Source organism: Cupressus sempervirens, chromosome 1, assembly GCF_028749045.1.
Source record: "Cupressus sempervirens isolate cs-2001-9-10 chromosome 1, ASM2874904v1, whole genome shotgun sequence".
Classification (NCBI taxonomy): domain Eukaryota; kingdom Viridiplantae; phylum Streptophyta; class Pinopsida; order Cupressales; family Cupressaceae; genus Cupressus; species Cupressus sempervirens.
The window spans coordinates 458,215,821-458,486,177 of record NC_143118.1 but is presented as its reverse complement, the minus strand read 5'-3'; the positions used below and the strand labels follow the sequence as shown (position 1 = coordinate 458,486,177).

The window sequence follows — 270,357 nt, the reverse complement described above, 5'->3', positions numbered from 1 at the left end:
AAACATTCACAGAACTATACAAAGTCTAGAACCATCTGCCAACCAAATGAAAAACTAAAACTTGTCAAAATTCAGCATTCTAGACCTCGCATAAGTATTTTATATATTGACTTCTTACATCAAATCATAATCCATAATGACAGGAACTAGACACTGCGCATCATTGTTATATATACTATTTGATTGGTGATACTTATTGTTAATTCATAATCTTAATAAATTCTCCACCTACTTTGACATCTAGGTTGCAAATATCAAGACAAATATATTTTTGACATCAAATTTCATGTAGTTTGATTTTTTGTTTAAAATTCAAATCTCTAAGTATGGAGATCAATTTTATAGGCAAAAAAGTGAGCTAGAATGATATATATAATTTTTCTTAGTTATAGGATAATGATTTGGTAAGTTTGGTTTTCAAACATTGTTAGCTATTATATATTTGTGTACTATAGATGAATAGATAAGAACTTGTATTACACATGCACCAACATACTCTTATGTATTTGCAACATCCTAATTTGTAAGCACATATGATTTTGATCCTTAGATCTTATTTTAGTGTCAAGGTTCATGCCAGTCTTACTTGATTTCATTTCATTTTTGCATATATTTTTTAGATCCTTACCTTTGATTAATTTTTTTATCATTTTTGCCTCGACAAAGGTGACCTAGATAAAGCTTAGTGCACTTTGTGAGCTTGTCATCAAAAGTTTCCCTAATCACGCTTACTTGGGCCCAGATTTGAATTAGAGTTTATTAATGTGATTTTAGGTGAGATTCTAAATTCAAATTTGACCTGCTTTAACTCTTGCCCCCAAAATGGTTTGGAAGGGTGTAATTACACACTTGAGTCCCTTATTTTGGATGAAAGCTAAGGAAGAAGAAAAGAAAATCAAGTGATTCAAGAAGCAACAAACTTCATCTAAGCATCCAGTTCTAGAGCATGGCATGTGTGAAGGCATTCATATTCTTCTTATCCTAGATTTAAGGTAAATAGTACATTTAAGAAAGCTTTCAAGCAACTTCATAAGTCGTCCAATATTTATGACTTGTATAACATTTTTTTAGCCTTTTCTATTGATAGCATGATTTTTCATTGCGTAGTTTAAATTTGATTTCAAGATTAATTCCTAAATATGGATATGATTGAGAAAAAATCCTTTCCCCAATAATTTTCTTAGTTTTGTTGTACAAGTGACAAATTATGAAATTTCATATCCAAATTTGAGGTGTTACAATTTGTTTCTAATCATGGTTCTTAGAGACAAAATTTGGCAAAACAAGGGTGAGTTTCATCAACATGGGTGAATCTAGTTGCCCCTATTTGTCTAGACCATCCCTATTGAAACAAATGTAGATGCATTTTTTTTAGATTGGTAGGTATGCCTATTTCTTATATTGGTTTTAACATTTTCATAGTAGTTTTTCTTCTCTCTATATCCTTAGATTGTCCTCCTTGCATACCATTTCATCTTATTCGCTTTTTTCCCTCATTCCTAATTACATCAATCAATATACTCAATTAAGGAAGGAAAGGAAAATATGCCCAATGCTTGATTCTCCTTGAGCCTAATGGGTATTTTACACTTCCTAATGTAATCAATGAAAGATGGAGTTTGGGATGTGATGTTTCCTAAATTGTTTAATCATTTAGAGGGCACTCATTGCTTATTAACCATACATTTATCAATCCATTTTTTCTTTATTACATTTTGGTGAGCCCAACACTCTTACCCATTCTAATATTGTAACTCCCCACCAGGGAACCCAAAAGAAATTAGCCTATTATGTCACTCAATTTGCTAAACATTTTTTTCTAAGATTAAACAAAAAGATATAGCATAGTGGAAGCAATAACTCACATAAATACATAAGTAATACATCAACAATTACATCTCTCAAGGGTTCCATGACGAACAATCACATACAAGTTTTATTAAAATTAGATGTGATAAATAAACAAAGTCCACATCATAGAATAAATCATTAATACAAAATCAAATGAAATAATATACAAGTACATAAGATCGCACATGGCATAACCAATTGCATAATCATCCTCTGTACATGTCACAGGGTATGAAATGCTAAAAGAATATGCATCATGAATAAAACATCTTATAGGATCTCAAAATCAAAGTAAGATAGATCATAATATGACCATAGAATAAAATTGCAAAATTAGAAGAATAGAACAATTGCACAAGTACATCCAATTGTTGGATCTTAATGGTATAAGAAACACTACCAACTGACCTCATGAAACCTAAATGGCCCACTTCCACTATGATGAGGAGATAATCCCAAGTCGTAAACAAATAACAATCCAAAAGTCATAACAAGGATCTAGGTCAACGAATCCTAATAGCAATCTATCTCAAAGGTACCAAGTACAAGTAATGTCTAATCACATGGGCAACAAAGACACGTAGGAACCTAATATGCTTGTGGGCAAGTGTCATCGCATGAGCCAATTCTAAGGTTACCCTAGCAAGCTCTCTAGACTCCAGCCCCCTAGTGACTCTATACAACATCAATATCCTTTCTTACAAACAAGGCATACTAACAAAGCAAGGTCACAACCAAGCATCCTCTCTACTCCCATTCTAACATGTACTAGCACTCGAGGCATGGGTGAGGTAACACATTGACTCTTGTTAATTCATTTTAACCCCATTAATAAAATGTTATCACTTAGTAGTACAACCTACAATGGGTTACCCAGGCAACCTGTTTAGGGCTTTGGCCTCCATTGCAAGCCACTTTCCAACATACACATAGATAACCTACCCTAAGCTCATAAAAAATAAATCTCAAAAATCACGATATTCACCTCAGTCTTATACAATAAATTGGAAAGCACCAATAGGTAATTGATTGAAACAATGTAGGTTACACCAAGAAAATCACAATATTCACCTCAATCCTATATAAGCAACTGGAAAGCACTAATAGATAATTGATTGAAAACCTCATCATGAAAATATGTGAATGCATCACAATGGTTGGGAATAAAAAAAGATCATGACCAAATAACATTACATAACAACATCATAAGTTAATCACTTCCCAAGCCTATGGTAAACATACCTAATTGGTCAAAAACCAGAATTATCCCTATGTGCTTAAAATGTGAACACACTTATATGAGTCATTATATCTAAGATTGCTCAAGAATGAGGTCTCGAATGGTAGCTCATATCTCTCTATTCATGGAGCACAAGGATTTGTAATAAAGGCCCTCTGATTTGACCTAGTTTGTGCCCATGCAAATACAACATAAAATGAGAGATTCAAACATAAAGATATGAATGCAAATGGAGATGAAAGCTAACATATATGACAACATTGCAAAACAATGCAAGATCTAATCTATCAATGCAAAATCTAATCTACGAAAGCAAGATCTAAGCTAATATGAAAGTGCAAGGATGGATCATTATGATGGAAGTCATGGATGCATGATATAAGAAGACAAGAAGATAGAAAATCTCCACAAAAATCTTTAATATTCTAACTCCTTCAAAAATCGCTCTCCAAAACTGCAGCATAACAATAGCCTAGAATGTGTGTATGTAAAATAAGGAGAGGGCTCTCCCTTATAAAGAAGATTGGACGATCAAGATTAAGAGGCAAAAAGATTTAATCAAGGGTGGAGAAAGAATGATCCATGTGAAATAAAGATCCACTAATGAGAAAATAGGAAAAGAATTAAATGAAATCCCACCTAGAAATATGTGCATTTAAGTGTAGAAGAATTTTTAATTTTTATTTATTTTATTTCCTCTTTAAGTGAGGATTTAATTAATTAAAAGGGAGAAAGTTCTTTTAATTAAATAGGAAATATTTAATTAAATTAAAAGAGGGATTTTTCTCTTAATTAATTAAATGTGGATGAAATATTTAATTAAAAGAGAGGTTTTCTTTCAATTAAATGAGGACTTATTTTATTTTATTAAAAGGGAGATTTTCTTTTAATTAAATAAGACTTAGGATAAAATATTAACCTTAGAAAATATTGAAATAATCAAATTAGATCAAGGAAATTGATTTGAATTGATTTAATAAAATATTGCAAACCATTGATTCAGGAAATTTGGTAAATTGATAAATGAATAATGGGGGCCCATAGTCTAGTTGACCATTTTAGGGTGCATACATTTGCCCCATCTTTGACTAATGTGTGGTCAACTTGGGAATACATTTAGTCAAAGAAAGAAATTAAAGTGTGAGGTCAATTCGAGATCACAAAACAACCTATATGTGTGGTTAATTCGAGAACACATCAGGACAAAGAATACAAATAAATTTTGACTTGAAAAAGTCAAGGATAAAATTTATAAAATTGATTCAATGATTGAAGTTTGATAAGTATTGCTCCCTCATGATCAAAATTGAAATGAGATAGAGGAGAAACAACAAATTGATAAAATTGATCAAGTCGAACTAAAGATAAGGTTGTTGATGTAAGATGAAAGATATAAGAATCACAAAACCAGCGTAGATCATCAAGCATGAAATATTATGCCCTAAAGTTGAATCAGAAGAAAAGATGTGGGGTGAAAGTAAATAGAAGATAAAAGTTTGGAAGATATGGAAAGAAACTGAAAGAAGAAAATATAATGCTCCAAAATCAATCAACTGTTTAAGATAGAACTTTTGATTGAGATCACAAAAGAAGATAAGGAAATGAAGATCAAAACATGACCACAGTTGATTAAAAGTCCACAATAAAGATGAAGGGAAAACCCTCTCAAACTCATAATGCAACCTAAAAATGCAAACTAACATGAAGTCTAATAATGCAAGCTACATGAAAATGCAAAGGTGTACTTGCAATAGAGCAACTGTAACATAGGATTTTGTGTTCATCATTCATTAAAGAATGTAAGAGAACTTATTTTCATCATTGGGCCATTATTAACGGACATCGAAAAATCACACAATCATCACTAGTCACAAGCGCAACTATGAAGATATGAATGTGATTTATAACAAACTAGAATGTGGAAAGATTCTAACATAAACATCAAAGACATAAAGGTCAAGATGACTTCGATGTTAGCTTACCCAATTTAATGTAGCGAACAAAACATATGCCTCATGCCCCAAGTCCTCTAGCTATGCATCCCGAAGAGACTTAGGAACAATGACACTCAACGAAAATCAACAACAGTCAGCACACAAAGAAAAACCCATGACATAGCTCAAAGATTAAGTGTTTATGTTTAAAAATTTAAGTATATTAACTGATATAGAGTTATTAGGATAAGGATTGAATGCTTGCAAACAGGTAAGGTTACATGACGAAACTGGGTAAGACCAAACCAATAAGTGTTGAAAAACACTTGATGTCAGGGGTTATATTGAAAAATACAATTGGGGTGGTGTTGAAAAACACTATTTGTGAGGTGTCCAAAAGACTAACGCATCCAAGAGACCAAAGCTAACACATTTATGCCCCCTAGACAAAGACCAATTCTAAACCAAGGCAACAAGGACAAGGCATGATGGAGAAAGGCTAAGTGTTGAGGATGCACGCTATGAAGCAGAGGTGCAAAGGCCTCAAGTAGTGCCCGTTTCCAAGTTTTCACCACTTGGGATTTTTATTTTTTATTTTTATTTTTTCAAGACTTTTTTTTTTTGTATTTTTTCTACCAAGGCACTTGTTTCTAGGTTTTCACTAAGGCATTTTTTCCTTTTAAAAAAATGATTTTTTGAGTTTTTTAATTTCTTTTTTGTATTTTTGGAATATATAATTTTTTTTGGAGATACATCAAAGTGCCTATTGCTAGGTTTTCACTGAGATGATCATTTTTTCAGGACATTTTCCAATTTTTAGAATTTTCACAATATATCATTTTTTTAGATTTTTGAAATATATCATTTTTTTTGGATTTTTTCAAGATCAATAAACATGTACGAAGATGCACCCAGATAGAATGAGCATCACTTCCAAGCAAGAGCACATCATTTAGTCCCAATGTCTAACAAGGTAGAGGACATGATGGAGCAACAAGTTGGTGGATATGATGGATAAGTAAGGAGTGTATGAAGCAAGTGAAAGTGATCTTCAAGGACTGACTCCTCAAGAGTACCCAAGCTATGGAAAAATTGTCATGTAAAGCACATTTGGACAAGAAATGAAAGGCTAGCATAGGATAATTCATGAAAGAATAATGTAAAAGTGGAAAAGATGCAATCCAAAGGAGTAGACATGTCAAGAGGCTTCATAGCATTGTATTTTACTCTTTTTTATTAGATCAAGACCAAAGGGGTAAATGGGAAAAGGATAGTGAAAGACTAGAATGAATGGAGGAAAATAGATATGAAGGTGAAATATGAAAAAAATGAAAACAAGATCATCATAAGATAACTCACAAGATAGCCAAATGTTTGTGTATAGGTCAACATTGTCAAGATCAAAGAGAGAAGATGGAATGGATGAGAGATGTAGAAGAACTACACATGATGCTTGATTGTCAAGTTTTCATCATGGTACTTATCCAAGGCACCACAAGGGAGTGGTTTTCACCATAGGACAGATTTATTTCTCCTTACTTTTGCTACCAAGGTGCCTGATTACCAAGTTTTCACCAAGGTACATTTTTATTTTTCTTTTTTATTTTAATTTTTTTCATTTTTGAATTTTTTATTTTTGTTTTTTTTGGAAGAAGTCAAGCTTTTTTCAATTTAAATAGTGCTCCTATAGGAAAGATGAGTCATGATAAGCCAACACCATACAGAAGTATAGTCAAAGATGCTAATAGGGTGATGGAAAGGAGATGGTACATAATGTATATGGAGGACAAGGTTTTATGCTTTGGAAAGATATAAGGAATATGGATACTAGATAAGTATAGGCTTGAAAATATTGCATAAGGGTAGGTGAGAAAGTAGGCAAGATCAACATTCGACACACAACTTGAAGGGTTGTGAAATGATAGAATAATCATGGAGGAAATAGTTAGAGGTTTAGATGTATGAGGAAATAAGAGAATTTTGGAAGAAGATGGAGTGGAAGCCTTTGGAAGCATGAATGTCAACTTTGATTTATTTTCAATATTCAAGTCTTTCAAAAGAGACTTGGGAATCCATATAGCTTTAGATTTTTTTTCTTTTGGATGCTTTAGAATGCATTTCTTCAATGATAGATTTAGGAACCCATATTTTCTTTGATTTAGCTCTTTGGGTAGTAGAGCTTTGTAGTCTCTTGAATAATTGTTCTTTCTTTTCATTCACATGTCGATTAGATGGGACATAGTGATATTCATTTTTAAATGGATTCTTGTGTTTGTTCTTAAAATAATCATCTAAATTGCTTACAAAAGACACGGGATTTGTGGATGAATAAGGATTATATGACTAGTTCATATGGATAAATGAATGAAAATTCATCAAGGATGAGTGTCTTTGTTGATCTCAAGGTATGATAGGAGAGCTAGGAGATGAGATAGGAGTGCAAGTAGGATAGGGAGGAACATAAGTTCCCAATATAGATGGAAGGTTTGAAGGCTTTATCTTTGATGGATAAGGACCAAGGATAGATTTAGGAGATGCAAAGGAATAGTGAATAAGGATATTAGCATTTAGAGTGATAAATGTGACCAAGGCCATCAATAGACTCATGAGTATCTTTAATAGGAGTATTTGAAGCTTGAGCATAGTTTTGAAGTGAATATGGAGAAGTAGAACAAGAAGGGATTCTTTGATCTTGACAAGTTTCTTTGGATAAAATAGGCATAGAACTTTGTTCACAATTTTTAGTAAGCTCAAGGGAAATAATGGAAGTAGTGTCTTCCTCATACTTACGAGGTGGATAAGACATAAGATATGGAGGGGTGACATTTTGATCTTTTTTGACATTTTTATTTTTATCTTTTTGAGAGTCATCTTGACATGGAGCCACTTCTAAGGACAAGGGAGTATATGAAGTTTGCACAATAAGATCTTGAAGGGGTAATGAAGGACTAGCTAAAATGGGCATAGTAGACATAGTGTCACATAAAGGTTGAGGATGTTTAGTCTTAGAAGCATGAAAAGGGTTTTTAGCCAAGTGTAGATTAGCTTGAGTTTATTTAAGAGGTATCCCTTGATGATAACTATAGGGAAAGTATTAGGATCTTTGTTTGATGGAAGAATGTTGGATAGCTTTGAAGTTTTGGGAGATGCATAAGTACTGGAAGGAATGGAGGTATCAAGGAAACTGTCACTAGACATAGGTTCATCAATATGATCTTGCTCAAGAGAAGCATCTTTATTACATAGGTCTTTAGGAATTTCAACATCAATGATTTCATCATCAATAAGATCTTGAATTATACGTTTAAATGCAGTACAATCTTTAGTTTTATGACCTTTGCATGTATGGTAGCCACTATAATGATCATCTCTCCACCAGTAAGGTTTTACCTTAGGTTCATAAGGTGTAGAAAATTTGTATCGTAAAATAATGATATTTTTTGCAACTAAGGTCTCAAGCACCATGTCATATGAAAATCCCAAAGGAGTAAAAGTTCTCTCAAAAGTATATCAAGGACCATTTTTGTCATTCTCATCTCGATCAAAGATAGGCCCATCATGAAATATTGACATATTCTCAAAGGAGTTATTCTCTCTCAAGAGGTCTTTGGATCTATAAGATGAAGACAATTGATGTCTTGGAGTAGAAGATGTAGACCTTGAAAAAGAGAAACTAGTAGGTAAGTCTAGATATTTTTTAATGGCAGAGAACTCATAATAATCTAGACTTGATTAAGGTTTGGTAGCACAGGGTTTGAAGTCCATAGTAGTTTTGAAAGCATATAAAAGGAAAGAATCCTTAAAGCTCAATTTTATTTGTTAGTGTAAATAATTATTATTTACACTTTACTTAAGTTTACTTAGGATAAATGCATTATTTTATTATTTTTTAGGTTAGACACCTAGGAGTTTGTGTACTCATATGAGTTGTCATGTTGACAACACAGGAGTAAGCAGCTCTAATTTAGCACATGGTGTCTACAACACTGGAGTTTGCATAAACAACTAAGTTGTCATGTAGACAACACAGTTGTTTGCACTATTATTTTAGCACATGTTGTCTACAACATAATTTTATGTGCTACACCTTTGTAGGCTTATCCTCTCATCATCACACTAACTTCTGTACTTAATGGAGGATAATCCACTCCTAGTTGACATGTGCCTAGTTGTAAGACTTATCATGTTGCTAACTCCTAGGCATTCTAGATGCATCATAGAGGCCCTTATATACAGGCACCTCTAGTGTACTATAAAGTGAATTGAATATCATATTGTTATTTTGATCATACTCTATTGGTCTTTTGTGCTAGTTATTGTGCTTCTTGGTCTTGGGTGAATTTTTTCCCAAGGCAAATTCTTACATGGTATCAGAGCCATAGGAGCGTCATTTCATAGTCGTTGGAGATCGAGCTTGCTTCACCTCTCTAAGGACACCTCGACTTAGATTCAGAGAATCCACAAATATTGGGAGTGTCTAGAGCCAAAGAGGACCTCACCATTACATTTGAAGCGTCAATTCGGTGAAAATTGACTATAAATTTGCCTATGTTGGGAATAGTCAATTTTGAGGCAAAAAAAATTTGCAAATTGACACCCGAAGGCCCAATTTGCAAATCTAGTATGATCTATTAGATTTGCACTTTATTTGATTTTTAAATCTGTAGTTAATTTTTCTCTGCAAGTATTTTCGAATTTCTATATTTTTCAAAAAAAAAAATTGGCCAGTAGGGCCTGCAGAGAAATTCTTTTTGCAGGAACCAGGAGGTGAAACCCCGACCCCCACAAAGAATATTCCATTTTGATCCAACAAATATTTTATTTATTATTCGACGAGTGGCTCACATATTTCCAGCAAACTAAGCAACTGGTGGGCACATTATACAAATTCGGCTCACAACACCACAGACAAATCCATCAACAAGCACTTGGCCAAGCTCAATCCTTTGATGGCCTCAAAATATTTTCTATACCACAGGCTTGGCCTTTTATTCACCTTGCTAAAGCTTCCCACAGTGCATGTGGGATTTTAAATCCCACCCGTTGGCCACTTGAAACTTTGGCACATCTTCAGCAGGTCTCTGATAGCAAAACTCCCAGAGAACCCTACTCACCCAACACCATCAAACAAATCTGTAGCGTCTAATGACACCCTCCAACCTCCAACCTATCTACCACACGGTGCTTGTTGAGCCCTTACATGCTGTGACACATGTCGCCACCATGGAAGCTCTATAACTCCAATCAATGACATAGATTGCCACATGGAGAAACTAACACATCAGTGCTCATCCACCTCACTCAACCACGCAACGCCACATCAACAGACAAAAAAGTGACATGTGTCACCCAATCACCTACCCAGTCAGTAGAAAGCTCGGATTCATGCTCTACCATGCTACAGATTTTTGTACAGTTCTGTACTGCCAACTTAGTTGCTGACATCATCATTCGTATTGTTGACGTCAGCAGTGACATCACCCAAGGCCCGAGTTTTCACTGATGTCATCATTTTTATGAGCATAAATTTGATGACTATTTGACTGTCATTTCTAGGAAAATTAGAACTATTGTGATGGTTGTTTGACCATCAAATTTAACCTCGTGTTTTGCTGATTCAACCCCTCTCCAAATTCATTTTTGATTTGACAGTCCAACTTTGGGAGGCCATATCTCAGTCATCCGGGTTCCAAATTAGGTGCAATTTTTTTTATTTTGGCTAGAATTTCCCGAACTTTTCAATGGTGCTATTCTTTTCTAGTTTTGGTGCATGGATTTGTTAGAAATTGCAATTTTTGGTGACTATATCTGTCCAATCCTGTATTTTGCAACTTCAAATGCTCCATTCGAGCTCATATGGACTCTAAATTAGGTTCCATTTTATTTTTAAAGTGCATAATTTTTTGTTTACTTTCCAGATCTGCAATCAAATTATAGGCTTGTGTGGACAAAAATATCACTTTCAGAAATAGGTCCTTTCTTTTCTTTGCATTGCTTCCAAATTGTTGTACATTGTAAAGTTCAAGATTTGTACTCTAAAAGAGGTTGTAAATAGCAAAATCAAAAGTCCACTAAGGACAAAATTGGCAAGTGGCTATTGTAATCACATTAAGTGCCAAAATCTTTCAATTTGGAGGGGTGGGGGGTGGTTCTTAATTGAGTGAAAAGGGGGGGGGAGGTGTCTCTTGGTGTTCTGTTCCTTTTTTTCTGTTGTTATCTTTCATTTCTTGCATCATGGGAAATCTTAAGTTAACACCACATAACTATAATACATGGTTTATTAAAATGTGATGTCAATTAATGCATAATGAAGTTTCTCAATATGTAGATGGTACCCTTCCTAAACCAACAGGTGATCAAGTATCTAAAAGTGATATTACTGCTTGGGAAATGGCAGATAGGAAAGCCCTAGGTGATACTGTGTTGGGGGTTAAAGACAAGATCTTCTATCAAATCCAAAAGTATAAGACATCCAAGGAAGCATGGGACACCCTCAAAAACCTATATGGTAAAGTTACTAAGGAGGATGTTTATATAATTGAAGATCAGCTTGTCTCCCTAGATCCTAAGACGTTTGGTTCTATACAGGATTTCATCATTTTGGTGAATGAATTAAGAATGAAGCTTGATGATTGTGGTAGTCCTATTAAAGATGACAAGTTAATCTATCTCATTCATAATAAGTTTCCATCTGAGTACTCCACATTTGTTTCTTCTTACAACACCACAAAGACTACATTAGGGGTTGCCTATCAAAAAGTCACCTTTGATGGTTATGCTCAACTATTGGATGATGAAGAAAAGAAGTTGGAATCAATGGGAATTCTCAAGTCATCTAAGTTTAAGGCATTGGTGGCTAATAATAAGGGTTCTCAAAATTCAGTTGGTCAAACTTCAAATAAAGAAAAGGGCAAAAAGAAGAAGTGGAAGAATAAAAAACAGGAGGATACAGAAAAAACAACACCAACATCAAATCAACAAGGCAAGTCTTCCTCAAATACAAACAAAAAGGGGGACACAAATAAGGAGAAGAAAAAGTGTGCTTATTGCAAGAAGTTGGGTCATGATGAACATGAGTGTTTTTGAAATTAAAAGTGAGCAAAAGCAAGGGGGTCGGCCCTTAACAATCAAAAGGCTGGTAACCAACACATTACCAACCAGTAACAAAAATAAACAAAAAGAACATGAGAACCAGTAGTCAAAGACAAGAACCTAAAACCAGAGAGCTAGAACCAGAAAGGAACCCTAGCAACTAACCAAAGTCCAACGAGGCACCTAAGCCAAATAAAAACTTAATTACAGCTGATAACCAACAAAACTATAATTTTCATAATAGTATATAAAGTCTTTGGATCCATGGACCCCATAACTGAACAGAAATAAAAAAAAGAGACTTAGATTTCTTTTTTCCCTTTTCCTCTTGCATGAAGAAGAATTTGGGCCCAATCATCAGCAAGGAACTTAAAGAGTAATTTATTGTCCTCCATGTCCAAGCCAACTTCCTCCTTCTCCTGTGCCAGCAATTGGAGGGTAGTTGCAGAAGCATGAGTAACTTTAAGTCCAAACTTGGAGAAGGTGAAAAACCCCTCCTCCAAAGCTTTGACTCTTTCCTCCAGGTTTCTGTAATGCTCCTCCACCGTCACCATCTCCTCTTTGTGCTCCTCGACCTTCTTAGCAACAACCTCCTTCATTTTTTGTCCCTTTGGTTTATCCTGCAGCACCCGTGGGTTAGAAGAAATCTTCGAATTTTCCTTAACAGGGGAAGAAATGGTAATTAGGGAGTTATTCTTTTTGCTCATCTCATCACAAAAAGTAAAGGGTTTAAGTGAGAAGCTAGCTGAAACATGGGTTGTCTCAGTATTCCTTTCTTTGTCGTCTGACACTTGAGTTTGAGTGTCATCCATCAAAATGTTCCCAGAATTGAAACTTTTTTCCCCCTCCTCATTACCATCATCCTTTTTAGAGTTGGAAATGCTTTCCTCCTCCCTTCTATCACTGTTATTGTCTGAGCTATCTTCTTCAACTTCCTCAACATGGTATCTAATTGACTTTTGCTGACCCCTAGCCTAGGAGTAAGCTAGCCTACTAGACCTTCTTCTTGCTTTTCCCTCAATATCTTCACCAAAATCCTCTCCAACAACCTCTACCACCTTATCAACTTTTAATTTCTTGTTTCCCTTTTGTTCTATGGCTATGTCAAGTTTTTTCTTTTTCTTAGTATCCTTACTAGGAGATGGCCTAGGAGTATGGATTTTCGTCCCCGTATTGGAGCTCGAGGGGGAAATCCTACTATGGCGGGGGTTTTCCACAACAACCTCTCTAGGGGGACATAAAGCTAAGTGGAACTGATACAGATGAAAAATTAACCCCTGATGAATAATGGTGAAGTTTAGGCCTTTACTTTTTTTTTCCTTAACATCCTTAATCATATCCTCAAGTGAATGTAGAAGAAAAAATGGAATGGAAATGAAATCCCTATTTCTAAAATGATTCAGCAAGGGAAAATGATAGTAAAAGCACACTCCAAACCTGTCTTCCAGGGTGAGATACTTCATTAGGACCAGACACACATCATCCCAGGGCTCAGGTAGCTTATCCCTTTTAAACCCTCCTTTGTAGTGAATTGGCTCCTCATTCTCCACAAAGAAGCTTTTCATGCTATTCTCATCCGAGACTTTGGTGACTTTCTTCCACTTTTTTCCCTTCATTGTGAGTCCTGTTGCCATGGCAATAACCTCCTCTATGACTTGAAAAGTAATGTTGTTGATGAACATGAGTGTTACCAAAAGTAGATTGATGAGTTGAAGCACATCATGAAGAAACACAATGTTCCAGTGCCTAATGCTTATAAGGAGAAAGGAAATTCATCTTCAGATTCTAAGGGAAAAGGGCATGCTTTACTCATAAACACTGTTAGTTAGGGTGAATGGATCATTGATTCAGGTGCCACACATCATATGGGTGTGTCAAAGTGAGATTTTTCTTCCATGACACATTTAGAGGTACCACACATCTTCTTAGGTGATGATACAAAGGTTGAAGTTAAAGGTAAAGGAGAAGTTGAGATGAACAATGGAACATTCAAGGATGTTCTATATGTTCCTAACCTTACCTCTAATCTTCTTTCAGTATACCAAATGACTCACTATGGAGGTGGTAATAAAGTGGAATTTCTTCCAAATTTAGTGGTAGTGAAAAGCATTAAGGATGACTCTATGATTGCAATTGGTGAAGCCAATCATGATTCACAGCTTTACACTTTCTCCTCATTTGTGCCAAAATCAAATGCACAAGCCTTGTTACTACATTCAAATGCAGAAAGTAAACTATAGCGTGAGAGATATGGACATCTCAACTACAAATATCTTTAGCAGCTTAGCAACAAGAAAATGGTCAATGGTCTACCTCAAATTCTATTTTTAGAAGGTGTTTGTTCAGGTTGCTCACTTGGAAAACATCTAGAAAAGTTGTATGAAAAGAGGAAGTCTTAGAGAGCACAATGTGTTCTTGAATTGGTTCCTATTGATGTGGTGGGACCATATCTAGTACCATCATTTGGCAAGTCACACTATGCACTCACCTTCATAGATGACTACTCTCGCTTTACATGGGTTTTCTTCATGGCTCACAAGAGTGAAGTGTATGAAAAATTTATTAGCTTCAAGGCTCAAGTGAAAAAGAAAACAAGGAAATTCATCAAAGTTCTACGAATAGATAATGGGGGGGAGTATGTGAACACAGGACTAATAGACTTTTGCACTCAAGAGGGTATTGATCTTCAACATTCACTACCATATACGCCACAACAAAATGGTGTTGCTGAAAGGAAAAATAGAACTCTCAAAGAGATGACCACTTGCATGCTACAAAACAAGTCTCTTGATCAAATCTTTAGGGCAAAAACAATGAATTGTGCTAACTATATTCAGAATAGGAGTCCTCACAAAGCTTTGGATGGTGTAACTCCTTTTGAAGCATGGACTGGCAAGAAACCTATGGTCAAGCACTTCAGAGTCTTTGGTTGTCCCGCATGGGCAAGAATACCTCCACAAAAATGCAAGGAATTAGAAGCATGAAGCAAACCTTGCATCTCTGTTGGATATGCAGACTCACATAAAGTCTATGAGTTAATGGATTCAGAGACACGTGATATATTCAATGAGAGGAGTGTACATTTGGAAGAAAGTTGTCCAAGCTTTTCTTCTTCAACTCCTCCTTCTTCCTCCTTCATCGAAGAGAGTGATAGTGATAACAGTGATTTGGAAGATGTTTGTCCCCAACCAACATAGAGGCACCAACTAGTTGAAGTTGAGGACACACCTACATCTTCTTCCACTAGACCTAGATGGGCCAAGAAGACATTGGATGCAGCAGGACCATTGGCAGGGAATCCTTTTGATACAAGGAGGACAAGATCATAGCACAATTCACTCCTGCATGCTTATATTGCAGTTGATTCAGATCCATAGTCATTTAAAGAAGCATCAGTTATTCTACAATGGGATAAGAAAATGGAGGAAGAATATAACTCACTTATGAGAAACGATACATGGGACTTGGTCTCTCTTCCTAAGGGAAGAAAATTGGTTCGGTGTAAGTGGATCTATCAGACCAAATTCGCAGTGGATGGAAGTGTTGATAAACATAAGGCTCAACTTGTTGCAAAAGGTTTTTCTCAAGTACTAGGCATTGACTATATTGAGACCTTTGCACCAGTGGTAAAGATGAACTCCATTTGATTGACAATAGTTATTGTAGCAGCTCAAAGATGGGTTGTTCATTAGATGGATGTTAAGAGCACATTTTTGAATGGTGATCTATATATGGAGATATATATGGAGCAACCAAAGGGGTTCATATAGGATGCTACCTTGGTTTGCAAATTGAAGAAGTCTATCTATAGACTTAAACAAACTTCTAGAGCTTGGTATGCCAAGATGGATTCCTTCCTACTCTCCAAAGGTTTCACCAGATATCATTATGATCTGAATGTCTATATTCTTCAGAGGGATGATTCACATTTTCTCCTTGTACTTTATGTGGATGACTTGATCATTATAGGAAGTACTACATCCATTATCAAGAATGTTAAGGCTACTTTACAAGACAAGTTTTTGATGACAGATGTGGGACTACTTCACTATTTCATTGGTATATATATACATAAGTCTTCATCAAGGATCACACTATTACAGCCCAAGTATGCTCTTGCTCTTCTAGCTTAGTTTCACATGAGTGACTGCAAGGCTACATCTACCCCATTCCTTTCTAGTGTTAAGTTAGAAATAAAGTGTTCCTCTCTACTTATTGATGAGAATTTGTATAGACAGTTGGTGGAAAGCCTCATCTACTTTATACATACATGCTTTGATATTTCATTTGCAATTGGCACGATTTCTCGCTTCATGCAAGAGCCACATAAACTTCATTGGAAGGCAGCCAAACGCATCCTACATTACATCTAGGGTACACATACAAATGGGATACACTATGCAACTGGTACAAATCTTCAGTTAGTGGGATAAATAGACTCAGACTATGCAAGGGACCTTGATTCTCGCAAGTCTACTTCTAGATATGTGTTTCATCTTGGTTCTAGCCCCATTTTTTGGTAGAGTAAAAAGCAAAACATCATTTTTCTTTCATCAATTGAGGCTAAGTATTGAGGAGTTGTGGATGCAACGACAGAGGCTATTTGGCTACAGTATATTCTAAAGGAGTTTGGATTTGATCTACCCAGACCCACAATCATCCATTGTGATAACCAGAGTGCTATTGAAATCTCAAAATATCTAGTGCAACATCAACACACCAAAGATATTGAGGTTCATATGCACTACATTAGAGAGCTTATTCATGAGCAGATCATCGCATTGCACTATTGTCCTATTGAGTAATAGGTAGCTAACAACTTCACCAAGCCCTTCACAAAGGTCAAGTATCTTCATTTGCACGATCTCTTGGGGGTGAGAGATTTTTCACCAGGGGGGTCACATGATCCTTTTCTTCTATATTATACATATCTCTCTTTTTGAAGGAGGGTTTTTCCCATAAGGTTTTCCCTCTTTCTCCGTCTGCAAAGAGATTTCATGCATTTCATCATTGCTTTTGTGAGCTTAAGTGCATTCCCCTAAGTTGCACATAAGGGGGGTGTTAGTGTAAATAATTATTATTTACACTTTACTTAAGTTTACTTAGGATAAATACATTATTTTATTATTTTTTAGGTTAGACACCTAGGAGTTTGCATACTCATATGAGTTGTTGTGTTAACAATACAGGAGTAAGCAACTCTAATTTAGCACATGGTGTCTACAACATTAGAGTTTGCATAAACAACTGAGTCATCATGTAGACAACACAGTTTTTCGCATTACTATTTTAGCACATGTTGCCTACAACATAAATTTACATGCTACACCTTTGTAGGCTTATCCTCTCATCATCGCACTAACTCCTATGCTTAATGGAGGATAATCCACTCCCGGTGGACATGTTCGTGGTTGTAAGACTTATCATGTTGTTGACTCCTAGGCATTCTAGATGAATCATAGAGGCCCTTATATACAAGCACCTCTATTGTACTATACAATGAATTGAATATCATATTTTTATTCTGATCATACTCTATTAGGCTTTTGTGCTAGTTATTGTGCTTCTTGGTCTTGGGTAAATTTTTCCCTAAGAAAAATTCTTACAGATGGATGAGTCCCCTTTTGTTCAAAGTGGGGAAGGTTCTAAACATTCAAGCACATCAAACACACCAACAACCTATTCAGGTTTCTATAAGGATGCACAAGCTCAACTAGGGGATGTCCTCGATATATGCAAGGTATGTAAGACCCAAATTTGTAAATGAAAGAGAATACTACCAAATAGCCAGGAGGAAACGGTAACCCAATCTCCACCTTCACTTCCCAAAGGTATAAAGTTCTTTGGGGCTTAGCCAAATTAACAATATTGCTACTTTCAAGAGACCTATCTTTAGATTCAAGTCACACTATTTATACTCCGTCGGAACATGGGAGTTGAGGTCATTCCCTAGACTGATCACTTCTCTTGGCAGGCCCCCTAAAAAAAAATCAAGATCCCTTGTTTAGGTTCCCCTCAAACTCCTTAACAAGGATGCAAGAAGAAAACATCAATAAGAAAATCTTGGGGATTAAAAGACAAAAGGGGTTTCTTATTTTAAGCTCAAATCCAAATGTGAATGATTCATTTTAAGCCCTTTTTTTAAATGTTGGGAAGACACACCAAACAATTTGACAAAAGAAAGAAAATTATTGCACAATGAAAAAGAACACAATGATCACTTTTTATAATTCAAATGAGAAGGTTTGGAATGTGTGCACTTTGATTTCACGCTTTCCAATTATTTCCATTTTTTGCTCTTTAGACCTCCAAGTTACCTCGAAAAAATCTAAAAATTCGACTGAAGCTTCTTTGATGTGTCGCCAACCTGCAAAAAACAATTCAAACCAAAATACCAAGCCATTTGGGAGATATGATCAAATCTTTAAGATCTAGGGTTTTTTGTCTCCAAACAAATCCATACAAGGGGGTTAGATCTAAAAATGTCCAAAACTAGCAAGTAAAGGTGGGTAGCCCCATAGTGGGTGCCAAAAATGTGTACTTAAAATGTGAACACACTTCTATGAGTCATTATATCCAAGATTGCTCAAGAATGAGGTCTCAAATGGTGACTCATAGCTCTCTATTCATGGAGTGCAAGGGTTTGTAATAAAGGCCCTCAGTTTTGACCTAGTTTGTGCCCATGCAAGTACACCATAAAATGAGAGATTCAAAGATAAAAATATGAATGCAAATGGAGATGAAAGAAAATCTATATGATAATAATGCAAAATAATGTAAGATCTAATCTATCAATGCAAGATCTAATCTATGAAAACAAAATCTAAGCTAATATGAAAATGCAAGGATGGATCATGATGATGGAAGTTATGGATGCATGAGAGAAGAAGACAAGAAGATAGAAGTTCTCCACAAAAAGCTTTAGTACTCAAACTCTTTAAAAAATCACTCTCCAAACCTACAACATAACAATAGCCTAGAGTGTGTGTATGTAAAATGAGGAGAGGGCTCTCCCTTACAAAGAAGATTGGACAATCAAGATTAAGAGGCAAAAAGATTTAATCAAGGGTGGAGAAAGAATGATCCATGTGAAATAAAGATCTACTAATGAGAAAATAAAAAAAGAATTAAATGGAATCTCACTTAGAAATATGTGCATTTAAGTGTAGAGGGATTTTTAATTTAATTTAATTTTAATTCATCTTTAAGTGGGGATTTATTTAATTGAAAAGAAGCAAGTTCTTTCAATTAAATAAGAAATATTTAATTAAATTAAAAGAGGGATTTTTCTCTTAATTAATTAAATGTGGATGAATTATTTAATTAAAAGAGAAGTTTTCTTTTAATTAAATGGGAACTTATTTTATCTAATTAAAAGGGAGATTTTCTTTTAATTAAATAAGACAGGATAAAATGATCAACCTTAGAAAATATTGAAATAATCGAATTTGATCAAGGAAATTGATTTTAATTGATTTAATAAAATATTGCAAACCATTGATTTAGGAATTTTGGAGAATTGATAAATTGAATAATGGGGGCCCATAATCTAGGTGACCATTTTAGGGTGCATACAATCCCAAACCCTAACATGAAATAAAACATAACATCTCGTCATGTAATTAAAGCAAGTTTAATTATTTCGCAATTCCAACTTCCTATAATAATTCTCTAAAGTTTCTATTTGAGTAACACTAGAGTTTTCCATTTGCCAAGGTTCTCAATTAATAAAATTCTGAATTTTAGTTTGATCAAAATGAAAGTTTCGTTTCAAAGTTAAAATTGTATTTTTCCTAATAACCATGCATTATCCTCTTAGATCGATGACCAAAAATCCAAATTAGAAAACATCCTTTTAAACAAAAGTCAAAATGCAAAAAGACTTTTTTAAATACTATTAATGATCACCTCTAATTATATTAAATATCAATCATATATAATTACTAAATTTAATTAGCATTTAAATAGTAGTCAAAATTCAAATATAATTAAATTTAAAATTAAGTAATGTTTAAATAAACTAATTTTAATATTTTATTTATTTTATTTTATTAAGTATTATTATAATTTAATAATATTTATTTATTATTTAATATCTTTTTTAAAATAAAAAATATTTTAAAAACTTTTTAAAGATAATCATCAAAACCCCTAATTAAGGGGTGGGTTGCCTGGGCAGTCGTGCTTTGGCAGCCCACGTTACCTCAGGTGCAGGGTTTAGCTTCTCTTCCAAAAAAATATTATATAATTTTTTTAATAATATATACAAAAAAGCCCTCCATTAAATATGTATATATGTTTTTTATTTATTTATTGAAATTCTAGTACAGGCCTGGAATACAATTTTTTTTATGAAGAAGATAAACTGAATTTCTCAAATCTAATTTATCCATTTAACCAAGATTAAATTTCAAATCAAACCCTAGCTATTTTTTGTTTCCAAACATTGATTCCTATCTCAAGGGTTTCAATTTGTTTTCTTTCACAAATGTTTCAATAGCAAAACCAACAATGATCTTCAAAGCAAGGGTTTCATTCTAAATTACAATTTTGAAAACAAGATTCCTAGATAGACATGCAGAAGACAGAGATACAACATGAGATTCACTATGATGAATTCTACAAAATTCCTACCTTGATCTAATGCTAAGATCGGATAAATGCTCGAAGAATGCAAAAATTTTCATCTCTCGAAACCCTTTCCGAAAATTGCTCCTCCAAATCTATGTGTGGAGAAATGAGTTCTAAACTCCTAATAAAAAATTTCTCAACCTATGGTTTCAGTTTTACGGACATGCAAAAATCTTTTTCTTTTATTATTTTAATTTATTTAATTCTTTATGCATACTTTTTGCTTTTTAAAAAATTAGAATAAAGTTTATTTAAATTATTCTCACTTTTTTTATTAAATGATAAGATGCATTTAGCAAGTATATTTATTAATTTAATGAATAATAACATTTAAAGTTCATTATAGAGGTCCTTTAACATAATTTTATATTGAATTCAAATAAAAAATGGTGAGCAGAAAGAGAAATGTGAAAAATGTGAATCGCGGGAAACAAGCGAGTCTTCCTAAACCCTTCTCTGGGATCAACACAGGGAAGCATTCTCTGCGACATTCCCAGACATCCAAACTGCCTGGTAAAGCTCCACATAATCATCAATTCCAAAGTGAGGAGAATGATTATGGTTATTTCATCGCAGAGAGGGTTCATACCTCAAATTACTATGCTTTGTTGGTAGATATGCAAATGGAGAGGGAGGAGAACACGATAGTAAGACTCAGCCAAGAGATGTCATTCAAAATATTCTCGATCTCAAGCTTAGACAAATAGATTGTTGTGTTCAACTCAACAAAGTATGCTAGCCATAACTAGGATCTTCCTTGCTTCGGGCACGGGGGTTTTGCTCATTCTCAGCACCTAGATATTCCATCTCATTCTACGATATGTCCTTCTTCGCTTTCATCTCCTACCTACATCCCCTTGCATCACAGAGTAAGTGAAAATCCCCATCTAAACCCTAGGCTTTCCCAATCCCCCCATCATCCCTCAACAACATTCGAAGACACGGTTCTCATCATCAGTGATCAAGACAATGAAGATCAATGGGAAGAATGTCAAGAGGTAGGCCTTTTCGCCTATTGGAATGGCCCCATTACTGATTTGCATAAATTGATCGACTGGCTTGAAGAGTTTTGTGGCACCTAGGTATGTATCTCTAAATTCTTTGATAGAATTCTCTCTCTTCATTGCTATGATGAATTAGTTAAAAAGGGTTTTCTTAAGGCTTCTGATTGCATGTTTAGAGGTCATGTTGTTTATTTCTTTGATTGGATACCTAACTGCAATGAAAGTGGTTTAGATTTTTCAATTCCTTCCTGATTTGTAGTTTACTCACTACCTCCAAAATTAAAGCACATTAACATATTAAAAAGGATTGGTAGATCACTAGGAAATCTCATTGGATTGGATGTGGCATTTGAAAAAAGCAATAATGTTAAACTCTTAATCAGTTGTCAAATTAATAAATCCAATAACAAACATTTAAAACTCATCACAAATAGATCGAAATATGATTTAGAATTTCTCAAGTATGAGGACAGAATATTGGATATTATCATACTTGATGATAAAAGAAGGCAATCCTTCAACATGTTGTCCAAAACATCACATCTTAGCAGATCTCTACCTCTTATTAGAAGTAGACAACTCAAGATGCTTCGAGAAGGTCAAACTTCAAAGGAATGCTTCATAAGAATTGGTTCAGATTTGACTAAACCAAAGCTAAACATGGAAGATCACAAGACAAGGCAGAAGGCAAGGTGCCACCAAGGCAATTCAGACAAATTAGCAAACAATGAAGATAGGTATAATCATTTGGATAAGAATGTTTTCGAAACCAGTGACAAATTCTATCAAGAGGTTGTTAAAAGAGACAAGGATTATTCCACCGATACATCCAACAGACCCAGGTTGCAGAGCATCATTGTAGACAACAAGAAACATAGAAAGAATGTAAAGAAAAGTAAAAGAAGGAAGAGCAAAGATAGAAAAGTTTAGATAACTCAGGGGCAAAGACTTATGGATAATAGGGAGGAATCTCTTAGGACTACCTCAGCCATCCATAAGAAATCAGAGGAGATACCTACTGAGAAAAGTTTAGAAGACAAAATACTTTAAACATGTGAAGATAATAATCTGGAAGTGATCCCTGGTCTCCAGCAAGTAGGTGTTTCAAAAGATAATCAAGAAGGACAATTAGAGGAGCTCAAGAATCTTATGTTGTTTACTTCCTGTAAGGTAAACAAAGAGGAAGAATCCCAAAAGGAAGCAATCTCACTGGAACCTAATCATCCCCGGTTGGCTGACAACAATCTGGATACTCCAGTCAAGAATAACAAGTTTTGGCAAACTCTAGTTGCAACAAGTAGTTCTCCATTCACACCTATCATCATGCATCGTCATAGGGAAAGAGATAGTGAACAAGCAAACAAGCCACCAGTTAAAGAGCTTCAAGAATTTATGAATAAGGAAAGCTACTTGGATCCAACAAATGTTGAACTAAATATGGCAGAATCATAAGAAGTGAATCTTGATCATCTCATTGATGAATTAGTCCAAGTTTTCTATGTTGACAAAATTAACAAGACCTTGGTAGCTCAAAAGCAAGAACTTATTCAGAGGATCCTTAAACTAGGGAGTAAAAACTACACTTGTGAAGATCTCAGAAAAGACTTATTAAACATTGAACTGGAAGATATCTATGCTAGTTAATCCCAAATGACAATCTTAGATCTCTCCACATGGAAAAGATGTAGTGATAGCACTAATGACATTAAATTGGGTGATATCTCAGAGTTTGTTAAGCAATCCGGTCTCTCTAATCAAAATAATTCAGAAGTTGATCTTAAGAAATAGGAACAGTCCCCAGCAGAGAAGATTGATATAGTACAGAAGGTGGAAGCTAAGCTAGACCAGCTAGGTATCTATATGTCTCAAGAAGGGCTCAAATCCTCCTGTTGCGAAAAAGTAAAGGGCAAAAGAGGAAGAAGATCACTAAAGGAGCTTAGGGAAGCAGATGGCCTTAACAGGGAACAGTAGAAGATAGATCAAATTTTCAACAATGGGAAGGGGAAGTGCCTTCCCGATCAGGTACGAAGATCACTACTTGGAATGCTAGGGGTCTCAATGCCCCTAGCAGAAAGAGGTCATTAAAACATAACCTCTAATCCCATTGTTCTAATTCAAGAAACTAAATTAAATACAATAGAAATAGCTAAAATAAGTAGGATGCTAGGAGTATGGTATTCTATATTTCAAGAATCTTCAAGGCCATATGGGGGTCTAGGCATCATTTGGGATCCTAGGAAGGTTAGCATCAGTATACTCCATAGTACTAACAACTGGATGAATGGTAATGTTCAAAGCTTAAAATCAGACCTTAAATTTACAATCATAAATGTTTATGGCTTGATTAATAATATTGACAAAAAATTAGTTTGGAATGATATTGGTCAATTTATGGATAAACATAATAACAACTTATTTTTACTAGGAGGTGATTTTAACACTATCCTAGATATCAATGAAAAGGTAGGAGGTATTCAGGTGCTATCACAAGTATTTAAAGACTTTAAAGAGTGGTGTGCTTTGCATAATTTGATTGATGCCCCAACAAATAATGGCATTTACACATGGAACAATAAGAGAAAGGACTTTGCTTATATCACAAAAAAAACTCAACAGGTTTATGTTAAAGGGAGATCTGGATGTCAGTAACCTGAATATTTAGTCTTCCATTTTGCCTATAGTTGGGTCTAATCATTTCCTGATTAGATTCGAATTCGTTGAGCCCCTCAAACTGGCGAGGAACCCATTCAAGTGCGAGAAAATGTGGTTCTTAGACCCAAACTTCATTAATAATATCAAATTATGGTGGGTTCAAGACAATTGTGAAGGCTAAAAAATCTCTGTCTTTGTCAACAAATTAAGAATGCTTAAAGAACATATCCTTAGGTGGAACAAAGAACATTTTAATGACATCTTTAAAGAAAAATTGGATATAGAAAGCCAACTAAAAGAACTAAACTCTGAAGTAATTAACAAAGGCATGGATAACAAGAGTTATCTTCTCCAAAAAGAATTGCTAGTCAAGCAAGAAGACATACTATCCAAAGAAGAGATGTTCTGGAGACAAAAATCCCAAGAAAGATGGCTAGCAAAAGGGGATTGTAACACAAATTTTTTTCATAACTCCATGTTATATAATAGAGCTGAGAGAATAATTACGTGTGTCAAAAATTATCAAGGTGTTTTAACTGAAAAACCAAGAGAAATAGTAGATACCTTCATTAAACATTTCTAGAATATACTAAATAACCATGAAGGCTCAAACAGAATAGCACAAACAAACCTTCTGAAAGTTATTCCTAAAGTTGTAACTCAAGAAGATAACAAAAACCAAATAAAACCTATCACCTTAGAAGAAGTCAAGAAGGTGGTCTTCGACAAGAATCTAGATAAATCTCCAAGTCCAGATGGATTCGAAGCATTCTTCTTCCAAAAATGCTGGAACATCATAGGTGTTGACCTATGGAAAGCAATTAAAGCATCCAGAAATGGAGGTTCTCTTCTTGCTAAAATCAATCATTCATTTATCACTTTGATTCCAAAGAAGTCTGATCCTGAATCTCCAAGTGATTATAGATCGATTGCCTTGTGCTATAGACTTTATAAAAAAAATTCCAAGGTACTAGCAAATAGGCTTAAAGAGATCTTACCCAAGATTATCTCAGAAGAACAAACTGGATTCATGCCGGGTAGATCTATTCTTGATGGTATCATCAACATTCAAGAAACCATCCACTCCGCATGTTCGAGCAAAGAAGCCTGTATGTTCATGAAATTGGACATCCAAAAAGCATATGATATGGTTGATTGGAGGTTCCTATGTAAGATGTTAGAAGCATTTCGGTTTGCCCATCAGTGGATTAATCTAATATTCAAATTTATATCCACTCCTAAAATCTCTATTCTAATCAATGGTATGCTAGAAGGTTTCTTCAATATATCTAGAGTTATTAGACAGGGGGACCCTTTATCCCCTTCCCTTTTCATTATCATGGTAGAAGCCTTTGGGAGAGCAGTGACAGACACATATAACAAACAAAGGATCTCAATATTACTGTCACCAAAAAATTGCCTAATATAACCCACCAACAATTTGCTGATAACACTATTCTACCTGGCAAAAGTTCAGTTTCAGAGGCCCACTCTCTTAAATGCATCATAAATACATATATGGAAGCTTTAGGACAGAAGGTTAATGAACTCAAATCTGAAATTTTCTTCATTAATACTAAGCCAGACATAGAGCAACAAATTTGTAGGGTGATGGGTTTTAAGAAAGGAACCTTTCCTTGCAAATGTCTTGGTATTGCCCTGGAAAAAGGGACTAAATCAAGTAAGGTTTGGGACAATACTTTAGAAAAATTGGATTCTAAGCTCTGCAATTGGAAGGACAAATGGCTAACAAAGGCCAGGAAATGCACGAAGATCCAAGCTGTCTTATCGACTATTCCAACTTTCCCTCTATCATGCCTCCCTTTCTCAAAGCAGAATCTCCTTTAAATGAGGAATTTTCTTTGGAGGGAGTGGGATGAAGATAATAAACTGGCTCTTATCAAACGGGAAAGTATTTGTAAACCTAAATAATTAGGTGGTTTAGGGATCAAGAACCTACAGTGGAAAAATGAAGCCTTAATGGTGAAACTTATTTGGCACCTTTACAACGAAAGAAATCATAAATGGGCTAAGATTCTTTACAATAAATATCTTAATGTGGACGATCCGCTCTCAATTTTTAGAGTAATATCCCCACCTAAAGGGTCAAAAAGTTGGAATTTCATGATAAGATCTCGTAAGCTAATTTGTAACTTTTTAACTTAGGATGTATATATGGGTGATAAAGCCCTTTTTTGGGAGGATTCCTAGGATGGAAAACCTCCCCTTTCACTCAGCAATATCTCTATGGACCTCAAAAACAAGTTGTCTGATCTTTGGGGTAACAAAGTTAGGGATTATAAGACTTTGGAACTTATAGATGGAACCCCTAAATGGACATGGAAATCTCTGAATGGTTTGGGATTTGATGCTGAGTTGGCTAATAATTTTGAGAAGATTCTAGAAGACATGAAACTTAATCAATCTGATAAGAGAGACATTTTAATTTGGGCAGCTTCTAACAATGGGAAATATAATGTCAAAAGTGGATATAGGGCCATTTTAGAAGCTTACAAACCAAAATTGGTGGATATCCCATTAAAACTCTACTAGGACTCTTCTTGTCTCCCGAAAGCAAGATTCTTCCTATGGTTAGCCGTTCAAAATAGGATTCTAACCATGGACAGATTATACATACTCGGTATTCAGGGCCCTTCCAGGTGTGTTCTTTGCAAATTAAGCACCGAAGACACAGACCATCTTTTGTTTAACTGCCCTTATTCCCAAAGTTGTCAGGAGTGGCTCAGGTGGATGCTAGGTTGGTCTAGCCCCTTCCCTAAATCCCTATCTAATTTGCTTAAAGGTTGGTCCATGGCTCTAGTAAAGGGTGTTTACAGCAAGCTTTGGAACATCTCCCTTTCGATTATGGTCTAGGAAATCTGGAAGGAAAGGAATCGTCGCATTTTTTGAAATTTAGAATTCAATCCTAAAGATCTTATTGCCAAAATAGAAGCCAGTATTTAAGAAACTACCAACTCTTATTTAAGAAACTCGCAGTTCTAGGAAGGTTCCTTCTCGAATTGGGATGGACTCATGAAGAAAATTTGGCCTAATTTGATTAATCCCTCCTTATTCTATGTAAAGAATAATAAAGAGGCTAGGAAAAACTACAGATGGAAGCTACCACCTATTGGCTGGGTCAAGTTGAATTTCAACGGAGCTACTCATGGTAACCTGGGTATAGCTGGCATCAGATGTATAATTAAAAATGATGCTAGGTGTTTGATAGCTAAAAAAGCTATGTCAATCCATCCTACCTCCAACAACCTAGCAGAACTTGAAGCTCTCTATCAAGGTATTCAGTTATGTCTTAAGCTTAAATTAACCAAAGTCATCATTGAAGGAGACCCCCAAATTATCTTAAATGCCATCAGGAAAAGGTCCACCCCTAACTGGGTTCTCAATTCTCAGTTAGAGGAGGTCCTTGTCTTAATAGATAAGCTAGAAGACTATAGAATTTGTCATATATATAGGGAAGGTAACCAACTTGCAGACCAGCTAGCAAACTCGGGAGTAGATGGAGTCAATTCATTGATATTCAACGATGGCTATTCTCCATCTCTCTAAATTTGTGCTTTCTATGCTTTCTGTCCTCTTTATTTCTAAATTTTCATTTAGATTAAGATTAATATGTTTAATATTTATATTGGTAGTTCTATGTCGATGGCGTGACTTCATGCTTTATACATTAGAATGGTCATCTTTGTTTCATTCCCTAAGTTTAATATTATCCATATTTGTCTACCCTCAATAACACTTGTTTTTAAAGTATATATATTACTAGACTAGTTTTCTGCACTTTCCTCATTATTATTATGACAACCATAGTTTTTAGGCTTCTCTGAGTACCATGTAATTATGCCTTCTCTTATGGTGATTCCCGTGTCATGGTACTCTGCATTTAAGTGCCATCTAATGATCTCATCTTAATGACATCACACCTGTGGTTCCTATGATTGCATCTAGACGCTTCCATATGTTATTTATGGGTGTCCCCACTAGAATCTTTCATTTTTATTCTCACCATTAGCCATGGATTCAAACATTTATCTGTTCCATGCCACTAAAAGTTGAATCATGGCGTTCTGTGGGTTGGTGAAACCAAAGAGGTGGAATCGAATTTTGTATCTTGTGGATGACATGTCTTGAATTGCAATTAGCTGAGCTCTGGGAGAGGGAGTCTTCGATTATCAATATACTTGGAGGACCAACAGTGATATCATTGGGCCTTTTATCAATTGTTTGGCAAGAGCCAAAGTGGAGGCTGGTGATACCATCAGGCTATGTCGAGATCTATTTGTCCTAACCTGGAGAAAGGGCTTGGAACAAGTGGTGTATAGCATTGATAGCAAGTTAAGGATTCCCCTTCTAGAGAATTATATGAATCTACCCCTGGGGCATCCGGATTTAGTAACCGCTTATCATCGTCCTTCCTTGGTCATTCGTGAGGGCTTAGCATTTTATTGCGAGTGGCCTAAAATGGAGGCCAGTTTGCACTTTCTCCTTAGATGGCGGGGGATCATTATAGATGAGAGAAACGAGTGGCTTCTCAACTATCTTCATATCTTCGACGCATATATACAACCAGGGGTGACATTTGACAATCTCGATGATCTGAAATTTTGTACCCCAAATGCAGAAAAAACCAGCAGAGCAAAGTTCAACTTTGAGTTTCCTCCAAATTACTATGTGGAGCAACCCAATGATATCCTAGAAGTGATTATGGTTTATTGGAAGCAAGGTAGGGGCCCGACTTGACTGAGGGAAGTTTTCTTTGGTTAGGGTTAGTACTATAGGGTCTCATAGTTTGCTATATAGTTAATGGTTTGTTATTAAGCTTAATTATCTATGACACGATTAGATCTATGTATTAAATACTAAGTTTGAGATTTTGTTTCTCTCAATTTAAATCCCAAAGACTTTATCTTATGTATATCTATGAATAATAGTAAATATATAGTACTTGGTATTTGGACTACGCCCTGATTTTCTTGTTTTATGCATAAATTCTAATTCTTTAGGTTAAAAATCTTGCATTTCAAATTATGTATGGTTGCAATATTTTGGTTGGATGGTTCCACTTAAATAGGGTTTCAGATATGCCTCAACAATCAGCATAGTTTTTATGTTTTAGTTAGGCTTATTTTACAGTTGAATTAGAGAAGATTTCTCTTAGGATGTGGATTCATTTCATTTCAATGAGGACTCTTTTGCTTGCCTCCCCATTTTCAGTGATCATTATCTATCTAGTTTTTGTATTAGTAAACATCTATTTGTCAAATCTCCTTTGTTGGGACAGTCTGGTGGATTATTGAGCTCCCTAATTTGGAATTTTGCACTAGCTCAAGTAATACCCTGCCTCTCCAACAGATAGAATTGCGGCAGGTAGCTAATGATAGTCTTTATATCATGTTTTGGTTGAGTTATTTGATTTCTTACCAATAGAGAATCGGCTTCCATTCTAATCAAGAAGTAATGAAGATTAAAATTTTCTTCTTTATTATAAAATAGATTAGCATTCTAGCATTCCTATGTGGAATAGAGTCTATACTCTATCACAAAATCTTTGATGTTCTTTCATAGTCTTAAATAAACTATTGTAATCTAGGGCAAGAAATGTTTAATTTATGATACATTATATTTCTATTCCTTTGGGTGTGATGTGAGCGAGCAATTTGATTTGGATTTTCCTCTATATCTCGAGGACCATGAGGATTGCGAGCTATGGCAGTCTCATGGTTATAACATTATCTGATTATGGTTGAATTGCTTTCTTGAATTAGTATGATTAGATACGTGTTTTGGTTACTCTTATCATGACTCAATAGTATTGATAAGTTTATATAATTTCTTTCATATGGTCATAAGGATCTATGTCATTTGTCGGATACTTGGATTTTGGGCTTTGTTGTGACGTGACATTATATTGATCAATTTATGATACTCACATTCCTTAGTTGTTTTAGTAGCTTTATTTTTAGATAGTTGATAATATCAGTTATCTTTGGTTTCCTTCTTATTAGTTAATTTAGGCATGTTTTATTAGAACTCTTTCCTTGGGCCTGATTGTTAGCCTTTTCATTGGATTTCTCTTACAATGTTTCCTTTTGTTTGTTGCTTATTCTCTTTCAACCTTTTTCATAGGTTTTAGTATATTGCCCCTTTTTTATTATTATTACTTAAGGTACTAACCTATGACATAGGTTGTTGTATTTCATCTTAAATGGGAAATTAGTTCCCTCGAAAATAAGGATGGTGGTTTGTTTTATTTGGCTTCTTCATATGCTTTTTTCTAATGATTGTTCAAAGATGGCCAGGAATATGAGAGATCAACTTGAACAAGATATTCTCATTCAAAGGTTCTCCTTTTTATGTTGGCATAAGTTAATCTATGATTTGATATATGGGTCACCATCTTTTATCATCAGGGGTATGCCCCTGCTCACAATGTAAATTTATTTATAAAAATTCTATTGGGGTATGCCCCTTTTAAAATGTAATAACATAGGGCATCTGTCCCGGGCTAGACTGGAGGTTTTCTTCTCTGTTCTTTCCTACCAATGCCTGTTTGAATGAAGATAAGCTATTGTAACTTTTTATTTAAATTAATAAAATTAATCAAGACCTTGGTCGTTTATCGATCAAAAAAATAAAAATAAAAATAAAAATTTAAAGTTCATTATTTAAATGAAACTTCTAAATTAATTATTAAATTAAATTAAATAAATACTCCAAATTTGGTCTTTTAATTAAATCTTTAAATTTATTTCCTTTATTTAATTAATTTCTCAATTAATAAAATATAATTAAAAAATATTTTTTCTTTATAAAATTTCTATTTAATAAAATCATTTAATATATCTTTGTTTGATTTAATTATAACTGAAAATCACAAAAGACCCACAAACTTAATAAGAAAACCCCATCTAAAAGACAAAGTATGAATTCAAACTTAAGGGTCAAAATCTCAAATTCACATCACTTGACGAATTCAGAAGGGTAAATAACTTAGATACTTGTCATATATTTTAGGACAATTGGTTTAGATTTAGGATTTGGACTTGAGAACTATCTCCCCTCTTTATCAATGAGATACTACAATAGGGCACACTCATCTTGGCAATTCGGTGAAGTTGATGCTTGGTGCCTACAATTTTCATAAAAGTTGAACATGTACATATGCATATATCTGAACTAAATATGCAATGTTGGGAAGTCATACATCATGTAGATCTTGAATAGCAGGTGACGACGATTCCCTCCCTCAACCACATCAGAAACGTCAAAGATAAAGTAAAACATACATGTACACCATACACATGTAAGTATGGGGTAAGTAGCCATAAAAATTGTATATGCATCATCCATCTAATTATCATCATGAAACAACTAAATTCACTATATGAAATATACAAAGCATCATCATCGAAAGAATAACCATGAACACATGAAATAGTTGAGTATGAAGTAGCTCATCAATTAAATGACTAAGTATGAAATAACATCAATCAAATCAAGTAACCAAGTACCACTAAATCATAACACAACCATAAAAGTTTGCCTAAAAGAATTCGACAATATGACATGAAAAGTAAACTAGGGGTAGGCACTACAAATATGGTTTTTAGACGTGATTTGTATGTATTGCATTTTGAATTATTAGAGTACATTTCATTAGCTTCAATGTGCAATCTTATAATGTATTAAGCCTTACTTTTCATGATATATATCTTTATATTTCAAATTTGATTTGCATTTACATTTTAAAGTGTTTAAATTCTCAATTGGCTACTAGATTGCATAGTTTAAACATCTATTTATATCTTTACTTTATGCATGAGTGACATAACTTTGAGCCCTACATATACCATTCCAGTGAGAATAAGTTTTAGACTTATGGGTTCCTTTGACCCTAAGCCCTCTAATGTATTACATGGGAATTTAGATGATATGTTTGTGTTTCTTAATGACATAACTATCATTATTGAGAATTCCTATACTCAATCAAGGAAGAAAAGGAAAATATGTTCAACACTTGAATCTACATAAGCCTAGTGGGTACTTCCCCCTTTTTAATGTAATGAATGAAAGACAGAATTTGGGAAGTGATGTTTCCTAGATTATTTTCATATAATCTTGGTGGAATCACATTCCTTATCAACCATACATAAATATCAACCTACATTTTCTTTATTACATTTTGGTGAACTGAATTCTCTTACCCATTCTAGTTCGGTGTTTAGATCTGATTCATATGCATTACATATTGAATGATTAGAGTGTATTGCATTAGCTTTCATGTGCAATATTTATAATATATTAAGTTGTATTTTTCATGATATCTATCTTTCTATTTCAAATTTGATTTACATTTACTTTTAGTGTTAGAATTATCAATTGGCTATTAGTTTTCATAGTTTAACATCGCTTCTTTCATTCCTTTTTGCATCTATGTCATAACTTTGAGCCCTACATATACCATTCTAGTGAGAACAAGTTGTGGACTTATGGGTTCCTTGATCCTAAGCCCTCTAATGTATCCCATAGGAATTTAAATGATATATTTATGCCTCCTAATGAGATACCTACCATTATGGGGAATCCCTCTTCCCATTCTTCTCATAATGAAGATGAAGGGTCTTAACGATCTCTCCTACCAAAGCACAAAAAACTTTCTCATGATTTTGAGAAATTTGAGTAGTGGTTGGTTCAAAAACATCCTAATAGGGAGGCCATCTCCTCAATATAAGGATTGAGGAAGGTTTTTTCCCAATGATGAGAATGGTGTTGATTTATTACATGATGACATATCTCATCTTACCAATGAAAATCTTAAAACTCTGAGAAGTTATTCTAAAGACTTTGGTTTTTCCAATCCTAATCCTTATTTTGATAATTATAACCCTAATCCTACATCCTTGCCTAATATACCTACATACACTTCATCTATCCAAAATTTCAATCCTATACATGTTAGTCTTGGAAGTATTCTTAATCATATCATCCATACTTCTATATGTGTTCCATGTATTTCCCAACCTTCATCTATACCTATGTATCACAATGTATCACTTTTATTCATTTCTCATAACATTCCACATCATTCACTCTTACACATTTCCAATACTAATATGCCCCTTGAAGCTACCATTAATAACCTTGCCCAAGGTGTTTTATCCCTCCAACAACAACTTACCTCTATAAAGAAATCTAAGTTTAACATTTCCACTTGTGATATTTCGAGCTCTTTGTTCCTTAATATCATTTGTATCACTATCCCTAGATATATGAGATTAACTCATTCATAGAAATATAATAGAAAAGGTGATCCCTTGACTCATTCGAAAAATATTTTAAGTCATGTGTACAAACTTTTGTAATTATTACACACTTATGACTAAATTGTTTATTAGTACATTTAGAGATAAGTCCTTGCCATGGTGTTTTATTTACCTCCTTGATCTAGTGATTCAAATGAAAAAGTTGCAAATTCTTTCATTCAACATTTTCAAAATAACATTGGTTCTCAAATTTCTTTAACTAATCTAATTCGATATAAGTAATGTGTAAAAGCAATTGTGACTAATTTCATTGGTAGATTTAAGTTTTTGTATGCTTGAATTTACTATCCTATAATTTATATAATTGTTCAACATATTTTCATTTTTAACTTGCAAAAAGACATTAGAGATAAGATATTATTTATTTCCAAGTTTACTTATTTAACTTAATTATGTGTAGTGCTAACCTTTCCAAACAATTGCTAGCTTCTTATGATCCTAAAGCATTCTATCAATATCACTGTCAACTTGATCATGATACTAAGAAGTGTTTCCATTTGAATACTATTATCCAATATCCGTTGATAATAATACCATCACTATTGAGTGTGAGAATGATACGTGAGATAAATTCATTGCACCCCTAACCAAAAAGTGCTAATCTATACCAATCATTTTCCTTCTCACTCTACCAATACCATTGAGCCTACCACACTTTTTTCCACCAAGAATCTATTGTGCCTAATGAATAATAACCAAGTTTAGGGAGGAATGAAATTTTCAAATGGATTTGTTCCATAGGGTATTGAACAAGATGGTTGTTGTGGAGGCCAAAATTACAAATTTTATACAGATGTCAAAATTGCTCAAGGAAAGAGATGGGCCACTCTATAGACCTTTGCCTCAACATTCCAAAAATTTGTGTGGCCCATGCATGCTTAGATTTCCAAGTGGATCAAGGTCTACCTGAAGAGGCTCCTGAAGAGGTCATGGTTATTGAAGAGATGGAAGGGGTTTAAACAATTTTTCATGTTTCCAAGTATTATGCAGTTATGTTTTTAGTTAGTGGTTAGTTATATTTGTGAACGGGTATAAAGCTATGTTGCACCTTTTCATTTTTATAAGAAAAGGTACCAAGACCCTTATTTAAGAAGAAATATTTTCAAGAAAATAGATATAAGGTAAGATGATATACGATACTACATAAAAAGAAGAAACAATATGAAGTTATTTTCATTTTATGCAATTACTTGTTTTGGATATGCAATGAAACTACTCTGTTGTATTTTCTTATGAATGGAGTTAATATAGTGATGATCTCTCTCTCTCTCTCTCTCTCTCTCTCTCTCTCTCTCTCTCTCTATATATATATATATATATATATATATGATCGCATATGGTTTCTTAATTACTCATGTTCTTCATTGTCCCTTGGGATTATACTATTGTTTTGATGGATCAGAGTAATGCATGAATTTGATTTATCAAATATTTTCATACTGAGTTATGGTATCTATCTAATTGGTCTCCTTTGTCTAGGGTTGAATGTATTTAGACTAAGGATTACATTTATTTCTTATATGTCCAATGGTTGATGGGGTGCACAGTGTCTTTTGAGGTTAGTTGATAAGATTATGTAGGGATTGATTCTATACTGCCCAAATGGAATAAGGATTGGTCTTTGTATACTCACTATAAGTTGATATTTACAATTGTAGATAAGTGAAATTATATCCACAAGTATTGCATAAGTTTATTCTCAATATTTAATTCACACTCAAAACATTTACAGATTTTGATTTCTCCTTGAGAAATACTTGTCATCTCAATAGTATTAGTTATAAGTTTACATTACTAATCTTTAAGTTTTCTTTAAGGAGCATTGATATAGGTACAACTGCCTAGGTTTTGCAAAGCCTAAAGTGTGCAGATTGAATAATTATCATTCAATCTTCTTTGTTGACCAAAATTGTGTTGATTTCCCAGCATCAAACAAGCAAGTCTTGTAGGAGTCCAACCAACAGATTGATGACCCTCTTTCTATGCCTAGTTGGTTGTCCTAGACCCCACATATTGGCCCTTTGCAATTAGCTCATGAATGCCTTTTATGAACCCGTGCAATTAGTACTTGAATCTATTTTCAATCAACACACATTCTCCCCTATCTTTCATTGCCACGTGGACCAATGCCCTTTGGTTTCGACATCCTTTACTTTGGAGGCTGGCCAATACCTCTAGGCTTTGCCAATATTTTGACCTGTGTTCATTTTTGGGAATGCATTCTTTGTTGGTGGTATTTGTCTTTTCTTTGGTTGTTTACCATTGTAATAGTTAATTTTGGGGGGGAAGTTTCATACACAGTGGTTTTTCCCATCGGGTGGTATTTTCCCTTGTATTTTTTTTGAAAACCATAAGTAGTTTTTTGCCCATACAAGAAGATTTTGACATGCACAGGATGATTTTATTTTTCATCACATATTTATTTAGCCATACTTTTATGGTAATATTGTTGTTTTCCAACGACTAGATATTTTTTGACATGTGGGGACACTTTTATGGCATTTTTTTGCCACAATGATCATTTGACCATCAAAATTGGGTCTATCACTTGTTGATGTCAATAGCTACATCATCGCATCTGGTTGCACTTCTAGCTTTATTTTGACCTACCTTCTCATTTTTGCTCATATCTCGGGTATACAAACTCTATTTTTTACAAATGAGATATTGTCAGAAAGTTGGTTTTGAGCCCATCACATTAATGTAGGTATATTTCATTTTTGATGGTTGTTTTAGGTATCAAATTTAGGGGTACTTTTTTGTACTCTGAGAGAAATATCTTAAGCACCTGATCTCCAATTTGGGAAATCTTGATATCGTTGGAAAGGTCTTTTGCACTCTTTTAGGTGATGCTATTTTTTTTTCCTATATTCTTCTCCAACCACATTTTATTCAATTTTTGCATTTCTGCATTCTAGTGGATATCTTGGTTGTTTCAGGTTTGGGGATCGATTTCATTGCTTTAGATGATTCGTCATGGGTTGTATTATCTTTTGTGTCCACCTTATGTCTCTTTTGGCCTTTGTAGATATCATTTGTATGCATTTTTACAACACATTAAGATAAAATGTCATATTTCTTCTATATATTTTTCCAATTATTTTGCCTTATTTTGCCTTTTGATTGGAGTAGTGTCATCCGAGGAAACTCATCAAAATTATTATATTCTTGGAATTAATTAATATCTTGTGCCTTGTTTTACATGCAATACTCTGATTAAAGTGTATTGAGGGGTTGATGTTTTGCCTTTGTTTTCCATCTTCCATTGTCTAGTAAGTATCTCTTTCACGACATGTCTAAGATTCATCACCTCAATATATACATATGTATTCTTTTATGAATCTTGATTATGGTTCCTTGACATGCAGTTCTATTGACCAACTTTTCTAGTTGCATATCACCTCACCCTTGTTTGCATTAGGTGGTTCTTTTGTTAGTTCTTATGCTTCCTTGGTTCAATGAAGTGAGCTATGTATTAATTATTTGTTCCTATGTACTAGGAGAATGAAGTGGCTGGGTATGTATACATTTTAGTGAGAGATCATTTACAATATAGATGCTCTTCTTTTTGTTCCTACTTTGGTTGCAAACTTCAATGTTCGATTGATCAACTCTTCAAGCTTGGGTGTTTCATGCCATCTATATCTTCATTTCAATTGTTTGCCTTTGTGTGCCTCTTGATTCAAGTAGTGTCTTCTGAGGGAACTCATGTAGATTATAGTCTTCTCTACCTAGTTAAGTTCTATTTGAGTGGAGGTTCTTCAGATCAACAATTAATTTTTGATAGAGCTTTGCAACTTCTACAAGCTTCAATGGTGTTCTTCATGATCATCCCTTTGTTCCTATCTTCTGTGACATTCTCTACTTTGGAGGCTACTACAACCCTTCACTAGTCTTTCAACATTATTTCTATCTCTTCTTGGAGTAGGGTTTTTCCCATGTGGTTTTCACTATTTCACCTATTTACAAAGATTTGGTTGTGCTTAGGTACCTCATTAGGCTTTGTTGTCAGGACCCAAGTTTACTTTCAGTAGTAGTTTCTAGGTTTTTAGCTACTCCCTAAGTTTATCTTGGGGGGGGGGGGGTGTTAGAGTAGTAAAGTGCTTTCTTATTAACTCTATTTTGCTTAAGCTAAACTTTACACATATAATAATTAATTATTATCATGTAACCTATGTTAGATTCCTTTTAGGGTTTCAATCTCCTTGATAAGGATAGATCCCTCTTTGTAAACTAACACTTTTGATTAATAACAGTTTCTCTTTTTGCTCATCAAAAATATCTCCTTTATAGATCTGTGGTTTCCATCCTCCACGACTTTGCTCCTCTCTTTCAGTGACAGGTGTTTGCATTCAATTATTCTTGGGAGCTATGGGGTTGAGCTTTCCTCACCTTCAACAAATTAAATTTAAATAGATTAAATCTAATCTAAGTAAAACTAAATTTAATCATATTCAAATTTTAATTAAAATTAAATTTAAAACAAAATTTAATAGTATTAAAAATTATTAATACAAAAAATATTAATTTTTTATAGTAAATCCCCCATGGGGTGTAAAGCCACGACATCCCCTGGTAACTGCAACATCAAAGTATTGCCACGATAGTACTTGCTACCATGACAATAGGGTATGTCGTGCATGGTCCTTAAAGACCCGCTAGTACACATTATTGCCGTCATTTCAAACAAGTAAGGGGGGTGGGAGAGGGTTCCCCTAACCCATATTATATTTATTTAAATATTTTAATATATATAAAACCACATTTTACTATTAAAATAAATATTTATCACTATAATAATTTTATAACTGTGGTAATATATTTATATATTTTTTAACGGGTTTCCAATGTCTAGATCTAATGGAGGAATAATTTTCAAACAATTGAAATTATTCAATAATAACCTTTTCTCATTTTTTAAACACTAGCTACGAATTTAATTTGTAAATTTTAGCTTTTCTAAAATGGATTTGATCTCATTTTCTTCCAAATATTTTAATAACAAAGATCGATCATTTTTCAAACAAGTTTTAATAAACACTATTGATGTAAGCATTCATAACTTTTTCCAAGAGTAAATTTTTATTCTTGTAGGCATGAAGAATATCGAGGTTTGAAAAGTTTTTCTACATACCCTACCTTAGTCTGATGCTATCAAACTGGTGAATTCTTCGTGCTTCCGAAATTCACGTCTCTCAAAGCCTTAAAAAAATTCTCGTTTTTCAATTCCAAAGTTGTTTCTTCAAACTTGTGCGTGGAAAAATGAGCTCCAATCTCTTAATAAAGATTCCAACCCTACCTAGGTTTTCTATTTCACTAACATGCAAAGGTTCTCAATTAAATAATCTATTATTATTTTAATTTAAATGATTCTTTTATGACACTTAGTGTCTTTAATTAGAATAGTACTTTATTATATTATTCCCTCTTCATTTTAATTAGTAAGATGTTTTTAGAAAACATAATTATTATTTTAACTAAAAATAATATTTAAAGCCCGAGGCAAGAGCCTACAACACAATGGTAAATTGTGAGCCTCTCATCGAGGAGGTCTTGGGTTTGAACCTACTCAAGATTAATACATAAAGATAATTAATCTTAACAATAATAAATAATCTAGACTTTGATCAATTATCGATCAAAAAATAAAAATAATTTTTTTAAAGTCCATTGTTTAAATACAACTTCTAAATTTATTATTGTTAAATTAAATAAGTATAATTACCCCAAATTTAGCCTTTACAATTTTAATTGCTTTAATTTCCAAGATTAGACTTTTAACAAAATCTTTTAAATTCAGTTATTTTATTTAATGAATTCTTATTTAATTAATTCATTTAATACTTTCTTTTGTTGATTAAACACTTTAAGACCACAAAATATACCACATACTCCATTACAAAAACTCAACTAAAAGACAAAGTATGGAATCAAACTCAAGGGTAAAGTTCTCAAATTTATGTCACCTTGACAAATTTGAACGGGTGGAGAAATCAGCTTCTTTTTCTTTATCTTGGGACAAAATAGACTTAGGTTTAGGATTTGGACTTGAGAACTATCTCCCTTCTTTTACCATTTAGATACTGTGATAAGACACACTCATCTTAGCAATTCAGGGAAATTGACGTCTAACACTTGAAACCTACATAAAAGCTAAGCATGTATATATATATATATATATATATATATATATATAAAACAAACAATGACAACGAGTGATACATCGTGTAGGTTCCAGTTTGGAAGTGACTATGACTCCCTTCCTCAACCACATCAAATACATCAATCATAAGATAAAACATACAGGTACACCATACATATGCAAGTATGGGGTAATTAATTAGAATTTACATATATCATCACCATGAACATAACTGCAATCATCATATGAATGCATTTTAAAAAAAAGATGCATTGCGTCTAGTTCCTGTCATTAGTAATTATGTCTTTTAAAATATAGTAAGAAAAAATAATATTAATATGGTTTATTAATTTCTAAATAACAACAAATGTCCTTGCAAAATGACTATTATTAATAAAAAATTGAAATTAGAATAATGAATGGTTCAAGACATAATCTTTGGAAATAGTAATGGAAATTTTGTATTGAATTTATCTCTAAATAGATGAGGGCATATTTTTTACAAAATAATTAGATGTTTCGAGAATTATACATTTAATTGCAACCACCTACCATTAGTGGATATTTTCCAAAGCTTAATGGGAAAAGACAAAAGTTGAGGAGAAATATTTGACTTTTATTTCAAAATAACTACTATAAACTTTTGGACACATGACTATTCATTTTACTAACCAATAAGAAATGAAATTAAAGATTTTTAATAAATTTTATGAAAGATGTAGAAATTAGAAACATTATGAAAGTAGAAAGATTTGTAAAAATTCTATAATTTGATTGGTTAAAGGAAAAAATAAATTAACATTCATGAATGCTATAGCATCCTACCTATGGCAGGAACTAACAACATCATCAAAGGAATAATCATGAACCACAATAACACGTGAAGTATCTCAAGCATGAAGTACCTCATCAAATATATTATCAAAATATGTAAGTGGTATCAACCATTTGAGTAATCAAGTACCACCAAAGCAAATCACATAAGCATGAAAACTAGCCTAAAATGATTCGACAATATAACATAAACAAAACTAGTGTAGGCACTACAAACGAACCATGTCATTTGTGCTTTTATAACACACAAGGCATACCTTCTTATGCAAAATTAATCTAGGTGTGCTTTATGATATATATACACAATATGATTCCACTAAATTTATGTAGTTAGGATGCATTTAGTTATGTTCATTGTGCATACTGCATCTTGTTTAAGACAAAGACCTTGCTTATTCCCCCTCATAGCTAGTTAAACATGACCCTATCAACTATGATTGGCATGCACAAAAACAATATCTCATTTAGAAATTTACCCCTAGAAAATTGCATTACATTAATCTATTATGCTATATTCAATTGCATGGTTCATTGTACTCATTATATTTAGATGTCCTTGGGTCATTATTTGTTATTGACATCTTTTGATTAATTACTTAAAATGTGTGAATTTTATTGATGAGTGTAAGTTTTGACTTCAAATTCAATGTGATAGTTTCACTGTAGCTTCATTTGGTGCATTTAGTTTAATTTGCAGGTGTTTCATCATTTAACTTTGTTAATTATAATGCATAACTATTATTAATGAGTTTAAGCATTGACTTCAAATTTAATGTAATAGTTTTATTTTAGAATCATTACCATTTAACTTGCATTAGATTCGTTGCATATTTATTGAATTTCACCTAGTTACTAAGATACATTTTCATTAGTCATTCTCATTAATTAACCATATCATTCCCATACATTCACATTTTACATTCATCCATAACATTAACCATTAATCATTAAATATAAATTGCATGTCAAAAATATATAAACTCATTATCATTAAATCAATATTAAAACATTTTGCATATATCCTATTTATCATATCTATTATACATCACATGTTAAATATATCTAAAATTACATCCTTTCACACATCGTAGTCATGTCCCCAAGCATCAATACATAAACATCATGTCACATGTCCACATAATCGACATAGTCCCTACATCACAAACTCTTTAGGATCACCATAGAGCATAAAATCACAAAATTCACATGCATCCTACATCACCAATATGGGGATTGGCTCCAAGGAAAGTTCGATTGATAGGGGTCACATAATACCACTTTTGGGTCATTTCTCTATGGATGACCAAGATAGAGGAGAGGTGATTGGTGGGTATTGTGGTGTGATCAAAGTCAGAGACATATTTAGTCAAGTTTGGATACTAGTCATTGAGGAGAGAATGGATTACTAAGGATTTGAGGTTTGACTTGTGTTGGCATAAAGTTTTTTCACCCAAGGCTAAGATTTTTATGTAGATGACTTTACATGGGCAAATTTTCATAGGTGAGAGGTTACAAAATATTGGGATTGAAGATTTTAGTCGGTGTACTATGCAAGAAGGTGGAAAAAAGTTATAACCATTTAGTAGTTTGAATGTGATTTTTCTTGAGTATGTTGGGATTAGCTAAAAGGGAAGCTCAATCGATAAGGGGCATAAATGCTACTTTTAGGTCATCTCTTTTTGGATGGTCAAGAGAGAGGAGAGGTGATTGGCAAGGCTTTATGTGAATCATGTCCTTGAAACTTTTGTTATAAAGTTTGTGGCTTGAGAGAAATCAAAGAACCCTACGTAGAACCAAGATGCCAGTTGTGGAAGTAACAAAGAAGTTTAACAAGATCATTGTTGAGGTTTTGAATGCCAATTACATACAAAAGAAGTCTTACTCTTAGCACGATCAAGATTTTTCAAAGCGTGAGTGGGGCTGAAGTGTGTACAATTGACTAATGATCATTGTAGTACAAAGTGTTTATGTGTTATAGCCAAATGACATTGCCCTCCTTGTAAGCTCCTCAAATTAAACTTTGATGGAGCAAATACATGAAATGCGGGCCTTGCAAGTTTTGGTTGTAGTCTAGATGATATTAGGGGCAACATGGTATGGGTGTGCTTAGGATCTTTAAGCAGTAACAACAATAATATGGCTGAAATATATGGCCTATTGACTAGCTCATAGGAATGTGCAAGAGGTGGTTGGATTTATATTGATATAGAGGATTTGATAGTCGATCAAATATGTCACCAACAAATGAGATTCAAATTGGAAAATGGACAAAGTGCTAAGCTAATTTTAAGAGCTATTGTAGAACATGAATTTTTGTACAAGGCGTGTGCTTAGGTAAGCTAACTTGAGAACATATAGCAAATGATAGAGTGGAGTCCACGATCCTTAGGTATTTGAATTTGGATCTAGTAGCTTGGCTTTATTTAAAGAAAATTTTAGAAAAGGAGGTTGTTGATTAATCATTTTAGAAAGATTTATATTACCACTTTATCTTACTTCTTTATAATTTAGCTTGTGGTCTTACTTTGGAGAATTCATATTTAGTTTCTTTGATTCTATTTACAATGTGGAGACATTCATAATATACTAAAATTGAAGTTTACAAATGACCAGCGATACATTTTTCGCCCATCTAACTAGGTGGCAGTAACCAATAAAATGAAATTATGTGTAATACAATAACTAGCTTATATATATAAAGATGAGAGTAATCATTCTTGAGGCACCTATTTTTATTTAATCCCAAGATTATTTTAAAGCAGTTGGGATTAATGAAAATAGGCGCCTCAAGAATGATTACTCTATATTTACTTTATATTTATCTTTTGATGAGGTTATTATAAAATTGATAATTAATTTTTAATTAGAGTTGTATAGAGTTACTATACAATTATGCTTCAAAACATTTAAAAAAAAATTAATATATGGAGTTTAATCTAGATTAAAAATTAATTAATTTTGGGATATTGTAATGTAAAATGTTATAGTCAAACGTAGATATATGGTTAGGGACAAAGTTACCATTACAGTCAATGTTGAGCTTAGGGATAGAATTAGGGTTAGTGTCGGGGTTAGCATTAGGGTTAGGGTTAGGGTTTGAGTTATGGTTAAAGTTAGGGTTAGAGTTATGGTTATGGTTAAGGTTTAGATTAGAATTATGTTTATGGTTAAGATTAGGGTTAGAGTTATGGTCATGGTTAACATTAGGGTTAGAGTTATGGTTATGGTTAGGGTTAGGGTTAGGGTTAGCGTCCAATTATGGTAGAGTTAGATTTAGGGTTAGAGTTAGGGGTAGAGTTATGTTTATGGTTAAGGTTAGGGTTCGAGTTATGCTCATGGATAAGGTTAGGGTTATTGTAGGGCTAGGGTTAGGGTTAGGGTTTGAGTCAGGGTTAAGGATAGAGTTAGGATTAGGGTTAGGGTTTGAGTCAGGATTAAAGTTAGGGTTAGGGTTAGGAATAAAGTCTAATTACAGTAGAGTCAGATTTAGGGTTAGAGTTATGGTTATTGATAGGGTTAGGGTTATAACAGGGCTAGGGTTAGGGTTAAGGTTAGGGTTTGAGTTAGGATTAAGGTTAGAGTTAGGGTTAGGGTTAGGGTTTGAGTCAGGATTAAAGTTAGAGTTAGGGTTATGGTTAGAGTCCAATTATGGTATAGTTAGAGTTAAGGGTAGAGTTATGTTTATGGTTAAGGTTAAGGTTAGGGTTAGGGTTAGAGTTAGAGTTAAGGTTAGGGTTAGGTTAGAATTATGATTAGGGTTAGTGTTAAGGTTAAGGTTAGGGTTAGAGTTAGAGTTAGGGTTAACATTATTATTAAAATTAGGGTGAGGGATAGGGTTTGAATTAGAGTTAGGGTTAGATTTAAGGTTATTGTTAGGGTTAGGGTTATAAGTAGAGTCAGAGTTAGGGTCAAGGTTAGAGTTACAATTAGGGTTAGAGTTAGGGTTAGGGTTAGGGTTAGGTTAGAATTAGAGTTAGAGTTAGGGTTAGATTTAGGGTCAAGGTTAGAGTTAGGGTTGGGATTAGGGTTATAATTAGGGTTAGGGTTAGAGTTAGAGTTATATATAGTATTGGGGTTAGGATTTGGGGTAGGTTTAGAGTCAGAGTTAGGATTAGGATTAATGTTAGGGTTAGGGTTACAATTAGAATTAGAGTTAGAGTTAGAGTCAGGGTTAGAGTTAGAGTTAGATTTAGGGTTAGAATTAGGGTTAGGATTAGAATTAGCATTAGAGTTAGAGTTAGGGTTAGAATTAGTGTTAGGGTTAGGGTTAGCGTTAGGGTGAGAATTAGAGTTAGAGTTATAGCTAGGGTTGAGTTAGGAATAAAGTTATAGTTAGGGTTAGAATTAAGTTAGGGTTAGGGTTAGAATTTGGATTAGAGTTAGGGTTATATAGGTTAGGGTCAGGGTTAGGGGTAGAATTAAAGTAATAATTAGAGTTAGAGTTGGGATTAGGTTTAGGGTTAGAATTAGGGTTACAGATTGAGTTAGAGTCAAGGTTAGGATAAGGGTAATAATTAGGTTTAGGGCTAGAATTAAGGTTACAAATACAGTTAGGGTTAGAATTAGGGTTAGATTTAGAGTTAGGGTTTGAGCTAGAGTTAGATTTAGAACAAGGATTAGAGTTAGAGTTAGGGTTAGGGTTAGTACAAGGGCTACGGTTGAAGTTAGGGTTAACATTAGGGTTAGGGTTACAATTAGTCTTAGTGTTAGTGTTAGAGTTATAGTTAGGATTAGAGTTAGGGTTATAATTGGGGCTAGAATTAAGGCTAGGGTTAGGGCGAGAGTTAGGGTTAGGGTTAGGGTTAGAATTAGAGTTAGAGTTAGGGATCAAGTTAGAATTAGAGTTAAAGTTGGAGATAGAGTTGGGGTTAGGGTTAGATTTAGGGTTAGGGTTGGAGTTAGGGTTAGATTGAGGGTTAGAGTTAGGGTTAGAGTTAGAGTTATGGTTAGAATTAGGGTTGGAGTTAGGATTAGAATAAGGGTTAGCGTTAGAGTTAGAGTTACATATAGTGTTAGGGTTAGGATTAGTGTTATATATGGTGTTAGGGCTAAGATTAGGGATAGGGTTAGGGTTAGAGTTAGGGTTAGGGTTAGTGTTAGGGTTACAATCAGAGTTAGAGTTAGGGTTAGAGTTAGAATTAGAGTTAGAGTTAGAGTTAGGGTTACAATTAGGGGTAGGGTTAGGGTTAGAGATATAGTTGGAGGTAGATTTAGGGTTAGAGTTAGAATATGGGTTAAAATTACAGTTAGGTTTAGGGTTAGAATTAGTGTTAGAGTTAGAATTAGAGTTAGGATTAAAGTTATAGTAAGGCTTAGGGTTAGAGCTAGAATTGGGGTTAGGGTTAGAATTAGGATTAGAGTTAAGGTTATAAAGGGTTAAGGATAGAATTAGAGTTAGAGTTAGGGTTAGGGTTAGGGTTAGAATTATAATTAGGATTAGTGTTATAATTAGAGTTAGAGTTAGAGTTAGAGTGTGTGTTATTATTGTAGTTAAGATTATTTTTGGACCTTAATAATCATATTATAGCTGATGTTAGTGTTATTATTACACTTTACCTTAGTGTTAGGGTAAATGTCAAGTTAAATTTTTTATGTGGGTTAGTTTTATTATAGTGCCCATGATTAGTTCTAGTGTGATACAAGTTATTAACCTTGTTAATAATGTAATCTCCCCCCTCCTCTCTATCTCTCTAGATACACCATCATATGACTTTCTCTTTCCTTATCTCTAATATCTCTCTCTTTGCTGAAAACATATCTCTATAAGAAACATAATATGAGCTCCCTCTTGTCTACATACTCTCTCTCTCTCTCTCTCTCTCTCTCTCTCTCTCTCTCTCTCTATGTGTGTGTGTGTGTGTGTGTGTGTGTGTAAAATTTACTAAATGCTTAGTACAATCATCTATAGAGTAAGAGTTAGAGTTAGGATCCAAGGTGTACAATTTTATTTATACGACACTAGGTGTTATATGGTTAGGCTTAATAAGTGGTAAAATGTTACACTAAAATAAGGGACATGGTTAAGGGAAGCATGAGATTTAGGTGTAGTGTTGGAGATTTGGAGTACAACTATGGTCAAATTTGGGATATATGTTAAACAAATGACTCGAATAGTGGAAAACTTTTAACTCATGAAAGGGAAATTATAAGTTCGAGCACAACTATTTAGATGATGTAAAAAGTGTGAAAGAATATATAAGAATCAATTTTATGGAAATTATTTCTCCATGATGGTGTAAGAACATTATATATTGTTGAATTTTTAATAATGCTAATGCAATTTTTATTGCAATGATTAAGAATTGTAATCAATAAATATGCCTATCATTAAGGACATCTATTTAGAGTTATGATTTTTTTTCTTAATTAACATATTTAGTAGCCATATCAATTGATGAAATGTTTTGTACAATAATAAATCAATTTTTTCTTGTTCTCTTCTTCATGAAAGTTACATAGAACAATGAGGAAACAAAGCTACCAATGCAACAAATTAGAAGTAAAATTTTGAAATCGAAGACAAGAATGAACTATATACAAAAAATATTTTTGTAATGGTGTAAATACATGTCACATTCTTCAATGATTACGATTCTTTTGCGACTTTTATTTTGGATAATGATTGTGAAAGACTTCTTTCATAATTGAAGGAAACCCATCCACTTTAGTAGATGTGTCACACATGAATTTTTATGCATCTTTCATATGCATTACTTTCATTTCCTCAACATAGCCAATTGGAAATATTGCGTTCTCCACAACTTTAATTATAGTTGTGCACGTCTCTTTAATTATTTGTAGGCATTTGTCAAACTCAATGTTAAAGAAATCATTTGAGGTCATTGAAGTAGTTAGGCTAGTATCAAATAATGTTTGATTCTCTATTCGAGGCATCCATAACTCAAATAGTAACCTGCAAACTTATAAACAAACATCAACATATAGAAATAATTAGAATAAAAAAGTATTAATAGTTAACATAAATTCTTTCAAATAAATACTGTTCAAAATAACATAAATAAAAATCAAAACTATTTCAAATGAACTAGTTCGATTGTAATGTTTGAACTAGGGTGGCATTGCCTTCTACTTTTCAAACATTACACACACACACACACACACACACACACACACACACACACACACACACAGAAAAATATTTAAATAAAACACACACATAATCTAATTAAATAATGACAAAATATAAACTAAATATATGATTCGTTTATTTTAAATTAATCATTAACTTTAATAAAATACAAATTTTATTGATAAGGCGACCTTGCCTTCCACATTAATGATAATATTTAATTATGAAATATGAAAAATATAAATATTTTGAAACATGCAAATATAAAACTATTATGAAACATGCAAATGTAAAACTAAATTGAAATATGCACATTAAAAATGTGCAAATGAAATGTATTATCAAATAGATTTTGAATCAATTTGAATTCTAAATCTAAATCAAAGGAGAATATTATAACTAATTTTGAAACTAAATCTATATTTAAATATAAATACATAACTAAATCTAAATCTAAATGCAAAACTAAATTAAAAATAATAAGTAAAAATAGAAATCTCACATGCAAAAAATTACTCCAAAACTTTAATCTACTCCTCTTCAAAAATTCTAATTTGCTCCAATAATCTCCACCTCTTCCTCCCTTCAAAAACACAAAATGAAAATGAAATGAGGAGCATTTGCTTTATAACCTATGAGAGACTCCTCATATCCCCTAATAGATGTCTTTTGACATTTCATGAATTTGTTTCAAATTCCCCCACTCCCCACAAAAGATAAGCATGAATGTGCATGCAAAAATATATTTAACAAAAAAAAAAAAAGGTTTTATATTTAAAAATTTAATGAAATTATTTCATCCTTATTTTTCTGGGTTCTATTTTTTTTGGCCTTATTTTTCGGGTCCTATTTTTTGGGTCTTATTTTTTGGCTCCTATTTTTTGGGCCCTATTATTTAAACATCCATTTGACTTCATATTATTTTGGCCAACTATTATTTGGAGAATATTTTTTTATTTCATAATTTAATAATGATAAAATATATACTAAATATATGATTCATCTACTTAAAATAAATCATTAACTTTAATAAGATACAAATTGTATTGATATGGTGGCATTGTCATTCACATTAATGATAAAATTATACTTTGAAACATGAAAATATAAACACTTTGAAACATGCAAATGTAAAACTATTTTGAAATATTCAAATCTAAAACATGCAAACGAAAATTATTTTGAAATATGCAAATCTAAAACTAATATAAAACATGCAAATCTAAAACTAATTTGAAACATGCACTTTTAAAACATGCAATTGAAAATTATTATAAAATATATAAATTAATTAGATTTTGAATGCAAATCTAAATCTAAATCAAACACGCAAGATTAAACTATTAAATGCAAGCTTAAACAATTTTGAATAGAATTCTAAATTTAAATGAAACTAATTAAAATTAAAATCTAAATCAAAATAGAATATTATAGCTAATTTTGAATCTCAATCTCAATCTACATCTAAATCTAAATGAAAATCTAAATAAAAAATAGTAATCCCACCTGCAAAAAAATTACTCAAAAACTTCAATCTATTCATTTCAAAAACTCTAATCTAATCCTCCAATAATCTCTACCTCTTCCTTCCTACAAAAACATAAAATGAGAATGAAATGGGGAGCCTTTGTTTTATAACTTGTGAGAGGCTTCTCATATCCCCCAATGGATGTCTCTTCACATTCCACGAATTTGTTTCAAATTCCCCCACTCCCCATAGGAAATAAGCATGAATGTGCATGCAAAATTATATTTAACAAAAAAAATCATATTGAAATTATTTTGGCCCTGTTTTTTAGGGGCATAATTTTTTGGGCCCTATTTCTTTAGGTTAATTCGACCAACTATTATTTTGGTATTTTTTAAATTTATGACTTAATAATTTAATATATAATTTAAAAAATTGTAACTGCTCCCTTTTCTTTTTTATTGATAAGGAATCATGTCATATTCCCGTGCTGGACATTTGTATTGCCATTGTATAGAATGCCTCTTGGTGTAATTATAATTATATAAAAAAATTTATTATTATAATATTATATTAGAGCTTAAATATAAATTTTATAAAACAAAATTTGGAAAAATAAAAATTGCTACTAATGGAAGTTAATGATTGATTAACTAATGTTAAGATAATTCTCTAGTTTGACTTTTAAGGTCATCAGATAATATATATTGCAACATTACATAACAATGTCACTACTCCAACAAATGTGAAAGTAATGTAAACATATGAAGGCCATATGGATCATTATCATTAACATTGAAAATAACATACAACAGAAGTATCGAAGGCTCCAAATATTTATGTTTTAGCTTAAGATGCTAGTCAACAAATACGACGAGAGTAAGAAGCTTCCAATGTTACATCTCCAACAAGTGTTGCATATATGATATTTGCAACAATATCATTGTTTCACTTTTTTTCAAACACCAGTCAAAGATTACAGAAATTTGAATCCATCGACCCTAAAATACAATTAAGAAACCCTAAAAGGCATTTTTCAACTAAGAGTCGGGAATCACAAAATTTCATGAAAAAGTAGTCATTCATTCATTTACTTATGTAACCAGAACTCTGAAAATATTGTTTTCAAAAAAGCTTTGAACACAGGGTCAACACAACCTACTTGTTTCATAACTTTCCCTATAAAACTTGAGTTTCCCCACATTTTAGTTCGGGATACTAATGCAAGTTTTCCCCATTGTTTTATTATGAAGACAATATTGTACAAAATGACAGTTCAAAAATTGAAGCCATTTATGTCCGTGTTACAGTAGGTGGAGTTGCAGAAATAGACGGCCTTCGAACTAAGATGCCCTAGTTTGGGGGGAAAAAGAGGCTATATTGATAAGGATCAACAATTGGAGGTTTTGAAAATGAGAAATGGAAATTGGGGCAAAGCTCCACTCAGAGTGCATGAAATATGTAGGAAAAATCTTGTTTAACTTTAAACTAGAAAAGCATATTTAGTATTCTTAATGCCCTTAGATAATGCCGTTTCTATTCATCTATGCGTGCCTCCTCACCTGTTGTCGCGATGTACCACTATTGCCACTGCTTGCCACATACGTAGTACTTGAAATATGAGGTGTTAGACATGCAATCTAGGCATGTATGCAAACTATCAAAATAATAACCAGGCACGTTGAAAGAAAGTAGAATGCATGTTGAGAATTTATTTTCTCTAAATTTTTAGGATACAAAAATTAAAAGACCACTGGAAAAAATATAAACCACCAATCAGAGAAAAGGAAAAAAATAGACAAAAATAAGTCTAATAATAACTACAACTGAAACCATAGAATAAAATTGGAAGCGCTATTCCCAAAACATGGATTAATTACAAACGAACACCCAAAAACTAAAAATTAGGGCGCGGGCTATCGATCTGAGTTCAAATTATACTAGTCTCGAAATCAATCATCATTCAAAGCCTACAAACGAAGCTTATATCGTTTTTAAATTTTGTTTCAACAGCAGCCCTCTGTTTCGAACTTTCGGTCATGCAGTAAAATTAAAACAAACAATTTTTCACTGGTATTGAAACCCCATAAAACAATTCAATATTATCGTTTATGCAGCGCATCTCCACCTGCATTCCCTTTCCATTTTATTTGCAAAAGAACCTTTCTTCACAGTGAGTGGTATATAAGCAAAAAAAATTCTTTATAATTTGAACGGTTGTGATCCATTGACGGAAAACATGATGAGTGGGGAGTATATATCTCTCGGAGTAATTTACAATGGCGAATCTTCATTGAGTTTGTAATTAAAATTTTTAGTTAACGATGGGTTTTGTATGAAGAAGTTTTAGGTTGATGATTTCTGCATGGTGATTTTTAGTGGGATGGGTCATTCAGTTATATTTTTTAGATTGAATTAGCTTTGCGGATGACTGGATACTAGATGTACTGTGTTTTTGCTGCTGGATATATCACAGTGGAATTCGAAGATGATTCGAAAAAGTTCAGATGTGAACTTTTCAGATGTGAACTTTTTTAATTTTCAGTTTTTCCTTATAGGAATGGGGAAGTTCGCAGTTTATTTTTAGCACTAAAACAAAACAGCTCTTATCCCCCATTTGCTGAAATAGTGCAATGTTTCTAAAATATTGTAGCAGGTATGACCGGAGTATAAATGGGTGATTGACATGATGATAGCGAGGGCCGGGTGTGTAGTTTCCAAATTCTCCTTCTCTGCTACTACCAACTTCCACTTCAAATCTCTCCCTTTGAAAACTTTACCTGTTTCCGTTGGGGTTCGAGAGAGGACATTTTGTAGAGTTAGTTTAGAGAAGAGGAACATGACAGTCCAATTGAGGGAGAGTGTGGAGCTGACTGAGGCGGAGGAGAGAATTTTTGAAAGGTTGAGGAAGGTGTTGCACCATTTCAATCTTCCCACACAACTCCGCGTTGCTGGAGGATGGGTTCGTGATAAGGTAACGTCATTGATAACACGCCACTCCTAATGTTTTTGAAGTGAAAGTATAATTTATGCAAGATTAACTATAGTCATTCAGTCATATATGGATGTTCACAAATCAATGGCAGTGTCCTTATTTGCATAATAGTTGATTGTTTGCGGATTAGTATGCTTCCTTGACCTCGCCTCCTTTTGTGTGGAAATTTCCTCTTCATGCAAGCTTATAAAAAATTCTTTCCCCTGAAGTCTGGAAAATGTGCGATTTGGAATTACTTCTACAACTAGAAAAGTCCTCGTATCCTCTTATTTTCCAATAGTTTCTGTTTTGCACATTTTCTAACTATGTTTTCTATTATCGATTATATTCTTTATTGAATTTTCGGTTTTTGCTATCTTCCAACAAAATTAAAAAGATTTATTAGCATATTCAGATTTCCTTTGTCTAGAGTTTGAATTCAGATTTTTCTGTTATCGGACACAGTGATTACAAGAAGTTGTAACAATTTTAAGCTGTGGGTTTAACATATTACATGGTTTCCGGATTTTGAAACTAAAGAAGGTTGAAGCCTTATATGACTTGATTGACAGTGTGCTTGAAAATACTGTGTAGTTTGGTTTTCCTTGAATGCAGGTCCATGATTCTTGGATCAGCTTCTGCCCCTAACCTGCATCATCGGACACACTTTCTTTCTCCTCCGGAATCCGTTCTCATCTCAAGCAGTCTCGTTTGCCCATTCGCTTGTGATTGGTCCATGGCCTGTTCAATCAAGTCCGTATATCCAATGCCATCAAAATGTTCAAAATATTTGCAGAATCCCAAGATCCAAATCAGATTTGCAAGGAATATCTTGCAAATTTCAGTCAGCACCATACAGAAAGGATAATTATGTGGCCCAATTTTCCTACAAAGAATTAAAATGGGTGCCACCTCTTCATTAAGATGCCTTCCAAAATTTCCTTTGGCATTGGCAAATTGAACAATGAATATGAGCTCATAGGGAAGATTTTTGTAATGCATTTCACAGAAGCTTTTCATAGAAGGAAAACCTTGAAATTTGTGTTCATGTAAACTGGAAATCATTAGGATCTGTATAAATACTTAGGGTGTGAAAAGAATATTACTGGGATGTCTTTTTTAGGAGAATTTAGCACGATCTTTCAAGGGAAATCACTTAGGGTTGGTTTCCTGCTTTCAATCCAAGAGACAACATTTCTTATTCAAATTCCTGCTTGGGTTTGGCTGCTTCTTATTTTTATCAAATTCTGGCAAGAATTCTCCATGCAAAACATAAGTGATGATATTGATGAGTATATTGCATCCTTAATTTCACGGGAAACTCAAGGCATCTTAGCTATTATGCAAGAATCTCTGTGAATTTGAATCTAGACTGCCCAATTTTGAATTGTATGATTTAGCATGGGAGCATATTCAGATTATGACAGTATCCCTTTTTTCTGTAGACTCCATGATCAATATGGACACCTTGCATGGGTTTGCCTACACAAGAGAAGCAAGAACATTTTGAACCACAGAAATGTCTGTCGGTCAACAAGGATGAAGATATGCTTACTAAGACAACAATAAAATCACATAAATTGCAATTAAATGGACAACAACAAAGCCATATGAATCCCAAACAACAATGAAGTGAAGAAATAAGTTTTAAAGGTCTTGACTAGAAAATGTATAGTTTCAGTGAAAAAACGACAATCCTTTGTGGCCCTTGAGCAGGCCCCCTTTTGAGCATATCCATTTTAACTCACTGCCGTGTGCAACAAGGTCTAGGACAAGAAGATTGATGAAAGAGAATATCTATCCTGGAGATCTCCAAATATGTAATCTCCTCAATTATGATTAACCAAATTTTACCCTAAATCACAATTTCTATCAAACAATCAGGGTTTAAGAGATACCTTTCATTTTGATTGAAGCCTTGCAACATAGCTAAGAATTTATTATTTATAATCCTATTCCATAGCTATACTTCTTCAAGAACAAATATGATCAAATCATTAGTTTGCTAAAATTAATGTTAAGGTGACCCAACCATAGAAGTGTTAAGTTAAGGTGATTTAATAAGGTGCCCTAGAAGGCCCAAGAGAGGATATACCATGCCCCTTGGCCTCATGTGGTGGCACGTGCCATACACATGAGGTGGGCTATCTAGTGTGGTGTCCTTTTGCCGTTCTCCTTCATCTCACCACTCCTCACTTGATTGTAAATGATTGAACACCCATTTTCCATGGTAAGGTCTGTGGGGGTCATTCACAATAGGGTGCCCAAAATGTCTACCCTTCCTAAGACCATAGGAAATCCACTTTGTCCCCCTTTGGCCCCATGGAGACACTTTGGTCACAACCACGAGGTTGTTAAGATTATAGCTACAATCGGATTGATTTAATCATAAGATACAATGTTGATATAATATATTATATATATAGTATTATAATTATACTATATATAATATTATAAATACATTATCTATATATATATTATAAATAATAATACATATGTTATATTGTGGTTTATATTGTTAATATAATAACTAAAAATGATCAATCATAGAGATATGTCTCTTCATGAGACATGTCTTCTACTCTTATATGTATAAGATATTCGGATCTGCATTTGGAATATATCTATAACAATGGCAATATAATTACATTTGCAGAAACAATCCATGCTATTGAACATGGTATTAGAGTGAGGTTGCAAGTATAAAAATAGAATTAAAGGAGGAAATGGAAACAATAGACATTGTGCCAATCATGGGGAGATTATCACTATGGGGTAGAAAGAACCATATGACTATACAAAGCAGACGATATCAGAATATATCCCAGAGAAGATTGGCGCAGAACCATGGTAGTAAAATTATTAAATCTCTATAATAAAGATAGCGGAGGATAGCCAATGCATCACAATGACTCAACAATCATGGATTAATCGATGGGTTCTTATAGGGTGAGAATCGTGTAAATGTGATCAATAGGTGTGACAACTTCAAGTGTATCTTCCAATAAAAATATATGTGATGGGAGATCAATATACAAATCGATCATTACAATCTTGCAATAAAGCCTACATACAAACAACACACATCATCCATCGAATACCATGTCCAACATAGGTGACAATGAAGTTACCCTTCAAATCAACGAAGATAAAAATTCAGAGATAGAACCGGGAAGAGTACATACTCAACGATATACATTTAATTTTTAACTAGACATCACTCAAAGGAATATATGATAGCAACCAGAAGAAGAATTCAATGAAATCATAATCCTATAGAAGGATCCTGTTGCAAGAAGAAATAAATCGAGGAAACAAAGACATCGGGAGGATTGGAAAATCTCATATAATTGACAATCTTATGGGTGAGGAATTACAACTCGACTACAATCACGTGGTGAATCATAGGAAAAGTATGAAAACCAATCAACATTTAAATAGAATAACTTGTCAACCTATGGTTAAGGAAGATACTCCAATCTAGCTAGCAAATGGAGAAATCTAGGATGTGAATTAACTAAGTAACGACACTTGGACCTGACTTAGACTCGCAAGGGTAACTCGACTCGTGACTCGACTCAAATTCACCCATGACTTGGCAGTGAATTGGCAAAGTGATAAAACCCTTGAAATTTAGAGATTTTTTTGGATTTAAATTAATTCCATGCACCCATTCTTGAATAAAGATTAAAGACACAATAACATCATAAAATAGAAGGTAATTTGATCACATACGTAACATACATCGATTACGTAATTACAAAGGCAAAAAAATTAAAATCATCCGGGTCATATGAGTCAAGCGAGTCACCTAGGCGAGTTAGGTGAGTCAGGAGAGTAGACCCACCGAGCTAGGGTCACGGGTCGTTTTGACCCGAATGAGGTAACTTGACTCGTTGACTCAGATGACTTGCCCGACTGGCGGCGAGTCTCGTTACTATCAATTAACCAACAGTAGACAGAATAAAAAAAGGAAAAGAAAAAGAAAAAGAGATCGCTGGGGATGATACTTAAGAACATTATTAATAAGGCCAGTAAACAATAACTTAGCAGCGACTCATATTCAAAAATTATGGGGAGCTTATAACATAGATAAATCTTTGCTTCAAAGAAACATCAGATGTTGATTCCCGTTCACACTTAGCACAAGATCTACTACACATTGACTGTTGATAAATGATTAAAGAAAAATCCACAGTGAGAAGTCACTAACAACGAATATATGAAATGCCCGAGCAATAAAGTCCAGATTAAACACATCAACCATCCAAAAGAAGCCAATGTGGAAAGTCTAAAATGAAGTTGCTGATAATTTAAGAGGATACAAGTTTATTCTATGTTAGTGAAGGTAGTAATGATGTTTAAACAAACATGGTTTCTAAAGTCACATGGATGGTGCCATCAGGGAAAGACACTGAGTTATGTACTGTTCCACGTCACAAACAGAGTGATGAAAAAAATACCATATTGGGCAATAGGTCTGTATACAGTCAATTGACTGCAATAAAAATACCAACAGCAGCATATGAAGATTCGATTCAATTATATCAATAGCGTAAGGGACTGTATAACGGAGAAAATTATCTTCCACATAAGAAAGATAACGGTAGTACCAGACACAATGATGGTATACCTACTAAAGTTTCAACCCTACGCTTACACACTTTGAAAAAAAAAAACTATAAGCTTATACGATGATGAAGATTTTGGATGCTATAGCTGGCAATCACAAATTATTGTGAGTCTGAACGAAAAGAAAGAACATTGATATTTCATTGGGAGTGGAGTTAGAGAATAATAATATGCGAACGGTTATGGTCCACAAATAGCATTAATAAACAATAGAAACTATCAAGCATCTGCACACATATATATTATTGCGGAGCCACACAGTACCAACAGCAATACATATATAATGAAAGAAAGAAAATGATAAATTAACTTTAAGATCAGCAGAGATGGTCTCTGTTCACGTCAGTATGGAAGACAGTACGGAGATGATTAGTGCAAAAATCGTTTGTCTGCAGATTCATTTATTATTATAATATTAGTTAACGACAATACATGAAGATGATGAAAGTTGTGGAAGTTGAGTACTTCAAGTTAGTTGTAACATGGTTATACACTACTTCTAAGTGAGCAATATATATTATACCTCTTTCAAATTAAAAGACATTGAGAATGAACATCATATGAATGAAGTATCACATTGGCAATAAAATAATGCTCAGAATACGAAGAGGGACATTCTTATAGTGAAGGTCTAAATTCATCAAAAATCAATAAACTCCTTGCTGCTATGTCGCTTGATTGGGTTGGTAGATGATCAGAGGATTGAAATCTTATATCCAAATAGGCATGTATGAATATTACCAAATATATCATGGCAGATATTGAAGGTGACGTTTGTCCCAAGCTTCGGATCAGGAACTTCCATAACAACAAGGTATGCACACAGTGATATACCATAGTTATGGTTTCTCTATAAACCAAACATCACCAGTAGAAGCAAACAATGCCTTGTTTCTAGTTACTATTGCATAGAAGAATACTCAAAGGAGTTCATTGAACACTTACCTATTTGGTATGATGACCATCACCATAATTTTACTCAAGATATGCAGATGAGACAAACCACTAAAGTGTTACTAAAGGGTTGATGATATAAGAGTGAGAATTTCACATTTTGGGGGGGGGGGGAATAATAATCAATGTTCCATTCCCACTTGAACCATCTTTAGAGAGGAGATGTTTCATCTATGTGCAGATAAGTATTTTGTATCTTTGAGTTTTATATTTATCACTCTCTTATTTTTAATTTTTGTACATACTATAAAGGTTATTTGCCTAGATGTTTTCCTTTATGCTTGAGGTTGTTCTTTTGGGAAAAGAAAGTTGGTACTTTACACATGCTACTAGATATTGTGTAGACTCAATCTAATGATAGTAGCTCCAAAAAAACCCTGATGATCAAGATGAATAAAATGAGCCTCTTGAAGCAAACATCGTTGATGAATAAGATTATGAGATTCTTCTACATTAAGAGGGAGTACGACACTACTTTGAAGGCAACACAGTAGCTTAGAAGATTGATACTCAGAGGAAGTCTAGAAATACATGTGTGTGACTGCATGATTTTGATGGACCTACACTTGAGTGCATCATAAGGAAGTATTGAAAATCAAAAGATTGATATAAGATTTAGAATGAGTTCGACAGGCATCCTTGGGTGAAGAGAGTTTCTGGGAATTAACTAGAGGACCTGACTTCCCAAGATCGATGTTTAGAGGGAGAATTTTGAGGTGCAATCCTTTGTAAATGATATCTTCTCTATGAGTAGAAGTTCTAAGTATAATTTATTGTAATGTATTCTTCTCTATGAGATAGAATTGAGGTGAAAGCCTTTGTACCACCCTCTGATCTAGTTCATGGTGGTTACTATTTCACATATGATATGTAATGAAAGGTGACGATCTTTCATTGACATACATAAATAGAAGGTAACCATTGTAAGATGACGATCTTATAAATGGTAGACATGTTATCATGACAGACTTCATTAAGTTGTTGTCCTAGAGTGCTGGAAGTCATGATAATGAATGTATCACACAAAAGGTATTTATTGTAAGTTGATGACCTAAACAATAGTTTGACCTTGTGTCAAGAATAACTATATTAAGTTACTGATCCGGATTGTTCTAGATAGTTTGACACTAAAATGTTGAGATTATCATTAGTCTAGTTCCGAATTTTGTTGGGGACTATGGTAATGTGTACATCAAGATTGCACCTAGAAAGTTTGATGTTAAGTTTTTGATTATCACTAATCTAGTTCAGAATTGGTTTGGGATTGTGATAACACTCATATCATGATTGACTTCATTACTTGTTGTTCCAGATTGTGTTTGATATCATGATATTGAAATAATTATTCTTGATCTAAAACCATGACAGGCTACATTAAATTGTTGTCCCGAAATGTGTTGGAAGTCATGGTAACTTATCAAGATGGACTACATATATATATATATTAAACATGTGATATTGGATACTTTATTGTTATCCTAATATCAAGGATGCTATCTAATAGACTACATTCAATTTTTGTTCCAGGGTGTCGGAGTTCTGATAACAAACCACTCTCTAAGATATATCATATGATTAATGATTCTAGATGAATCATACTTCAGATTTTATTGAAAGATAACATATGTGTTGATGGATATGTTGATATGCCATTCCAGGAATATCACATTGAGATTATATATCTCTATATGCTTGAGAGCATAATGTGTTCCACAACAAATCCTCCCTAGCTAAGAGAGAGTGTTAAGATTATAGCTACAGTCGGATTGATTTAATCATAAGATACAATGTTGGTATAATATATTATAATTATACTATATATATAATATTATAAATATATTATATTATCTATATATATATATATATATATATATATATATATATATATAATACATATGTTATATTGTGATTTATATTGTTAATATAATAAATAATAATGATTAATCATGAGACATGTCTCCTACTCTTATATTTATAAGAGATTGAGATTTGCATTTGGAATATATCTCTAACAGTGGCAATATAATTACATTTGCAGAAACGATCCATGTTATTCAACAAAGGTGAAGTACCTAGAAGGTGACCTCATTGCCGTTTCTCCTAGTGCTAACTACCCAACTTTCCTTAGCATTATTGGTTTCAATAGTTGGGAGCAATAACATCTTTTACATTAAATCATCATTCTATCAATATAGCTATAATTGGATAAATCAGATAATGATAAATGCATATTAAAATATTAATATAGAGATGCATATAAGTTTGAAGTAATCATTTATTATATTCTAAAATCAAACAAGAATATTCATAAAATATTTGTTATAAAAATATGTATCAAATGCTAAAGGGTTTTAGCTCAATCAGTTGAGCATAATTGGTGAGGATGATAGTAAGAGGAGATAATGCCATCCCCCAAGGTTCAAACCCCTAGAGGCGAGTTTGGGCTAGGTTCTACACCTGGGTGAATTTGATAGACGTGATCCCCCTGTATGTGGCTGCTTAGCCAATGGAAGCTTCTAGTTTAGATGTATGATTACTTATATCATTGTAACCCACTATATAAAGGCAAAGAATATCTATGCATGCTGAGATGTTTCCAAACAAAAAAAAATGTATCAAATGATTTTCATACCCAGAACTCGATATGTCTGAAATTACTCTACTTCTTTAATATTTATTTCTGCCGATGATTGAATGAATGAATGTGGGTATGATAGGGTGACACTTCAATGATGAATTCTTTGATTTGATAGGCATTTGGCGATTGATTTGTGATTCCAAGATGTGTATTGATTGGTGATGATTTGATTGCTCGTTTGTTCACTTTGTTGAATTAATCTTTGCTAAGTGATATATTGTTTAATTCAACCTTTGCTGATTCATAGATTGCTTGATTCCATGATGCATTGATGAGTGATGATGTATTTATGTTTGCTTGGAATGTTATTTACAAGTACAAGGGTCACAACTTTTAATAAGATTTGAGTCACCAATTTTCATTGTTGCTTTCGAGAATAAAATATTATTTTCTTGGTTGATCTCCATTTTTGATCGCATGTCCTTCTTCAACCAAGTTCTTCTCTTTTATATCTCCTTTGAGTGTAGAGAGTCAGATCCTTTCATTTGTTAATGCCCTTATGTAAGGGTATACCCTTTGGTTATGAAAGATACATCTATCTGACAACAACCATTAGTCCTTTCACTTTTTATACTTCAACTTTCAAATTTTTCTTTACCGCTTTTCAGATTTGCACATATTCCGTTATATCTTCATATTGTCTTCTTCTAGATTTACATATCTTATTTTCTTCTTTCTCAATTCTTATTTAATTTCCCTTCTTATACTTCTTTGAATCTGCTCTAGATCTCCTCTATTCTTTTTTTCCCCATTCCATTTGATCCTCCTTCTGCTTTATATCTTCCCATGTAAGTGAGAGGTTGCAACTCTTCAGCACTTCTGCCTTTTGATAAGAGTTACAACCCTTCATAATTTTCCTTCTTTCAAAGAGTAATAACCTTCATAATTTCAACTCGTTCAAAGAGTCACAATCCTTCATAATCACAACCCTTTTTGAAGAGTCACAACCCTTTATGACTACAACACTTAAAAAAGTGAGAACCTTTCATAAGTGCAACATTTTTAAAGAGTCACAACCATTTAAAATCACAACCCTTCAAAGAGTCACAACCTTCATAATTACAACCCTTTCAAAATGTCACAACCCTTCATAATTACAACTCTCTCCAAGAGTTAATAGTCATAATCCTTTCGAAGAGTCACAACCCTTCACCTTTTGAAAGTCACTTTCTTATTTTCTTCCCTTTCCTATCCCTTAATACCTCCTTAATTCCAAGGCTCCGATCTTTCTTCCCCCTTCTCATCTTCCCTCAAATGAAGTTCTCTTCTCTTCCTCTTCTCATTTGAGGGAGACACAACTTTTCCATTCATGCCTTTTGACCATTGGTTTAACTTAACTAAAATTTTAATTATTTCTATTATGTTTTTAAATTTAATTATTATCATTTATTATTCAATCCTATTTCAAGAAGGGGACATGACAGTATGCTCGTCCCAATATTGCTTGTCCTTAAGCAATTATAAACTAGGATGCTTTCTATGAGAAACAAACCAAATATGGAGCATATTGTTGTGAGGTTTTCACACCATTTTCTCAAATATTGACCCCCTTACGTCCCTCGCCCCCACAACCTTCTTTTTGCTTTAGCAGCAGTTTAGTGATCTTGGATGGTTTTAGTTGGTAGTAGTGGTAGAGAGAGAGAGAGAGCATGAAGTTAGTTAGGTCTTTGGGCTAGAAAGTGTAAGTCTCTCTCAAGGGAGGGGACAAAGGAACAATGGAGTTTGAATAAGGCATGCGTGGGAAAAGATGTACACGTATGTGCTACCAACTTTCACATCTGAATTGGTCACAAAACAATAGCCTTTCACAACATAATTTCATTTAAGATCACTAAGCATGGAGGGGGCATGAGAAGGACATTAAAGTGATTAAGTTTGGGATGAGGATATAAAGTAAAAATCCCAAAGGCAGAGGTGGAATCCCCCTTCCCCTTGGGATTCATAATTCCAACACACCCTTGATCTTCTCCCTCCATTCTTAAGGAAAAATCCCAACACACCTTTAATCTCCACCTAAGAATGAAGACTTGGCAATACAAGATCAACTTTGCATAGAGCATGAGGTGAAATCCTTAGGAGAAGATGAATAATTAGATTGAGAAATTGAGAACAAGACATGAGAAATCAGATTTCAAACATGCACAATTCAGATTGAAATGAGTATAAAACCCACCTTGAATCTTGATTGAAGTGTGTGTTGCAATTGAGAGGGTGTGAAAAGGTTTGGAAAGAAACTAAGATAGGGGCAGAATCCGCTCCCTACTTGGGATTTTTAATCCCAACATCCTCAAGATTTTCACCCCCCCAAACAAGATAAATTCAAGGCATAATTTGATGTAGAGATCAAAAGAAAGAAGCATGCTATCAATCCAAGAAAAGGGTGGATGAATCAAGGATGAGACGATAAGTTTGAACCAAATAGACAAGTGTGTAAGTATAATAGAGAATCCTATAGGAGTGAAATCCGCTACCTTCTTGGGATTTCTAATCCCGACCAAGGCAAGATTTTCCCCTCCCCCTTTCAAAGCAACCAAAAGATGAACCCAAAGCATGAGATAAGGAAGGGATGTCAAGTTGAAAGAAATATTAGACCCAAATTATAGATGAAACAATTGAGTTGAAGATTTTGAGATAACCAACATCCAATCTCAAGGAGAGGGAGGAGCCCACCTTCCACTTGAGATTCTCAATCCCAAGACATGCTAAGATTTTTCCCTACATTAAGGTGGAAAAACATGATGGCATGGGGGAGTTAAGGTTAGATTTATATGATAAAGGAAACATGGAAAAATTATGAATGAGTTGCATATGTGAAGTCTAATCAAAGCCAAGAATGAAAGAAATGGGAAAGTTTCAAGCCTAAACTTGATAGAATCCAATGATGAAAGTGGAGGATCAATCCCAAGGGAAGGGTGGACTCCGCCTTCTACTTGGGATTGTCAATCCTAAGAGAGGCTAGAGTTCTACCTTTATAAAGGAACAGGGATCCCTTCAAATCAAACTTGCCGCAAGGCAAAAAAAGGAGAAGGATGAGTTGTTTATCAGAAGAAATGGCAAAAGTACGAAAACACAAAGTAAGAATCCTATAGAAGGGGCAGATTCCATTGGCTTCTTAGGATTCCAAATCCCATGGAAGGCCAAAAATCCGCCCTATGATAGGGCCAAAATCCTAGCAACATATTCTTGTCTCCAGATTTGCACAAGGAAGGAAGAAAATGAAGGATAAGAGCACAGGTGATGATACTTTGGAGACGAGGAGGAAAAAATCAGAGTGACTTAGCACTCAATCACCTCTAATCCATTCGACTTTAATCAATAGATCTAGAGTTGGGTAAGAAAGTGAAGTAACATAAGCAAAAGCAATTTGGAGTCATCAATGAAACATTGATCCAATCCCAACTAAGGGCGAGACCCGCTTCCTAATTGGGATTCATAATCCTAGCAACTCCTAAAATTCCCCGCAAAATTGGGCCAAATTGATGACGAGGTAGAGCTTTGAATGCATGACAAATACAATAGCAAAAAAATGCCTTTTACACCCTTTATTCAGGTCAGTGAGTATGGGAGAATTAAAAGATTAATTGCATATGTTTTCATTGGCCAATTGAGGTGCAAGTCAGGTTGTGTAAAGTTATGCCTTTTCATGTCATGGATTTGCTATATAAGAATGGTGGAGATCCTTCAGTCTTACCACAATCAAAGACAGATTTGCCTCTCCATAAGGCAACAAATTTTATCTTTAGCAGCAATTGGAGGATTTAGACATCAGTTTTGGGATGTTTTAGAGAGGAAACACTGCTGATTTTCTAAGGAAATCAGAGATGAAGTGCTAGAGACAAGATAAAATATGGGCAGATTTACAATACCAAGCCTTATCAAACCCCAAACTTAGAGAAAATCAAGAAGAGAACTTTGATCTTGAACCAAAGAAAATCCATGAGCACAATGTTTTTGCCTTCTTGCTTTGATGTAGAAGAGATAGATGATTTAAAGTGGAATCCAGATTCAATTTCATTTCACTCAAGCTTTTAGATTGCCTTCTTTTTGTTAATGCTTATCATTTTGTGATCTTAATACACTTTCTCCTTTGTTTTGCAAGGTGATTATGGAGCAAAGAAGTTGTTTAAATAATGAATGAAAAGGAGGTTCAATCTACCAAAGTGCAAATTCAAGGCAAGATCAAGATAGAGAAGGAAAAAAAAAGAGTATACAAGTGGAAGAATTTTTTTTACCAACTTGAATTTCCTTAGGCAATTCAAGTTTACTGTGAAGAACCCAACTACATAAAAAACTTCACCTCTTCAAGAAGATCAAGGTCAAGGCATTGAAAGAGACATCAAGCTTGCGAATACTAGCATTTCCAATTATGGCCACGAGAAAATTTTCAAGAACGAAGATGGAGAAAATTTGCAAGGATGACAAAGATTTGAGAAGATGAAGCAATTTGGGAATATGCCATCATGATTGAAAGCTTAATAATGTTGAGTATTAAGAGATTTTCTCATCACTAAATATTCATCTTGTCTATGAGATAAGAATGCTGTGGTGGCACTCACTTGTCTTCAACCAATTTTATGGCTCTAGTTAGACGTGCTCAAGCGCATTCAATCATCTTATGCCAAGTGTACAAATTTGTCATTGGCTCTCAAAAGCATTGTAATTTTCTTATTGGCTCATAAGGTGCTGTCTTCATGTAATTGGATAATAGTGTGGAAACCCTAATTAGGGTTTTTAATGGGTTGATCTTGAATTGATCTTAATCTTTCATTGTAATTGAACAACTATAAAAGGCCAAGGTCTTCTCATTTTTCGGGGGTTAGAAGTTACACATTATGATTGGAGAGGAGATTAGTTAGAGTACAATAGGAGGAGATTGTTGAAATTGTTGCCATAATGCTATCAAAGTAGTTGTTGATTCATTGCTGTTCTTCATGGTGGATTACTTGTGTTGCTTTGGAATATTGCATGGTTTCTTTAATTCCTCATTTAGGATTTTATTTAATGTTAAGTAAAAGTAAAAGTAGATGGATGGAAAATATTGCTGAATGGTGATTAGTGGTGGAGCTAGCGTCCATACCTTTTGGTACTTGTTGAGTGTAAGTAACAATGTGAGGTTAGTCTAGGCCTAAATTGCAAGTGTTTAACTTCTATTAGAGATGTTCATTTAAATTGTGCCTTCATAGGGTATTTGGATGGATATTGACAATGTGAAATTCCTGCATCCGTAGAAGATAGCAACCTCCTATGCGTCCTCTAATGCCTAGTTGACATGGTGAAGCAAGGACTGGTTAGAGGTGTATTCTATCATCAACATTGTCTTACCTTCTTAAAGTTAGGTAAATTTTTTAACCCTTCAAGTTGTTTGTTTGGTGAGAGGAAGTTAAAGTCAAGTTTATATTTATTGATTGAACAACATAAGTCTGTTTTTGATAACCAACATATCATAAAATTGAGTGAAAATCCTCAATAAATAAGGAACCCTGAGGTTGTCTCATTGGTTCATGCAATTCACTTGCATTGTATAATATATGAGCAATTTTTTGATGAGTGAATTATGAGTTTTCTATTAATAGTAACAGTAAAAACATTACAATAGATGCTACTTGTCTTGGCAGATTATATCCAAATTAGACTACTTCCTAATAATTTCTTGACTCATATACATACGTCTGCTACTGTATTATGCACACTACTGACAAAACAAGCTTTACAAGCACAAAATGACACAATTGTACCCTATATCAACTTACTAAGAGAGATTCTACTAAACAAGTTCATACAAAAAGCCCATTTGTTCACAAAACTGGGCATATACATCGATTTTCAACTAGCAAAACTAATTTCATCAACAAGGGTGACAACCTACCCATTTCCTTAGTATTTCCTTCTCGACTTATTTGGGAGTGATCAAACCACCATGGGTGCCCATCTTGTTCTTCTTTGCCTTCTTTAGCTGTTGCTTTGGTTCTACATTGTTCGCCTATGGCGTTAGCTTGGCCAATGACTTTCTTTGGGTGGATTTCATCTCGCACCTCCTCTTAGCCTCCATGTGTTCATTCTCCTCCTATGCTTCCTGCAAATACAGCAACTTGTGCTAACCCCCCCTCGCTTCCTTTATTTGCATATCTTTTGTCTTCAAAGAGCTCTAGACAATAAAATGTTGAAACTCTTATCTTGCTCCTTCAACCAACCTCCACAAACCTTCTCTTGTTTGGAACCCCACACTCGAGCTTGCCCTTTTGATTATGGGGATCATGTCTCTGGCCCACTCTGGCCTTACGCACATCCATGTAGCCCTCAAAGCTTCCTCTGGACTCCCTAGTTGTAGTGCCCATGCCAAGAATGAAGACAATATGTCCAGGTTGGTTCTTGCCCTTAAACTAGTGTTCAAAAACTCCTTTCTGAGCAATTTTGTGATGCACCCCTAGAATTTCTCATCATCAAAATTGAACACACTGTTCAACCTCCAAATCGTAATCTCATTCCTAAATGTAGGTAGTTGGTTTGGGGAATTGAGGGAGAAGTTGGCTTCCATGTTGGCTCTATTGCTTTCGTACTCATCCAATTGTTACTTTCACAGTAACAGTTCCAAAATCACTTCGTTTAAAGGCAAAACTCTCAAGATAGTTCCAGAAAGAGCTAGAATTCCATCACATTTTGGATTCCCTAATGTTGGCATGAGGACGTTATGATGATGTGACCATCCCACATAAGCAAATAAACACTAAGGCCCTAACTTTCTTTTGTCAACTATTGGAGCAAAAAGTTTCTTTGTGCAACATTTGAGTATATTTCTTTTAGTTAATACATACATCCCCACGTACTCCTAGACTTTAATATTTATTGCTCAAAATTGAGTCCTCTATAATCCTATATGAACTTGTCCTCATTCTAATCCAGTAAAGATACCTTGAACTTGGAAGTTTGTAAGCTACTTCAAGTGCTTCCTTTAGCTCCTGTGATAATTTGTTTTCCTTTAATTCTCTCAGTAAGAGTTTTATTCTACGAATGTTTTTATTCAGATGCCATGTTCCTGATTCTGCTTTTATGATTCCATTGATAATTATTTGCGAATCTCCTTCAAGTGCAACTTCCTTACCTCTAATCTCCATATTCTTCACCATTTGAATTGCATGTATGACCACTAGACTCTCTACTTCATTGTTAGTGCCAACTGGGAGTTTTCCACTTCATCATCAATATGTTACCATTCTCGTCCCTAGCAACGTAACCAATCCCTAATCTGCTTGGATTGTCTTGGTAGGTGCCATCAAAATTAACTTTTGTCCATCCTTTGTTTGAAGATATTCATATTTCCGTTTTCACCTCAGGCATCATAGGATTGACCCTCCAAGGCTCATGAGCAGGCCAAAATTTAATGAGAGGCCAGGTGGACTGGATTCTAGCATCATTTTGGTTGAAAGTAACCTTATTCACATTGAACTGGGCTGCAACATTACTAATCAATTCAAATACAACTCTATCTAACCTCATTAGGAATCTTGGGATATCTTCCTCCCTCTGAAAAACTCTTCTATTCTGCTCCTTACAATCACCCACAAAGTAGTTGACGAAGTGACTTGCCAAATAGTTGAGAAGGTGGATTTTTCGTTTGGTATGTACCAAGATATGGTCCATTCCCAGACCATGCTAGGAAGAGGTACATGCCATCCCAACCTTTGCAAAAAGATCCAACAAGCATGCGATAATTCACAATTAAGGAGCAAATGGTCTAAAGTCTCCTCAGCTTTATTCCACAATTTTTTTAAAAAAGGTCCAACAAATCCGATTCTTTTATTCAATTTGTGCCTAATTAAGATTCTTCTATGATCCACTAACCAAGTGGATGCCCCAACCTTCAAAAGGCAATGTTTGTTCAAGCAGACCCCCTATGCCCATTCATCTCTGCTCACCTCGTTTTCCAATAAGGACCAAATTCATCTCATAGGATACAAAATTCATCACTTAGCCCACAAGAAGCAATAAGGTCCAACCACAACCACATCCCTCTCTTGGGGTAATCAATTCATCATTTATCCGACAAGAGGTAGGAACATCTGACAAGGACTAGAGCCAATGAGTCATCTCTCGGGGTAATTTAACCAATCAGCTTAGATACATTAACTCAATCATATGACATATCTAATTTACTAATGGTGTTAAACCCTAAGGGTTTAGGATAAGGGAGCGTGATATAGATCTATGTAATGTCCTATGAAAAAGTTTCAATTTGACATGTTACAATTTTTATTGTGGAGATTGGTTGGATAATTTGTATCTAGTTATTGAGGATGCAAGGGTGTTGTAACCTCTTCTTTTTCCTTTTTAGAGTCCAATTTGCTCGCTGATTAAGTTGCATCAAGTAGTATCCCTTAGTCTAACAAGCACATGCTCTACTACCACTTTGAATGTCCCCAAATTACAATTGACCAAATTTTGTCCTAGAACACAATTTTTGTCAAATGTTTAGGGTTTAAGAGATACCTTCCACTTTGATTTAAGCCCTGCAATATTGTTAGAGTTTATTATTTATAATCAAGCTAACCTTCGCCAACAACAAATATGATCAAGTCATTGGTTTGCTAAAATTAATATTAAGGTAGCCCAACCACAAAATTGTCAAGTTAGGCTGATTTGATGAGGTGCCCCAAAAACCTCCTACTCTAGGCCCAAGAGCGGATATACCATCCTCCCTTGCCTGGATAGTTTAATTCCCCAGTTGGTTGGATAGGTAGACAATGCATGTCTTGATATTCATGCTTGTGTTGTAGACAACAAATGAAAGCTAGCTATTTCATGTTTGGCAAGAAAGTAGATTATTTGCCCATCCAAATAGCGTTGATTCTATTTCATCCAGTGGCTTCATCCTAGGCAAGAAACATGAGTTGATTCCAGTTCGACAGTCTAGTTTCTCATGGCTACTCGGGGAGGCAAGACAATTTGTTTTCATCAATCCATTAGGGTCCTTTCCCTCACCCATTCTTTTTCTTTCCTACTGATAGCTCCACCCTTGGAAGATAGGCTCATTCCATCTAGGGTATTGAACACTTTAAGGAGGTTCATTCCATCTAAACAAAGCCATCGGGAGTAGGCTAACAACTGCCTCTATATTCAAGGAGGCCTTATCCTAACAATTGGATCGAGAGGGTTAGTTTAATGCATTGCTAAATAGGGGGTGAAGGGTGGAGTCGATGTTACGTATCAAAGCAATTATCCCGGTCCAATTCTTGCTCTTATTCTTCATATCATTTGGGAATGTGGACAAGAACTATAGTTACTTGATATAGTTGCCCACAAGAGCTAACTTGATTAGGACATTAGGGTAATGCCTCCTAGTTTCTCATGATGGAGTATGATTCCCAACTGTCTTTGAGTGGGAAGCCCTATCCACCTATCATTCAAACCAAACAACTAAGCTACTTGAGGGTGTGATGGAGTGCTTTTTTCATTTTATCTTCGTGAGGATGGATGGATGAAGCTTCCTACTCCCTCCTCCTCCCTCCTGAGGGTCAGCGGCCTTCCTCCTGCCTTTGAGCCTCTTTCTACAGGATACTCCTTCCTTAAAGATCAACGTGATATCATAGACCATACACTAAGTAGGGCATGTGTTGATTAGGATGACGTACTCTTCATTTGTTTCCATTTAGTTATTGATCGCCTTTAGGTTCTTTGGGCAAGGAGAAAACTTTTCCCTCTTCCCACTATGATTTACCTAGATGAGGACCTCACAAAATCTCAGGTGGCAGAATTGACACATGCTTGGGGACTTGCTGTTGAGGCTAGGTGTGATGGGAAGTGGGGCCGTTATTTGGAACCTTGGGGCAGTTATTTGGGATTCTTTCCCTCCAGGGTGGGAATTGAGATCAACTACGAAGGCCAAATGATGGTCAATGGGGCAGTTGGGCATGGGGGAGTCTTTGGGTTGCTCCCTTCATGTCAACTATTTGAAATGATACTTCCTGGTCTATGCCAAGTCTTCTTCTAGATGTTATGGGTTCCATAGACATTCTCTTGTTTACTAAGATGCACGAGAGCCCGACTTGCCCTCTACCTAGGGTGTCCAACGTTTAGTGGTTTTCGGCTTGCAGGGATGGGGTCAGGTGTTCTAGTGGGGTCACCTACTTACTTAGGAATTGCCTTCTTTGCATGACTTCCGTGGTGTTTACTGACAGTTCGGCTAGATTCATGTGGATTCGTGTTACCCTATTGGTTGCCCCTACCAGGGACAACTTTAGTGTTGTTTTCAACTTTCTGCTTGCTTCCTTGGCTTATGCTATACACAATGATTAAGGTGGGGATCCTTTTGGCAATTTTCTTGATTGCATCGTCCTCTTTTCAATCATCATGACCTCATCATTTTGGGGGACTTTAATGCACAAACTAGAGATTGTCATATCCCCCTCCATGACATGGCGACGGATTCAACTTGTCTCTCTGAGTTACATTTGTCCACCTTGGGTTTGCAACGTTATTATGAGGATGGCGGAGGGCCCTTCATGAGATATGGTTGTAATCTCCTTTAGCTATGCAAGTCATCAAGCTTAGCAGTTTCCTAGCTCCAACTTCTTCACCTATTGGCCTCACTATGGGGGTGCAACTGTTGTGGACTCCACTCTTTCCCATACCTCTTTACTTCCTTCGACCAGCCGGTTCACCATCTCCTGCATTCCTTTTGCTGACCACACCCTCCTCAGCCTTACTCTTAGGTTTCCCCTTCTTGCGACCCCCCCTCACCCCCCCTCGCTTGCTGTCCCAAGCCTCCTTCTAACTGCACTCTCATCTTCTTTGACAATGGGGACCAAGATCTCTTTACCCCTCACCTCAAACCACTCCTTCACTTTGACCCCCTTTACCCCTCCCTTACAATTGTGCGCCTCCTCCTTGTTTGATTGCTTCACCTCCATGCTTTGGGTGTCCACCCTCCTCTCCATGCACCACTTGGTCTTGCTTTCCCGCTACCCCAAGTGTCAGAACTCTTTCCCCATGAACTAGTGGTACAACGAGCACTGCAAGCCCCTCCACCGCTTGGTTTGTGTTGCTTCTTCTACTTGTTTTTTTGAGCTTTCCTTGCTTAAGACCTCTTGTCGCCACCTCCTTTTCCATAAGAAGCGGTTGTTCGTCATCTCGCCGTGTAGATCCTTTTGCACCTCGCTTTTGTAGTCCCCCATGTCCTTCTAGCGCACCCTCTTCTCCCAACTTCTCCCCCCTTCCACGCTTGATCCCGCCTCCTTGGCTGTGCGTGCTTCCGTCCTCTACAACTTCTAGCCAGCCCACCCTCCTCACCCCCCACTCCATTTCCATCTCCATCGTTAATAAGGCCATTAGATCCACGAACAATAGTAGATCTATAGATGAGGAGGGGTTCCAGGTGAAACTATTTAAGTTGGGCACTTCTGTTTTATGCCCTTTACTCTCTATGCTCTTTAACAAGGTCTTGTGCACTGGTTTCCCTTCTTCTTGGTCGTGATATATCATTCACCCGATTCAGAAGACCAAATCAACCTCAGATCTTGACAACTACAAGATCATTATGGTCGGACACTCATTCACTAAGCTATATGCTACAATACTTCATACCATCCTTGGGAGTTAGGTTGGCTCCATCTCAGGGCGAGGGGGCAAGTTGGTTCTAGGGTAGACTTTTAGACTATGGACCACATCATGACCCTTCGGGCTATCTTTGAGGAGGCTAGATATTACTTTGCTAAAGTCTACTTCTACTTCGTGGACTTACTATGTTCCTATGGTTGCCTTGTTTTAGACTTTGGGATTTGGGGATTTCAGAGAATTTGTTGACGACCATCATTAGGTTGTATGAGAGTGTGATTGGCAGATTTAGGGCTTCTTTGATCCTATTTAGAGTGCTATTGGGATGAAGCAAGGGTGTCCCTTTTGCCTCACCTTGTTTGGCACTTGTATTGATGAGCTGGAGGCTTTCCTTAGAGAGCACTTGCTCTCGGGGGATGGGTGAGTTTTTCATCAAGACTTTGGTCTTCATTTTGCTCTTCGCAGATGATGTGGCTCTTTTAGCCTCTTCCTTGGAGGGCCTTCAGAGTTTGCTTGATGGCTTGGCATCCTTTTGTGACTCGCGACAGTTGATAGTTAACTTGGGAAGACCCGGGTGATGGTATTTAATTGCTTGAAGGCCTCTCATCTTCATTTCTTTTTTCAAGGCACAGAAGTTGAGATGTCCTCTTCCTACACTTATCTAGGGGTCAAGTTCTTTAGACCTTGTTTCAGTTTGAGGCCCAACATGTAACCCTGCATCAACTAGGGTTATAACTCTCTTGCCTTGCTTGAGAGACATTGCTTTCAACATCATTGTCAAGACACCACATCCAAGATGGTTCTCTTGGATACTCTGGTTAGACTAACAATGTTTGGGGACCCTCTCTTTTGGAGTTGGACTAGGCTTCGATCGAGAGGGTCCAAATCCTTCTTCTGAGATGTATCATTAGGTGCCACTAGGGTACTCTCCACAATATTGTTTTGGCCTAGTTTGGGGCACACCCTTTTAGACTTGGTGTTGTCTTTGACTTGGTATGGCTCCTTCATCATCTTGGTGCTTTGTTGATTCGGTTGAGGGGAGACATAGGTGCTCTTACTTAGCCTATCGCTCCTCTGAGGCGGTTGTAGGTGTTGACTCCACTAGTTGGACTCGGTGTTGGTTTTCTAAAGGCTTCTTTAGTGAGGTTTGTGGGGATTGAGATGGACCATCTTCCTCCTTTCCAATACTCCTTGGATGCACTTGTTCACTCCTCCCTTTCCATCAGGAGTTGAATGGGCATCTTACGATGGACATTTATAGGCAATATATCTGTATGACTTGGACCGACCCTACCGGGGGGCTAGAGTTGCGGCCTAGGATGGCCTTCTATGTTGAGCAATTCCTTGACCTACAAGATGGGATGATTGTGTAGCCTTCTTATCTCTCCCGACATTAGTCGCATGCATTGCACATCTCTCTAGGGTCTTTTAGAGTTGGTTCCCAACGGTTTCATATCCTAACAGATCACCAAATTGATAGAGATGATAGGATTTGTTGGCTTTGTGACATGGGGGAGCTTGAGACGAAGACACTTCATTTTTCGATGCCCTTGTTACTATGAGATTATAGGGAGATTTTACTATCTTTTCAGGGGTTGTTAGTCTCTTTCCTCTTTTGCATTTTCAGATTAGAGGTGCCTGGCCCTTTAGCTTTAGGAGACCATGAGACTTCAGGGGCACACCATTTAGATCCCGTCTCCTTCGATGCAGGTCACAAACTAGTTCATCACCTCCTTGGTGGTCTTCTTGGTTTGGGATACCAAGTGGCGCTTGGTCCCTGTATCCTCGAGCACACCAGATATGTGCGGCCTTGTTGGAGTTACTCTCGACAGCTATTGTCTACTTCCAGTAGTATTCAATGACGCCATATGTTTTCCTCAAGTTCTGGGCCATATCCCTTGGTTCAGGGTTTCTTCTCTGCAATGGTCACTTTTAGGCTATTGCAGGTGGTTGCCTCCTAGCTTTTTTTCCTGTTTATTGTTTCTGCTTTCCCCAGACACTGTTTGGTGTTCGCTCTGTTGGCTGGCCTCTCTTGTTGTGTACTAGCACTCCCTTTGACTCTCTTTGTGGTCTCTTGTTGGACTTCGATAAATTCATCTCATCTTACGTAGTTGGGGTGGAACCTGTGGGCGAGGATGGAGACTTAAGCTTGTAGCTTACTTGAATTTAACGTAAATTGACATTTTTTTTGGGTAATCATCTAACAAAGGTTATAGGGTGCCTTGATAATGAGAGCACAAACTACATTACTAGATATTAGTTGCCTATTTAAGTAAAGGAAAAACATCTATCTTGACCATATGAAAAGAGATACAGTTTAATCAATTATTCTACACTTTCACATGAAGGGAAATACGATATAACTGAAATTTATATTTCCAATTAACTAGAAACATTAACTAGAAACTAACAACCATTTCAACTACTAGATTCACTTGACATTCAGTTAATAACTACCATTCCACTTGCATTTTATAAACTATTTCTGGACATAAAGAAATAAGTAAAGTACATAAGAACAATATTTTCATTACATGAAATACGAGAATCATGGAATAGATACCAAAGAATAAACAAATGATGAACATGTGTTGTGCAAGCCTTGGCATCTACAAGAGAGGAGAAGTATTTCCATGGGCTTAACCTCCCAACTGCGGACCCTTAGTATCCCCACACAATCTCCATTGAGAAAGGCCCTCCCTACCCTGTGAGTTAGTTTGGGACACCCTTATATAACCATTGAGCATTCTAGTGTTAGAGTGTCAACTTGTCAGCTGCCAAGGTTGTGGACACTTTCCAATCAGCCTATCTCACAACTGCTAGCACTTTGACCTTTGGTGATAATGGTGGCAAACATGCCATTAACTTACTTGGCCAAGGATTCAGATGGGCAACTTAGATGCCCAATCACCCACCGCTCGACTTGACAACGAGAAAACATACAATGGATCGCCATGAGCTATCTTTGTTACTGAATTTAAATGTTGTCACTGATTATATTTTCCTCGTTATTGCAGGATTATTCCACTCTCTCCCTTCATCTTGACCATGCTGATCCTCATGGATGATTACTTGGAAAGTTCATTATATGATATCTGTTTAAGAAAATGCTTATACATTTGCCATCTTCATGCCAGTTCTGGCCTATGGCATCATAAGGGAGTCAAGTCTTTACTCTAAATATTATTTTTCACATATAGAGCAGCTTCCCATCTCAGGGATATATGATTCATATCCCTGTATGGTTCAGTACTCATGGCAGCTAGCATATGTGCCTTCAAATTTAATTACTATCACATGAATAGCCTTTCAGAAATCAAATAATTACTTTTCTATAACAAGTTATGATTGAAAAAAACACGTCATGCAATGCCATCCGATTCGGGCTTTTAAATTAAACAAGCAAGGCCTGCTTTAAAAGGCAAAACGATATGTACAAAATGCATGAAATAAACATGATCAATAATGCATGAAAGTAATGCATGATCTGATTTTGCAGATATGATTTGAAAGATATGATTGGTATCAGCGTAGGAAGATGCCACACGCTCTAGCTAATAACTTCCAAATTTGATCAAGGAATACTATATTGGATTTCTACACAGGCTTGGCAACATTGAGTAGTTGCTAATCACAAATACCACTGTGCCGATTATAAACAATGAGGAACTTAGCATGAACAAGAGGAGAATTTTGTGGAAGCAAGTTGAATGCAAGAAGGGCCCAAAAGGGAATGAGAGCAATATAAATAAAATATTCACAAAGAGGCGAGCAAGGTAATCAAGTAGTCACCCGCATGCATGCTTAGTTATGCAAGAAATGATTGAGGTGGCAAGAATGTTCGCATAGGTCTTCAATTTCATGTTTGAATAAAAGATCAACATAAAGCCTGATGCCTTAGACAAAGTCATGGGAAAAGGTGGCCGCTCCAACAATTAAATAAATAAATGACCATATTCAAGGTTGAAAAATAAAATAAAATAAAGGTGGCAACATCATCTACACTCATGCCTTAGTATTAATGTCGCTCTTATATATTCATGCTTGTTTGAGTAGCCTTGATAAGTAGGTACACACACACACACACATACATACATACATTATATATGTATACATACGTACGTATTTTATACCCACACAAGTATGAGTATAGACACGATATTACTATACTAAGACATGATAGCATTTGCAAGTTATATTGAGATATCCACATAATGAAGGTATTATTTCTTATTTGAATTTTATAGTGTTTTAGTCTAACTGGAAAGCTCATGGTCATCCTTGTACTTTCTTGCTTGTCTAGCATTTTAGTCCTTGGTCCTAGTGGTTAGATTCATATCTGATGGTCTGACAGTGGATTTGGTTGTCCCCCTTCCTAACTCCCATTTTGGCAACACTTTTCTCCCCTTCATTGTACTTTTGCAAAATGGAAATGATTCCGAGTAGTAACATATTTCCATAGTTTGAAATAATAATAAATATCACATAATCATTTTCAATTTCTAAGATATTCATTTTTCAATCCCATCATAATGGCTAACTAACATGTCACATGAAGCAATAACTAATAACTGAAATTTCGATTTCACAAGAATCAAAATATCTCAACAACTTTCTCGATAGATCAATTTCACATGAACCATTATTTTCAACCAATTTGCTGAACAACTAACTTCACATGAATTTTCCAACGGCTAGAAGATTATTTTAATTGTAGCAAAAATTGGGATGTAACAATCTTCCTTTCGTTGACAAAATTATATACGTGATAGCCTAATAGGCAAGGAGTAGGCATTGATCGACTAACCCCATGTAGGTCACTCATCAACTAGTTCAGAAGGCATTCAACAACTAAAATAGTTGGGTCAATCATTGGTGCAAGGTGGTTTAACTGGTTGATAGAGTTAATTAGTTACCCAATGCACGAGAAAGAAGGATTGGTACTATGTTGGCCCAAATATTTAATATTGGGTTGGGGGTAGTAGGGCACTAATGAATTGGTAGGTTTCTCCCTTCCTCAACGACTTGATCTTTGTAGTTTGAGCATGCAACACTTTGATGAACTTGATAAACCCACCCCATTCTTTTTATAGTTGACGGAGCTAGATAAAGTAGTTGAGTTGGCACCCCCGATTGATAGCGAGATTTCAAAATTATTGATTAGTGAGAGAGGATGTTCTGTCCATATTATATACGTTATATTGGGCCATAGCTTACTTTCTTGAACTTTCGAATGCCTTTTGGGATGATGGTTGTACAGTTGATAGCGCTGCTGAAGCATGGATGTTGGACTGCCTCCCGAGAACTATTTGTCAGGTTGATAATGAACTTCTCATGCCCCAATCTCGATTGAGGAAGTGAGGAGCATCATGTGCTGTATGGGTGCGTTTAAGGCCCCAGTGGTTTCCCTCCCACTTTCTTTCAGGATTGCTGGAATATTGTGGGCCCCAATGTTATTGTGGCTACTAGAGACTTCTTAGAACATACAGACTTCTCAAGGATTTAAATTGCTCCTTTATTGCCCTGATTCCCAACACCCAGGAGCTAGTTTCTCTTCATGATTTTAGGCCAATAAGCTTATGTAAAACTATGTACAAAATGCTTTATTCAATAATCAAAACATTCAATACAATGCTTCACAAGCTAAGTTGGATAAATACTTCTTCACTGAGGCTGTCATCACATAATAGACATCTAAAGAATATGAGCTGCTCCTTTAGAATCACAGGCACCATAGACAAAACTAATGACATAATGATTACACAGAGAATGATATACCACTGAATAATATTAACTAAATCTATCATGCACATGGGCCAGCATAACCACACATTGATCAATTCAATTGTATATCAATTACTCTGCATTCCTGATTAAGAAGAATGCACCAGAAAATACAGACGGAGATTACTGAGAGATGTAATCCCCAATGAGCCGTAGGAAACCTGACAGGGTAAACCCATAACGCCCATCTTGTTCGCATGAATACACTGTCATCACAACAGAAAGGCCCCAAGGCATACAAGACTTGAATGTTCCAATGCCAAAACACAGAAATACTAATCGCATTCAATATGCAGATGCTGCAATTATTAGAATGATCGGTGATGGTTACAGAAATGTGCTGTTTCATCTCCAAAGCCATCGAACCAACAAAATGGGAATCTCCACAAAGAGAAGAAGGGACATGGAGAAGAGTGCTGCTAATGGTAAAAATAATGACCTGAACAAAGACTTTAACAATAGCTGTCTGCAGTAACAAGGAGGGACATGGTAGACCCATGGAATGATGACAGACTGCTGAGGAATTCACGATAACATAGATAATACCTTATAACAGTTACTAAGCAATAATGCTGCATTGTCTTTTCTTTCTCAACAGCTATGTGAAGACTCCTGATATACGACATTGACTAATGGGTAGCCAGCAGTTACGAAAGAAAAAGGTCTTTTAGATAAGAAAACAGTTATGCAAGAATAACCTTATTGTCCACATAAGAAAATGGCCTTTCATGGCACTCCATAAAATTGATGTTCAGCATTGAAGACTTTTTGCAGTCACAAAATACTCGACCATAAGAAAGGATAGAGATCACAGCAGCAAAGATTATACATAATCTTTGCATAGCAAATATCTCACTCATAATACTAATGCAAATATACAGGTACGCAGATAGCTCCTGTGGCTGCCAAACTTTAACACCTTTATGGTTCTCTAATTTTTTATAGCTCTTATCCTTCTGAACTCTTATTGTGTTGAACCTATTATCATTCCAAATACTAATAAAATTGCTTATATATCTCAATGCCAGCCAATCAATCTTTAGAACTCATTGTGGATTTTTTCGAGTGTCTTACATTTCCACTAATTAAAGTATTACAATAATTGTTTCTTTTTTCTCAAATGGTTTTATGGATGTTAATATCCTATTTCAAAGCTCCCATTTTGCCAAAGGCAGGAAAGATGCTAGCAAAGCTCATTCAAATTGTACTTTACAACTGTCAATTACATTTGCTTTAAAATTTCTAAAGCTTTTTAAACAAATTCATTTTTTGTGTGTCCTGCAATCATAGCATTCCAAGACATAACATCTTACTGAAACATTTGTCAAATGGATAATTTGCCTTTCCCATGCTTTTACATTTTTCCTTTCACTTGAAAGTTTCTAAAACTTTTTAAACAACTACATTTTGTGTGTATCCTGCAGTCATTATATTCCAGAAGATAACAAGATAACATCCCTTCTCCATGCTTCCACATTTTGGATACACATTTAACAAAGCATTTCCAACTACATATCTGATGGAAAACTCCCTTTCATTATGCCAGAGAATTACGCCACTTAATATTCCTCTCACTTGGCCAAGACTGGTGAACTATTTATTCTTTTAGGTACCCCATTGATCCTAGTTGTTAACCACCAATTGATCCTAACTTGTTATTTTTGGACACTTGAGATCACTAGTAGAAAATTCTGAAAGGCTAAGGTTGTCAAATTTGATTTTACGCATACCAATAGTATTTACTTTAAAGTTTCTGCAGCCTTTTCAGCAGGTGTTTTTGTGAATATCCTACAATGTCATTTCATCATTTCATGAAACTACATTTCTTTGAGACATTTTGTCAAACAATTCACTAACCTTGTTGATGCTTCCGCATTTTGCATACATGTCTGGCAGGGCAATTGCAACACCATCTGACAAAATTTCTTGCTTCTTTATTATCTGATGGATGTCAAACCTGTTCCTAAGCTACCAGTTTGACTGCACACCTTCCAATTGCACTTACTTGAAAGTGTCTAGAAATCCATTTTGTGCATTTTCTGCAATCCTGGCATTCCATGAGTCTATGTGACCACATTTCTGTTGAATTTTGTAGCTGCAAGATTGATCTTACCTATTTTGCTTATTCAGAAGTAATTCTCCATCCTGATTGTATTGTGGTTTTCATCTCTACGAGAGTCCATGATGGAGCTCTGCCTCTCTTACACCATTCTTTTTTCTATTATATTGAGCTTGATTGTTGTTTCACAGTTGAAGTTTATTGTGTTCCTTATAGGCTTGTTGACTTGGCAGCAGCGTTCATGTCTTTTGATGATTCGGCATCATTGTCATCATCTCAGCCTTGCCAGCAGCACATACTCTATTATTTTCAAATGTCCCTTGATAACTGGTGGTAAAGGTTCATTGCTCTCCAGTGTTGGTTTCATATATCTCTTCCTTCTCAATCACTGTCGTGGCAAAGAAACAATTTTGTAGCTGCTGACTATTAGTTATGGGCGTCGATTCTTTTCGGTACCGTGACTACTGGTTGAAGAAAAAGGCTTTTAAAGCTTTAGCAGTGTGAATGTATTACTCTTTCTGAAGAGTCTATCAGTTTTGTCTCATCCTGCAAAAGCCATATATTTTTATTTATATTATCTATGTAGAAGGGTGTTGTTCTATAAGTGATCGGCTTATGTATATGGTTCTCAGAACTTTTTGTTTGAAGTCTATTCTCATCATATATTAATGAGATTTATTCTGGCTGTGAGTTGACATCAACCACAAAGAGGAGGATTTGTGCGTATTGAAATTACTATCTCAATAGAGACTCTATTTTTGTGGGCTGGGTTGTTTCCCTCACTGAGGAGGGGTTTTCCCAGGGTAATTGTTTTGCTGTGTCTGATTGATCTGTGCTTAATTATATCTCTGATTGCATTACTTCTGGTTAATAATTTAACAATTTCTTTGCGATAATTTTTCAAGCCCTTCACTTGATTTGCCTATGCTTCCACATTTTTTTGAGGCCTTTTTTCAAGCAATTTATTTGCTTTGTATATGCTTAGTAAAGATTGAAGCCTCTAGTTTTACGCCTGCCAATTAAATTTTCTTCAAATTTTCTAAATATATAATCTCAAAAAACCCAAAAAAAATACAAGAAAACACAAAAACAAAAAACATCTCTGCTCTCCGTCAGCATAGACAGTTGAGACAACTTAGGCTTCTTACAATGGTATTAGAGTGGTTCCCTGCTAGCCTGTAGTAATTGGGTTCAGTGACATAATGACTGGTGCTCATTCAGAGATTTTTTAGAGATTGTTCACTGCTTTGTAGTGATTCATTATTCATGGCTTGGAGATTTATTCCGGGTGGACATTACACCTGCAGATATCGTACTTCTTGTAATTTCCCCATCAAAATAGAATTTAATAATTAATAAAAAAATGAATAATAATAAATTATAACATAATTCATTATAAAAATAATTATAATAATGATAGAATATAATTGATATAGTAAAATGTAATATAGTAATATTATACTACAAACTAATCTATTATAAATAAATAATAATTATATGTATAATACAATATAATGTGTCAACTTAGAGCTCCATTGATAGACATGAATATATTATATTATAATACTAAGAGGATATCATCAACATTGCTTTAGATAAATAATTAATTCTTATCTATAATTAATTAATATTAGCAATATTTAATATAAAACAATATTAATCTTTATAAATAAGAAGAAAATAATATTAACTAATCAAATGTTTTAATAAATAGTTTATTGAAATCTAAATTATTAAACATGATTATGGGAAGGTGAGATTTACTCATGAAGAGACACCTCTTCAATCACATCCAATCTCACACATAAGATATAAGTTGAGAATCAAAATATATCCCCGAGGAGGGTTTTTAGGAATGTTTTATGGAACGAGTCTTGGAAATGAGAATTAGTCCCAAAAATTAATACAATTGGCCATGGGACATTTCAGTGGTATCGGAGCATGTTCTTGCCAATCTGTGGGAAGAAGAAAACTGTAAAAAACTAAAAAATTTAGAAAATGAATAAATAGAAAGATCAAGAAAAGCTTAATGTTTTACCTTAAAATAATTACATCCGTCAAGGAAAATAAAAGATAATGTGTGGATGTATTGAGCCAGTCAATGACCTGGAGAGGCATCAAAATGAGAAATAGTGAGTCCAAATCACTCACACTGCTGTGTGGGGTTGTCCAAATATCTAAAAGCGCAGACAGTTGGAAGAAGAATAATCAACCAACTCAGCAGCATAATCCAAATATTATTCAATAATCAATACTAATGTCAATCAAACAACTAATATACGTTCAACTTAGGCAGATTTAAATTGGCTTTTTGAACAGAAGGCCATGCTTGATGATAGGGGGCAACCAACAAACAGGATATAGGAGGAAATGGAGAGCAAAAAAATACATCTATGCAAGTAGAATCACATAGGAGAAAGGGAAAGTAAGCTAGAAAATAAAAGAAGCTTGGACAAATGACGATTACCCTGGCATGTTAAGGAGAATGAAGTACCAAAGGTGGAGGTTAAAGTACTGTTGGATAAGAGATAAGCTGACCAGGTTTTGGACGAGATATAACATAGATGCAGATTGACTTGCGCAGTGATACATATGCATGGGTAAAAATGTAAGACATCCAAACAAAATACCAATAATAAGGGGAAAGATAGCAGCAATTAAAAAGAGAGACCGGTAAATATATTGACACCCATACTGAAGACTTAGTGGTATCGGGTCACATAGAGAGAAACAATCTATGTTAAGGCTAAAAGAACCTTCAAAGGGGCTGAAAGTCCTGAAGTAGCCTAGGATTTGGTGGCAAAATATATAATAAAAAGGGTTCAAATAAGACACCAATATGGATATACAAATGCCATTGAAAAGGTAGAGGGAAAATAAGGACATTGATAAACATGAGAGGGAAAATAAAAGGTGGATAACAAAAAGAGCACATGTAGAATACCGAAAAGGACAAGAAAAATGAAATAATAAACCAATGACTACATTGATAAGAATGCATTACAACATATAAAATACTAATCAAACTTAGCGGAAGCCAAGTGGAAGGCTAAACGAAGGACGACGGTTAGCAAGAAAAGACTGAACAAGACCAAACATGAATTAACATTTCCACGTGGGCGATAGCAATTAGTGAGGAGGAAAGGAAGTATCGAGGGAGTTGGTATCCCTTGGACACTTATACTAAAAGGTGTAGGAATCCTATCTAACCACCAAAATTAGGGAATCAAATTAAGATCTATTACAAAAGGAGAATGAGATAAGACACATATACTTATCCACATTGGTTATAGTATAAACATATGGTATTCATCCAATAAGGTCAAGGACGTGGCATTGAACCCATACATCAAAGGATAATAGAAAACAAATTAAAAAATAAGCTAAGCTTAAAGCTTAAATGGTTAAAGGAACAGTGAGAGTAATAAGTAACTAATTAAGTACTAGTGGACCAAAGTAACACATCACATCTAAGTTGCATAACTATTATTATTGGAAGAGTATAATAGAAAATATACTTGTCTTTGTACATGGATTAATAATTGTCTACCTTATGTATATTATTCGAAGGACCTAAATAGTTTTGAGTGAAGAAAATGAACCTTTTGTATTTTCAATAGTAAAAGTTATCATAAGTGATGTATAATATTTATGTAATATAAATCAGATCTATCCCAAACCCTAAGTTGGGGATAAGAAGCGAATTAAAGGTGGATCCCAAGTGGGGACATTACAGTATATGAACGAATACTTTATATGGTGGATTCTGAGGGAAAAAGTTTATGAAGGAATAATTAGTATATGGTATTACTTGATTGAGTGAGTAAAGAAAAGGAAGAAATGAAACAAGGGTGTCATTAAGGACATGAAGAGGAAGGTAAGGAAAGTATTATTTGTCCCTTGTATTTATATTGGGAATAAGGCTATGAAGAGACACGACCCTTCATGGGACATGTCTATTCATTAATTACATAATTAATACAATGACAAATATATATATATATATATCATTATTAATGTATCTCATATAATAATAACCATATATCTCATTAATAATGAACACATTTTATCTCATATATAATTATTCATAGGTTTATCTGACTAAAGCTACAAAATGTTAACACCCCCTCTTAGCCAGGGAGGATAAACATAGGATAAATATTACACCATTGGTAATATTAGGAATTACAACTTTTAAGGATATTTTGATTAGGAGATATTCATAATTTTGATATCGCATTTGATATCATGAGTATTGGCCTATCGGAATATCAACACATGATATGCACCAAGTACTTCGAGTATTGGCCTATCGAAATATCACCACATGATATTCACCAAGTACTCAATAACGCAATGGCCTATAGAATATCAACATATGATATTCACCAAATACCTACCTATCATATATCTATACAAACAACTCATAGACCGTCAAGTGAACGACATCTAACACTTAGTTGTTGATTTACAAGATATAATCCATCATGATCCGTTTCAACATTTACATAAAATGTATATCATGACTTAAGTTATTGTAAGATTGCCACTTTCCAATAAGTTTTGCAAATACAAGTGATAATCATTTGGAATCCGTCACTTCCTCATGATGTATATAGGGGCAGGCCCATAAATACATGACGTCACCATGGATATTGTCATGTGGTGGTGTCATGACATCCACCATGAACCATATCAAAATAAGGTTTTCACCTCAAACTTATCTCTCATAGAGAAGAATTTATTATGAGGAATTGCACTTGGAACTTCTTCACAAAGAAACACTATCCTTTTGACCTTCTTGTGAAGGTTACTTCTACTAAAGTGCCAAAACTCCCTCTGAATCTGATGTCAACTTTTGAGCTCCTCGTTCAAAGTTACCTCTGAGGAAGTGTCAGATGTCAGACTCCCTCAGTTTAACTGAAACATATCCTTTATCTACTCCCTCCCTTTGTCCAAGGTTGTCTCGAATGAACTATCAGGATCCCTTTTGATATACGAGGATACTCATAATCTCAATCATCAAAGATATTCGCTTCAAGAGCCTCACTTATCCAACATGATCATCAAATGACTAAAGAATTCTAGATTAAAACTTCTTTGGAGCTGCTGTCATAAGATTGAGTTCTACACAATATTTTGTAGCATGTGTAAAGTACCACCCTTCTTTTCCTGCAATAACATCTCCAAAGACAAAGGAAAAAGATCAAGGCAAATAGCTCTTATAGTATGTATAGAAATACAATTAAGAGAGAGAATATAGTGAGTAGATAAATGTAACGCTCAAAGCTAATGAATACTTATCTGCGCATCCTTGATACAAGTTGCTCCAATGAGGGTCCATATGCAACAAATCAGAAAATGTTTTGATATAAGCATTTCTCAAACAATGAGAATGCAATGTTGATTATTATCCCTCCCACAATCTAAAATTCCCATTCTTAAGTCCCACTTAATCCTTTCTTTCAATAGATTTATTAAGTGGTTTCAGACTGTATGGATATTGCCTAGTTTGATTGCTCCCATATTCAGATTCATAGAGCTACCCTTGTGTTATGAGCTCATTTGAAGGTATTATAAACATGAATATGTTACTCAGCCTCATTATATCCTTTATCTCTTAGAATTCCTATAGCTCTTACAATCCCTATATCTCACAAGTTTCTCAACAAAATTATTTCTCAAAGCACATCCACAAACTTCAGGATTTATAGTAACAAGAAGAATTAATGGACCCTAGATAAATCATGGTCTCATAAATAGGAATATAGCTGCATTTGCAGTTGTGGAATCTGGCTCACTTGATATACATGTTGCACTAAAATTTGATATTCACAGTTCCAATCACAGATTGTTTGGCCTATATCCACAATGTTCTCTCATACAAAGCAACAACCCGTGCATCAAGTGGTATCTAGTGAACATAGCTACTTCACCGTCATTTATATCTCACCAACGCCTTTATAGGAAAAATGAGGGAAACTTACTGTGAAAATCGTTGACACTGTTGTGAGAACTTGCCGGTGTCAGACCTTGAATTCTGGTGGGTAGTGTCAACATAAATAGCCCATCAGCTAGATAATAGAAAAAGAAAAAAAACGATAAAACGTTTGAAAGAACAAAGCAGAGAAACGAAAAAAGATAAGAAAACAAAACAAAATAAATAAATTTGAGTTCTTATATATATGTATATTTTATATTACTATTTTATAATTATTAAATAAATAATAATACTATATAATAGTTATAATATATATTTAATGACTATTTGATAGATAAATAATAATAACATATATATGATAGGCAAAAGCAGCTAAGGGGCTGCACCTGATTATATTGATATTAAAGTTCAATATTTTTACACTGTCCGGTATAACTGGGTATCCATGATTACCCTTACTCCCTATTCATAACCTCAACACCATCACTACTACTGTGACTACACAATCTATAAATGGAGACCTCCCAAAGACAAAGTGGAGAGCTAAGGTTACTATTGTTACTTTTACTGTGCTCCTAATTACAAAATGGAGGGCTATATGATGCTATACTGCTATAGTTCTTATTATATCAGCTCCTTTTCACAAAATGGAGGAAACTATTATACAAAAGCTGTGAATCCCTAAACCTTTGGAAACATTAAGAATTCTAACTTTTACCAGTAAACCTGGCCTTCTAGACACAAGAATCACCACAACCTGCACAATCTTGAAGAAACATAAGGGAGCCTGAAGAATCTGAGGAGTCTGAAGAAATTTCCATAGCTCATCTGCCACCAGCCTTCCTAATGCTAGTACCATCATTACTGTCCATTTCCAAGCTCAAGCTTTCCTGGTGAAATCCCATAATACTCTCCTCCCTGATTCAGCCATTCAGATATGAATATGTGTTCTTAGTGGAATGTATGAAGATTCTGTATTTTTGTTCCAATATATTGAATTTACAATTGGCTGATTCTAATAGATCTGTTAGGTACTTGTAGAAACAATTTTGTGGTTGTTTTTGCTTTACATTGTATTGTTTTTAGTTTGTCTTTGGGTGAGCTGCCTTTGCAGACTGATAATCCAGCATGTGAGTGAAATTAAGCGAATGCTAAAGGTCAGTGAGTTCAAAGAGAAGACTTAGCTAAAAAGATCTAAGCCATTGAGTGATTTCCGACGACAGCAAAAAGAAGAGAAAGAATACTTTAATTGATACATCAGAATGCCCAGGCTGATAAATCACATGCTTTTCTCGTTGCTTCTCAAATTAAATAAGTCATTGCGATCACATGCATTGACCACTTCATGAACCCCAACTGCCTGGGATAAAGTCTTAAAGTGTTCGTTTTAGCAGGTGAACACAATGTTGGAAACCATTCAAATCTCTTTCAAAATCTCTCTTGGAGGGTCTAATGCATAAATGACTTATGCACAACCAAAGACTGTTGTGCAGAGCTTTCTTTTTCAGTTTTAACTTTTTTTTATGTTATCTAGCTCTGTTCTGCAGACAACGGCATAACTATGGTAAGAGTCTATTCTCAAAAGTCTAGTTTTTATGTATACCTCTGCTGTTTTGACTTCGCATTTTTCGCTACACTGTTTTTATCATTTAAAATTAGGAATCTCTGTTTTATTTGCATATTATATTTGTGATTTCCAGTTTTCACCATATCATAGCTTTTTCTGTATGTCTTTTGGTCAGCGGCTCCCTTTATTTCTTTTAAAGAATAAAGGCAGGCAGTACAATCCCATCAATTTTGATAGAATTGAAAAGATAATATGTTCGAAAGATATTTATTCCCACATGCAATTAATGAATTTCTGTGCCTCATGCAGCTTTTGGGGAAGGACTGTTATGATATTGATATTGCTTTGGATGACATGCTTGGTCGTGAATTTTGTGATAAGGTGAATGAATACTTGGCAAGTGCCGGGGAGAAAACTCAGGGCATTGGAGTCATTCAGTGGTATAGATGACAGTACCTTTTGTTTTTAATTTATGCATATACTATTAGAATTTTTTTAATATTCTTTTGTGGAGCTTACAATAATAATTCTCTAGAATCTTTTATTTGATCAGCAGCTTTCTTTTGTCTATTTGTTTTGTAAAATATAAATAGAGAATCATACTGGGATTGACATTCCATTATTATTTAGATCCTTGGCTGTAGTGAAAAACAATGTTGCATGAACACAGATATGGATGCAAGCCTTTGTCAAGACCCCTATTACTTTTACGACAAGATATTACATAAAAATTGCATATCCATGGATAGAACACAATTTTCAGAGTTAGTAGAAGATTTTTTCGTTACTTTATAAGCAATTTAAAAAAAAAAAAATCTCTTATCTACAAATTTACAACTATCTATAAATACAATTTTTGGCCATTCACTAACCATTTTATGCTATAAGTGTACATACATTCTTTTAAAAATAACCATATATATGATTTTCTTTTATGGTAGATTATTTGATTTTATGTTCCTTATATATTAAAAATAGATAAATAGGTATTAAACCTTCATTACGGTGTTGTCTTTATGGCATACCAATAAAAAATGAAATTGCAAATACAGCTTTTAAGGGTCGCAACCATGTGCAGGGGGGAAATGACCAAGAAAAAGGTCCAGAGAAAATCTAGAAGAAAATCACTTAGGGAAAATTAAGCAGGAAAAATGGGTAGGGAAAATTGACTTAAAAAACGCCCACAAAATTGTACAGTTTCATTGCGGGCAAGCCTATAAATGATCAGAATACCCTAGTTTTTAACTAATTTTTATTTATTTAATAGGAGATTTTTGAAGATGCAAGGCAGTTATTTTAGGCAACCAAATCCCTACAAATCCGGTGCTATTGGAAAAGCACAAATTTTTGGAGACGTAGGTACAACACCTGTGTTGTGCAATATCCGTACACAATACAGCAGTTTGTGTAGCAAGGGAGGGAGTGGCATATCTTGCAACACTAGTACAAAACTATAGATTAGTTGTGGGGATTAGATATTTTGGAAAATAATTATTTGTTTGTAAGATATGTTTTTTGATTAGTTTAAAATGTTTTTTATTATCACTGCAATGACAATTTTGTTTGAGTAGCTAGTGTTTTTTGACTTTTAACTAATTTATGTCAATGAGCAATCACAAAGAAAAATTAACTGCAAAAGCACCTCTAATTTTTTTTTATCAAAGGTAAGAGAGGATTTTTGAAGGACCTCAACCCTTTTATGGAGTTTTATAAAGATGCATCACATAACCCTTACAATCATTGCAAAGACAGCTATAAGGAACACACCACACTAAGGCTGTAAACCAACAACATCCACACCAAATGTCATCTCATTAGAGGGGACAAAAACAACAAACGTAGGGTATATCTCAGGCTAGCTTGAAGCTGTACCTGTTTAGAGAGCTCTAAACATTGCCAACAACCCTACCCATAGACTAGATTTCGTTCTTTTCTATTCTCTCTTTTTTTTATTGTTGATACTAGATAGGACATCAGCGACAACATTCTTTTGCTCTCCATTTCCACCAATTTTCATTGATAGTCTGCTGACTGAGGAAATGTTTGAAATTGTTATGATCTGTATCAACTACAGATCTACTCCTGGCTAACTACTGCCTCAATTTAGCTAATGCATGCATAATGGCTAACATTCACTTGTCATATGTTGTAATTCTCCTCTAAACCCCTCAACTTCGGACTCTCAAATGCTATGAGGTGTTTGTTAGCATCTACAGTGAACCAATTCCCTTCCTTGAAGCATCACACTTTAAGTTGGGTGAAATTTTTTAATGTAAGGCCTGGGCATGAGCTCATAAACTGCGTAAACTAATCAAAACACTGTTATGACTGCTTGGTTTGAATGGAATCTCCTTTCTTTGTCAAGTTAATGAGAGGTGTTGCCTGTTGTGAGAACTTCTTCGCAAAGCATCTGTAGAAACCGCACATCGCAGAGCATCCCATAAGTTGGGTGAGACTTTGGTGGGGGCCAATCAACAATAGCCTAGACCTTATCTGGATCGACCTTGATTCTGTAATGCTAAACTCACACTTGGACTCCTTGTCATACAAGGATTCCCTCTCCACAATGTCGAACACCTCCTCTAGTTGCCTTAGATGCTCATCCCAAGTTTGACTGAATACCAAAATGTCATCAAATAAGATAAAAACAAACCTCCGCAATTAATGGTGAAGCAACATGTACATACAAAGCTGAAATATAGCTAGTGTATTGGTTAGGCTGCATGACATAACTAGGAACTGAAAAAGTGCTTGCAATGACATGTGAATGTTGTCTTCTCCATATCCTTCTCTCTCATCCATATCTAATGATAACTAGATCGCAAATCCATCTTGGAGAAGTAACAAACCCCATGCAACTCATCAATACAAGGGATATGATATTGGTTTTTTATGGTTTTTTTATTTAGGGCGTGGTAGGAAATACAAATGCAGAGTGTCCCATCCTCCTTCACCAACACAACTGCAGATGCAAATGGGCTATTGCTAGGCTGAATATGCCCCACATTAAGCAACTCCTCAATTGTCTTCTCTTTCTCGTTCTTGAGATGCTTGGGGTGTCTGTATGGGGTGATGATGACATGTTTTAGCAACTTCCTCTAACTCGATGATGTGTTAAGTACCCCTATTTGGAGTTCTATTTTGTTACGAATGAAGTAACTGCGATAGAGCTCCTTCATAACTGTGTTTAATATCCCTTGAGCTATCTGAAATTTCACTTGTAATGATGGATTGCATTGTTCTAGTTTCTCTGTATGCATTTTCAAGAGATGTTTCTTGAATTTCTGAGACTCCTTCAGGCTTATGTTCGTGCTTGTTGTTTGTTACTCTTTGTTTCGTAGTATTGCTTCTGTATAAGAAATGTCATTTTGCAGTTATCATTTCCCCTCGGCTGAGAACTTTTATGGACTTCCTTATGAGACTAGTTCTTTATTATCATTTGGTTACTTCTTTATTAATCTCCTGTTGTCTGCTGAGAAAATATTGACATGGCACTGTATCTGTTATTACTTGGCATTGTGTCTATTATTACTTGGCGTTATATGTGACTGTTATTACTTGGGATTGTTGTGGGGCTCTTCATTGGTTCATGTTTTACGACTTCCATTCAAGGTTGGAGACCATCATATAACTTGGCCAAGCTCGTAACTATCAGTGGTTACCTTCATGAGAGTCTCTACATTTCTTGTAACGCCTCTTCAATTGTGGTGATGCTTCAGCTATCAATGGACTCTTTGTCTATCGTGTGGTATGATGAATTAGTCAGTTCTGCATTCAGTTTTTCATATATGCTGGAGATAAGCATAATTGAAGAGTATTCACAGTGGTGTATGTGAGGGCTGTTAGGGTGCTTGTATATTGGGTACTGAGAAGTAGCTTGTGTGGTGTGAGAGTTGTCTGGTTGCTTCTGTATCGTGGGCTAACCAAGTGCTTATATGCCTAGTTTATGCTGATATTGTATTCAAGTGTAAGATCTCTATTATATGTATGACGTGTACATGATCAACTACTTTACTTTATCAAGCCTGTTTTGCATCTGTGAGTACATAGAGTCTATTATGTCTTTTGCTATTTTGATGTGAGGCTTTTGATTGCTCGATCAGTTCTTTGAATCAATAGTGAGAAGTGATTATAATTGTTTTGAGCTCTAAATAAAGGAATCATCATTGGGTTTTTCACCCTTAAGTTAGAAGCAAATAGAATTCTTCTTGCTTTTGCTTTATTTAGAGGTTTCAAAGTTTACCAAATGGATATTAAATCACCATTCTTGAATGGTGATTTAAATGAAGAGGTGCATGTGTAATTTCCCCTTTTTCTGGGACATTAAAACTGATAGGCCAATCCAATATATGACTTTTGAGGACTTAATACAGGATTATTAAGTCAATTTTAATTAAGGAAAGTGAAAAAGAGATGACTTGGCATGTGGGACAGGGACAAGAATACAGAAGTTGAAGAGTTACAGGTTGGGTCTTTAAAAGGAGGAGCAAATGCTCATTTCTTCATGCTTGGTTTATGATTTAGATTTCAGTTTCTCTCTTGAGAGAGTTATTTGGAAAGCTTCAGCTTTCATCTAGTGTGATGACGTAAACACTTGTGTCGGTAGATAGTGGATGCAAATCCATTGTTCGTGGAGATGTCACATTAGGTGTTTCGCGTGTGCTTACAGGTTATTTTCTTAGTATTCCAATCTGACTGTAAAACTGTGTTTAAGATTGGACTTTTGAATAATTCTATTGCTGTTGTATAATGCAATAATATATTTTAAGGTATTTTATGAGAATCTACTAGGTTATATTGTTGGTTTATAATGCATCTTCATATGTTTATGTTCTGAGAATTATCTTGAGACAAAAATCGGGTCAATATCAATTTGGGATATTACAGTGTTATTAGAGCAGTACATCTTGCCAGTCTGTGAGGTTGCAAATATGGAAAAGTTTTCATCTGGGTTGAGAGCAAATATATTTCATTCAGATGGAAAGCATATAATATATTTGGGTCTGGAAATGCTCAAGTGTCGAGAATATTATTGACATGTAGAAATCCTTGAAATAATATATCCATAATCGAAGCTTTGATTGCGTAAGGAAAGATTTGTGCCATATTTATTCATCGTGAAGACTATAGCATGGAAGTAATTTTTGTGCATGTTTTGAAAGTAGTTTATAAGGTCTTAATTCATTCCCATATAATGCAGTAAACTGGAAAATAACTTATTGCAGACAACATATTTTATACATGCACGGTTATGTTCAAAAGCCAAAAACTTTTGTTGTGGGTACCAAATTTAATTTGGGTGACTTGAGTCTGAATTTTGAAAACTCAGAGTTTGTGAAGCCGTGACTTTGAGGCGTATGTTTCATGTGAAATCTTGAACTATAATTTAATTGCCTTGACGGATATCTTTGGAGGCGAAATAATGTTTGAAGTTCAAATACTTAAACCCGTAAACCATTATAGGCTAAAAGTGGAATTGTATCGGGCCCAAACTTAATTGCTGAAGCATTTCACTGAGTGGGAGCACATTGAGTATGGTCTGCATCAATCTCTAAAGATGTGAGAAATAATTATATATGGCATCAAATCTTATTAAATCGTGACCATACTATATTCTGGAGAAATAATAATTTCTTTAAAGGTTTCTATCCTTGGTTGATGCCTACAAAATCCGCGGTTGCAAGGACTGACTGACGTGGAAGGATTTTTGTTAAAACACACATATTATGGTTCGGGCATGAAATCTATTTGCAGAGAAGCAGTTCGAGATAACCATTCTCAGTCCCCCTTTGGCTCAGACAGTGAAGGACATTTGTGAGAGAAATATGGGCATTCAAACAAGTCTAGGAAAATAAACTGGAGATTTCTAAATTTTATACTCAAGCAGGAAAGATTATTAATAATCTGTGGGCATTATACAGATTGTGAAAAATAACGAAAGAAGCCTTCAAAAGCTTTTCTTGCATGTTTCACATAACTTGCATATTGCAAATTATGGAATTATAATAATAAGATTTTGATTTGCATAGAAACGCTCTAGTAAAGTCTTGTACAATACAGTGGAAATTCTGGACACCTGCCGCACTATATTGGGAGAAATAAAATGCCACTGTCGTATGGTGCTGCATAGAATAGAGAATCTGAAGAGTCATAACATTCTCATGAATTACAATAATACTGTGTTATATTTTCTGCTTGAGCATTTTTGGTGTACTGGATTAGCGCAGTCTGAGAAGAATCTTGCAGTGTATATGAGTTCATAGTTGTGTGACTTGAATTTGTTGTTCCTTAACCTGTAGTTGGCGAAGAATTTTTCATCAGCATTGAAGTCTAAGCATCACCATTCTTGCACAGCACAATTGAATTCTGAAAGTAAATTTTGTTGAGATTAAAAGTTGTAACAAGAAATCTAGAGATTAATAACAACCTTGTGTGTTGGGAGTTGCAGACGAATCCATAATCGGCATATCAATTCTCAGGAACCTCTCACCCAACTACTGGAGTGACATGTTGGATGCCAGAATTTGAAAGGTTGAGCTTTCCATTGTGGGATCGATTTGAGGTGGATTTTTAATGATTTAAGCATCCTCCAGCCTCCAAGACTGTACATAAGAGACCAGTTTCTGCCAGTGTTTTGGTTTATGAACACTGAGTCCCAACTTTGTTGTTCATTCACATGAGTAGATACATTTATTTGGGGGTTCAGTGGAAAGTTTGCAATTGACGGCTTTCTGCAGGATGACTATCTACGGTCTACACAATTCTTGGGCATGTCTAAGATTTATTCACTGATCAAGACACAAGCTTTGCACTTTGCGTGAAAATAATTTATAGCAGGAGAATCTTCTTAGCCTTGACAGAAGTATAAGAAGTTCAATGTTGTAGAAATATAATTGTTTCTGAGAATTTAGTCTCTGGAATTAGGTGGTATTGGGGAGTTCTGTGCTCTTTAAGTTATCTACATCATTGACTAGTTTGTGATCTTCATCAAGCAGTTTCCGGGTTGCTGCAGATTACTTCAGAACTGATCTGTGTTGGGAACAAAACAACCAAACTGATATACTTAGTAAGTTGGGAAGCTGCAATAAAGACCGCTACAGTCTTAAGCTGCAATATTTAAATTGAGCTGCCAGCTAGAGAGCTAGCAAACTATTTGACTAACTACCCAAGCAGCAGACAGTCCAGTGGGCGGAAGAATAGTTATGTTCAAGTGATGATAATTTTATCAAGGAGCTTCATAGCCACAATCATGTCAAAATCCTGTGCATATTGAGACACATACAAAACAATCTGCCAATACTGAACAAGGAAGTTACAATTGGCCTAGTAATAGAGTAAAATCAAAATCAGAGTAAGGGTTCTTTGCACGAAAATCAGCTTAGGAATATTGGTTAACAAAATGTCAAGGCAGCAAGCAAACTTAGTTCAGACAGGTTATTACAGTAGCGATCTATAGGGGAAGTGTGTATTAGATTGGGGTAGTTTTTGATCCTAGAAAACAAAACAATGGAAGATCTGAAAATAACATCTTTTCAGAGGAATTTAACAATACATTGAATGGCCCTCAGCTAAGAGACTTGCAGAAAGAGAAAGATTTTGGTTGGTTGTATGTGGTTGGGTCGCAATTAGAACTCATGGAATCCTCAAATGATGTCCTCTCCAAATTGGAAGAGAGAGAAACATATTTGACTAGAATAGAGCTGACAAAGGGTGGGCTCTTCGATTGGGCTTTACAACCTTCAATGGTGACCTTGGCCTAGCCCAACTTTATGGAGCATCCAGATAAATGGGTTAACCTTGTGGTTGCTTCTTGTCTCAATGAGATTATGTGAATAACATCTCCTACAACAGCCTAAAATGATGTGGTGTCGAAGAAATTTTTGTAGCTGATAGTGAAGAACTTGAAGGGTTTACAAGTTAAAGGAACCCCTATGAGGTAGGAACAAATTTGCTTGACATATGAGGACACTAGTACACTCGATCATGTTTGTGGGAATCGTAATAATGAAAAGGAGGCTAAAGAAATTCAGATCAGCTCAGGGAAAAATGTAGATAAGATGATTTCAACTGTGGATAAGGAAAATACAAGTTTCTACATTGGTGATTTGGAGGTTAACTTTGACAAACATGTTGATGAGGTTGGTTGTACTCGAAGTAATAGCATGTTGGAGTCTTTGTATGATGAACCATATGTTTCTTATACGCATGATATTAACTTCAATAAACAGTTCAAGATGACACTACAAGACGATGAGTTGTATCAACATGACAATAATGAGATGCATGCCTTGAAGAACCAGCTGAAGGTTAGTGAAGACATGGTTGTGGCATCTTTGGTACGTTATGACAACACTCATAGGATGGTGTAGGATCTCCATAGGAAGGCTCAAAAGGGAGTGGAAGGAGATTTGCTTGCTGCTGATTTACAGGTAGTCAAAACAACCCTTGAATCTATGAAATTAGATTATTTATGTTTGCTTTCCGACAGGGATTATATTCTTAAGGTTGCTAGAATATATGTTGATTGGTTGAGTAAAGGAAAGAATGAGATTATGGAGCTCAACATGGAGCTTAAGTGTGCTCATTAGGCATTGGATGATAGACAGATTGCTCTTCAGGAAGCAGAAAATCAGGTTATGATCACAAATCATTCTCGAGAACATGAGGGTAAAGAGAGGTAGGAGTTTTTCTAAGAAGTAATTAATGAACTTGATAGCATTCAACAGACTTATGACTTGGATAGTTGTCCCAAAAGACCAAGTACCAAAATTTCAGATCACATTCAGCTCGTAGACAACCCCTTGTTTGAAGTAGATGTTGATTGGACTTCCAATAATCCCCTTTTTGAGATAAATGAGGGAACTCTTTTTGATTATCATGAAGAGGATTATGTTAACTTCAAAATATTGGATCCAAATACAGTTCCTAGCGGTGAATCTTGTTGACAAGATCGGTGTGGTGAATTCTCTACGGTCGCTCATCCTTTGATCAACCCATATATGGTTCCCGATTCCAACCCATGTAGGAGTTGGATGGATTTCATACATCAGCCATTGAATAGATCTTGGCGGAGTATTGATGAGAGTTATGTTTCAATCATAGGGGATGATTTTTCAATCTCATTCTTACTCATAGCACCTATGTACTTAGGGGTTCCCCAGATTGATTATGGTAGTATGATATTTAATGTTGTTGATTTCAGATATTGAGCAGCTTGTTTCTTACATCAACAATTTAGGTTGGGTCGTCACCATCTACTGTGATATACATAGCTCCTTGATACATTTATGTCTCATCATATCTGATGATCATGACAACATGGTTTGGGGATCTTGGCATTAGCACGCTTGATGTATTGCTATTATGGGAAGACGATGAATGGCTTTGAAATTCTCAGTCCTTCGTTCATATCATAGTAGCGTCGCAAATTGTCAGAGCATTATTCATGATGTTGATATGGGGCCTAGGTATCGTGGTCACATGCTTGCATTGTTTGAGGGCAAACAATCTCAAGAGGGGAGGACTGTAATGTCCCCTTTTTCTGGGATATTAAAACTGATAGGCCAATCCAATATATGATTTTTGAGGACTTAATACAGGATTATTAAGTCAATTTTAATTAAAGGAGAGTGAATAAGAGATGAGTTGGCATGTGGGACAGGGACAAGAATACAGAAGCTAAAGAGTCATAGGTTGGGTCTTTAAAAGGAGGAGCAAAAGCTCATTTCTTCGTGCTTGGTTTATGATTCAGATTTCAGTTTATCTCTTGAGAGAGTTATTTGGAAAGCTTCAGCTTTCATCCAACATGAGGATGTAAACCCTTGTGCCAGTAGGCAGTGGACGCAAACCCATTGTCTATGGAGACGTCACATCAGGTGTCTCGCGTGTGCTTACCGGTTCTTTTCTTAATATTCTAATCTGATTGTAAAACCATGCTTAAGATTGGACTTTTGAATAATACTTATTGTATTGCTGTTGTATAATGCAATAACATATTTTAAGGTATGTTATGAGAATCTACTGGGTTATATTGTTGGTTTATTATGCATCTTCATATGTTTATGTTCTGAGAATTATCTTGAGACGAAAATTGGGTCAATATCAATTTGGGATATTACAGTATGTTCAGCAGCCTGAAGGTTTTATCTTGACTGACAATTTTGATTACGTGTGCAAGCTAAAGAAGCCACTATATAGGATTAAAAACAGCTCCAAGAGCTTGGTATGACATGCTGGATAAATATCCGCAACAGCAGGCCTTCAAAAAAGGAAGGATTATGTTGATAGCAATCTTTATGTAAAAGAAGAAGGTAACAACTTTCTCATTGTTGTTGTTTATGTAGATGATTTGATTTTTGGAAGTGATTGCACTAAAATGACAAAGAGTTCACTGCTAGCATAAAGAAAGAATTCAAAATGTCTATGTTGAGTGAGTTATCCTATTTCCTTGGGCTACAAATTCGTCAATCAGCAGATGGAATCTTTATTTCTTAATCCAAATATATTAGAGAGCTGCTGAAAAAATTCAAAATGGTGGATCGTAATCCAGTTAGCACTCTAATGGAAATCGATTGTAAATAAGTAAAGAAAATGAATCTCCATGTGTTGATAAAACTTTTTGCAGGTCTATAGTAGGAAGTTTATTATTTGTTACAGCTACTAGACCTGACATTGTGAAGCTCTTGGTTAAGTTGCACAATTTCAAACTCTGCCTAAGGAGACTCATGTACAAGCAGTAGAAAGAATTTTCATATATCTAAAAGGAGTGATTAATCTTGTTTAATAGTATCCCAAATGTTCTGATTTCACTTTAACAACCTATACTAATTCAAATTGGATTGGGGCGGTTTAGTTGATGATAAGAAAAGTACACGTGGTGGCGCATTTTTCGTTAGTGGTTGCCTTGTTTCTTGATCAAGCAAAAACAATCTTGCACTTCATTATCCATAGCTGAAGCTGATTATGCTGCAGCTATGTCATGTTGCATGTAACTAATTTTGAGGAAACATACCTTGCTTGATTTTAAAGTTGAGTTTGCTGATCCTATTTCTATCTATTGTGACAATACCAGCGCTTCAGACATCTCCAAGAATCCTATCACGCACTCACATACTAAACACATTCCAATCGGATTTTATTTCTTGAAGGAGCAGGTTGCTAATCATATTGTCAAGTGGGAATATGTGTGTACTAAAGAACAGGTAGCTGTTATTTTTATCAAACCATTATCCTGGGAACACTTAGAATACTTCAGGAGCAAACTTGGTGTACTTTTACCTCACTGAGCGACTTACTTTCAGGGGGAGTACCTAAATGCTTCATCTTTTACCCCAATGTTTCAGTTTTGAGTTGTGTACTTAACGGTAATTGATGTCAAAGAGGGAGCAATATGGATTGCCATCAATGAGCAAAAAGAGGTAGATTGCTGGATGTTTTTGTCATTGATGTCAAAAGAATGGTGATCAAGATTGTGTAAACATTAGAGAATTTGTTTGAGGTGCATCAGTTGCTTGACCTGCTTGACCAGGTTCAGTTGCTTGGTTGAGCTAGTTGCTTGTATACTTGGTTGAGCTGCCTATGTGCCTACTTGTCGTGAGCAGGCTGCCTGCCTATTTTGTTTACTTGTCACCATCAGATTAAAACCTTTGCCAAGTCAGCAGTTCACTCTTTAAGATGGATGGTTTAATAATATATGTTCTGTGTTGATGGTGTGTGAGTGTCCTATGGTCAAGTGTGGTTATGTTTTCATATGAAAACACATGTAATCCAATTTCATCATCATGTTTGAATAGCCTTTGGAGTTTCTATGCTCGATGGAATCTGAATATGCCATTTTGGAAGAAGGTAATCATTCAATGAAGTTAATCATGAGAGCTTGAATAACGATAGTTGAAAGGTCTGCTGTTTCCGATTGATGAAGTGCAAACAAGAATTTAATAATTCTCTGGGTGATGTTGAGCTGTTAAAAATTGTGCGAGTTGTCTGGTTCGAACTGTGTATGCAGAAGTTTGGTGAATCTTCATGATAACTGACTGGTGTGTGTTTTTTTAAGTGCGTAAAATATATATTTTTTTTGTGAAAAAATGTCACATGAAAGAAATTGGTGGATATAGTGAGCTGGTGTTGTAGCTATCGAAACTTATATGTAGACATTTAAAAGCAACTTAAAAGTGGCGTAAAAAATCAGACATCCACATCATTGCATACAGTTGTGAAAAGTCAAAAAAGTTATAAAAAAAAGAAAAGAAAAAACGGAAGTGATGTGCAGGTTAAATTTTCACAGTGGTCTTAAAAATCATCAGATAGACTGCTCTAACACAACTGTTTGCGCATGCATAACTTGCTAGCCAAATCTGCACTCGTATGTAACGTTTCCTTGATGCTCACAGTTGGTGGCTGTAACAACAAGATAGATATAAATATGACAGATTTTTAATCATCAATAACTTTAATATAAGCATCCAAAAATGTTAATTTTTTTTGGCATTCATAACTGACAAAAATGTTCTTGAGGATGGATGTTATGCGCGCTGAAGTAATGAGTTGTGTGTGTTGAAGTGTGTACTGAGGAAGGATAAAGAGGTGTGTGTGTGAGACATACTGGGAAGTTTTTATTTTTGAGCTCTGTTGTGCGCAATTGAATCTACAACTGAGTATTTAGAAATGATCTTCATCAATCAATTCTAGTACTTTACCATGTGAAAAATGCTTGGCAGATAGAATTTGCTATGCTAAAAAATTGTGAGGCAAGTGTGATGGTGCGTGCCTTTTCTACGTTGGGTTTTTGAAATTAGAAGAGCTGAACTGTTGTGTGTATGCATCTAAGGTTGAGCGTGTAAAGAAGAGGAAGAATCGACTTGGATACTGTCATGTTTAAACTCTAGCATGCAGTGAATACTCCATTTGTAGTTGTATAAGGTTTTGGAGGTAGATAAAATAAGGGTCGGATTGCAGAAGAAGTATTTAAAAGATCAACAGTCAGAGAGATCAGTATTGTAGTAGCTTCATATATCATTGTATTTTACCATACTTATGCTGCTGTACTAGTAATCAATATTCACTAGTTGATGATTTTGTTCTCATAAACAAATGGTTGTAGCCATTGAGTTGTCCTGAGTTGATTGCTTTTCGTGATAGAGGTTGAAGCCTGAGTTTTGAAATTAAATGTGTCAAGAGTTGTAGCTCTTTATGTATCGGGTTGGAGTCCAATTCTGTTTACTAGTGGACCGTGGTTATTTTACCCAAAAGGGTTATCCATGAGATAAAACATTGTGTCACTATCTTCTTATGTTCATGCACAGTGTTCATGTTTGTGGAGTTTAAAGTTGTGCTAAATTTTAAAAAACTGATTCACCCCCTCCGCCTCATTATTTTCTTTTGTTTTCAATCACATCATGGAGTAACTGTCCTTGGGGTCTCCGTTTGAGGATGGCCTTTTATGCTGAGTACTTTATGGATATTTAGGATGAGATTATTGTGCGTCCTACGCAAGGATAACTTAAGTGGCAAATATTGGCGAATTTCACTCACTGGAGACCTTGAATTTGGTGAAAAAAGCACTTTCGAGGTGGTCGTCTCGCCTGCACTTGAAAATTGGGTACCTTGATCTGACTAATCGCCAATTATGATACAATTTTATTTTAATTTTAGTGATGTCTTCGCCAATAGAATTTGATCTTTTCATACGATACATTAAATATTTTCGCCTACAATTTCCAAGGATTGCCTTAATCAATAGTCATATTCGCCATTGTGTGGTATAAATTTGTCGTCTGTAAATATTGTGTAGCCGACAGGGTGGTGTCGTCGGTAAAGATTTTGTAGCCGACGAGTTCATGTCGTTGATAAAGATTTGTAGCCCACGAATAGATTAGTATTGTTATGTAGCCGACGGACCCCTTCGGGAAGGTTCGATAGAAAATATTTATACACCCTTCGGGATCATTGTAAGAATCATGAGAAGCATAATGTAATGTCTTGGCATATGCGAATAATATAAGGAGTTCTGCTATTCTTGTTAATTGTCTGTGTGCGTCGATAGGGTGTTGTTGTCGATAAAGATTTTGTAGCCGATGGGTTTATGTTGTCGGTAAAGATTTGTAGCCGACAGATAGATTAGTATTGTTATGTAGCGGACAGACCCTTTCGGGAATGTTCGGCAGAAAGTTTTTATACACCCTTCAGGGTCATTGTAAGAATCATGAGAAGCATAATGTAATATCTTGGCATATGCGAATAATATAAGGAGTTCTGTTGTTCTTGTTCATTGTTTGTGTGCGTTAATCTATTTACCCTATGTGGTAAACATTTGGCGCCGTTGCTCGATGGAACTGGAACAAAAGCTGGAATGAAGACTGATGCCGAATCAATTAAACAAAAATAAGAATAAGTTGAAGGATAAAGACGAAATCCGCACAGCTCAAGGAAATTTAATTTTGGCGCAGCAGGCCGAATGCAGACGGAGGTTTCAGAAGATTGCCGACGGACATTGAAGCATTGAGGAATTGTTGGAGGAGACTCGATAGCGGGTGGAATTGGTGGAAGAAGCAAGGGAGGAATTTTTGAACTTGTATTCGCCAAGGGAAGAGAATCCAGACGGAAGGGAATTAACTCGCACGGCTTGGGGTGCCAAGGGAGCACGAGCGTGGAGTGAACTCTTCGTTCGCGATACACTTCTGGAACGGGAACACCCTTATTCACCAGAGAACACAACTGTTGGAAAGAGTGCCTATATGGGAGTGTAGATCGCCAATGTGGGAGTGCAAAGAGCCGGTGTGGGAGTACAATGCGGTGGTGTGGGAGTGAACAATGCCACTGTTGCAGGACTGAACAGCGCCCGTGCACAAAATCCAGTAGTGATGGTGGGACCAAAGGAAAAGTTGCCGAAGTTTGATGGTGATGGTACAGCTGATCCAATTTGACACTATAAAACATGTGAAATGACTTGGAGGGCGAATGGCATAACAGAGACAAACGAATGGGTCCAACAATTTCCGGCAACCCTAAGGGGTGTCGCAATTGATTGGTTCGACGATGCAGATTCCCAAAAATTAACCACTTGGGACAACCTTAAGGAGTTTACCACCGAATTTCAACTGCTCCGCGACGACAATGAGATCGTAGCCGAGATATACAACACAAAACAAGGGAAAAATGAAATAGTTCGAGTCTATGCTAGGAAATTAAAAGACTTGATAAATAAAATGGAAAATAGGCCAGTTGATGGGTTGCAGAAAAGATGGTTTGTTGAAGGCCTACGTTCGAAATTGCGAAAGAAGATGAAGATTGTGCTGCCGTCGTCATACATTGAAGCATACAATCGAGCAATGAACTTAGAAAGTGAGCAGAAGACAAAAAAGAAAACGAAGAGTAGTTCATCGAATTCAGATGATGATGCGTCCTCGGGAGAAGATAGTAGCGATGATGAAAACAACAGTAAGAAGGTCCGAGCCCGCTAGAAGGACATGATCCATATGATGAAGCAATTTAAGAACATGTAGAAAGAAATGAAGGGAAGCGACCTATGGTGCACTGAGTGTAAGAAGAAGGTCACACCAAAGGGTCCTGTCCAAAGAACTAGTTCTGCGACATCTGCCAGATCATGGGACATTCCACAAAAGAATGCCCCTTCAACATGAAAACCAGAGGACCTCAACAATTGTTCCTGACATAGGAGGCTTCCGCGTCCGAAGGGAGTGAGAACACAAGTATGGAGGGTGCCACGTCCGGAGGGTACAAAAATAATAGATGTGGGTAGAACAACAACAATGCAAACAATAACAATAACAATGGTAGCCGAAGTCGAATTCAGTACGATGCTAACGAACGATCGATCGTTCAATGTCGAGCATGTAATTTGTGGTGCTACTTTGCCTGGGACTATACAACAACAAACACACCAAAATTATTATGTAGATGGTGTGGACCCAACGATCATGAAGATGCCAAGTGCCTGAAGTCTGGAGTGAATCTGATCACCGTTGGGACGGACGAAGAGGAGGTATTGGCAATCAAACAGAAATAAGCAAAACTATACCCCAACCCCGTGGTAGAAAAGAAGAGGCTGGAGGAAGTACAGAAGGAAATTGAGAAAGTGACACAAGCAGAGAGTGCACACTGGAGGGACACCACAGGTACCTCAACAAGGAATTGCGCAGAACAGAACATTGTACGACAAATACTAAAAACGGAGGTACCCGTCAAAATCAACGATCTATTGATCACAATGCCTCAGCTCCGATCGACACTCACAAATATTGCACCAATTGCTACGTTACCAGGAGAATCAGGAAGAGGGAAGGAAATTGACGCAGGTGGAGAAGACCCAATGCTGCTAGTACTCACATCCAGACAGCATCCGATGGTCATCGAGATGGGGATTCTCGAAAATGTGCTAACAGACACAATTGTTGACAGAGGGTCCGACGTGAATGTCTTACCTGAGGATACTTGGAAGAGGTTGGGATAGTCGACGTTGTGGTCACCTACATTCCAATTGCTGATAGTGGACCGACATGGCATTTAACCTCTCAGCGTCCTGATGGCATAGTTGGTGACGATTGACACACAACCATTCTTGGTTGACTTTGTCGGGATCCCGCTGAAGAGAAAAGGATACGACGCCATTCTGGGCCGCGGATGGCTTATAAAAGCCAAAGTTAAACACGATTGGAAGAAAAACACTTCATCATTTGAGAGCAAAGGACGAAAATTTGTCATTGATTTACACACCCAAATGGTGGGGGAAGAAGCTCTGTCATCAGATTCTGAAGAAGAAGATGAAGGGAGGTAGTGTATGGAACCAGATCAGGAGGGAGTCCTACGGTTGGAAGGAGGATCAACAGATGACGATTTGGATTCTGTCAATGGTCTTTACCACTGGCAGATAGAGGACTATGAACTCTTTTCGAGCTCTAATATGTTAAGGGTGGATGAAGGTGAGATAGAAGAGGAAAATGAATGTCCGAAGGAATACAGAGAAGCAAAAGAAGGAAAGGCAGTTACGGCTGAAGCCGAGGGAAAGAACATACAGTATGAACCCAAAAAAAGGAAAGATCCCATCGTACGACTGTGCAAAAAGAAAATGTTACGACGAACCACTTATATATTAGAAGGGTGCCGGCAATAAGGAAAACACATTGCACGGTCTGCACAGGAAACAAAGAGAACAGGCTTAATAAAAACTTCTGCAAAAAAGAGTGAAGGTTCTAAAATCAAGAATACAGTTATTGACGGCAAGGGATGGTAGCCGACAAAATTGCAGACACAATGGGCCATACAGGTGACATAGAAAAGACGCAAGGTGTGGCACGATAAACATCTGAAGCTAAATAGGTTTTAGCCGGGCCAGTTGGTGCTGAAGTATGAAGGACGAAATGAAATCAAACCAGGTAAGTTTAAGGTCAGATGGGTCGAGCCATACTAGATCCGGGAGGTGGGTGACAAGGGAGTAATAAAATTGTGGACTTTGGACAAACAAGAAGTGCCTCAGGCAGTCAACGGGTCGAAGCTAAAGATGTACCATGCCAGGAAGAGCCCGTCGTCACAGAAGGATGAAGTCCGAACGACTCCCTTGTCATTGCAGAATGGCGAAGTCGGGAGGGAAAATTGAGTTGTATTTAATTTAAAAAAAAAAGAAACTAAATGAAAAAAGAAGAAGAAGAAGAGAGAAAAAAGAAAAAGTCTCGTGGACTATTCTACGGGCACCTATCTCGGGGACAGGTGGTCCCGTGGGGTGTCTTGCGGACACTTGTCTCGTGGATAGGGTGCTCCGCAGGAAGTCTCGTGGACGCCTTTTGTTTTCTTGCGGTGCAACACTTTTTTTTTTGCAGATGGGTTCCTTTTTCCCACGGGTAGCCTTTCGCGGGTGACTCCTTAATTCCCCACAGCTTGCAATTTCTTTTCTTTCGCGGTCGTTGCAATCTTTTTATCCCTGTGGAGAAAGGGTGTTTGATCTCTTAGAGGATGTCATAATATTTACCTGCAGAGAGTTATGTTACTACCGCCTGCGAAAAGGAGACCATGTCGAGTGTGCCGCCGAGGAGAGTACAGAGTCTGCGGAGGAATTGTATGTGTCGCGTGAAGATTTTTTATAACCTATGCGGTTTTTGATTGCGCTCTCTTGGGCAATTCATTAGGGATTAAAAATTGAATGTGATTGGAGGAAAATGGGCACAGATCTAACTAGAGGAGATAATATCAGGGACAAATCAGAGACAACAGACGAACAAAGGAAGCAGCCTAAAAAAAAATGACGGCAGATTGAAACAGTTCGAAATGAGTAACGCTTGATGTCAAAGGGAAGGGAAAACATCAGTGGTTGCTAGAATGAGTGTGGGATCAGAAGAAAATCACAAAAATGGTGTGTTCCATGCAGTTTTGTGTGGGTTTTAGAGTGCTGATTTGGTCTTGGCGGGGGGGGGGCGGCGCTGCCGCTTGACCTCGTTGGGGGCGTTGCCCCCTAAATCTCTAGTCATTGCGGTTAATCAGTCGTGGGAAGTATGACCAGTTGATGAGATCTGGAGCTGTTGCAGGCATAGTGTACAAGAGGTGGAGAGAGCTCTGGAGCAAGCCTTTCGAGAAGGAATGTTACACTTTGTGGCACTCGGAGTAGGTGTTGGACATGAAGCTCTCTTGGTGGATGCATAGAGAGCTCGGGAGGAGCTGATCATCCAATTGAAGGTAGTTCAGTGACACTTGGCTCAGGGTACCCAGGAGTTGGAAGCAGAGAAAGCAACACGGGTGGCTATCAAGGTCAGCTTGACTCAGGAGACAATATTGTGTTAGCAGAGGCTACAGATGCAATGTGGGTTGGAGACCAGTTTGGTGTAGGCATGGGATGAATGTGAAAGTGGTGTGGCAGAAGCAGATTTATCTTATTGTAGTTAGTCAGTTAACGTATTTTGTTGTTAATTTGCCTTGGATATTTTGTAATTGTTGTCCGGAGACAACTTTTTCTTTTGGGAGGGATGATGTCGTCTGTAAATATTGTGTAGCCGATAGGGTGTTGTGGTTGGTAAAGATTTGTAGCCCACGGATAGATTAATATTGTTATGTAGCCAACCTTCTGGAAGGTTCGACGGAAAGTATTTATACACCCTTCAGGATCATTGTAAGAATCATGAGAAGCATAATGTAATGTCATGGCATATGTGAATAATATAAGGAGTTCTGCTGTTCTTGTTCATTGTCTGTGTGCGTTAATCTATTTACCCTATGCGGTAAACAAAATTTAAGTTAGGTTATAGGTTAAGTACATATATATGACACATGTCTCTATTCCGGAGAGTTTCCTTGGAACTTTATATCCTTTCTCACTTTATCCCAAAAAAGATTTTATTGTAGACACGTGTCATTATTTTGGGAACATTCCCTAAAACTTGGTGTCCTTCAAAATTTTTGTTCGAAATAGGACTTGGGCCATTGATTAAGGATTGTCGAACGGTTATAAAAGTAGGGTTGCTATATGTTATATGATATAATATTAACTTAGGCTCAATTTAACCTTCAAGTCTGATAATAGTTTCTAGGTACGTGTACTTGTGAAGCTGTGGCTCATTAGCTTTGAAGCGAATGCTTAGACACTTTCTTTTTTGGTGCCCCATCTACTATGAGATGAGAGGGAGATTTTATTGTCTTTTTAGAGAGTGAAAATCTCTTTCTACTTTCTTCTGGTAGATTGACGAGCGATGCCTTGCACTATACCTTGGAGAGGCCTTGAGGATGTGAGACCACACCTTACAGCTTTAGTTTCCATTGAGACAGGCCTTGTATCAACTTATCACCTTTTTCACATCCATGTCTTTGGCCCAAGGCATGAAGTGAATTGGTCGTGCGACCCTCCTCTCTCTAGTCACACCAGGTTTTTGAGATCTTCTAGAGGATTCACTTGGCAAAAGCACCCCTCTTCTAGTGCCACTTCGAGGTGGCCTGGGCCTCACTCTCGCCTTGACCCCTATCCTTCCGTTCTAAGATACTTTTCCTCTACTTCGAGTGTTTATTTGTGTCTTGTTGGACTCTTATTGGCTCTTTTGGGCTTGTGGGTTTTTCCTTTTCTTGTTGCTCTTTCCTCGAGCACCGTTTGGTGTTCCCGCTGTTTGGCTATTACCTTGTTGTATGTTCTTCAGACCTTTACACCCTCTTTATGGTCTTTTGTTGGGTATTAATAGATTTATCTCATCTTATCTTAGCTCCCTAGTCTCAAGGATTACTTCAAGTTCTAAAATGAGTTGGCCTTAATTATTGAGTGGGAGTAGTTCTGCAGAAGGCATTATTTGCTGGCCTAAAACCTTTTTGGGTCTTGATACAAGGAACACATTGTGGATTCAGCTATTACTAGGAAGCTCTAATTCATTAGCCACTTCGCCCACTCTTCTGACCACCTTGTATAGCCCATGAAACTGTGGCTTAAGTAATTTCTGTCCCGTTTTTCTTAATGGATGTTTGTTTATATGGTTGTAGCCATAAGAACACCAGATCTCCTTCCACATGTTGGTTATCAAAATTGTTGATTAGAAACCTACGAGCCTTGCCTGCTCGATGCTGGGATATCTAATCGGTTTTGGCCAACTTGATAGGTTCAATCAATTCGATTTGAAATCCTTTGCACTTTTGGCTTCGCAAAACTAGGGCCTGTACACCTGATCCTGGACAACAAAACCTGGATCCAAGATGTTTTATAGCGAATAGATAATGCAAAGACAACTTCCTTAAGCAACAAGATTTTAAGTAAATCTTCTGGATTGTGACTAGTGAATATTATTCTTCGAGTAGTGATTACTTTAATAGATTTGAGAATTGCTGCAAGAAAATTTTAAGACGAATTACTAAAACAAATAAGTATCAAACTCTTAAAGGAAAAAGGCTAAATTATTGCCAGCATATGGATTGAAAATTATGAGCAGATTAATGATCAATGCTAAGGTTTAGTTGGGCAATAGAGTCAAATAAATATATCCCCACATACAACTTTATGATGGTGGTTATATTTTATTTATAAATGATTCAGTTATTACGATGCCTCAAATTGTTTCGCTTTTTCACATATTTAAACCAGTCTATGATGTTTTAACCCCTATGCGGACAAAATAGATACAAATAAAGAAAACAATAATATTTTACAATATTTGTATTTATCAGATCTAAATAGCAGCGAACAATTCGATTCACCTATCGTAGTAATGAATTATAAACAAATAAAGAGTAAAATGATCACAAAGGACGAATTAGATATGTTTCAACTCTAGAACAAAGAAAACTCTTACAGATTATATTGTAGGAGAGTTTGTATTGAAGACACTCTGATTACTGTTGCTCTATTCAACACAACTTGATCTCATACAATGTCAAAGTTTATGCCCAAAAATCTGAATTTTCACCTGCTTAGTTCAAACTTCAGACTCTCCTTTTGAAGAAATTTAATAACATGTATGCTTTTGAATATGTAGAGCTTTTTTGTTTTTTAGAGCAATATGAATGGTCCATTGTTTTGATTTTCCATCAGATACTTATAGAGATTGAAAAGGCATCAGTTATTCAACCAAATCTTGCACCTCCTCATAATACAACTAACCAATGCTAGATTATAATATAACTTTGATATAACTTAATTTCAACCAACATAATTGGTGATTTATGTTTGTAACTTCCATCGTATATACTCCCCCTCTCACATGGTGCCTTGGATATTTTTGCTTTCATGATCAATTGCAACAAATCCTTATTTATTGGTGAGGGATATCAAACTTTTTGGTGGAGGTTCCTTTCATCCCGAATGCATCATATATACTTGTGGCAAACATAAATATTTGTTAGATGTGAGTCAGTGAACATAATGTGAAATGATTACATATGATATGCATCCATCGTGATTTGAAAACTTTGTCCTTTTTTCATCTGTGCGGGTTGCTTCTGGCATCACAACATTCCCATATTATCCTTTATCGTTGCTGATGTACTTTCTTCTTGGTGTTTTGAGCACATTGGATTTTTATTGATTACTTAATCTCCATTGCTATGCATGTATGACTACCATTTCAATGTGATTTTGACTTGTATATTTGCCGTAGATTTGTATCGGGTTGATTTCACTGCAGTATATAGGTATTATTGATGGAGTCTTCTCTATGAACATGAACATTCAACTTCCAGCGCTTGACCATCATCATTGGTTACCATATCATTTGCAAAAGAAAACTTTAATCTTTCAAACTTCCCTTTTCATGGGTATCGCACAAGGGTCACTTCTAACTTCGAATGTTTCGTCTCAGTTTCCGACTGTCTTCAATGCTCTACTTCCTTTATAATCATTTCTTGAGTAAATCATTCCATAATTTTGTTGCTCCATATTAGTTTCAAATGTCTCTTGTTCTTGTGCAAATTTATAATGATACGTTAATGTGCAAAGGTAACTGAACCATATATCTAGTTGATTGGATGTGATTAAATTCATAAATTTTATTTCCATACTATGGATACCACCTATGCAAACATGTGTTTACTCTGCAGATACCTCTCCATTTGTCGTGATATCCACATATGCAAGGTATGTAATTACCATCATATCTGGAATACTTATGCCCAAAGTCAATCCGTGCATCACTCTTCTCGATTTGGTCTTTACTAGATTTCCCAATTTATTAATGTATTTCGCATTTCTCACGAGATCTCTCTGAATTAGTCACTGAACAACTTTCATCTTTCTCGGGAAAATAATGATAAATTTGCATCTGATTAAGTTGCCCTTGCACTCTCAGAATGATCCATGAAACAAATGGCATGTCGTTAAGCTTTTTCATTTCCACATGAGCCTTGCTTCGACTGGGAAAGATAAACACTTCAACAATTCTGGAAAGATCTACCTCTGAATTGATTAAAACATATCCTCGTATGCTTTTGTAAGAGAAGTGAGGACTCTTGTTTCAATTTCAAACATATTGTGCGTCACAATGATCAAAAAAGGAGATATGAATTCAGTCATCACTATAGCGAGAGAAGGTGAATGTCAGTAGAGAAATGGAGGTCCTATTTTATAAAATTTGGGCTCAATCAGTGGCTCTTGCTACGGACATAGGCCCCTTGTGGGCATAGTGAGAAACCTCAGTTATCTCTGGGGGAGTAGACCTGCCAAAACATAAGGAGTAATCAGCTCATGAAATAATAAATATAAAAACCTAAAAAATAAAAATACAATAAAACAGAGAAAGGAAATAGCACTCTCTTTTTTCATGCTTATTGAAAGAATGGCTTAAGGTACTATCCATGGATTGGGAAATCCTGCATGTGACCATTTGTGTGCTGCAAAAAATAAGATTGTTCCCCAACCTTTTCAAAGATGATAAACGATCCTGACCATAAAGCTTTTAACTTATCATGCTTTCCTTTGTCTTAATCTTTTGCATTCCATTTCAGGACCCAATCACCTACTTTAAAAGATCGGTTTGAAGATTTCTTATCATGAAGAAATTTAACTTCTTGTTGTTTATTAATATTCATTTCCTACACTAGCCTCCTTACCTCATCTAGCTCAATTGGTGTATTTAATCTATTCTCTATGAGATTGACATCTTCTAATTGTTCCTCAGTAACGAATTTGTAAACAGGCAATAAATTATTCAAAGGAAGCTTTGCTTCTTTCCCATAAACTTGGTTGAAAGGAGAAAGACCAGTTGACTTTTTAACTGTGATTCTATTTGTACGCAATGCTAGATTCAGCTTTGAATCCCAAGCGCGCTTCTTGTTGTCTAACATTCTTTTGATAATCTTTAGGATATTTTTGTTGCTAGACTCGGCTTGTCCATTACCTTGGGGATGATATGGAGACGAGTATGATACTGTTATGCCATATTTCTTACAAAATTCAGCAAACTGATTAGATCTAAAACACATACTGTTATCTACTATAATCTTTTGAGGAACTCCGAATCTAGTTAAGATGTTCTCAGTAAGAAATTTAATTACTACTTTAGTTGCAGATTGTTGAGTGCGTATAGCCTCTACCCACTTGGTAAAGTAATCGGTAGCCACTAGAATCCAACTATGCTCAGTACTCAACTTATCACTAATTTCTCCTATAAAATCAATTCCCTACATTTGGAAGGGCTCTTCTGGTTGTAATGTTCTTAAGGGAAGGGCACCATCATATTTTAACTTACCTGAGAATTTCTAAGAGGCTTCACATTTTCGCACATAAGAACGACAATATTTAAAAAGCTGGGGCTAGTAGTAACTTGCTCGCAATATCTTATGTGTTATGGTCCTAGCTGAAAAATGACCGCCACATACCCCCTCATGCATCTCCTTAAGAATAACTGCAAATTGAGCAATATCCAAACAGAAAAGCAAAATTCCATTTTGATTTTTCCAGTATAAATCTTCCTGAATTAGAACATACTTTGCGGCCTGTAATTTAATAGTTCTTTTTTGATTGTCACTTAGATCATCTCTACATTTTGTAAGCTGTAAATAATAAACTATATCAGTATACCAAGAACATCTTTCAATACTAACTTTAGTATGTTCATCATTAATTTGATTTACCTGTACAGTTTCCAAATTTGATTCTGCTATGAGTTTAGCCAATCCCTGCCCTCTAACTAATTTTGTGATTTGAATATCTATATTAAATTCTTGGATTTGATTTATCCAACGACAACGTCTTCCGATAGTTTCAGATTGTCTAAATATATCTTTAATGGTAGCACTAGGCACATAAGCAGTGACTTTAGCTCTTACTAGATAGGGTCAAAAAGATTTAACTGCTTTAACAAAAGCATAGGCTTGCTTTTCATTTATATCATTATTAAGTTCGGCGGCTTGTAAACTTTAACTAAAAAATATGATTGGTTATTCATGTCCCTCATTGTTCTTTGCTAACATGACAATAGCTATAGTATGATAAGAAGCAAACGAGAATATTTGAAAAGGCTTCTTATAATTGGGAGCTTTCAGGACTGGAGCTTCTTTTATAGCTTTCTTTATTTTAGCAAATGCTCCTACAGCTTCATTATCCCATGCAATTTTTGCTCCCTTTTTAAGCATCTTAGCAATAGTTTTAATGACCTCGACAAAGTTAGTAACAAATCTTCTCACAAATTTAATTTGCCCAAAGAATGATTGGATTCCTTTGGTTGTTTTAGGCATCTGGATGTTATCAATGGCTGCTATCCTTTCTGGATCTATTCTTACCCCTTCCTTAGAGACAATATGGCCAAATAGTTTCCCCTTAGTGACTCCAAAATGACATTTTTAAGGGTTTAAAGAAATTCCAAATTCAAGAGCTCTTATGAAAATATTCTTCAAATGCTTACAATGATCTTCTGCTTTCTTAGAATAGGCGATGAGGTCATCTTGATAAACTACCATAATTAAATCAATTAATCTATCAAAAGCAACATCTATTGCCTTTTCAAAAGTAGCTCCCACATTCGTTAACCCAAAAGGCATCCTAGCATACAGTTAAGTACCCCAAGGAGTTGTGAAAGTAGTCTTATACTGTTTGGACTCTTTAACTTTAACTTGATTATAGCTCGAAAATCCATCCATCCTGGATAACAATTCATTACTAGTTACCTTTTGTAGTAAGATTTCCATATTAGGTAATGCATAATTATCCTTTAGAGAAGATATGTTCAAGTTTCTGAAATCTATACATAATCGTATATCACTATTCTTCTTTCTCACTGGCACTAAATTTGAAACCTATGTAGAGTGCCTAATAGGTTTAATGATTCTGACATCTCTTAACTTAATGAGTCCATCTTTCATTTTTGGAGCTAGAGTTGGATTTATTGGGCGTTGTCTCTGTCTAAAAGGTTTCGCATAAGATTTTAAAGGTATTTCATGTTGAAACAAGTCTTCCCTATAAGCTTTAAGTTCATTGTAACTCCAAGCAAAGACATGTCTGTATTTTCTTAACAGAGAAATCAGGTCAGCCCTAAACTTGGATGACAACTTATTCCCTATATAAATTTTTTTAGGAGAATTTTCACTTCCTAAGTTTATTTCCTCAATATCGTTTTGGATTTTAGTGGATTTGCTATTTTTTGCACTTTCTCTTTCATTAAAGATCCTTTATAAGGCTACTAGAACCTTCGGCATTTTGTTTGTTTTTAATTGCACTATTTCTTTTCCAAATAGCATTTTCTTGCCATCCTCTTCTTCCACACATCTGTTCCATTCAATGAACTGATTTTCATAATCCTCCTAACAAGTTAAAAACCTAATAATATCTTTGTCATCTTCAAAGACTTGCCAATTTTGTACGTTATCTAGTATTGAAGGTTTGTTTTTCATTTCAACTTGAATAACCTCATCAAATGGAAGATCAATTTATCTAATAGCAAGGTTGGCCATTATATCAGCCAAGTAGTTAGCTGACCTATCAATTCATTTTATAGAAAAAGCATCAAAGAATTCTAACAAATCCCATAAATAATTACGATATTGTTTTAACGTTGGCTTCCTAGTTGAAAACTTATGCCTAATTTGAGAAACAATCAGATCTGAGTCCCCTGAAACAGTGAGTAACTTAATCTCATAAGCCTTAGCAATATCAAGACCAATAATCAGAGTCTTGTATTCAGCAATATTGTTAGCACACTCAAAATTTAATAGGAAAGAAAATTTAAACATTTTACTTGATGGCGAAATAAATATAACACCAGCCCCATTTCCTTCTTTACTACAAGCAACGTCAAAAAACATTTGCCAAATGTTATTACAATCTTCTTTTTCATGTATTTAAATCGGATTAATAGTTTTAGAAATAGGTTTAGTTATGCATACCTGGAAGTTATCCATGTCAAAATGGCAAAAATTGACTTCAGGATCTGGAATATAATCCTCAACCAGGTAATACGACTGGGGTTCCCTCTCAATTCTAATTTCTTTGCCTCCAACTGGTGTAGTAGCATATGACAAATCTAGCTGTACATGACCACCAACCAAATTCGATCACTATCTAGATAACAACATGCCATAACTCGTTGATATCTCAACTACAATGATGTCAGCCCTGTATGATATATGCGGAAATGATGGAAAACGAAATTCAACATTTTTAATAATTCCAACTATTGGCACAGATCTATTATCCATAGCATAGCATTTCCAAAAGGAGTATCAACTTTGAGACCTATTTCTTTCATTACATCAGCAAACATGATATTAACTATTGCGCCAGAATCAATTATACACTTCTTTATTAATTTATTATTTATCAACAATGTTAAATAAAATGGGTCTACTTGATTTGAATTTTTATTCAAAGCTATCCCTAAATATACAATAGGTGGTTCCTCATTATTTCTTGCATCATTTTTATTATTAACATTCTCTATACTAGATAATATTTTCAAAGTTTCATCCTTGTAATCAGAAAATTTCATCATTTCCATTAGAGGAACAGTAATTTTCAACTAAGACAATGCATAATTCATAAAATTATAATAGTCAGATATTTTCTTACCATTACTGTGCGTAACCGATTGTTTGGTTAGCCTAGAAGACCGATTATTTTCTTTCTGCTTACCCTGAGCTTGATTACCAGATTTTCTGGATGTTTCAACCTATTGTTGATTCTTTGCAACAGTGTTGTCTTTATTTCTTCTTTGATATGTGTGTTTAGCATGTTCTACAGCTGCAATAGGATAAGCCTTCCTTTCTTCTATTGTCAATCTGCGTAAAATAGGTATATCTTCCTCATCCGAAAATGCTTGTTGGAGACAACGTTGCTGATTAAAACCCCAATAGTGACAATCAAAACTTTGGTCCTCATCTCTAGAGTCATCTTCATCTCTACCCCATAATGGGTCGGATGATATGGCGTTGACCACAAGTTTTTCTTCACCTTCCTGATTTTCCTCCTTGAAAATAGATTTTGCAACAATACAATACTTAGGATCATGGGGCAGCCTACATACATCACACCATAGCCCGTCATCAACAATGTTGATTTTCTTTAAAGGATCAGGGGGTCCTTAACATAATTTGGCCTTTTTGGTTTCCCATCCTTCCAGTTTGTATTATAAGGCATGTCCTGAAGTCTTACCTTGTTATTTCTGTGGAATGATGGTCTTTCATTTCTATTTTGTTTAACCTTCATTTCTTTTAGCATATCCATTATCTCTTTTAATTCATCCTTCTTAGGGTTTTTGGGATTATATAATTTTGGGTCATCTCTTTTATTTATTCTGTCTGCCGCTTTCCTATCATTTTCAATTGTTATAGCAACTTTGAAAGCTTGCGCCAGCGAAGAGGGTCTTTGAGATCTTATCTCATAATGAGTTTTACTATCAAATGCACTTAAGTAGAAATCAATAAAAAGTGAATCCATTGGTCTAGTCTCCCTTGGGATCTTGTTTAGAACTTTGTTAAATCTTTTATTAAATGCCAATACCGATTCATTTGTATTCTTCTTAATGCTTGTTAATTCATGTGATGCAAAAGATGTGTCATTATGATCACCGAATTGCTCAATAAACTGATCAGCAAAATCACACCATCCAGAAATGGATCCATCTAGCAAACTTTTATACCATTCTGCAACATCCTCAGTTAATGATTGCATGAAAAGTTTCATGAATACATCTTTGTGATTCTCCTCAAGATCTTCAATTACATTTTTCAAATTAATCACATGTCACTTAGCAGATTTTGTTCCACTTCCTGAAAACTTTGGAATAACATTCCTTAAATCATTTGATATTGGATTGGGATATCCTCTAATCCTATTGAAATCAAGCTATCTATATCTTTTGATTACCATAGGCTGCCTTATTGCTTGATTTCTAATGCCTTGATTTTGCTCCATATGACCTTGGGTGTTTTGATTGTCATTATTTTGGTTCATACCATAGGGTTGTCTAATGTTTCCACTGTTTTGTGGAAATCCTCTGGTATGTTGCCCATTATTCCAAGCCCGTTGGTTATTGTTGAAATGCCTATTAAAGTTGTTATTTTGATTCTTATCCCTTTTGTTCTCATTTAATGGATTAACATGGCTAGTGGCGAATTGCGATTCCAGATTCTTTCTATGGGGTGGATTGTACTTCAATGATGTAATTACTTCATTTTGCATTTGATCAGACCTTTCTTCTCTCCACCTATTTGACTTTTCTTCATTACAAGATTTTCTTAGTGGGGAAGCAATAAGATCCTTTGATATCCCTATTTTTGCGAGGATATCATCTAGCTGCATTTTTAATGTTTTGGCTAATATTGCATTGTTACCATTTGTTGTTTTAGCCATTTTCTTTATAATCATATCCCATTGCATTATCTATTCTTGCTCTTTGTCATCCTCAACACGAGTTATCTCGCAATTTGGCTCTTTATCTACCATAGGAATGTGAAAAAATGGATTACAATTTTTTTCATCCTTTTCAGGACTATTATGACTTGATTCGCACATCTCAATTAGTTTGTTGGTCCTTTCCTGAAAATTTTTGTGTCCTGTGTAAAGCATTTTTTATTTTTGATTTTTAACTCTCTTCTTTCTTGGTTTTTTCTCGAAAGTTAGTTGCTTAAGTCTTTTAAGTCTGAGATTTACAGACCTTCCGCACATACACCTCAAAAGCAAACAAATGCTTTTCAGTAAGATATATTAATAAAACACAATAGAGTCGCCACTTTCTTTTTTGAAAAAAGAAAGAAATAAATGTCTAGGTGTTTTTTCAGCGGAGTTAATGCCAACAATAACTTGAGAATGATTCTCTGAAAATAATAATAGAACTTTAGACTTAGTTGCTTTCAAATTTGTATGTAAAATGGAGAAAACTTCAGATTAAGCAACAATTATAGTTTCAAACGCAATCAGAAATTTTAGGAAGAAATTTATGCTTAAATGCTGATACGAAAACTAGTTTACAGAATCTGAAAATTAAAAACAGCAAATGAAAAGTACTAAAAATAAACTTAATAATATGTTCATGATTTGGTCAAATGCTTATAAAAAGACAATTTGAAAGCTTACCACAAAATTGTGTTTAAATGAAACTCTACACTGGTCTAATGGAGTAAGTATGCAAAGCTTACTTGCAACCTTTTCCCCAGTAGAGTGGCCAATCTGTTGGTTATCAAAACCATTGATTAGAAACCTACGAGCCTTGCCTGCTCGATGCTGGGATATCTAATCGGTTTTGGCCAACTTGACAGGATCAATCAATTCGATTTGAAATCTTCTGCGCTTTTGGCTTCACAAAACCAAGGCCTGTACACTTGATCTTAGACAACAAAACTTGGATCCATGATGTTTTATAGCGAATAGATAATGCAAAGACAACTTCCTTAAGCAACAAGATTTTAAGGAAAGCTTCTGGATTGTGATTAGTGAATATTATTCTTCGAGTAGTGATTACTATAATAGATTTGAGAATTGCTGAAAGAAATTTTTAAAATGAATTACTAAAACAAATAAGTATCAAACTCTTAAAGGCAAAAGGCTAAATTATTGCCAGCATATGGATTGAAAATTATGAGCAGATTAATGATCAGTGCCAAGGTTTAGTTGGGCAATAGAGTCAAATATATATCCTCACACACAACTTTATGATGCTGGTTATATTATATTTATAGATGATTCAGTTATTATGATGCCTCAAATTGTTTTGCTTTTTCACGTATGTAAACTAGTCTATGATGTTTTAACCCCTATGTGGACAAAATAGATACAAAACAATAATATTTTACAATATTTGTATTTATCAGATCTAAATAGTAGCGAACAATTCGATTCACCTATCATAGTAATGAATTATAAACAAATAAATAGTAAAATGATCACAAAGGACGAATTATATATGTTTCAACTCTAGAACAAATAAAACTCTTATTGATTATATTGTAGGAGAGTTTGTATTGAAGACACTCTGATTACTGTTGCTCTATTCAACACAACTTGATCTCATACAATGTCAAAGTTTATGCCCAAAAATCTGAATTTCCACTTGCTTAGTTCAAACTTCAGACTCTCCTTTTGAAGAAATTTAATAACATGTATGCTTTTGAATATGTAGAGCTTTTTTGTTTTCTAGAGCAATATGAATGGTCTATTGTTTTGATTTTCCATCAGATACTTATAGAGATTGAAAAGGCATCGGTTATTCAACCAAATCTTGCACCTCCTCATAATACAACTAACCAATGCTAGATTATAATATAACTTTGATATAACTTAATTTCAACCAACATAATTGGTGATTAATGCTTGTAACTTCCATTGTATATACTCCCTCTCTCACATGGTGCCTTGGATATCTTTGCCTTAATGATCAATCACAACAAATCCTTATATACTTGTGAGAGATATCAAACTTTTTGGTGGAGGTTCCTTTCATCCCGAATGCATCATATATACTTGTGGCAAACATAAATATTTGTTAGATGCGAGTCAGTGAACAAAATGTAAAATGATTACGTACGATATGCATCCATCTCGATTTGAATACTTTGTCCTTTATTCATCTGTGCGGGTTGCTTTTGGCATCACAACATTCCCATATTATCCTTATTGTTGCTGATGTACTTTCTTCTTGGTGTTTCAAGCACATTGGATTTTTATTGATTACTTAATCCTCCATCGCTATGCATATATGACTGCCATTTCAATGTGATTTTGACTTGGATATTTGCCGTAGATTTGTATTGGGTTGATTTCATTGCAGTATACAGGTACTATTGATGGAGTCTTCTCTATGACCATGAACATTCAACTTCCAGCGCTTGACCATCATCATCGGTTGCCATATAATTTGCAAAAGAAAACTTTAATCTATCAAACTTCCCTTTTCACGGGTATCACACAGGGGTCACTTCTAACTTCGAATGTTTCGTCTTTTCCTCCAGCTGTCTTCAACGCTCCACATCCTTTATAATCATTTCTTGAGTAAATCATTCCATAATTTTGTTGCTCCGTATTAGTTTCAAATGTCTCTTGTTCTTGTGCAAATTTATTATGATGTCTTAATATGCAAAGGTAACTGAACCATATATCTGGTTGATTGGATGTGATTAAATTCATAAATTTTATTTCCATACTATGGATAGCACCTATGCAAACATGTGTTTACTCTGCAGATACCTCTTCATTTGTCGTGGTATCCACATGTGCAAGGTGTGTAAATTACCATGATATCTGGAATACTTATGCCCAAAGTCAATCTGTGCATCACTCTTCTTAATTTGGTATTAATGTATTTCACATTTCGCATGAGATCTCTCTAAATTAGTCACCGAACAACTTTCATCTTTCCCAGGAAAATAATGATAAGTTTGCATCTGATTAAGCTGCCCCTGCACTCTCAGAATGATCCATGAAACAAATGGCATGTCGTTAAGCTTTTTCATTTCCACATGAGCCTTGCTTCCATTGGGAAAGATAAACACTTCAACAATTTTGGAAAAATCTGCCTCTAGATTGATTAAAACATATCCTCGTATTCTTTTGTAAGAGAAGTAAGGACTCTTGTTTCAATTTCAAACATATTGTGCTTCACAATGATCAAAAAAGGGGATATTGATTTAGTCATCACTATAGCGAGAGAAGGTGAATGTGAGGAGAGAAATGGAGGTCCTATTTTATAAAATTTGGGCTCCATCACCACAAATGATCTTTTCACTCTATTCCTGTCTGCATAGAGCTTTTGCTGATTTTGAGATTTATGCAAGTTCTCTTTTATTGCCTAAATAATGATGTTTCTTTGGATAAATTCTTGTGCACCAGGTACCCTGCTTCCTTGTATGATCAATCCTCCAAAAATAGTAGCCTTATACTCGTATAATGCTTTGAATGGAGTCATCCCTATGGACATATGATGTGTGGTATTATAACAATATTCTTTGAGATGTAACTTTTTGATCCAAGCTTGTTGCATTATTGCAACATAGTTTCTTAGGTATCCTTCTATCCATTTGTTTACAATCTTGGTCTTCCCATTAGTTTGAGGGTGTTAACTAGTACTAGGAGTTAATGCTGTCCTCGTTAGTCTAAGTAATTCTTTCCAAAATTTGCTAAGGAGTTTACTGTCTCTATAGCTCACAAATTTTTGTGGTAACCCATTGAGATGGGAAACTTCCTTGAAGAATACTTCTCATAAATGGGATGCTTTATAATTTGTAGAGACTAGGAAAGAATTGGCATTATTTTGTGAGTTTACCCACCACTACATAGATACTATTTTTTCCTTGAACTTTGGATAGTCCTATTATAAAATCCATGGATATGTTTTCTCATTTTTGATTTGGAATAGGCAGTGGTTGTAATAATGTTGCAAGGTGTGACTGTTTAGTTTTATTCTATTGATAGGTTATGCATTCTTGTACATATTTTTGTATGTCCTGTTTTTAAACCTTCTATGAGTATTTTTCCCTTATGTGTTTATATGTTTTATAATATCGTGGGTGGCTTGCTAGTCAATTATTATGGTATTCCTTTATAATGATTCCTTTCATTTTGGATTATGGAGTTAAGTATAGCCTTCTTTTGTAGAAAATGATGTCATGTAAAACTCGGAAATCTTCATTAAGTATCTTCCCTTCCAAAATGTTAGTTGTGAAGTGATCTTGGCCATATTCTACTATTATATCATTTTTACAATCTTCCAAGATACTAGAAATAGTGTTGATTTCAGGTTGCCTTGACAAGGCACCTATTGCTCCATTATTTACTCTTTTTACATATTCTATAACAAAATCATAGGCTTGAATTTTGCTCGCCCACTTTTACAATCTGTCATTTAGATCGTTTTGGTTTAAGAAGAAACCTAGGCTATTATGATATGTTTTAACTATGAACTTTCAGCAGACTAGGTATTGATGAAATTTTGCCAAGGCATGCATTACTGGCAACATCTCTTTGTCATATTTAGAATAATGTTTTTCTGCTTTAATGAGTTTACAACTTTGAAAAGCTATAGGGTGTTTCTTCTACATCAGTACAACTCCTATTCCTTCTCTTGATGCATCACATTGTAATTTAAAAGCCATTGATAAATCTGGTATAGCTGTCACCCGGCATGAACTTATGACTTCTTTAGTTATTTGAAATCTTGTTGTTCTTTATTATTCCAAGTGGACGCTCCCTTCTTTGTTAGGTCTATAAAGGGGGCTGCAATCTTTGAGAAACATTTAACAAATTGACGGTATTAATTGCATAGTCTGATAAAACCCCTAAGTTGGGTAAGGGTTCTTGGTTTTGGCCATTCTTTGATAGTTTTGATCTTTTCTTCATCCAAACTCACTCCTCTTCTGTTGATTTTATGGCCGAGATAAAGTATCTCATGGATTCCAAATTCACACTTTGAGATTTTAGTATACAGTGAATCTCTTTCTAAAATACTCAAATCCTCATTAATATGTTTAGATGCTCCTCCCATGTTTTGCTATAAATAAGGATGTCATCAAAAAATATGAGAAGAAAGTTTTTTAACCGTTGTCTAAAGGTGTGATTGATGTAAGATAGAAAAGTTGTCGGTGCATTTGTGAGTCCAAAAGTGAGCACTAAGAATTCAAAGTGTCCATAATGGCATCTGAATGTTGTCTATGACACATTTTCTTCTCTGATACTGATTTGATGATATTGTGACCTTAGATCAATTATGAAAAAATAGAATGCCCCATGTAATTCATCCATTAATTCATCAATTCTAGGGATAGAGTATCTATTTTTTATGCTTTTCTTATATAATGCTCTATAATTGATGCACATTCTCGTGATTCTATCTTTTTTCTTAACAAGTACCATTGATGAGGCAAATGGACTAGTACAAGGCTGTATATGTCCCATCTCTTATAGTTCTTTGATGGTTTTTTAAGTTTCTTCCTTATATTTATGGGGATGTCTATAAGGAGTTGTAATTATAGGTTTTGCACCGTCCTCTAACTCTATAGCATGTTAAAAACATCTTTTGGGGTGAGACTTGGTAGAATATCTTGAAATATTTTTTGCACTTCTTAAGGATAGTAAGGGTATTACATTGAATGTTTGTTCATTAGTTGGTTTTTTATCTAAAGATCATATAGTGGCTACCTCCTCTGCTTGGTCATGTCTTAAGGTCCTCTCCATTTTATTACATGATATTATTTTTGGGGTCACATCAAGCATTCTTCTTAATGTTATTTCTTTTCCCTCATGTTTAAAGCATATTTCAAGATTGGGCCATCCATGATACAACGTACTAGAGAGTTTATCAATGCCATTCCTAGGATGATATCATTTTGTATGTTTGCTACATAAAGATCTTTTTTAATTATATGTCCACCGGTGGTAATTTCAGCTTGAGTAACAATTTTAGTACAATGGTCTGTGAATCTATTGGCTAATGCTACTCTAAAGCCTTCAAAATCTTTGGTTTTTAGCTTCCTCTTCACTACCAAGTGCTTGTTAATGAAAACATGAGAAGCTCTTGTATCCACTAAAGCTATCACCTTGTCCCTCAAGTGTTCCTTTGACCAGAAAGGACTTATTTTCATTTTGAGAGATAATTGCTAAGGTCCCTTGCTCTAATTCACCGATTTTTGCCTTTTTACTTGTCTTTTCTATTTTGTATACTCGCACTCTTTTACATTGATGACCATGTTCCCAGGGTTCTATACATTTTAAACATACAACTCTTTTGGATTAGTTCTTCCCTTCATTGACATCTATGTCTCGTGCTCCATGGTTTTTAACACAAATAACATGGTTTATCTTTGTTATTCTCCTTGCCCTTCACTTTGATGGAATGTTCTTGACGTGATTTTTTGGGCCTTTCCCTAGTATTATTAGATTCAACCCTTCTTGCTTTCGTGATGGCTTTCTCTAGGGTTTGTGGTTCAAATGGTTTCACAATGTTCCTTGTGGATTCTTTGAGACCTAAGTTGTATGAACATATGTGTGAGTCTCTTTTGGGAAAGATCAGGGACCATCATTGATAACCCTTGGAATTGACGTGCAAATTCATCTAGTGTTCCACTTTGTTTAAGATGTGTTAATTCTTGGAACTACCGTTTTGAATCTCTTTCATCAAATCCTTTAATAAGTTTATGAGAGAATTCTCCATAGGAGTTTATATTTTGATGCCCTAGGGAGATAAGTCCGCGGTGTCACCATTCATGTGTTGCGCCTTAGTAGAGTATTACAAATTGGAGGTCATCTTTTTCTGCCATGGGACTTAGGATGAAAAATGCATTCAATTTCTGTAACCATGCATGGGCTATAATCTTTCCTAATCCATCAAAGTTTGGAAGTGTTACCTTGTTCGCTTTGTGTTTGAGTTCCTTATTTACATGGCTCCTGGATGTCTCCCTTCATTTATCTACACAAAATTGTCGAAATGATACCACTTCTCTAATATCAGGATCTAACTCTGTGAGCCCTTGCTATGTCCTTAATTCAGGTCATGGGTTGTTCTATATTCCTTCTTCTCTCGGGGATCCTTCTCTAGGCAGGAATGGGGGTTGGGGTACTCTAGTGTTAAAGTTCATATTATTATTCTTCGAATGATTTGAACTAGTGTCTCTCCGTTGTTTGGGATGGCTTTATATGTTATTGATTGAATTTCCCATGTTTATTGGGGCTTGGAGGAGGGCCTGATTTGATTTTTCCATTTAACTTATCAATGTTTGCTTTGTTTTTTCCATAGAGGATCTCATCTCATTGGCCAAGTCATTCATTGTGCTTTTCCTTGTTCTTCTCTCGTATGTTTGCAGAAGCCTCTAGTAATTGGATGGCACGATTATGCTTTGATACCACTATAATGTTCCCTCTTCCGGAGTGAGTGGTGAAGGCTAAACTTGTAACAATTGTTAGTAGATGATAACAATAAATATAAACATATATGAATATATAAAGAACTAATTACTAAATCTACAATAAATGTTAGTGAGTAATAGACAAAAATTATTAAATCAGCTAATTACTAATCCATGCTAAACCCCACCTAATCCTTAGAAGGGGCTCTTCTCAGATTTACCTAACCCTCTAATGAGAATAGCTCTCAATTAGGCAACCATCATATGGAGGGTGCCTTTCTAAGGCTTTTGTGATCTTTATTAATGAGTGAATTTATTAACAATAATTACTTGGTTGAAATCCTACCTCAGACCAAGTCTTTGATCTCCAACATATGCATATGATTAACCACTAAATGACTTAACAGTGGTTTGCATAATAAGCCAATCTTTTTAAAGCACCTTTGTCATGTCCCCAATTTCTGCCCTTCCTTAGTAACAACATTTCTAGCAGGGTTGATCTATTATCTAGTTCTCATAGGCCAATAGAGCATAGAGGGAACCAACCTAGGGGCTTTGAGAGTCATGCATGAGCTTCCCAAGTAGTTTGGAGCAATAGACAATAGTTTCCTACAATTTAGGAGGGATTCCTAATTTATAGGGATTCACTAGGAGTGGTCTAGGAAGCATTTGGAGACCTCGGCAAACGTTTTGGAAACTTAGAGTGCATTTCCTACTTTTTAGGAGGCATTCCTATTTTTTAGGAGGAACTCCCAGTTCAGTGACAGTTCTCTCAGAGGTGCACACAGTAGGGGAGAGTCATTGGGATTCAATTTTGGTTGATTGGGGATGTCTCCTACTTTTTAGGAGCATCCCTAGATTTTAGGGATGGACTGCCAGTTGACCCATCTTGTTCGGCATTAGTCACAGACAGGTGACAAGGTCAGATTCATGTTTGATTGGTCATTTTGGGCCTTTTGGGACCATTTGGGAAATATTTTAATATATTTAAATATTTCCTAAGTTGGTGATTAAATAAATTAAATAAGGTTAAGTTTTAGCCATTTTGGAGTAATAAGGGGTTTTTTGGCCTCGTCTGGATGCGCATCCTATGGTGTGATTGCTCGTTGGAAAGGTCTCAAAATTCTCTAAATCTTTTTCTTTGGTCTCAGGGCATTTCAGTGAATGGAATTCTATCTATGAGGAAAAAGGTCATTTTCTAGTAACATGACTACTTTAAAATAAGAAATTATAACATTTTCACTACACAACACCACTTGGAGACACTTAGGGTTCGATTTGCAATTGAGAGGGGGTTATAAGGAGATGGAAGCTTCATTCTAAAATTATCTTTTGCATATTGAAAAACTTGTTTTTGTGAATTGGCTCTGCGAGAGCAATTCTTCATCTGGGACGCAAACCCCAGGTTTTGGATTGGCTGGGACGTAGCCCTCAGCAGTTATTGGCATTGGATTCTTCAGACAGTGTGCGTTGCTATCAGGGATAGAGTACACCATTCTTTATTGTGGATTCAGGTTGCAGATTTATGGTTTCAGCTCTACAGATTGATTCTTTCAGCTGGGACGTGATTACTTGCAGTCTTACGGCTGCCATTTGCATCAGTTTGGCATCATTGTTGGATGTAAGATCTTTGGAACTGCATTGGATTTATTATTTGGCTTTATAAATCAAAAATCTGCCTGGTACGATTTATAGCAATTCTGATTTGGCTCTATGTTCTTATTTATTTTCAGTTTCCTCTTATGTTTATTGTTCATTATTCATTACTATTGTGAAAACTATCAAAAAACACAAAACAAAAACAAAACCTTCTGCAACTTCTGTCTATTCTCAAAGACCATAAAAAAAATCACAGGAAAATATAATTTATTAATTTAAAAACTACAACAAATCAGCAAAGGCATCTATCAGGGATCTTTCTGTGGTATTAGAGCCTACATCCTGCCAGCTTGTAGGGTTTGTGAGAAATTGTCACAACAGATTTTGGCATCTGGGTATTGGATAAAAAGTTTTGATAATTCATTTCAGCATCTGGGTATTGGCTTAAAAGTTTTGATAATTCATTTTGGCATCTGGGTATTGGATAAAAGGTTTTGATAATACATTTCAGCATCTGGGTACTAGCTAAAAAAATTTGATAATTCATTTTGGCATCTGGGTACTGGATCAAAAGTTTTGATAATTCATATTAGCAGTACAGGGTCGATTTTTGCTCTGGCATGTTAGTTTCAGTTGGTCGGTGTGGTAGTTCATTATGGCAAAATTGTTAAGAGATATAACCCTGTGGAAAGAATGGGAACAGTCACAACAAAAATTCAAGCTTCAATTGCAGCAGTTCAATGATTCCATGTCAAGGAAATTTGGACATGCTAGTGGATCATCATCTTCTTCTAGAAAGGATCCATTGCCACTAGACAGGAAAACGGAAGTAATTAGCATACTTGAGGAGTATAATACTCTTTCTCAATATGTTAGGGAGAACTTTCATTTCAAAGATTACATTGACATGCATCCAAAAATTTGTCATAATGTTAAGCTTGCAAAAAAGGAATACCATGCCATAGTTGATGATATGTTTTCATGTGAGAAAGAAGATTTGTGTCAACCTATCCATGTTCATGATAAAAACACCCTAATGGATCAGTCACTTGCAGGGTATGCAGAAGAAAGGCATGAAGATGTGTTATCATTTGAGTTGCAGCCTATGAAAAACAAAAGTCAGTCATCATGTGGGATTCCTAAAGAAGAAATAACTCTAGATCACGAGGAGACACATAGCACACCATTGATTCATCAAGTTGATCACAAAATGGAAGAGATTACAATCATGGATCATTCCATTAGGGATGCTGAAAGTATGTCTCCAAGGTCTGATCTCTATTCTAATTTTTGCAATGGTAGCTCTAGTCATGTGGTATCATCCATTTCACATGAAGGTAATGAGGTTGTTGAGTCTTCCAATGATGGTACTCAGGTTAAGTGTGTTGCACATGAGATTTATATTGTGGATTCAAACCACAAAGGTTTTGATTGTGTTTACCCCACCTTGGAAGATGTGAAAAAGGCTCAAGAGACGTGCAATGGATGGTCACATAGAGCTAAGAAGGCCAAGATGCTTGCTGCCCAAGCAAGACAACACTTACAAGGGGTCAAGGAAAGATGCAATCAGCTTGATAATGCAAGAAGACAAAGAGAGTCATATATTAGATCCTTATTTCTTCCAAGGGAAGAAAGTGAGGATGTTGAGCATATAAGGGAAGAGCTTCTTGAGGTAAGTCCACAAGAAGAGCATGTTGAGATGTGTGAAGAGGAAAAGAATTATGGTTTAGAAAACTCAGTTTGGTCTAGTTTGCATCATGAAGTTTATGACATTCCTCTTTTAAAAAGCCCTTTAAAGGCTCCAAACAATGATGATATTAGTTTCACATTTGATGGACCAGCCACAAGTGTTATTTTCATTTGTGTGGAATGGAACATTATTGATTCTGATTTGGTTAGTCATGCATCATCTACAATGGAAGGACAATTGTTAAGATCATATGAAGTATCTTGTCTTAAAGAGATGATTAGGGAGGAGACTAAGAGGCTGCTTACTAAGAAGATATTGCATTTTGATAATGTTTGGTTTGTTTGGCATACTACACCTTGGAGTTTGTTAGTAATGGAAAACATATCAGTTATGGAGATAGAGGTATGGATCAGATTTTGGGCAGCTAAGGCAGTTAATGGGACATGTTATATTCGTTTGAATACACCCCATGGACCAACACCTTTAGAGGAGTCACCTACCTTGGAAGGAGAGGCAAGAGAAGACCGCAAAAACATTGTGGAAAGGTATGAACATACTTCTGATTTTCTGACTTTGAACAGCAATTCTCTTTCATCTCATGAGTCAAACTTTGAACCTTGGGTTGGTTACATTCAAGTTGGGGTGTTCAAGGGTGAAGTCGATCCTTCCCTACCAAGAGTTGATGACATATTAAGTTGCATACCTAGTGGACAAGCCACAAAGAGCCTGTCTTTGTTGAGAATTAGAAACATCTCTCAATCATCAATGGGTTTATCACCTCTTCCATATGATAGGGCAGCGATGTACCTTTTGATTGAAGATTCAAACTTTTTAAATATTACATTGGGCTTTCAAGATCAGAATATAAGGGATTTCGTTGTTTACATGGTTAAACAAAACATTTACTTAACAACCATTAATGAAGGCACACTAATTTGTGGAAATATAGGTAAAGTTGCAGCAGCTGTTTGGAAGAGTTGGAAAAGTATTCAACAAATTTTCCTTGCCGATGATTGGCTCATTTGTGAATTCTTAACAGCATTGGTTGTTGGTAGTAATCGTGGCTTCATTTGGAGTGAAGTTCTTAGTTGGTTGGATGAGGTACAGTTTCACAACAAAAACATAATGAGTATCAACATAACGGAGGGATGTGTCAGTGCAAAGATTTGGGATCTTGGTATCAACATGTGTTGGACATTTCTTCAGTGGATTCATATTGAATTGCTTCACTTTTGGTATACAGATGTTTACATCAGAGTAGCGTAGTGGTTGGTTGGAGCAACATTTCTCAGATTGATATGGGATTCAGGAATTGATAATCCTACAATGTTGGGTACAAATGACACATGTTTTTTTTTTTCTCATGATGGCATACATACTTCATCTTCGAGTTTGTCATCTACATCCATTGATATGGCAGTGGTATCCTTGTTGATTGGTGATTCCATAGTCTTCGATTCCTTATGGACTAGTGGCTGTCCACGCTGGAATCATTTACTACTTGACTTGGCATTTACTACATCCATGATTCAGTATGAGGGCATTGAGGAGTGTTTCTTTGGGACATTTGTTGTTTGGGATTAGTATGATGACGTCTATGATATCATTCGAGTTGCTGGTCAGAATTATAGCAGCATTGTTAGGTGGTCATGTGGGTTGGAATACTGGTTTATGGGAGTTCACTTTCACACCTTGCTGGTTTGCTTCATTGTATGTATGTTTCATGGAGTGCGGTTGAGATACTTCTTCATCTCATTCAGTACATTTGGTATTTTGGTTTGGGATCCGGGCCCTGGTCTCATTGATACATTGGTGCTTCAGGGTCCTAATGAATTGCTTTACAACTTGTGGTTCACTAATATTTATATCAGAGTGATGAAGCGTCAGCATGGTGGTTCCCTTTTGAGGCAAATTTGGAATCCTGGAATCACTTGGATTTGTAGTTCAATAGTTGAGGATGTGGAAGCCAATGTAGGCTTACTATAGTTTTCGCCTTTAGTGTTCCAGTTTGGTTCTTTCAGAGAGCAGCTCATTGAGGAGTTGACAGAGTTGGTACAGTATTTGATTGCTCTTCCTTCAACGGGTTTTCAGGAGGTTACTTGTTTGGGTGCAATGCAGGACAGTGTTTCTAGAAGATGGAACTACAAACCTTCCAGGATGGCTTGGGACCCTGGGATCATTCTTGGTTATGGTATGGACTTGCCTAATGTTTGTGGAGTTGGATTGACATTGCTTGAGGACAAGCAATCTTTTGGAAGGGAGGACTGTCATGTCCCCAATTTCTGCCCTTCCTTAGTAACAACATTTCTAGCAGGGTTGATCTATTATCTAGTTCTCATAGGCCAATAGAGCATAGAGGGAACCAACCTAGGGGCTTTGAGAGTCATGCATGAGCTTCTCAAGTAGTTTGGAGCAATAGACAATAGTTTCCTACAATTTAGGAGGGATTCCTAATTTATAGGGATTAACTAGGAGTGGTCTAGGAAGCATTTGGAGACCTCGGCAAACGTTTTGGAAACTTAGAGTGCATTTCCTACTTTTTAGGAGGCATTCCTATTTTTTAGGAGGAACTCCCAGTTCAGTGACAGTTCTCTCAGAGGTGCACACAGTAGGGGAGAGTCATTGGGATTCAATTTTGGTTGATTGGGGATGTCTCCTACTTTTTAGGAGCATCCCTAGATTTTAGGGATGGACTGCCAGTTGACCCATCTTGTTCGGCATTAGTCACAGACAGGTGACAAGGTCAGATTCATGTTTGATTGGTCATTTTGGGCCTTTTGGGACCATTTGGGAAATATTTTAATATATTTAAATATTTCCTAAGTTGGTGATTAAATAAATTAAATAAGGTTAAGTTTTAGCCATTTTGGAGTAATAAGGGGTTTTTTGGCCTCGTCTGGATGCGCATCCTATGGTGTGATTGCTCGTTGGAAAGGTCTCAAAATTCTCTAAATCTTTTTCTTTGGTCTCAGGGCATTTCAGTGAATGGAATTCTATCTATGAGGAAAAAGGTCATTTTCTAGTAACACGACTACTTTAAAATAAGAAATTATAACATTTTCACTACACAACACCACTTGGAGACACTTAGGGTTCGATTTGCAATTGAGAGGGGGTTATAAGGAGATGGAAGCTTCATTCAAAAATTATCTTTTGCATATTGAAAAACTTGTTTTTGTGAATTGGCTTTGAGAGAGCAATTCTTCATCTGGGACGCAAACCCCAGGTTTTGGATTGGCTGGGACGTAGCCCTCAGCAGTTATTGGCATTAGATTCTTTAGACAGTGTGCGTTGCTATCAGGGATAGAGTACACCATTCTTTATTGTGGATTCAGGTTGCAGATTTATAGTTTCAGCGTTACAGATTGATTCTTTCAGCTGGGACGTGATTCCTTGCAGTCTTACAGCTGCCATTTGCAGCAGTTTGGCATCATAGTTGGATGTAAGATCTTTGGAACTGCATTGGATTTATTATTTGGCTTTATAAATCAAAAATCTGCCTGGTACGATTTATAGCAATTCTGATTTGGCTCTATGTTCTTATTTATTTTCAGTCTCCTCTTATGTTTATTGTTCATTATTCATTACTATTGTGAAAACTATCAAAAAACACAAAACAAAAACAAAACCCTCTGCAACTTCTGTCTATTCTCAAAGACCATCAAAAAAATCACAGGAAAATATAATTTATTAATTTAAAAACTACAGCAGATCAGCAAGGGCATCTATCAGGGATCTTTCAACCTTCACCATGGTGTTTACTACCATATAACAAGACTCAAACTTGCTTTAAACTCAACAAGATGATTTGTGACTCGCATTGGACTTGGCGTCCAAACTTGACAAAAACTTGGGAAGACTCGAAAAATTAAAATTCAAAGAAATTCAAAGATTTTTAAGGATTTAAAACTCTTTTTATGCATTATTTAGTCAATTAACATCAAAGACACAATGACTGAGATAAATAGAAGCTACTTTCCACACTTACACAAGTTGACATTGATTACATAATTATAAATATGAATTTCTAAAGGAAATAATTCAACTAAATAAGATATTAGAAATATAAGTGTCATTGCCAAATGTCTACAATATTCATGTAATATGAAATCCATGGAATCAAAAGTTCAAAAGCTATATCAAAGTAAAAGCTAGAGCCTAGAACACTGAAGCTCAGAGTAACCTATATTAGGGACTAGTTGAGCTTGCAACCTTCCTATGTGTATGCCTAAGATAAGTCATAGAAGATTTTGCAACTGCCATCTCTCCTAGTGACTGATGCTCAACCTTAGTGGAATCCTCATCATCATCAAATCCCTCACTCTTAGCCTTGAGGTACTCTAGTGGGTCTCCTTGCGCTCTAGTCTCCTAGTTTTTCCTCACTATTGCCTCTGTCTCTCTACCCACTTGATCAATCCATTCCAAATCTTCATCAGTGAAGATTGGATCACAAATCTCATTATTCCACGCTACTTGTGGATCAACTTCCTCTAAAATGATAGGAGATGTGCCTGTGCCCAAGATTTGTCCATGACAGAGGCAAAGGTTGTAATGAACAAAAACAAGATCATTCACCTTTTTAGCTAATAATTTGTTGCGCTTCTCTGAGTGCATATGCTTGAACATATTCAAGTTGCGTTCACATCCTAGAGCACTACATGACTGGCTCACGTTATAGACTGCAATCCTTTGTAGATTTGACACTGAAGTACCAAACATATCTCACTATGCATCTAAGTAAAGAAAATTTAAAAATCAATTATATAACTTTGACTTTATCAACGTAAAATGCTAATAGAATTAGAAATTAGAATCATTGATTTTATCTAGCATCAGCCGTGACTTATTTTTTCTTACGTAAGTCTCGTAAGAAAAAGGTCTCCTTGTGAATTGTAATATCCTAGCCGGATATCCTCCCCAATTTACCACAACAATTTTCAGAATATAAACAGATAAATTATGCAATAAAAACCAGTAATATTAACTAGTAAATAACTAATAAGTAGGAGATGATTTCCACAGCTAGTCAAATTGTGATGTGAATATCAGGATTTAACTGTGTGATTTTTGAGTCAAACTCGATGACCCATGTTTCATGAGTAGTGATTCAACATGAATCCATCTCTCATGAGAATAAATGGAACACTTAACACTCATTGGATTTAGGTGATGGATCTAGGTGAACACTTAACACTCATGAGAGTAAATAACTAACCGATACTCATTATAATAGTTAGAAAAGGTTATTGCATTATAATATTCAGCAATACAATAACAATCCAATCATAAAACAATGATAACAATCAGATTGGATAACCAAGAATGAACCTAAAATGCAACTGTGAACTCTGTCACGAATTCACCACAGATGAATCAAGGTTATGTCCAATCCACCAAAAATAACTAGAGGGTTTGCATCCTCAAATCTTGAATTGAAGCGGAAGCTTTCTTAATTTCTCCAAGAGAAGTTTGAACCGAATCAATATCCAAACATATCTAAACAAATGAAGCTTTCCTCATTTATGCTCAAAATGATGACCCTTGTGTTTCCTTGTCCTATCCTTCATTTCTCCTTCTTTGCCACCTTTAACCCACTTAAAAATATTAATTTGACCCATGTTATAATTTTTTGTTAAACTCCCTTAAGCCAAAATTAATCTTTTATGAATTGGATTTTAGAATTTCTAATGTCCCAAAAAGGGGACATTACAAGTCCTCCCTCTTTGAGATTGCTTGTCCTCAAGAAAATGGTACCAAGATCCCATATAAATTTGTATGTAACTTTGTAGCCCATCTTGAAATCATATCTTGTAACACAGTGAAACAAGCTGTCCAATTGCAACTCTTTAATTAATGAAATTCTTGGATCCCAATTCAATCTTTGATGCTCCATTGCGTCCGTAGGTTGCGCAACTCTAATCATAAACCTCAAAGTGTGCAATATCACAACATGCTCCCGCAAATGCAAAGCAAACCTCGTGTTGACCCCTAGATCCCAAACCAACCTGTTATCATGATCCTAGGTGTAGAAATAGATGATTGGTGAATCACCAACCTCTTGAATCAGCCATTGAACAAATGGATGTCAAACACTTTGCCCATATGCAAGGAAGCCAACTCATCCTGTCTCAAGATGCCAATATCATAACTCGGATCAACATCAAGAACGACAATGCTGTCACCAATATGTCGTTGAACTGGAAAGATAAACATCTCATATTGAATACATCACAACATGTGTAGTTCCCACTCATCTGCATGCAACTCACTAACCCCTGTGCACCAAGCCAAATCTGAAAATGTACTAATAGTCCAAGAAAGGCAGCCACTTATAACTGAAGTATGCGGGAAGATAAAATCACCAGCTAGCAAATAAATAGCCGCCATCTCATGAATACTTGGTAATATGTCTTTGAATAATTGGTAGAAACCATCAACATCACCATAAGTACCAACACTCAAATCAACATTTACATCAATAAAATGATTCCCATGAATTGAAATTTCTGAATTATTTTCATGTGGCTTATAGCTATCCACATGATATTGTGAAGATATACCACTGTTGTCATAAAAATCAGAGTTCTCATAGTTTACCTTTTGCTGGTTCTTAAAGTCTCCATCATCACAATGAACTTCATATTGAGATAGTGAAGTGAGAATACTAAGTTCACCTTCATTCTCACCAAGAGTATTGATCCCTTCTACGAGGTGTATGATATCCTGTGTTCTATGATCATGTCCATCATCTATGCGAGTGGCTGTTATAAAATTTTGATTCTCAGTTTGGTATAAGTAGTATTGTGTCATACTTAGCTGGAAGCATAGCTCATCTATCTCCCTCTCTTTATCTTCGACATGTTTGATAGCCATATCTCTATCTTGAGCAACTTTGAATAATCTGATTTCATTCTTTCGAATGCCCTCCTAAGAGTGTGAAGACCTGCGCTATTGGCTCCCTTCATTATTCCCGTCTCCTTTTCAATACTTTATACTTCCCACATGATTTCCTCAATGTTTTAATGTGTGTTATCAAAATGCACTAAGGCTGCAATGATCATATCATTTGATACTTACAGATTATCCTCCAAAATATATGCTTCCAAGTCATTATTTAGAAATGAAAAGTCTGATTGGTACTTCAAATCAGTCCCTGAAGTAACATCATCTTGCTCTAGTTCTTAAATACTAGATTCATTTTCAGCTGCCCCAATTTTAGGATTGTTCTCCATCTCAAGATGTATTGACTTATCAACTATGATATTAAATAGTTCATTCTCATGGAGAGGTTAATTTTCTTTTTTGGAAGCATCTTGTAGATAGACATTCTCATGAAAAGGCTCGTCGATAACCACTTCCATTCACCAAATAAAATGCTGGTATAATCCTTACCATTATCCATAGTTGGTTGTCTCTCATGTATTTCATCATGTTGAAGCCGAACTATGGTGTTCTCAACTTCCTCAATGCTGATCTGCACTTCTTGAGTTGATTTTTCCTGCTTGTTAGCCCCACAAATGCGACCAAAGTGACCAAAAATGTCTCCAAGTAAAACAAATCTTCTTTTTCCTCATTTGGTTCTTGCTCATTTCTTGGAATCTAACAATCTGTAATTGCCTTGCATTTAGTTTTTAGCTCGCTGCTGTTGGTACCTTTCAATTTTTGCCTCACCTTGTTTGAGCACTCTGTGACCAATTTATAGGCACCTTTTGAATCTTTCTGTTCTCTATTTGAAATTGCTAACAATTTTGTATAAGTTGCTGGAAATGACTATCATCTCATTAATTGTCATAACCATAATGCTTTCCATGGCTGCAATAAACATTTGCATTCTGTTCTTCCTTGATTGTGCCTAATAGATTTTGGTACATGGTATGTATTAAATCATACAATCCTATGCCAAGCATAAGATTGCATAATCTGATTTCTGCAAATGACTTTGGTAGAGCAGCCTTTTAAGGGAAATGACGACTATTATTATTTCCAAGATTTTGAAAACTATTAGCAATAAGTTGTACTACCTTCTTCATGGTGTCTTTGTCATAAGGTTCTTGTGGTGCCAAAACTCTTGTAACCTCCATCAAACTATAAGTAGCTAACAATCTTATCTCGCTATTGGAATGTTTTAGCTGTAGTACCCAGTTTGCCACTAAATTACCTTTGCAGCACATTTGCCTCTAAATTACCTTTGCAGCACGTTCGCCACAAATCTGTTAATAACAGCCACAAAGCCGAAACTTGATGATTTTCTGACTCCTTGGAAAACTTACAATAATTACAAACTGAGCATGAAAGAAATCCCAAACTTGTCACAAACTATAGTGTGATTCTAATACATTCAATCTTCGCTCCTTGTCACGAACATAAGTTTCCACACAAATCAACCTTGTAAGCGCAATACTGAATATGTACCGCAACGCCATCTGTAACAACCAAACTCATGCACAAATGTAAGGCAAATGTATCCTGATTTATGCATTTTCTTCCAAAACATAGATAGTGACATCGCGATGGGACATGGCTTCTATTTTCCCCAACAGGAGTTGATCCACTCCTCCACTGCTTTGAAATTAGTCTCTAAAGCTTGTAGTTTGATGAACTCAAGCCATCAACTGAGAAATATAACAAGTAATCTTAGTTTAATAGGATGGGTCTTCATACATTCAATATTCCTGTGAATGGATGATCATACTGTAGATTACCAAATTTTCTTTGAAGTGTATCATGCCTCGACTACATAGTCCTGATATCATTCTCCTACCATATATGCCAACAATGTTCATGAGGCTTCCACTGTTATAAATTACAATTGTGTGCTGTTATACTTGCACTGAGGCTTGGGAATCAAATAAAGACCTTCGCAATCTTAGCATGATTGACCAATGAGCAGAAAATTACATGACCTGATTATAGGTTTATCGCCTTTGAAATGGCTTACGCGACATCCATCTGCAACAACTGTATGCATAGATACCCGTTCTCCTGTGGTGCTGTTAGAAGTTCCATTGTTCTCCAGGGATGCTTCACCTGTTACAGTTCTCTGACTAATGCCATGGCTCCCTGTTGCTTCTGTAGTGATATATATCTATATTTTTTGAAATTTCAATTCCAACAACCACTACTCCCTATCAAACTCATATACACCTGCTCAAAATTTTCAAAGTCTCCCTCTAGAAAAATCGCCAATTTGCATGACTGTTTTCTTTGTTCACGACAAAAGCAAGTGTTTTGCTCTCCTTGTAGAAAATCAAATAGTAGACTCGGAAGTTAGAACACATCATAAAGTCCACGTTTCCTATAATGACCAGTTTGCATAGTATGACAACTATTCACGTTTCATATGAAAAATTTGGAAACTCCATTCATACCTTGTTCGCAGTTACCAACTTGTTTATCTTATTTTCTTTTTACGTCTTACTCATGTAATGACAAGCGGGTTGAAGAAAAACTTGTCGATGGCCAGGTGTACATTACACTTCCGCTACCCAAATTTGACAGGCATAAGATATATTATGCCAACCTTAATATTCTTCTTCCACAAAAAGATCTGGCCAATTAATCAAGATGGGTCCCGTGTCTGCACTTAATGACAATAGCATTAGATAATTTGAATTTGGGTGTGGATAAGCTTAGGATAATTCATTGACATATTAAAAAAAAAACTCCAAACGACATGCAAGAAATATTATTCCTCATATTATACTATAGTTTCCAAAGGCCAAGGTCATAATCTTTGCCAAACTTGCATGAATTTAGGACAAATCTTGCTAATGCCTTCCTTGCTGCGTAAACTTGTATCGCTCTGTTAGTGGCTTTCATTAAGTATTCATTATGTTTTTCTGAGAAATAACAATAATCAACTGAAATATGTGATTAAATGTATATGGTTGCCAAATCACAATGTCAAGTTTAGGTACTGAGAAATGGACTTCCAACAATGGAGAAGGTTCGAACAATGATGTGCGCTCCAGCACTGAGATTTGGGAATGTGTGCTTTTGTTGTCGACCAAGAATTCTCACAGCAAATAACTGACAATCTCACTTCCCATTTACAGCAATCTACTACCCTCTAGATGACCAAGCTCGATGTATTCCTAGGGCAATTGTATTTCAATCATGGACCATATGAAAACCACAAGTTTTGCAAATGTGGCATTTTAATTCCTGCGCACTCTACAATATACTTCTGCACTCATATATTTGAACAAAAGCTATAGTCGAAACATATAGTTCTCTACTAGTCCTTCCAACCATAAGAATGCCAGATTTATCTTAAATATTTGCCTCAGACTATATACAACAGTTACGAGATTATTCAATATTTCTATATTTCAATAGTAATATGCTCTGCCAAATTCCTTCTTCAATATGCAGAGCCAATAATAAAATTGTTTCACCAAAGTTTCTTCCATATTTCCATATTTCGCCAAGAGTGTCTGTTACAAAAGCTATTGTCTCAGAAATAATTAAATGGGCCTTGCAGAAGTATTAAGAGTTACCTCTTTAATTTAACAATAGAAGCCCAATATATCAATTTATCTATATCTGCTTCCACAACAGGAACGAAAATTTCCAGCCCCAAACATTATAGCCTGATAAAATATAGAGAACAGATTATTCACCGATAATATCGTAACCTTGTATATTTCCCGTGAACTTCATGGATGCCAATATTAGCTTGATGGGCATGTGAACACAGTCTATTAAAACATGGACGACTTGATAAAGTACTATTCTATCAAATATTAGTATTGGCCAATGTTTTCACTCCAAAAATATCATTGCAACAATTTAGAATTAAGTCTGATTTTATAATGAAGTGTTCATAATATTTTCTCCAATTCCGATTAAGATTCCAACTGCAAAAAAACTTATTGTTCCATTTGTATGCCTGTAAGTTATTTTTGATGAAACCTCTTACAATAACCAACAGGATGATAGGTATGATGCTCTAATACCACTGTAATATCCTACTCGAATATCCTCCCCAATTTTCACCACAACAATTTTTCCGAATATAAATAGATAAATTATGCAATAAAGACATGCAATATTAACTAGTAAATAACCAACGGATACTCATCAAAATACTCAAAAAATGTTATTGCATTATAATATTCAACAATACAATAACAATCCAATCGTAAAAACAATGATAACAGTCAGATTGGATAACTAACCAGAAATGAACCTGAAATGCAACTGTGAACTCTGTTACAAATTCACTACAAATGATGAATCAGGGCTACATCCAATCCATAAAAAAGAACTAAAGGGTTTGTGTCCTCAGATCCTGAATTGAAGCTGAAGCTTCCTTAATTTCTCCAAGAGAAATCTGAACCAAATCAATATCCAAGCATATCTAAATGAATGAAGCTTTCCTCTTTTATGCTCAAAACAATGAGCTTTCAGTTTTCTTCTCCTATCCTTCGTCTTTTTCTTCTTTGTCACCTCTAACCCACTTAAAATTATTAATTTGACCCATTTTATTTGCATTGAACTCTCTTAAGCAAAAATTAATATTTTATGAATTGAATTTTAGAATTTCTAATGTCCCAAAATGGGGACATTACATGAATTCCTATACATTTCTATCTCACAAACTACAATTGCTCTAACTGTTTCATTAGGCGACATTCTCTCTACAACATCATAGTCCACCTACGCCTCAATATCAACCTTGAAACCTGGGCTAAATCGGAATTATGGATTGTGACAGTGGACAATTCCATGTATAGGCCTGCCAAGAAAATTGTGCCATTGTCGATCAATTACATTCCATATGGGATCATATTGCCCAGTTCCCTATATGAAAGGATCTAATCGCTTCTTTCACCTGTCCATGTCCTCATAAATGTATCCCATTGCAGGCTTCTATTCATCAACAATTCATAGAAGAACAATAAGAGACTCTATGAACTACAATCATTGTGAAGTTGAAACGTTAAGATTTAAGTTTTAAGTTTTACTTTTAAAAATGAACAATGAATGCAAATAAATGTAAACAAAAATGATGAAATGAAATGGAAATGAACACAAAAGAAAAATTAACTGCACAATATCCTTGGTCGGTTGCCAAAAGCCACTCTCATCAAAAACTCGATCAGCCATCTCAATCCTTGCATTGCTTTTCACAAATAATGATGTGTTCCACTCCCTACTTACAAACAGGTATTTCAAATTTGCCTTGAACTGAAGCAAGGATTGCATCGTGATAAAATTTTTTGCAAATCAGGTGACCCTTGAACATGCTAACTTTTTTTTATTTGTGAAATTCCTCGTAAGGTTGAGGATCGAAGTATGACTATATATGCATTTACAAATACTCCTTCCATTCTCTACACATGTTTTTATCTAGAGAAGATTGCCAAGATTCTTCAACATGAGGTCAATGCAATGAGCATCACAAGTTGTCCAAAACAAGCAAGGTGCCTCTCTATAAGAAGTTTGCTTGCATAAACATAATTTGCTGCATTATATGTGACTATTTGTACTACATTCTCCTCACCCATCTCCACTTCCTCCAATACATCACTAAGGTAGTCAGCATTTTTTGTTTTCCTTGAAGCATGGTTTGATTTTAAAAACACTGTGGCATTTGAGAGGAGAACAAAAAATTAGTACAATCGAAACTTAAAGAATTGATCACTAAATCAATAGTTTAGTAATAGGGGAAGAGACCATCCTCAATGAGTACAAACAAATTATACAATGCATAATGAGTACAAACAGATTACAAAATGCATAATGAAAAACTTTGCTCTGACTTTATGCAATCCAATTATAACACAATTCATAACATGTAAAGAAAACAACTTAATTTGGATATTAGAACCTAGAAAATTGGCGATCATCCTCAAAAGTAGTATCCATTTGCAGGTGACATTCGCAAGGAATGATCACTGAATCTGTGAGTATTTGCAAGACTTAAGACTCTAGAATACTAGACCATTCACGACTTATGGTCAAACGGTTCTTGTAGTTTATGACCAGTGTCTTTGTTTCCCCTTTTACCTCTACGATTGTAAGGACCCAACGTATGGAATGGACAGGCTTCTATAGCACAAAGATATTCATTTTGCGCACAGTTGTGATGCCTGAGTCAATTGTGATAACCTCTCTCCTATTTGCAGATTATGCGTGTACACAAGACCACGGACCCTTAACTGTGCAAGTATTCACTTCAATATGATATAAGAGTATCTTCTCTCCATCTCCCTGCAATTCTACTTGGATGGCAACTACCAACATTCAACCTTACTCCTTGGTTGATTTCAAGACACTTACATGTCTATCGTAGGATTCCTACTGCTCAAAGTTTCCTTACGCAACTGCAGCCCTGCAGACAATGAATCCCATGAATATATGATGATCAATTATTCATGAGAAATGAAAAACAAATCTGAACAAGGGTGACATCCTGTTCAAGAAAGCATAAGGGGTTTCGTTCTTCAAGGAAATTGAAGAGTACCTTGGCAAGTACTTTTCTGTCAATTCTTTGTTGCACAACCTCTACCCTTAACATCAACAAATGCACTCAATCTCCACCAACGCTCAAGACAGAAGCATTACATTAACCTGACGTGCGCTTGATGCTAGAAATGTTATAGGAGTAATTAAAGGAATGATGCGGCAGCTAGCGGGGAAGGATGAAATGGAACATGCCACGTGAAAGGTGGGGTTGAGACCAAGGTTTGCAAGTAATATGTTTTGAGGTGGGAGTTAGAAATAATAATTCTTACCCATCCTTCTGCTCCCATGACACCCCTTTCTCCATAACTTAGGCCTAACGGGGGTCAAAATTAGCCTAAGTATTAATTTGAGGCTTAGTGGGCGGAAGGGGACATGACCGTCCTCCCTTCCTAGGATTGCTTGCTTCCAAGCAATCGTAGAGCTAGGTGTTGGAGAATCTAATCACCTTCCTCGGTCGTGCCTTCAATTGGCAAATTAGCCCATCTAACCAGATATTCTTTGATGGTTCCGCTTCTTAATTGCCTTTCCCTGGTGTCAATTACTTCAGCAGGTACCACCTCTAGCCTCGCTTCCCCATCCAATGGTGGTAACCTTGGTGAGGTGGTAATATGATGCCCCAATGCCCTTTTGAGGCAGAAACATGAAAGCCATTATGAACTCGACTATCTGATGGTAGCTCCAAGTCATATGCTGGTTCTCAGACTTTCCTTATCACCTTGTAGGGCCCATAAAACTTTGGCTTGAGCTTCTTGGACCCACTCTTCTTCAATGAACTCTGCCTATAGGGTTGAGTGGTAGATATACCATGTCCTCTACCTCAAAAACTTTTTCAGTCCAGTGTCGATTTGCATACATCTTTTGCTGATTCTGAGCTAGCTGCATATTCTATTTAAGAGAGGATAGGACATCTTGCTGCTCCTACAATCAATTTTTAGCCAATGGAGTCTAGCTATCTGACAAGGCTAGATCCACAAAAGAGAGTGGTTCATACCCAATAAGTGCTCTGAAAGGGGACATGCCTATGGTCTATGATAAGTGGAATTATAACAATATTCACACAAATACAACCATTTGACCCATGCTCGCTGCTATCCAAAAATATAATTACGAAGGTACCCCTCTATCCACTTACTACCTCCGTTTGACCATCTATTTGGGGTTGTTAACTGGTGCCCGGTGTTAGTTGAGTCTCTGCAATTCTAAAAAGTTCTTGCCAAAATATGCTAAACAACTTACTGCCCCTGCACTGACAATGTTCTTGGGTAGACCATGTAGTCGGAAGATTTCCTTGAAGAACGATGTTGCAACCTGTGAAGTTGTGCAATCAGTAGCAACCACAAAGAAATGAGCATACTTCGTTAATCTGTCTACCACCACAAAAGTACTATCTTTATTCTGAACCTTTGGAAGCCTTGTGATAAAATTCATGGATATACTTTCCCATTTGTGCTCGGGAACCGGTAGGGGCTGCAATAAACTAGTGGGATGTACATGTTCTGATTTGTTTGTCTAACAAGACAAACACTCCTTGACATGATGAAGGACATCGCCCTCAAGACCCTTCCAGCTGAACCACTCTTGAATCTGCTTGTAGGTCTTAAAGTATCCAGGATGGCCTATTGTAGGGCTATTGTGAATAGCACACATAACTACTCCTTCAACGTGGATTTAGGGACCAAATAAATTCAGTTCTTGTAGTAAATAATATCATCTATCACCTTGTACCTGCCATCCTGAATTTGACCCTCCATAATCTCACAAGTGAAGGTGTTTTTGGAATACTCAACTAATAGTTGAGACTTCCAATCTGCTGAAATCTCCGACATAGCACAATAAGAAGCATTGGCTGGTCTCCTGGATAATGCATCTGCAACTACGTTGTTCTTTCCCTTGATGTACTCAACACCAAAGTCATATGCCTGAATTTTGTTGATCCACTTTTGTTGCCTCTCATTTAATTCCTTCTGTGCCAAGAAGAAACACAAACTATTATGTCCTTACTGGAAAGTGTCTACCCACCAAGTACTGTTTGAATTTAGCTAACACGTGTTATGGCTAGCATCTCCTTATCATGGGTGAAATACAACTTTTCACGAGCTTTTATTTTCTTGCTCTCGAATGCAATAGGATGTCGGTCTTGCATAAGCACAACACCAATTCAATGTAATATCCCAACCAGGATATTTACTGGTTTCTCTTTGAGCAATGTAATCAGAAATAAAACTTGGCAGATAGTTTTCAGCACAACTGAAAATAGTAGGAAAAAAAACCAACTGGCACTTAACTAGTCTCTTTTAGAAATATAATACTCGGATTCAATTACAAGAACATGCAATATGAGACAACAATAAAACCAATGGTTCTCCACAGGATAACAATTTTTTATTTCCAAAATAACATTCAAGATGTCAAACATCTAACTTGAATTACAAATCAATAAGATTAAACCAGCAACTCTTATAACTCCCTTAAGTACGTTATTCTACTAGACATTAGCAATACAATAACCAACACTACAAATCCAATCCTAAATACAGATTAACAGTCAGATTGGAGTACTAGAATAAGAACCTATAAGCGCGAATGAAACACCTGAACTGATGTTTCTCGGGACAATGGGTTTGCGTCCACTGTCTACTAGCATGAGGGGCTACGTCCTCCAACTAGCTGAAAGCTGAAGCTTTCTAAAGCTCTTGCAATGAGAGAAAACTGATCTGAGTAATGAAATCAAGCCTCACCAACAATGAGCCTCTATCCCCTTTTAATACAAAAACCAAGATTCTTTGGCTCCTCTCTGGTTTTCGTCCTATTCTTTGTGACTCTTCAATTTCTCTCCGATAAATCGTCTTATACCTTCTCGTCCTCTTGTGACCACAGAATATTAATTTGATCTTTAATAATAAATTTCCAGCTTACATAGTCAAATTTAATAGTGTAAATTCATTCCTTCGTAATAATTCTAATATCCCCAAAGAAGGGACATTACAAATCTCCCCTCCTTGAGATTGCTTGCCCTCAAGCAATATGTACCAGGATCCCATATATTTGTAGTTAATCCAGTAGCCCAAATTGACAACAAACCCGATAAACTTTGAAGCACTGTACCACTTTGCAAAACACCTGTCAACCGAATTCCTGAATCCCATATTACTCTTCGAAGAAAAGTTGCGCCTATAAACTGATCAACACTGATCATCACCATAATCAGCCTCAAACTGAACAGGACCACAATAAAGTCCTTGTCCAACCATAGATACGATCTGCCAACACCTGGATCCCAAACTCTATTACCTTGCCTCACTGCTATGATGAGATAGAAATATATCCAGGGTCCATATATAATCCAGTAGAATGTGAAGACTTGACCTAAATGGATGATGTAAGAAATGAGTTGCTCAAAAGTTGAAATCATCATCTCATAGACATCAAAATTCATACCGTCGGCATAAACTGGAAGAATTCCCAAGCGCATAGGTGCTCTGAATATGAGGGATGTTGAGAATCTAATCGCAAACCTCACATAAATACTCCACCAAGAACTGTTCAAAGGCTAATAAAAAAAAATCACCCAACTCCTAAATGGGGTGAAATCGGAAAATATGTTGGGGCTGATCAAATGATAAGCAACAGAAGTTGATTCATTAGTCCCATGCTGAGATCTGGATTCATCGCTAGGATCTGAGCCAAGATCCCAAAGTTTGACATCAAACTCTTCCTCTTCATGGCAAACAAGAGAAGATCCACCATGTAACACAAAAAGAGGATTGTCAGATGTCCAATCAGCAGCAACTTCAAACAAAGGGTTGTCAACAAGCTGAAAGTGTTTTAAAATTTTGCTACTTAACCGTTTGGGGCAGCTATGCAAATCATATATCTGCTGTATGCTCTCAAATTCATCGAGTACCTCTAGGAAAAACTCTTGCCTCTCTTTATCTTCCTGCTCTTGAGAGCGATTCATGATCCGAATCTGATTTTCTGCCTCCTGAAGCGAAAATCGAGCATCATCTAATGCCTCATGAGTATCCTTAAGCTCCCTTTTGAGCTCCATAATCTCACTCCTTTCTTTATCTAGCGGACCAACATGAATTCCAGCAGCCTTAAGAATATAATCCTTGTCAGAAAGCAAATAATAATTCTTACCCATCGTTCTACACCCATGACACCCCTATCTCCATAACTTAGGCCTAATGGGGGTCAAAATTAGCTAAGTATTAATTTGAGGCTCAATGGGCAGAAGGGGACATGACAGAAAACTCTCCAACTTGAAGGAGAAAACCCAACCACACCAAAAATATATCTCTTTTATTAAATAATAGAGGTCTGAGTACAATGCTTTCAACTAAACGCACATTCATCACACCAAACTATCATATATATCTTGATTTGAGAGACTTTTCATATCATAACTGAAAGTCTCTTCATTTTCCAAATTCAAGTCTCTTCCTATAATTACGTGCCAAATATTTAGGTTGAGACACCTAGCACACCTTGAATGCCATGTTGTGCTCACTTGGTTATAAGAAAGATACAAATGAATGACAGAAATATCACCATAAATCTCAGCTTTTGATGCAATTCAGAGGCATGATCTGAATTTGAATAAATCATATGGCAATATCAGAGTTAAAAATCCCTATCACAGCTACAATCTTCAACAAATATGAATGTAATAAATTTAAAAAACAACACAAAAAATGTTCTCTTCTCTTCAATTTTGCTCCAAAAATGAAGAAATGCACTTCAAATTTGTAGAGGCCTCCTCCAAATGCTTCTTTCAGTTCCTCTCAATGTGTGAATGCAAGCTACAAAGTTGCACAAACAATTATCAATCAATCTATGAGAGCCAATCGATCTTCTGATCTATTTTCTAAAACCCCAGTATTCTTCTTTCAAGCTTTTTTCTCTTTTCTTTGTGTTTGTGAATGCAGAAATGGCCTTTTTAAGTCTTAGAGAAGGCAATAAAGCAACAAAAGTTAATAAAATGTTTTAAATTTTTTTTCCTCCTTTTGGCGTTTGACTGCTGTGACAGAGTCTTTCTCACGGGAATTGGCAAATCGGCCGAGTCTGGCTGACTTGGTGAGTCAGCCTAGACCTACTAGGCCAGACATGGCCAAGGCCGAGTCCAGAAGCAAATAAACTTCAGAGCCTTGGCTTGGCTCTGGACATGCTGAGTCCTGCTAAGACTTGTAGAGGCCTGTATCACTGTTTATCCAAGCTGCAAGTCACCCTCAACAAACACAAAAATCACATGAAAATCACTGTTTTACCAGGGTGCTAACTTTTTCTCTGTTGTTAATACCCAAGACTAAATTAAATAAAAACTAAGGCTGCTGGGCCCCACAAGTCTTGGGCTCTTGCAAGAAGCTCTTTCAAAATTCAATTTTGTCGATTTCGCCTTTTGGTTCAAAGGGTTTTCCACCTAATTTGTTCCCTTGATGTTAACTAAAAAATATCTGCTTGTGAATTCTATTTAAATTTTAACCATATGTTTCTGCCAACATGTTCTACTCACAGAATAAATGCAAACCACACATTGTTTTTAGTTAGCAATGCTCTTGATTGAGTTCTTGGTTATTTTAACATCAAGGAGATTTCTCTTAGGATAGATAGGCAATGATCTTACCATTTCATGCGTATTGGCATAACTTAAAAAAGTATTGTAGATATGTTCTACTATTGCTTGGATTAAGATTTCATACTTATGATGAAGGCTATCTTTTTTGCAGCAACCCAGATCAATCAAAACATTTAGAAACTGCAAGGATGCGGATTTTTGATGTATGGATTGATTTTGTGAATTTGCGATCCGAGACATATGTGGAGCATAGTCGTATTCCTTATATGGTAATTAATGACTTCTACAAACAAACATTTTTACATATTTAGAATAAGTTCCATAGAGTAATTAAGTTAATGCAAATAAATATGTGGTTTGATTTATGCTGTTGCAAAGAGATTTTGATTGTTCACTGTTGAAAGGTGCTTTGGAAGCCGGCATTTTACTTGACTTTTTAACCATGGCATGCTTGTATCCCACATTTTTTTTCAATGGTTTTATCTTTTTGTTTCTGATTACAGAAGTTTGGCACAGCTAAAGAGGATGCATATAGAAGGGATTTGACAATAAACAGGTAAGAAAAATAAAATAAAATCTACTTTATCGCAAGAAAGAAATTTAGTGGTATTTATGCTGTGAGTCAGAAAAATACCATTCTAGATTTCCAATTCTTATCCTGCCCAAAACTGTTGTTGGGTTTTACTTTTTTATTTATTCACTCAATAAATGTTGTAAACTTTTACATCCATGTACTTTGGAAGTGCTTGTTGTTTAAAATATATGTTTTTAGCAATTTCTAGGAGGCTTGACCCTGGCCTCTGGTACTTGTTTCTTGAACTGGAAAGGAATCTCTGCCTCGGACCAATTAATGGATGTCTCCAGAATTTAGGATACTTCAGATGAAGACATCTTTATCTGTCTTCTAGAAGGAAACATTTGAAGTTGGGAAACTATTGTACAGAGTTTTCTCAGACTTTTCATGCTAATTACTGAGGGGTTTCCTAAAGAACTGATGTGGTTCACGAAAGCTAAAACTAAAACAACTAAAATAATAGACTGATAGACTTGTAATCTTTTATTTTTTTGTGTTACAAATTAGGCTTTTTTGTAGCAGAGAAAACTGGTATCTAATCCTAAGAAGGTGATAGTACAATGATACATAATAGTAAGGTTTAACATGTACATGCACTGAAGTTTTATCTGCTTAGTTGAAATAGTCATCTCCAAGGACCTATGAGTTGATTGAAAATACAGTCATCTTCAAGGACCCATGTATTATTTTGAAAAGTAATAGCTTCACACACCCTTATTTTCTACTAACTGTAGGTGGTTATGGTTTAAATTGATTTTTTATCTTGTGATGATGATTATAAAATATGACTATAATTAATCTTTGCTTAGCTTTACAGTCCTAGTCATTTGCTAGCATCTCTAGGTGATTATCTTTTAAATTTTATTTTTTATGTTATCATGATGATTATCAAATAATACTATAATAATCTTTGCTTTTGTTGACACATATGTCAATTCTTTATTTTTAAAAATTCTAACTGTTTTTGTATTTTACATGCTTTAACATTGCATATCCTGTTAAGTATTTGTGGCATTGATGTCAAGAAAAGTGTCACTTAATATACAGATGGTTTATGAACGAAGAACTTACATCAACTGAATTGAAGTCATTTTGAAAACTTGACATGATGATATAATTCGTTGTTTTAATATACATCTTCAGGCATGATAAAAGATTTATTGTTCTTCTGTAGATTGATCATTGAGGGACTCGTATCCTTTTATTTATCATCTTCTATGTCCGGTAACTAATAGTACAATGGTATCCAGATTTGATAGTCTGGACTCGAAATAGGATGAATGTTCCCAGTGGCAGTGACGGTGAAAGCATACAAAGGTTATCGAGTTTATTGAAGACAGATGAATTGAAATGACAAACAATTATTTCCATGTGTTGTATTTTATGGGTTCATTCATGCACTGGAAGAAGATGTTCATTTAAAACGATGGAATTCTTTCTCCATATTTCTTTGAGATGTTGGGCAAGTGTCCATACAGGTCTCGATAACCATCAGCATTTAATGATAGTATAATAGGAACAGAATTTTTATATGCTCTATGGTTTTAATAATTGTGAATATTATTTGAAGCAAATACTTTACAGATTGAAATGGTGCATTCAGAATGAAATGATATATTATCTGCCACATGAACATAAACACCAAATCATGAAATTAATTTGAAGCATAATGGTGACATGGCAGCTTATTGTTTATTGTTTACAAACTTTGTAAAATAATATCTAGACAGCAGTGTCTAAGGAAGTTTTGTCTTAAATAAAGGATATATAATGGAGAATAATCTTAACTAATCATACTGTTAGTGTAACTGATGAGGAGGTTGGAACCAAAATCCAACTGATTACATTCGATTTGAAGTGTCCTCCATTCATTTTGAATAAAAAGCCAGAGCTTGAGAGAAAAGTTTCAAGTGAGTGTGGATAAAATTTGATATATTTGAAAGTGAATGTATAGTCATTGAATAATGAGAGATTTATTTTCTAAGACCACCAGGCAGCGTATTTTAAACTATTATTAAAATCTCTGTTTAGTAAGAAATATGTGAAAAGAAAGTTGATTGGAAGAGGTGAAGAGGCAACCAGAATTCATCATCGCAGCTGTCTTTGAAGGTTGGAATAGTTATACTTGTTTACAAGTTTGCAAGGTTTAACATAAATTCAGATTTGTTATACTTTCTCTTCAGATTATGTCAGTTGTCATTCGATTAGTAGAAATTCTAAGAGAAAGTCGGATTGAATACAATTTCATTGAATATAATCTGCTAACGATGTTGGCTAATACTAAAGTAAAATCTAAATTTGATCTTAAAAAATGGCATATAGCTCTGAAAATACTGTGAATACTGAAAACAATGAATTCAAAGGCAATCAGAAGTTTGCGAATCAGATAAAATACATTGCTCATACAAAATATGGAAAGGCAAAACTTTACCCAGGTCAAGCTACCAGTTATACACCCCTTTCCCGCCAAAATAAGTTTAAAGCCCTCGCTTAAATTTCAGATTTTCAAGAACCAAAACCTAAGCATCTCCTGCATACAGTCACTGGTAATTATAAATCCTCTAAACAAAGCTTAGACCCACTGTCATGGAGGGATCCAGTTAGGCAAAATGCTTTGAAAGAACAAAAAGAAGAGGGGGGCTGGATCAGAGCCTGAAAGTAAGTCAGGAAGGACTCAAAAGTGTGTAACAAGAACATAGCTAAAAATGCTGCCCCTAGTTTGAATAAAAAATGGAAAACCGATGCGCCAAAATCCACAAGCAGAATGGATCGACAAATCAAAGCACCATACAAGCATATAAAATCACACCCAGGTACACTGAGCTAGAGAGGTAGATGTTCAGAAGTCAATACAATTCTGATAGGAGCTAATCAAAGATTAATTCAATGTTTCAAAGGATCAGCTACTGCCAAAACGGAGAATGGTGCCAAATTTGTTAAAGCAAATAAAAAAAACTTCATTCAAAATCAAACTTATCGAGAAGCAGTGCTTAAAACTAGCATAATAAAAAATTCAATGAAGACAAACAGTCTTCAGGAGAAGGAAAACCAAACAACAGCTTCAGAAAAAGGATAAACCCTAAGCCTACCTTACCAGGGGTTCAAAATTAGAGATTGAGCACAGAACGTAAAGAAATTGAATATCAGGTCCTTCAAGGCAATAAACAAAAAAAACAAAGAAAATATTCTGATCATTAGCAATTATTTTTTCAGAGAGCCGATGGTTTGAATGCGATGCCCTTGGTTTGTTTGTAGCATAGAACAACCTTAAACCAGATGGTAGAGTGGTTACATACAGGCAGTAGGGGTCAGGGAAGTTTACTATCCCTTTCTGATTCTATAGCATATGTACATTTCAACAACAAATAGATTGGACATAATTTTTTAGTTGGAGCCCAATTTTTCCTTAATGGATATAGTGTAAATCTCTGTAAATGGGTGCCAAATTTTAATGAAAAAGACGTTAGTAATATGAATAAACCAACATGGATGATATTAAAAAATCTTCTAGTAGAGCTTAACCATATTCAGATTTTTAAAGGGACAGGCAATTCCATTGGTGAATTTTTAGGTCTAGAAACTAGCTTCAAAGTTCAAAGAAACCAAAGTCTTAGGTAGCATGAAGACCAACACCCAGCATGTGGAGCCTATTTAAATAATCTCAAATAGATTGACCTACAATTTACAATCTAACTTTTACCAAGATCAAATTCAATAAATAATTTTGTTTGATCCAGATTCCAGACACAACAATCACTCACTGGCTCAGATAACAACAGATTTGAAGAATTTGTTTACAAATGGCACTCAGAAAACAGTAACAGGGTCAAAATATAATAACTCAGAGGAAGAGGGATATCAGATCTTAGGAGAGCAAGAGGGAACATGAAAGCATCTAGCTAGCATGATTCAAACTTATCAGCAGGATATTGAGGAAGGAGAGATAGTGGAAACAGAAACAATTCTTAAATCAGAAATAAACCTACATCAACAATGTTCAGAAATAAGTAAACAAAACCAAGAACAATCAAAAGGGAAGACTGGTAATATAAGCAACCGGGATGTTGGAATATGTGATGTAATAATAGAAGATAAGTACAACAGTTTAGAACAATGTGAAATATGTGAACAAAAAAACCTGTTTTTAGAAGATATAAGAGAAAACATCAGAGAACATAGCAGGTTAGTGAAGGAGACAATTTTGATTTACAATGGCATTTGCGATCAACTCATATTATGGGAAGATGCTCACAATCCTCACAGCAACTTGAAGGAACAGTCTATGGGCAATGCTCTGAAGCTAAACATGGAAATATCACCGAAGGGAGATAAGATATGAGAAAGCCAAAAGAGGAAAGGAGAAGACCTTAATGGCTCAAATATACATCCAAGGACAAAGAATATCATTCATAGGACTCACAGAGAGAACTCTTTTGAACAACTAGAACCGATAATGGATAAAAGCTCTGATTTCAACCTAGATTTTTTAAAGGAAAAGGGCTTACCATCATTACAGCAATATCATTTTAGTAACACATCAGAACACGACGAAGAAATATGTCCGGACATCAGAAATAACAAGCAATCAGCAAATAAAATATTAATAGTAGAAATAAAGTATTGAGAGAAAATAATATAGAGTAACCAAGAAACAACCAAAACAAAGAGATTGAAAAGGAGTATAGAGTAGTTAACAAAAGGGCAAAAATGATAAAACAACCCTCGGTGATAGGGCGAGAGATCAGTTCAACTGGCATCAGGTTAAATAGTGTACCAATACCAGATACATGCAGAGGCATCTCAACAACAATTGGAGAATAATCAATCAGTTGTAACAGTAGAGAAAGTCAGGGATAATGGAAAGTTAGGGAATATAGAATCCACACTGATTTTACAAGAGACAACAGAGAAGGAAGAAGGTAAATAGGGATACATCCCTCTCAAAGTAGAAACAATATTAAGAAAAACTGGTTTGACAAATCAAGAGGGAATCCTTGATGATTGGGGCATGGAAATCTAGCTAGAAATAATGCATAAAATGTTCGAAATTGGGAAGAGTTTGGGGTTCATGTAATGGAAGGCCACCAATAAGACATTGACAAGATAAATGGTGTAGATGGTCAGATAAGGCATACAAATGATATGATATGATATGATAGATTTTAATGATGTCCACGAGACTAAAGTAGTCTATGGGACCCATGCAATCGCCCTCCCGAGTCAGGAGCCAAACTAGTCAGTTGCAAAGATTTGGTTAACTTGTCTCTTCTTCTCTGAATTTTGATAATCAACTCTGCTGTTCTCTTCACTTGATCTTCCTCAAATAAATAGTTGAAGTCCTTGTTCTGCAGAATTTTTGTATAATCAGATCTGATGTTGTTGTAAGCCAAGCATTCCATGACAAAGTGTTGCTCTGTCTCCACTGTTCCCATATTGCAGAATAAACATGTTCTGTCTGCCCACTCTTCCTTTGGAACTTGCCATCTACCAGTTTCACATCGCAGCTGATGTGAACTAGTTCTAATTTGTGCCATCAACATTTTTGCTTTCCAGTTAATAGGTGCCCTTATATAGGCCTTTTCATCATGACTAGAAGTGGGATTAAATTCTTTAATGTAATAAGATTTTTTCCTCCCTATGTGTTTTGTCCACAGAATATTGCGAAATTTTTCATTGACAAACTTTTTTATTTCTTTAATGTTATCCGGGCAAGCTTGGATGTTGATATCCCATTTTTGCATCCATTTGTCATTTTGTTTCATCCATGTGCTTTTCCGCCTCACAAGTTTTTCCTCTATTACCAACTTGGGCCAACGATGTGTTTCTAGACCTTGGGTTTTCTTTAAATAGCTTAGCATTCGGATCAATGCGACGGCTTCTAATGGAAAGGAACCCACCTCCGCCAAAATGATTTCATACGGAACTGTGGTCTTGACTTTAAGATTGCATGTGATAAAGTGTTTTTGAATTCTTTCTACCTACCGCCATTTCTGTTTGGACATACTACCACCCCACACTTCACATCCGTATAGAATAACCGGAGTGACCAGCAAACCAAACAGAGTTTTCATGGTCGTCCAATCCCATAATTCTGCGTTCCTGCACTTGTTTTGTAAAGAGTATAACGCCTTCCAGCCCCCTTGGATCCTTTTCAATCTACAAGTATCTCAGTTGAGTTTGTTATGAAAATCGATGCCCAAGTATTTGTACTCTTCCACAATCTCAAGGGGGCTATTTTCAAACAGAAACTTGTCTTGTATGCCCCTATTCTTCTTTAGTGAGAAGATCATAATTTTGGTTTTGCTAGTGTTAACTTGCATTCTTACATCATGGCAAAAAAATTATAGTTCTTTCAAGTGCTCTTTCAAACCTTTAGCTGTTCTAGCAAGAATTATGAGATCATCTGCATATAAGAGCAATCTTATCACGAAGTGGGCCAGCTGCACCCCCTCACCATTGGTCTTGTTTATCCACTCTTCTAACTTGTCAATATAGAGCCCGAATAGTGTTGGAGAAAGCGGACACCCTTGCTTAACCCCGATGTTGTTGTCAAAATCTTCTGATATCCCTTTTGTCGTTCTGATTTTAGCTTTGACCTGCTCATATAATCTATAAACCGCTGACCTAAGTTCTTTAGGGACATCCAGCTCTACCATTCTATCCCATAGTTTATTAGGTGGCACTGTGTCGAAAGCTTTTTTAAAGTCCACGAAACAACAAAAAGCCTCATTCCCCGGAGTGTCCCAAACTTTCTCTATCAAATGCCTGAGAGTGATGCCGTGATCTATAGTAGAGTGTTTCGGTCTAAAGCCTGCTTGCCCTTTTGCATGTTTGCCTTCTGCTTCAGCCCAGTTGCTGATTTTTTGTTCTACCAAACTACCAAATAACTTGCCAAATAGTGGATTGATCATGATGGTTCGGTAATTAGAAGGATTGTTTATATCTCCACTTTTGTGGAGTGGGATCACCACACTTGTAGTCCATTTTACAGGGAAACCTTCTCTATTGACACTGTTGAAAATCTTAGTGATGTGTGGTGTGAGGATTTCAGCACCCCATTTTAAGTATTCCGCTTGTAGCCCATCTATATCTTGCGCTTTACCAGCAGCTAACCTCCTGATGCCTTGAATAATATCATTTTCACTGAATAACTCCCCTGTAGTCTTTGTTTCCATGGTACTATGCTCTCTTAGATCACATTCGTAGAGAGTCTTGGCATATTCCAGCCATTTGGTTCTTGTTATGTTATTCACTATCTGAGTTTTTCTCTGCTGAAGCTCTTTCCAAAATTTTCTGGGGTTGTTTTTACCAAGATTAATCAACTCTATTCTTCTCTTGTTCACATACTCTTCTTTCTTCTTTTTAATCAGTTGATTATACTCTTTTCTACTTTCTTTGTTCATGTTCTTTTTCCAATTCCTTTTTGCCATTTTGCACTCCTCATCAAACCAAGGATTGGCCGGAAAAGTGTTCTTGGCTTCTTTTGTGGCCCTAGATCTTTTACACTCCTCCAATGCTTTAATGATAGTAAGAACAAGATTATCCTTGTCCATGAAATGCTGTTTTTCAGACTCTAGATGGTTTCCCGGAACCCTAGACAGCCGCAAAAGAGAGTCTTGAAAAGTATTATGGTTTTCTTGTGTCATTAAAACTTTGCCAGTCGGAATCATCTTCCTCTTCTGTAAAAGTTTTGGAACAATATGTTGATCTTTAAAGTGAGTAGTCACCCTTATCAAGATGGGGTTATGATCAGATTTTAACTCCATGGGGCAATCTTCTATCTCAAAGTTAATTATCTTTGCGACATAGTCTTGCGAGCATATAACATAATCAACAACACTTTGTCCATTGTGTCTTTTGCATGTGATGCCTCCTGATTTAGGCCACTTTTCCATACCATTGCATATAACCATGTTGTATAGGCAGCATAAGCCTAGTAATTCAGCACCAAAATGATTAATCTTTCCCATGCTATCCTGTGAAGATCTTTCCCATTTTTGTGTCCCTTCTTCTTCGAGCCAAACTGGATCTCTGCTTTCATTGTAACTCTCCTTAAGATTGAGAGTTTGGTTGTTTGCTGTTCTAGCATTGAAATCCCCTATTAACATTATTTCCCCTAAAGAGCTAAAGGCTGTTATGTCTTTTTTTAGCACAACGAACGGATCTTCTCGATCCAATCTATGTTTTTTATATATTTGATGAAGATGAGGGTGACAGAGATTTTAGTAACAAAATCCTGAAAGAATTGGAAAAAGAACAGTTAGAAAAAGAGGAAGATGAATCTATTAAAGCAAGTGTGCAAAATGCTAGTAACAATCCTGATGCCCTTGGTATTGTAGCAAATTTGGATGGCTTAGAACAACCACCATGTGGAAAATTGTGTAAATAACGAGGAAGGAAGTCCTTAGCTGAACTCTAAAAGGAAAGATTAGAGGTATTACAGTAACAGATGGTGTTTCTCAAATTAGTCACCAACAATTTGCTGATGACACCATTTTATCAGGAGAAAGTACCTTGGAAGAGGCCCAAAACTTTAAGCAAATAATAAATACTTATATGGAAGTGTCAGGCCAAAAAGTAAATGCAAAAAAATTGGAGATTTTTTAAATTTACACTAGTGTCAAAACAGAGAGAAATATTTGCAATATCAGAAAGGAACCTTTCCATGCAATGTTTTGGAATCTAGATAGAAGGAGTTAGAGAAGGCAAAACTTGCAATATGATTATGGAAGATATAGATAAACGAATGTAGAGGTAGAAAGGAAAATGTTTAACTAAAGTAGGTAAGACAATTATGATCAAAACAGTTCTATTGGCTATTCCTACTTATTAGATGTCATATCTTCCCCTATCCAAAGGAGTTAAAAGGAAACTAGACTTTAAGCTAAAAAACTTCTTTTGGCAAGGTATCACAGGTAAGAAGAAACAGGCATTAAAATGGGATAATATATGTAGACCTAAAGAATATGGAGGTCTAGGAATAAAGAATTGGAGCTAGCAAAACAAAGCTTTAAGAGCAAAGATTTTATGGCGAATGTACAAAGAACACAATAGTAAATGGGCAGAAATTTTATTTCATAAATACTTGAACAGTTTAATCCCCTCTCTTTGTTCCGAACTAGAAACCCGTCAAAAGGATCTAGAATCTAGAACTTTATGACGATATGTTGCCCTTTAATAACAAATAACCTAACTTGGGATATTGCCTTAGGTTAGGACGCTTTGTTTTGGGAGGATCCATGGGATGGGCTTCCTTTACTAGATAGCTTTAATTTACCAGCCAATATCAAGAACTCCCTTACTACTGGACGTCAAGGTTCGGATTATAGAATTAAAGTTTATAATATCCAGTATGGAGGATGGCAATGGAAAACCCTAGAAGACACACCACTATCACCTCAGGAAAAAGTTACGTTCACTCAATTCTGAAACAAAAGACAAATCAATCATAAAGATAGGGATGATAAACTAATATGGGGAGCTTTGAAGGACAAAAATGAAAATGTTAAAATAGGTAATGAAAAGATAATAAATTCCCAACGATGCGAAAGGATGGATATTCCCCTTAACCTATGTTGGGATTTGGCATGCCTTCCAAAGGCAAGAATTTTTCTCTGCGCTGCCATACAAAAAAGAATCCTAACAATAGATAAATTTACTAAGATGGGTTTCAAGGGACCATCAAGATGTCTATTATGTGAAAATGATTCCAAAATGATAGAGCATTTGCTGTACTGTTGTCCATATGCTAGGAATAAGTGGCAATGGTTATGTCAGAAATTAAACTGGCAAACAACATTTCCTGAAAGCCTATCAAACCTTCTATGGAGTTGGCCTAATTATGGGAATTTAAGGGTTTTTAACAACCTATGGAAAAATATCCCCCTCCATTTTCCAAAGGGAATTATGAAAAGAAAGGAACATAAGAATATTCATGAACGAGAAGATGGATCAAATAACCTTCCTTAACAAGGTGGAGGCAAAATTATAGACCTAGCTAACAATAATCTCTGGAAGATATATAAGGAGGAAGGGATCTTTGTTGAATGGGATTTAGAGATGCGAAAGAATTAGTTCAACTTGATCAATCCACCAATGACTTATTCTAAATCTAACACACTTGCAAGGTTAGAATGCAAATAGGAACTTCCTCCTAAAAGGATGGGCAAAGTTAAATTTTGATGGGGCTTCTAGGGGTACCCCAAGTCCGATTGGCTTAGGGTTTATTAGTAACTCAGAGAAAGGATCTTGTTTAATTAAACATGCTAAGCCTTTCGGGGTAATGTCTAATAATTTAGCGGAGTTAGAGGCCCCGATCGAAGGTTTAAATATCAGCAGAGAATTGGGCATTAATAAACTAGTTATCGAAGGTGACTCACAAATTATCTTAAACATGGTAAGGAATAGGAAAAGCTCCTGTTGGATCCTCAACTCTAAATTTGAGTATGAATTAAACATAATTGAAAATTTGAGGAAATAATCATAGAACATATAAATCAAGAAGGAAATAAAGAGGCAAACAACCTCGCTGACAAAGGCGTAGATGGAGTGGACTGTTTGCTAAGATTATCTAGCTGATTTACTCATCTTAGATCCCGTATCTAGTTCTTCAACAATTTTACATTATTAGACACATTTAGAAATGGGCCACATATGCAATAAATTAAGGCCTTTTTATAATTTAGGATTGGAAGAGTATCACTTATGTAAGTCTACTAACAGTATTTTCTTGAGGCTTTCCTATACAAGACTAAACAAGACAGCTATATAAAAAATGTATTAGCCAATAGACTCAAAAATGTTTTACCAAAGCACATCTCAGCTTTAAAAACATAATTCCATTCACTATAAGTACAGAACAATAATTTTTATCCAAATTGAGTATTTCTACTTCAACCATAAAATTTAATCTCTCCTTAACACATTTAATCTCATTATTACAAAAAATACTTCTAGAAATCTTGTAACCCATTTAATGTAACACAAGATGTCTTAAATTTCAATTAATGAAAACAACAATTAATTTAAATCAAACCAATTTATCTAACCTCCTCTGTTAACTCGCCTAAAGGAGATATGTTCTCCCTTTATATGAATATTATATATATTTCATCTAACAATGATCTTGGTCAAGATGTGTTGAGTTTTACAGCTAGAGTCGTCATTGTTGTCCAATAGTACAAAACTTTTCTAAGTTTCGCATCTCTCTGAGATAATTTTCTATTTAATTGGCCAACATCTATCAACCAACCGTTCCCAATTCGCACAGTGAATCCTTTTATTGAAGGCTTTTGTGAAGTTCTTTTCGTTTTTTCATTTTGGTAGCCTATGCTTGATTTTTGAGGCCTTCAATGTCCCTTTTTGCATTTTTGAGTGCTTGCTTAGTTGGTTTTAGTCTTTTTGTTTTCTTCAATCTCTTGCTTTTGGTTTTCCCTTCAATTTGGTATATCTTAGGGCTTAATCGAACTTGTTAGTCAAAAGATATAACTTTTTAAGTGCCCAAAAGTGGACTCTCCAAGCTCAATTGCATATTTAAAAAAATTAATGTTATATTTTAATGTTGAGTTGCACTTTTGAAAAATCTAACTTAAATTCACTTCATGTTATGTTTTTAAATTACTTTGACTTAAATTTATCATTTTAGTCATGATAGTGCACTTTATGTTATATTTTGATGTCAAGTTGCTTTTAATATTTCACTTAAGTCACTTTATTACTATATAATTTATTTTGATGTTAAGATTTACTTTATTGTTTTATTTTAAAACATTTAAGTGAAATGCTGCTTTTTGAAAATATTTTTACTTTATATGTAAAATAAATAGTGTAAATATGATATTTGACCTCTTTAAGTTATATTTGCCCAATAATCAATTTGACATGTGCTAAATAGATCACTTAAGTGATGCAACTCAACGACATGTCTTTTCTTCTAACATGTTACATGCAAATGCATCTAGAGAGTGAGATTTACCTTTTGCATGCAACTTCAAATAACTTGTTACATGCAAATGCATCTAAAGAGTGAGATTTACCTCTTGCATGCAAATACAAATGACTAAAACATGCAAATGCATCTAGAGAGTGAGGCTTAACTTGGACGCCCAAATGCATGTTATTTCAAAAAGCATATTTTAAAACATGCAATTGCCCTCCAAGAGTGAGATTTGTATGTAAAGGCAAAAATAAAATATGTAAATGCCCTCCAAGAGTGTGATTTGCACAAAAAACCACACATGAATGCAAATTTTTAATATGCGTTTGCATCTAGAGGGTGCAATTTTGGCTTGGTGCACATACAAATGCCTTTGGAGACCCTGATTTTACTTGCAATATGACTTGCATTCATCCATGTTGCATATTTAAAAGATGTGTTTGCATTCATCCATCTTGCATATTTAAAACATGCAAATGCACTTGGAGCGTGTGATTTACCTATTGCACCAAAAAACGTGACATGCTATTGCATCTCAAGGTGAAAACATTTGTGTTTATTACATTTTTAAAACATGCATTTGCATTTTGAGAACCTGATTTTTGCTTAAATGAACTTGTTTTTCCCATTTAAAACATGCGTTTGGGCATTATAAACCTGATTTTGGGCATTCTAAGGCAAAACACACATGCAATAGTGTATTCTATCCCTGATTTGCATAAAACATTGGAAGGAAAGGGATTTTTTGGATTTTTTGCAGCCAATACATGCACGTGCAATGCAAGTTGGAGAACCCGATTTTGCCTTGAAGAGACTTTTTCAAACATGAAAATCACTTGGAGAAATGCAAACTGCATTTTGGAAAATTTTTGCAAGATCATTTGGAATGTCTTGCACATGCATTTGCATCTACAAATCATAATTTGAAGCTGAGGTTTGAATGTTTCAAAGGCTTTTTGTCATTGCAGGCAATCGCACTTGTAGAACCTGATTTTGGAGAGAACAAGCTCATTCAAACTTCTTCTTCTTCCAAAAATTGCTCTTTGCTCTCCAAGTAAGTGTGAGAATCCATTTTTTGCTTGCATTTCATATTTTCCTAGTTTGTTGCATTCTTTGGCTCTTTGTCATCCATTTGTTTGACTTTGAATGCAGGCCTAGATTTTTGTTCTTCATTTTGTGTCAAAACATGAGGTTTGATTTGTTTGTTTTTGGTTTGTTCATGAAGAAAATGATGGAATTTTTCACCAAAAGAATGCAAGAAACCTCCATGCTTTCATTTTCCATATCTAATTCATCTCAACTCCATATCCCCAAATATGTAATCTTATTACATATTTACACAAAGTAAAATGATGAGTTTCCCACCACATGCAATTGCATCTCCTAAATTCGTTTTGGTAAAAAATCACATTTTTAAATGCCAAAACTCTCATTTTACACACATCTATATGCTTCCAACTTGAATTCTCGATCATTCAAAGAAAAAGACCCATTTTGCCCACACACAATCCATCATTCTAAGTTTGATTTTGTTCATTCTTGCCAAAATACAAGCCATTCCATTAAGTTCTAGCCATCAAATGTGTTAAATAAGTATCTAATCCATACTTTGAATACCTATCCTTCATAGATCCGTCATTGAAACCCAAAAACCCCGAACCCTCATGGATTCAATCTTGTTAGATGATGTATTCACGCTTTAAAATTCTCATGCTGCTGTGAACCCTTCAAGGGAAGATATGCCAAAAATTCTTTAGAATAAGAGAGATTCTATCAAGAAGACATGCTTCAAATCAAAAGAACTGACAATCACTTGGTCTCCACTTTCTCAACAGTTTCTCTAGAACCCGAGTTCATGTGGGAATGTGCCAAGCACTTCAATTCTAAAAAAAAGAAGAAAGAGAGAAATTAGTTGAAGATGCTGACGGGAAAATTGTTCCGGGTTTACATCCGGACATCATTGAGAGGGTTTTCAAAGTGTCAAAAACTCTAAAATGGGTGAATCTGACAAAGAAGAATTCACAATTGTGGAACGAGGAAAAGATTGATTACATCAAGTTTTCAATTGACACCTAGCGATTTATCAAAGAGAATGCAGTGATGCGGAATACAAGAACTTGTGATTCAATGATCACCCACGAATTCACCATCAAGTACAATGCCTTTTTTGATAAGCTATCGGATTGATTCATTCAAAATTAACAACTTCAACATTTTCTTCGACTATTTTCTATTGTTGTAGATGCTGAAGATAGATTACATGTAATTCGATTGCACGAACCTTCTGTACATGTAATCCAATAAATATCCTTTCCTAGTTTTATCGAGTCAGTGTGGTTGAGTTGCTACAACCTTTTTCTCCTTTCTCTCACTTCTTTTCCTATATAAGAAGTGCCCCCTCATTATAAAAATAATCTTTTGTTCTATGCGAGAAAGCTCTGCCAAACTTGTGTAAGCATAACTTTGACTGTGTAGTACCAATTTGGAAGAGAAGTGAGTAAAAAGAAGCAATTGGATTCGAATCTTTGATTGGAAGCAATTGTGATAGTACATATTGGAAGCTTTGACTATAATTTGTGTCTATTGTCCTTTGATTCATGTTTTATTGTATGTTTAAATAATAGAGGATAGTAAGTTAAGAAACAGTCAGAGTTGAAGCTTTGAGTGGGAGCGATTGTGGTAATAAATAACCTAGAAGCGTTGACTATAGCTTGTATTACCATCTCGAATTCATAAAAAATAGCTAGAACTTCCCTACTTTTGGAAGTCTTTGCGCCCCAATAGTAGAGGTTTTTCTTATAGAATAAATTAAAACTAAAAATAAGTTATAGAATAGAAATCATCTACTTCTGGAAGTCTTTACGCCCCAATGGTAGTGATTTTTCTTATAAATTAGACAAAAAAGACTTAGAGCCAAACTAGTGCGCTTTCAATCAGCCTTTGAGTTGGTGTTGGTTTATCGATATTACCGTTTCCAACTATTAGATAAAAGTGTAGTTTAGAGATTTAATCTTGCCCATTACTTGCTTTGCAAGTAAGTGGATTCTTTCCTGAGAGCTAAGAGGAAAGAATATTGGTAACCCCCCATACAAAAATCTCTGAATTTCTTGCTTACCTTCAGTTGATCAAAGAAACTGTGGGAAGGGGGAACCTTCCCTTAAGGGTAGGAGAGACTTAGTCTTATATTTTGTGGCTAGTCTACTTATTTTGAGATTGAATTTGCAAAAAATTGTCGGTTGCAAAATATCCACCCAATAGTCATTCTTAAGATAAGGTGGGGGAAGGACTCTAATTCACATTGTACCGGTACATTTCAGTCAAATGAATCGACTGGGCATAGACGATCTCTAGTAATATGACTAAATTAATATATTGAGAAATCTTTCATAAACAAGGGTACACCCTAATATATTTTCTTGTAAAAGGAGGTATGCCTCCTTAAGCCTTGTATATTCTATATTTTGGATTTTGTATTTTGGACTATGTCCCGGGAAAGATTGAAGCTTTTCTTCTCTGATCTTTCTTACTAGTGCCCGCATTGAACAAAGACTATATAATTTAATTTTTTTTAATAAAAAATATTTAGCCTATACCTTTTATCGATAAGAAAAAAAGTTCTGCTGAGTGTTAATAAGTTGTGTGATCATGGATATGGGTAAACTTTAATGATCAAGGTTGTGAAATTAGAAAAACAAAATTAGATGATGTAATAGCAAAAGGTAAACATATTGAAAGCAATGTGTATGATTTAAGAGAAATAAAAAGAAAATATTATTTAGAGTCAAACTGATGAGAGTTGGTTATGGCATTGGAGATTAGGTCATATTAACTTTGGCAATCTAGTAACAATTAGTTCTCTTAACTCAGTCAAACACATGCCTAAAATTGTAAAGCCTAAAAGTAGTGATTGTACAAAATGTTGGCAAGGATAACATATGAGTAAGTTTTAAACTTAAAGAATATTAAAGTTTGTAGCCTCTTGAATTAATTGATACTGACCAATGTGGACCATCTAGAACTAAAGGATTGAAAAAATAAAGATATTTCATGCTATTTGTAGATGATTACTCCAGGATGACTTGGGTAACATTTCTACAAGAAAAATCAAAAGCTATATGAGAGGTTTAAAATTTTTCGTGCTACGGTTGAGAAGGAAACAGGTTATGAAATTCTTAGATCCGATAGAGGTGGTGAGTTTTTGTCTAATGAGTTCATTCTTTATAGTGAAGAAGAAGGTATAAGAAGACACTTCTCAACAACTAGAATATCTCAACAAAATGGGGCGGTAGAACAACGAAACAAAACTATGATATTGCTAGCAGGATTTAACTGTGTAGTTTTTGAGTCAAACTCGTTGACTCATGTTTCATGAGTGACAATTCACCAAATCCATCTCTCATGCCAAGTGTTCCATTTATTGTCATTAGAGATGGATTTGGTGAATCACTATTCATGAAACATGAGTCAACGAGTTTGACACAAAAACTACACAGTAAAATCTTGGTAGCAATATCACAATTTGACTTGTGGAAAATATCTCCTACTTATCAAGAAACAAAATTGTAAAAGAAATGGCTAGGACATTACTTAATACATCCAATATTTCTGATAAATTTTGTGTAGAAGCTATTCATACAACAGTTTATATTCTTAACAGAGTGCAACTTAGACCACATAGTAAGAAAACTTTACGAGTTATGGTTTGACACCTTGACCAACTTATATGGCAGTTCAAACACCCTAACGATACACAAGTTTGTACATCTCCACGTGTAGCCTCTTAGGCAATTCTTGTACCTTTTATGATATATTGTGCGTTGCCCCATATGACACTTCATTTTTTTCCTTCTTGCAACAATCTTTGCACCCCATATGAATGGTACAAAAGCTCATAGCTCTTCAAAATCTCTAACATTCATTCGTGCATACTTTTATGGTTCATTTATTCTCTGGCCTTTCTTGCACCATATGTTATACGTGCTTTCAAACCATTTGTACGACATTAACATTGACCAAGGAGTGAAATTTTTATGGTGCCGTACAAAGACTATTGTTATGGTTATAATATTAGTTATTCGACAATGCATTAATCGTCCATATTGAGTTGGTTGTCTCTTTTGGGTAGTTATATATGGTGGTTGATTGATGGTTGTCTTCCTTTTGGCAATTGTTGGGCCCTTTGAATATCTCGTGTATTGTAAAAGAAGGTGGTGTGGTATAGTCATATGAACAGTAATTCTTGGCTATGTTTGGTCTTCTTCTTTCTAATAAATTCATGAGCAAATAAAGATATCTTTCACTCCTGTATCTAGTACACACTTCTATCTTTATCAATGTTTCCTATATGTAATTTACTAGGTATAGTAGTGAACATTGTGATTTTTTAATTGAGGAATAATATAAGTGATGCTAGTTTTGTAACAAATAGTTTTCCCGGGACTTAATTAGCAACTAACATACTTAAAGGAATACAGTTATACTTCAATGTCATAGGAAGACAGTTGAATTAGTTTCGTTCATATGAAAGCAATTGACGGTTAAAATCAGTTAAACAAAATTTCTTAACTAAGAACTTAAAACACTATCAATGAATTACTATAGAGATTAAAATCCACATACCATGGAATTTGAAATCAGAAATCATTGTAGGGATGCTTCTGCAATCACCCATATTAGTCCACAAATATCACTATAACAATTTCGTATAACGACTATCATTCAATACCGCTATATCAAAAACAAATGACGATTACTATTAATTACCACTATATAAAAATTAGGGCTTCACAAACCACTATATCAGTTAGGGCATCAATTACCATTGGATCATTTAGGGCTTCAATTACCACTGTGTCAATTAGGGCTTCCGATACCACTGATTCAATTAGGGCATCCGATACCACTGATTCAATTAAAGCTTCCGATACCACTGAATCAATTAGGGCTTCAGATACCACTGTATCATTCCTTTCCTTCCGATTACTTAACTGTGGCAATAACTCAAGATTAGAAAATATGCTATATTCGATAGTCATATAAATGAAGAACAATCCATAAATTTATCTCTCGCATCTAGGTGTAAAATAACTATAACGACGAAATAACCAAGGTTGCACGGGTACGTGTGTACGGGAACGGGTACAGGTACAGGAACGGGAACGGGTACTCATATTTTTCAAAACGGGGGTACGTGTGTATGCCTAATTTTTTCTATATCATTAATATTTTATAGAAAATATAAAAATAAAAATATATGTCATGAGTCATGACATTGAGCATTCAAAACAAGAAATTTGAAAATATGAGCCATAAGTCAAATTATATATATATGCTATTGTTGAATGTTTAATGTTTAAAGTATTTCTCATAATAGGGGACGGAGGTACTTGGGTATGTCAAACTTATTTAAAAGTTATACTTTTATATTTATAAAAAATCTGAAATTATGAGTCATGACAATGATTTTTCAAAACAAGAACAGTGATAAAGTTTGCAAATGTAATGTATTGTTTTCAGTTTCAGATTTGCTATATGTTTGAAATAATAATACATGATAAATGCTTAGATGCATAACAAAGAAGGCAGACTTTAAACATGAACAAGAAGATCCTAAATCATATGACAATGACATATTGCAAATGATAAACTTATGACTTGAACAGTGATAAAGTTTATTGTTAATGAGTATCAAAGTTTCAAACTAATTTGGTATTGAATTAAGTTTGATAAACAACAAGCTAATACAAAAATAAAAGACCAAAAAAATAAAAATAAATCAGAATCTTAATCAAGGTCCTTAGCTATGATGCTCTCCACCGAGTACTTGGGTATGTGGGATACGTGTACCCAGTACTTGGGTACATGGGTACGAGTACCAGGGGTGTGGGTACGAGTACCCATGCAACCTTGGAAATAACTCAATTAATCTTACCTTCTTGCATGTACATCATAAAAGTGATAATACCTGTTTCTGACAAACAATTGAATGTATAGTTTATCTTGTTTGTTGTACATTTGATAACTTGGGGAGAGGTGAAACATTGTCATGGGCTTTACCACCCAACCTCGGACCTTGACTTATTCCCCACACAATCTCCAACGAGAAAGGCCTTCCCTACCTGGAATTGGACTTGGATCATCTGTCATCTACTGAGCATCTTGGTATCTAACCACAACCACAACACTAGACTCGATAGCAAGAGTTACATTAACAGGATCATGCATGAGCTATTAAATAATTCATATAAAAAATGATAAACATTGATATGTCATAACTGATACTGTTTCATGTTATTGCAGATTCATTTCTCTCACCTCATCACCCATTTCTTTGGCTACACAGTCGAGTGAGTCCCAGGTGTTCGAAATTCTCAGAACAACCGGTTCTGTCAATGATACAAGAAGATTACATGCATCCACCATTTCACAATCTGTGATTACCTAATTATGTTCTTTAAAGGTTTCAGAATTGATTGATTAATTCTAATATCCAGTGGCGTAATGATTCATGGATCCATGCCATGGTTATATGGTTATCACTTCCCATGATCTAATCTATTTAAAGAGAATTTATTCTATAATATCAACCAGATATCAAATAAGATATTATCATAATAAGCATTGTAGCATACTACTATAAAAATTGGAAGTGCTGTAGCAAATTGGTAGAAGTAACATTGCAATGTTTGGTTTTGGGTTAATCACGTAACCTGATATGTTTTGAAAGACGAATGGTGTTTGCTGAAAGTTCGTCAACCTGCCTTAAATGCTGGTTTCCAGTATAGTTGTTGCTCTCGATTTGTGGTTGATACCATGGAAAAGACGGGTGCCTAAAACATATGGAAGTTGGTGCTTCAAATATGTAAAAGTCGGGGTCTGGAGCTTGCTAAACAATTTTGTATTTGACTTCTTTCCTTTTCCTTTAGGCGTAATCACGGTATTTATATGAATCCTTAGAAGAATGATACATACGACAGACTGAAACAAGAGTGAGGCTGCCATATATTGTAGAGATTTCGAAAGGAGAATGAAGCCGAAAACTATGTGCAGGAAGACGAAATTAATGGGAAGCCGGAATTGATAAAGGTGGTCGAAATGCTTGCACGGCAAGGAGCAGTAACTTGAATTGCTTGATCAAGGCTTCAATGGACGATTTTGCAGGTATCAGCTGTAAATAAGATGAGAAGTTGGGGTATGGAGCATTGAAGTTTTGAAACACAAAGCAGAAGGAAGTCGGGAGAAAAGAATATGGTGCTCGACTCCTCTCATGGCTTTCATATAAAGGAACATGTTGTGACTTCTTGGTTCCCATTGGTTACAAAAGATTAAAGTTGATTCAAAATTCCAAGTATTAAATCGATTTATCGTGCCAAGTGTTAATCGATTAAAAGCAAAGAATTATAAAATGGAAAGAATAGAATTGGAAGATTATAATTCGAATGTTATAATTCAAATGTTGTTATATTTTGAATATTATTATAATCTTATATTCATCAGTTTATTAAATTATTAAATTATGATGGTGCCAAATCATTTTTATATTTATATGCACATATATAAATATATCTATTATAATAATAAGGTGAAAGATCATATTAAATCCTTAGAGGTACGTTATATATTTTAACTCAATTATTTTATGTTTCTCAATTCATTTATTTAAATAGCTCATGTGGGTCCCATAGATGTATCCTGTTTCAAATCGTTAGGTCCTCAACCCATCTGCCCAGTGATGGTGATGCTCTTTGCCTAATTCTTTTCTGACAATGCTTCCACCCCTTCAACGTGTTTTTTGCAAGGAAATTCTCCGTAATTAAATTATATTATCACAATAAATTATTTGATCAAAAAGAATCATAACGGTTAACCATCTTCTCAATTCCATGAATTCGTGATAAATGATCAACTAAGTTGTTATCTTAATTTGAAATTATAACGACTAACCATCTTACCATTTTGCAAGATTATAACAAATTAAATTGCTAACTGACTTCATGTGAACCTCAATGGCTATATTTCAAATTAGGTCAAAAGTTGGGATGTAACAAGTTTGATATATTGGTGGATGATGAATTGAATGGATATTGATTTGATGTAGTGATGATTGATTGCTCAATTGTATGTTTTCTTGATCCCATGATGAAGTGATGATTGATGATTGTTTGCTTGATTTCTTGAAGCTTAATGCTTGATGGATGAAGAGTGATGATTGATAAGTCCTCCTTCAGTGCTTGGAATAAAGTCTCCTTTATACTGTACTGGTGAAAGGATTACCTCCTTTCATAAGAATTGAGTCACCACTTTTCCTTGTTCCCTTTGAGAATAATATATTATTCCCCAACTTGATCTCCCTTGGATGTCCTCCTTATTTTAAACTTTCCCCCCTTTATCTTCCGATGTGAGTGAGAGTCACACCTCACCATCATGGCTGCCCTTAGCAGTGGTCACAACCTTTCTCAATTACCACCCTTTGGAAGTCCCAAAATTTCACAATTTCTACCCTTTGAGAGTGTCACAGCCTTCCATAATTACCAACCTTTTTAAGGTCACAACCCGTCATTTTCCTTTCATCCCTTTCTTCTTCTATTAACCCTTCCTTGATTACTGTGCTCCCTTTTTGCAGATTAGATCTTACTATGATTACCTTCCTTATGGTGATCTCTTTTTCCATGCCTTCAACAATGTCTTTTTCTCCTATTTACATCTTCATAATGGGAGAGTCACAATATTTCATTTTACAACCTTTCAACATAGTCATTTCCTTTTTCCCTTCCCACTTTTTTCTTCCATTATTCCTTCTTTAGTTCTTATGCTTCAGTTTTCTTCATTGCATATATCTTGACCTTTCATTAATTTGTAATTATTGATTTATATCTTATTATTTCTTTTTAATTTTTAGTTTAAATATTATTATTTTTTGTTAAATCCTATTTCAGAAAGGGGACATTACATAATCGTATGCACTTAAAAGTATAAATTTATTATCCACATAGTTTGTTATTTATCTTGATCAGACTTTTTGAAATATATTGTGCAAGATGGTATGCTTCTTTGAAAATTTTAATGGATCAAATCAAGGAGCTTAGAAGCAGATGCATATAATTGAATTTAGTTGAATCATTATTCCAGTGCAATGTGTCCTCCGCCAAAACTTTCCATCATTGGAAACAAAGGACGTTTTTGAGATGTTTAGATGGTAAGGAAATGTCCTTTGCTTTTGCACTATTACTACCTCTAGATAGAAGTCTTCCCAGCAATGTCTTTTTACAATATATGTTTTTTTGGTGCCCTCAATAATGAGGATATGGAGAAGATGTTGGAACATTCTCAAGACCCTCTGGTAGCTTGGCCATGTCTCTAGATATCTGACATCCCCTTGTTCCCAAATCAAGGTCCTTGGTCCCCTTCTCCAATTTGGAGTCTCCATCAAACATATAATTAAATGGTCTTAAATGAGCTATAGTTTCTTAAAAATTGATTTGTCTCTATTCTGCATATTTTAAGTTCTAAATAGATAGAAAAGTCGCATATTCTGGCAAGAGGAAAAGATTGGTCATGGCAGATAATAGTTTGTATCTGTTGCAATAGTACACGGTTACATGTTTATGTTGATTTTGTTATTTTGGTTGATTTTCATTAGAAGATTACCCAAGGGGATTCATTAGAGAACTTTTCATAAGTAATAACAGTCCTGAAATCATTGTTTTAAAGTTTGACAAATAAATGTTGTGCTGTACAATTTATGGAAGCTTGTCATTTTCATATCACATTACAATTATTGAAATGCATATTTGACAAGTTCTTCTGAAGGATGGCAAAGAAATAAGTTTTCCTTGCATATTATGTTTTTTTTCTATTCAACAATATAATATATTCAACAAAAACTTCATAAAGATGGAAATGGAATTGATCCATCTGAATTATAAAAGCTTCCTTCATTATGTCTTTGGTAAATAATATGTATCTTTAAATTTAAACCATTAACAAGTGCAAGTTTACACATTGTGAGATGGTGTCAGGCTTGAAATTTGACAGCTAATGAACAGTTTTTCCTTGCAGCTTGTTCTACAATATAAATACTGGGTCAGTGGAGGACTTGACTGGAAGAGGTTTGGAGTTTACTCTTCTTTTAAATTTCATGGACAACTTTTTCTTTTGTTAGATCAATGCATATTTGGTGTTTTGTTTATGGTATCTCATTAAACTGTTATTCTAAATTTAGGTATATCAGATCTAAAAGCTGGAGTTATTGCCACACCTTTACCACCGAAGGAAACGTTTTTGGATGATCCATTGCGAGTTCTGCGGGCAATTCGGTTTGGTATTGAAAGCAATCACATAGATTTGGATAGAAATTTCTGGCTTTTATCTAAAAATATTTTTCTATAAGGTGCAAGATTAAATATAGTATTTATTCCATGTCCATGGTATGATGTGAACCTTTTTAGGTGCAAGATTTGAGTTTAAGTTGGATGATGAGATAAAGAATGCAGTTGTTGACAAAGAGGTGAAAGCTGCACTGGCGACCAAAGTCAGTCCGGAACGTATAGGCCATGAGGTAATTGTTTTATACAGGGTTAATTTTCAAGAAACAATGTGTATTTATAGTATCTCAGGCAAACTGGATGCATATTAGGGAATTTTGTATTAGTGGAAACTGATTATCCTTTTTTATTTGTTGGACTTTGTTAGCAAATATTGTATCATGTTAATTGTTACTTTGCATGATATATGATTACTTGCATTGGACAGGGACACATGTCCAATCATTTGTATGATCAGAGCTAGGCATTAAGAATGAGTCCAATGTAGTGGTGTCTGTACCTCACTCAGTGGGACATTGTTAGCTAAAGTGTTTTATTAAATTTGATTGTTTTGTCTTTTGCAGATTGATCTCATGGTTTCTGGTAACCAGCCTGTCAAGGCAATTGGCCAACTTGAAGAATTGAAGTTATTCTGGACTGTGTTCTGTCTTCCTCAGAATGTGGAAGATAAGTTACCTCAGGATTGTAACAGGTGCAGTCAATTATCTCAATCTGATAAATTTCTGAAATTCTCAAGCACTGTAGAAAATGTTAATGTAGGTATCAAAAGGGTTCAGTCCTTTCTAGTTTGGTAAAAAAAATTAATTGTTTGAATTTTAAATAAGGATTGGAATAGTTAGGAAGTGATAGACGTGAAGTTATGGTGATCCAGTATAACATTTAGTTCGAGATTTATATAAGCAGAAAGATCTATCTATGTTAGTTTGTAACTTACAAAATATCTCTGTGTTATACTATTGTTGTGTACAGTAAGACACGCACGCACGCACACAGACACACCCCTGCATGTGTGGTTATGTTGTGCGTGTGTGCGTGTGCATGCACTCGTCTATGTGTGCATAAATGTACATGTACATCATATGTGCACACACGCGCATGCACAAATACATGTGCTTGTGTGTGTATATATAATAATAATGTACAGACATATATACACATATGCATATGCGTATTTGTGTGTGGCATGCCTTTGTGTGTTTCTGTATACGTATGATATATATATCCGAGGCTGTGTACATATTCCATAAGATAATACAATGTCTCCAAGCATTCATCCTTCAATGTCAGTTTTTAGTCATTTGCAAGACTTGACACATGGATCTGACAGTGGTCAGCAGTTCTGATTTTGTTCTCTTATGCCATGACAAGAAAAATGATACCTTGGATTACTCTGCTGTCAAAAACACATTTATAACATGTTCAAATGGATATTTTTTCCACAACTGCAGTGGCAAGCACTGTTCAGTACTCAACAGGTCTGAATGTCACTACATGGTCAATATGCCTTATGGCATTTTATCGCCATATTCAAAGAGCGATTTGCTTCATCATTGTACAATTTGTTTAGGAAAACTATTAATGATTTACTGCAGAAAAATAAATAGAATAACTCAATTGATATGATTTCACATCGTACAGAAAGCATTCTATGTACCTCAGAGTTGACTCCAATAAATTAATAAATTTGACCCTTTTCCTGTGTTAAAGATCTCAGTGTATGTATCTAGTGTAACTTGTAATAGCACTTGTTTTATTTTGTGTGTTTCAAGTTACTCATACAATGAATATGCATATGATATGAAGAGGCATGTCTCCTGTAGAGACATGTCTCTTTTAACTCATTTTAGTTATCACAGACAGTATTTGCTCAATGTATTATCATGATGATAATAATTTATATATAAAATATGTATATGTATAATACATCTCATATATACTATACACCACACACACACGCGCGCGCGCGCGCAAGCGCATGCGCACACACCGATTGGAATTATCAGATTGAAGCTACAATCATTAACACTCCTTCTTAGCTAGGGACCACATAGTGTACTACTGTTACCTCACGGTAACATCAAGAGTATGGTATGCCCAAGAATATCAACCATTTTATATTCACCATACCCATCTTTTCTTGGTATGCGCATTGACATCATGTCTCATCATGTCTACTAGAGAAGATGTCTGCTTATGGTGTCTCCACTGATACTATGTCTCATAGTAACATAGATCCATAATTTAGATGTTACCTTATGGTATCATTAATGTATAGCATATACAAGAATATCTACCATAAGATATTCGCCATACTTATATTTCCCTTGGTATGTGCATTGGCTTCAAGTCTCATGATGCCTATTGAGGAAAATATTGGCACATGGTGTCTCCATATACTAAGTCTCATAGTATACATTGTGCTCTATCTCGGTAACTACTAACTCAGTTACATGAGATATGCACTATCATGATCTCCAGGGACATCAATATAACATCCATCATTATAACAGGTTAGATTATTGTAAGATCGTTACCTTACAATAGTAACCACAAACAAACTTATAAGATTGTCACCTCTCAATAAGATTGTCACCTCTCAAGAAGTTTTCACAAGATCATGTAATAACTCACATGACATCCACCATGAGCCATATTAGAGGGTTGGTCCACCATGAATATTTCCAAATGATGGAACAAGGGTTTTCACCTCAAACTTCTCTGATAGAGAATGATGCATTAGGAATCAGGAGACATCTTAGGAAATCATTGATGTTGAGTTTCCGTCTCAGTAAGGGCTCTGACCCATAACTCCAAGCTTGTCTTCAATAATGTGCAAACTTCACTTTGGTTGAAGGCTTTGGAGAAAATATCGGTTGTTAGATTTCAGTGATAATGTACTCTTAATGAGTAGCATTCTTGGTGTTCACCTATGGTTTAGGCATTTGCATAAGGCCTTTCAGTTCACACATATGGAACTTCATCTCATTAATCATAGTTCTCTGACTGCTACAAGTTCTTGATCACTAGAGAAACCATCTCAACATGGTCTACTATTTCTGAATCAATATGACCAAGATCCTCAAAAGTCAACTGAAGCATATCCTCTATTTGCTCCCTCTGCCATGAAAGTATAACTTGATTCATATAACATGAGTGAATGTACTAGGCTATGGATTCATCTTCAGGCTTGATAACATTAGATATTCATATAAAGATAATGCGGTTTTGTTAAGTGCATGTATCAACTTGTTGACCTCTTTGTCCAAGGTTGCCTCTAATAAAATGTTAGGCTCTCTCTTGATATAGAAGGATACTCATAATCTCAATCATCAAAGATATCTTGCTTCAAGAGTCTTATTATCTGACATGATTCATATGTGGCTGAAGGTGCTAGATCCAAGACCACTTTGGAGTTACTATCATAAGATTGAGTCCTAGAGAAAATAGTTATATGATCATCTTGATATTTGAATAAAATTCTACTGAAGTGTGCTCCCTCTTATTATTAGGAGAGCCCCTTGTCTTGACTTCATTTCATAATCTGGATTTTATCAACCTCAACAACATTCCTTATGCACCACTCCTCTCTTCTTGGAAGAACATCCCAACACATCCTTGATAGAAGTTGCTACAATGATGGTCCATATGCATCAAATCAGAAAATACCTCCATATAAGCATTTGTTAAACAATTTGAGTATATCATCTGTGCTATTGTTTGAGAGACATCTCCTTTCTAAGGATGGTTCAAAATTGGAACTTTGATAGTGTCTCTTCTCTGACATCTTTCCTCTAAGGATGATCCAAATGGGAATGGAACATTGGTTATTATCCCCCCCCCCCCCCCACCACACTCCACAATGTAAATTTCCCACTCTTATATCGTTGAACAATTTTGGATCACATCGAATTTGGCAAACTTCTTTCTGCTCTTTTTCTTCTTTGCAAAAAAGAAAAGAAAACAACTTGGGCATCAAGGAAAAGAACAAGAGCATAATAAAGAAAATAACTCTTATATTACATGCAGGGATATAGTTAAGAGACTGACTACAATACACAAATAAAAGTAGTATTCAAAAGGAAATAACCAACGATACTTATCTCAAGATGCTCATTAACATCCTTCCTAATGGATCACTAGTGAGAATGTCAGTTCCTGCACTATAACCAGTTCTAGATCAAATACATTCCTAGCAACCTCAAGCTCTTTGTCCAAGCGATCCAAGTACTCTTTGTTTGAAGTATCACTTGGTATTTCTACCCTTTGTTGAATGTGTCGCCTTGCTTCAAAATCTTGAGGATAGATCTCACTGTTATACATGTTTAGGACGAAGACCCTCTTATCATGAGCAAAGTCCATTTAATGCCCAATTCTTGTGCTAATAAATTATCTGTTGACACTGAAGATTTTGTTCATGAAACTCAACCTCCAATTCCCGTTAGTTGATAGTTGCTTCATAATTCTGTTAAATTGCTGGACATAATTAATGCATTCCCTTGTGAAATGTTCATGCCGTGTCCAAGAAAACTAAATTCTTTTATTTCTAACAATCAAATTATTGCCCAGAATTTAAATCTGCGATACAATCACAACCTCGCACCTCTGTTTCATATTGTCTTCCACTTTTGGTGGACAATGCATGTAGGTTCTTCATCTCTATATCCAACTTCAATTGGATTATAAGTGATTTCTCTATTCTGTGCTATTAGTGACTTTCAACCAGAATGCAGACTTTCTAGCATCGGTTTGAAGAGGTTATCCTAGCTTAATATTTACTTTTGCTCTCTCAAAAATTTCATTCAAGCATCCACTATAGAAGAAGATGAAACCAAATGTTCCCATGTCATTGGATGATTCTTTGCATTTGCGACAGATATATTTTGTAAATGATTAAATGAACTACATATCATCCTTCTTTCAATTCGTATGTAGATGCTAGGCTTGTTTTCCGATAGATGATTTAACTGTTACGGCAGGTCCTTTTTGCTTCTTCAATTATCATACTCAATACTTGTGATAGATAGAATGAGTCAAGAATCCTCCTTGAGCGACTGGTTGCATTGTTACATATATCTGAACTGGCTGACCTCTTGATCTGCCAACCCAAAGAAGTGGCTTTGATCTCCACATTGTTCCAAGGCTCAAGATCTCACACCTCACCTCTATATGCAGATAGAGCAGTTTCAAGGGAGAAAACACAGACAAAAGCTTCATTACAGTAGTGTGTACATTAAGCATCATCCAACAATCGATTGTTAGACATTACAGAGGTAATATACATAACATTCTAATCTTTCCACTGACTACAAAGGCTTCTAGATAGTATATCAGATAGAACAACAGATCGACCAAGAGACATTGACAAACTCAGATCAAACGGTGGGAACGGTTTTTTTTCTTTTAAAAATCTTTTCACAACTTCGCTGCCAAAGTGGATGCAAGTAATCTGCTCTGCTTGTCTGAATTCTCCACGCAAGCAAACAACGAGATTCCATCAATGTCATGCAATATTCGAGCAATTTTCTGTAGCTTTAATTTGATGTGCATTTAGTCAAGCAAATTTGTTCACAAATTATTCAAGATTCTTCCATAGCTCAACATATTGAATTAGTTGTGCACCTGCAATTGCGATTTCTAGTTGGCTCCTTGAATGCCTAGTCAGAGTGCTTCATTCTCCATAATGTCACCGATGACTACAAAGGGAAGAGTTGGTTAGTGTAACAGTTGATCATGTGCCCAACAATCACTTGCCTGTACACATATTTGATGTTCTAGACAGTCCCTCTCAGAGGTAGTGCTTTCTAGGAAACCCATGGCTATGCGACAATCATAATCTAATGTTGCCTCTGTGTTTCTTTCCAAATAAGTTCTCATGATCGTAGCATGATCCCCTCATGGCTCTTCCCTTGCTGGAGGTAAAATCGTCATCCCTCTTCTTTGACTTATGCTAAGATAGTCCTCATGTGGGTTGTGAGGAAGATTTGCATACCTTGATCCCCTTTCCATTTCCATCATAAAACAATATGAACATCCTTCACGTTTTGAAACCCTGGAAATCTTTAGATCAAACACTCCACGTCTTCAAAATGCTATATGATATTTTGATATGTGGACTCTCCATGTCATAATTGTGAGCAACATAGATGCACCCTTTTCCATTAACTGTGCATCAATTTTCAAATAATTTTTTGAATCTGCAATGTAGATCTTTTCCCAAAGTTCTTCATCTTCAACACATAGGCTGATCTTCTACTCTGATACTATGTTACATCTCAGTGTATGTATCTGCTGTAACTTGAAATAGCACTTGTTTTAAGCTGTGTGTGTTTCAAGTTACTCTTACAATGAATATTTATATGATATGAAGAGGCATGTCTCCTATAGAGTCATGTCTCTTCTTAACTCATATTAGTTATCATAAATAATATTTGCTCAACGTGTTATCATGATGATAATAATTTATATATAAAATATGTATATTTATAATATGTTGGAATCACCATTGCCGTTACACCAAAAGCTCGAGCTTTTAATGAACGTCACAACAGCCAGAGACAAGGATCTACGGGAGGCAGTTAAGCACATGCCACAAATCCATCGGTCTATGCCAAACAATACCTCCACCTAGAAGGGATAGAGGCACCAACCTCCTAACAATCCCCCCTCAGCATGACCCGAGGGATTTGAACCCGTAACCCAGCTCTTTGACACCACTTGTTGGAATCACCGTTGCCATTACACCAAAAGCTCGAGCTTTCAATGAATGTCACAACAGCCAGAGATAAGGATATACGGGAGGTGGTTAAGCAGATGTGACCAATCCATCGGTCTATGCTGAACAGTACCTCCACCTAGAGGGGACGGAGGCACCAACCTCCCAACATAATATATCTCATATATATATATATATATAGTACACACACAGACACACACACACACACACACACACACACACACACACACACACACACACACACACTTAATAATTTATTATAAATAATAATAATGCTCCATGATAATTAATAGAGAAAGATAGATATCAAATGTTTAACGCCAATAGGCCATTCAAACATTTGATTTCATTGATTGGAATCATCCAACCGAAGCTATAATCATTAACACTCTAAGAATGTAGAACAAGTCCCTTTCAATTCCAATACATTCCTGGAACAGGAGAAGTTTTATATGGTACAGAATGGATTTTTTTTCCCTCACAAATAGATGATAATGCTTGTACATAGGATCTTCCCTGTTCTTCATGCAGACTGATTTGTGATTTTCTCAAAATACCTGTTTAAATTAGGCAAGCACACAATGAAAATGTTTTATGCAACTTGACTTGCTGAAATGTAAAATTCAACATCACAAAACTAGATCTTGGGTGCAAACTACTATAATACTTTCACAACTGTCCAATGACATTATTTGCTGTCTCAGTGGCTTCTTATAGGTGCTGAAAGATCATAACTGTATACTGATTTATTTCTGGTTGGAAGTTTAAGGTATAATGTGCTCAATATCATTTTAATAAGCTTAAATGTATGAATTATAATGCATATTTAGTGTTTATAAATATTATGAATAATTAAACATTATTTATTTACTAAATAGGAAACATTCTAGGGTGTACTCAATCCCCTTTGAAAATTTGCTGTATTGAAATACCATACCCATGCATTTTTACCTGATTCTGATTTGACAATTTTCTTGGTACCGATTGTCTAGGAAATTGTGGTCTCTCACACACATTCTCATACAACTATAATATTTCTATGTTTTTTGTATGAATGCATCCAGGATGTATGCAGCCCCGTCCAAAAATTTGTGGTATTGGTATACAATACACAATTCTGATTCCAATTCAGTAAATTAGCCGTATATCAGTAGTCCTGGATGTTGTAGCTATCTAGAAAGCAAGTTCCAAGGTACTCATAAACATATATGCACAGTTAATTTTATCAGTACATTCATTTTATAGTTTAAACTATGGTCTGACTCTGGAACATGGATGATATGGATTTAGGATATTCATTTCTATGGATTGGGTGTATTTTGCACTTGAACGAGGATATCTGAACTAGTTCAATTTGTCAGCAAAATAAATAATATACATACTGTTTTATAGAGGAATATTTTGCTCCTATATTTGTCACTTTGAATAAGTATGATTATTTTCCTTGAGAGCGGAAGACAACAGGAAAGGAAACTCAAGCAGTGATTCCTCTGCATTTGATTAGAAATGCTTCTTAAAAGTTGATAGCGTTATTTTGGCATTTGAAGATGAATTGAATAAAATGGCAATTTGAGGTCAAACAAATTTTTTTTCTCAAGGTTTTCATATTTGTTGTGAATGTAGAAACAATATTAGTAGGCTGGTATAAATCATTGTCCCTGAGGTTGTTTTTTTGAGAAGCTACTTTGTTCAGAAAATATTCAATAGTGCAGCAAGTTGAGAATATTAAGCATATTGTGACAAGAAAGCATGGTAGTGGAAATGATTTTGCCTAAGGTTGCCTGTCTTGAGGAGTTCGTTCTGTGTATTGTGCATTTTAAATGTCAAAAATCAACAAGAAGGATGAAAGTTTATGGTCTTTGTTTCTAATTTTGGATCATTACACTGTTCTTGCAGAATATGTGTCAAAAGTTTGGAAGCTTTATCAGAAGTTCTTGGGAAAGTTGGCTTTTCAACATTGAGTGTGAGTGGAAAAGATTGCACAGTTCTTTATATGTTGTAGAACAGGTGTTGATAGCGTAAGGTGTGAATTCAGCTAGTTTTACTAGAGTGATCATTTTATAATGATTTGTGCAAGTTTATGGAAACCTTGTGGGATTTTTGAGCTTGTTTTGATTCTTTTGATAATGACAAAGTAATTTTAAATTTATTTAGCAACTTGGCTTAAATAAAAATGCACAACAATGGCATTAAATTTCAAAACTATTGTCACTGCAGGATGATCACAGAAGATTGTGTTTATACAGCGCATTATTCTTACCTTTAAGGAATGTTAATTATGCAAACCGCAAGGGGAAAATGGTAGGCTTATTTTCTTCAATAATATTTGTTACTTAATATTTTATTTCTTCCCTGCATTTCTTAGATCAAAATATTTGAAAGTGAAAAGTTGCAAATAAATATTGGATAGTGATGATCAGGTAGCAGCAGTTCATGATGTTTTGCATTTGGCTACCAGCTAGAGTTTTTATTGTGTTCAATGCATCTAAACTACCTGGCATTTTTCCACCAACATGGGTAACCATAAAATACTTTGGTGTTGGAATCAATAATTTGTAGGGCTTGTATTACACCGATTCTTTATAAAATAGAAGCAAAAATCATTCTTGGGAATAAATCAGCAAATCAAAAGGTTAGGATTGGGATTTCCAAAAAATAAAATAAAATTGTAAATGGATGGTGAAAAGTATGATTTTATTAAAATGATTTAGTGGCATTAACTGGGCTTCAAAAACTGGTTATGATTTATTGATAATTTCATAAAGCAGTAAAAATTGTTTTAAAATTTTGTGAAACACAAATGCTGATCTTTTGTAGATAATTACGAGTCTATAACTGTTTAAATGCAAATCTACATCAGCTATTTGTATTTTTCAAGAAGACTGTGTGACTGATCACGTGTATGTCAAGATATTAGTTGCGACTAGAATAAAGTATCTGCAGTTTCAGGTTTTTCTTTCTTTTCAATTAAAATTGGGTTTTAAGGTTCTGGGCAGTTCGCTCCATAGATTTAGAGATTCTTGATTCTTCCTTTTTACATAAAATTGTTTTGAACAACAACTTTTAGAAAGTTTTCAAGAAATTTATGCTTCCTGTCAGTCAAGCGGATAACCAAGTTTTGATATCAATAATACTTAGTTCTTTCGTAGTTGAGTGGAGTGTTTTCTTTGGCTTTTGATTGAATACGATTATACAATTTTATATCTACCTCGTCAACTGTTGTATGCAGTTGCATTTTCATTACACTGATTCTTATCCGATGATCATTCTATACTGATTTTCAGATTCCAGTGGTGAGTGCAATTATCAAAGATTCTCTAAAGCTAAAGAATAAAGATGCAGATATGGTCAGTTCAAAAATCTATCCTTTAGCTTAACTGTATGCATATGTATGGTTTCTCACAGTCATTTGATGGGCAGCTCTAGTTTCATAAAGCTGTACATGAGCTGCATAACAGTCAGGCTATTCTTCTTGTATTTTTTAATCTATATTTATCATTATTTGCTAGGTACTTGGTTTGCATGATGCTGCTGAGGAACTCACTGGGCTTATTGATTTACTAGTCTCAGATAAACATGCTGGAAACTTCACTCCCAGCATAAATGAGGTGGATGATTTGAGTGTCTCATTAATCTCAACGAAATGCATACAGACAGGTATATCATCTTTAGTGCCATGTGAAGAGCATTAATATATTATTATATTACTTTAATTTTTTATATTATGTAAATTGGGTAGATAAGATTGTTTCTACAATCTTCAATTTCTATTTAGAAACTTTCTTTTGTACCTATTGTAAATTCTTTATAATGATCTCTTCTCTCATTTGATAATACAATCAATAATTATCCTATTACTTGCGTAATTAATTATCAGAGCTAGCTTGTTTACTATACAGGGTAAACAGATACTATCGCATGTAGTATAGTAAGATATAACACATAACAGATACTTAATTCATATACGCAATATGCACTCCAATGCTTACAATATGATTATGATGATGTCTCAATAGTCCCTATGGACGATGTATATATACTTTCCTGAAGGGGTGACTCAACCATCACGTGCCTTTTGAGATACAATTCTACCCATTGGCTACAATAGAGAATTTATCGACAACATCATCCTCCCAAAAAAGTAAAGTCACCTACGGATGACAAAATAGAGACAACTCTTACAAAAAAACTCAATTTACAACCAAAACAATTAATTACATCAATATTTAGACACTAAAAAAAGGGATGTGTCCTTGGTGTAGTAGCCGTCTGTGCCCTAAGCTCATTTAGCTCTGCTCGTAGCTTATATACTTGCTCCTTCCGTAATTTCAATTTTGCTTCAGCCTCCATCTGAAGCTCCAAAGCTGATTGCATCATTTCAGCAATCTCTCCAAGCTCTCTCTCTTTCTCCTCTGCCACACGCTCCTTTGTTACTAATTGTTCCTTCTCCGTTGCCACCTTTTGTAGTTGACTCTGTCGGGCTAACGATGCTGCCCTCTCAGATTCCCAAATATGCCCTCTCCATGGCTAGCTTGGTAGTTGACTCCTCCCAAGCCCTCTCCGCTGCTACCTGGTCTGCTTGGCTCCTCCAAAGGGTGTAATACGTATCCCTATGTATCTTGACTATCTCTTGAGTTAAATCCTCTACTCGACTCTCTATACTTGGATCTCTCTTAGTGGCCCAATCCTGGTGCATCTCTGTAGTCTCCACATTCGGCCATCCTCGCTCCTCAAAACAAACTGTAAAGGCCGTCGGACATCCTAATGTCATGAAGGATCTCCCACTCTCCAGCTCCTTCATTACTGAATCCAAGGCCTATATCTCTTTTGAGGCCACTACTTGGCGAGCTTGAGTCGCTAGAGTCGCTATATCAACAAAGAATGCCTCCCTCGTCACTGTTTTTGGTGCTATTGGAGGTAGCTGCTGAGCACCCATAGCCCTCTCTACTGCTTCCGCCATCCGCTCAACAATGGAATGTGGTAGTCCATCAGTTTGTGTTGGTTGACGCTCCTCCACCTGTGCTTGTAGAGGATCTTCCTCTGGAGTTACTTCTTGCGTAGGTGTGTGAAGGTATGTCGCTCGAGGTGCTGGTGTATGGTGAAACCTCGTACTTAGGTACGTGTTCAACCTCTAGGTTCTACTCTCTCTATCTGGCTCCTCAAACGATGCTAACAATGCTGTATCCATTGTAACCACTGCATCTGAACCCACTACATCCAAATGAACACCCGACGTCCTCACACCTTCGCGTGTCGATATCTCCATCACTCCTTGAGTCCATCTCCTCATCAGGTACTAGCACTTCGATCCCTACCTTTGGTATGGTTGGCAAAACCTCTTGAGAAAGCTCCATCGTTACCTTCGAAACGGCTGTCTCTGTCAATGACGGATGTGCCTCTACTGATGCCTCTGGAATGGATAGTGTCTCTGCAGCAGACTAAATTGCAATTCTAGCCAGAGTCATCACCACTGGTTGTCTGAACTAGCCAAACCCCGGAATGTCGTGTATACCTACTAGGACCAAGTGTGTCGTTGCTGGGAGTGCAGGTCGTGAAAATCTCAATGGTGTAGCTATAATTACTTCTACCTCCTCTTCATCCTCCTCGTCGGTCTCACTCTCCTCAAAAGAAGTCTCCTCGCAACCACTGTCAATATTTCTATCATCCGGTCTCAGTCATTTCTGTCCGACTGTGGTCTTGTTGCCAAGTTGATCGAGATGCCTCCACTACATGATTGACGGTTCGCCTGGCGCGAGTGGTCCCGGTTTGGCCTCTAGTGCATCATTGGGGATCATCTGGGTCATTGCCTCCAAGAATAGCCTGATGGCACAGTGTGGCATGTAAAACGTTTTGTGCTGTAGTGTCATAAATTTGTACATCCGTTCTGCCAACAATGTAGCCTAGTCGTACACTCTTCCACTTAGAATCATGTTCATCATTGCCACCTATGGGAATGAAATGTCTGAAGTGCGGCTGGATCCTATGAGGTGACTTTTTACTACATCCATAAGACAACACCAGTGCCCTTTTTGTATGTTGGACTTCTTCAATCCTCTACCCTTTGACGTGTCCGTGAGAGCTTCTTGCTCCATTTGTGTCAAATCCTTACATACCAACTATATCAATTGTGTTTTTACCTCTCAACTTAGCTTTTTCGGTTTGTTGTTGATTTTCCTTCCCCCTTGTGCATGGCTAGGTATTTCGAATACTCGTGTGAAGTCTGCCAATTTGAATGATATTACCAAGTTGCATCCAAGATAGGAAAATGTACTGGTTCGAGAGAACCTATTGTATGTTTGTATCACGACACGCAAAAACCCTTCATAATCTCAAATACAGAATATATGCATTTGTATTAGCCATTCAACCTATGCCTTTCGAATGCTGGCCTTCACTGGATGGTTATCAGGTGTCTCCTGCCACCACTTCCTACATTCTGCTCCATTCAACCCTTCAAATGAGACATTCTGTGTTGTGGGAGTATTCGTTGCAGTCGATTGTGTTGTTTGCTTTCCTTTCTTCTTACTAGCTCCTGTGCTTGTGCCACTTGCAACATGTACTCCGGATGACAAAGTCTTTACATTCCTATTCATGACTGCAGTTGTTGTATTTTCTTCCAACATCTTTTTCCAAGCTTTCTTATGGGCCGAATGCATAACTGTCATCTCTCTTGTCATTTTTCTTGTAGGAGACAAAAGATGGTTAAGTCAGTTACACTTTTCTCCAGTGGTACGACAAATATAAACTGAACTGTACGGTTGCACTTCTTTGCTTGCTGGGTCGTACAAATGCAATACTTCTTTCTTCTAGAGGCTGTACGACTGGATGTCTTCTACGCCCCCCTGAAATGTATATTGGCTTCTCTTCTCTTATGAAATCGTCCAATGGCGACACTTCTCTTTTGCATTTAGACCTCAATGCTACGTTTGTACATCATACGGTAGCATTTGTAGTTTCCTTTTGTTTTGGTTGTATGAAACGACCTCAATCTCCTTGGTTCCCCACTTGTATTGCCCATACCATCAATGCTTGGTAACTTGTCTTCTGTTAAGCCGTACGGTTATGTTCTTTGGTTATCCACGCACACAATGTCTTATGCTTGACCGTACGGTATACTCATGTGATCTCCGATTTTGTTGTAGGGCCGTACACCCTCGCAATTCCCTCAATTGCATACGGTGAACTCTTTTCTGGAGTTTGCCAAACCATACAGTCGTATTACCCCCTTGTGTTGACCGTACGACAATCACCTTTGGTCTTGACTGGCTGTACGGTATCGCTGGTTTGTTGTTTCTTGCTTCACTACATTCTCCTATACTTGCTCTTCCCAATTCTGTACGATTTTCATATTTTGCCCTCTTCTCAAGTCATACGGTGTTTGCTCCTCGCACAACCCAAATGGCAATCTCCTCTCTGTGTGATGGCCGTATGGTAGATCTTATATAGTCTTCTAGGATATATCTTTCTATCTGCAACTGTACGGTGACCCAAGTGCTTCTCTTGTATATCGATGTATAGCCGTACGGTTCACTCCCTCTCTCCTTTACTTGTTTATTCATTACCTTTTCCTTGGGATGTACGGTATATACCCAAAGTCGTACAACATGATGCTTCTCCGTGACCTTCCTTATGTTGGTTGTACGGTAGCTTTTTCCTCATACACTTCCCAAGTCTGTACGCCTGTACAGTACCCTTGCTTCTGTTTAGTGTTTTCCAATGTCTTGCTAGCTGTATGATGTGTTTCTAGTGTGCTTATGGCTGTACAATATTATAGTATTCCTAGCCGTATGGTATTTCTTCTCCTCCTATTTGTTCGGTACTTGTTTCTTCTCCTTTGTGGCTATATGGTGGCTTTTATAGTCTTTAGTTGTAATATTGTTTTGTCGTTGCTTATGTAACTTTCTTTTATATTTACTGATTGAAGGGCCGTACTATGAAAATATACTAAACTTTATACATTGTTTACATTTACTTTATACATTATACATTATTTCTCTATTATTTATATTCTCTCTGAGTTTTTGTCTGAGTTGTTCATTTGCAGGGGCTCGTTATTTCTTTTATGATAGATTTTTAGCTTCGACCCATTCACTACATCGACTACTTCCTCCATGTCAAGCGTCCATAATTTGATTGACCCATTATCGCCAACTTCACGGATCTTGTATGGTCCGACCCATTTAACTTTAAATTTTCCTGGTCTGATCTCATTACGCCCATTATATCCTAAAACTAATTGGTTTGGTTGAAATTTATTCAATTTTAAATACTTGTCATGCCATACCTTACGCCTGTTTTGTGTAACTTCTGTGGCCCATTGTGCTAGTCGTCCCTCGTCCAGTTTATTTAAATTGTACAATCTCTCCCTCAGACTTTCCATATCTCCCAATTTGTTCTCGATCGTGATCCTTAAACTTGATACCATGAATTCCATTGGTACCATTACCTCTTGCCCATACATCAACTGAAATGGGGTGTGTCCGGTGGTTACCTTGTATGAAGTACGGTACGCCCATAATGTTGATGGTAGCTTTTCTTCCCAATCTTCTCCCTCAATTGCACAAGACTTATAAATCACTCTGACTAGGATCTTATTAGTAGATTCTGCTTGTCCGTTGGCACTCGGGTAGTACAAGCTTGACAGAGAATAGTAAATTTTGAACTCGGTAGTGAGTAGTCGGATAACGTGATTGACAAAGTGTCCCCCACGGTCGCTTGTCAATTGCAACGAAATCTCGTACCTTGTGATTATCTTCTCATAGATAAATTTAGCTGTGCTTACCGCAGAGTTGTCCGATAGTGCCCGTGCCTCCACCCACTTGCTCAGATATTCCGTTGTCACCACGATTTACCTGCATCTTCTAGTTTTACTTACCTTAAGGGGTCCGACAAAGTCCAATCCCCATCTTTCAAATAGCTCTTGTGCGTGTGAAGGATTCAGAGGCATGAAGTCCCTCTTTAGCGGTTTTCCAGCTCTTTGGCATGTGTCGCATATGACCCACTCCTTGGCGTCATTGTGCACGGTTGGCCACCATAACCCTGCTAGAAGTATCTTCCGTGTAGTTGTATTCGGTGCCATGTGTCCTCCTGCTGGTCCTTCATGCGCTTCCTTCAACACCTTCGGTATTTCCTCCTCTAGAACGCATTGCCGCAGAATCTGGTCGGGTCCCATTTTATAGTAACCCATTGATTAATTGAAATGTCCGACTCCTCAGCACTAGTTTCCTCCTCTCACTTGGCAACATTTTGCTAGGAAATTGTCTTGTCAAGAGATACTCTCCGATACGTGTGTACCAGGATTGCAGTACGACAATCTGAAATTGTTGCGTGTCAGGAAAATCATTGTTGACCCCCTTCGGTGGCTCTCCTGATTTTATCCTTGACAAGTGATCCGCACTTACATGATTCTTTCCTGGCCGTACTACGATCTTGAATGTAAATTCTTGCAATAGTAAGAGCCATCTACTTATCCTTCCCTGTATGATTGGCTTGTTCACAAGATATAACAACACTTGATGATCCACATAAAATACGAACGGTGTCGCCAGTAAATAATGCCTGAATTTTTGTATTGCGTACACCATTCTGAGTGCTTCTCGTTCTGTCGTAATGTAAATTTTCTCCGCTTCTAATAATAGTCTACTCGCAAAGTATATTGGATGATCCAGTCCGTGGTCACTTGTCTGTGCTAGTGTTGCTCCAATCGCGTAGTTTGATGCATTAACATGAACATGAAACTCATTATCCCTGTTCGCATAGGCTAGGATCGGTGCTGTGGCCAACCTTGTTTTCAGTCCATTGAAAGCTTCATTTTGCTCCGCTTCCCATTTATAACGTTTAGCCCTTGCAGGTTAGTTTGTCTAGTGGGTAGGATATTTTCACAAAGTTCTTGATGAACCTTCAGTAGTATCCAATATGTTCGAGGAACGATTTTACCTCTGTCACATCTGTTGATGGGGGCATTTCCAAAATTACTTGAACTTTGTCAGGAACTGTCTTTAGCCCTATTGTGTAGATCATGTGTCCTAATAGCTTCCCCTGTGGCACCATGAACCTGCATATCTTTGGGTTCAGTGCCAATCTCGCCCGCTTGCATCTTTCCATGCATTCGCCGAGTGCTGTTAGATGCTTATCTTCTGCGCTAAAAATTGACCAATCATCCAGAAATGCCTTAAAGTTCCCAACAGACATTTTATCAAATATGTGTAAGATAATTCTTTGGAATGTTGGCGGAGCATTACACAGTCTGAACGACATCATGTTATAGGCGTATACCCACTATGAATGCTGTTTTCAACCTATCTTCTTTGGTGATGGATATCTGGTTGTATCCAGAGAACCCATCCATGGATGAATAAATTTTATGCGCCGCAACTTATTCCAGAATACTATCGGTGAATGTTATTGTGAACAAATCTTTAATTGTTACTGCATTTAGGCATCGAAAGTCTACGCATATTCTTACCATAAAGGGTAAACGGATACTATTGCATGTAGTACAGTAAGATATAACACAAAAGATACTTTATTCATATACGCAATATGCACTCCAATGCTTACAATATGATTATGATGATGACTCAATCGTTCCTATGGATGATGTACATATACTCTCCTGAAGGGGTGACTCAACCGTCACGCACCCTTTCGGATACAATTCTACCCGTTGGCTACAATAGAGAATTTACCGACAACATAGCTTAATTTAAAAAAAAATCCTTTTTTATATTTTTGAAATATTGTTTGTCATTTTTTTCCTTGTAGAAAATTTTGTTTCATAACCAGTCTAGGGTTTTTTGCATCTCTCTTGACACCATTTCTCAACTCATGACCAGCCATTATGACTTGTTCTTTCTGCTCTTGTTTAGAGTATTTTATACCAATGTGAGTCGATTTTTCTCTGGGCTAATTTTTTTAAAGCTATCTTTGCAACTTGTTGCCATATATTTCTCCAACCCGTGCTAGTTCCATCATTTTTTTTGAGTGAAATCATTCAACCCGTACCTTTTTTTTTCAGCACTTCCATGCCATTCTTTGTTCGCACAATGCCAATCTATGCTTACACATGACTGTTTTACTATTGTTTGCAACCCTTTCTCATTGTGGTGGGTCATTTTGGCCTTTTTTCGACTCCATTCTCCATTACAACCTTCTTTCTGGTCTATTTGTGCCCTAATACGATCTTTGTCAAAGATTTATGCATTTTTGTGAAGATTTTTTAGATGGCTATTGAAGCTCTTCAATTTCTTGCCAGATTTGAAATCTAATTGTAGATTCTTGGTGGGTTTTTCAAAACCTCAACTAGGTCGTCATCAAAATGTTTTGGGTGCGTTGCTTTCTATGCCCTAAATTCCGTACCAGCTAGAATTCCTTTTTGATTTCAAATTCTTTCTAGGTTTTTTGAGATCTCTTTTGGCTCTTCATTGTATTGTTTTGCATTAGTTGGAAATCTTTCTTGAAATCTGTGCTAGTCATACTTTATTATTTTTCGAAATTTGTACGTGCATTTGCCTCTATTTTTTGCAATGGGATTTGTGTTTTAGAGATGGTGCTATCACCTCTTCTCTATTTCTCATTTTCCATGCATTAGGAAACATGCAAGATGGCTTAATTGACCAACTTAATGTTGGAGCACAATCAAAGATTCAATGACAAAAATTACAACACCTAGAAGCAACGCATGCTAGATATACTTCTTTTGGGCACATAGATTTTTCCTACCACAGTCCAAGTAGACTAAGACAAGTTTGATGATTGGAATCAAGAAGTTGTTATACTGCTCATACTCTATCACAAATGATCAGTTGCCTTTAATTCCTTCTGGCAGGTCTGCAACAAACATCTAGAAGCATTTGAAGGAGTTGCATGAGATATCTGATAAGAGTTGAGCATTCTTTTTGAAGAATTAGTTGTTCTCCATCATGATGGATGAATGCATGTCCTTATAGGAGCATCTCACAAATATTAAGGACATTTGAGAACAACTCGAAGATATTGGTCAGAAAATGGAGGAAGAAGATATGGCATTTTATCACATTGAAGAGTCTACCTAATCCTTATGAGCACTTTATAGGGACTCTCAACATTACTTTCACTGATGTTGATTTGAAATTTCCACAATTGTGCACCATGGCTTTGTAATAGGATTGTTGGACACAACTGTTTGGTGGCACTGCCACCTTGTCTTCCCCAGAGGAAGCTTTTTCAGCTAAATCTTTACAAAAGGATGAAGGTAAATCTCAACACTCTCAGTCATCTTAGCAGAAGGGCTCTAGTCATTCTCAGGATGGTTCCAAGAAGAAGAAGGTACAGTGTAACTATTGTCACAAATATGGCCATATACTCAAAGATTGTTGCAATTGATTGGTGCTTGAATAGCAGAACTAGGTAGGGTCTCAATCTAAAGCTAATGTTGCTGAGCGCACAGAGCAGAAAGAGTATGCCTTTTACGTCTTCATGGCTAAAAGACCTATAAACAATGTGAAATCTTTTGCTTGGTATATATATTCTAGCGCTTCTTGACATTTTGCTCATAGGTGTGATTGGTTCACATATTTTTCTCCCTTCACTAATTCAATTATATTTGGAGGAGGTGAAGAGTATATTGTTGTCGGCAAGGGCAATGTTCAGATATAGTGTGGTCGGAGGAATCTTATTTTCTTCTATGTTCTTGGCATAAAATTTAACCTATTCTTAGTGACTCAGATCATGTGACATTCTTCTCAGTTTGATGTGGTCTTCAGTACACAAGTGTTTGATAGTTGATCATGCGACACATACTTTGGTAGCTGTTAGCATTGAGGATCATGGTACAAAATCATCCTCTATTAAAAGTCTCTGGCGTCAGTGATATGGTCACCTAAACATTCACTATCTTGCTCAGCTTATTTAGGATGATTTATTACTTGGCCTACCTGAAATTCAAACTCAGAATCAGCGAATTTGTGAAGCTTTTTAGGGCGAAAAGCAACACAAGACGCCATTTAAGGATGGCGACTCATGGTGAGTCTTTAAAGTACTACAGTTGGTCCATGCTGATGTATATGGTCTAATGAATACTCCTATTACTGGGTGGATTCTTACTTTTTGTTGATGATTTCAGTTGTAAAATGTGGTTGTACTTTCTTAGACAAAATTCTGACTTGTTTACTGTATTTCAGAAATTTAAGGCCTTAGTAAAAAAAGAGTCTAGTTCTATTATATCTCTTAGGTCTGATAATGGGGGGTGGGGTAAGTTTTGTTCTACTGCTTCACTTTCTGTAATACACATGGCACAAAATTTTAAATTGATCACACAATACACCCCTCAACACTTGACATTATAGAATGTCGCAACCATACCATTACAAAATTGGCCATGTATATGATGGAACACAAATGTTTCTAAGAAATATTGGGTAGAAGCAATTTTTATTGCATCTATCTCCTTAATTGGTCTCCCACACATGTAGTTAAGGGAAGATTCTTGAGGAAGCCTCGACTGGTTGCAAACCTAAGATTAATCACTTGAAAGTTTCTGGCTCCTTAGCATATGTAGGGATTCCAGATGCCTAATGTTCCAAGTTGGATTTAAAGAGTTAAAAGCTTATGTTCGTAGGATACAGTGACAACCATAAGGCTTAATGACTGATTGATATAGACACTGATCGCCTTACTTTCAGTTGAGATGTTGTCTGTGATGAAGAGTGAGGACCATGATAGAAATGTTGTCATTGATGTCAAAGGCATTCAGGAGATATATATTGTCATTGATGTCAGAAAATGGTAATATGGGAATGCATATAATATAGAAGATAAAGCTATAGTGATCATGTGAAGAATAAGATATGTGCAATTTGTGAAAAGTCAATTCAAGTGTTAAGGAATATGTCAGCCTATCTTAATACAAAAGCACAAGGATAGTGTATTCACTTATAAGCATAACAATGATCATATGCATGCAAATGTTGATAATTTCTTTTAAGCAGCAGCAGATATTTGCAGAGACAGAGATGCCAAGTAAATAAATATTTATGGAATGAAAATGCAATAAAATTAAAAGGATGATATGAATGACAAGTAGAGTTCAATAGTATAATGAACAAATGTTAAGCAAGTCAAAGCAGTTCTAAAGCCTGTGCATCAGAACGAACAGTGAATGAATTGTGCAGACATGAATATCACTAGAGCAAAGTCTATGCACATGAAGTAAGAGTACCACAGGAGGTGCAGTAGAAATGAAAATATATAATACATCGCAGATCATCTGCAATATAGTGACAGACACAACAGCGAAGGTATATTTAATTGGAAATATGGAAGTACTGGAAGAAGATATATACTAAAGGAGCAACGTCAATTCTGGAATGATGATATTAGACTGTTTTCAGTATATGGAAATCAACGAGAATCTTTGAAGTATGAAGAGAAAGTCATCACCAATAAGAATGATACACAAAGGACACGATGGAGTCTAAACTGTGCAGAGGCATTGAAATTCAAATAAGCAGTGACTTATTTGTCAAAACGACACATTGGAGGCATATTGGCAGCAACGATAATGAAAGAATGAACAGCCACATTAATACATGGGTACAATAGTCGAGCGATTCTTAGAGCAGCAATAACATTTTAGTTGGCAATTATATTAAACAAAGAGCAGTGAGTTAAGATGCAGTCATCAGTTTTGAGAAGACAACGTATATGTCTTGGCAGTGATACCAATGAATAGCAAATACAAAATCTGCAGTAGCAGTGGTCATTTAATGCATACAATTCTTCTGATACAAAACGTGATTGCACAACCTAACAAATAGTAGCCATGTGAATCATATGTGGATGAATGAAAGTAGCATGACTATACACAGCAATCATGGATAACAAAAACATATCGTGCATATACTGAAGGTAAGAAATTTAAGTCAGCATCATATAAAGAAAGTTGAAGTTCTACGGCAATGTTCTGGAAATTATAAATGACAGTGTCTATGTAAAAAGAAGATGGAGCGATCAGATTAAGTATGGAATTCATGTCATTCACAGGGAAAGAATGAAAACCACACCATGTCAATAATCGAGGGCGTCGTTGAATCTCAGAGAACAACCATTATATCGTGCATCTTAAACTGAAGCAGCAAGGAGTGGAGGTGATATGCGAACAACATTCATACAAGATGAGTGCACTCAAAATCAATAAAACAAACTTCACAAGTCAAATACCACATGGAGAAAATAAATCCTTGATGACAACGTTTATATTGCGATGAATATGTACAACGTATGGAAAAGGGCACTTCCTATGTCGGATGAATACATATTGTGATGGATATTTGAAAGTTTTTGTATTAACTTTTGAAGAAGATAAACAATGAGATACAAAATAGCGATCATGAAAATTTGAATATCAACTATCAAATAATGACAATATGCACAACATATCCACGATACAAGAAAAGACAACACTATCATAATATTATAATGGAGGAGCAAGCGGTGGTTGCAGTGAACAGAAAAAACGACATAGTGGATAGTCACAAATAGCACATAGGTTGAACAGATTATCTCTATGGCAATTCATTTTGAAAAAGCAGCAATCGTTTTAAAAGAAAAAATTTAGATGAAGAGGTGTGATTAATCAAACAGAGATTCAAAATAGTTTGGAAGACCAAAGTTTTGTTTTTGTTGCAAAATTTTATATTTATATTATATCATAATGTTTTTTAACATTTTTTTTTGTTTCAGGTTCAACAAGGGCTCATGGAGGAAAGAACCTGTAAGAAAACCTCCTCAGCAACACCCAATCTGAAAATAAAACCTAAAGTGACCTATTAACATCCCAAAATGCAGAGCCGAGTGTGGGCAATGAAATAAGCCATTTTACAAAATTATGCCCAATAAACCCCCCCTTACAATATTAACTCCAAAGGACCCCCCATACAAGAGAAGTACAAACATACATTATGCTCTATTCTTTGAAGTATACATGATTTCAGCAAACCCAGAACAAACATCCCAATAAACCCCCCTTACAATATTAAGTCCAAAGGACCTCCCTTACAAGAGAAATACAAGTATACATTATGCTTCATTTTTTAAATTATACATTACATTATGAAGTACATAGAAGAAATAAACCTTATGAGCTGACATCGATACTGTCGAAGACCAACCAAAAAGAACCATCCTGTTGTGGGTCGAACACAGTCTACTGAAAACCATACCATCACAAGGAAAAATGCAAGAAAGGTACCTTGAAGCCAAAAAGGGTCCCAAAATATCAACCGCCATATTATCAGCCAAGGACCCCGAAGATGAGTAGGGTCAGAAAATTCATTGCCATAAGCAATTGCCGCTTGACAATATAATAGGACAGGCTGTGAGTAAGATATATTAGAGAGAAAAGCTGCAGCAAAACTAGTCCCAAAACATATAACAAGAGGACACATAATCAACTATCCAGTTACTGTCCACCATCCCCCAACTGAGGAGGGGGGAAGGAATAAAGAATTCCAAAGTTTATCAGCCTCACTATGCAAGAAAGATTCAGAACCAGTATCATCCATCAGTTGAACAGATGCAGAGGAAGAGTCTCCCACACAAGGAACCGAGGAGACCTCAGAGTCATCATGCGACTCACGAGGGGCATGGCACAAACCAATGCCTCCTACTGAAGAAGCAGTTGTACAAGCTAAAAAATTGGCCAGAACAATAGCATGAGAATGAGCCATCAATAATATTAATTAAGAAAATGTGAGATTATAATTGAATATATCTCTCCATTAAGAGACTTGTTCTTTTGAATGCAATTGGTAAAGCAATATTGCAAATAAATAAATATTGAATGCAATTGGTAAAGCAAGAGAAATGAGCAGATGTAATAAAGAAGAATATTTATAAAGAGCAGAAGAAAGGAGAGTGTGTGTGGAGGAAATCAATGGAGTACGAAAGATAGAAAAAATTATTCAGATTTAATAAATCTCATACATACATTTTAAGTGAATGTTAGTATAATAGAAGAAAAAGAGTATGTAAAGATACATGTGAGAAGTCAAGAAAGAGTGTGGAGTTGAAGTGAGTACAAGAAGATATATATATAAAATCAGATTTATAATCTGATTCATATATGTACTTAGCAGTATTGTAGAAGGAATTATGAGGAATTGGAATTAAATTGATTATATGAGAAAGAAGGAAATAGACAGGGTATGAGAAGAGTGTCCTTTGAAGACAATAAGCATTTAGACGAAGGAAGGAAAAGTTATCATTTCTTGTGGAGAAAAATATTCATCATCGGTTGAGAGAACAACAGTATTAAGGTGGAAGAGCAGTTTGTGTACAGTGGGTTGGTGCTCACGAAGACAACAGTGGGAATTGGTGCTTCGAGTAGGTCAGAGCCTGAGAAGTGTGGGAGTTGGAGCTTCCAATGAGTCGGTGCTCATAAACATAGAGGTTGTAGCCTACAAAACAATTGTAAAAGAACAATTTATATGAAGAAGCAATTATTTGCCATGGTTTTCTCCTGCATTGGGTTCCCACGTAAATCTTGTGTTATAGTGTTCATTTGCATAATTCTTCATTTCAGTTCTTGAAGTTAATTGCTTGGATAAAAGTTTAAATTGGCAAATTTGTTAATATATTGATTCACCCCTCTCTCAATATATTTGTGTGCTCTTCATACCATTTCTGCTTTCTTTGACTAAGTAGAATTTTAAAGTTTAACCGTTGAAGGCTTTTGATTTGGGTGTTCGTCTTCCATCAGGTTCACCCAATGGGAGGGATAATGCAGGTCTTGAATTTGATAATGCACTACCTGACTTTCCTCCGGATGGTGTTAATCTTCCAGTTGTTGTAGGTCCTCTTCTACCTCTAAGTTAAGTTATTCTCCCTTCATTTGATGTTGGCACATCTACTCTTCGGCCTAAATGATGGGCTAAAACGATCAATTGTCTTTGTCTTGATGAGCTCATTGAGGGTAGATCCTCTAGAAATAAGGGAAAGTAACAAGATGCAGTTAACTTTTTTGTTATGGCCAACTTTCATAGTATTCATGAGCCTTAGACATTTAAAGAGGCAAAAGGGATTTGAGAATGAGAACATGCCATGGATGTGGAATACTATAGCCTTATGAAGAATGACACCTAAGTTCTCTCTGATCTTCCTCTAGGGAAGAAGCCCATTAGCTGCAAATAAGTGTATAAGGTCAAGTATCATATAGATGGTACCTTAGACAAATACAAGGCCAAAGTAGTTGCTCAAAGGTTCACACAATAGGAGGGCATTATTTATGAGGAGACTTCTTCTCCTACCCCCAAGATGAGTACAATTCTTCATCTTCTCACTATTGTAATGCAGTTTGAATTGAAGTCCATCAAATGAATGTTAAGAGTGTCTTCCTCAATGAGAGTTGCAGGAAGGAGTCTACATTACACAACCTCTTGGTTTCAAGGTTGCTGGCAAAAACCACCAAGTGTGTTGACTCAAGAAAGCACTATATGGACTTAAACAAGTATCTCAAGTGTGGTACATCAAGATTGATCAATACTTGGTTGCCCATGATTTTTATCATTGCCCTTTTGGGAGTAATTTGTATATCAAACATTGTAGTGATGGTGTTCTCTTTCTTGTTGTTGATGTGGATGAATTGATCATTATTGGTAGTTCAACACATTTAATTGCAAAAATCAAAGAAGACACATGTGAGGATTTTGATATGACAGCTCTGGGGCTTCTCCATTATTGTTTAGGTTTTAAGTTTTGGAAGACTAATGGTAGCATCTTTATTTCGTAGTCTAAGTATGCCAAGAACTTGTTTGTCAGGTTTTCTATGCAGGAACGTAAACTTGTTTCCACACCTTAGGATAAAGGACTAAAGTTGTCAAACATATTTGATTCCCCTCTTGCGATGAAACCACTTACAAGCAACTAGTGGGTAGTCTCATCTATCTCACTACTACTAGACCTCATCTTAGGTTTTTAGTGAGCTACATTTCATGCTTCATGACAACCCTTAAGGCTAATCATTGGGTTGTAGTGAAACGTGTACTGCATTATTTGAAGGGCACCTCTGATTATGGACTTCTTTACACTGAGTCATGATTCTATACTCAGTGGTTTTGGAGATTCAGATTGGGTAGGTTCGGTTGATGACATGACACCAATCTTTGGATATGTGCTCTATTTGGATTTGGTTGAGTCATTGCAACTAGTAAAAAGCAACATGTAGTTTCACTCTCCTCTACAGAAGCAGAGTATCAAGGAGCTTTTAAGGTAGCTTGTGAGGTAGTTTGGCTTTGTTGGATGCTTGTAGATATGCATTTGTCTCAAGTAGGCCTGACTGCCTTGCTTTCTGATAATTAGGGAGTTCTCAAACTTGCCAAGAATCTGGTCTTCCATGAAAGAACCAAACATGTGGATGTTCATTGTCATTACGTTCAGCAGTTGTTTGAAAACATGACAATTCACTTGCAATATGTTCCAATAGTGGATCAGACCGCAGACATTCTCACCAAGCTTCTTGGACTAGATAAGTTTGTTAAATTTAGGGGACAACTTGGTGTTGTTGACAAATTGACCATTAAGGAAGGGTATTAAAATATTATTATATTACTTTAATGGTCATCTTTTTTATATTATGCAAATTAGATAGATAAGATTGTATCTATGATCTTCTTCAGTTTCTTATTAGTAATTTTCTATTTTGTACCTATTGTAAGTTCTTTCTAATAATCTCTTTGATCATTTGTTAATATAATCAATAATGCATACAGACAAGTATTTCATCTTTTGTGCCATGTGAAGAGAACTAAAATATTTTGGTTATCTTTTCTAAGCGCTGCATATCAGAAAGCTGTTGTATAAGTAATATCGAGCGTTTTATACTTGACTTTGGCAACCTTAAGAAGAAAAATCATATGAGGGATATGCAACTTAAAAGAATATTTTTACTGAACTGCGACGGCCAAACAATGGTTACCCCAAACAGTTGAGAGACAACACCACTGACAATGAAGAGGCTTATGAAAGAACATCACCAAAGAGCCTGACAAAAGTGAACAGTACAGGAATTTGCCAAAGATTAGAGTTGATTGAGCACCATAATTGCTTCCCATTCCTCCTGGAGGAAATCCAGTTGTTTTCTGCATAGATAATACCAGAGAGAGGACACAGAGCCAGTAGAAAAAACACCTAGATTTCCTCAGAGAGGATTGAGAAGTGACTACGTGCTCGATCAATTCTGATCTTTAGGGGATTCCTGTACTGCTTGTGGTGGTTGAGATTTTTGGTGCTGGTCTTTTGTTAACCTAATGGCAAAGTTGCATGGACACAGCTACAGTATCAGATATGGATATGGCCATTTTTTAAGACTCCCATTATGGATATGGCTGTTTACAACATTCATTAAAAATACATACACATCTATTTCACACAATTTTTTAAGTTACTAGAGGAGATTGTTATTACTTCAAAAGCAATACAGACACATAATTTCTACATAAATAATTACAAGTTGATTTAACAATTTACAAATGCAAAGATACTAGACTCGGTTTGGAAGATAATTAAAAAAATTGGGCCATTGAAATAGAAAAACATTCCATTTGTTTTTCTCGGTGTAGGATTTGAATATACAATTTTTTAAAAAAATTGCATAAATGATTTTTTGGAATTAAACTTAAGAAGATTTGCGTTAAATTGAAAAAAATCAAATCACATAGTATCTATCATTTTTGGAAAATCGAGATATTTTGGGCATGCATGTGTACAGTATCTGACTTGTATTTAGGCCATATTGGATGTGTATCAGTGTTGCTGTCCTCTTGCTTTTATTGGCTGTTGCTTCGATGTTTCCTTGCTATTTCTTTTTGGTTAGATTATAAAAGGGTAAAGGTTTACCTTGAATAAAAATTATTGAATTTAATTCTCCATTTATCCCTCAAGAAGTTAAGCACTGAAGTTCTGTCCAGCATAGGGTCGATCAAACTCTACAATTTGATCCACAGATAGCCCTACATATGAGATATCTGCAAAATGTACAAGCTCAGCTGCACTGAATAAAGCTCTATAAAGGAGATACTACCTACAAAAGAGCACAATAGTTCAGATTCCAGCCAACATGGAAAATTTATGCTCTTTAAAAATGGGTATTCTGCTTTCAGTCTCTTTATCCTTAAAAGATATGGAAAACAAGGCCCAACTCTTAAAAGTGAATGCTCTAACCAGCAGATTCATGGGCACTCTTCCAAGACACAATTCTCTTTCTCTTTGAATTTTTTTATTTGGGAAAATTGACATCCCCTTGGCATGGTATATCCTGATTTCTAATAATGATTTGGGGTTCTTTATGGCTGTATTATCCTCTAATGCAGGAAAAGTTAGAACTCTTTGAAGGAGGCTCTTTGTTTAAAAAAAAATCAGGCCTCTTAACAAACCATGAATCTGTGATTAGTTAATAATCAATTAAGTAGGGATATATGTATGCTGAAGAAATCAATATCCTCTTGCAATAATTTAACAAAAACAAAGCCAATGAATTCATCTTCAAGAAAATTCTTTTTTAGACTGTACATATATAATCAACATTGGATGACTTTCATGTTCAGGTCTTCTAGAATTGTAACATATTTGGATGTGTATGGTTTTCTGTTTGTCAGTTGTTAGGGTCCAGAGAGACTTAGTTTTCTTACTATCTACAATAAAAGAAATGAAGTTTATAAACATATGCTATCAAAACACTTCTTGTATAATGCTAGATGTGATTGCTCTTTCATTTAATAAACTTTTGCCATTCTTTTCCAAACTTAAATTTCCCGGTTCTTAGCAGGGCTTCTCTTGATGAAGATTAAGGAATTATGGAGGGCAGCTGTGTTTCTTTCAACCCTCATAAAATATCCAGTAACAGAGTACCTGGAAATTCTTGATAGTGAAGAAGTGACAGAAAAAAGGGCTTCACTGTATATATCCATTGAGAAGTCTGTCTTACAATTAGGTTTGTGTTGTCATGTTTATGATCTTGATGCTTATATTAGCTTCTGTAATTGTACTATTTCAGATTTATATCTCAAGTTTTGTGTGAAAATCCATTGATGAGGGAATTTACAACTCTTTTTAAGGCTTATCCAAGTTGCACTAGATTACTTCCTTTTCAATGGGGAGATTTCTTCACAGTTCTTGCATTTAATCAAAGTAATGATTAGATTTAGGTTTCTAAAGAATCATGACTTATTGTAATGTCATGAAAAATAAAGGATGCTAGATCTGCTTGCTGTTTTCATCACTAAACAATCACGAGTTACTGCAAGGTCATGAGAAAGAAGCGACGCTAGGTCTGCTTTCTGTTTTCATCCCTAAAGAATCATGAATTACTGCAAGGTCATGAAAAAATGGGGATGATAGGTCTGCTTGCTGCTTGCTGTCTGATTGCATGATTGTAGAAAAGATTTGAGGTTAAAAGAAAATGTCCCTATGTTATCTTTTAAACAAATTTTTGTTAAGACACTTTTTAGTTTTAATCAATTTCTAGCATTTTGTCAAACAAATAACTATCTGTTTATTGATGCTAGATTTTCTTAGTGTCACTAAACATATAGGACTATGATTAGTTTGATTACTCTTTGAAGATCGTTATTATGCAGAAATAGTCACCAAACTGACACATCTAAAAATTGATTTTTTAAATTCTTTCCTACACAAATTTTCAGTGAATATGTGATATGGCCATGAGTCAAGATGCTAAACTGAAAATCTAAAAGAAATTACTGAGCTTCGAAGAAAATAGAAGATTCTTAGAAAGGATGAGTTAGTAAGCAGTATATCTAGCTCCAACTCATATGGTTGTGAGCATTGGATCATCCCTCCATTTACAAAGAGGTGCTAGGCGGGGTCCCTTCCCTCTACCCCTCTCTTCCCCAATGCCGCTTTGTAATGTGCCCATTTTGGTGCGTTCCTATTTTTTGAGCGTTGGCTCAGTTTAGAGATTTTTCTTGGTATTTATTGAAAAATCTTGAAATTGGTTCTCTAGATGTTCACATTGCTCTTTGTAGCGTTTGTAAGTTTTTCTGGGTTTGTTTCCTTCAGTCCTTGGAGAAAAATACTTTTTATAGAAACCACTCATTTTGACACGAGCCTTCTAGGGTTGTTCTTGTCACACCTTGGAGGACACTACTATTTGTAGTAAGTGGTCATTTCAATAACAACCTTCTGGGTTTTTTAAGGTTTTTTTTTTTCCATTCCTTGGAGAATACTATTATTTTTAGTAAGTTATCATTTTGGCACCAGTCTTCTCCTTAGTCCTTGGAGAAAATACTATTTGTAGTAAGTGATTGTTTCGGCACCAGTCATAATCTTTCAACATCAGTTGTGTTCTGGCTTGTTTAGTTCCCTTTCTGGTGTCTTGGTGGGTTTTTTCCAAGGCAAATGGCAATATTTAATATTTGTAGTAAAGCTGCAAACTGACATTTAAATATTCCCTTTAATGTTTTACTATAAAGTGTTATATTTTGTACCTCAAGTGGATGACTAATAGAGATGAGGGCTGCAGAGGGGGAGGAAGGGATGTGGGGCTTTGTACATGAAATAGTTTTAATCATAGTTTCACTGCCTTGGAGGATGGGGGGCGCTAGAATGGGGGACTAGTTCTAATGTTTTAGTATAAAGTGTTATATTTTGTCCCTCAAGTGGATGACTAATAGAGATGAGGGCTGCAGAGGGGGAGGAGGGGATGTGGGGCTTTGTACATGAAATAGTTTTAATCATAGTTTCACCGCCTTGGGGGACGGGGGGCGCCGGAATGGGGGACTAGTTTGTAGGAAAAGGGACAAAGAGGCCTTAGTTTGGAGACAACAGAGGAAAGATGGTAGGGGACAGGGTGGTTGTATATACTATACATATGGTATTTAAAATGCTAGTTATGAAAAAATGTATTGCAATATATGATGTAAAGATGTAAAAGAGTAAATACTTGAACATTCATTAAATTGGAACATCGAACATCGAACATAAATAGTCAAATCAGCAAATAGTCAACAATAGGACATCCCCCATGATGCAGGAGCATCTTGGGTACTTTGGCAATCTTGCATCAACCAAAAGATTTCCTTTCTTTGTTCCTGTTTGCTGTTTGAAGAATGGCCACTGCTGTTTGCATTTTCTCTTTTCGTAGAGTTAACTCCTTAATTGGACCTATCGTGGATCCTTTGCCTTTTCTTGTAGAATCTAATTTCGTCATTTGTAGGAATTATCCTTCTCTTTCTTCAAGGCGTGCTGATTTCCTAGCATCTCGAGTAATGTGCAAGTTTGGCTTTCGACGGGGTTTGCGTTGACATCATGGCATTCCATAGACTTGGGAACGTCTTCTTGTATTAGGTGTGAACCTTTCCTTGTCCCCTCAGAAGTTTATTTGCTTATTTGGAAGGTTGCTGAATTCTCCTTTGGGGTAGGACCTATAATTTGTAATAAATTGCTTGACAGGCTAACTTGTGGTCTTTCTGGCTATAAAAGTAGAGCTATTGGATTAGGAAAAGTACAATGAAGTTAGATAGAAGAAAAATACAAACAATTGGCTTTGTAAGCCCGAGCTCTTAAGCTCATTGATTGTAATATGAATGTATGTGGCTGCAACCAAGTAGGCCTTTTGCTTGACATGTTCAATGAAGATTATCTGATCATTGCTGCATTGGTTCCTCTATTTTTTCTTGTGTTTTCTTCTATTTGGTGACTTTTGCATGTAAGTCTAAGCAAGGGTAGTTGGAAGGTGTTGTTTATCCTCTCTTGCCTTGCGTCAGGTGGTATTAGAGCAAGTTTCTTTCTTGGCAAAGTTTGGGATCGTGTAGAACCTTGTTGAAGATTGGCTGTACGGTGGCAAAACTAGTTTCTGACATATAACTTGCAAAAGGTTACAATTATTGCAAGAACTATTGTTAAATGGTTTTGTAACAAACACATTTTCATATCTAAATCAAAGACGTTTTATACTAAAAGCTCCCAACATTTATAGATAATTGAATCCTTTTCACATGACAATAACTACTTTTAACAATTAACAGAAAATAACTGTAATCATATTCAAGATCAACTATTAACTATTCATAACTGTAATTTCATGGTCAGCTGAAACAAATAGACTAACGACTAATTATCATAACTGTATTCATGATCACTTGAAAATAACTATAATCATATCAATTGAAATAACTAGATCAACATTAACTATTCCTAATTGTAATCATGTTCAACTGAAATAAATAGATTAATGACTAACTATCATAACTATATTCATGATCAACTGAAAATAAGTATAATCATATTCAATTGAACTAACTAGATCAACGATTAACTATTTCTAATTGTAATCATGTTTAGCTGAAATAAATAGATTAACAACTAACTATCATAATTGTATGCATGATCAACTGATTAACAAGTAAAGTAAATGCTTAACAAGAAGGAAAGGAACATACAAGTATCATCGGAGGATCTTTAGCTAGTTGTGCAAGCTTCGACATTGGTGAGAGGAGAAGCATTGACATAGGTTTAACCTTCCAACCTCGGATCATACTTATCCCCACACATTCTATTAAATTAGAATGACCCTCCCTCGGGATTGGGCTTGGGATGTTCTTCAGTCCAGCCACCTGAGCATCCTGGTGTTTTGAATGTTTGCTCAGTTATGAAACAGACATTCTTACATAATTGGTGCTATTGACATCAAGTATCATTAGATGGTAAACATGCCTATAAACTACCTTGGCCAAGGATTTCCGATGGGTTCATCAACCCGATCACCACCGCTCGACTTGACAATAGGTTCCATTATAGGGATAAGCATGAACTATTAAGCATATTTCTTTTAAGTTATTCATGTTTGATTTCTTCTTTGTTTTCTTGCAGATTTGTTCCACCTCTTCATCATTCATGGCTTCACAGCCGGTGATTCCCAGGTGTATTAAAAGATTCTGAGCACTTTGCCCTTTCACATCTCTTCAGCATTCTTGGCTACATTGCTGGTGAATCCTAGGTGTATTAAAAGATTATGAGCATTCTACCCTTGATATCTTCCATCATGAGTTGTGACATGTTATTTTTGTGAACAACAACAATCATACAAGTTCTTATTGTGTTCAGAAACTCTTCTTTATGGTATACTACTCAGCTAGATATAAAGAGATTAAGAAAAAGTTCTTTGTAAGTCTTCAAGGTTTATTCAACAAGGAAAAAAAAAGAAAAATCATGAACATAGACATAAGAAGAAGTTCTGATCCTAGCCGACTGCTATAGATTTGCATTTATAAACTTGAAAGGTTAATTCATGGCCTGAAATGTATTCTTTGGAAAACTTGAATCTTAATGACCCCCTCTTGGCTTTCTTCATCGCTAATCCTCAGTATTTTAGCCGGAATTACTTGCTCGGCTATGTTGGAATTGCTCAAGCTGAACAAGGTTGATAACAATGGTAATTTGTAGAAGACTTAATGGTGGATTGTAGACGTTTCAAGGAAGATTGCAAAGACGTTTTAATGGCTGATTGGAAATCGTATCAAGGCAGATTGCAGTCATAATAGTGTAGGGACGAGTTGGTAAATGAACATGAAAAATTTGGACTGAAGCAAGGAAGGAAGAATTTGGGCACCAAGGAAAGGGTGATCCTGACTCTCCCTCACGACTTCCTTAAATGGAGAGCAAACATGACTCCTTGGCTCCCATCGGTTATAAAAAAATTATAATCGATTCAAATTTCCAAGAAATAAATCGATTATGAAAAGAGAGGGAAAGAAAGAATAAAATAGAAAGTTGAAAAGAGGAGTTGGCAAGATTATAATTTTCATTTATTATTATAATATATTCTTATGTACATTCATGTAAGTATGTCAATGTGGTGACATCATTAAATTACGTTATTATAATTTATTGGTGCCATTTCATTTTTATATTTATGTGTATGTAAGTATTTATTATAATAATATGATGAAGATCAATTAAAAATCTCTTGAGGTATGTATTATATTTTTATTTAGATTATTTTATATTTTTCTTAGAATATTTTTCTTAATAGCTCATGCGGTCCCAAAAATGTATCCTGTGATCAAGTTGTTGCATCCTTTCTAAAAAAGTTTAAGGTCATACCTGCCGATTCTGATGACTAAACTTAAGCGAACATCCCATTCCGATGATCCCATTTAGCAATGCTTCCCCTCTCTTCATCTTCTCCTGCAATCACCCATAAAAACACTTCCACCATAATAATAATTCCATAATAATTCATAAAAACATATTAATTGTTATTTTAAATCAAACAACTGCTAATCACGTAACAACAGTTATTCGTTAACGACCATCTTCATTAAAAGTTAATACAACGTATATAAATAACTACCTATTTCACATGATCATGACAGAATAATTCGTTAAATCCAATGGTTATGAACAAGTTTAAAATCAGGTCAAAAATTTGGGATGTAACAGGTTCAAGGTAGAGGAAATGCAGACAATGCTATTATGGATATGTTGAGATAGATTGCAGCTAAACTTGAAGCTGTTGAAACCGTAAAGTTATAAGATTGTTTATTGAAAGAGACTTACTAAATTTTATTTTCAATTTTTGAGTAATCCATAACTCTATTTCTGAGCTCATATATATATATATCTTGTACTGATAATAATAATTTGTAGATGTGTCCAGAATTTCCTTCTATAGTATTTGAGCAAATTTAATTCAATTATATATTAGTGCAGTTCTGATTGTAATGACTGAGATGATATGCCAAATTTATTGATATATCTCAGCAGATGTAGATGCATATTATATATGCATTGGAATATGATCACTTAGGGGCATGACCCTATGTGGTCATGCTTCAATGCATATACAATATGTTTGGTGAAAGCACCAATTCACTTAACATTCGTTGATACCCAAAATGATCGGTGAGATTAGTATAAGTAACGCGGATACACTTAACAATATCCTCGGCAACTTACAATACTCGATACTAATGATCGACATTAATAAATTGCTTTACTAAAATGATAGGATTATAACATGTGATCGATAACTTCAGAATATTATAATATTATGATGATTTATATATATGTGTGTGTGTGTGTGTGTGTGTGTGTGTGTGTGTGTGTATTTTTATGTATAATCAGACTTTAGTATATAGATTTATCATCAGCCATATAAATTTCCATATATTATATTTGCTTGAGTTTCCATGAAGCTAATAATCTCAAAAACAAAAGAAGTAGAAAAATGCATCTTGAAGATATTAGTGATGAAGAAGCAGCAGCAAAAGCACTGAATCTTGAACCTTAGGTGGAACAAGATGAAGAGAGACTTCTAAGAGCTTTGAATAGAGCGAATTATAGACCTGTTTTTGAACTTTCTACTTATAGTGGAAGACTTGATATTGATGCTTTGTTGGATTGGAAATTGAGAAATATTTTGATTATTAAAGTATTCCCGAGGATATGAAAGTGAGGGTAGCAGCTACAAGGTTGAAATGACATTAAGTTTGCGTAGGGTGGATGACATTATGGATAGATTGAGTGGAGCAAAGTATTTTACAAAGATTGATTTGAAAAGTGGCTATCATCAGACTAAAATCAGACGAGATGAGTAGACGACTACTTTTAAGACTAATGAAGGTTTGTGTGAGCAATTGGTTATGCCTTCTGGTTTAACTAATGCACATAGTACTTTTATTAGGTGGATGAATGAAGTTTTGAAGAAAATCTTGGGTAAGTTTGTGATTGTATACCTTAATGATATACTAATTTACAGTAAGACTAAAAAAGAACACCTTGAGCATATCAAACAAGTTTTGTAGAGGTTGAAGGAGGAGAAGTTGATAAATTGAAGAAATGTTCTTTAATGAAAGAGAAACTTGTGTATCTTGGTTTTGTGATTTCTACTGATGGTTTGAAGATGAATCCCGAGAAAGTAAAAGCTATTCTTGATTGGCCTACACGTGAGAACATTGGAGAAGTTAGACCATTTCATGGATTGACAAGTTTCTACAGAAAGTTTATCAAAAATTTCAGTTCAATTTGTAATGCTATGATAGAGACTATGAGAGGTGATAAAAAGGATTTCAAGTAGACAAATGGAGCAAATAGAAGCTTTGAAACATTAAGGGAAAAGCTCGCAGAATTAACTGTTCTTGCTTTTCGTGATTTTAGCAAAGTTTTTAAAGTTGATTGTGATGCTAGTGGTAATGTCATTGGCGCTGTTTTGAGTCAAGAAGGTAAGCATATAACTTTCTATAGTGAGAAATTGAATGATGCTAAAAAGGAAATATTTAGTCTATGATCAAGAATTTAATGCAATTATTTAGGCTTTGAGGAAATGGAGACACTATTTGATGCTTAGAGAGTTTGTGTTATACACTGATCATAAAGCTTTACAGTATTTGGGAAGTCAGAATTAGTTGAATTAGAGACATGAAGTTGGTTGATAAATTGAAGAAATGTTCTTTTATGAAAGAGGAACTTGTATATCTTGGTTTTGTGATTTTTGCTGATGGTTTGAAGATGAATCCTAAGAAAGTAAAAGCTATTCTTGATTGGCCTACACTTGAGAACATTGGAGAAGTTATACCATTTCATGGATTGACAAGTTTCTATAGAAAGTTTATCAGAAATTTCAGTTCAATTTGTAATGCTATGACAAAGATAATGAGAGGTGATAAAAAGGATTTCAAGTGGATAGATGGAGCAAATAGAAGCTTTGAAACATTAAGGGAAAAGTTCATAGAATTAACTATTCTTGCTTTTCATGATTTTAACAAAGTTTTTCAAGTTGATTGTGATGCTAGTGGTAATGCCATTGGCATTGTTTTGAGTCAAGAAGGTAAGCTTATAGCTTTCTATAGTATGAAATTGAATGATGCTAAAAAGGAAATATTTAGTCTATGATCAAGAATTTTATGCAATTATTCAGGCTTAGAAGAAATGGAGACACTATTTGATGCCTAGAGAGTTTGTGTTATACACTGATCATAAAGCCTTACAATATTTAGGAAGTCAAAATAAGTTGAATCAGAGACATGACGTTGGTTGAGTATATGTAAAAATTTTCTTGTGTTAAAACATAAGAGTGGACAATCTAATAAGGTAGCAGATGTGTTGAGTAGAAGAAGAAGTTTGTTGACAAAGATGAGAGTTAAAGTGCTTGGATTTGAGGATTTGAAGAACTTGTATGAAACTGACCTTGATTTTGTAGAACCTTGGAAAGATTGTAAGAACTTTGTGATTGATGAACAAGATAAGTGGGTTGATTATTTCATTTAGGAGGGTATGTTGTTTAAAGGAATTTAGTTGTGTATACCTCGAGAATCTATGAGGGGAATATCATTAAAGAGAAACACAGTGTTAGACTTGCAGAACATTTTGGCATTGATAAGACAGTAAAGATGATTTCTGAAAGTTACTTTTGGACATAGATATATAAGGATGTACAGAAGATGGTAAGGAGCTGCAGAATATGTCAAGTTGCTAAAGGAAGTAGTCAAAATGTTGGATTGTACACACGTTTTCCTATTCCTTGCAAACCTTGGGAATATATTAGTATGGATTTTGTAAAGCGATTACCTAGAACGTAGAGAGGTAATGATTCTATCTTTTTAGTGGTTGACAAAATTTCTAAAATGACACATTTTATACCTTGCAAGAAGACATCAGATGCAGTACATAACAGACTTATTTTTCAGGGACATTGTGAGACTTCATGGATTGGCTAAGACTATTGTTTTAGACAGAGATGCTAAGTTCACTGGTTATTTTTGGAGGAAACTTTGGGGGAAGCTGAATATTGATCTAAAGTTAAGTTCTACATTTCATCAATAGATTGATGGACAAGTTGAGGTTGTGAACAAAAGTTTGGGTAACCTTTTGAGATGTTTGATTGGAGATAGAACTTCTAATTGGGATTTGATTTTGGTACCAGCTGATTTTGCATATAACAATTATGTTAATAAAAGTACTAAGAAGACTCCTTTTGAAATTGTAGATGGCACGAGTCCTAGAGTAGCTATTGAATTGATGAAATTGGATGCTGAAGTAAAGAATAGTGTTGAAGTTGAAGAATTTGTGGACTTTATGAAGAATTTTCATGAAGAAGTGAAAAGCAATCTACATGACAATAATCAAGGATATAAAGACATAGTAGATAAGATGAGACATAACTTTTGAGGTTGGAGATGAGATAATGGTATGCTCGAAGAAAAACAGATTTCTAGTTGGCACTTACAATAAGCTGAAATTTAAGAAGTTTGGGCCTTGTAGAATCTTGAAGAAACACGACAGTGGTAATACTTTTGAAGTTGAATTGCTTGAAGATATGGATATTTCAGCAGTGTTTAAGATTTTAGACATCTTTGAGTATCATGAATCAGATGAAGAGACAGTTGATAACTTGATTATCCTACGAAGACAGAAGGAATTGATAAGGTTTGGGATACCAGAATTAGTGAGAGCACTAGAGGAAAGGATTACAAATAGTATTTGGTTTAGTGGAAAAATAAACTTATTGAAGATAGTTCTTGGATCACAGAAGCTGAGTTGGATCTTTATAATACTTCTGAGCACGTCAAGGCTTCTTGATGTGGACATTAGTTCTTTATTTACCTAGGTGTCTGATGTAGGAGCATCTTGGGTACTTTGACAATCTTGCATCAACCAAAAAATTTCCTTTCTTTGTTCCTGTTTGCTGTTTGTGTTTAATCTTTCTACGAAGTCAACTTCTTAATGTGGTTCTATCATGGATCCTTTGCCTAAGCTTGTTGAATCTAATTCCATCATTTGCGGGAGTTATCCTTCTCTTTGTCCGAGGTGTGCTGATCTGCACACTTGGAAACTTCTTCTTGGATCACGCGTGGAACTACCCTTCTCTCTGTGGAAGTTTATTTGCTTGTTTGGGAGGGCACTGAATTCTCCTTTGAGGCGAGACATATAATTTGTAATAAATTGCTTGACAGGCTGACTTGTGGTCTTGCTGGCTACAAAAGTAGAGATTTAGGATTAGGAAAAGTACAATGAAGTTAGATAGAAGCAACAGACAAAGAATTGGCTTTGTAAGCCCGAGCTCTTAAGCTCACTGGTTGTAATTTGAATGTATATGGCTACAACCAAGTAGGCCTTATGCTTAGCATGTTGAATGAAGATTATCTCATCATTGTTGCATTGGTTACCGATATAATTTCTTGTGGTTTCTTTGATTTGGTGGCTTCCATGTGTAAAAGGGTAGTTGAGAGGTGCCCTTTATCCCCTCCTTCCTTGTGTCACCCCATCCTCGGTGGAGGTGGTAGAATCTGGTGCCGTTGCTAAGGATGGAGGGACAGAGTCCCCAAGTTCTTAGTGTATCCTTGACTTCAAGACTTGGTGAAAAAATTGGGGGGGAGGGGGGAGTGTCTCCGTGTCCATATGGTTTTAATATTTAATAATTGAAAGAGGTCTTTTTGAGGGAAAATGTTACTTTTTCAAAAACAAAAAAGTGCTTTTTTGAAAAGTTGCAAAAGAAAAGAAACATTGTTTTTAAAACTAGAATGAAAAATAAAAACACTTTTTTGAAAAATCAATGGAAAAAAGACACTTTTTCTTAAAATAGGTCTCAAAATATTATAAAAGGAGGATTTTGTTGGAGTGAACATAGAATTTCTTCCAAAGTTGATTGAGAATAAAAACCCTCGGCAAAGCTCTAGATTTGGTGGGGAAAGATCCTCCCTAGCTGTTTTGGGAGTGTTTCTACCTCAAGAAACGCAATTGCTTTTGCAATTGTAGATTGACGTTTCGAAAAAAAATGACAATATTCATGGTATTTTGATTGCAAGTTTTTGGATTTTATTTTTTGGTGTTTTTGCAGAATTTTTTTTTGGGTTTTTGGTTGATTTTAGGAATTTTCTATGCTAGCTATGCAATTGAAGGTTTCTAGTGATCCCTTAAATAATGCACATTATTTTTGCAGTTTGAAGAAGAGCTGGAACAAGTTTATAAATGAAGGTTATTTCTTCCTTTGCTAGGAGATCAGATTGGAGTCTTTAAATAGAGGGTTTTTACTATTATTCTATTATTGGAAGGGTCACTGCTTTGAAATCTTATGCATACTTGACAATGGATATCATCCATTTGGATGCATAGTACCATATTGACATTGCCTAATGCAATGACATGGAAGTCATAATTGATTGTGCAACTTCCAATTGTGATTTTCAAATTCGAGGCCATTTTCCACAAAGTGTTTGTGATCCATAGTCCGTCTTTATAATAAACCACTCTTGTTTCATGGTTTGGAGTCCTTTGGAGATGATTAATGTGGTTTTTTATGAAATTGTATGTAGCCCTACTATCTATGGGTATTGTTACTGATTATCCTTGCAACATTTCGTGAACTTAATAAGTATTGTATCTTAGAGATCCAATCATTGTGGCAAGTGTACCAGCCTTCTTATGAATGAAGGCTTGTTGGCATCTTCCTTTGACTCTTCTTGTGAAATTCCAGATTTTATAGAACAAATCTCAATATGGTTCTAGGCTCAATTTCTATTCTGAGTGAATTACCTGTGATTAAACCCTAGTCAGAATTTCAACAAAATAATAGTTTTATTTAACTTCAAAATAGTCAATTGAATCTTGAGTTTGTATTGAATTGATTGAATTTACATAATAACTCAGAATATGCACTTGGAGAATCACGCAAGTATATTGAAAATAGAAGAAACAAAATTGCTGTTCTATCCTGGTAATTGTTGTATTCCTCCTTGACTTTCAATCTGACATCATTTCTCAAAGTACGAACATTAACGGGGCCAAGAAACATTTTAAGAAACGAAACCTGAGGCTTGTCTGGATTAAGAGCAGAAACATCGCCTTCACTAATCATACAACGGGCTCTAAATAGTTCCTCTTCTAATGTGGCCATCTAGAAGCAGGAATTCTTCTTGATGCCAATACTCTAATTGCAATTGGAAGCATCCTTGGAAGCTTCTCCGTCAACTTTCTCTAGTTTGATGTCAAGGTCATTCTATTGCTTCAAATTCTTATCATAGAAAACCAATAATTGCTCAAAGTCAACGTTACTTTGCTCTTCTCATCTAACAGGTTGTTGTATTTTTGTGTTCATGAAGTGTCTCTGTCTGGTTACTCCACATATGAACTGTCCGCTCTGTCAAAGGCCTTCAGACACAATACCATCTTCATTGCAATATTATGAAACTTTGTATTGTTATGTAGACATGATTCTATTTCCATGGATACAATCTTTACTCCATCTTCACATACGTCATGAATCACAATGATAAACAAAGGTATTTCCCACTAACAACAGCAGATTCTAAAATTCTGCTTCGTCGGCTCAACACATACGAAAATAAGATTCTTGTGTTACCATTCATCAATCTTCAATGTCATTGATTATGTCTCACTCACCCGTCTCCACTAGGTGAGACTTTTATATCTTGGCGAATGGAGTTGAATAAAATTTCCTCTTGGTCACTAATGAACTTTGATGAAATGCTCGATTCTCATTCTTGTCCTTACTCATCGTCCATGGCTATAATTTATTTGAGAAGAAATGGGGTTGAATTTCCTTGAATTTCTAAAACTGCCCAATTGGAAGAATTAATTAATCCAGAAAACAACTTAATTATAATGCTATCATAGATTTTAAAATAATTAATTAATTTGTATTAGTTTTGAAATTGTGGAACTAATATAAAATAATTAATATTTTATTCTTATTTCTCTTGTTTATCTTTATAAAGATAGTTTCAGAGAAACATTACAAATCTCCCCTCCCTCTTGTTGCTTGCCCACAAGCAACTGTAAATTGGGATGTTGGAGCACCTGTTCGCCTTCCCATGTCGCATCATCCATTGGCAAATTCTTCCATTGAATCAAATATTCCTTGATGGAACAATTACGCAAACACCTTACCCGTACGTCTAGAATTTTGTGACAAACAATTTCCAATTTTCCCTGTGAATCCGAAGGTGGTAATTCTTCGGAAAGTGTCACCTGTTTGCCCAAGGCTTTCTTAAGGCATGATACGTGAAATATATTTTGTATACGGCTATCCTCTAGAAGATTTAATTCATAAGGAACAATACCAATTTTTTTGACAACCTAATAAGGTCCATAGAAGCGAGGTTTCAACTTGTCAGCACCACTGCGTTTGAGAGAAGACTGTCGATAGGATTGTAGTCGGAGATACACCAATTCACCTTTCTCAAAATTGCGCTCTGTACGTTTCCTATTTGCATAAATTTTTTGTTGATTTTAGAATAACTTGACTTTCCTGAAGCCAATGCTGAGCTTTGGGTACATTACTATTGTCAAAAGCAAGATCAATAAAAGACAGTATCATATCCATGCATGGAGTCATACTAATAGACATATGATATGTCGTGTTGTAACAATATTCCCCCAAATACAACCACTTGATCTAAGCCTTTTGATGCCTAGCCACATAATTGTGAAGGTAACCTTCAACCCATTTGTTCACAATCTCTATTTGCCCATTTGTTTGCAGATGATAGCTGGTGCTATGATTCAACTCTATACCTGTTAACTTGAATAGTTCTTCTCAGAAAATGCTCAGAAATTTGCTATCTCCGTCGCTAATAATGTTCTTTGGCAAACCATGCAACCTAAACCGCGGTGAACTCGGTAGTGATAGCAAAGAAATGGGAAAATTTTGTCAGTCTATCAACTATAACAAAAATACAATCTTTACCTTGTACTCGGGACAAACTAGTAATTAAATCCATAGATTTGCTTTCCCGTTTCTGTTTTGGAATTGGTAAAGGCTGAAGTAGTCCTACTGGATAGATATGCTTGGCTTTATTTTGCTGGGATGTGATAAATTCCTTCACATAACGTAAGACATCATTTCTGAGCCCTTTCCATGTAAACTGTTCACGTATTTTCCTATAAGTTTTAAAATAACCAAGATGTCCCTCCAAAGGGAGATCATGAACTGCTTGCATAATTCTTAATTTTAATTTAGAACCAGGTACAAGAAAAATTCTGTCTTTGTAGTAAATAATATCATTCATGATCTTATATCTGTTATCTTGTACATTCCCATCCATTAAATCACACGCAAATGCATTCTTAGAGTATTGCACAAACAATAGAGATTTCCAATCAGCGGTTACTCCCGATATGGCATTTTTTTTTGGTTTCCTGGATAATGCATCAGCAACCACATTGTTCTTACCACATTCAATTTCAAAATCATAAGCTTGGATTTTACTGACCTACTTCTGATTCTTGTGATTGAAATTTTTCTGGCTCAAGATATATTTCAAACTATTATGATCAGTTCTAACGACAAATCTGCCACCAACTAAATATAGCCAAATTTTTGCCAATGCATGCATAATTGCCAACATTTTCTTATCATATATTGAATATAATCTTTTAGCACTATTAAGTTTCCTACTTTCATAAGCTATAGGATGCTTATTTTGCATTAAAACTGCCCCTATTCCTTCACCTGAAGCATCACATTCTAATACAAAAGGCTGATTGAAATTACAAAGTGCAAGAACTAGACAAGAACTCATTACCTTTTTAAGTTTTTCAAATATCTGTTGTGCTTCTTCAGTCCATTTGAATGCACCCTTTTTGGTAAGATCTGTTAATGGTGCTCCAAGGTATGAAAACCGTTAACAAATCTATTGTAATAACTGCATAGCCCAAAGAAACCTCTTCGATCTGAAAGATTCCAAGGAGGTGGCCAATCCAAAATGGCTCTAATCTTCTCTTGATGTACCTGCACACCTTTGGCACTGATCATTTGACCCAAATATAAAAAATCTGTCATACCAAATTCACATTTCGATGCTTTTGCATAAAGGGATTGTGATTCCATTATACCCAAAATCTCATCAATATGACTCAAGTGTTCCTCCCAAGTCTTGCTGTAAATCAGTATATCATCAAAGAAAACTAATAAAAAATTTCTTAGTTGTTTATTAAAAATATGATTCATACAATGTTATTGGAGCATTTGTTAGTCCAAACAACATGACTAAAAATTCATAGTGACCATAATGACAATGAAAAGCAGTTTTATGAATATCTTGTTCTCTTAACTTGATCTGATGGTAGCCAAATCTTAAATCAATTTTAGAGAAATATACAACACCATGTAATTCATCTAACAATTCATCAATGCGGGGAATCAAATGCTTGTTCTTTATGGTCTTTTTATTGAGGGCACGGTAATCTATACACATGCAAAGAGTTCCATCTTTCTTTTTGACTAGCACTACCAAAGAAGCAAATGGGCTTGATATGTCCCATATCTAGCAACTCCTTAATAGCCTTTTCTATTTCATCTATGAATGCCTTCGGATGTCAATAAGGTGTAGTGATAACTGGTTTTGCCCCTTTTTCCAATTCAATAGTATGTTCAAAACCTCTATCAGGAGGGACTTCTCGAGGTATATCACTGAAAACCACACTACGTGAATCTAAATTTGCAACAAATCATCTTGATGATGCTTAGATTCAAAACCTATTACCTTAGTAGAGACAAAGCATTGTGCTGACCCAGCTACATCACCATGATGGAAGATGGCCTCCATTCTGTTAGCAGAAACGACTTGAGGTCCACCATTTGACATTCCTCGGAGAATTACCTTTTGCCCATTAATTTTGAAAGAAAACTCCATACGCTTGAAACTTTGTGAGTATTTATCCAAGGTTATCAACCATCGACTGCCCAACATAACTTTAGAGTTAGCCAAATCAACCACATAAAAATCATTTGTTATTGTATAATTATCAAGAGTAATGCTTAATTGAGAAACATTATGTGTCCTTACTAAAGTAGTACCACTTGCTACTCTGACACCAAAACCTTCATGTTTTACTGTATGTAAGCCATTTTTTTAACAAGAGCAGTATCAATGAAATTATATGGAGCACCACTGTCTATCATAACAATGACTTGTTGCCCCTGTAAAACTCTTTGCTCTAAAAATATTATAATGCGGAGTTCCTATCGTTGTGGATATTTCACCCTTCCTTGGTGGATCTTCCTGTGCTTGTCTGTTAGTTTTAGGATCTTGTTCCTAATTTGGATCTATGTTTTCCTCATCTTCACAATCTGATACTACTTCAATAGAATGAATTTTCCTTTTTCCCAAACATCTATGACTTGGTGCCCATGCTTCTTTACAATTGAAACACAATTTTGTCCTTTTGAGATCATCACGCTCTTCCTTCTCTAATTTATTTCTAGGTGGTGTGTTGTTTGGAAAAAAGTTTTTTATCAAAATCTGGCTTAGAGAGTGGCCCCTTTGTGAAATGTCTTTCCTTTAGAAGAAGGTTCAAGTTATTTAGCGCTTTTTATTGCTGATTGCATGGATGCACGGTTTAAAGATTTAACCCACCCTTTGATGGTATCAGATAATCCATCAATAAATATCACTGTTTTCTGCTTCTCAGTGATTTCTATTACTAATACTGCTAATTTTTCAAATTCAGAAATATATTGTTCCACCGTACTTGTTTGTCTAAGCAAAGTCAAAACTTTAAGATGGAGTTTAGGATCCTTAGAATCAAACCTATCAATAAGCCTTTTTGTGAAAATAACATAAGTGTTAATTTGCTTATGACCCAATGTAATTTGTCTGTGATGCCACCATTCATGGGCAATTCCCTCAAAATGTAATGCTGCATATTTAATCGCTTCATCCTCCATCATTGGATTTAATTGTAGGTACGTGTCTAGTTTTTGTACACAAGCTTTGGTAGTGGTTTTGCTTGACCCATCAAAATAAGGCATGGACATTTTACCAATTTTCCTTTGTAATTCATTATTATTCCCCCGTTGCCCCTTATTCTTATGTTTCATTCTGGCATCCAAATATTCTCTAAAAGTCGTCGTTGCCCTAAATTCATCACCTGACTGTATCCAATCCAGATAAACATCTTCCTGGAGTTCCCTAATAGTAGGTTCTCTTTCAGGTTGTGGATTTCTAGGAGTGAAGGTTGGCATGTAGGGTCTTGTTGAAGTTGAACTTTCCTGATGTCCATTTATTGATTGATTCTCTTGTCCACTTGTTTCCCTTACATTATTTAGATTTTGATTCATATTATTGTTGATGAATTGTGCCATCAAGTCTGCCATCCGCTTTACGTTATTTTGCATATCTTGTTGGCTCCTGAGTAATGTAGTTATTAGATCCCTAGTGTAATCTACGTCTCCCATATTGTTTTCAAAAATTATTTCCTCATATGACTCAATATGACTATCTTCAATGCTGATAGGTATAGAGGAACTAGATGATTCTAACAATCTATTTTGTCTGACTTTAGTATTGTGGAAGTTATAATTTCCTTTTGGCATATGTGTGTTTGTACCCATAGGCTGGCAAGACTGAAAGCTCTGATACCACTGTGAAATCCCAGATTTTATAGAACAATTCTCAATATGGTTCTAGGCTCATTTTCTTGAGTGAATTACCTATGATTAACCCCAGTTAGAATTTCAACAAAAAAACAGTTTTATTTAACTTCAAAACAGTCAATTGAGTCCTGAATCTATATTGAATTGATTGAATTTACATAATAACTCAGAATACGCACTTGGAGAATCATGCAAGTATATTTGAAATAGAAGAAACATAATTGCTGTTCTATCTCGGTAAATTTTGTATTCCTCCTTGACTTTCAATTGGAGATAATTTCTCAAGGCACGAACATTGATGGGGCCAAGAAACGTTTTAAGAAACAAACCCTGAGGCTTGTTTGGATTAAGAGCAGAAACATTGCCTTCACTAATCATACAACGGGCTTTAAATTGTTCCTCTTCTAACATGGCCGTCCAAAAGCAAGAATTCTTCTTGATATCAATACTCTAATTGTAATTGGAAGTATCCCGAAGCTTCTCCATTAGCTTTCTCTAGTTTGATGTCAAGGTTGTTCTATTGCTTTAGATTCGTATCTTTGAAATCCAATAATTGCTCAAACTCAACGTTCCTTTGCTCTTCTCGTTTCATAGGTTGTCAGATTTCTGTGTTCATGAAGTGTCTCCGTTTGGTTACTCTTCATATGAATTGTCTACTTTGTCAAAGGCCTTCAGATATAATACCATTTTCGTTGCAAAATTGTGAAACTTTGTCTTGTTATGCAGATAGGGATTCTATTTCAATGGATACAATTTTTACTCCATCTTCGCATACGCCATGAATCACAACACTAAACAAAGGTATTTCCCACCAACGGCAACAGATTCTAAAATTCTGCTTCACCGGCTCAACACATATATGCTAATAAGATTCTTGTGTTACCGTTCATCAATCTTCAATGTCACTGAATATTTCTCACTCACCTGTCTCCATTAGGCTAGACGTTTATATCCTGACGAAAGGAGTTGAATAAAAGTTTCTCTTGGTCACTGACCAACTTTTATGAAATGCTTGATTCTTATTTTTGTCCTTCGTCATCGTCCATGGCTATAATTTATCTTAGAAGAAATGGGGTGGAAGTTCCGTGAACTTCCAAAACCATTCAACTAGAAGAATTAATTAATTGAGAAAACAACTTAATTATAATGGTATTATAGATTTTAAAACAATTAATTAATTTATACTAGTTTTGAAATAGTGGAACTAATATAAAATAATTAATATTTTATTCTTATTTCTCTTTTCTATCTTTATAAAGATAGTTTCAGAGGAACATTACACTTCTGTACATTTATTGATCATCCTCATATTCTCTCACTGATGGGCCTTACTTCTATATAATGGTTTTTACCTTGCCCATGCATTGGTGCCCTAGTTCCCATGACTCTTATAGCCATAGCTTCCTCCTCAAGTCTTGTTGGGTCTCTTTAGAACTCTTTTCTTTTCTTAGGCGTTCCCTTTAGACAAGTGGATTTTCTTGCTCCTTTTGACTATATGGTTTGTTTGGTGGTGCTTTTCTTTTGATTGTACACGAATCCATGACCCTTAATTTTTTGATAGCTTCTTATAATGTATTAGCGTTTAGAGCTTTCACCCAACCACGTAAGGTATCCATTAATCCATTCATAAATAAGACTATTTCAATCTTCTCTTGGATATGTCGGTGACCAACATTAATAGACATTGGAATTCCATGATGTAGTTGTTAATTGCCCCCCTTTGTTTTAGTTGTGCGAATTTGTGAAAGTGAAGTTCCAATTCCTTTTTGACCCTTTTTATCACCCTTTTTGAAAATTCCACAATGAAGTGAGTGATTGTGCATGCCTTATGATGATCATTCCATTAAACCTTCATTCATGTAATATTCTGTCTAGGTTTAGGACAACACACTTAATAGCTTCTTCTGGCATGGGGTTTAGTTGAAAGTATATGTTGACCTTGTAATGCCCCACAAATGAACCCTTGGAACACATGGTTAAATATGTACTTAATAATTTTTTTTTTTTGAAATATAGATGAAACTCCATATAACATTGCATATCCATATGCATTTCATAACCATAACATAAAAAAGAATCAATATACTAACATAAACTTAATGATCTTCACGTGATCTCACACAAGCAAATGACTTCATAAGCACTTCCAAAGGTTCCAAGATGACCCAACGTACACTCGGAATGAAGGACACACGTTCTTGAGATTGCCCTACACAAATCTAGGCAACCTTTGTAGAACACGAGAGGCTAAGATGGCAAGTACTCACAACTAACAAAATGGAGAATAAATCCAAGCTTAATCCCATAAACAAAAGTTCTTTAAAAATCCAAAGTTAGTGTAGTACTTTGATTAACCTTACAAGTCCATATCCTTTCTAACAATGATCATAGATAATTAAGTAAACCAACATCATCAAGCGATTGTTAACAAGGTTGAAAGATCCCCAAGCACCCTCTAGAATCCAACTCGAAAGCACACGTACACCACCCATTTTTCAAAACTACTCTCAAATTTACACTGGGCAGAGATGTTGATTCTCATTGCATAGATTTCCAATTAGCATAGATACCAACCCATGACTAGTGAACTTATGAGACAAAAAAGTCTCAGTCCAGAGAGGTGCAAACACTTGTTCAACTTGCATGGACATTGAATTATACACGGATGTTAGTTCATGAATTTGGTCCAAAACGAACACAAAAAAGGCCAAATCCTAAGCTGACACCAACATACAACTAGAAAACATCTAGTTCCACACTAGGGAGTATCAAATAGCATAGATCAAGGCTATTATCACTCGATTGCATCAATTATAACATCATTGTTAGCCGACTGGATGGTTCCAGCGGTATTTTGTATTCTGTAGCCGACGGTCCGGTAGTGTTTCGGTATTTTGTAGCCGATGGTCCGGCGGTGTTTCTGTATTCTATAGCCGACGTCGTCGGTAAATAGTTTGTAGCGGATAGAATAATTATGGCCGACGGATCCCTTCAGGAAGGTTTGGTGGTAGTATTTATATCCCGTTTGGGATCTTTGTAAAGCATCATTGACTTACTATTGCGAATATAATTCTGCTATTCTGCTATTATTGTCTGTATCGTTGATTTCTTTACCTGTACGGTAAACATTTGGCGCCGTTGCCTTATGAATCTGGAAGGTGGGAAGAATGAAGATTAATGCCAAATTAGCTTAACAAGGATCGGAATAAGGTCAAGGGAAAAGATGGAATCCGTACTGCGCAAGAGAATTTAATTCTAGCACAACAAGCCGAATGCCGACGGAGATTTCAGAAGATTGCCGATGGAAACCGTAGCGCAGAAGAATTGTTGGAGGAGACTCGGCAGCGGGTGGAATTGGTGGAAGAAGCTCGGGAGGAGTTCTTGAATTTGTGTTCGCCGAGGGAAGAAAATTCAGATGGAAGAGCATCAACTCGCACGACTTGTAGTGCCGACGGAGCACGAGCGTGGAGTGACCTCTTCGTTCAAGATAGACTTCCGCGGGAAACAATTTCGGAGGATCCTTCTTCTTCACCAAGGTTCGCAGCTGTCGACACCTCCGGTGTGGGAGTGCAGACCGCTGGTGCAGGAGTTCAGACCGCCGATGTGGGAGTTCAGACTGCCGATGTGGGAGTGCCGACCGCTGGTGCGGGAGTGCTGACCGCCGGTGTGGGAGTACCGACCGCCAGTGTAGGAGTGCAGACCTCCAGTGTTATGGTGGGACCCAAAGAAAAGCTACCGAAATTTGAAGGTGATGGTACAGCCGACCCCATCCGACATTGTAAGACATGTGAGACGATCTGGCGGGCAAATGGAATCACAGATGTCGACAAATGGGCCAGGCAATTTTCGGCAACCCTACGGGGTGTCGCGATTGATTGGTTTTCAGATATGGATCCACAGAAGCTGGATACATGGGATAAGATTAAAAAGGACTTCTTGGCGGAGTTTAAACTCTTGCGGGATGATAATGAAATCGTAGCGGAAATTTTCAATACCAAGCAGGGGAAGCACGAAACTGTCCGTGTCTATGCCAGGAGATTAAAAGACTTAATAAACAAAATGGAAAGCGAGCCGGTGGACGGATTGCAGAAAAGGTGGTTTGTGGACGGCCTACGCTCACAGTTGCGGAGGAAAATGAAAATTGTGCCACCGTCATCATATGTCGATGCTTATAACAGAGCACTGGACCTTGAAAGTGTGCACAAGACAAAGAAGAAGAAAACTAGCTCCTCTGACTCTGATGACGACGAATCTGCTGGAGATGCTAGCAGCGACGACGAAGGTAGTAGCAAAAAGGTTCGTGCCTTACAGAAGGATATGGTTCGAATGATGAAGGAGTTTAAAAATATGCAGAAAGAGCCAAAAGGTAGTGAACTGTGGTGCACGGAATGTAAGACCGACGGTCATACTACAGGATCGTGTCCGAAGAACCAATTCTGTGACATCTGTCAGATCATGGGACATTCGACAAAAGATTGCCCCTTTAACATGAAAACAAGAGGATCTCCGTAGGTGCTTCTCACACAGGAGGCTTCCTCGTCAAGTGGTAACGGAAACACCAATGCCGCCGGCGCTTCATCTGGAGGATACAGGAATATCGGCGTGGACAAAATAACAACAATAACAATACCAATACGAGCAGAAGCCGGATCCAGTATGATGCAAACGGACGACCGATTATTCAGTGCCGAGCATGTAACTTGTGGGGGCATTTTGCGTGGGAATGTCCAACAGCAAATACACCTCAACTATTGTGCCGATGGTGCGGACTCGGCGATCACGACGACTCGAAATGTCCAAAATCTGGAGTGAACTTGATCACTGTTGGAGCGGATGAGGAAGAAGTTCTGGCAATTACGCGGCAACAAGCAAAAGAATACTCGGACCTCGCCGAAGAAAAGAAGAAATTTGCGGCAGTACGGGCGGAGGTTGGAAAAGTATCTCAAGCAGTAACACCTCTGGACACTGCCGGCACTTCAGCAAGGAATTCCGTAGAACAAAACATAGTACAAAATATTTTGCAAACGGAGGTGCAAGTAAAGGTAAGTGATTTGCTTCTCACCATGCCCCAACTTCGATCTGCTCTTTCAAATATGGCAGGAGAATCAGGCCTCGAGAAGGAAAAGTCACTGGGAGAACCGAGTCGACGAAAAGAAAAGGAAATTGTTACGGGAGGAGAAGATCAGATGTTGCTGGCGCTGACATCCGGACTACACCCTGCAGTTGTCGAGATGGGGATACTTGGACATGTTCTCACAGACACCATAGTGGACGGAGGGTTCGGTGTAAATGTATTGCCAGAAGAAACTTGGAGGAAACTTGGACAACCGACATTGTGGCCTCCAAGGTTTCAGCTATTGACCGCCGATCAACATGGTATTAAACCACTGGGTATTCTCATGGCACATTTGGTAACCATTGGCACCAAGCCGTTCCTGATGGATTTCGTGGTGATTCCATTAAAAAGGAAAGGCTATGACACCATCTTGGGCTGCGGGTGGCTTATCGAAGCAAGAGCTCGACATGACTGGAAGAAGAACACTTTATCCCTCGAAAGTAAAGGCCGCCGATTCGTCATTGATCTGCATACCCAAATGGTAGGGGAAGAGGCCCTGCCGTCAAATTCTGAGGGAGAGGAGGACGAAGGTAGACGACGGATGGAACCGGATCAGGAGGGCGTCCTCCGATTGGACGGGGGAACAACGGATGACGACTTGGATTCCGTCAACGGTCTCTACCACTGGCAAATGGAGGACTATGAATTATTTCACACCTGCAATGTTCTGTCAATTGAGAATGAATATCCGAAGGAGTTTAGTGAAGTAAAGGAGGGGGAGGCATCGGTGGATGTCACACCCACCCATGCATTTAGTGAAGGAGGGACAATCAAGTATAATGAAGCTATGCTGCAAACAATGAATTTGGGGGACAAGGCAGAGCCGAAGAACATACTAGTCGGAGATAATTGGGACCCAGTACTCAAGGCCGCGACATTCAAGATATTTATGGACTACAAGGATGTATTTACATGGACATACAAGGACCTCAAAGGAGTACCGCCGGAATTGTGTGTGCATCGCATCCCGCTGGTGGAAGGAGCTGTACCTGTACGAAAGCGACCCTACAGGATGAACAAGAACTATGCCGCATGGGTTACGGAGGAAATCAACCGGATGCTGGAAGCTGGCATTATCTTCAAGGTACAGACCAGCGAATGGGTGTCACCGATAGTCATTTCATTGAAGAAGGATACTATTCAGATCCGGATATGCGTCGATTTTAGATGCCTGAATGCAATGACGATCAAAGATCCTTTTACGATTCCTTTCACAGATAGCATTTTGGAGGAGGTTGCCGGACATGAAATCTACTCTTTTATGGACGGGTTCTTTGGATACAATCAGATTTCTATAGCGGAGGAGGATAAGTTGAAGACAACGTTTGTTGTCGAAGATGGGGTCTACGCGTATAACCGGATGCCTTTTGGGTTGTGTAATGCACCGGCCACATTCCAGCGGATTATACTGCATATCTTTGACAAGATGTCTGTGGGAAATTTCAAAGCCTTCTTGGATGATTGGTCAGTATTTAGCACGGAGGACGGACACCTGGCAGCACTTGGTGAGTGTATGGAGAGATGTCGCAGGGCTCGGTTAACATTGGATCCCAAGAAGTGCAGATTCATGGTTCCGCACGGTAGATTGCTCGGACACATTGTCTGTAAGGAAGGATTAAAGACGGATCCCGACAAGGTGAGAGTCATTCTGGAAATGCAGCCATCTACTAATGTGACGAAGGTAAAATCTTTTCTCGGGCATATAAGTTATTATCGGAGATTTATTAAATTTTTTGCCAAAGTGTCCCAATCGTTAGATAAGCTAACTTGCAAGGAAGAATCATTTAGATGGGAGAAAGAGCAGGATGAGGCATTTGAAGGGCTGAAGGTACGACTGGCTATGGCACCCATCCTGGCATATCCAGACTGGAATAAAGAATTTCATGTTTGTGTGAATGCCTCCAACTATGCAATCGGTGCAACCCTGGCATAGACTGGTAATCACGGACTGGATCATCCAATATACTTTGCCAGCCGGTTACTCTCAAAGGCCGAGCAGAACTACAACACGACTGAAAGAGAAGCCTTGGGAATGGTTTATGCTGTGCAAAAATTCCGTCATTATTTGCTTGCTACACCGTTTGTGTTTTATGTTGATCACCAGGCCCTGTTGTACATGATTAATAAACCCGTCATCCAAGGGAGGATCAGCAGATGGCTACTACTGCTGCAGGAATTCAGTTTCAAAATCATTGTCTGGCCAAGAAAGAAACATGTCACTGCCGACCACCTGTCGCGGATCAGAACAGGGGAACCAGCGGAGGGTGTGAATGATGACTTCCCTGATGCACAGCTGTTTCAGATTGGCGTACTGCCGGAATGGTACAGGAGTATTGGCGAGTACTTGTCAACAGGACAGTTTCCCACGGGGATGTCACCAAATGATAGGTGCAAGTTGATAATCAGGAGTCGTACGTTTCAATTGATCAATGGGTTGCTCTACAAAATGGGGCCGGATCATATTCTTCGGCAATGTGTATTGGAAGAAGAGATCTCGCAGTTGTTAAAAGAAGCACATGAGGGTCCCGCGGGAGGACACATGGGACCCGACACCACTGCACGGAAGATATTACTCGCCGGGCTTTGGTGGCCGATGGTGTACAATGATGCACAGGAATGGGTCGTTGGATGTGACACTTGCCAACGGGTCGAGAAGCCGCTGAAGAGAGATTTTATGCCACTTCAACCCTCTCATGCGCAGGAACTTTTTGAGAGATGGGCACTAGATTTCATTGGACCACTGAGGGTGAGCAAGACTCGAAGGTGCCGCTACATCATTGTTGCAACAGAGTACTTGACCAAGTGGGTAGAGGTCCGTGTGCTACCAGATAACTCGGCCGTCAGCACCGCAAAATTTATCTATGAACAGATCATCACAAGGTATGGAATCCCGTTACAATTAACAAGTGATAGGGGAGGTCATTTTGTTAATCATGTTATTCGACTACTCACCACTCGGTTCAAGATTTATCATTCACTGTCGAGTCTGTACTATCCAAGAGCAAACGGGCAGGTAGAGGCCACCAATAAAATTCTAGTATCCATCATCTACAAATCCTGCGCGGTGGAAGGTGCCGATTGGGAGGAGAACTTACCCGCTGCCCTGTGGGCTTACCGCATGGCGTACAAGGTGACGACAGGACACACCATTCCAATTGATGTTTGGACAGGAAGCGGTGATTCTAGCGGAATTCATAATTCCGAGTCTCCGAATAGCATTGGAAAACAAATTGGATGACGACGGAAGCTTACAAGAGCGATTGAATAATTTGAATAAACTGGAGGAGAAAAGGTTGTTGGCACAGTGGGCGACGGAAGTGGCATAGAACAAACGCAAGCTCTGGCATGATAAGCATTTGAAACGCAGTAGATTCCAGTGGAGACAGTTAGTACTGAAGTATGATGGCCGTAATGAAATCAAGCCGGGCAAATTCAAAGTGCGATGGGTTGGACCATATCAGATCCGAGAAATTGGCGACACTGGGGCAATCAAACTGGCAACCTTGGATGGACAGGAGATAGCTCAGTTAGTTAACGGATCCAAGTTGAAACCATATCGTGCAAGAAAGTTCTCGCCGTCATTGAATCCTCCATCATCGTCATTACAGCACTCCCTGGCGGCGACGTCGTTCGAAAGTACCCTTGTTATTTGATGTATTCGAATTTAAAAAAAAAAAATTTTGAAAAAAAAAAAAATTATTAAAAAATAAAATAAAATAAAGGGGCCCTGCGGACAGAAAGGCCCGCAGGTTGAAAAGTCCCGCGGGCAATTGCCTGTCCGTGGGCAGTAGAAGTCCCGCGGACAACTGCCTGTCCGCGAGCACTGAAAGTCCCGCGGACATGTTGTCTGTGGGCAGAGATAGACCGCGAATGGTCCTTGCGGATAGTTTGTCCGCGGGTGGTTATAAGCCTCGCGGGCACAAAATTTTTCACATCCTCCACCAAAGTTAGCCGCAGGCTTACAGTCGTTTCCGCTAGCATTTTTAGCAGCCTCCGACGGTAAGGGAAAAGACAACGGGCATGAAACAAGAAGACCTCCACCGTTAAGCTTTATTCTGCGGGAACACAAAACGCAGGGCCAACGTCTGTGGAGGAGAGCAAGATTCTTAGGAGACTGCAACAATCTACAGAGCAGGGAGACGTGCCTGTTATTATCATACAGTAAGGCCACATGGACATTGTAAGCCTGTAATTGCAGCGACAACCATACCACATTTCGCAATTGATACACATATTTACAAGCCAATCAGCTCTCTAGGGCAAGTGAAGAATTGGAGCATAAGCTATGAATGATCAGACAGTGGCAGTTTCATAATCATCATTGAGGAGTTTCTTAGTCAAGTTGTTCCTCTCTATTTAGACGGGTTGCATCGATACTTTTTTCTCCCACAGGGGACTGTGCGGACAAATTTTTTTTTTTTTCGCGGATTTACCGACCGTTTCCATTGCCTGCCACGGAGAGTAAGGAGGGACTATATAGGGAAGACGATACCATTTTGCATGGAGTCAGCAGGTAAGCGGAAGCCGTGGAAGAGTTAGTTGGCAGCTAGCATGGAGAAGAATTCAAGAGTTTTGGCATCGGGGATTCAAGTTGCAGGCCCTTCCGATTCCAGTAGCAAGAAACAGAAGACTAAGGAGGAACTGACTTATCTCACCGTCCAGTTTGACAGTCGTAGTGGAAGCGAATGCCGGAAGTGGTGGCAGGAGACCCCTGAGGCAGACCAAATTAAACAAATTTTGGTGCGGGCACAGGTACATTGGGCTATTCAGCTTCCCATTTTTTCCATCCGGTTGTTTGAATCAGTATTGCGCACCATGATAAAGACATAGCGCTCCGAACAGAACGAGTACATTCCTATACAAGCAACATCAGATGACAGTGTCTTTCAACCTAGGGATTTCACTAGGGTTTTCGGCATCCCTGGCCTCGATGGGAGGAAAGTGGAAATCAGGAATCATAAACTGTCACGGGAACGGAAGGAGCATTGGATAGCTCTAGTGTGCAGGGACCTTACACCCGTGGAGAGGGAGACAACAGTTCAAGGGGCAAAGTGTAAAGGGCTCCGCAGAGACTTTATTCGGGAGGGTCATTGGCGTTGTATCATGGACATCATCAAGAGCAGGTTGACAGGTGCCACCCGGGCCTCAGATATCGCATTGCCGCAGATTGTGTTTATGAATGGTATCATGTAGGGAGTGGTATATGATTGGGCCTCAGTACTTGTTGACAGGATGGAGGAATTCATGACGCTTCAGCACTGAACATTTTTTATGCCACACCATGCCATCGGGTTGTTTCTAGAGGCTGCAGCTAGCCAGATTCCAATGGATGGCTTTGAGGCTCCTCCAAGGGGCAAGTTGGCAGACGGGGAGCCTCCCATATTCTACTGGCGACACTTAGATACAGGAGGATCAGCAACAGGTCACAAGAAAGTACTCCGCGAATTGGCTCCTTCCAGAGAGACAGATAGCAGACGGGAGGGTACTTCCATGAGTGACGAGGCTGAGTTCGTGGAAGAAGAGGTGAGCACATCGGCGGAAGTTGATGGTGAGGCAGCAAGTAGTGGGACCACATTCTTTACCCCTCCTTAGCTGTCAACTTCAGCGCACTTGTCTACCTTCTCAACAGTCATTCCGGCGTTTGGTCAGCGCCGTGCCCCGGTTCTTATGACTCCTCCAGTAGAGGCAGCTGTCCCACGGACAGTGACGGAGGTGGCCCCAATGGCACTGACGGATGATGTGCCACGGACAATGACGGAGGTGGTTCCACAGACAGTGACGGATGTCGTCCCATGGATAGTTGCCGAGTCATTACCGACTGCTGTAGCGGAGGGGATTCTAGTTGTACCAGCAGATGTCACCATCGCAGTCACACCGAGAGAACAGTTGCCACTGCCACAGTTTGAGCCGCAGGTTCGGTTGGAGGTCATTGATTGTGATGCAGTGGTCACCGTTTCATCATCCTTTTTAGCAGAGGCCGAGTCAGCCTAGCCAGTACTGGAGACGAACATGGAGCTTGCGCAGTTCGACCAACCGGAGGTGATGGATAGAGCTAGTGAGTTTTTGAGGCAGTAGTTCGGACTCACTCCTGCCAAGCGAGGTCCATCCATTCAGTCTCCTAGGCGTTCAGGAACATGGCCAGCGATACCAGAGCCTCAGCTTCAGGAGGAGGGAATGCCACATGACGTGGTAGCGCCAACAGCAGAAAAGGCGGCACCGGATGTGGGCATGGTTCCCGCTGATGAGGAGGAAAACAGTGATGCAGAATGGTCATTGGAGGCCTTCGCCAAGGAGGACTATGGGTCAGATGAGGACAGGTGCCGGGATTACCTCAGGACTATGAAGTCTGCATTGAAGAAGGGCCACGATGTGGCAATTCAAGCCTTGACTCGGTGGAGGGAGTGGCACTTGATCAGAGCGTATATCCGTGGGATTTGTCCTCGGTGATTTCAGACTTGCTTTATAGACAGGGGCTGGCCGGCAACGGAGATAGCTGAGATGTTGGCTGATAGGGCCACTGAGCCGGAGTTGGGACCCAGTGACACCCCTATGATGAAGCTGGCACATGAGATTGTGGGACTGTACAAAGATGTTTACTACGGTCGTCAGCGTGTGGAGGCGAATAGGGTTGCAGCAGAGAGATCATTGGCAGCTGAGACTGAGGCTAGACAGAAGCTAGCCGCCGACTTGGCCGACCAGCAGGCAGCATGGGCCACAGAGCGGGCAGCACTACTGGCAGATTTGGCAGCAATGGTGCAGGAGAGAGACGCGGCTAAGCAAGGTATGGAGGCAGCGGTTCGAGATAAGGATGCGGCTGAGCACGAGATGCAGTCAGCTAGGACGCAGGCCATGGATGCGGCGCTTCTTTTAAAGGAGGCCGTCGAAGTTAATTCTCAGGTTCAGACAGATCTCCGCATCCTGACTGAGCGGGTGTACGAGTTACGTCGCCAGCAGCACACTTCTGGGACACCCCCTTCTCTCTAGTATTTCTTCTGTGGTCTATAAGTTGTCTCCTAATTTTGTTAGTCGTCAGGAGACGACTTTTTTTTTGGGGGAGATGGTGTTAGCTGACTGGATAGTTCCGGCGGTATTTTGTATTCTGTAGCCGACGGTCTGGCGGTGTTTCTGTATTCTGTAGCCGACGTCGTCGGTAAATAGTTTGTAGCAGATAGAATAATTGTGGCCGACGGACCCCTTTGGGAAGGTTCGGCGGTAGTATTTATATCCCGTCTGGGATCTTTGTAAAGCATCATTGACTTACTATTGCGAATATAATTATGCTATTCTGCTATTATTGTCTGTATGCGTTGATTTCTTTACCTGTACGGTAAACAATCATTAACACAAAGTAGAGATCACATCAACGGTACATATATACATGTATATATATATCAATTGTACAATAAATGAAGGATATGTAATGAGATCTCAGGCTTTGAATCTCTATAGGTGGAGGAAGCCCATCATCGGCACACCGGTCCCTAGTTGTGGTAAAGTGCAACACCACCCTACCATGCGGAACCCTCAATCCCACCCTACCACGCTTGCGGAGATAGTAACCTAGCGACAAATACAAGGCAAATACACAAGCAAGGAGTGACACATGTGCATGCTAAGAGGATGCATAATCTCATAGTACAACGTACAGGTGCAATCCAATACACAAGATGCAAAACACAAAGACACATTGAGAATACTCAACATGTGTACTTACATCCAAATGCACCCCATGCAACACTCATGGTACACTAGGGTCACTACTTAGTACTAACAAAGGTTTGTCGGGGAGACTCAAGAGTGGGAGTGTTATCACATGGCACATGGTGGCCCATGTGACTTCAAGTAGTCTTTCTCTCAAGAATGAAGCTCTACTAAGCCATTTCAACGTCCATTTCTACCATATCAATATCTATAGAATGAAAAGTACTAGGCCATATCAACGTCCTCAAACTATAACAAGGCAAAGACATACCATATCAATTTCCACAAATAACGACAAAGTAGTTACATTAATTCTTGTTATTATATTTTAATCTCATTCATTTATTTAGTTATCAGTTGTTAAAAATTCTACCGAGGGACACCTTTGTGGCCTTGCCTGTCTTGGACAGCCACTCCACTCTATTAATGTTTTGCCCAAGAAATAATGATAAACAACCATAAGGAAAATTACACAAAAAACACAGAAGATTATCTTGGGAAGACCCTTCCACTTGAAGGGAAAAACCTAGCCACACTAGAAAAAATTCTTTTTATTAATAATAAAATGTTCAAGTACAATGCTTTCCACTTGATGTTGTGTACCATTACACTAAGCAATCACGTACATAATTTGAAATGAGAAACTTTTCATAATAACAAAGGCATGACTCTTCACATGACACGTCTCTTATAATATTATCTCAAATGTTATCATAAATATAACCACAATCTATAGGTATTATCTCAATTTCTATATATATAGCAAAATCAGAGATAAAGATCTCTATTGCAGTTATAATCTTCAACACTCACTCTTAGCAAGAGAGATTTTTAGAATGATAGGCATACATAATTGCAACCAAAGATGTCAATGATAAATTCTCATCACATAGATTCTTATTAAAACATGTTATCTCAGCATAACACAATTCATCATACCTAGGGTGGTCCACCATACCTATTTGCAAAGGGTGGAATGAGGGTTTTCACCTCAAACTTCTCCTAGAGAAGAATGCATTTACACCATGCTTACTCGCAGAGGGTGGCCCACCATACCTACTTGCAAAGGGTGGAACAAGGGCTTTCACCTTGGACTTCTCCCAAAAAAGAATACATTTCCACCATGCCTCATCGCAGAGGGTGGATCCACCATACCTACTCATAGAGGGTGGAACAAGGGATTTCACTTCAAACTTTTTGACAGAGAAGGACTCATTAATGACGTGTATAAAAATGGCTGAGATCCTCTCTCAATTGAGACAACTTCTCAATAGATCACCACAATAAGATAGTTGGTTCCAATTTGACTAAATATTGTGCTTTAGTAGTTACATTGGCACAAACTTGTAGGGAATTAGACATCTCCCTCTGACACATAAGCTCCCTCTGAAGCTAAAAATACTCCCTGTGAATATCACTTTGTGTATCATCAATTGAGTCCCATGACTGTAAGAAACGTCCCCATCTGCATATAAGCTCTCATCATTGCAAATACGAGAGATTAATAACTCATAAATATCAATGTTAAAAGAAAACACTATTTATAATCAATATACAAGAGATATAATCATATAATATGTATCTCTTCTAGTCTAATCTCAACATGTACAAATACACACACATAAGAGATTTTATCTTTTGCCCCTACAACCAATGCAATATTCATGACCTCTGTAATGTCCCCTTCTTCGTGCTAGCCTTAATGATGCCTAGTTGGTCTATCTTTCCATCCGGATAGGCTAAAGACATGTTTTAGGATGCCAGCCAATCACAGGAGTTTGGGTTTCAGTTGAGGAGATTTAAATGGGAGATCCTAAAGTTCTAGTCACTTTATTTTAATGGATTGAAATGTAAAGTACTTTATTATTTAAAGTCACTTTAGGACAAATTGACTTAAGTGACTAAAAGACGAAATAGTCTTTTATCCCACATTGATAAGTTGTTTGTATCTCCCCACACTTCGAGGTGATAAAAGGAAGCTTTTGCATTGGGATTTGTAATGTCCCCCACTTAGCCAGTTTGGAGGTATGTTGTCGTTAGCCCATTCTTGTATGGTCCCGAGGGCTAACGAAGACTTCAAAAGGGATCCTGAGGTTATTTGGCCTAGTCAAATTTAATTACAAGCCAAACGGAGTTCGTTTGTTGGGTTTTCGGAAAAACTTACTATTTTTAGTAAGCCAATAGGGGGATGTAGTGCCTTCAATTTTCAGTGACAAGATGAGATGCGTTTTGTTGGGCTCTTTCTGATGAGCTATTATATGTGGGATTTCGAGTTTATTTGGTATATTATTCTAATGTTCGAAGTTACAACGGTAAAGTGACTATTTAAATTAAATATTATAATGTTTCATAAAGTCACTTTATAAAAAAATCCAATAGTCCCCCTTTTGAGTACATACACGGACTTTGTAAAAGGAAAAAAAGAAGTAATATTAAAACTCATGTATTATCCCACATTGGCAAGATGGAAGCGTGGAGCAAGTGAGGAAGGGATTAAAAGGAAGAGGATAGCTCTCATTTATTCATGGTTGGAAATATCAAAGAAATTGAGAAATTTTTTGGAGATTATGTTTCGATAGTTTGAAGGACGAAATCCCTTCAAGTTGGAAATCTTGATGCCATTGAAAGATATGGTCTTGAGATTCAAAAGGGTAGCAGTCTGAAAAAGCAGATACGAAAAAGCAGTCCAAAAAAGCGGAACCGAAAAAACAGGCTGAAAAAGCAGTCCGAAAAAACAGGCAGAAAAAGCGAAAAAGCAGCTCGAAAAAACAAATCGGGAAAGCAAAGCAGAAGGGGCAGCATTGAAGAAAATTATTATAGCTATCTAAAACCAGGTTCCTTTATTAGTATTATTTTTTTAGGTGTTATAAGTTTTCAACTGTAAGTGTGCATTATACCAACATTATCATTTTGTAATCCATGTGAATGCCAAAAGTCTTGGCCATATTTCATAAGCATTGTATTTGAAATTTCATTGCAATTAAGAAGATAATAGTTGCTGGTGTCATTTAAGCAATTCAATATCATTATTTATCAGCTAGTTAATTTGCATACCAACTGTTTGTAAAAATGCCAGTTGGCTGTAGGTGTTCATTTCTCATGCTTAGATCATATATATGCACTGAATATTGTCAAAACTAGTAGCACACTCATGTTAGGTCATTGTGTAGTCCATTTGGAGTCTTCTAGCACAATATTCTCATTGATGCAAATTGAAAAAGAGTCATTTAAAGCCAGCTGAAATACTATATCAGTCATACGTCCGTTGCATGTGAATTGTTTGATGAAATTCCTTGAGCTTTCATCAGCATTTTTTGAGAGCAGATTTGAGGAGGGTTATTACAGTGGTATCAGAGCTTGCTTGTAAAGTGTTTGACGAAATGTCAAACAACTGAAGTATAAAGATTTTTGGTGTTTGAAGAAGTTATAACCTATTGGGGTTATTACATGATTCACACCACAAATATATGTTATTTTATAAATCGTAAAGGTTGCTTAATTGTGACTGGGTATTTCCTAAGGACGAAACCCCTTAAGTAAAGAAAAGTGAGACAAGATGCAAACCTAGAATCTCACATTTACACTTCAGAACTGTAGTTCCAGATTGATGCATTGAAGGTTTACAAGAAGTGGAAGTTCAACAATACAATGAGCATAGATATTGGTAGTTACTTCAAGGAACTGGTACGTATAAGTCCAGTATTGGTATTTTGGTGTTCTTTGGTGGTAGAAATAACAGATGGTACATTCAGAACTAAGGAAGTAGCCAATGCAATGGTAGAGGCACATCTTCTGGTGCTGAGCAGCTCACATAACATCTGAACTCTGCCTGCCTGATACCAACCACCTGCCACAAGGAGTCACGAAGGAGTATATTAGAGGAGAGTCAGTTATTGCAGTAGCACGTCAGTAGACAGTCCATGTACGGGTAGCATACAGTAAGAGAAGTTGACTGCAGCCAAGGAGGGAATAGCAGAATGTCACGGGAGTGGGCATCAGCAGATAAACTCGGGTCTAAGGCCGTATTTACTATGTATCGGGTAGGCAGCATGAAGACAAGTATGTAGGATGACACCCAGCTACATTTCCTTGTCGGGTCACTCAGCTGCAATACACACTGAGAAGGCGTAGCAGAAATCGGGCTTGACATCTAACATCGGGATGGGAGTCGGAGAACACTCACGAACTTCCAGTTAGTTCACAGGCCACTTTCCTGCTGGCAGCATTGATACTTCCCCAGTTTTACACAGGACTATGTTCCCAGCTAGAACGGGTATTTCATTGCCAAATTAATCATGTTACTGATTTATTGTCATTCAGTCTGATGTTATATCTCTGTAGATTTCTTAAACTTCCGAGTGGGCTCTATCTGATTTTCAATAACACATAGGAAACCATCTGGATATCAGATATTATTGAGTTTATTTCATTCTTATTTTACTATAACTCTGTCTTGCAATTTATGTATCTAATATATCGTTACTGCAAGCCTTTGCAAACATTAATACAAAGAGCTAGACATCTGAAGGTTGGATTGGTATATGATCATTAAACAAGATACAGTGAGTCACTAATAAACAGCAGAATTATGTCTGCTAACTGTTTGATAAAATTCTGTGGTTAGAAACTCAACATCATTTCAATATCTATCGGGAAGGATGCTACAACATCAGCATAAATAAATTTTACTACCAAAAAATATGATACTAACACCACACATAGATTATGCATGATAATATACACAATATAAAATAGCAAGGATCACACATAGAATAATAAAACTTATCTTTTTTCTGATGCTGAAATTAATGGGAATGTGAGCATACACAATCCTCATCTTGTTCTCAGTAATTGAGGGATGAAAATGTAGCTCAGAGTTCAAAAAAAAAAAGTCTTTGAACTCCTTCAGTCTAAGTGTAAAAACAATACATAAATAGAATCAAAGAAGAAGTGACCACGAAAGCCAAATATTCATGGCTGTTATCAAGAGAGGAGAGAATATGCTCGATGGTGAAGAATGAAGAGCTGTTGACAACTGCGATTGAGGGTTCTGAAATCTGCTGATGATGATACTATTGCAAACTTCCTTGTAGCAAAACTGGCTTCAACTCAAACTATGTGACGAGTGCCATTGGATAAACACAAATCCATATTGAAAAGACCTTGATGATCCACCTCAACACCAGATGAAAAACATTTGGCAAACTTGTTGATAGTGTGAATACCAAGGTAATGTCTGTGCCAATTAGGATTGCGCCAATTAGGACTGAACAAATTTTCTACAATTGGCCAAATTGTATTCTCACCCACAGAAATGTGTAATTGATGCAAACAAAAGTAAAGAACACACTCAAAACCATCTTCATTGAATGCAATCCTAAAACCACGAAGCAGTCCCATCCAAATAAGGCTGCCCTCTGAATATGTCAGCCCCTTGTACCCTTTCCACAGGTGCCTTGCTGGCTATACTGTGTCTTCAGCCTCCTGTAAACTTCTCTCGATGAGGAACTCCATAGAAGCAGGTTGGTCATACTCAAAATAAATTGTGGCTATTAAAATTGGAATGTGCACATTTATGCCTAGGGTTTTTGAGATGCCATCAAAGGCAATTGCCCATTGCACATGCAAATGCGGTTCTTGAAAAGATGATCTATAATAAGAACAACAGTGATTTTGGAGGACAATAATGAACTCTTCGGCAAGTTGCCTTCTTCGCACTTGAAGGGTCCCTAGCTGAGCTATCAACAAGAAGATTCCAATTAAATGCATATGGTCCACATTCAATGCGTACAATATCTCTGTCTTAACAAATTCAGTTAAAATCAAAAGGAATCTGTTTACAGCATCATCCTCATTTTCTTGTATGGCGTTTGTAAGAACCTCCAACATGGTGGGCATGAGGTCTCAGAAAAAAGGATCATGTAAGGCTAAATACAAGGTTGCGAGCTGCAGAGAAAACAATTTGCTACCCTTGAGACACTAGGCAAGTAAGCTCACTTCCAAATTTGGTTGGACTTTATCATAATATTAGGACCAAGGCACATGTGGAAACATTTCAAGGGAAGATCCTTTAAGCAAAGGAGATTCAGATCTCACCCACTAGTGCCTTGTAGGAAACAATCTCACCACGGTGTCACCATGAAGATTGATGTAGAAAGACTCTCAATAGTAGTGAAGAGCACCGTGACAATTGTCTTGACACCATCAGAATCAGAGCGTAGACTAAAGAGATCACTACACACATCATTGTGTAGCAGGCTGGTCCAAATATTGGTCGTAAGCCCAACGATCAACAACTTCCGCAATAGAAAAAAAAAGTAAAACAATAGAAACTCCCATGTATGCTGTTATCTAATGTAGCTCTGATACCATATTAATGTTTTTGCCGAGGAAATAATGATAAACAACCATAAGAAACATTGCACAAAAAAAACATGAGATTATCCTGGGAAAACCCTTCCACTTGAAGGGAAAAACCCAACCACACCAGAAAAATCTCCTTTATTGATAATAAAATGTTCAAGTACAGTGCTTTCAACTTGATGTCGTGTATCATTACACTAAGAAACCACACATATAAATTGAAATGAGAGATTCTTCATATCACACCCAAATATCTCTTCAATTTCCAAATACAAGACTCTTTAGGTTTCCAAATGGATGACTCTTCGCATGACAGATCTCTCTTTATATAATATTATCTCAAATATTATCATAAATATAACAACAACGCATAGGTATTATCTCAATTTCAATATATATAGCAAAATCAGAGCTAAAGATCTCTATTGTAGCTACAATTTTCAACACACTCCACTACTCAAACACCAAACAAGCTCATCTCATTTGACCACGAGGCACAAAGCACCAAGCAATACATGTGTAATACAAAGAAAGACTCTCAAAGTTAGAAGACTTACTGGGTTTACATGTAAACTCACATTTTCTCATCATTGGAGATTTCTATCACTCAGTTTATGGTGCTAGTTCGGGATGGATTACTTCTCACTCACAAGGAAGATGTCAAAGCCATTAACTATCTAAATCAATACCAAGACATGCTGGATCCTGATGAATTGAATCAGCTGGAAAAGCTGATGAATGATGAAAGATCTGAATCTTTCTAGTGATACCCAGAACTCCACTCCTGATAATTTTCAACATGAAGATGCCACAGGCCCTGAAGACAATGTACCAAAAGACTATGTCCTTGCAGGCTGGAATGATGAATTGTTTGCTACAGAAATTCTGGAGTCTTTGGAAAGCAACAATGGAAGGGGCCCTAATGAAGGATGATAATAACTTCCTGAATAGTTTGATGTTATCAAGTTTTGATATGCTCCAATGTCAAACCTCCCTCTGTTATTTCCTCATGACACATATTACTTCCCATTTTGTTTCCATGGGATGGATTTTTCATCTGTTATATGCTGTATATTTTCATTGTGTCTAGATACTAAAGCAACTTTAGTAGTTTGGATACTATTCTCTGAACTGATTGTATCAAGTGATTAAACCAAAGTAACAAGAATCGGAATTGGCAAGACCGAATTGAATCGCGAATCGGCCATGAATCGGATTCGAATCGGCCACGAATCGACAAATATAAAAAACCCTTGAAATTTAGTGTGTAACTGATTTCATAAACCCTTTATTGCTGATTCGATTCACCAATTCACAAAAAATTGTTTGGCTTGAATCAAATTGTGTGAATTGCCGCGATTCTCATTACTATGGATTAAACTATTCTAATATCAAAGTTAGAAGCCCATAAGTAACATGGTAAGCTCTATTGGTCTCAATAGCAAGAGCATGGGTCACTCTAACCTAGGCATAGGAGCATAGCTTAATTACATGCATGGATGTGGTCTCAACAGCAACACCCACAAATCACATGCAAGCACAACCTCGAGCATGGAATTTATAACACAAGGAAAAAGCAAAACCAATATAACCAAGGTAGGAGGATATCCCAACTCTCAAAACACTCAAGGTAAGAAACCGAGTAAAAGCAAGACTGAGCCAAATAACAAGTTGCTCAATTGACCACTTTGCCAAGAGCAGGGATTCCCACAAAATCCATCAATCATCTCAGTGGAACACATGAAGGCTCAAATGCCCCAAAACAACAAAATACTCAATTATTGGCAAAATCTGACAAAGTGCCAAAATCATCATTTAACATCAAGGGTTGGAGTTTGGATTGCCATAACAAATACCCATAATGTCCTCTATCCATTCCAATGGCACAATTCTCAAATAGTTATGGGATAGTACTAAATTGAATTTCCCAGCCATGCCAAATATGACAACACACAAGTCTGAGTGGCACACAAAATAATGTGCTGATGAAAGATCCCAAAAATCAAAACATCAAATAAATTGACAAAATTAAAATCCATTTGCTCGTAGACACATGACATCACATTTCTCAAATAAAATTCCATTTGCGAGCACTTCACGCAAATCCAGTAGCATAACTATGCTAAAACCTTAAATGCCAAAGCGAGAAACAACAATATACTCACACGCTCTCAACTGGGTGATGAAATCAAACACAAATGTGGGGGAATACTAATTCTCAGCCCACTCATTGCAAGAGATTTCATTCGAAATACCAAACCAAAAAAAATAATGGTGAGATGCCTACCTCACACCGAATGGAGAAAACCAAAAAGAAGAAAATAATTCAAAGACACAAATGGACAAGAGCTTCGTCAAAGCAGAGATATTAGGGGCCAGGTTTCATAAAATTTGCTATATATTAGACAGCATTTTATTGAAGGGATCGATCTTACTCCCTTAGTGGCAGCAATCTCCTCTAGGACGGAATAAAGGATTAGTTAGAATAGACAATAATGAATTGAAGTAGTGTTTTAATCATGAAAGGATGTGGTTAGAAGGAAAGGGACATTTCTCATTCCAACAACCACAACCTTGAGGAAGATCTAGCCCTTCAACCCTGATGGAGGAATACAAGAGACAGCACCAGGCATTCAAGGAGAGCATTGATTAAGGAAGAAGATCTGATCAAAGTGAAATACAGTTCAGGCCACACAACCATTGTACAAAATAAAGTAATTGATATGGAACTAAGTACACTATGCATCAATCCTCTCTATTCATAGGCCTTGTTTTTAATATGAGGGTTCCTTGAATTCTATTTATTTAAGTAAATAGATCATATATATATTCATGTATAACTTACCCAATAATCAATCAAATTTGAGTTAGAGGAAATAAGTTAGGGAGATGCAGCTTACCAGCTCCCCCAAACTATGTAGACCACCATAAGGGAGATGGAATTGGTCATAGTTGGATGTTCCTGCCACTTGGGGGATAAGATGTGAGTTGACATGATTGGATGATTGCACACTCTCGGGCTTGGTTGGGTAGTTTATTGGCACACTTTTGAATTTCCTACCAAACTATGCTATGATTGGTCATCGGATAGTTAGACGTAATACTTATCAGGACACACTTGTTCACTAATCTATTTACTTTTATCATCTCTTAAATTATTGAAGGTTAAATGAGTTTACTTTATTTGTTTATTTTAGTATAATAAATTATACCATTGGAATTGTTAGTTTTGGGCACAAACAAGTTAATTTTCAATTTGGAGACATTACACAAACATTTTTTGTCCACCCTGCAAACTACAATAGAACTAATTACCTTATTTTGCTTGTTCCATTTTGCATTCTTAGATGTATTCAGTTTTTTTTGTAGCTTCCACATGTCTTGTTCATATGAGCTAGTATGCCACAATGTTTATTTGATTTAGTAGTAGTAAAAGCAGAAAATTTATCTTCCCCTTTGCCTTTACCTTTGGCCTTTGATTCACCTTGCTTTCCTTGTGTCTTTTAAGAAAGTGTGGAGCTTTTTCCTTGTGTGTTTCATTGTAATTAACATGAGAAAATGCTTCATCTATGTTTTTAGGATTTGAAAGCAATATGGGCCTACTTAGATGGCTATGAAGATTAAATTTGCCTACTTGGATATGGGGATCAAATTTTGTTGACCCATTATCTTATTGCCTATGTTTGCCAATCTGGATACTACTTTTGCAGAATTCACTGGTCCAGTCTTGCACATTCTGTCCTCTTTTTGCTTTAGTATTGTCACTATAGAAATCTCTCTTCTTTTTAAATTTTAATACTTGGGATAAAATTGCTTCTTGATTACTCATCTCAAGAACAAGTAGATGTCCTTTTTAATGACAGTTTTTGATTAGCTTTCAAACCAAGAATATGATTTACTTATCTCAACCTAGGAAAGAAATTTCTTGCTTTACACTAATATGCAGCCTGAAACAGTCCTCACGTTGTGCCAACGAATGATCAAGCATCTTTGCATCTACCTCGCCACCTTTGTCTCAGCTTTGAAAGAGTTGTGGGAAGGCTTTCCTCATCTTGGGACTGCATTTTCTCATGACAATTCCAGTGCTTCTTAGCATGAGAATTCTTACGAGACATCTCCATTTTTGCCATGAATGCCTCCAAAATCCTTCCAAGTTTCTCCTTAGTCTAGCAAATGCATGCAACATCCTCTAGCTTGAGAAATCTTTTTTCCCCAACAAGCTTGCTGCACCATCACGTGCCATACTTTCCACTCTCCATGTTTGATTTTGGATCAGTCCCATACATATTTATTTTAATTTTTCTCATATGTGCTTGAATGGACTTAATTATAGATAATGGGGCATGTCTCTAAAGTTGCTCTCATTTATCCCAAAAATCTTTTAAGGATGATAATTCTAGATAGTATTGCATAAATACTAGTTTTAAAAAAAATCACAGCTTATATTTATTCTACATGGATGGGATTCAGGCTTCAGATTCTGTTGTAGTTTTTAATGAGTTGATTCTTTAAGAGAGAAGAATAAAAAGAGCAGGTTTTAAACTTTTGCGACATGCTTCTGTCTAATAAGAACTAAGAGAACATCTCATATGTGATTCAGGGGTATTCTTGCATTTGTAACCAATGGCCTTTAGTGTTAGCTTACTCCAAATTATAGAAAGCAATCTTAGATCAGCCTTGTTTCTCTGAATTGCATTGTCATTGTCGTCTTATTTTCAGGGCTAGAAAATGTATGGGAAATAAAGCATTTGCTTGATGGAAATGACATTATTCACGAGCTGGGATTGAAAAAAGGGGGAACAGAGGTGAAGGAATGGGTAAGTAATTCAATATCTTTTTATTAGATGTTACAGATTTTTCTTTCTTAGGGACTTTAAAAGTTGTTATATCCTCCATTATTGCAAGGTCCTAATGCATAGGTGATTATCATTTATCAGAAAGAACGGATACTTAAATGGCAATTAGCTAATCTATCTGGCACAAGAGAAGAGTGCCTTGACTGGCTTCACCAGGTCCGTGCAAAGAGATTGAAAACTGAGAGTTAATGGCCATGGGTAGAGTGCCAAAATTAATCTGAATTGCAGTTAATAGTTTTACCTCGTCACAAGGAACATACAAGAAATGAAAAGCTTCTGAGGAGACATCTGGAATCAAACAGTTAAACAAAAAATGGAAAAAAATTGCTAAATTAATTATTTGAACTGTAGTTGCTTTCTTTCAAAGGAATTTTATTGAAGATTGTTTTAAGGATTTATACAGGTAGATAGGCGAATTGAAAAAAGACTTTTGCAGTTGATTAATTAATATTTTTTGAGCTTTTATTGAGGTTAGCGTGGGATATATCAGACATCTAAGCTGGAAACATGACTTTAATTATTGTAAAGAGTGTTAAAAGAAATGAGTTTATTCATGCATTAGTTTTTATTTTATTTGTCTGCAAGTTTGTAGGGATACTGTTGAGATGTATATTATGGAAAGGATATAAGTTGTAACGAAATTCGATCCGGTTTTGTTTCTGATATTGGTGAACGTAAAGCTAAATTTGCCAAACGTCTGCATCATAACTCGGGTACAGATTATGCTAGCCAAAATTTTTAAATGACGGTATCAATGGAAAAAATAGTTTCATGATTCTCATTCTTTGACAAAATATTAAATGTCAATGTTTATGGAATAAACTACTAGAGCAGAAGATATACATCACAGTGAACCAATTGGATATGACAGATGACTTGGGAGAATTATTAAGTTTGAAATGATAGTTTTGAAAGCACTTCTAGTCCTCTTTCAAATGGTCAACAAAAAGAAGAAAGAGCAAGATATTCGATTCATTTATAACAAATTTCCTTAAGATTGTTTGGCCTTAACAAAAGGAATACCCAAAACCTTAAACACCTTGGATCTTCACATACAATGACATGCAAGCCCATGCAAGTATATGTAATGCCCCCTTTTTGGATTACCTTGAGTCTTGCTCTCAATTTACAAGTCAATTAAAGCAAGAAATGTGATAGCGTTATCAGTTTACAAATTAAAACGTTTTAAGCAAGATAAATACTATTGGAAATATATTTCATAAGACCAATTATTTCTAGAATTAAGGATCAAATAACACAAGTGCATATATATTAATAACCATCTTAGTCCATTTAGATAAATCATGTAATTATGAAGTTTGAAATAATAGTATTAGAAGCATTTCTAGTCCCCTTCAAAATGGTCAATAAAAAGAAGAAAGAAAAATATATTTGATTCCTTAAATTTTTTTTTTCTCAAGCTTGCCATGAAAAGAAAGCTTCACAAAAGGAATACCCAAAACCCTAATGCAATGTCCCTTTTTTATACTCTCCCTAATTAGATATTTTCTCAAAACCCTTAACAAAAAACATAGCAATTTTAAACAAATAGATTCATGCAATGATTATCAGATGTCACCAACAAAACACCATTAAATAACTAGATAAAAGGACGTCTCAAATATTTTTGCAACAAGTCTTTTGTAGAAATATATTTTCAAGAAAAATATTCCGTTGAAGTTCTTCAGCAGAATAACCAAGAAATCCAATCATAGAAATAGTAACTACAACAAGATTGGATAATAGAGAATACGAGCCTGGAATACAATTTGAAACACTTGCGTGATGTCTCCAACCGACAATGGGTTTCCATTCACTGCCAAAGCTTGAGGGCTTTCGTCCTCTCACTCGTTGATAATTGAAGTTGTCATAAGTAACTCTCCAAGAGAGTGAAACCCAAATCATGAAATCAAGAATGCCAAAAATGAGCTCCTTCCTTTTTAAGAACAAACAAGTGACTCTTCGCATTCACCTTTCTGTTTCTTCTATTTCCTTTTCTAAAATAATACTTCTCCCCCATTTAAGGAAATGAAGTGTCCATAGATAATTAATAAAGTGACGATAATAATATGAGCTTAAGTTATAAAGTCACTAAATAATAAATATATTAAATCTTCAGTGATTACAATATATCACATGGACACATATATGCATGTGCGATAGCTTGCTAGAAAGGTCTTGACACGATTCTCCTATTCTAACTCTCGAAAGCCAAAAATATTGAGTATGTTGACTTACTAAAAATACTAAGTGCTTGGAAACTCCATTGAAACAACCTCAATTAGCCTGCAATTGAAATTGCCTAGGCCAAAAATTGCTAGGATCGTATTGAAAACTAGTTTTGCCCATGGGACCAAAGCAAAATAGGCAAATGACACAATAAAACTCGCTAGCTAGAAAATGAGACATGACATTTTAGCATAAGTTGTATGAGTTTGTGTCATAACCCATTTTTATCCTTGTCCAAATAAATTGGTATTCATTTTACCACTTGGATTTGTCAAAATGTTTATCCCTTGTAAATTACTTTTATATTGGAAATGCAACCGTTAGAAGGAATGACAGTTACACATATATATTATCCTTAAACCATTATGAAAAAGAGGGGGAAAGAAACTGTTTTGGGGGCACACTACAATCTCTGTGTCTTTACATGAAAGGAATCTGAGGAAGGATTGTTTGAATTTGGAAGGGCTTAGAAAGAGGCATAATGTGGTAACTGTGATGGCAGTTAACGAGCAAATTCAACGACTACAAATGTATATATGTTGTGATAATTCAACAGTCCTAAAAGGTGGGAAAAATTAATACCAAGAGGTTGACACGGGAGAAAAGGATTGGGAGATCTAGATTGATGTTCACACAACCTGTGCAGAAGGAAAATATAGAGACAATAAAGCTCGATATCATAGACCAAGATTCTGATAACAAAAAAACATTATTAGAAGCAAAAAGATCTATGAAGCAAACATCTTTTATAACCAGGTTCCTCGTAAAAACTCTTTCTTCTTATTTAGTAAATGTGCACCAAAATATCTTGTTATTGTGTGGTATCTCTGTAATGGTCACCTTCTCTATGTTAGTGTTGAAATGAAGGAAAACTCGAATAAATTAATAATGTCTCGAAGGATTGCTTTAGATGCTATCGTGGTTAGGAATCTCTTACCACTTCAGCTGCAAATTTAAATGTCTATTTGCGGTGATTCCTTCAATACATATATCAATTGTAAATTGCACAACATGCTATAAATCTATAAATTTAAAAGATGGAAAAGAGCTGCCTTTAGATGTTTAAACGTTAGGCAAAGTTAAATGCTGTGTGACTTTAATTGATCAATTTTTGCAGATAGAATGTTTCTTCAAAAAAAGTATAGTCAAAATATACTATTGGACTCGAATGCAAGCCTTTTCTTTTTTTAAACTGATGAATTCATGATTATTGTTCCAATATATCAAAGAGTTTGTGAGCTTGAATATAATTGTTTCCTTAAGGCATGAATTATGTTGATTTTCTTTATTTTGACGACGTTTTATGATGAGAATATTTTCTTGCATTGTTATTGTTGTTTGTGGATCATCTATGGATGTCAATTGTTATTTTTCATCACTAATATATTCATGATAACTTTATCGAGAGTAACTTAAACTAGACAAATTTCTATTATGTCTAAAATTTGAATGTGACAGAAAAGAGACATGTACATGCTGATCACGTAATATGGTTTTATTCTTTTCCATATGTTGATTTGACTATCGATGATACCATGTATTGTTTTAGAACACGATATTATTAATTACACAATTCCATTGCTTCTCTTGGTTTTATCTATTTAGACTTAATTGATGTCGAGCTGGGTATCTTTCGTGTCAAGAAAGATTTTGGGGGAAGATTAACAACTTCGTGGTAGGGTGGTAACGCACTCCCACAATATTCTCGACCTTATGTTTCTTGAGCAGGTTTTGGAGCTCTTTTCAGCGTGGTCATTCTATTTAGACCATCTTGGTATTTTGGTACTTGGATATGATTTCTTTTAGAACTTTTTATTTTATCTCTTATTTTCACTTATATATATATATATATATATATATATATATATATATATATATATATATATATATATATATATATATATATATATATATATATATATATATATATATATATATATATATATATATATATATATATAATGGTAATTAAAATTATCATTGACTAGTTAGGATTCAAATGACCTGGACTTTCTTTGGAATTTCCGTATTTATGGAGATTGTTGATGTGGCATTCGTTTTGAAAGGGCAGTCTTTATAGTTTGTAATTAGTCTATTTCTCCATGGTCTTGTAGGCTAACCAAGATATTTAAGGGACTTTGATGCCATTTGGCCTAGCTAGTTTCAATTGTAGGGATGCAATTTTGGGCATACTTACTATTTATAGTAAGTCGCTATGGTTATGCTAGAGTTCCAGTTGCAATGCCATCATGGAAATATCGACAAAGATCATTATTTATAGTTAATATAATCTATTGTGCCTTAATAAAGTTATTTTATAAAGGTAAATTTAATTATTTAACTATATTAATGCATAATCTAGAGTTTGTGAGAAATATTTCTTTAAATGAACCCCTTTATTCCATACTACATTGGAAATATAACTAAAAGTCATTGGAGACCTAAGTGAAGGAAAATGATGTACAAGCTATGAACATATTAAATAAAAAGCAGTTGCCATAAAATAGGGGTGGAAAAATTGGATGAAAAGAAAAAACACCCAAAATTATAGTAAGGGACAAAAAGTGAATTTGTTTAGGTTGGGGTCTATTGTCTTGCATTTTGTCATCACAAAATGTTGGTAACGTCACGAAATTTCTCCAAGCTAGTTTCGTGTTTCTCTAAGCTTGAATTTGATAATTATTTGTTTAATGTGGATCGATTGATTCATTTCAATTCAAATATCAAATTATTTTATTGAAGGCCTTCGTCGAGTTTTTTTTCTTTTTCTTTTTGTCAAGCCTTTGCTTGACTTTTGAAGCCTTCACAGTCCGTTCTTTGCTTTTGATTTTGGTTTTGCTTGTTTTTAGTGCTTTGGTTTTGCTCGTGTCATGCCTTTCCTTTTTTCCTTCGATTCGGTCTAACTTAGAGGTCAATCAGAGTTGTCAGTCAAGAGATATGGTCATTTTAGTGCCCAAAAAGTGGACCTTTTTGATGTAACAACACGAATTAAAAATATCATATTATATTTTTAATTTGACATTCACTTTTTGAAAAATATAACTTAAAATCACTTTATGTTATGTTTTTAAGTTACCTTATCTTTTCAATTTTCACTTAAGTAACTAGGGGAGAGGACCCAGTAGTTGTGCATCCTAACTTCGCGCTTCTCAAAATCCTATGTGGAAATTTCAAATCACTCTCATTTTTTGATAGTAGCTTACTTGGCAAGCCCCCTGCTTATAACTAAGGTTTCAGAGCCACATCATCAAATATGATGCCACATCAACATGCTTTTTGTCAAAGTGTCCAAAACAACCAAAAAAAAAGGTGAGACCAATCATAGTGCATTGGAGACCCCATACTTGTGAAGCTGACGTGGCATCACTCTATTGGTTGTTTTTTAGGAAAATGGACACTTTTCATTCACTTATGGGTAATCATCTTTAACAAAAACAACTTTAAAGTCACATCCATTGGTACAATCTTGTCAAAAATGTTGGATATTAAATCAACAAGTATGGGTATTAAATTAACAACTACTGTCACAACTATTGAAATGCACACAACTACTAGGTCCTCTCCCTTATAGTGCACTTTATGTTATATTTTTAAGTTGAGTTTTTTTTGATTTTTCACTTAAGTGACTATATTAACTACATAGTTCAATTTAATTTTTAGCATTTAAATCAAATGCTCTAGTAAATATTACTTTTAAAATGATATTTATATATTATATTGTTAATATGATATGTAAATATAATTTATGTCCCACTTAAGTAATATTTTAATGAATTTAAATTGACATGTGCTAATTAAATCACTTAAAGTCATCAAAAGTGGACATTTTATGTGTCATTACATGTAAAAACCATCAAAAGTGGACTTTTTACATGTCATTGCATATAATTTTCAACTTAGAAGTATTAATCCATCAAAAGTGGACATTTTACATGTCTTCGCATATAAAGTTCATCTTGTTATAAAAAATTGGACCTTTTTGATGTCATTATATCAAAAGGTTATTATGTAAGTGGACCTTTTTGATGTAATTGCATCAAAAGTGAAGTTTTCATGTCTTTGCATCTAAAAAGTGAGATGTAACTTAAAATATGCAATTGGCTCAAAAAGTTTCGATTTTGATGACTTACACATTTTAAAATATGTAAGTGACCCAAAAAGGTCTGATTTTAACCAAAAACATGTTTTAATATGTGCAATGATCTCTAAAAAGTTTGATTTTGAAGAAGAACATGCATTTGCCTTCCAAGAACCCGATTTTGATCATTGTGAGAGATTTACTTGATGGTTTTGCATGAAATCTTTTTCATTAGGGTTGTTTTTGTTTGGCAATGGATTTTCTAACATCAAAAATGGATTTATCTTGCTAAAAAACGTTTTTCCAAACTCTCTCCAAGGGCACATTTTTGGAAAAATCTTCAAAAAATCTATTTTTAATACATGTTTTTGCTGCAATCCAAATTGATTTGGCATTTTAAGTGTTTGTCATTGCATTGTGATACACATTTTCAACTTTAAAAGCTAAAAACGAATTCATTTCATGTCTTTTATGAATCACGTTTTTGCTTAAAATGTCTGGAAAATTGAGGTTTTAATCTACTTTTATGCGTTTTGAAGCCACTTTTTTGCATTTTGATCCATCTATATGCATTTGGGGAAGTCATTTTTGCATTCACAAGTTAAAAATGACTCAAAAACATGCATTTTGCCCACGTTTTTGCAAAAGCGGCCCTGATTTTTGCATAAAAAGTCATGTTTTTGTTCAAAAATCTCAAAAAATGCATTTCCAACCCATACCTTCGATCAAGTGGGATTGTTTTTGAGTTTTAAATACATGATATTGTCTTTGGAGACCATTTATTTGGCACTTTCATGTCAAATTCGACCATTGAATGTCTATTACATGCAAGTGCGAAAAAAGTCAAAAGGTTGTCTGAAAATTTGAATTTAAGGGAGAATTGGTCTTAAGTCTATAAAACTTGCTATTTTGGCTCTTTCTCCTTCATTTTTGGCACTTAATCTTCATGTAAGTGGACTCTTTCTAACTTGCTCATCAATTCATGCTTATCTTGCTATTTCCATGCATATTATTGTTTGATGATTGTCATTTGTCCATATATATGCCATGAAAAGTGCATTTTGCCTTTAAAAAGGATGAAGACTCATTTTCACACTTTTGAAATTTTCCCAAACTCTAAATTCGAATTTGCATGTTGAAGTGGCTTTCTTCTTGACATGTTTTGAGTCTTTTGCCAAAGGCATGTGTTTGATTTTGTGCTTTGTACTTGCTTGTTGGTTTTCTCCATTTTGGAGGAAATTGCAAGTTCTTTCCCAAGGACTTGAGTACGTTTCACTTCACTCCACTTTCCATTTCCATGTCACAACACTTCATCTCTCACTTAACGAAATGCGATTACATGTTTTTCATTTCATTTGCCATCCGCATATGCATGTAATCCCATTTTTCGTTTCCATTTTCACCCATCTCACTTTTCGCTTCCATTCGCACGACATGATTACATGAAATGTCTTACGTGTAATTGCCTCTAAAAGGTCCGATTTTGATTAAAAGTTAGTTTTTGAAAAGTTAAAAAGATGTCATGTGCATGTTTTCCCATGTACTTTGACCTTACTTTTCCTCAAAGGCATCTATAAAGTTCATTTTCGCCTCTCCATTTGCATTCGCGCTTCTATAAGCAAATATATGTTTCTGCATCTTTCCATGCTTGTTGCATGTTGCATTTACATGTAATCCATTTTCTGTGCAATGACATCTTGAAAGGCCAAGTCACTTTTTAAAAACCATCAATTTCCATTTGTACGCATTTCCATACGCCAAGCACTCTACTGAGAGAGAGAGAGAGAGAGAGAGAGAGAGAGAGAGAGAGAGAGAGAGAGAGAGAGAGAGAGAGAGAGAGAATTAAATGTGTTGATGAAAAGTTATTCTGAGTTTACATCCAAACATCATCAAGAAATTTTTTGAAAGCGTTAGAAACTCCATTTTGTGTTGATCTACAAAGGAGAATTCACAACAACTTGAACGAGAAAAGATGGATCACATCAAGTTTCCACATGACAATAGACAATTCATCAAAGAGAGTCAGAGGTTATCAAAAGATGTAAGACCATAGTTATCAAGATGAATGCAACGGTACAAAGTATAGGAACTTTCGATCATGTGATCATCCGGGATTGCATCGTCAAGAACAATCCATAGAATTGTTTCCTTTTCTTTCATCTTCTTTCTTCTTCTTTCATGTTTGTAGTTGGAGATGATGCATTACATGAAGAAATGTAATTACATGTATTGTGAGTTACATGTATGTAAAAGATGTAATGCGAGTTGCACGTGCAGTTGCATGTAACCTTTTATTTTTTTCTGTAGTTAGACTAGGTCAAAGTTGGTTAAGTTGCTCCCACTTTCTCTTCCACCTTTTTCTCAACTCCAGTGCCTATATAAAGGAGTGCCCCCTCATTGTAAAAATCATCTTTTGTTGTATGCAAGAAAGCTTTGCCACATTTGCGCAAGCATAACTTTGATTGTGTGGTATGAATTTGGAGAAAAGTAAATAAAAGAAGCAATTGGATTCGAAGCTTTGACTGGAAGCAATTGTGATAGAGAAAATTAGAAGCTTTGATTGGAAGCAATTGTGATAGAGCAAATTAGAAGCTTTGACTATAATTTGTGTCTATTGTTTTGATTCATGTTATTATTGTGTGTTCAATAAAAGAGCATAGTGATTTAAGAAGCAATCAGAGCCGAAGCTTTGACTGGGAGTGGTTGTGGAAATAGATAGCTAGAAGCTTTGTCTGTAGCTTATACTTCTCTCTTATTTCACAAAATAGTTAAGTTATTTTTACTTTTAGGACTCTTTGTGCCCTAATTGTAAAACTTTTCCATATAGAAGTACGACCAGACTTAGAGCCAAACCGATATATTTTAGCTAGCCTTTGAGTTAGTGAAAGTTTATCGGTATCACTGTTTTCAGCTCTTGATAGAAGTGTAGTTAGAGATTCACCTTGCCTATTACTTGCTCCACGAGTAAGTGGATTCTTTCTTGAAAGATAAGAAGAAAGGATATTGGTAACACCCATTTTATAAAATCTCTCGACTTCTTGCTTACCTTGAGTTGATCCAGTAAATGGTGAGAAGGGGGAGCCTTCCCTTTAAGGTAGGAGAGACTTTGTTTCAGACGCTGTGGCTGGTCATCCTATTTTGCGACTAGATTTTTACCCAAAACTGTCGGTTGCAAAATATCCACCCAACAGGGTCCCATGTAGAGGGGCTCCTTAAAAATAGAGTGGGTGGGTGCTAAGAGTTTTGAGGAATATTTAATGGTGAATGGTCTCATGATATATTTAGTTTGTTTCAATTTAAAAAATTTAACTCCTAAATTTGAGGAAGCTAGTGGTCCAATGTATATTAGAGTGAATATCAACTTGAAATTTAAGTTTATGGTGTCATTTTATTATTATTATCATAATTAAATTTTTAAAATAATAAATAAATTGTTGACAAGTGGAAATAAAATCTCTAACCTAGTGGGGTTGTTTCTAGCCCCGCCTACAAATTAAAAAATGATGGAATCATCCACTCTACAAAAATAGAGCCCATGAGACCCTTGACTTATCTCACATTGTTAGTGTGAGTGAAAAAACTCTTAAAGAGATAACAATGCCCTTATTAGATATGCTTGGTTATGATTGGATAATTGATGAAATTGGAGAACTATGAAGACTTTCCTCGCAAAGGTTTTGAGGACAAAATCCCTCTTTATTGACGGTCTTCTTTCTATTGCAAAACACAAATAGGAAAATTTTGTGACTGAGTTTTAAAGGTAAATTTGAGGGTTTATGTTATTTGTGTGTGGTCATTGTTTGTGTTAATCTCTAGAGTTTGATTGCATGGTAGGGATATGAGATAAGTCTATATCATATTGTTTTAATGTTGTTTGTTAATCCCTATATTGGCAAGTCCATGAAGGTCATACAAGTTGGGAACAACTACGAATGTATGAGATTACTATTCAGGCTAGTGATAAAAAAAACTAGTTTATAGAGGTCTAGAAATTACTTGGGAATTGGGTAACATCAGTCCAAACATCACCTACATTAACACTAGTCTTCAACTTTCTCCAAGAGGGATACATAGGATTATATCTATTGTTTACAACATAGTGCAATCTGAACATACCTATTGGAGTTGTATTTGCTTGGACCCATACCAATAAGAGGTGGAGGCAGAAACCTTAGAGAAGTGATTATCGTAGTAAGCCCAATAACCATACCACACTTGGAGTTGTGATTAGGTATGCATATTAAATATAATGTTTCATTTGTGAAGAGATAAATGTAAGTTGTTATTGAAATATCAAAACTATTGTATTACTATGATGTGGTTGAGCTAGTTGGTTAATGGTAAATTTGTGAATAACAAAAGTCAAATATTTTGTATTGCGTTTATGTTAGCTTTTTGCTTCCTAAACTGTCCATGCAATCATATAAAACAATACTATGTGAAACAATCAAACCTAGCCATTACAAGAAAATTATTTGGAAAGATTACTGTCATTGAAAACAAAACAAAAAAATGAACACAGAAAAAGGTGTATATCATTACAGTGCTATCATACCAAACTTACTATTTATAGTAAGTTTCTATATACATATTAGACTTCCAATTGCAGTGAAATTTTGATGGTAAATTGATCATATCGATCATTGACATAATATATTATGCGTTAATAAAACTATTTTGTAAAGATAAATTTAAATATTTAACTTCGCTAATCTATAGTTTGTGTGAAATATTTAATTAAAAGGCCCCTTTTATTCTATAAAATATTGGAAGTATAAATAAACATATGAAGGAAAATCATGTCCATGACAAAAAAATAATAAATGTAAAATGGTTGCGAACAAGAAAATAGGGACTAAAAAAGAAAACAATCTAGAAATTATAAAATGAGCAAAAATCAAATTTGTTTATCCCACATTGTTAGTGTGAGTGAAAAAGCTCTTAGAAAAAGCTATTAAAGAGAAAGAAATGCCTTCATTTGACATGCTCGATTATGCTTGGATAACTGATGAGATCGGTGAGCTTTGGAGATTTTTCTCTCAAGGGTTTTGAAGAAAACATCCCTCTACTTATATTCTCCTCGCTATAGCAAGACATAATTTAAAGAATTTTGTGACTAAGCTTTCAAAGTAAATTTGAGCATTCATGTTATTTGTGTCTGGTCATACTTTTTGTTAGACTGGAGAGTTTGATTGCATGCTAGGGATATGAGATTAAATTCTATATCGTATGGTTTGTATTGTTGTGCATCAATCCCTATATTTGGAAGTCTATGAATGCCATATATGTTGGGAACTACTGTTGCAAATATCTAAGATAATTGTTCAGGTTGTTGATCACTAAGGTAGGTCCATACAAGTCTGGAAATTACCTTGGAGGTGGGCAACATCAGTCCAAAATTTAACTACATTAATATTAGTCTTCAACTTTCTCCAAGCGAGTTACATAGGATTATATCTATTGTTTACAACACATAGTGCAATTTGAACATACCTGGTGGAGTCGTATCTACCTGAAACCATACCAATTAGAGGCGGAGGCACAAACTAAGGAGTAATGATTACTATAGTGAGCCCAATAATGATACTACACCTGAAGTTGTGATCAAATTTGCATATTCAGTGTAATGTTTCATTTTCGAAGAAATAAATGTAAGTTCTTGATATATAAGAACTATGGTGTTACTGTGACGTGGTCGAACTAGTTGGTTAATAGTAAATTAGTAAATAACAAAAATCAATTTTTTTGTGTTATGTTTATGCTAGTCATTTCTTCCTAAATTGTCCATGCAATCATATATAATAATACTATGAGAAATAATCAAATCTAGTCATTGCAAGAAAACTATTTGACAAATTACAGTCATTGAAAACTAAAAAAATTGGATAGAGAAAAGGAGTAGGCCATTATAGTGGTATTAGAGAAGACTTAGTATTAATAGTAAGATGCTATAGACATGTTAGACTTCCAGTTGCAGTGACATGTTGATGGTAAATTGGAAATATTGACAAAGAGCATTAATTTATCATTGATATAATCTATTATGTGTTAATACGTTTATTTAATAAAGATAAATTTAACTATTTGACTTGATTTACTTTTAATCTATAGTTTGTTGGAAAGGTTTATTTAAATGACCCCTTTGTTCTAGAATACATTGGAAGTTGAAATAAAAGTTATGGGAGACATAAGTGAAGGAAAATCATGTGCATGACATCAAAATATTAAAAAAAGAAGTAGTTGGGATAAAATAGGGGCAAAAAAAGTAGGTGTGAGATAAAAGGGACAAAAAAGGCATTTTTTTGGAAAGTATAAGAAGGGGCAAAAAGTGAATTTGTTTATACCACTTTGTTAGTGTGAGGGAAAAAACTCTTAGAAAATACTATTAAAGAGATAGAAATGCCCTCATTTGACATGCTTGGATAATTGATGAAATTGTTGAACTATGGAGTTTTTCCTCTCAAGGGTTTTGTAGAGAAAATCCCTCTATGTTGATGTTCTTCTCACAATTGCAAGACACATAATTTTGTGACTGAGTTTCCAAGGTAAATTTGAGGGTATATGTTATTTGTGTATGGTCATTGTTTCTATTAGACTAGAGAATTTAATTGCATGTTATATATATGAGATTGATGTCTATATCATATGGCTTGTACTAATGTTCATCAATCCCTATATCTACAAGTCTATGAAGGTCATACAAGCTGCAAACTACTGCTGCAAATATATGAGATAATTGTTTAGGTAGGTGATCACTAATAAAGGTCTATACAGTTCTAGAAATTACCTAGGAAGTGGGCAACATCAGTCTAGACTTTAGCTGCATTAATATTAGTCTTCAACTTTATCCAAGTGGCTTACATAGGATTAAATATATTGTTTAGAACATATAGTGCAATCTATACAGACCTAGTGGAGTTGAATCTTCTTGGAGCCATACCAATCAAAGCTACATGCACATACTAAGGAGTAGTGATTACTATAGTAAGCCTAGTAATCACACCACACTTGGAGTTGCAATGAGATATATGAATGCTCAATGTAATGTTGCATTTGTGAATGAGTAAATGTTAGTTTTTGTTATTGAAATATCAGAATTGTGGTATTATTGTGATATAGTTGAACTAGTTGGTTAATGGCAAATTAATGAGTAACAAAAATTATTTTTTGTGAAACAATCAAACCTAGCCATTACAAGAAATTTGTTTTTGAAAATTACAATCATGTAAAGCCAAAATAAAATTGGACAAAGAAAAGGGATAAGACAATTACAGTGGTATCAAAGCAAACTTACTATTCATATAGTAAATCACTATGGGCATGATAGATGTCAAGTTGTAGTGGCATGTTGATAGTAAATTGGAAATATCAACAAAGATAATTAATTTACATTAAATAATTTATTATACGTAAATACAATTATTTTACAAAGTTAAATTTAATTTTTTGACTTTATCATTGCATAATTTGCAGTTTGTGGAAAATATTTATATAAATGTTCCCCTTTATTCTATAATACATTGGAAGGATAAATACAAGTTATTGAAGACATAAGTGAAGGAAAATCACGTATATGGCATGAAATTATTAAATAAAAAGTAGATATAGTACAATAGGAACATAAAAAGCAAGTGCAAAAAATAGGGCCAAAAAAACAAAAAATCTAAAAATTATAGGAAGGGGTAAAATGTGAATTTGTTAATCCCACATTGTTAGTGTGAGTGAAAAAGGTCTTAGAAAAAGCTATTAAAGAGAAATAAATGCCCTTATTCAACATAATCGATTATGCTTAGATAATTGATGAAATTAGTGAGCTTAGGAGATTTTTCTCTCAAGGATTTTGAGGAAAAAATCCCTCTACTGATATTCTTCTTGCTATTGCAAGACATAGATCAGAGAATTTTGTGATCGAGTTTTCAAAGTATATTTGAGCATTCATGTTGTTTGTGCATGGTCATTGTTTCTATTAGATTGGAGAGTTTGATTGCATGCTAGGGATATTAGATTAAATACTATATCCCATGGTTTGTATTATTGTGGATCAATACCTATAATTGGAAGTCTATGAAGGTCATATTAGTTGGGAACTATTGCTGCAATATCTGAGATAATTGTTCAGGTTGTTGATCATTAAGGTATACAGGTCTAGAAATTACCTTAGAAGTGGGCAACACCATTCCAAACTTTAACTACATTAATATTAGTCTTCAACTTTCTCCAAGTAGGTTACATAGGAATATATATGTTGTTTACAACACATAGTGCAATCTAAACATATATCTACTTGAAGCCATACCAATCAAAGGTAGAGGCACAAACTAAGGAGTAATGATTATTGTAGTAAGCCCAATAGCAATACCACACTTGTAGTTGTGATTGAATTTGCATTTCCAATGTAATGCTTCATTTGCAAATAAATAAATGTAAATTGTTATTGATATATAAGAACTTTGGTGTTATTGTGATGTGGTTGAACTAGTTGGTTAACGGTAAATTAGTGAATAACAAAATTCAGATATTTTGTGTTATGTTTATGTTAGTTATTTATTCCTAAATTGTCCATGCAATCATATATAATAGCACTATTAGAAACAATCAAATCTAGCCATTGTAAGGAAACTATTTGACAAAATTACAACCATTGAAAACTAAAAAAAATGGATAGAGAAAAGGGGCAGGCCATTACAATGGTATTAGAGAAGACTTAGTATTAATAGTAAGATGCTATAGACATGTTAGACTTCCAGTTGCAGTGATATGTTGATGGTAAATGTGAAATATCGACAAAGATCATTAATTTATCATTGATATAATCTATTATGCATTAATAAAGTTATTTTATAAAGACAAACTTAATTAATTGACTTGATCTACACAATCTATATTTTGTTGGAAAGGTTTAATCAAATGACCCCCTTTTATTATAGAATACATTGGAAGTTTAAATAAAAGTTATTGGAGACATAAGTGAAGGAAAATCATATGAATGACATAAAATAGGGGCAGAAAAAGTAGGAGTGAGATTAAAGGGACAAAAAAATTTCAAAAAATTGGAAAGTAGAGGAAAGGGCAAAAAATAAATTTGTCTATCCACTTTGTTAGTGTGAGGGAAAAAAATCTTATAAAATACTATTAAAGAGATAGAAATGCCTGCATTTGACATGCTTGGATAATTGATGAACTTTAGAGATTTTCCTCTCAAGGGTTTTGCAGACAAAATCCCTCCATGTTGATGAACTTCTCATAGTCACAAGACACAAAATTTGTGGCTAAGTTTCCAAGGTAAATTTGAGGGTATATGTTATTTTTGTATGGTCGTTCTTTGTATTAGATTGGAGAGTTTGATTGCATGTTAGATATCTAAGATTAATGTCTATATCATATGGTTTTTACTAATGTTCATCAATCCCTATATCTACAAGTCTATGAAGGTCATATAAGCTAGGAATTACTGCTACAAATATATGAGATAATTGTTTAGGTTGGTGATCACTAAGAAAGGCCTATGTAGCCATGGAAATGACCTAGAAAGTGGGTAGCATTAGTCCTAATTTCGGCTACATCAATAGTAGTCTTCAACTTTATCCAAGTGGGTTACATAGGATTAAATCTTGTGTTTAGAACATATAGTCCAATTTGTACATACCTGGTGGAGTTGTATCTACCTAGAACCATACCAATCAAAGCTAGAGGTGCATACTAAGGAGTAGTCATTACTATAGTAAGTCCAATAATCACACCACACTTAGAGTTGCAATGAGGTCTATGAATGCTCAATGTAATGGTGCATTTGTGGAGTAAATGTTAGTTTTTGTTTTTGAAATATCATAATTGTGGTATTATTGTGATGTAGTTGAACTTGTTGGTTAATGGTAAATTGATAATAGCAAAAATAAAAATTTCTCTGAAACAACCAAACCTAGCCATTGCAAGAAAACTATTTTACAAAATTACAATCATTGAAAGCTAAAATAAAATTGGACAGAGAAAAGGGACAGACAATTAAAGTGGTATCAAAGCAAACTTACTATTTATATAGTAAATCACTATGGGCATGATATATGTCTAGTTGTAATGACATGTTGATAGTAAATTAGAAATATCGACAAAGATCCTTAATTTAACATTAAGATAATTTACTAAACTTAAGTACAATTATTTTACAAATTTAAATTTAATTTTTTGCCTCTATCAATGCGAAATTTATAGTTTGTGGAAAATATTTAATTAGATGTCCACCTTTACACTATAGTACATTGGAATTATAAATGCAAGTTATTGGAGACACAAGTGAAAGAAAATCATGTATATGACATGAAAGTATAAAAATAAAAATTAGATATAGTAAAATAGGAGCAGAAAAACCAAGTGCAAGAAAATAGGGCTGAAAAAAACAAAAAATCTGAAATTTGTAGGAAGGGGCAAAAAGTGATTTTTTAATCCCAAATTGTTAGTGTGAGTGAAAAATATCTTAGAAAACACTATTAAAGATATAGAAATTCCCTCATTCAACATGCTTGGTTATGCTTGGATAATTGATGAAATTGGTGAACTTTAGAGACTTTCCTCTCAATGGTTTTGAGGACAAAATCCATTTATGTTGACTTTCTTCTTCTTGTTGTAAGCCACAATTAGGAGGATTTTGTGACTAAGTTTTCAAGGTAAATTTATGGGTTTATGTTATTTGTGTATGGTAATTGTTTCTATTAGACTAGAGCTATGAGATTAAAGTCTATACTGTATGGTTTGTATTGTTATTCACCAATCCCTATATATGTAACTTTATGAAGGCCATACAAGCTAGGAACTAATACTATAAATATCAGCGATAACTATTTAGGATGGTGATCACTAAGGAAGTTCTATACAAATTACTTGAAAAGTGGGCAACATTAGTCCATACTTAGCTACATTAATATCAGTCTTCGAATTTCTTTAAGTGAGTTAAATGGGATTATATCTATTGCTTACAACACATAGTGCAATCCAAACATATTTGGTGGAGCTATATCTACCTGGAGCCATACCAATCATAGTTGGAGGCACAAACTAAGGAGGGGTAATTACTATAGTAAGGCCAATTACCATACCACACTCAGAGTTGCAATCGAGTATGCATATTCAATGGAATGTTTCATATGTGAAGGAATAAATGTAAGTTGTTACTGTAATATCATAACTATGGTATTACTATGATTTGGTTGAACTAGATGGTTAATGATAAATTAGTGAATAACAAAAATTACTTTTTTTTTTTGTATTATATCTATGTTAGCTATTTCCTTTGTAAAATTTCCATGCAATCATATACAACAATACCTTATGAACCAATCAAATCTAGCAATTGCAAACAAACTGTTTAACAAAGTTGTAGTCATTGACAACCAAAAAAATGGGATAGAGAAAAAGGTAGACAATTATAGAGATATTAAAGCAGTGTATCTTGCCATCCTGGTGGGTGCAATACAAAATGATTAGATAGTGACATGATTGATTAGAGTGTATAACCATTGTCACATCATTCAATACATAAAGAAACAAGGTATTATTTAATTTAGGGGACTAATTACAAGGAAAGAAGAACACTTGAGCATAGTGATGATATTACTATTAGAATATTATAATTTTTCTTCAATGGTCATTTTAAATCAGTCTTTAGTTTATTAGGTAGTTTCTATTTTCATCTTTAGTTTACAATTTAAATGTATATAAACACCGTCTATTAGGCTTTAGTTTTCCTCTTTAGTTTTTGTCTTTTCATCTTTTAGAAACACCATCTTTGTAAATCTATATAAGGAGATTTCATCTCCTCTATTTAATACAACAACAACAACATCGATTTACCATAACATGGTATTAGAGTAGGTCGATGGGATTTCATAAAATTTGGCATATATTTTAAGGAAACTTTGATCCTCTTTTGATCTAGAAATTTTTCAAAAAAATTTCTTTTTGATTTTTAGAAATAATAATCATTGGAGGTATTTTATGAAACTTTTGTGGTTCGTCTTCAAGGATTTTTGGTGAGAATTGCAAGCCTAGTTAAGAGTTTGATCATGCGATTTCTTGGTTGTAGGAAAAGGCTATGATTTTTTAGGGTTGCATGTAATTGCATATTTTTTGTATTTACTTGATGGGTTTTCATAAATTTTTCCCTTCATTTTTTTTTGATGAGTTTTCATAACTTTTTCCCTTAAAAGTTTTCTAAGGAGCTTTCATAATTTTTTCCCTACAAAAATTTCTAATTTCATAATTCTCAAAGTTGTGTGAGATTCCTTTGTGGGTTTATAATTTTTCCCTAAAAAATGATTTGTTGGGTTTTACCATTTTCGTAAAAAAAATTGAAGCTTTGTATTGTCTAGTTTTGATTGATTTTTCACCTCAAAAATCATGTTGGGTTTTGATCAATTTGTCACCTAAGAAACCATGTTCATTATTTCCATTTTTTATTCTAAAAATTTACACCTTTTTACGGTCTATTTTGGGGCATCATGTCCATTTGCGAGGTTTGGAGGGTTTGTCGATTTTTCCTCAAATCATTCTAGATGTTCTCAATGTTTGTCTCTGTCTCCAAGGAAGAGAAACTTTGTTATTCAACATTAGGTTGGATATTTTGTGATGATTTATGGTTAGAGATTTTGGTGATTTTGGGAGGGTTAGTGGTAGAAAAATCTTAGTGGAAGAGTAAGTGGAAGACTCTTATCTCTTGTTGCAAAGCATTCTAATGAAGGGGACACCTTTCTATGTTCTTTTATGGATGAATTTTGGCTTCTTGGTCATTAAGATTTTACAGATCCAAGGAGGGTCTCAACACTAACAAAATATTATGTACAATTTGTGACCAAAAGACATCAATTAGACAATGATTGTTAAGGAAGGGTTTTATAATATTATAATTTTTCTTTAATAGTCATCTTAATTAGGCATTAGTTTATTAGATAGTTTCTATTTTTATCTTTAGTTCATGATTGTTTCTTTTAGAAACATCATATTTGTAAATCTATATAAGGAACCATGGTCCCCTCTATTTAATACAACTACAACAACATCTATTTATCATAACAATTACATGAAATATGGGTTAACAAAAAGCCCAGTATTCAAATCAACAAATGGACTTATTGATGCATATGATTTCTAGATAGATGGCTAGTGATGTCAACAGGATGAATATTTGTGAGGAGATTCTAGAAGATTTTTCAATACATGCATGGTCATCGTGGCTTGTTAAGATCCATCTTTAAAAAGAAAGAAGTAAGCCAAAACAATTCTTCTTTTGCGAGAAACAAAGAAATGAAAAAAGGTTCATAGAAAATCGTTTGAATGCCGATAGTGCCTTGGTAGATAAGGACTTTGGCAACATATTTACAAAGTGAACCTTTGGACATGCATGCAACTAACTTTGATGAATTTTTCATGAAGGAAAAGGAAAAACATTAGCCTTGGGATTGAGTTCAAATATATTCAGTTATGATGGTTTAGATAGACATAGGGTGGATGATCATATAGAACCTTTGGAGATGATTGTTTGTGAAGAGATTAGTGTTGTTGAGTCTTGGAGTACCTCTGTCACATGGGCAACCAACTATGATGAGGACAATGAGTACATTTTTTTTGAACATATTAATGATCCCTTTAGCATTTGGGATCCCGACGTGATAACACCAAAGTATGATAGAGATCCTACACAAGATGAATTTTGTTTTGATTGGGATGATGTTTTGAATTTTTAGCAAAGTGCATGCACAAAGGATGCTATCAATGACTTAATGATAATAGTGAAGCAATATCTAATTTATTATTTCTACAAGATAATTTTGAGGAAAGACTTCATGAGATTTTTTATCCACATCCTTTTGTTGGGGATCTTAATAATAGAGAGACATAAATGATTTGGGACAACTATAAAGTTAATGTTGATAGTTATGAAATTTCTTATTTTAGTAATCATGAAAGATTTTTTTTTTTTACATGAACATGATTGGAAGAATCAATTGGTGGTGTTGATAAATCATTTTTGGTGATGTTATGACATGGGAAAATTATCTTTTGAGTTAGTGATGGAGCTCCTCTTGGTGATCCAAGAGAATATTCAAAACTTAAGTTAGTGTGAAATTTTTAGCATGCTAATGATTTGAATTCACCTAATGAGGTGATTAAGTACCCTCTTGGAAGACCATCGAATATGGAATATGCATCTAATGAGGCAACTAAAGATTAAATTTGGAGTGATATTGTATTCATAGATTTTGAAAAGTTTCCAAATAAGGTGATTGAATTTGCTACAATGTTTAGAACAATAGCAACAAGAGAAGATTTAAAAATTGGCATTTATGTAGCTCTTCATAAAATACCTAAACATGAAAGCTCCATGTTTGACAATACATCCATTGGAATGAGTGATTTTCCATCATACTAAGCTTTCTTGGGGTTAGTTTTGATGAAAAAAAGTACTCCTTGCACCTTGAATGTTGATGCCTTCATGGATTGGCTACACGAGGTTACTAAAGAATACACGTATTTCTTTGATGTGTATGTTAAATTGGAAGCCACATGGAGTCTTGATATGCACTATTATAGCCATTATGTGATTCTATTGTTTTCTCTACACATGGATTGGAGAAAGATTCTAAGAAACAACTAGATCATTAATCAAATGGATACACTTGGGAGTGCTCTCCTTATTCAATAATGGCTCATATTTTTCATCATTAGTTTGTTGATTGGTTGGAGGACAATCACTTCATTTCATGGTTCTCTCTCATTTAGGGAAGTTGACACATTATTCTTTGTGAAGGAAGTGGGGTTTTTCAGATTGTAATTTCTTAGAAATGTTTCAAAATTTTTTGTTTGAGTAGAAATGGTGCAATATTTTTCTTTCTTGTGTGCTTGTACTAGGAAAATTAATTGGCAATTTTATATTCTATGTATACCAGACTTTTATTAGATTGTACCTTGTTGAATTCAATCCTAAATAATAGTGGCTATTATTTACTTTAATCCTTCATAATTCAAAGATCATTTTAAAAATTGGGTAGTTTTCTCTCAATGATGGTCCCGGATATAGAATTTCCACATGTTTTAATGTATTCTTTAGGGACTATTCGAGTGGGAACAATGAGATGTTTCACAAATCTTCATGGTGTTTCAAGTGTAGTATAGGGGAGGCATAATAATTCTTTTTAGTCTAGTGATAATTATCTTGTTGAAGTCTTGCAAAGGATTATTTCCATTTTAGCAATAATATTAGAGGAGTTTGCATTTACAATTACGACTCTATGTGCCATGTGGACAAGGTATATTAAGGATTAGAATTGTAGGAAAAAATTCAAACATAGTATTGTTGTCCACTTTCCAATAAGAATACACATGACCTCATCCCTTGGACTACAATTGAGTTGGATAATTTATCTAAACCAACATAGTATGTTATGGTTGTGGTTGGTTGGTAGAAGTGATTTGATCATATAGTAGATGACTCTTCAATTATTTCAATATTCATATCTCCTTGATTTTTAGTCGGTTATTAGATTGATTTCCATTGGCCTTACATTCTCATGTTAGTTGTGTGAACCCACAATAGTTGATTACACATTTTTGGAGAAAGAAATTCCTCAAAAAATTGGAAGGCACCAAAATTTTTGGTTGAGGGGTTTCAATAGAGAACCCTAAGGATTTTTGATTGAAAGTACCCTTTTCAAGTACTTTTGATCAGCAATAACTACTTTTGATTACATAAAATGTACAAAATAATACTGATTAAGATTAATTTATTTTGATAGAGATTACTTTCAATAGTGTTAGGATTAACCTCAGACAGAAATAATAATTACATGCAAATATAACCAATAGTAGAAAATAATAGATCCCACATAAGAGAACACAAGACACCAAGATTTAATGTGGCTCACCTAATCCCTGGGCTACGCCCACAAATGACAAGTCCAATATTATTATTATCCAGTGATTACAATCGGCAATCCCTTACAGCTCAATGCAAGAAGCTACAATATCACCATTACATTATGAAATCCCTAAACCTAAGCCTTTTTATACAAGCTTTTGTTGGTTACAAAATTAGGGCTAGAATAAGTCATCCAATAGGAAAAATAGTAGCCAATGCCTTTTACAATATAACGGCATTTTTGACTTTGGGGCGTTGCCCCTTGATCCCACCCTGTACTATGACAGGGAGCGCACCTAGGGCATTGCCTTAGGACCCCACAAGGGTGTTGCCCCTTGACCTCCAAACCCCCATAGAAATAATATGAGGAGAAAACCATGCCAAATAAACCTCTGAGTCTAATTAGGCTCCACATCACAACAAATAGAAACCCATTGATTAGGCCTAGTTTGCAAAGGACAACAAATTTATGAAGAAATCATGGCTTGGGGACCCAATTAGTGGGCTTAAATGGAAAAATGAAGAAAAACTCTGATTATTATAGGCTTGTTAAATTTTGAGTTCATTATGTACGTATTTTTCAAGTGAATCAAGTGTAGATTTACTACCCAAAATAAACCTTTCGATTGAATGTTCATAGAAAAACAATAAACAAGTGATTTTTTTTTTTGTAGAAAAATAGCTAAAATCTCTATACTAGAGTCTACTTTGTATTAGAAAAAGAAAATTTTAAATTAGACAAATACACATGTCTCAAAAAGAACATATTTCAAAATTAGAGTTAGCTCAATTTCAAACATTAATAAAATATGAATACTAAGGATAAAAACATGAAACCAATTCCATGATCTAGATATGGATGTTAGAAAATGAAATTTGAAAGAGTCACATTGATATTTATTTTACAAAAAAAAGGTAAGCATTTAAAAAATAATGTCACTCTTTAAATATTAGGTTTTCAATAACATACCAATTTTCATGGGAGAAAACATAATTGAATCAAATCAATATATATATATATATATATATATATATATATATATATATATATATATATATATATATATATATATATATATATATATATATATATATATATATAGAATCTATACAAAAATACCCTAAAAGACTCTAATTTATGATACGATATCTTCAAATTTATAATTGTTTAACAACAGTATGCATCTTAAAGTGGATATTTAATTAAAAATACATAGTTTAGTATTCATTTAGGACAAAATGTAACCCACTATTGTGGGTTCACTAAGTTATGGAGATACATTTTCATGATCAAATGACTGTTTAACCTTTACAAGCTACGAGGATGTTGGTTGTGAGTGTTCTTCTAGACATGGTTTATTCATTTATTGCTTTCACTCCTAAAAGTAGTTATTAGTACCAATACTATATGGAGATGGTATGCATTCTTTTAGATGATGTCCTATTATTTACAATAGTTTGGGTGTGTTAGTGTATTCAAAAATATGCATTTGACAATTTGAGGATAACTATCAATGTTATGATTTCAACTAGAAACCACACAGATATTCCTTGGTTGGTAGATTGTAGAGTTGTGACAATGATTGATTTGCTTCACTTTTGGGATGTCATGACAGAATATCTTTGATATGATTCTTTATGGAAGAGAAAGGTAATTCTTCTATTGCCAAAGATCATGATTGGTAATGAGATTGTTGATATGATCTTTCCAGAGCTTCCTTAGAAGGATATATTTCATGGGAGTGATTTTATCTCTCTATCTCTCTCTCTCTCTGGGATTTCAGTTTTGGTTTTGATGTTCTTTTAATGGGGTTACAAGAGAAGAAAGTGCAACTTAAGTATGATGGTTTATTAGTTACGATCAAAGTTGCACAATATCAACTTGGTGGTTATGCTTTGATGTTGATTTGGGAAATAGAAATCACTTTGATTAGCTACTCAAAATTTGATAGAATTTTTATATCTTATGTTAACATTCTAGAGTTCACTCCTCTAGGTCTTTAGTATGATCTTTTTGAGGAGCATCTTCCCAAGGAGATGGCATGGTCTATGCAGTGCTTGATTGGTCTTATTTCTAGAGATTGGCAGGATGTTTTTGGTGTGGGCACCTTGAAGGACACTATCTCTAGTAGATGTTGTTGCACTTTCCTTAGGTTGACTTGGGACCTAAGGATGATTCTTGATTTTAGTATGGATCAGGCAGATAATTTCAGATTGCATTGGCATTGTTTAAGGACAACAAATTTTTGGGAAGGGTGGATAGTAATATCCCATTTTTAGCACAACTCACATGATTTTGACATCAACCTTTTTTACATAGTCCCATGTGCTAGCCAAGACATGTAAGGGACTTTGAGGCCATTTGGCCTAGGTAGTTTTGGTTGTAGGAAACTTTGAGGTGTCATGATACAATTTTGGGCATACTTACGTTTTATAGTAAGTCATTATGAGCATTATAGACTTCTTGTTGTAGTGGAATGATGTTAAATTATCGACAAGATCGTTTATTTATTATTGATATAATTAATTATGCATTAAAAAGTTCTTTTATAAAGTTAAATTTAATGACTTAACTTTATTAATGCATAGGCTATAGTTTATGGGAAACATTTAATTAAATGATCTCCTTTATTCTATAATACATTATAAGCCTAAAGAAAATTCAATGGAGATAAGTGAAGGGAAATCAAGTAAATTATGAAAATATTAAAGAAAAAGAAACCACGATAAAATAGGGGCTGAAAAAGAAACCATGAGAAAATAGGGATGAAACAAAAAAACCCCAAAGAATGAGGAATAACTCTTGCCTGTTCTTTTGTTCATCGTTGTCTTTTGGCTTTTTGTTCTGGCTTTAGGCCGTGGCTTTGCTTGTTTTTTTTTCCTGGTCTTTTCTCAGAACTCTTTCCTTTGGCTAGGCTTAATGCTTATTATCAGCCTATGAACTTAAACTTTTTTGGCTGGGATTTCATGCTTATTATTAGCCTTTTTTTGTTTTAACTATTGGGTTTCAGGTTCCCTGTAAAACTTGTTTATCTAATCAAAAACAAAAAAAACCCCAAAGTTATAGGAAGGGGAAAAAAGTGAATTTTTTTTTATCCCACATTGTCAATGTGACTGAAAAAGATCTTCAAAAATTCTATTAAAGAGACAAAAATGTCCTCATTCAACATGTGTGGTCATGCTTGGATAATTTATGAAATTGGTGAACGAGGAGATTTTCCTCTCAAGGGATATGAGGATGAAATCCCTCTATGATGACATTCTTCTTTCTGTAGAAAGGCATAGTTAGGATGATTCTATGACTAAGTTTTCAAGGTAAATTTGATAGTTTATGTCATTTGTGTATGGTCATTATTTTTATTAGACTAGAGAGTTTGGTTGCATGCTAGGGTTTTGAGATTAAAATCTATATCATATGGTTTGTATTGTTGTTCACAAATCATATATTTGTAATTTTATGAAGGTCATACAAGTTGGGAATTACATCTGCAAATATTTAAGATAATTATTTAGGTTGTGGATCACTAAGGATGGCCTATATAGGTTAGGAAATTGCCTGGAAAGTGGGAAACATTAGTCTAGACTTTAGCTACTTTAATATCAATTTTCAACCTTCTCCTAGTGGGTTACATAGTATTATATCTATTGTTTACAACACAGTGTAATCTAAAAAACACCTGGTGGAGCTATATATATGTGTAGAGCCATAGTAACCATATTTTGAGGCACAAAGTAAGAAGTAGTGATTTTTATAACAAGTCCAATAAGCATACCATACATGGAGTTGTGTGCATATTCAATATAATGCTTCAATTTTGAAGATTAAATGCAAGTTGTTGTTATTGAAATATTAGAACTGTGATTATTGTGATGTGGTTGAGCTAGTTGGTTGATGGTAAATTAATGAATAAAAAAACCTTATTTTTGGTGTTATGTTTGTTGGTGTTTTGAAATGTCAAGGTTTCAAATTATCCCAATGAGAATAAGATACATCTTGGGGCAGCTACTTCCCATCTACAAAATACCCTTTCAGACACCGGGCCAACTATAAGGATAGACCCTTCTTCCACTTCAGGCTCTGCAAAACCTAGGTGGGTGTATCTTAGATTCATTTATATGGTACTAGTGCTAAAACATACACTTGAATCTAACAAATCAGATAAAACCCTTAATCTTCTAACACTTATGCAAATATCCTAGACATGAAATAGCTAATAACATGACCTAGGAACTTGATAAGCCAAGCAAGGGCAACATTTTTCAGTTCCTTCAACATTAAAGGGAAAATATATTTGATTAATGATGCTGATTTTCAACAAAAACAAGATATGAACAACATAAAATTTTGCTCTTGTAGCTGATCAGTGCCTTATTTATTGGGCAATCCCACAAATCCGAAACACACATCCCTGAAAGTCATTGACATATCCCATACATCAAAACTTTCTAATCTATCCATTCACCTTGTGAATTTGACGTCTGCATCTTTCTGAATCTCATACTCGACCTATCCTTTGATGAGATCTACAACCCTATGATGATAAAATAAACATTTACATGACTCCTTGAATCATAAGAAAACAATATCAACATAAATGACCTAAACAAATAGCAACCAGACAATATACACCTTGTACACATATCACAGAAGATCACAAATACCATGAAAAGAAGACAAAATTCAAATAGAAGATTTACTTGCCGCTGCACTTTTATTTATTTCCTTGAAACAAATACATAAAGGATGTATGAAATTGAAACATAAAATTGTGCAATAGATATAAACTATTTGCATTCTATTACTTGTTGTTCATTACAAGAGAAATGTTGAATGGTGTGGTGGAATCACAACTCTGGATCCAACAATATGGTCTCAATAAACTAGAACCAACCAACCAACCCCTGAGAAAGAGAAAAAAGAGACTAAATAGAAAAGAAGCAATCTTAGATTAGATCAGATGTTGCCATTTGTCCACTTGGAAAACTTCCTTTTGCAAATGCAAAACATCTCTCTAATATCTCTTTGCAATTGAAAACTAGATCTTTTCTTTGCTGCTATTGAAAGCCTTGAAAATCTCTTTAGAATGATTGAAAAGTTTAACTGATTTCAATGCTAGATCTAAGATCAAAGCAAGGAAAAAAAACCTGTCAAATGACTTCTAGAGGCAAGATAAAGCTTTCAAAGTCATTTTCCGCAAATTTTGGCCTAAACAAACTTTCATATCTGCCTTCCAACTTATTTTTGATGCTCAATGATGAATTCTGCTCATTCTATTGAGAATGCCCCAGAAATTACAAATCTACTTATAACATGTACCAGTAAATACTTGTCAAATTTTGATCTCATATTCAAAAAATTCATCTTCTTCTAGTTTTGACAGTATATTGTGTTGCACATTTTTGACAAAATTGCCCCTTTAGTGCTTGTTTGAAAATCAGATCTCCATTGCAAGTTCAGTCATTAAAAATGAAAAATAAAAAATAAATTCTATAGTTAGGACTATAGAAAACTTTAAATGCATTAAATTTTTCATTCCAGGCCTTACGCTCAAAATTTTATAGATATAAAAGAAAATATTTATTTAATTTTGTAGATATAAAAGAAAATATTTATTTTTTCCATTTTTTAGATTTCTGCCTCTTTTTGCCAATCTAGGTCAACCCTTGGTTGATTGCTTGGGCACCACATGGCAGCTTTCTATTGGCCAACTCCTACCACCTCTTATTTTCTCTGCTAATGCTGCTCACCACATGTCATCCTCTTCCAGTGTTGCACCTCTAACCCCAAGTTTTTCCTTAACTCCTGGTACCAGCAGTTAGCAAGCTTTTTTGCACCTTTGAAACTATCTTCACTAACCATGCAATTATCCTTGTAAGCTCATGCCTGCATGACATGTGGCACTTCATGAAGTCATCCTTTCACCTTTGGTTCCCACCTACGTGGTTAATCAAAATATGACTCTTTGCACATGCTAACTGTCATCAGGACAGGTGGGGCCCCTTGCACATGAGCCTTGCCTCAAAAGAGGCTTGTCTTAAAGACACTCAATTACCTTGCCTTGAAATATTTAAATGTTCAAATGTTTCCTCACTTGCCCCATGTGGGATTAAAATTTTTACTATTTTCCTTCCCATCCATCTCTGTGCCAACATTTCTCCAAATCTACAAAGCTTTTACTCGATTCTTAATACCTCTGCTTTGCCAATGAAGGGGCATTAGGGAGCATCTAGGGTCTGGATTGCATGGAGTTTTAAGCTAGTGAGACAAATTAAGGATGGTGTTTTCCTCTACACATTCTTTGCACAAAATTTGGTGAGCATGAGAATGTTTCAAAGCATCTCTAATCTCGAACCTTTAAAATATATGTGCTCCTCCATTTTTGCATGTAGTGTCCATAGCATCTGGAAAACATCAATGAATGCCCATCACAAAACCCATCCCTATCACCTTCTGCTCTTGCCTCCTTTTTGGAAAAGTGAGGAATAAGAACCTTTTGCACCAATGGATTCTATCTCTACTTCCTGCACATGAGCTCCCTACATGCCTTTACACTTTCCTACGCATGAGTATATGGCATGAATTATCCTTGGTAGAAAACCCATGCCATGTCATTTGAGGAGAGCGAGTGGTTCAAAAAAAGAAGTCAAAAACTCTACTGACTCATCCAGTGGTGTACTTTCCACCTCTTTATTGAGTAGCTTTGATCAAACTAATTGTGAACCCCATTCATGGATAACCTATTAGATATGAATTACTACATCGAAGCCTGATTGAAGGAATAAGCATGCGATTCACTAGAATTTGCACTCATAGATGTCCAAAAAGGGGCCTCCAAATTTGTTCATTTTTACTGATGAAACAATAGATTTTATCTTCTCTTGTGCCTCACATGCTAGTATCCCTCATACTTTTCCTTCACTCAACAATAAAGGATAATTATAATAGTCCTATTGCTTTCTTATATTTCGATGAGAAGTTTGGTATGAAAAATTAATCAGGAAAATGTGTGACCCATGGATCCTATTATGACTCAGCTACTACACACTTGCCCCTGCATGCATCACATTGCATTGGCCAAGCTTAGCCCCAAACTCACTCATACAAACCATATCCCACCAAGTAGATAGCCAATTTTCTCTCTTGTTATTGAAGCATAAGATTTATTCACATTTTGGTTTAATATAACACCTAAAAGATAAGCCACTTCCCATGTGCACAAGATGACTAAAGAAATTTGTTTATCTATGTTCACTATGACCTACAAAGAGAGGGAAATAAAATTCTAAAGAAAATAATGGCTTCTTAGCTTTAGTCTAGTCCTCTCCAATACTTCAATGTCCCCTTTTGAAGATTCTCTCAACTGTAGAACTCATTTATGTTTCTTTTCAAATGTTGTTGAAGTCAAACTAGCATATGAGAAGACTAGATATTCAATTCAATGTATGCATTTTTATCAATTTCTTCATTCTATATAAGTTGCTCCCACCATGTTTCAAATTGAAATGATGATGTGCTTTTTGAAAAATAATAATATCCTCAGTACTCGATCAAGGCAAGTTAAAAACCTATGCCATCTTTGGATTGTGACATTTCAACAAAGAAGCTCATTCTAATCTCTTTTAAACACATTGAATGCCTCATCATGCCTTACAAATATGATGGAATTAGTTGAGCCCCACAGTGGGTCTAGCTTAAAAAAGTTTTCATTTTGAAAACC

The 270,357-nt window shown here is 35.6% G+C and overlaps 1 protein-coding gene across 9 annotated transcripts; it reads left to right on the top strand.

The window, feature by feature from the left end:
• Window positions 1-51,148: 51,148 nt before the first annotated feature.
• Window positions 51,149-240,999, top strand: LOC149578277 (Polynucleotide adenylyltransferase family protein). 9 transcript variants are annotated; one of them, XM_089828052.1, is made up of 16 exons: window positions 51,149-51,352; window positions 51,933-52,253; window positions 87,685-87,815; window positions 146,590-146,707; window positions 146,942-146,994; window positions 170,006-170,055; window positions 170,169-170,267; window positions 170,395-170,504; window positions 170,835-170,962; window positions 178,901-178,967; window positions 179,222-179,305; window positions 180,289-180,351; window positions 180,514-180,661; window positions 198,804-198,968; window positions 240,292-240,389; window positions 240,510-240,999. In XM_089828052.1, the coding sequence occupies exons 2-16, from the start codon at window positions 51,966-51,968 to the stop codon at window positions 240,615-240,617; spliced, it is 1,710 nt and encodes a 569-aa protein (XP_089684178.1). In that variant the 5' UTR covers window positions 51,149-51,352; window positions 51,933-51,965; the 3' UTR covers window positions 240,618-240,999. The 9 variants fall into 9 exon arrangements, with proteins under 9 accessions (XP_089684178.1, XP_089684176.1, XP_089684191.1 ...); XM_089828050.1 differs by having other exon boundaries at window positions 51,149-51,452; XM_089828060.1 differs by having other exon boundaries at window positions 51,188-51,580; window positions 51,936-52,253.
• Window positions 241,000-270,357: the final 29,358 nt, after the last annotated feature.

Bases quoted from the DNA above. Each gene is read 5' to 3' on its own strand.
- LOC149578277 (XM_089828052.1), top strand. From the start codon at position 51,966: ATGATGATAGCGAGGGCCGGGTGTGTAGTTTCCAAATTCTCCTTCTCT. The intron at 52,254-87,684 runs GTAACGTCATTG...TGCCTCATGCAG, and splicing joins GAGGATGGGTTCGTGATAAG to CTTTTGGGGAAGGACTGTTA. The intron at 240,390-240,509 runs GTAAGTAATTCA...ATCATTTATCAG, and splicing joins GAACAGAGGTGAAGGAATGG to AAAGAACGGATACTTAAATG.